General features: G+C 40.8%; 12 protein-coding genes and 1 long non-coding RNA gene across 21 annotated transcripts; 7 read left to right on the forward strand and 6 right to left on the reverse strand.

Annotated features, from left to right (window-relative positions):
• Positions 1-663: 663 nt before the first annotated feature.
• Positions 664-12622, forward strand: LOC141909593 (uncharacterized). 6 transcript variants are annotated; one of them, XM_074800067.1, is made up of 6 exons: positions 664-714; positions 1929-2070; positions 3273-3368; positions 4236-4373; positions 4878-5012; positions 8592-12622. In XM_074800067.1, exons 3-6 carry the CDS (start codon positions 3305-3307, stop codon positions 11432-11434), a joined length of 3180 nt encoding a protein of 1059 aa, XP_074656168.1. In that variant the 5' UTR covers positions 664-714; positions 1929-2070; positions 3273-3304; the 3' UTR covers positions 11435-12622. The 6 variants fall into 6 exon arrangements, with proteins under 6 accessions (XP_074656168.1, XP_074656170.1, XP_074656172.1 ...); XM_074800069.1 differs by having other exon boundaries at positions 1929-2015; XM_074800068.1 differs by lacking the exon at positions 664-714 and adding an exon at positions 729-750 and having other exon boundaries at positions 2005-2070.
• Positions 12623-24564: 11942 nt separating this feature from the next.
• On the reverse strand, positions 24565-60323 carry LOC141909950 (MYND-type zinc finger-containing chromatin reader ZMYND8-like). Its single transcript, XM_074800634.1, has 21 exons — positions 60183-60323; positions 42643-42713; positions 42066-42161; positions 41541-41665; positions 41189-41332; positions 40930-41043; positions 40673-40765; positions 39861-39948; positions 39223-39278; positions 39061-39141; positions 38044-38285; positions 36397-37118; positions 35957-36238; positions 34775-35414; positions 34085-34367; positions 33013-33222; positions 32039-32353; positions 30726-30818; positions 28185-28289; positions 27027-27220; positions 24565-26336 (listed from the first exon to the last, which is right to left on the reverse strand). The coding sequence occupies exons 2-20, from the start codon at positions 42686-42688 to the stop codon at positions 27047-27049; spliced, it is 3909 nt and encodes a 1302-aa protein (XP_074656735.1). The 5' UTR covers positions 42689-42713; positions 60183-60323; the 3' UTR covers positions 24565-26336; positions 27027-27046.
• Positions 54979-57300, forward strand: LOC141909951 (uncharacterized). The gene has a single exon (XM_074800635.1). It carries the CDS (start codon positions 54979-54981, stop codon positions 57298-57300), a length of 2322 nt encoding a protein of 773 aa, XP_074656736.1.
• Positions 60324-60840: 517 nt separating the features above from the next.
• On the forward strand, positions 60841-72212 carry LOC141910119 (translocating chain-associated membrane protein 1-like). Of its 3 annotated transcripts, none has more exons than XM_074800835.1 (12): positions 60841-61059; positions 61393-61456; positions 61532-61650; positions 62215-62238; positions 65065-65181; positions 65716-65780; positions 65871-66026; positions 66247-66357; positions 66876-66947; positions 67117-67188; positions 67867-68055; positions 68825-72212. In XM_074800835.1, the coding sequence occupies exons 1-11, from the start codon at positions 60928-60930 to the stop codon at positions 68045-68047; spliced, it is 1113 nt and encodes a 370-aa protein (XP_074656936.1). In that variant the 5' UTR covers positions 60841-60927; the 3' UTR covers positions 68048-68055; positions 68825-72212. The 3 variants fall into 3 exon arrangements, with proteins under 3 accessions (XP_074656936.1, XP_074656934.1, XP_074656935.1); XM_074800833.1 differs by having other exon boundaries at positions 67867-68039; XM_074800834.1 differs by lacking the exon at positions 62215-62238 and having other exon boundaries at positions 67867-68039.
• Positions 72213-93179: 20967 nt separating this feature from the next.
• LOC141909771 (uncharacterized) lies at positions 93180-96457 on the reverse strand. Its single transcript, XM_074800377.1, has 2 exons — positions 96348-96457; positions 93180-96069 (listed from the first exon to the last, which is right to left on the reverse strand). The coding sequence occupies exons 1-2, from the start codon at positions 96441-96443 to the stop codon at positions 94465-94467; spliced, it is 1701 nt and encodes a 566-aa protein (XP_074656478.1). The 5' UTR covers positions 96444-96457; the 3' UTR covers positions 93180-94464.
• Positions 96458-101513: 5056 nt separating this feature from the next.
• On the reverse strand, positions 101514-105450 carry LOC141909953 (uncharacterized). Its single transcript, XM_074800638.1, has 2 exons — positions 105172-105450; positions 101514-104894 (listed from the first exon to the last, which is right to left on the reverse strand). The coding sequence occupies exons 1-2, from the start codon at positions 105448-105450 to the stop codon at positions 103254-103256; spliced, it is 1920 nt and encodes a 639-aa protein (XP_074656739.1). The 3' UTR covers positions 101514-103253.
• A 2805-nt stretch (positions 105451-108255) lies between these two features.
• Positions 108256-122839, reverse strand: LOC141910174 (double-stranded RNA-binding protein Staufen homolog). Its single transcript, XM_074800902.1, has 11 exons — positions 122688-122839; positions 120994-121338; positions 120186-120390; positions 118873-119202; positions 117648-117979; positions 117004-117192; positions 116390-116542; positions 115058-115274; positions 114038-114177; positions 113183-113358; positions 108256-112751 (listed from the first exon to the last, which is right to left on the reverse strand). Exons 2-11 carry the CDS (start codon positions 121333-121335, stop codon positions 112709-112711), a joined length of 2127 nt encoding a protein of 708 aa, XP_074657003.1. The 5' UTR covers positions 121336-121338; positions 122688-122839; the 3' UTR covers positions 108256-112708.
• Positions 122840-128739: 5900 nt separating this feature from the next.
• LOC141910068 (uncharacterized) lies at positions 128740-137713 on the forward strand. 2 transcript variants are annotated; one of them, XR_012619819.1, is made up of 7 exons: positions 128740-128857; positions 132046-133391; positions 133477-134333; positions 134419-134561; positions 134647-134798; positions 134884-135041; positions 135127-137713. It is a non-coding gene; the product is annotated as an uncharacterized LOC141910068 (long non-coding RNA). The 2 variants fall into 2 exon arrangements; XR_012619818.1 differs by lacking the exon at positions 128740-128857 and adding an exon at positions 131590-131960.
• A 615-nt stretch (positions 137714-138328) lies between these two features.
• On the forward strand, positions 138329-201562 carry LOC141909550 (intermembrane lipid transfer protein VPS13B-like). The gene is made up of 50 exons (XM_074799997.1): positions 138329-138429; positions 139559-140580; positions 141633-141838; positions 142572-142784; positions 143119-143359; positions 144096-144275; positions 145751-145923; positions 146363-146569; positions 147031-147149; positions 147747-147925; positions 148488-148622; positions 153964-154143; positions 155131-155277; positions 156684-156844; positions 157566-157788; positions 158321-158788; positions 162202-162369; positions 162853-162967; positions 166720-167516; positions 168022-168130; positions 172359-172452; positions 173133-173763; positions 174319-174456; positions 174984-175118; positions 175619-175810; positions 176491-176753; positions 177265-177433; positions 178207-178388; positions 179166-179337; positions 180426-180599; positions 181818-181948; positions 182588-182698; positions 183218-183418; positions 184765-184842; positions 185404-185559; positions 186106-186420; positions 186894-187069; positions 187783-187914; positions 188742-188973; positions 189476-189652; positions 190262-190399; positions 190944-191160; positions 191802-191951; positions 192292-193482; positions 193720-193896; positions 194724-194894; positions 198007-198183; positions 199071-199339; positions 199971-200105; positions 200395-201562. Exons 2-50 carry the CDS (start codon positions 139650-139652, stop codon positions 200605-200607), a joined length of 11649 nt encoding a protein of 3882 aa, XP_074656098.1. The 5' UTR covers positions 138329-138429; positions 139559-139649; the 3' UTR covers positions 200608-201562.
• LOC141910113 (uncharacterized) lies at positions 195526-196591 on the reverse strand. The gene is made up of 2 exons (XM_074800827.1): positions 196301-196591; positions 195526-196192 (listed from the first exon to the last, which is right to left on the reverse strand). The coding sequence occupies exons 1-2, from the start codon at positions 196583-196585 to the stop codon at positions 195794-195796; spliced, it is 684 nt and encodes a 227-aa protein (XP_074656928.1). The 5' UTR covers positions 196586-196591; the 3' UTR covers positions 195526-195793.
• A 7660-nt stretch (positions 201563-209222) lies between the features above and the next one.
• LOC141909954 (uncharacterized) lies at positions 209223-209918 on the forward strand. The gene has a single exon (XM_074800639.1). The coding sequence runs from the start codon at positions 209223-209225 to the stop codon at positions 209916-209918; it is 696 nt and encodes a 231-aa protein (XP_074656740.1).
• Positions 209919-214300: 4382 nt separating this feature from the next.
• Positions 214301-218147, reverse strand: LOC141909797 (uncharacterized). The gene is made up of 8 exons (XM_074800424.1): positions 218064-218147; positions 217172-217250; positions 216995-217096; positions 216560-216676; positions 216107-216223; positions 215848-215964; positions 215381-215494; positions 214301-214787 (listed from the first exon to the last, which is right to left on the reverse strand). The coding sequence occupies exons 2-8, from the start codon at positions 217239-217241 to the stop codon at positions 214600-214602; spliced, it is 825 nt and encodes a 274-aa protein (XP_074656525.1). The 5' UTR covers positions 217242-217250; positions 218064-218147; the 3' UTR covers positions 214301-214599.
• A 1166-nt stretch (positions 218148-219313) lies between these two features.
• LOC141909745 (pyrroline-5-carboxylate reductase 2-like) lies at positions 219314-223998 on the forward strand. The gene is made up of 6 exons (XM_074800342.1): positions 219314-219479; positions 219804-219868; positions 221075-221254; positions 221826-222038; positions 222794-222886; positions 223427-223998. Exons 1-6 carry the CDS (start codon positions 219416-219418, stop codon positions 223625-223627), a joined length of 816 nt encoding a protein of 271 aa, XP_074656443.1. The 5' UTR covers positions 219314-219415; the 3' UTR covers positions 223628-223998.
• Positions 223999-237304: the final 13306 nt, after the last annotated feature.

Consider the following 237304-nt stretch of genomic DNA (forward strand, 5'->3'; position numbering starts at 1 on the left):
CATAAACCTAACTTCTAACCCTAACTCCTAACCCTAACTCCTAGCCCTAACTCCTAAACCTAACTCATAAACCTAACTCCTAAACCTAACTCATAAACCTAACTCCTAAACCTAACTCTAATTAATTATAACATAATATTATTAGTCTATTCCTAGTTAAAATAAAATTCATGATCAGTAGTAAAGTAGTGATTTTGAACGTCTGGAAATGTCTGAACATAAACTGTGGAATTTTATTATCATCATTTGTTCATTTTAAACTGTTGAAAAAATGTGGTTAGAAATCGTTGGTGGCATTTTTAACGGTGGAATTTTTTATGGTGGCATTTTTTACCGGTGGCATTTTTTTATGGTGGCAATAGTTCCGTATACCATTTTTTAACTGCATTAGCCCATTACTGTTTATCCCTAGTTCAAGACTCTATTTTATGCTCTTCACATGAGTCCAAGTTCAAATCGGGTAGTAATTAGTCGTCTTTGAGATGAAGAGGTAAATACTATTTATATAAGGGCAAACAAAAATTGCATTCAGCTGTTTCTGGTCAGCGCGCGCGGTCGATCTAGAACCCCCGTCGGAATTTGTTTTTTCGGAAAGAAAATCGGCTCCGAAATTCGAGCACCGTGCGCTAGCGCCATCTAGTGAGCGATGTGCTCAAACGCGGAAGTAAAACCATAGAAGTGTTCACGCAGAAGCAGTCAAACGAAACGAAACAGGTTCATATGAGTCCAAATATTCATTGCTATTGTCCGGTATCAGACCACAATTGGCCTAAAAATAGTACCTAGAGTGAAGAGGAGGTCCCCGATAAATATTGCAATAATTTCTGCGAATGGGATAGGAAACGAATTTCGGTTATCTTATAATGAATTCCATTTGCAGGAGCAGGGGCGTAGCCACCTAAAATTCAAAATGGCGCGACAATCGGGAGCGCACATCGCGATGTCTTGTAGGGGGGTTTGGGGCCCTCCCCCAAGAAAATTTTGAACATTAAAACGTCTGAGATGCGTTCTGATGGCTGAGAGCTCATATTTGAATAATTTTTCTGTAGATAATATAATCAATGCCTCTAAGCCAAGGTTATCTCAAGGTTATAGCACAAAACGGGGGACCTGGGGGCACTCCCCAGAAAATTTTGATTTTTCAAGGTTCTAAGATGCAATCTTTAAGCATATTTGGGGCTTAAAGTCTATCCCCCTTGAAGTTTCTATACTAGCCCGCAGAATACTTGCCCGCAATAAAACATTCATGTTAGTACAAGAGCCTGTCAAAATCACGAACTAGAAAACTAGAAGGGCAAACCTGAGTACCCCTCGATACAAGTGGTAGGCTGGATCTGAATTCGGCAACTTTGATACTGTGAGATCAGGTTCATGGTCCAGATGTGATACCGTAAACACTTATAAACAAAACTCGCTGGAGTCACTGGGTTGGATGTGGCCTACACCGAAAATCTCATTACCAACGCCTCTGTATTAGCACCACTGACATCTTCAAAAGAACTTGATACCCCCCCCCCCCCCAATGTAAATACAGAATAACGTTTATTATGACGTTTTAGCATAATGGGTTTTTCAATCATTGGTGCGACATATGTCCGGTAATATTTGTGGCTACGCCCCTGCATTGATCCTGAGAAAGAGACAGATCGATGATGAAATAAGGGATTCCCTGGACTTTTTTTGCTTGGAGTAAGGGTACCAAACACGGTGGGGATTCCCTTAGATATTTGGCTCGGATGGCATCCCTGTACTGGGATACCCCTCCTTTCTAAAGGTTTGATTATTTCAAAAGTTAGGTTGGGTATGTGGGGCGAAAACCACTTCAATGCGTAGCTAAGATGCTGGCCTATGAGCCATAAGCAGGATTTCCCCTGAATTTACGCGCTTGTATATGAACTAAACTCTCGAATTTCTTGTTTTTATTATAGGATATAGAAGATTTTGGAATAGTGGTCTGAGCTCGTCTGATAGTGAATAAAAACCAAAAGATATCAATTTTGCAAGGGCCGGCTACTGTACGTGCGTTTGGACTTGTTCCTGTCGACTAATCCATCACACTCGATAGTCAAAGTAGGATTTTTTGTGCAGAAGGGCCTGACCAGAAACAGAATGTTTTTTTTGGCCTAAATATCTTTAATTTACTGTAGAAATATTCTAGTCAATTTAGTGAATGCGGAATTGTGTTTGAACAGAACGCGATTCTGATTAGGGGGGAGGGGGGCGTCGGTTCATAACACAGAATGAGACTAGTTTTATATCTAGAGTTTATCAGGTTAAAACCTTACATCCTTTTATATCTAAACAACAAAAAAGTGCAAAAAGTAGAACTCTTAAACTTTTGCATCACAAGGGCGAAATTGATAATGTATGAGTTTACATAATCGTTGGTGGTAAACTTAGATCTCAGCATTTCAGAGTTAATGATGATTTTAACGAGATTTTCTGACATCAGTGATAGATATCTTTATCGTGTAATATATAATACATGTAGTTCATTTACTCGCAATCATTATTTTAAACGATTCCCAGCCCTCTTATTACGTCACTACTAAAATAAGAGTGAAAGTTACCGTGATCAGATACTATCACGTTTCAATCCTAACCCTATAATTCAAAATGGACCTGGGCCCAATTTGACCAAAAACGTCGGACCAGGCGCGGGTCAACTGGTTCCGGTAGTGACTCACTTCGCTTTGTTTAGTATCAAGTGAGAGGTTTGCGTCTGAATGCAATCTCTAAGGCCAATTTGACTCGGACCTGATCCGTACCAATTTTGCAGCCCGGGTCAAATCGTCTCCCCGTGATCGCGGCTATAGTCGTTAGTATCGAGTTGCACAATATCAGATATAATTGATATTAGGTGGAGGATTGCTACATGTAGGAGTGAACTCATCATGGGTTAGTTGAGTTCAGACATAGGATTCAATGACTCTCCAATGTAGCAATCCTGTAATGAAATGAAATGTAAGTTAATCAAATTTCTGATCTCATTAATACCGATTTTAATTGTTTTAAGCCCCATGAAAAATATATGATGTCATTAATTTGAAGGCTTAATGTTTTATTAACATTGTCAGTAGTTCTCATAAATTTTCCTCGGCCATTTTTTTCCTACATTCCATTATCCTTTATCAGTAGCGGAAACAAAGAAAACTTCAGTCTGAATATGAGTAGAGGCTGATTGTGTAAATACTGGACAAAACAGTTAGGTCAGGAAAAATGTGCTGCACTTGTTGAGATAAAATGACTGAATTCTAAATCCTGTTTTTCAGTTTGTGGTGCTTTGGTACAGAGTAATCCAGGAATGAATGCAGAAAATGTTCGCGATGACGAGGAGCAAACCGTCGATAGACCTGCTGAGAATCTCGGTAATTATTGAGATCAGAGTTCAGTTCAGTACAGAATGATGTGACTCGAGTCAAAATGTGATCTCGTATATGAAACCGGTGTAAAGTTTTGAGACGTGCGACTGAGTCACACGTTTATGCCTGACTTTGACAAAGCAGCTTCCCTTCCTGCGTAATGAATGTCAATGAAATCAACTTTTAGAATCATTTATTTTTTACATTAAAATCCATGAAAGAAAAAACTGATCCTAATTACATTCATTCCAATGTAAGACTGTCGAGTATGCGCCTCTTCCTCCGGCAGGTTAAAACAGTATTCAGTGATTTAGAAGATACAAGTCTTCTCGTTGCAACATCTAACATAAGTCTGTCTTTTGCTGACACAGTTTTTTTTCTACGTAAAATCCTTGAAAGAAACCGATGCTGGTTACATTTCGATGTCAGATTGTCGAGTGTGCGCCTCTTTAAAACTAATCCAGCAAATTAAGACAGTATTCTTCAGGCATTTTTAGAAAATAAAGTCAGTGATTTGCGGATGGCGACCTGTTGTGGCTTGTGATTTGATATCTCAGTCGATGACCGACCCTGGCGCGTTATCTGAATGCGTTTTTCACACGATAAAAACCTAATAAACAATTTCAACTGTGTTTTGTAACGTCGCCGGAAATCTCTAAGGAGGTCAAATTATCTAATGTTCCAAATGCGAACTTGTGATGGAGATGTTGAAGTTTAGTCTATTATCCTTTATCAGTAGCGGAAACAAAGAAAATTTCAGTCTGAATATGAGTAGAGGCTGATTGTGTAAATACTGGACAAAACAATTAGGTCAGGAAAAATGTGCTGCACTTGTTGAGATAAAATGACTGAATTCTAAATTCTGTTTTTCAGTAAACGTTACTATGGCGGCGAGTAATCCAGGAATAAATGCAGACAATTCTAATTTAAGTATAATCGGTGACAATAATACAGTGAATCAAAATATCCACGCAGTTACTCAAGCCAGCACCAGACCTGCTGAGAATCTCGGTAATTATAGATTTTAACCATCAGAGTTCAGTTCAGTACAGAATGATGTGACTTGAGTCTAAATGTGATCTCGTATATAAATCCGGTGTAAAGTTTTGAGGCGAAAGTAATATATTGTCTTTAAAGATTCTGAGTACCAAAATGGACCCACCAACCCGATTGGTTTAAATCTTTGACTAATACTGTCAGGGTCTGGTTCTATAATCGGTATTTTGAATTATGGTCTCTTATCACATCTGGTGACACAGTTTGTTTATCAGTCTCGAGTAGGAATAAAAACAGATTAACAGTATAAATACTGTTAACAGTAAAATAAGACCGCCGGGTGAAAGTTACCGTGATCAGATACTATCACGTTTCAATCCTAACCCTATAATTCAAAATGGGCCTGGGCCCAATTTGGCCCGACCAAAAACGTCGGACCAGGTGCGGGTCAACTGGTTCCGGTAGTGACTCACTTCGCTTTGTTTAGTATCAAGTGAGAGGTTTGCGTGTGAAGGCCAGTTTGTGGTGCTTTGGTACAGAGTAATGTAAATAAAGTGAATGTAAATGAATCAATGGTTCAAATGGGTGGCAATAATACGATGAATTTTTACCTTGGAGATACACAAACTATCGACAGACCTGCTGAGAATCTCGGTAATTATAGATTTCTACCATCAGAACTCGTGCTTGAGTCCAAATGTGATCCTAAATCATAAGACGGGTCCGAAGTCTTTGACCATGTCTCTAAAGATCGTTCTAAATCTTTAACTAAAATGATAGAAAATTATTTCAAGACATTCTATCCACCAGGTGGCGTATGATTGTTTAAGCCCAGTTGGGACTTTAGTCCCAGTTGGCTGTTGATTTCACTTTTTGCCCGTTCGTCCGTAGATGGAATCCAGTTATTTCGGATTGTCCCTGTTCACGATCAAGATGGCTGACAGGCAGCCAGTTCATACATATTTATTGCTATTGGAAGAACTTGTGACTGACACCTACTCAAAATCTAGTAAACTTACGATCAGTTTTTATAGCCACATTTCAGGCATGAATTCCTCGATTGTTAAACATTAAAAATTATATCTCAGCAACAAATTTAGTTTATGGACGACAAAATAAAATTGATAATATTACTGTAATTAATCAAATATTATTAAATGAAACATATTTAATTACTGAACTAATAGATACTTTCCATAATGGCTCCAGAAATCCTAAAATATTCAATACAGTTTTAGATTATAAAGGTAATTTAGATGAAAAAATAATGAATATTCTTGAAACTCCTTTTAAAGAAAGAAATGATGATTTAATACTTTCTAAAGGTTACAATGATTTGATTAACTTGAGAATTGAAAAACGAAAATAACATAATTTCAATCTTAATAATAAACAGATTACTTATAATGAAAATTCATCAAATATTGGAATTGGAATGACTTTAATCAATATCCTTTATCTTTTATAAGTATATATATCTCCACAGCGCACATCAGCATAAGAAAAAGTTAAAATTTGGTCGATCGGACTCAATATGGCCGTCCTGAGACCTTTTTGTACCTATTTTTGGTCTAAATTCCGAGACCTGTAGCTTCCTAATTGTTTGGTATTTTCTGTTGAAATTTGTGATGGGTATTTTTTTGGAAAGGGGATTTCCTGACACATCAGACAGGTTTTTTTCATCATTCAATTTTAACGTAATTTCTTGCACACAGATGAAAAGAGGTGTTTTTGGGGAAAATGTCATTTTCACATAGTGGGTTAGTGATTTTAACTTAGTCTTGATATTTGGTCGTTATCAGCATTGTCATAGGACATGGAATTTCGGTCTTTTGTTCAACCCACCAGGAGAATTAAATATTGAATTGAATACAATTTTCCATTTATATTGGTAACTCTGCATATTTTGTAAACGCGATCAATGAATTGATTTAAAAGTTGATTTGCTTAGATCAACTCGTTGATATCAGGACCTATAAGTTTTTTTCAGTGAGCGCTCAAATAAAAGCTGTTTTCGAACAAGCTGTAACAAATATTTTCTTTTAGCTAATTTTTCTCAATCGACCGGAAATTTGGAGACCAAATCAGCGACCATAGAAATTTTAACGACGCCAGTCGCAGCAAGTCGCACATGTTCTACTTACTGCGACGCGATCGTCGCAATAGACCTACGGCTACGCGCTCTAGTGACTGGGAGATGCGCGATTTGATCCAGTAATACTGGGATTCGAACCCACAATAGTTGTGAGATGTGTTTTGAAATAATTTTTTTTGAAGGATTCGTAGAATTTCTTATCATTTGTTTTCAAGCTGCTTTGACCAAAAAGACCAGTTATTTTAGCTCTAAGTCAATGACTATTACTAAATAGCTGTGTTGAAACCCAATTTTCCCTAATAGGCCAGAAATGCGACACTTTTTATCTTTGCGTGGTTTGGTTCCGATTTTAGTTACCACGTGACAATCGCAAGTACGATCGTTTCTTTATATCAGGAAATTTCACAATTTTACCGGCCCCTGCTTTATTGAAATCAAAGTTTTCAGTAACTATGGAAATAAGGGCACTTAGTCATTTGAAAAAAATGGCAAATAAAGATATATAGGTAGTTCTAGTAAAACAAGGACAGACTTCGGGGTTGGGGATCGGTAGTCCAGACCCTGCCTTCAAAATTGAACAATGAAAATGTAGATTAAGATTTGTAAGAATTATGAACTTTTGAATGAGATGAGCAAAAATTCAAGTTGAATTATCGGGAAGAGGATATGAATGTTTATAACTTCACCAGCGCGCATTGTTGCTTTAAATTTATGAATGAGTGATATCATAGAAAAGTTAATTATCAGCTGAGTTCATCGATATTTTTACCTTATTTCTATTTTAATCCAATCCAGAGATATGAACGAAATAAGAAAATTAAACTGGGGAAAAAATTGGGACAAGAATTCAACAATGCGGACCCGGTGGGTACCCAAAAATAGCGCCTGGCAACTGTAAAAAGACTTATCGCGTCGCAACCGACTTACACCCGGCTTAAAATATCTCAAACTGATTTCATTTTTGTGGTCGGGTCGCGTAGCAACGCCGACCACGATGTTTTAGTGGTTCGACTTCATTTTCCCATTTTTTCTGTTATTTGACACAAGATACGTAGCTTTGTAATTAGTTCAGGGAAATTTGTTGCACTTTCCTGGGTTTATTGAAAGAACGAATGAATTTATTTCTAAAAGAAGAAATCGAAGGAATTCTGTAAAATAATAATTATTTTCCCGCCTGATGTCATATCGGGATATCCCTTGACTTTTGCGCACCGATATGGCTGATCGGCCTTTCTAAAAAAAAGTAATTCATACTCGTTGAAGTGTGCCGCTACTTATTGTATTGTATATCCCAGGCCTAGAAACATTTTCTTGGTGAAATCTAAATTAACAAAGTATATTTGGTTTACCTGCGCTAAGACTTAAAACCGGCACTTCTTATGCGCGTAAGCAGCGAAGATTTGTGTTCAGAAAACCGGTTCATCGTGTATCACGTGACTAATACAGTTTTCCAATCCTCATTTCAAAAGTTAAGAACTAAATGAAATGAATTGTTGTCATCCGATTTACTCAAACTGAAATTCACAGAAAGATGAGAAAGATTAATAAACATCTTGTCCTGTGCTGAAAATTGCATGTTGATGCGCGGCGTAGTTTGCAGTATTTACTGCGGAGCTGTGATGATATCGCCCTCGTTTTAGTAACACGTGAAGCTCACCAAAATCAATGAAGCCGTTTATCTTTAGATTAAGTATAAATTTGTATAAAAAGGTGAAAAATCTGACTTTTTTAAAGGTGACTTTTGGAAATGTTTTCCTCGTGTAGATTGAAAATAAAGGATTTTTCCACTCGTGTAGATGGGACCTTGAATGTCTCTGATCGAACTTGTTGCTAACCCGACCCCACAGAAAGATCCTTTCTGGTGCATATTTTGCCACCGCAATCAATTGCAAAGTTTTAGCTCATGACATGATGTATGATTGTGGTGAGTTTCAGGTTCGTTGGTTTTTGTTTAAGGTCACCAGGGGGCGTTGAATAGCAGAATAACTCAGTATTTCCTTGGTACCTAGGCATATTTTGTAACTGCGGTCAATTGTACAATTTTAGCTCATGACATTTTCTATGATTCTATGATTTTCAGGCAAAATCAGCCGCCATAGAAATTCTAAAAAAATCTCAAACTGATTTTATTTTTACAGATGTTGATCAAGTTCGGAAGAACCTGAAAGAAACGTATAAACGAATGATCGATGTTGAAAATTACAAAGAGGTTTCGTGGAGCGATGAATTCGTCAATTTCAACGACTTCTTCGCCCAAGAACACGCGAAAATTCAAGCCCAAAAACGAAACCCGAAGAAAAATGAAGGAAGTGAGGAGCAGTCATTGATTTTACCCGATGATTTCGGGAAACTTTTCACTTATAAAGAGAGTGATGTGAAACCCGTGTGCCTTGTAGGTGAACCCGGTATGGGTAAAACAACTCAGGTAGTTAATCAAGTGTTGTCATGGGAGCGATCACCGTTTCTAAAAAGATTTCCTATGTTATTCTATATACCGTTAAATGAACTGCCCGCTGATAACGCGTGTATTTATAAGTACATTTACAAAAATCTTTTGAATCGAGTAATCGAAGAGAATCTGCTGATTAGTTTTGAGAGATTCTTACGGGAAAATGCAGAAAAATCGATATTTTTTCTAGACGGCTTCGACGAGTTAAAAAGCGATAAAGCGAAGAAAGACATCGTAGGCGTGACCAATGAATTACCGAAAGCGCATATCGTCATAACAACACGTGAGTCCGGGGGCAGCATGATCGTCACTGATCCCAAATTCACTGTTGTATCGATATCCGGCTTCAAACGGGAAGAAGTCATCGATATTATGAAGAGAAAATTCCCCGAGCGCGATGCAAAACAGCTATTCAACAAGCTTAGATACGCAGCGTCACCTTTATTTAAAAGTATCTACTACAACCCGCTGATACTACATATGTTTTGTTTTCTGTATATGGACGAGGAAGAAATTACGATACCATCAAAACTCACCGATATCTACATCGATTTGACATGTTTTCTGATCAGTAAACGCGAGGGCCTCGAGTTGTCGAAGGAATGTTTTTTCCGCAATATCGAAAATTCTAAAGCGCTTAAAGAAATTTGTCAAGTCGCGTATGAGACGCTCATCGAGCATCAAAACAGCTTCACCGAAAGTCGTCTTGAACTCGACGAATCGAAAAGGACGGCTTTGACGTGCAAAGAGATGTCGCCGCGACGGAAATCAGACTGCTCCGTCCAGCTGCGGTTCATACACAAATCTGTGCACGAATTTCTGGCGGCGGTACACTCGGTCGTACAATTCAACAACAGTAATGAAATACCCTGGAAAACACCCTGGAATAAATGCGCGTTTGAACAACTACAGGACGAACTTGTGAAATATGGTGAATTATACCCGAGATTCATGGCAGGGCTGCTGTATCGTTACAAGTTTAACCGCGGCCTCGGTGAACTTTTCAAGACTTTAATAGATGAACATTTAAAAGCAGTCACAATAATGGATGAGTACCAGTCCTTGGTTACGGTTACTAGGGAATCGGCAGATATGCCGCTCATCCCCGATTACGAACGCTACATCGAACTCCGATCCGAAAGAACTGTTTTATCTGATCAGTTGTCAATCTGCATGGATGAAGCCGACTGGCCGGACGACGCCATTAGTGAAATAGTTCCCTACATGCAGAAAATGTTGTTCGTATCTGCATTTTATAGCAGATCGTGGATAAACATGCTCGCAAAAATACTCGAACACAAACAATGTCAGATCGAGCTAGTTTACATACTGGGTATTCACGAACTGAAACCCGACGAATACCGCCGCGTATTAGAAACAGCCATAACGAGTAACACTAGTCTTCACGGTATGATATTAGATACACGCGGGTCATCAATACCCGATCAGTTCTTGACTATGTGTAAGAAAAGCTACAGTATAAACTGGTTTGTGTGGCGAGATAGAATCGACAACACTGGTGAATGTTACAAGAAACTCAATAATGAATGGATTATTACAAGTCACGAGATTAGATCTAAAGATGACGCGCGGTTGATCAGTGTTGATACTAACACACACAATACAGTGGAGAGTCTGATTATTAATACTGTTGTTAGTGCGGAACGTTTTGGTTATATTTTAGTCAATATTCACAAATCGTATCCATCCATAAAACATCTATATCTCAGATCGTGGCCTCAATATCAGCTCGATAGAAATACAATCGGAGGGCTGATAAACATCATTCCGAGTTTGAAAACCTTATGTCTTGGTGGAGTAATATTCGATAATGATTTGATCGGTTCGGAGGAATTGAATGATTTAAACAACACGTTAAAATCGTCAGACATCGAAACAATTCAGCTCGGAGTGTACGGACTGCGCGAACTGCGCGAACAGCTCGGACTGCTCGGACTAACGACAGATGAATGTGCAGCAATCAGTGATAATGTCGGTTCAATGCAGAAACTAAAACGTCTTTTCATTTACGGATTTAATTTACAAAAACACCGCGTTCTAGATCACCTGCCGCGGCTGACTGTATTAGAAATAGAGTTGCAGTCAGAAGCTGATGTTGACGCACTTGTTCGGTATCTATCAACAGATGCGGTAAATCAGCTGATACAAGTCAGTATTGATAGCCGTCTCGATAGACCGGAACAGAACAATCGCATCTTTAAACAACTAAAACACGTCTCATCAATTCGTTATTTAAAGTTTCACAGTTCACTCACGCGGATTAATACACAGCACGATATCGATTTATTCGTCAAATTAATCGTCGAATTAATCGATAATCTTCCGCATCTTTCTGACCTGTTTATCTACTGCTGCAGCACCGACCACTATACGACGAGAGATTACTTCATATCAGAACTTAAAAAACTCAATAAAAGACTGAGAGTAGAAATAGGGGTTTACTACCCAGCATCTGTATTATCAGATTCATCAGATATATCATCGATATCGGAGCTCAGTGACGCAAATTAAGTAGATTCAACGATTTATAAGATTCAATCGACTAACGCGCATTTTGTAAAACGTCACTTCCTAGAAACACAACAGAAACTGAACTGATATTAAACCGCAGTTTATCCTAGAGCTTATCTTCTGAATTGTGGGTTGTTATGTATGGCATGTTACAGCTTGGCAGCCCGCATGTCGGGTAGTTCAGTGGACTTCCCTGAACACGAAAATGACCGCTGCCCAATTTTCATTGTTACCGTCGTTGCCATAGCAACCGTTTTGTATCCAAATTTCCAAAAAGTGACCATATGGTCATTGGGGCCTAGATTTTGGAATTCACATTATATATGTGTGAAATCTTATTGTCGGAAATTGAAGTAAACTTTACACGCGGTATCAGATTATCTCGGAAAAAAATCTGAATTTGTTGAGATTTATTGCCATGGCAACCGCAAATCTTTGATTTTCTCATTTTGTGTGTGTGTTTTCGGCAAATATAGTTGTTGCATATATTTGAGTTGCCTCACAGGTTTTAAACCATCTTTTTCTTAAAACGTCTTCTCCACATTATTTGGTACATTTTGAATATAACATCGAACATGACTAATATACCGTAGTTGAGATGGGAGGTAAAATTGATCCAAAGATTTTACCTCCTACTGTAGGATCATTAAAACCACACGTCTGAAGGGCGCAACTGCAAACATTGATTTGGACAGCACAAGTATTCAAGCCCGAATTCCATGATCCACAGTTATATTTCCCGAATGAGAAAATCAAACATTTTGCGGTCGCCATGGCAATAAATCTCAACAAATGCAGATAATCTGATATTCACCATTTTTATCTTGCTCGCTGTAGTCAATTGTTTATATAATTGTGTATTTCGTGTCTATTTTATTGTTAACCAATGTTTATTCACTGTACGGGACAGAGAAGGTCTCAACCTAGCTATCCAAGACCAATCTTTGGGCATTTTTGGGTAGAGCTTGGCACCCGGGCTTAAATGAAAGGTGAGACTCCCCCCACCCCCTGAAACACCTGTCTGCCACTATGTGATTTTTCACTTTCGGCCTATAGGGGGCGCTAAATACGAGGTATTCGTTAGGAAGGAAAATCGTCAAATATATTGCAAATTAACCTTAAAAGGTTGTTAACCTTTTGCACGTCAGCAGAGTATGGTTTCATATATATATATATATATATATATATATATATATATATATATCAAACGTTTAAAATCATATATTGTTGGCTGCTGCCTAGCAACCTAATTTGGGCGTTGTTCACAGGGCTGAAAATTTCTGTTAATGCAAAGACACGGGAATTATATTAATCAGTTTTAGTTAACTAAATAATAACATAATTCATTTATTGCCCGTGTTTCATATGACGAATCATAATGACCATCATTGTTGAAACGTCGTTGCTATGACACCATAGATTTAGATTCAATTAATGGATAAATGGATAACCGACTTTCCTGTTGCTGTGGGACATCAACATCAAACAAACTCCGTTACCATGGAAGCACATACTGTTAAAGGTTGTACTCCAACATTGTTGACTGTCTCCATGGTAACCAAGGCGGAAAATGCCTATGAAATTATTTTGGTTACAGTCCGATCTCGAGTTGTCGCAGAAAAGTGATACTGGTATCGATTGCTATGTTTTCCGGGTCGCTCTACCCGTTTTTGGGCAGAGAAAAAGCTACAACTTAAATAAAATGAAAATCTAGTAGTCCGACCACTAATAAATAGTTCTAGAATCATCATATCCCGTATAAATCCATTGTATTTTGATGAAATGAGCATGACTTCATTTGCAGCTAATGATTCAAATTTAGGTTTGCTCAATGACAATAACGACAATAATGGGTGTTATTTTAAAATCATGTCTCAGATCTTTGCCATGGATGAAACAATGCAGCTGAATGGAGTCAGTTAAGAGGAAAAGGGTGTTTGATGGTGGAGAGTGTTGTTTGTTTTGTGAAAAGAAGGGTACGGAAAAGTTGTTACTTGGAAAAGATGGTGCCCTTAAGCCCAATATATTCTGCTGAAAATAAAGACTGTGTCATCTAGTTTATACAGATTGTTGTGTGGTGTTTATTTGGAGCTGGGCATTTTTCATTATGAGGATAATGGACCACAAGTTTCCATTTCTATGGACTGGGCCCGGTCTAATCTTACACAAGTTTCCATTTCTATATGGACTGGGCCCGGTCTAATCTTACACAAGTTTCCATTTCTATATGGACTGGGCCCGGTCTAAGAGACGACACAACTGTGATCCGGGTCGCGACTAAGAGACGACACAACTGTGATCCGGGTCGCGACTAAGAGACGACACAACTGTGATCCGGGTCGCGACTAAGAGACGACACAACTGTGATCCGGGTCGCGACTAAGAGACGACACAACTATGATCCGGGTCGCGACTAAGATGATCACTGTGAGTATTGATAGCCTTCTCCCAAAAACCGTTTTAACCAACTTTTAACGACGCATTTCAAATCATTCACAATTTTCATTTTGAAAAAACCAATTTCATTTTTCCTCGCAACGATAGAATTAAACAGATTTTAAAATATTCGGGTAACTGCGATAAACTATTATTAGACATCCATTTTTACTAATATTTACCGCTGCTATTGCCCTTAGTTTGCTCCTCATATTAGAATTCCACTTGGGCCGATCTCAATCCCTCTAATCGGTCAGAAAATTATATGTAATTATGTAATAAATATATCTAATTCCTCCTTTTCTATCGGAATTTTTTGAAGCATCGATTGCGTTATCAAATATTCTAAAAAGTAAGTCCCACCATTTATATTGGAAATTATAAAAACAAAACTACCATCATTTTTGAATACTAAGTTGTTTAATGAACAACTTAAATCTAGCAAACAAAATCATCTCGAGGATTTTTTGCTAAATAAAAGTTAAGTGAATATTTCAATCGCTTGATGTTTACGTCATACGGTCTACTTCTGTTTTATAAAAGTCGAACAAGTTTATCTTGCTTGTGAAATATCAAAAAGTTATGATCTTTCTGATTTCAACAATTTCTAATCAGACCCGATCGCCCCCGGTAATAAATTACGCCTTCTTCACCAAAAGGACACGCTGGGAAGAACAGAAATAACCCTGAAATCTCCCTAACCCTAGCTCTGGTAACCCTAACCCTAGTTCGACCCTAACCCTAGCAGGACTCGAACCCGCGATCCTCAGTATACCAGCCGAGCATGTTGACCACTGGACCATAGATCAGTAGTTGGTCTGGTTAGTGTGGTGACCGGCGATCAGTCAGGTGCGGTGACTGGCGACCAGTCAGGTGTGGTGACCAGTGACCAGTCAGGTGCGGTGACCAGTGACCAGTCAGGTGTGGTGACCAGTGACCAGTCAGATGTGGTGACTCTTCACTGACTACCCGCTATTATTCTCTGATTACAACAGTTTCTAATCAGACCTGATCTAAATTGCCGCCGCCAGAAATAGATTAAAAACTTTCTCTTCTATCGACGCTATCAAGAATTATCAGCTGAATATGTTCTATTTTGTCAACATTGTTGCACCGCGTCTTACCTACAGCGCCTCCTAGTGGAGGAGGAGAATATCCATCCTATAACCTATAAACATCCGCCATCTTACGAGGAAGCAATGAGTAGCATGTGAACTCTTCACAGACACCAAAACCTGAAAGAAGTGAAATTAAATTTCATTTTGATAAGTCGTTACATTTACATCGAAGCCTTAGTTTGTTTCAGGCCTATTTCTAATTCAGCTACGTAATTTGAAATGGTCGTCTGGTTGAGTTTATCGTCACAACTATAACGAATTCAAACAGTGAATTTTAAAACTTTGAAATTTAATTTTATCGACAACGAGAAGGTTGTGAAATTGGAGGAACTGACCTCGCGAAATTACAATACACAGAGACCTACCTAGAATCGGCGTGAGGAAAATAAAACAGCACGAAATGACTTCAAAACGATGACTTTAAAAGTTCGTAGCCGCATCCAACATTTATAATCTACATATAGAATAATTGTAATAAATTGTTGAATCTGATTCTGTTTTATGTAATGAATTTCGATGTTTGCAATAAAACACTGATGTTCAATGGTACAAAAACAACCGCTTCTATTACGAGATTAATTTGAGAGGAGACCTCAAAATAACAAGGTGTGAATGATTTAAATATAATAATTATTCAATGATTTGAATCATCAATTAAAAAAACCGCGTCTCCTAAAAATATACGCGAGAAATATCGACATCAAAAACAGCGCGACCAAAATCAGTAAATTAATTCAACCAAATAAACCAGAAACCCAGGTCCCACAGGAATAGGACCCGACCGGGTGGGGTGAGGTGGGTGCTGTCTGAACCTGAAACCAGTTGTACGTAAGTAAATGTCATTTGTATTTTATAAGAAGTAGAGTTCAACAGTTCAACTCTTCATCTTAATCAAATCACACTTAACTCACAAACTGTCAAACATTTTCAATCAAGTACAATTGTAAATAAATGCAACTTTAATTGTCAAAAAGTTCCACTTGAAATAACAACTGTATTTTATATAAACAGCTGAAATTATGTTCTAATTCACAGATTTATCAACTAACTATTCTAACCTAACCTATATATTCGGCCTACCTATTCGGGCTCGGGTTTAGGGGTAGGGCGGGGGATACTGAAATAGAGACATGTTATACAGGTCACACCGGAATTCTTCAGTCACTCTGTCATCATCATTCAACTTCATTTTCAATCTTCTGTGACTAGGGGGGTCTTGTTCTTCACACTGAAACAGAACATACAGGCCGCACCTGAATCAGGCCACTCTGTTGTGTGCTGGGGGTGAAGACACGTACTCTGTGGCCTAGTCTTCTGGGGTCTTGTCTCAGCGATGACCCTGAAATTGTCATTTTTATTTCAACTAAACGTTTTTACATGAAAGTCGTTTTCTTATAAAACAAAAGATTAGAAAAAAACGGAAATTCTGAAATAAAAGGAAAACACCTGAAAATAGAGAGAAACCCTGGAAATAGAAGCGTAAAATACAGGATCCTAAAATAAATATATTAGGCATCGAAATAAACAAACAGCTTTCTCTATCTGCAAGACCAGAGACCCAGAGACCCCACAGGACCCTGATACAAATATCACCCAAATTCCTTTACTTAAACTTACACATTTCGTTGGAAATTGTACTAATTTTCATGCCTTTCTAAAAACTTACTAACTCACAGAGTAAGTTCCTAATAACTAACTTAACCTATAAAACATAATTTCAGCTGTTAATGTTTTTCTAACTCACAGTTTATCCAATCCTGTGTGTGTAATGTATGAATCCAGGGATCCTCAGAATTATAGTCGGTTTTTATCCTCGTGTTTTTGATAAAAGTTCACAGTTTATTATGAGCGCAGTTTGTTGTAATATCGCAATAATCCTGATTTAATTGAACTCCGATTGAATCGATTCCAAGTTCCGTGAAGCCTGAAAAATAAAACAAAGAAGAAATTCAAACATCCATAGTCGAAATACCGATAAATTCATTTCCAGGGCAAAATCCCCTCACAGCTTCGCGCCTCACTGCACTCGCTTTACGGGGGGGGGGGGTGCCCCTTGTAATCGAAAAGGTACCCCACGTATGTTGCCCCCCCCCCCTGCAAATTATCCCTCCATCTACCCTTGTATCTGAATAGTCTATAAGTAACGAGTAGAAGTTTATATGCCGTTTACATTGCTGGGTTTCACACGTGTGAAAATCAACTCACTTTTTCACGTAAATATCTAGAAATTTGCGATGCGGAAATCTCGACAAACTCACCTAACAATCGCGTTCATCTTATCCGTATCAGTTTTTTCGTTTCTGAATTGTTTTTTTATCGTTTAATTTCGTGTTTTATGATGTAAATTAAACCGCGATTGTGACGGATTCTAATGAAGCGGGTTTCTTGCTCGCTTTGCACTCGGCTCGTGCGCGGCTGGTCATCGCGGCCGGCGATTGGCCGCATAATTGATGCGGGCGCAATAAGTAATTCTGATTGGTCAAGTGGCGCGCATAGCTAATGATGACCTGAACTGGACAGAACCGGTTTCGGTGACCCTGATGATGATACATGTACAACTGAATTCTATATTGCGCAATACAGCCAGGCTAACTGTTATTTATCTATTTGACCGACAGAGACATTAGTGAAACCGTTAGTGAAAATAAATATATTAGGCATCGAAATAAACAAACTGCTTTCTCTATCTGCAAGACCAGAGACCCAGAGACTCCACAGGACCCTGACGCAAATAGCACCCAAATTCCTTTACTTAAACTTACACATTTCGTTGGAAATTGTACTAATTTTTATGCATTTCTATAACTTACTAACTCACCGAGTAAGTTCCTAATAACTAACTAAACCTATAAAACATAATTTCAGCTGTTAATGTTTTTCTAACTCACAGTTTATCCAATCCTGTGTGTGTAATGTATGAATCCAATGATAATCTTTGAGTCATTTTGAATCCTTGTGTTTTTTGATAAAAGTTCAGTTTATTGAGCACAGTTTATATCAATCCGGAACTAGTTTGAGCGCGATTTCATTCCAAATAAATCCTGAACAAGAAGACAATTCGAATTCCATTGAATTTCCAGTAACGGCTCACTTTTTGAGAACGGTTTATCTTTCGTTTCAGCGAGATAACATTCAGAATAAATCCTAATATGTTCACAAGAGGTGTCTAATTGTTTACGGGAGACAGTTTGAGCACCTCTGTCCAGACTGGTAAACCATACACCATCGCGATAACCTCCAGGTGCGAACATATACAAGACACCCAGATGTAATAATCTGCGCGAACGACAAGAATTGTCGAACACAATGAAGCTTCATATTTCATATTATTATCTAACTATTGGGGTCACTGGTCATAATCCATCTTCGCTCTATAAACTGCGCGGTGACTCTAGTGAAGATATCAATCCATTCTGAACTGCATGAAGTATATATCGGTATAAATCACACATCTCTAATAGCAAAATGATTTAATTTGAAAATTGAATAATTGAGTTTGCCGCTAAAACCAGGTCCACCTTCCAAAACATCCTCATTAATGATTGGACGCATAATTAGTCATACTCATCGATGATTGGCTAATTGGTACGAAATATGCGTAATGTAAACTAGATGAAACCGGTTTCGATGGGACCCGCGCGTCACGTGGGCATTTGACACATTTCACGAGATGTTTCTCATTCTCTACTGAAGGTCATTGAATCTGTATCGGAAGTCATCGAATTTATTCTGTAGCGTTGAGTGTGAAACACAAAATCCAGAGTTCCACATTTTTTGTCAAAGAAAATTTATTATTGGATGTTTTTATGTATTTAATTTGAAGGAGATGAGTTTATTTAATTTACAAGATAAACAGTTCAAACATGGAACACAGTTTCAAATCCCTCACAATTATAAACACTTCTGATTTCCAGTTCAAATCACGAGGAGTTCAAAATATCAGAAAACCCGTGATTTTATTCACTTTAAAATAATAGTATTTTATACAGCGCCATCTGACTACATTTAAAATTTTGTTATCATTTCGGGTTCATTGGATTAAACATTTTCAAAATTTTGTTTTCCAAAGTCGATCTGGAGTGGAATGTGGCCACTTGCAAAGTTGAATATCAAACCTTTGAGAGAAATGTCGATGGAAATCCTGGATATTGATTTTCTTATTTGTGAAAAGTCTGCAAGTGCTACTCGTTTTTTAATGTGGCTACCAACAAACACGTAACACCAATAATACCGTGAACCTTTATCAACTACACAGGTATCAACAAATTCTTGCAAAAGCAATTCATAAAACTAGAAATAAATCATGATTTGTTTTTGATAATAGACGGGTATTGAATACTGGATGGATCGCCGTAAACCGCGCACATTCCATGACGAAGTGGAATTCCGACTCCACTTCGCCAGATTGGCAGATCTGACATGTCCTTTTTTTCCGCGGGTAGTTTCGGATATTGATATCGGCCAGTTTCAATACGGAGCGAGTGGGCACTAATGCGTCATTTTGAGAAGTTCCTACGGGTGGCGGCAGAGTTTGAACAGCGTAAATAATTTTCAGCTCCGAAGTGAGTTTTAAATAATTGATAGGTGCGTAGATTAGGGTTTGAAGGGCATTTTTGGGCCGATGCTGTGAAAAGAAAATTTTCTAAGAATGGCAAAAAAGCTTTTCGGAGGATTTAACCTGAAAATTCCGCTTAGATTTTTAGTGTTTTAAGCTACTGGGAACCTCTCAAATTGCATCTCACGAATTTGGAGTCTGGATGAGATGGATATACGAAGATAATATGGACGCTGAGCAGACCTCCCGCATCAGAAATATTACTTTAGTGTGAAATGAATTTCTCGCGGGGAACTGCTATCAATGAAATTGATTTTACACGTGGAATTCAACGTGTATTTGCAGTGTCTGAATGTCAAGGTCAGATCGACGTTAAAGTACAATATGATGAAAAACACTCGTAGAATTTGAAAACGTTTTTCACCTCATTGAATTCATGCATTTATTGATCTGATCTGATCTGATGTCTGGTGTGTATAGAGTCACGTGATAACGTGCCGATCGAAAGTTGTGGAGAACCCAGTTCCACAGCGCTGAGTCGTTTTTCCACAGTTCAGGACCCAGTTCCACAGTCCAGGACCCAGTTCCACAGTCCAGGACCCAGTTCCACAGCGCTGAGTCGTTTTTCCACAGTTCAGGATCCAGTTCCACAGCGCTGAGTCGTTTTTCCACAGTTCAGGATCCAGTTCCACAGCGCTGAGTCGTTTTTCCACAGTTCAGGATCCAGTTCCACAGCGCTGAGTCGTTTTTCCACAGTTCAGGACCCAGTTCCACAGTCCAGGACCCAGTTCCACAGTCCAGGACCCAGTTCCACGGTCCAGGACCCAGTTCCACGGTCCAGGACCCAGTTCCACGGTCCAGGACCCAGTTCCACGGTTCAGGACCCAGTTCCACAGTTCAGGACCCAGTTCCACAGTTCAGGACCCAGTTCCACGGTCCAGGACCCAGTTCCACGGTCCAGGACCCAGTTCCACGGTCCAGGACCCAGTTCCACGGTCCAGGACCCAGTTCCACGGTTCAGGACCCAGTTCCACAGTTCAGGACCCAGTTCCACAGTCCAGGACCCAGTTCCACAGCGCTGAGTCGTTTTTCCACAGTTCAGGATCCAGTTCCACAGCGCTGAGTCGTTTTTCCACAGTTCAGGATCCAGTTCCACAGCGCTGAGTCGTTTTTCCACAGTTCAGGACCCAGTTCCACAGTCCAGGACCCAGTTCCACAGTCCAGGACCCAGTTCCACGGTCCAGGACCCAGTTCCACGGTCCAGGACCCAGTTCCACGGTCCAGGACCCAGTTCCACGGTTCAGGACCCAGTTCCACAGTTCAGGACCCAGTTCCACAGTTCAGGACCCAGTTCCACGGTCCAGGACCCAGTTCCACGGTCCAGGACCCAGTTCCACGGTCCAGGACCCAGTTCCACGGTCCAGGACCCAGTTCCACGGTTCAGGACCCAGTTCCACAGTTCAGGACCCAGTTCCACAGTTCAGGACCCAGTTCCACAGTCCAGGACCCAGTTCCACAGTCCAGGACCCAGTTCCACGGTCCAGGACCCAGTTCCATGGTTCAGGACCCAGTTCCACGGTCCAGGACCCAGTTCCACAGTTCAGGGCCCAGTTCCACGGTTCAGGACCCAGTTCCACAGTTCAGGGCCTAGTTCCACATTTCAGGACCCAGTTCCACAATGCTGGGTCGCGTTCCCATAGTTCAAGATACAGTTCAACAGCGCTGGTTCGTGTTTGCATAGTTGTGGATCCAGTTCCACAACGTTGGGTCGTGTATCCACAGAGGATCCAGTTCCACAACGTTGGGTCGTGTATCCACAGAGGATCCAGTTCTACAGTTGTCCAACTCAGAACTATGGGACTGGGTCCTTACTAAGGATTTCGTGAAAGCAAATCTTTGGAAACATTTAACGAATTTGATATCCTATTTCCCATGTTTTTTTCATACTAGTGTAGAAATGTTAAAGGTAAAATTTAAGTACCCGTACATAGGTAACAGGATCCACAATGTGATCGCATGATTCGATGAAAAATCAATTTCATTGACATCAGTCCCGAGCGGGCCAAGCTATTTATATAGCACTCCAGTAATATTTCTACTGACAGTTTTGACGGACCCCCGAAAACTCTGTTCGTATTCGGTAAGAAAACTTTATTTCAATATTTTATAAATATTTTATCCCGATACGCACCTAGCACTACTACGATTAAACTTCTGTTAAAACATTCAGCTAAAAGGGAACGCATTTGACTCGCTGAAGATGAAATTGTTAACTTCGATTCTGTTACTAGTTTGTTCTGCAACGGCAGGTAAATGTTCCGATTTAATTGTTTATGACAAATATAGCTGCCAGGCAGCTATAGCGGGTTTATGTACAGTTGGACTGGAAGTTAATTGTAAAAGTTTCACAATTCGAATTTTATATGACATAATTTACTATTGTGAAACCAAAACGGGTCGGCTGCTGCTGAGTTAAAGCCGTTTCATCATCACCTGATGTGACGTGAATGTTAGCCAAACAGCTGAAAATGCTGTCGTTTCATAATTATAAAATTCTATCATATGAAATTTGAATTGAGGGACTTATTCAGTTATCTACGGTTTGCGCGGAATAGAGTGTTATTATTACTGGACTTGTTACTCGAATAACAATCATTTCACTATGTTTTACAGTTTTAGCTTGTTTGTGTCCACCTGGTTCAACAACGGCTGGAATGAAATGTCTCCGGTTTGTCAATGACGCAACCTGTGGTTCCTTCGGCAAAATAGCTGTGATAAATAACCCGCAGGAAAATACCGTGGCTTTTAGTAAAAAAAAACTTCTATCAATCTGTTTTATAATCGCTATCGTTGATTTCAAATACTCAATGAATTTCATCGTTTTCAGATTTATTTCAAAACAGCGACAGAAAGTTCTACTTAGCCTATCTCGGTTTTAAGCGACCGTTTGATATGGTGAGTACAAACTGGCGAGGTTGGAATTCTTAGTCTCACGAGCCGGCCGTGTGATACTGGTTCCAGGAGGAAATCAAGCGATTATGATTTATTAAAATCTGTTTCAAGTATTACAAGATTTCTGGTTCAATAATACCTCTTTAGGCATCAACATCATCAACAGCGCTTGGACTCAGGGCGGGGCTCCAGTGGCTTCTAATCCAGTTATATATTCTCATTGTAGTACGGGCGTTTCACAAACTGGCAGATAGGTGAACCAAATAACCAAGGATATGCAGGTCCCGAAGATTGTGTTGCGATTGATAGAAAGAACGGACGATGGCTCGATGTCGCCTGTTCACTGGGATACCCTCTTATTTGTGAAGATAGCTGTACTGGGTTGTAGAGTTGGTGGTGACGCCACATATACTAAAACAGTGATATTCAAATACATAAGAAGTATTGATTGTCATTTTGAAACAAATAAAACTGCAAACCGCTTCTTTAGAAAAATCAAACTGTTAGTCATGTCTCTCGAGCTGTATGTATTCCCTCCCTCGATCGACCCTACCTGGATGTAGATTCCCTCCCTCAACCTGGCTGTAGATTCCCTCCCTCGACCTGGCTGTAGATTCCCTCCCTCAACCTGGATAATGTGGTTTCCCGGCACTGGACCTGGATGACGTGGATTCCTTCCCTCATTTTTTCCGGGGACATTTTTTCCATGGGACGTTTTTCCGATGAGAATTTTTCCGGGAACATTTTTCCCCGGGACATTTTACCTACATTCGGTTGACAACAATGGCCCTGCAATCAAAATAACAAGTTGGCCGGGATATCGACAAATTCAAGTTTTTGAATGACTCGTTTGATGGCGCTAGTCGGAACCGGAAATTGGAACCTAAATCCGCCATGTTCTAGTTCATTTGCGATAAAAATCTCTCGCTTCAAGTTTTTAGTTAGCCATATTTTGATTACATAGGCACGCGTAATCCTTTTATTATGATATCCTGACAATGTGTTGAATTCGATAAAATCTCACTTCGAACGCTAATGATCACTAGAAATGTAAAAAAAACTACCAAAAATCACAAATTTAGCGATGACGCTCGACTAAGCAGCTAACGGAGGTAATGACTGGTGCCGGGTGTCATCACTTTGTCGTTGAGTTCAAGACTCTAAGGTGAATTTGTTGCAGGCTTCACTGATAAATATGAAATAATATTATGAAATAAAATTGACTTTAGAAGGACTTCACTCATAGATTCATAATAAAAATATGAAAAGTACCAGGACTCAAACCAACAATCGAAATTGGGCCGTCAAGTGCTGCCACCATGTGATACCTGGCAACCAGTCTTTACATCTTCAGACGATGCAAAATGTTTTTTTATAATTTTAGGACACTTATAGTGATTTCTAGCCTTTTCAGTGAGGTTTTATCATATCCAACGTAGTGGTAGGATAACATATTCAAAGGATTATGGGTGACGATATATAGTAAGGAAAATATCGCTCATTGAAAACTTGAAGCGAGAGATTTTCAAATAAACTAGAGCATGGAGGATTTAGGTTCCAATTTCCGGTTCTGACTAGCGCCATCAAACGAGTAATTCAAGAACTTGAATTTCCTAGCAACGAAATTTCATATCAATCTGTGTGAAAATTGAAATCATAGTCTTTAGTTTCCGGAACAACGCGTCGACTCGTGTTGCTAAAAAGACATAATTAAGTGGCCATTGAGCATTCTAGCCTTCAGCCATCTTAATACGGGATATCGACAAATTCAAGTTCAAGTAATTGGACTTCGTAGTGATGAGTATGTCCGGATACATGTATAAACAAAATATCAGGACAATCCATTGGATTGGAGTGTCTTCAAAACTTCCCCAAATAATAACTAGATTCCGTCTACGGACGGACGGCGGACATAAAGTTAACGCAATAGCCCACTTGGGACTAAAGTCTCAAGTGGGCTAAAAAACTAGATCCGTTCAACAACCACTGAACCTAAAAACATCAGTTTCATTAAAAAAAAACACACTGGTAAAAATACTTTTAGATCGAAAAGATTTATTTGTAAAAAATGCGGTTACATTTGACACACGAACATCGAACGACCGACCAAACATTATAGAAATAATTTTTATGAAATATCGAAATCGCCTTGACTTGAATTCATTTTATAGTACATAATACAATATTTACAAATGTCGATTCAGTAAATGCATAATTGTTGAAAGATAAACGAACTACATATCGCGATAGTATAGAACCAGGGGTGAATCTATAGGGTCAGATTCAGGGAGGGCACACTCTGGTGTGTGTAATTAAAAGGGCACCCAAAAAATATTCATCAGAAAAAATTTTGTAAATACATCGAACAACAAGGAGAATATAAACTTTTTGCTGCTAATTCATGATTTTCATACAAAATTTTAGGTCGAGTTGACTTCTTTTAAAAAGGGGTGTGCACCCTGCACCTTCCCTTCAGATCCGTCTCTGGGAGAACTAATCTATCATATCATTCATTCTTTAAAAATTCAGATACCTTTATATATATATATATACATTTCAGGGGCTGCAGGCGGCCAGTTGCCCAAAACTTGGTTTAAGTCAACCAGTCGATTACAAGTAACCATTGAAACTGGTTAAAGTGGAATTTAAGCAGTTTTCAGCGTGGCGCCACCTACCAGGAAATCAAGGAAAAATAAAGGATATTCCTTGCAGATAGGGAATAGACAGGGAATATACGAGGAATTTTGTACCCTAATAATCGGGGAATAGTAGGTCAGGAAAATCTTTAAGTCGGGGAATTTTTGTTTCCTTTCTGGGAATTTTGTAGAAAAGCAAAAAATAGGGGAAAAGTCATTAATAAAATGAAACAGTTTCTGTCTGTGTTTTACGTGTTTGACTGCGTTAATCGATTGGATTCTTAGCAGAGAAAACAACGCGCAAATCCAGAAGTAGACATGGGAAAGGGTGGAAGGCAAATCAAATAAAATTGGCCACTCTGTCACTGGTTAACATAAACTATCCTTTGAGCAACAACAGATCATAAAATAAAATCCAGCGTTAATTTCAAGATCTGCTCCTGCGATCGAGTTCCAGTCTGATAAAGTCTCACTTACGGAAATGACATTTCATCTCTCCAAAAATACTTTGTTATCATTAGGCCAAAAAAGATTGATACCTTGTTTCTCCGCTCTGCTGAGCTTAAATGTTGACCCGGCCGGCCGCCTATCTACCCTATACATTACTTTTTTTAAAATCGTGATCAATTTCACCATAACAGACCCGGCCGCTATAGAAATGAACTGTTCATAAATTTTATCATATTTTACAAAAATGACCCGGCCGCTGCGGAGAAACAAGGTATCATTTTTGTTTAGCCTTAAAGTAGAGCACAATTAGGGATCATTCATTTATTACGTCCGCATTAGGGGAGGGGTCAGTGAAATTGGGTACTGTAATGCTTAATGTTTATGATAAAATGGCCGATTTTGCGTACAGAGGGGGGGGGGGTTGAAAAATTCAAATTCTATGCGTACGTAATAAATGAATGATCCCTTACAGGTCTACGCAGAGTAGGAGTTTGTGAAACAATTCGACAAGTTTAGAGCAAAGGGCAGGGGGTCGAACAACGACGCCATTTTTGGTACGAATCAGTTTTGTAAATCAGCTATCGAGACATTCCTATTCCGGCAATCGTCGATTATGCGATTCAGAGCGTAATGACCTAGATTCACAGTTGCGTGGGTTGAATTCAAACTAATTCCAACATTTCCCCCTGCCGATCGAAATACTCCCTATATATAAACTTGAATGATAACATCGCGCAGCACATCATGATCGGATCCTGAAAAATGAATAATAACAATTATTCAGTATTCATTGTTTATTACCGCTACCTATAGTAACATGTATCTACCACACGAATGTATTTTTACCAAAATTTACTCCAGGAGATTTTGATTCTCACAGCAAATACGCTTCACAGGGGCACGGGTGGGAGCTCTTGAATCCATACATTATAAGTGGACCGATGAATTATTAATCAAATTCACCCCTCCCCACAGATATACTCGGATAGTTTTCATTTAAAGAGAAAAAAAGTTCATTCCGTGTTGCTAGAATGCGGTAGGAACGCGACGGACCGAGTAACTACTAGCGACACCTAGTGGATCCTCACTTGCCACAAATGGAATTCTCTAATGCCGCAGTAGTTGATGTTTTTCAGCACACTAGCGACACCTGGTGGATCCTCACTTGCCACAAGTTGAATCCTCTGTTGCCGCAGTACTTGGTGTCCTACTGTACACTAGCGACACCTGGTGGATCCTCACTTGCCACAAGTGGAATCCACTAATGCCGCAGTAGTTGACGTTCTACTGCGCACTAGCGACACCTGGTGGATCCTCACTTGCCACAAGTGGAATCCTCTAATTCCGCAGTAGTTGATGTCCCCATATCCTGGACATTTTACGCGCTAGCATTTTAGGGGAACCGGTGCAAACTATGCTCAAAATGTTTAAAATACAGCTCTCACCTGTTAGCGACGTGTTCAGCTCAGTAGATATTACCGTTCGGTCGAACTATAGCAGATGTAGTCACCTGCGTACCGGCGATCGGCTGCTGATTCGGCACGAAGATCAGACGATTCGGACTGCTCACGTTCACCGGTTGTCGTAGCAATGACGACATGACGTTCGACTGCGGTTGTTGAATGATGAGAGGAACTCGCTGTCGATAGAGAATAGAAACCTGATTATATGACAACCAGATTTATGAACTAAAATCATTTACTATAAGTATTTAGATTAAAAGACATGGCATTTCGGACTAGAGACCATCGTCAGGTAAAATATCTGAGTACTGAATCTCGGTACAGTGGAACCTCGGCTTAATGACAGTTTCGAAATTATGACCAAACTTCATCAGAGACACACAAAAAATGACATGATAGTGATATACAGTAATTCAAAAATACAGATAGTTAGGTTAGGAACCTTTTCCTTGTCTAAGTTCGTTAAAACATTGCCTTTGTTTTTAATGCCACTGTTCACGCCATCATTCTTTTTAGCAAACTGAACGCTGCCCAATTAGTCATAACGCAAGGTTTTTCATTTTTGTCCCAATAGTGGCGTTATAAATTACTTTTACTGTATCAAATTTAAACAATTTACTAGATAACTTCAAGTAACAATTTCGGAATGCTGTAAATTTTTCCAAACTGTAATCTATGGCTTGGAACCTGCAACCCCTCAGACAATCTACAGCCTGTAACCTGCAACCCCTCAGACAAACTACAGCCTGTAACCTGCAAGCCTTCAGACAATCTACAGCCTGTAACCTGCACCCCTTCAGACAATCTACAGTCTGTAACCTGCAACCCTTCAGACAATCTGCAGCCTGTAACCTACACCCCTCAGACAATCTACAGCCTGTAACCTGCAACCCTTCAGACAATCTACAGCCTGTAACTGCACCCCGTCTGACAATCTAAAGTCTGGAATCTGCAGCCCTTCAGACAATCTACAGCCTGGATCCTAAAACCCATAAGACAATCTGTAGATTGTCTGAGAAAGTGGTTCTAGGCTGCAGATTGTCTGTAAAGGCCGTCTGCAGCCGTGAACCTGCACCGGTTCTGAATCCTGATTGGCTGTGGATTGTCTGAGGGGTCGGCTGCGAAGCTACGTGAACCTACCTGAGCGCCGGTAGACGGCAACGAAACAGCATTTTGAATCGTGGGATTTGAAGTGGAGGCAGTGATTAATTGAGGTACGTACTGTATCACTTGATTACCAATAACCTACAAACAATCGGACATAAATATATATAATAATAACAGGTTTGATGTTAGTCGTCTACAGTGAACATGCTCCTAGTTACAAATCACATACCGGGTATACAAACACATACAGTATACACACATACATGCTTTTACTCTCTATCGGTCTGGAGCCACCCCTGGAACCACCCTCTTTGGCAGTTACTAATTATTGTTATGATTTCTGGAGTTTTTGGCAATTCTTCAGTTCATTTTCAATTAGAAATGTCTCAGGTGAAGCACTGAACACATGTGAAGTGTGGACGATCAGTTTTTGAAAGTGTGCTGATAAAATGTCTAATATCTGGTGATTGTAGTTCATTTTCAATTGGAAATGTCTCAGGTGAAGCACTGAACACATGTGAAGTGTGGACGATCAGTTTTTGAAAGTGTGCTGATAAAATGTCTAATATCTGGTGTTTGTAGTTCATTTTCAAATAGAAATGTCTCAGGTGAAGCACTGAACACATGTGAAGTGTGGACGATCAGTTTTTGAAAGTGTGCTGATATATGTCAGTCAAGTTAGATCCACACAACTGGATCCAGAGTCATATTAAACCCACACAACTGTGGAACTGGATTCAGAGTCACAGTTAACCCATTCCACTGTGGAACTGGATTCAGAGTCAAATTAAACCCACACAATGGAACTGGATCCAGAGTCATATTAAACCTACACAACTGTGGAACTGGATCCCAAAATAGGTTGTATATTTATTTGGTGAATTTTGGTAAAATAGAAATTGAACGATCTATTTTATGCCTTATAACAGATATAATAAGCCTTATAGCAATGTGTTCTATGTCAATATAACATACAACTATAGAATTCAATTCACAGTCAATTGTAGATCTATAATTGACTAACTATAGGGGGAGCTGTCAATGAACTGATTTCACTGTATGTAACCCTAACCCTAGCTTCTGATTGGCTGGAGCTGGTCACCTGATATATGCAAATAGCCCCAAGCGCATGACAACTAACCCTAACCCTAGCTTCTGATTGGCTGGAGCTTGTCACATGGTATATGCAAATAGCCCCAAGCGCATGACAACTAACCCTAACCCTAGCCACTGATTGGCTGGAGCTGGTCACCTGATATATGCAAATAGCCCCAAGCACATGGCCACTAACCCTAACCCTAGCTTCTGATTGGCTGGAGCTGGTCACCTGATATATGCAAATAGCCCCAAGCGCATGACAACTAACCCTAACCCTAGCCACTGATTGGCTGGAGCTGGTCACCTGATATATGCAAATAGCCCCAAGCACATGGTCACTAACCCTAACCCTAGCTTCTGATTGGTTGGAGCTGGTCACCTGATATATGCAAATAGCCCCAAGCGCATGACAACTAACCCTAACCCTAGCCACTGATTGGCCAGAGCTGGTCACCTGATGTAAACAAACATGCCAATTACATGTCAAGGGATTATGGGATATGGTAGCAAAAGGAAACTTTGCGTCAAATTAAATCCACACAACTGTGGAACTGTGGAACTAAGCTCACAGTTAAATTAAACCCACACAACTGTGGAACTGTGGAACTGAGCTCACAGTTAAATTAAACCCACACAACTGTGGAACTGAGCTCACAGTTAAATTAAACCCACACAACTGTGGAACTGAGCTCACAGCTAAATTAAACCCACACAACTGTGGAACTGTGGAACTGAGCTCACAGTTAAATTAAACCCACACAACTGTGGAACTGTGGAACTGAGCTCACAGTTAAATTAAACCCACACAACTGTGGAACTGTGGAACTGAGCTCACAGTTAAATTAAACCCACACAACTGTGGAACTGTGGAACTGAGCTCACAGTTAAATTAAACCCACACAACTGTGGAACTGAGCTCACAGCTAAATTAAACCCACACAACTGTGGAACTAGGCCCTGAGTGGTGCTGAAATGTCTAATGTCTTATGCTTGTAGTTCATTTTTATTTCATATTATTATGACTCAGTAGTGTTCGAGAGGGAGGAGGCAAGACTGCAGATTGATGCACCTCACGGCCATTCTACGGTTATCGTATGTTACTAGATTCAACTGAAGCTGAGCCGCATTCAATGCAATGGGCCACCTTCATTTTGAGGTAATACATCGAATTGAAAATATCGAAAATTGACTAATCTCAATTTTTCAAGTCAAATTTAACCCTTTAACTGTTGTGGAATTAGGTTGAGGGCCCCAGTAAACAGCAATTATTAATTATTTATGGAAAAATCTACCTTTAAAACAAAATCAACTACATTTTCACAATGCACAAAAACAAACATGCGACAAAATGTTTTTTAAACGCATCACATTTTTTCAAATCTAAATCTACGACGAAACTCGAATGAAACAAAAACTGAAATCGTGAATTTCGACTAAATGAGAGATGATTTCACATGCCGGTTAAATTCTATATACCTGGCCGGGCCCGTGATGGCGCGGGGGCGGCAGCCGGAAATCGGGCAGCGGCCGCGGGCCACCGGGTGCCGCGTGAGGATAGGGTATCGGGGGCTGAAATGTGAAGAAGTGTAAGACAGAATATGCTAGAAAATGAAACAGGAATTAAACGCAAGATTATGAAAAGTCGATTTTTTTTATAAGTGCACGTGACCGTATCTATATACTAGGTGCTACAGACCGCGAACACTAAAACACGTAACCAGGAATCGGACGAGGGCTATCGGTGTCAGGTGCAGATCCCGAAAGGTCTTGCAGGCTTTTTTACAAGCCTTTCAAACATTTTCAGATGCCTTTTTCTGAATAAACTCTTAACCTTTTACCGCCATATTTCATGGAATATTTTAAATTTCCACCGTGTAGGTCGGGCCCCCAATATTGCTTTGAAGAGGAAATGTTTCCCACTTGGAAATGCTGTAATTGCCTTGAATTCATCCACAAATTTTCGAAAGCGATGCCTCAATTCCCATTACCCGTCCGAATAATGCTTTTACAATGACAATGCCTGTTAATGTGTAAAAAGACCTTTAAAAGTCGTCCTCGGGATCCACCCTTGACGGTAAGCCGCTATTCAGAAAATCACAATGAAATCCTGCTGCGCAAATACTTGTTCAATTTACTGCTGTTCACATACAGTGAAAATAACGAACATAGATAGAAATGATTTCTCTGGAGAACAGGTGTAATAAATACTGGGAGAGTCAGGGAACGGGGTGCATACCCTCAATGGGTTATACACCAATTAATATCCATGTAAATCCTTAAAGCATCGGCATAAAATTACACCTTAAGTGTATTAATGTTATCAATGTAGACTTTCAGTGAATTGAGGGGTAAACAATGCGTATATTATTTTGACAATACACGAGTGCAGGGCTGGACCCAGGGGAGGGTGCAGGGGATGTGCAGCCCTCCCAAAATCTCAAGTTACCCTGAATTTTAAATTTCAAAGGAAAATGATATAAATCGAACTGTTATGAAAAAGTTTAAATTCAAAAACGTGTTCTCTGTACATGTATTTTCAAAACCGAGTTGATGTTTGGAGATAAACTTTCTTTAGAGGTGCCCTTATATGATATGCCCTGTTTCGGGTGTACACCCCTCCCTAAACGAGGCCCTAGATCCGCGCCTGACATTTCGGACTTTAATTTCCAATTTTTCATATCTCAATCATTGAATTAGGTACTTAAAATCTGGTGAGTTTTAATTCCTCGTCGATTCCCCTTGTCCGAGCGTACGAGGTATTTTACCCGATGAAGTTATTCACAACTTACTCTAGGTTGACCTATAATCTGTATTGAACCATCCGGAGGTTTGTCCGGCCCGTTCAATATCGTAGCCTGTATCGGCTGTTGGGTAATTGTTGTAGTTGGCACCACGGTGGTCGTCTGCTGCTGTTGCTGCTGTTGCTGCTGCTGCTGCTGCTGCTGCTGCTGCTGCTGCTGCTGCTGCTGCTGCTGGTCGGTTTCGCTGACAGCTTGCGTACACGTCGCCATGTGTTTCGACCAGTGTTGCTGTTGGCACGGGTAGTCGCAGTAACTCGTGTTCCAACAACAGTAGAATATCGCCTCTTTACCGCAGTTCGCGCACTGTTACGAGAAGAGAAAAAACTCTTTATAAAACCTCACAAACTTCTTACTGAAATTGCCGAATTCTTTCTAGAATGCCGCGTTCTTTCTAGAAATCTTCTTGAACCCAAACTTTGAATCAAGACATGACCTTTAAACCTTTCAATGCTGACAAATTAATACCTAAAAATGCTGGGCCCAGTTTCAATAAAGATAACATTGAAATGAATTACAGTTTCAAATATACAAGCAGTAGATTTAACTGTCTGTTGGTATTTTGTATATATTTAATTTTGTTTATAAAGTCTATTAGAGCTTAATAGGTTTTAATAGGTTGATCGAACACTCGTTATCTTTGTCTATGGTCCAACATTAGAACAATCAATAGTTCCAACTTTGGCATGTGTCTAATCAAAGGGGGGGGGGGTTAAAACCAATTAGACAGTTATTCCAATTGACGGAACTATAGAAATTTTGAGATGCTCCCTTAAAAGCAATCTAATTACTAATAAAATCAATACACTGTGGTGTTAACGGACTGAAAGGGTTAAGTCTGAAGAATCATTCATCACTCTTATTTCTGACTGAAATCATGGTTTCTTCGTGCTATGAATGATTTTACCCCGATGATTGATCATCGATGCTGAGTAGACCCGGGTGTTCAAGCACCCCAAACTCACCCATTGTTTTTTCTTGGCTTCGTTGACGGCTTTAGCGGCTTCGACCTCCAGAGTGCGGCGTAATTCGCTGAGCGCCGCGTGTCTGTCAGCCTCGAAACTCTGCCGCATCTCAGCGAGCGTCAACTCGGTATTGTGCCGGATTTCGGACAGCTGTTGCTGGTGCAACCACCTCAACTGATCGAGTTCCGTCTGAATTTTCTTCATCATTTCCTTAGATTAGAAAAAAAACTTGCAATTAATTGTCGCAACAAAATATTGCTAATGTCTAACATATAAATCCCACAAGATCGAAAAATCTTTTAGAAATATCAAAACTTTTAAATCTATTAAGAATCCGAATTTTCGGTTTTTCACTAAAAACCATTATCTTTCCTTGATGGCACATACCTGATAAAAGTCTTATTACGACCAGAAAGGACGGGTAGTCGACCTAAAACATTGATTTTAGTCCATTTTGCACTTTATGGAAGGATTGCAAAAAGTCCTCGTTGAAAGGGGTTGAATAAAGAAAAGAGACTCCATGATTTGAAAGTTTAACAATATGTTTCGATGCCTACCAACTGAGGTTTACCACTTTTCTCTTTACAGCCTCTTTCACTCTAAGACTTTTCTGCCATATTTCAATACAGTGAAGAGTGGATTAGAAAACAATGGTTTAGGTCGACTGCCAGTCCTTTCTGGTCCTATTAAGAATTTCATCTTAGCTCAGTAAGTTTTGATGGTACATACCTGATAAAAGTCTTATTAGGACCAGAAAGTCTGCATGATTTGAAAGCTAAACAATATGCCTCCATGCCTACCAACTGAAGTTTGGTATGCAGGCATGGAAACTTTCACATCATTAAGTCCTATTTCTATCAAGAACACCTTTCAATGAAGACTTTCCGGTCCTAATAAGACTTTTATCAGGTATGTGCCATCAAAACTGACTGAGCTAAGCCACCTGATGTGTTTGCTCTCAAGTCAAGTTGAAATAGACATAAAATCCCCCCTAAATCCATCCCAATAGGTATATATATATATTAATATATGGAAGGTGAACCGACTTCTGTTACTGAGCTGCTAATCTTACCATATCGTGTTGCGTTTTCAACAGATCTTGATACATCTCATGGAATGTCGATTTGATCACGTCTGTGATCTTTTTCGTATATTTCTCCAAGCTGACACCAGAGGGCAGCTCGGTGGTGACTGTATTCGCGATCAATGATTCGGTAATGCGACTGGCTGTGAGCAGCTGAGCGGAGACGGCAGGTGCGGCAGGCACTGCAGGTGCGGCAGGTGCTGCTACCGGTGCTACGGGTGCTGCAGGAGCAGACGGCTCTGGTGCAGGTGTAATCGACGTTGATGGTTGGCTGAAATTTTGAAATTCATGTTTTCAAAAAAACTTCTAAACACCTGTGGAACTGAATTCAGTAACAAATTAGACTCATACAACTGTGGAACTGACTCCAGGGACAAATTTAACCCACCAAACTGCGGAACTGGGTTCAGTCAGATCAAACCCGCACAACAGTGAAGCTGGATCCAGAGTCAAATCAAATCCACACTTCTGTGGAACTGGGTTCAGAATCAAATTAAGCCGGCACAACTGTGGAACTGGATGCAATTAAACCCACACAACTGTGGAACTGGATGCAATCAAACCCACACAACTGTGGAACTGAGTTAAGAGTAAAATTAAACCCACACAACTGTGGAACTGGATCCAGAGTCAAAGTAAACCTGGACAACTGTGGAACTGTGGAAGTGGATTATTTACCTCGATGTTTTATTCTTAGATTCCTCGGTTATTTGCAGTTGTTTCTGCAACGTAGTTTCTTGTTGTTGATGTTTCGTTGTTTCGAGCGCCGCTGTCATCGCCTGTTTCGCTTTCAACGTTTCATTCGCCTTTATCCGCGCAGTTTCGCAGGCGCGCAGCTCGGCGGCCAGAACGTCGCGACGTTTCTGTATCAGGTCCAACTGCGGCTGCCGCGTCGACGTCCCGGTTTTCTTCTTCGCCTTGTCGCGATTGTCTCCGAGATCGATGACGAGTTGTTCGTCGCCGTCCGACGACTCGTCCGCCGCCGCGACGACGGCAGACGGCGCGTCGTCCGTATCCATAGCGACCATCGTATTACCGTTCGATGAATTCTCGCGTGATTTACGCTCACTTTCTTTAACGCAATCTTCCAACACGATGATGATATCTTTGACCGTTTTTTGTTTGACGCAAACTTTCTCGTCGACTTTCGACTCCTCCGCCCGTATCGCTGCTGTTGCTGCTGCTGCTGCTGCTGCTGCTGCGGTACCGCTGGTCGTATCCATCTTCTCTTCCGCATCTTCGGTCTTCTCGTCGCCATCTTTACCGGCTACTAACTCGAGCTCGGCACCGGTTTCTGTGTCGCCCGGTCGGTCGGTTTCTGCAAAATCAGTAATAACTGAACTAATTTTAATATCCCTTAAAACCCTTTTGGTGCGTCTACACCGCACTAATGGACTGGCATCGCGGTGTTACGACGATATTAGTAAATAGTTTTCAGCTCTATTGAAAGATGGCAGCACCGGTGTCAAACATAATTTCATATTAGCACCTAATGATACACCGCACCGCGGAGTAGATGTACCAAAGTGGTACAACAACACACTGAGGTGGAATTCTTTATAAAGATTTTCAAATTACCACCAGCGCCCAGTTGCTCAAAAGTTGGTTAAAGCTAACCGGTGGATAAATACCACAGTAACGATGAACTTTTAATTGTCGCTATGTCAACTATCCACTGGTTAATTCTAACAAACCTTTGAGCAACTGAAGGCCCTGCACTTTAGGGTATCAGTTAGTCGGCAATGGAAGGTCAAAAGTTTAAGTTGAAAAAAATATTGTTCAAATTTTCTACACTACACTATGAACTGGTGGCGCCCCCCATTTCCATTTCCCGATAAACAATTGAAAAGGTCCACTTACTTTTATTAGTGATATCCTCTTCGTCGTCGGACGAACTGACGCTGGACGTCGATACATCGGACGATAACGAAGCCGGTTCTTCATCTTCACCTTCCTCCTCCTCGTCCTCCTCGTTGCCGCCGACGACGATACCGAGTTTCTCTTTACACGTTTCGATCGTTTTCTTCAGTTTATCTCGAAACTCTTCGACCGGCGACGACTTTTCCTCGAGATCATCGTCATCATCATTACCTTCATCTTCACCTTCTTTATCCTCCTCGTTACGAGCATTGTCATCTGCTCCTGAATTAGACAATGAATATTGATAAGAAGGTCGATATTTCCCCCGTCCGAGGAGCGGCCATGTAAATGAACGCGTCAAAAAATAAAATTCCAGATTATGATAAAATTCACTGAAATGAAACCAGAAGGAATTGATTAATCTGTTGATTAAAACCTACCGGTTTTCTCGTTTGAATATTCGAGCGTTTCTTTTTCTCCGTCGAGATCCATTTCTAGTCCTTCCGCTTTATTATCATTATCACTTTCCTTATCGCCGGCTTCAGTTTCATTCATCTCCTCCATTTCTCTTTCCTTCATCGCGGCAGCAGCGGCTGCAGCAAGCTTCACATCATTTACCTCCTCCTTCTCTTTTTCCGTTTCATCTTTTTCTCTATTCTCCTCATCATCTTTCTTCGTTGCGTCGGGCGTCGTCTGCTCTTCCAGAGCGGTTGATTCCGTCGCCGCGGCAACATCCTTCGATAGCAACGAAACAACATCCGTATCCTTTCCTCCTTCGCCTCCAACAGCCTCCATCTCTTCCTCCTCACCGTCATTTACATCCGTCTGCTCAGCCGGTGTATCTGTTTTATTCGTACCGACCTTCGCAGACGCCGCCGCCGCTCGTCTCGTCGCTATAGCCGTCTGCTGATTGATATATTTACTCTTGACGGCCGAAGCCGTTTTAGTGGTGATTGTCTCCGCCGGCGACCGAATGGCCGCCGCGCGATGTTTCACCGGCAGTTTTTGCGTACGGAAATTCGGCGACAGGTCGGATTTCGGCGGCATCGCGGTTTTATTGTCGTCGCGGTCGTCGTCGTTGTCAGTTTTATTGTGTTGATACGAACTGTTTTTATCGAACGGAGTTTTCGCAGGAGCGTAAGTAAATGTGCCGTACTTTTTTCTGAAAAAAAATCAAGAAAACGCGATGACATCAAAACCGGTTCTTCGGTGCTAAAACTAAGTCTGTGTGAAGTACAATACGTCTGCCCTCCAGATAATTCCCCCCACCCTATTTTTCTTTTATCTGAAATTCCAATAACCTCGTACATTAAAACAAGGTGGCGCCACTTTCCGCCCATTTACAAATTCCTCGAGTTTTCCCTGATATTTTTTCTGTGTCATCGCACAAAATACGTCCAGTAAATCAGAAAGATTTCTAGGCTTAAAATGTTTTGAATTCCCCGGGTTTTCCAGCTCAGTGGTCACGTTGTTTATGCCATTTTGGATTACTTAAGCTCAATTCAAACTTAAATGTTCTAAGCTTAAACCTGACCCTTGATTACAGACTAATCTTGAAGTTTCCTTTGATTTGACAATTGAAATTACAAAATCTTGACAAGGCAAACGGGGAAAAGTTGTCTGGGGGCAGCTCTCCTAGAATAATGAAGTGTGGACGATCAGTTTTTGAAAGTGCGCTGATACAATGTCTAATATCTGGTGTTTGTAGTTCAGTTTTTGATTAGAAATGTCTCAGATGAAGCACTGAACACATGTGAAGTGTGGACGATCAGTTTTTGAAAGTGCGCTGATACAATGTCTAATGTCTGGTGTTTGTAGTTCAGTTTTTGATTAGAAATGTCTCAGATGAAGCACTGAACACATGTGAAGTGTGGACGATCAGTTTTTGAAAGTGTGCTGATAAAATGTCTAATATCTGGTGTTTGTAGTTCATTTTCAATTAAAAATGTCTCAGGTGAAGCACTGAACACATGTGAAGTGTGGACGATCAGTTTCTGAAAGTGCGCTGATAAAATGTCTAATATCTGGTGTTAGTAGTTCATTTTCAATTAAAAATATCAAAAACTTTTCTAACGAAAATAACCTACCTCAATTTATCGATGTGAATCTCTAATTCTTTCATCGAATGGTCGTAGCCGCCTTTTTTCATGTTTTTGATGACGGTCGGATTATCAGCGGAGAGCATGTAGACTTGATTGACGCCGAGCCACGCGCGATCGTGAGCGCCAAAAAACCTCACGTCAACCTGTCCGTCGACCTCGCGTAACACCTTCGCCGGCCAGAACGGATAACCTTTCAACTTCGCCCAAACAACCGGGTGAGGATTCCTCTGAAATTAGATATGAATGACCAGTTGAAATATCATCGAGCAATGACTTGTTGGGTTGTTTGACCAAATGACCAGTTGAAATATCAAATGACTTGTTGGGTTGTTTGACCAGTCACAGAAACGACCTTAATGGATTTCAGTGTCATCAGTACATAATATACATCCTGCCTCAAACCTGAGACTCTGCCAAGTTCCTCCCTCGACAGGGATTAGAACCTGATGACATCATGAAACACTGCCAAGTTCCTCCCTCGACAGGGATTGAACCTGATGACATCATGAGACTCTGTCACGTTCCTCCCTCGACAGGGATTAGAACCTGATGACATCATGAGACTCTGCCACGTTCCTCCCTCGACAGGGATTAGAACCTGATGACATCATGAGACTCTGTCACGTTCCTCCCTCGACAGGGATTAGAACCTGATGACATCATGAGACTCTGCCACGTTCCTCCCTCGACAGGGATTAGAACCTGATGACATCATGAGACTCTGTCACGTTCCTCCCTCGACAGGGATTAGAACCTGATGACATCATGAGACTCTGTCACGTTCTTCCCTCGACAGGGATTAGAACCTGATGACATCATGAGACTCTGTCACGTTCCTCCCTCGACAGGGATTCAAACCTGATGACATCATGAGACTCTGTCACGTTCCTCCCTCGACAGGGATTCAAACCTGATGACATCATGAAACACTGCCACATTCCTTCGTTGGCAGGGTTTCGAACGGGATTATTTCCCAGTTCAAAAAGATTATGCAATACTCACACAAGGCTCGCAGAACCAATAATCACTGGTCTTCGTACAAGAATTATAATAACAATCGGGACACAATTCGATTTCACTCATCTAAAAATTAGACAAACAAAATTCTAAATTCTTGCCCTAATGAAATAAAATGTAATATTAAATAGAGTTTATAATTCATACCTCGTGTTTTCCGATTTTGAGAATCATTTTCGCGCTCCCCGTCAATTTATGATGAGCTGTATGAAAATTCCAGAGCAGACGGAGGATTAAAAATCAACCAAAACAAACTATGATTTGGATTTTGTGATGAAAGCATTTCAACATTAATCAGAATATCAATATTGACTTTAAAAAATTTATTCTGCTAGTCGTAGATGTAACACAAGTCTAAGCTCATTTTAGTTCTATAGCCAATCAAACAACTTAAGACTGGTCTTAACTCATTTTGGTTCTATAGCCAATCTAACAACTTAAGACCAGTCTAAGCTCATTTTGGTTCTATAACCAATCTAACAACTTGAGACCAGTCTAAGCTCATTTTGGTTCTATAACCAATCTAACAACTTGAGACCAGTCTAAACTCATTTTGGAGACCAGTCTAAGCTCATTTTGGTTCTATAACCAATCTAACAACTTGAGACCAGTCTAAGCTCATTTTGGTTCTATAACCAATCTAACAACTTGAGACCAGTCTAAACTCATTTTGGAGACCAGTCTAAGCTCATTTTGGTTCTATCACCAATCTTATAACTTAAAACCAGTCTAAAGTCCATTTAAACTTGTCAGATTTTTATGATTGAAATCAGATTGAAACTTACTGCCGTTGAATATAATACAGTTGTGTAAAATCCATCTTGCGTCTGCTAAGAAAGCTTCTGTACAGCCGTACATCTTCTTCTTTATATTCTACAACATTAAACAATACGATATTTGAATAAAACCGGGCTCGAAATGAGATGAATTTGGAAAACACAAGCGAGATCGCATCTATGAACTCTGGAACACATTTTTCAAATCCTTATAATTGGCTTTTTAACATTTTAAGCGAGATAATACCACGAGCCAGGTGATCGAAAGTTGGTAAGAGTTGTGGATAGCAACGATCGAAAGTTCATTATCACTATGTCAACTATCCACTGGTTCTCTAACCAACTTTTGACCAACCGAAGAAAGGATTTTAAAGATTTTCCCCGATTTTAAACATCTACGCTCGTCAAGGCACAATCTACTGAAAGCAATCTGTAATGTGGACGAGATTGAAATAAAATTTTTTCAACACAGTTCAGGCATAAATTCAGAGCTGCACCGTACATGGCATAGAAAGGGGATCTAAATATTTTTACAAGACAATTTTCATGACTTTTTTTCACAACTTTTCACATCTATCTGCCCTTTAAAACCCCTTCAGTGCCGACTATTTAACTGATAAGAAAGTGCTGAAGATAATGTTTAAAAATTCCACCTCATCCAGTGTTTTATATCATGTGTACCACTATAGTGCGTCTACACCGCGGTGCAGTGTATCGTCAGTTACTAGTATTTCACTATGTTTGACAGGTGCTGCCATCTTTCAATGAGACCAAAACTAATCGCTAATTACATCAATACACCTGAAAGGGTGCATACATACAGTTTCCATTTGAGACAGATCCATCGGATTGATAACAAAGTCTTTATATTGAGGATGCATAGTCAGATCGACCGGCTTCTGAAACGGTTCACTCTGCAGAACAGAAACAAGGATTGGAATTATTTCTACGAAAAAAAAACTTAACTGAAATCATGGTTTATCAGCCTGATACCGGGGTTTTTTACTGGCATATTTTACAGTGAAAGTCTTTCTGCTACTAGTAAGTGATAATTTAACGGAATCATGCGTCTGCTTACCCCATTGTGTTTCATACGTTGCAGTCCGAATTTCAACAATATGCACAGTTGGTCGATGGTTACCATCGACATGGCCTTCGATCGCGTGTCGGTGCATTCCGATTTCATAATAGTCTACAAAACATGAATCAAATAAGATAGAATTATTCCAGGCAAAAACAAATTGATTTCCTGTTTCTCCGCTCTGAGCTTAAAACTTGACCCGGCCGGCTGCCAATCTGACCTGTATGGTAACAATTACAGGCATTTAGTATCTTACCTCACACTCCGGGCAGACCCAGTCACCCCGCGGGTCTCTATCGAGCCCGAGACATTTAGCGTGATACGCCCGCGGGCAAAGTTCGCACAGAAGCGCTTGACCTTCTTTGTGGCACATCCAGCAGTAAGGGTCGGCTTCTCTATCCTACAGTACATAACACAGTTTTATCAGTGCATAATAAATTACAATTAGAATATGAGAAATTATTGATCGATTCTCATTGAATCAAGCAACATCTGAATGCACACTAGCGACACCTGGTGGAAGATGGTGTCCTACTGCACACTAGCGACACCTGGTGGAAGATGGTGTCCTACTGCACACTAGCGACACCTGGTGGATCCACACTTACCGCTGTATCAGTTTTGCGACGGCGTTTCACGGGAGGCGTCTGCGACAAGTTCGCGCCGCCGGCTTCAGACGATACGATGCGTTTCCTAGACGACAGTCCTCCACCGCTCGATCCAGGTGTCACTACTGCAATGTCAGAAACAACAAAACATTACAACAGATGGGGGCCGATCTAGGAGGAATTTTTGGGGGTCCGGACCTTTCCCCTCTAATCAATCTACTTATTATATTCCTTTTAATTGATGACGAATCATCATCATTATCATCATTATTAAGGAAAGCCCCTTCGGGTTAGAACACAACTTTTCACAGATATTGCATGATTTTGGAATATTTTAATTGTTAGGGATAACCTCTACTTTCCTATTGAGATTGTCCCCTTTATGTCGAAAAAATCCTCAAAAAACGCTTGTTAATTTGAAAATTAACGATCTTAGGAAATAGAATTTTCTAGATGGATCTCTTTATCCCGTTCGTCCGGGCCCCGATGCAGCCCTAGGACCGCGATCTCGTCAGAATTACTCACCTTTCGTTACGGGACTATTTTTCGGCGTTGTCGCCGATGAATCTTTGATGCTTCCATCTCGACTGAACGTACGACGTCTCGCGTTGCCTTCTTCGGCTAATAAAATAAACATTTAATACATCGACAACTCCAAAACTAATTCAAGGTCGCCGCTGTTATCGGACTTACTTTTCCCCCCGACTTTCCCTGACTTGATCTGCTAAGAATCCAATCAATTAATGCAGTCAAATACGTAACAATAGATGAAAACTATTCGATTTTAGGCGCAATCAAGCAATCTCTGCCTAATTGTGGAACTGGGTCCCAGTGGTTATGATCACAGGATTTCACTGTCAAAGAGCCAGTATCAACAACAATTGAATCGATACAGACAGCTGTAACTGGTCGAACTCACACCGGGTATCAGAGACTAGCACAGGCAAGAGTGAATAAACAGCGAGGGAAAATGAAGAAATTAGACACAAATTTCTAATGGCCCATCGCTCAGATCGAATGAGTTTCAGACATGTTTAAAAGTATTAGAAAGAGTTTTTAAGGAATCGAGGAGTGTTCGAGTTCTCAGGATGAAACTATTTACCCTTCGATCTCGTTCCAATCGGGTCTTTACGACGCTGAGACGACATCTCAAAATCAGCTCCGCGCGTCCTCCTAAAATAGACAAACAGAACCAAAAACGTTTTACAATCGAGGTACTCAGGGATGGATTTAGAGCGGGGCTGGGGGGGGGGCGCGGAATACACCATCATTCTCGTCCGGACCGACGCCTTACAATCCTACAGCCTAGATCCAACTCTGTTTATAAATCGAGAGACAGAAATAAACGTAGAAAATACTTTTAATTATCCATGTAATTATCATCGGTTTAATCATGGACTCCACGGTTTAATCGATTTCAGCCGTAATTAGGACATGAAAGAGATTGAAAAAATGGCACGTCATTATCTTTTTCCTCGATTGAGTTTTTTTAAAACTCAAACGAATTTCGAAATCAAAGAGCGATGAATAAATACACGTGGCGTTAACTTCTCGTTGAAGATTTAATCGATAATAACCGATGAGAAACGCGAGTTTTCATTTACACGGAGCTCGTGAGCCCTCGGGGGAGAGTTGAATCTAGACTTACGGATTATTACATTCATTCATTCATTCATTCATTCATTCATTCATTCATTCATTCTCTACATGAAAATCACGCCGTCAGAAAGCAGACGACTGTGCCTTGCTCGCAAAAATAACATACCAACGAAATATCAGTTTGGTGGACAATCACGAATATAACATCTTGCTAAACACAAGCAGAAGCATACTCGCAAAAATAACACACCATAACTAATATCATTCAAGCGGAAAATCACTAAAATAACATACCGCTTAACATTAGCAGACGGACACTCACGAAAATAACATACCGACGAATATCTGTTTGGTGGACAATCGCGAAAATAACATTCCGCGATATACCAACAGAAGCTCGCGGAAATAACGTACCGACGAATATAAGCAGACGGATGAGACCCGCCTACAATTAATAGCGATGATAATTCATGATGGGAACGAATCGCAACAAAATCATCGCGACGGTGACAGTGGCGCCCTCATCACCGCAGCCGAGAGACAGATGGATAAAGTTTAATATATAGATTACGTGTCGTTAAATTCAAGATCGGTTTTCGCGAGCGCTGATTTTATCGACTCGTCGTCGTCGACGACGACGTTTAACGACGGCCGATCGATATCCGATAAAAACACATCGTTCTAATTCATCGCTTTCAATTTTTTTTGCTCGAAGATTTTTCACGAAACTGATTCTCCGTAGCGAGGGGCAAGTTTTGGGCGCGAGGGGCAAGTTTTGGGCGCGAGGGGCATGTTTTGGGCGCGAGGGCCGGTTCGAAACTTTCACTAAGCGGCGTCCCTACAGATCAGTCATCCCTGGATGTAAGAGTTTTAAAGGATAATCAAAATTGTTTCTATCCCAACTACAGTAAACTCCTCCTAAATCTGTTCTGTTTATCTCTCAGTAAACCATTTATTCAATTGTTTTGTAAGCAAATTTGATCTTTTACACAACTGAACTCTGTTTCTAATTCAGTAACCGCCTAATTGGGAAAAGAAAAAATCCCCAGGGGCCGGTTCCATAGACAGGACTTAGACTTAAGACCAGTCTAAGACAAACTTAGTTCTATAGCCTATCTAACAACTTAAGACCAGTCTTAAGGTTTAAGACCACTTTTGGACTTAAGTTATGACTGCGCGCCCCTGGGGCCAATTGCGCAGTCCTGATTTAAGTCCAAAAGTAGTCTTGAATCTTAAGACTGGTCTTAAGTTGTTAGATAGGCTTTAGAATAGAGTTCGTCTTAGACTGGTGTTAAGTCCAAGCCCTGTCTATGGAACCGGCCCCGGGTCCAAACAGTACCGATATAGGCGTAGTCTACTGCGCAACATCTTGAGTTTATAACTGAGTTTGTTTGAAAGGAGTTTTGGGAATTTTTCTCATATACTAAAGGAGTTTCAAGCACCTATTTAAGCTTTATTTGTTTAGAAGGGAGTTTTTAAGACATGAATGAGTGGTGCACAGTTATAAAAAATAGAAGACTTTTGAATAATCGCAAACAATATTTCATTTTTCTCTGATTGATATTCGATATCTGCGCTTTATCGAAACGACATATTGTACCCGTTAAGATTTCGACACGGTGACCCCGATTCGCGCGGCTAAAAATAGCGCGCGAGCCGAATTTGTTGCCAAAAAAGCGTCTCGTTTCAAGTAGTTTTTCGACCCTGATTGAGATGTGTCGACTCTGCGTATTGTCAAGGTCTTCGAGATTACGCGCGATGCGGCCGTTTTGAGATCGCTATAATCAGGTCGCAGTCTATTGTCGTATCTCGTTTGGCGTTCGTCCATTTATATCGAAATTCTCTGCGATATAAAAAGTGCTTTTTTAACCGCGTAGCCTTCGTGCACCTAATCTATATCGAGGTCTCGACGCTTATCTCAATATCTATAACGGTTTATTTGCTGATATTATTTTATTGATTCGTAATGTCCTTTCTGGCAGGTATTGCAGAGATAGAGAGGGATGAGAGAAAGATAGAGAGAGAGAGGAGAGGGAGCAAGTGAGAGGAGAGGGAGGAGAGAGAAAGGAGTGGGAGAGAAGATTGAGAGGAAGAGGGAGAGATGAAAGATAGAAAGGGAGGAGAGGGGAGTGAGAGGAGAGGGGAGTGAGAGGAGAGGGGAGAGGGGGAGGAGAGGGAGAGGGAGAGAAGAGAGGAGGGGAGATGAGTGAGAGGAGAGGTGAGAGGAGAGGGAGGAGAGGGAGAGAGAGGGGGAGAGAGAGGGGGAGGAGAGGGAGGAGAGAGGGAGGAGAGGGGAGTGAGAGGAGAGGGTGAGAGGAGAGGGGAGAGGGAGAGGGAGAGAGAGGGGGAGGAGAGGGAGGAGAGAGGGAGGAGAGGGGAGTGAGAGGAGAGGGTGAGAGGAGAGGAGAGGGTGAGAGGAGAGGGGAGAGGGAGAGAGAGGGGGAGGAGAGGGGAGAGGAGAGGGGAGAGAGGAAATATATCAAATAGAAATATCAAATCTTAAAAGTCAATCAACTATCTACACTGAGGAGCGCCCGGACAGAGCGCCCGGACAGAGCGCCGGACTGATTGTATGAAGTGTTTATCGAGCGTTTATTCTACTAACGAATTTTCAGAGGTTGTTAACGACTTAAACAATTAAAGTGTCTCTCACACACAGGCCGTGCGTCACGGCGACCGAACCCGAGAGGTCAGATTATCATTGATATCTCGACCGTGCCTCGCTCGTCGCGCTTCGAAACCGTTCGCTTGGAACGCACTATAAAAATTCTTTGTAGTAGCCATGTACTTTAAGTTTGAGATCGCGTTGAAAGGTTTGATTTAATCAAAGCCAGTCCTTAAATCTCTGAAATACCTCCAAATACTAAATGCACGACCATATATTAGTTACACCGGGGGGGGGGGGGGGTCATCAAATTCATAAAAATATAGAAACGCAACATCAAGATCAAGAAAGCATTACTTGGAAAATCTTCAGTCAGGCTTTAGACAGCGAGGGGCAGGTTTTAGACAGCAAGGGGCAGGTTTTTGACAACTCTTTCGACAGGTCTTAGCCAGCCCTAAGGGTCAGGTTTTAGCCAGCCTTAGGCCCTGGTGTCAGGTAGGCCTAAGGTCAAGTTTTGGAAAGCCTAGACCCGATTTTAGACCCGGTACTGTAGCCTGGTGTTAGGTAGCTCTAGGGCCAGCTTTTAGACAATATTCTCAGGCAAGGCTTAGAGAATCCCAGAGCCTGGTTTTAGCCCGGTGTTAGGCAACCCTCGGGCCAGGTTTTAGACCAGCCAACTGTTAGGCCCATTATGCTAGGTAGCCTAGTACAATTTAACTCCAGGCTGAGTCAGCTGAGACCATCTCACCTATAAAGAGACTGACTGTACTGGTGAACCCTTCTCTCAAAATCAATATAATGTGAACATTTTTCTCGTGGGGCCAATCCTTAAATATAGACGACAACAAGATTAGGTCACATAAATAAAAAAAACCGAATCAAGAACAAGATGACAGTGCCGGGAACCAATGGGACCACAAGTTCTCGGTGTAGATGTAAAAAGAATACTTTGTATAAGATTGAAATATCAAGTGCACGCGCCTCCTAAAATAGGGCTGTCCTTCAGCCGAGCTCGGTAGAACAAGTAGGTCATATACTAACTAATAGTGTCACACACACAGTCGTATTTAGGCATTAAGGGTTAGATTGTCTCACAGGTGAGTGCTACACGCGTCAGTTCTCTCTCTCTCTGTCTCTCGGAATCTACTGACTCCAGAGACTCCGGAGTCCTCAGCAGGAATTAGTGAAGTCATCTCTCCGCACAGGGGAAGAAAAGTGGCGATTTATCATCGAGGACTGCAGCAGCAGGAAATTGTGTAAGTAGTTTTTGGCAAAATTGATGGCGAATTAATTTCGATCTCACTTTCAGTGAAGTTCGATAATATGCCTTGTGTTTAATACTGCTGTTTTAAGGCAGATCATTTTCAATGACTGTTAATCGATATTATGATTAGTTACTGATGACGTTCTGCTTGAAATTCTAATTAATCATATTCAAACTAAAAACATTCAGTAAAAAATTAGTTATTTAAGTAAAGACCTTCTTATTCTCAATGACTTCAACGATTCAGTAAAATTATGATTAGTTACTAATGACCGACCTCGACTTCAAAGATTCAGTCAAATTAACGACCGACCTCATTCTCGATGACTTCAACAATTCAGTAAAATTATGATTAGTAACAAGCAAAGACCTCGCTCTAAATGATTTCAACAATTCAGTAAAATTATGATTAGTAACAAGCAAAGACCTCGCTCTAAATGATTTCAACAATTCAGTAAAATTATGATTAGTTGATCGTCTATGCTTTCTCATTCTTAACGACTTCAACGAGTCAGAAAAATTATAATTTATCACCGATGCCGAATGACTTCGATATTTTCAATAGAATTATAATTAGTTTAGCCGACTTGGTAGAATTTCAAATGAATTGAAAGACAATTCAATAAAATTATAATTAATTACTAATAATAGCGTTAATGGGTTTAGATGACGCGTGCGATTTGAACAACAACAGTGGTGCAAATTAAATCAATTTTTATTAATTAATTCTAACGAGATCAGTGACGCGCAGTAGTTAATCAGCCGGGGCTGCAGCTGCTGCTGATGCTGATGATGCTGGTCTGCGCAGTCTCAAAGCATCCTTGATAAACAACACGTATGTTATAACATTATCTATCATTCGTCGCATCAAGTAAAGCAAGAAGCCCCCGGGCGAGTATCGAGTCTTGCCGATTTATTCCACGCGTCATGAGGGCCGTTTTTATTACCGCGCGGGCCCGTCGTCGCGCGGGCGAGCGCGCGAACGTTGCGGGCGTACCCACGCGCCCGGACCGAATGCGGAGCCGCGAACGCGCCGGTCGCAAGAGCGCGCCGAGGTTCCGATCGCGAAAATAAACGCCGCGCGAAAATTCGTGTCCGCGATCGATCGTTTAAAAATCGGCGGAAATATCAGAGACGCCGAGCACTGACGTTATCATAAATTACGCGACGCGGCGCGACGCTAAATTCACGGCGAGTTTCGCGAAAAACTTTCCGACATTCCGAGGGCCGTTCGTCGTCCGGTGACAACAAAGCCCGAAAACGATGAACGCAAACGCGGGTGACGATAACAACAATGGCAATGTCATCGTCGCCTTGGTTACCGACGCGTGAAGAACCAGGTAAAATAAAATCATCGTCGTTTTTTTCTTGTCGTAAAAAATGATTTCGTTCGATTTTTCCGTCGTCGTCATGGTTTTTATTGTTGTCGCGGTTAGTAAACGTAGTAACGTAATTCGTAAATTGTCGGTTTCGTTTTTTTGCCGCGTTCAAACGGTTATAATTTACGTTTGTGAAAAAATGGCTCGTAGGGTTTAGAAATACACTTTGTGTTTAAACAGAGCCGCCTAATTGTGTAAAAAAAAAAAAACAAAATCCCTCGGGACGCAGTTGCTCTATTGTCGGTTACAGTTAACCAGTGAATAGTTGATATAGTGACGATTAAAAGTTCATTGAACTGTATTTATCAGGGGCTGCAGTTACCAAAAAGTTGGTTAGAGTTAAATTAGATAGTTGACATAATGACAATTAAAAGTTCATTGTTACTATGATATCCATTAGGGGTTGCAGTTGCTCAAAAGTTGGTCAGAGTTAACCAGTGGATAGTTGACGTGGTGACAATTTAAAGTTCATTTTTGTTTGATTAAGGGGTAGTCTACTCTTTAGTTTGTACAACTACGTAAAAATATTTCTAATTGCATATTTCTCAAAATTGAAGGCTTTTAAAAGGGGTTTCAAGGCATTTTGTTCAAATTAAAGGAGTTTCAAGCTTCTTTGATAGCACTTTCCGCTTACAAGGGGTTTTAAAGGAATCAAGGAATCCTCCCGCTTAATCCAGTCATCTTGCACTTACAGTAATCAAGACTGGAATAATGACTTAATTAAGTCATTATTCCAGTCTTAAAGTACTTGAATTTTTGAAGTTGGACTTAAGAAATGAGAAATTTTATGACTTCACCAATTGATGTTTTATCCTGTTCTAGGGGTAACCCGTAAGATCAGCTGGTATTCACACTGTTCTAGGGGTAACCCGTAAGATCAGCTGGTATTCACACTGTTCTAGGGGTAACCCGTAGGATCAGCTGGTATTCACACTGTTCTAGGGGTAACCCGTAAGATCAGCTGGTATTCACACTGTTCTAGGGGTAACCCGTAGGATCAGCTGGTATTCACACTGTTCTAGGTGTAACCAGTAAGATCAGCTGGTATTCACTCCGTTCTAGGGGTAACCTGTAAGATCAGCTGGTATTCACACTGTTCTAGGGGTAACCCGTAGGATCAGCTGGTATTCACACTGTTCTAGGGGTAACCCGTAAGATCAGCTGGTATTCACACTGTTCTAGGGGTAACCCGTAAGATCAGCTGGTATTCACACTGTTCTAGGGGTAACCCGTAAGATCAGCTGGTATTCACACTGTTCTAGGGGTAACCCGTAGGATCAGCTGGTATTCACACTGTTCTAGGGGTAACCAGTAAGATCAGCTGGTATTCACACTGTTCTAGGGGTAACCCGTAAGATCAGCTGGTATTCACACTGTTCTAGGGGTAACCAGTAAGATCAGCTGGTATTCACTCCGTTCTAGGGGTAACCCGTAAGATCAGCTGGTATTCACTCCGTTCTAGGGGTAACCTGTAAGATCAGCTGGTATTTATACTGTTCTAGGGGTAACCAGTAAGATCAGCTGGTATTCACACTGTTCTAGGGGTAACCCGTAAGATCAGCTGGTATTCACACTGTTCTAGGGGTAACCCGTAAGATCAGCTGGTATTCACACTGTTCTAGGGGTTACCCGTAAGATCAGCTGGTATTCACACTGTTCTAGGGGTAACCCGTTAGATCAGCTGGTATTCACACTGTTCTAGGGGTAACCCGTAAGATCAGCTGGTATTCACACTGTTCTAGGGGTAACCCGTAAGACCAGCTGGTATTCACTCCGTTCTAGGGGTAACCCGTAAGATCAGCTGGTATTCACTCCGTTCTAGGGGTAACCTGTAAGATCAGCTGGTATTCACACTGTTATAGGGGTAACCAGTAAGATCAGCTGGTATTCACACTGTTCTAGGGGTAACCCGTAGGATCAGCTGGTATTCACACTGTTCTAGGTGTAACCAGTAAGATCAGCTGGTATTCACACTGTTCTAGGGGTAACCCGTAGGATCAGCTGGTATTCACACTGTTCTAGGGGTAACCAGTAGGATCAGCTGGTATTCACACTGTTCTAGGGGTAACCAGTAAGATCAGCTGGTATTCACACTGTCCTAGGGGTAACCCGTAAGATCAGCTGGTATTCACACTGTTCTAGGGGTAACCCGTAAGATCAGCTGGTATTCACACTGTTCTAGGGGTAACCCGTAAGATCAGCTGGTATTCACACTGTTCTAGGGGTAACCAGTAAGATCAGCTGGTATTCACACTGTTCTAGGGGTAACCAGTAAGATCAGCTGGTATTCACACTGTTCTAGGGGTAACCAGTAAGATCAGCTGTCCAACGGCTAACACAGTTTTATAAGAGGAAGGTTGACAGTCAATTAGACCGACTTGAAACCATGGACAACTGGACCAGATGGTCCTATTTGACTCTGGAAAATTGACAGTTAGGCCATAATTACTCTTTAAGATTTCGACAAAGCATTTGATAAGGTACAACATCAGCCATTACTAAACAGGCTATTAGGAAACAGTATCAACGATAGGTCGCTCAAATGGCTCAGCAGTTATCTCTGAACAGGGAAGTCGAATAAAAGTGGCTACAGTTTGAATTTTCACGATGTCACTGTTAACGTTATACCTATAATTTTTAGGCAACAAACCCCCGAAAGTGGACGCCCTATACATAGGAACCCGAGACCCATTGAAATTCATAATCTAAGTTTAACTCTAAAAACTGCATTTATTAGTTATCGAGACCTTATTCCAAATGACTTCAACAGACAGTAAAATTATTATTAGTTTCCTGTTGTAAGGCCAAGATAAAAAGAAGTACTTTGAGGGACTTTTTCGACCAAAAAGGGAAGGAATTTTTGACTGAAAAAGAAGTTCTTTCCTGTAAAATAAGGGTCCTTATAAGGAAGGACTTCCGTAATGATTTCAACCGGGTATATATATATATATATATATATATATATATATATATATATATATATTGTCATGTATTTTGAGCTTCGCGAATCAGAAATCAAAGCAAATTGACGAGAAAATACCTCGTCGCACAAATTAGTAAAGATTTCCACAGTCGTTAGAAAAGTTCAATAAGCGACAAACAAAATCGAAACTCGCACGAGCTCCGCGCGATCGCGCGTGCCAGCAACCAGTCTAATAACGACACGTAAAATATCAACGAACCCCGCGGGCAACGGCGGGGCTCACGTTTCAATATCGTTTAGAACGCGTGATGAAAGGCGGATATTTCGATAACAATTTGAGAATCGCTCATTTGCGAAATGACAATATTTCACTGCGTTAAGCTGGCTATAGATATTACTGCATTTACACTGAATTATATGAGACATTTTCGAAACTAAGAGAGTAGTGACGTTTAGACTCAATTCTATGAGACATTTTCGAAACTAAGAGAGTAGTGACATTTAGACTCGATTCTATGAGACATTTTCAAAACTAAGAGAGTAGTGACGTTTAGACTCAATTCTATGAGACATTTTCAGAAACTAAGAGAGTAGTGGCGTTTAGACTCAATTCTATGAGACATTTTCAAAACTAAGAGAGTAGTGACATTTAGACTCGATTCTATGAGACATTTTCAAAACTAAGAGAGTAGTGACGTTTAGACTCAATTCTATGAGACATTTTCGAAACTAAGAGAGTAGTGACATTTAGACTCAATTCTATGAGACATTTTCAAAACTAAGAGAGTAGTGACGTTTAGACTCGATTCTATGAGACATTTTCAAAACTAAGAGAGTAGTGACGTTTAGACTCAATTCTATGAGACATTTTCAAAACTAAGAGAGTAGTGACATTTAGACTCGATTCTATGAGACATTTTCAAAACTAAGAGAGTAGTGACGTTTAGACTCAATTCTATGAGACATTTTCAGAAACTAAGAGAGTAGTGACGTTTAGACTCGATTCTATGAGACATTTTCAAAACTAAGAGAGTAGTGACGTTTAGACTCAATTCTATGAGACATTTTCAGAAACTAAGAGAGTAGTGACATTTAGACTCGATTCTATGAGACATTTTCAAAAACTAAGAGAGTAGTGACGTTTAGACTCAATTCTATGAGACATTTTCAAAAACTAAGAGAGTAGTGACGTTTAGACTCAATTCTATGAGACATTTTCATTTTAGTTTTTGAAAATGTCTCATAGAATCGAGTCTAAACGTCACTAATCTCTTAGTTTTGAAAATGTCTCATAGAATTGAGTCTAAACGTCACTACCCTCTTAGTCTCTGAAAATGTCTCATAGAATTGAGTCTTAACGTCACTAATCTCTTAGTTTCGAAAATGTCTCATAGAATTGAGTCTAAATGTCACTAATCTCTTAGTTTCGAAAATGTCTCATAGAATTGAGTCTTAATGTCACTAATCTCTTAGTTTCGAAAATGTCTCATAGAATTGAGTCTAAACGTCACTACTCTCTTAGTTTTGAAAATGTCTCATAGAATCGAGTCTTAACGTCACTAATCTCTTAGTTTTGAAAATGTCTCATAGAATCGAGTCTTAACGTCACTAATCTCTAAGTTTTGAAAATGTCTCATAGAATTGAGTCTAAACGCCACTACTCTCTTAGTTTTGAAAATGTCTCATAGAATCGAGTCTTAACGTCACTAATCTCTTAGTTTTGAAAATGTCTCATAGAATCGAGTCTTAACGTCACTAATCTCTAAGTTTTGAAAATGTATCATATAATTGAGTCTAAACGTCACTACTCTCTTATTTTTTAAAATGTCTCATAGAATTAAACCTCTCTCATGTGTTGACTTCAAATTCAAAAAACGGATTAACCAAGTTTGAAAGTACAGTTTTTGCAGTTTGAAAAAGTTCCGGATAAAAGTTTTAATATGTATGAATTTATAGTAACATCAATTGGGTGTGAACGCTATCAGCTGTCGGTTCCAGCAGCGTCGATCGGGCCTCCAGGCACCTTTCATATGATGACGAAGTTTTAAAAGTTTTTTTTTAAATCGATTTTTAAAACAATTTCCAGCTATTAAAAAACCCAATAATCCAATGAAATTCGAAACTTAAAAATGAAAAAGAAAAAATATTCATACGACGCACCATGGACCTCTTACTATTACTCTTACTTATATACTTAACCAGACTTAAAGAGACAATTTATTGTAAGTTGAAATGATATATGATGATTTTAAAATAGAGAGGGGAGAGAGAGGGGGAGAAATAGAGAGAGGGAGAGGGAGAGAGAGAGAGGGGGAGAGAGAGGGAGAGAGAGAGGGAGAGAGAGAGGGAGAGAGAGAGAGAGAGAGGGAGAGGGAGAGGGAGAGAGGGGGAGAGAGAGGGAGAGAGAGGGAGAGAGAGGGAGAGAGAGGGAGAGAGAGGGAGAGAGAGAGAGAGAGAGAGAGAGAGAGAGAGGGAGAGAGGGGGAGAGAGGGGGAGAGAGGGGGAGAGAGGGGGAGAGAGGGAGAGAGAGAGAGAGAGAGAGAGAGGGAGAGGGAGAGGAGAGGGAGAGAGATGAGAGTTTAAACGCTGACGTGTACTAACACCGAAAATAACTGCTGACAAAACTTCAGTCACCAGCGCTCACTGGCGCTCGCTACAAGTCGATAGATAGTATTTATCAGATAGGTGATGAACGATAGCCCTGAGGCGCGACCATCACGCGACAATGACGCTCGCTCCTGCTCTTCCCATTTCGAAAAAATCGCTTTAATAAATACAACTGACGCCGGGTTACTTTTTTTCCGTTAACTACTAGTTATACGTAAAACAGGGTTACGATCCACGGACTTTTCCGGACTTACCAGTATTCTTTTTTCTACGGTCAAAGAAATAAGGCAATTTTTTTCAAGTAGGCTCGAGTTACGCATCGCGACGACTGACACGGAGAAAACTCAGGATATCAGCGAAATTGAGATCAACTCTGTGAAAGTTTAAGGAATTTGAATTTATTTCGCGCAAAGACCTGGAATTTGGATATATTATGTTGTTGACCGTCGGTACGTGATTTGACGAAAAAATGAACGAATCGTAACGTTCGCTATCGTTTAATCACATGGAAAAATTAGGACAAGGTATTTGACAATTATTAGCATCACCAGGGAAAAACCTCAGGGAATTCGGATTTATTGCTATTGACCACTTGTTCCTTTATCAGCAAGTGATAATCGATTTTCAATCGGACTTTTAGCCTGCGACATATCGGACATTTGGTGAATCATGTCTCCTGATAAATTCTTTTTAATTTCGATATTTATTATTTTATCATCTATTATCAATATTCTATTACATTATTTCATAAGTATCATTATTTCAATATATATTATCATTTTATCATCATTCATTATTTTTATATCTATTATCATTTTATGATCTAATATTATTTCATAACAATCATTATTTTATCTATTAAGATATTGTATTATCTAATATTATTTAATATTATTTCATAATAATCATCATTTTAATATCCATTATTATCTTTGTTTTATTATTATTTTCTTTATTGTTCGTTAAATATCGTTTTATCATTAATCGTTTAATTTATTATTAATATCTTATTATTGATTTCACTATTTTTCTATACAGCCTAACAGCAGCAGCAGAAAACAATGTCTCAACGAGATGATACATCATCGGCGGGAGGATTAACGATGCAGCAGCAGCAGCAGCACCAGCAGCAGCCGACCATCTGCCAAATAAACGACCGCCTGAAGCGGACTCAGATGATCCGACCTCCGTGGCGCACGATGCTCCATGCCGAAACTCTACACTACGTTCAAACCCACGCGAACGCGATCGGCGTCGCCGAGGAGTACGTCTGCTTCCCGCTGCTGACGATCGTCGCCGGTCTCATCGGCGCCAAGGCGTCGCTCGAGGTTACCGATACGTGGCACGAACCGGCGGTGCTGTGGTGCGGTCTGCTCGCGCGACGCGGCGAACTCAAGTCGACCACGATACGATACTTCGCGCGATCGCTGCGCGCGTTCGAGGACGCACTCACGCGCGATGTATCGACGCCGCAGAGTTCGCAACACGTCCTACTCGACGAGGCTGAGTTTACGCCGCGCGATCTGGCGCGACGACTCGACGCCAACGGCAACTCGATGATCCTGTTGGCGGAGGACCTGACGACGCTTTACGAAGACGCCGCGTCAAAAAGCGAACGACGCGCCGATGAACGTCAGCTCAACGCGGCGTACCGCGGCGCAGAAACACCCGCGTTGGGCGTCGTCGGTTTCGTGCATCCGAAACGCGCCGTCGAACTCGTCACCGGAGACGACCTCGACCCGGTCGCCGCGCGTCTGCTGCTCGTGCATCCGATCGAACGCGACTGCTTCATGGACGACGTCGCGCCGGCGCCGAAATACACGCCGCCGCTGCACCTCGTTTACAAGATCGTCGCCGACGCGCACAGGCGCCGTCTGCTGTTCCGTTTGAGCGCTGAGGCGCGCGACATCGCCTACGACTACCTCGACGAGTTAATCGCGTTGAAGAAAATGTCCGCCGGCGACGAGAACAAACGATACGTGCTCGCGAACGCGTGCGGTCAGTTTTGCCGCCTGGCGTTGGCCGTACACACGCTGAACGGCGCCGTCAAAGAGGCGCAATCGCGCCACGAAAACGCCGAGAACTTGGACGCCAGTTTGAGCGTCGTCGACAACCAGTGGCGCACCGGTATCGTCGGCGCCGACTCGGTTCGCCAGGCGCGCGATCTCATGAACTTTCTCATCGAGCAGAAGTTCATATTGATGGGGTTCGAACCGGCGACGGCAGGCGCCGACGAACACCAGTTGAACGTAAACGAACACCGATTGAACGTCGACGAACACCACCCCGCGATGAACGTCAGTTTCGACATGAAAACCGGTCAGTGGTTGACGACCGCGGCCGGCGGCATCTTAATGCCGACAATGACTAAACCGATCGCGTACAATCAACAAGTGGCGCCACATATAGGCTACGCTGTTCATCCGCCGCCCGCTCATACGGCGTTCACGGCGACTAAAGCCGCGCTCGAAGCGCCGCTCAACGTTCAACGATCGCTCTTCAAAAACTACGCCGACAGTTTTCACATGTTGACGTATGCCGCAGCCCAGCAACAACAACAGAAAAAAGACCATCAACAATTGGAACCGTTGAATTTGAACGTCAACTACGAACTGTTGAACGCGTCGCGCGAACGTACCCCACGGCAACGATCGCCGACGACGACCGACTCGCAGAGCTCGACGCATTCGCCGTTGACGACCGTATCCACGACGACGACCAAACACAACAATAGCCTGAAACCGGGTCGCGTCGTCGGGCGCGAGGAGAACGGCTGTTACCAGTACGACTTCGGCAACCTGCTCCCGTACGGCGCCAAGAACATACGCAGCCTACTGACATCCGGGTACCTCGAGATCAGCGCGTCGCTAGTCGCCGGGCGCCACCTGATGCCGCCGACCCGAACCCCGGGCACGGAGAACCGCTATAAAACGGAGGCGGCCGTCGCGTATTTGCACAAAGTCGCGGAACTCGGTTTCGGTACGATACACCGTACAAATAAACGCAGTTATATATTCAAGAAACGGAATTACGAGGAATTGAGCGACGAATCACGTCGGATCCTTGCAGATATACAGGTGACAGAGGCGGCGTATCGCAAGGTGAAACTATCGATCGTCGACGCAGACAAGAAGAACCCGCTCCTCGCTCAGATCGACCTCAGTAATAATAACACAAACACGAGCAACGCTAACACCTCCGTACTGAATAGTTTAATCATGGCGAGTTCGACAGCGCCGATGACGGCGTTCGCGGTGGCGCCACCGCTCAGCGTTAACGGTTCAGCGACGAATAGCCCCGGATCGACGACTACCGCCGAGATTAAAGTAGAAAATACGACGGGTATCGCGGTGCCCCCTAGTCCAATGATAGTCGATCATTAGTTTGACTGTGGATCCAGTTCCGTGGTTCCACATGGGAACTGGATAGCAGCGCGCTACAAGCAGCTGGCATTTGTGTAAAAATGTACAAAGAACAATCAAAAACTAAAAAGCCGATGATTAATCGTTGAATTTGTTAAATTTGGCTATTTTCAGTGATCACTTTGCGATCTATGCATCATTTTCAATTTAATTTCTCGTTAATAGTTTATATTCGCGCACTGTCGTTATGTTGTTGTTGGTTCCAGTGTCTTTTTATTCATATATATATATATACATAGTTTATTTTCAACGGGCTTCAAACAATGACATTAAACGCCTTTTGGTCACGCGACGATCGAATAACGAATTGTATTTTAGCGACAATTTTTTCTGTTGTATTTCTCAATAACGATTTTAGTAATCGTTAAAATTATTGTACGTGTTGTTTTTAAGAAGTTACGAATGTATCATACGTTTAACTATTATTTCATTATCATCATACGTCGATTCAGAGGGAATCTACAATGTTTCCGTTTAACCCTTTCCGTGCGGTGTATCAATCCGTGTTGGAATTTGCTAGTACACTGCATCACGGTGTATTGGATGATATTAGTAATTAGTTCTTATTTCTAATAAGAGATGGCAGCACCTCAATCATTAGTAAGGTATCTTATGCAATACATTGCACTGCGGTGTAGACACACTTTAGCGCTATGTCTGTTTTTCAACACAATCCTTACCCTTTCAGTGATTCTACACCTTAATGCGGTGTATTGAAGATAGACTTTGCTAGTACACTGCATCGCGGTGTATTGATCTTATTACTAATATCATCAATACACTATGATCTAATTACATAAATATGTAATTAGTTTTTATCTCTAATGAGAGATGGCAGCACCTATCGAATAAAATGAAACTTAGGTCGATACATCGCGCTGCGGTGAAAACACACGGTAAGCCCATTATACGCTATACAGGGTTTTCAAACATTTTGAAACTATCTCTAACACTTTCAGGTATTAATTATAATTAGTCGATGCTCACTGAAACGGTTTTAACTACTATAAATTGGCTATGCAATTTTCTAACCGGAATTTCATTTTTTTAAATCTATGCAGAATCAGAGTAGTTTTTGCTACAAACGTTAATTCAAAATCAATTGAATATAACGCGTATTTTGAATAACCACAAAATGCGAAGTGCCTTAAAGGGAATCATATTGTATTACTGTAATAGTTCAAGAGTATTAGCACAGATGGCAGCACTGCCTATAGAGGCCTTCACTCGAATACATTCCGATTATGAAATGACTGTAAATATGTCGATGATTTTAGACTAATGTTTAGTATTATTTTGTAAATAAAATAAAAAACCATCATCCAAAATCACGTTTTTTTTTTTATTTATGGACTTTTAGGATTCGGATCCTGGATCCAAGTAAGCCGAGGTTTCAGTCATCTAAAATCCCACAAGATGGCGTGCGTATCAGGATAACCCGACCAAAATCGAGATAATTTTCGATGAACTTATGTCAAGATCTTTAGCCTCGAAAAATCAGACGGTTCATGGACGGAGCGGAAGAAGTACCAAAATGGCTGCTTTTTGAATCGCAGGAGGGCCGTCCTCGCTTGCCAGGGTTTGATTGCCTCCAACCGCAGGCTAACACCAACGGTCATCCTTATTACCGAGATGACGTATTTTACCGAGATCAACCGAGATAAAATGAAATATAACATATTTATTTATTCCTTATCGATTTTAACAATTGATATCATATCATATCAGTAATAAATGCCTGCTGGAGTCATATTTTACATATTTTGTCGGATATTTTTGTAGAAAAATAACTTAACTTTACCGAGATGAGATCGTCGATCAATCAAATTCAATGAAATTTTATTGCTAACCGAGCTTACGTATTTGAAGTCAAAATTTTTCTAAATAAAAAAAATATGTAAAATGTGACTCTAGAAGGTATTTATTACTGATATAACATGATTTCAAGTGTTAAAATCGATAAGGAATAAATAAATATGATATATTTCATTTCATCTCGGTTCGTCTCGGTAAAATACGTCATCTCGGTAATAAGGATGACCCGACACCAACACAAACCCTTCACTAAACTTATTACACTTCCCAGGATTTCTAAGGCGGACAGGATGCCACTGAACGGCCACCAGTCTGTATATCTAACCAATCAGAAACAGATCGAATCTGCAGCTGAAAAACAACGCGTCTGATTGGCTAGATGTATAAACTGGTGGATAAGCGGCAACATTTCCGCCTTAGAAATTGTGGGTGGTTTAATAGACCGGTGAAGGGCGACGATGCCTGGGTTTGCGGCAACAAAACCCGCATAGCGAGGAGGCAGGGATAGGATTGGAAGGGTCAACGGGTAAGTGTGGTAGGATCTCATCCGGATAACTAGACTTCTCTGCAGTAGAGTCGGTGCCGTCTTGTGGCGCCATCTGCAGCCACCTTGTCGCACCATCCGTTTCAGTGAAGACTTTTTGGATATCCTTCAATACAGTTTCAAATGGATTAAAAAATGATGATTTAGGTCGATTGTCTCTACTTTCTGGTCCTAATAAGCCTTTTATCAGATATGTACCACCAAAACTGACTGAGCTAGGCCACCAGGAATGCTCTCAAGTCAGGTTGAAATAGACATTAGTACTAAATAGACTAGGGAGGGGGGAGGGGGAAGTCGAAGAACTTCCACAAAACATGGATAAAATTCGGAAATTCTCCGAAATTTGATGAAACACCTAGAGATCTTCATTCTGATAAAATGCATGCGGGAAAACAGGCGAAAGTTAAAGTTATTGGAATAAAAATTAATTTGAATTGCGTAATCGAATTGTTCATCTTTGCGACCTATTTTCGAATGAACTGACCTAGAAAACTCTTCCTCGTCTTTTCTTCTTTATTCGGTAAGACTTCGATTTGGGTTCGGAGTAATGGGAACGTCGAATCGGCGGTTTAACTCGCAGTAATCCGTGATCACCACGAATTCATTGTTTTCATGGGCGCGGCCATCTTGGGTCGTCTCGGGTACAAACATCGGGTACGGTCGACACCCGCCGCGATGAACGCGCACGCGTACCACGCATATCCGGTACCGGATATCCGCTGCAAACTTCGTTATCCGAAACGACGAAAAAGATTATTATCATTTATCATGAATTATATTCAATCCTTAAAAATTGCATCATAATCATAGGTTTTAATTATAAATTCTTTTGATTCTATTCGATAGTCAGTTTTGACGTATCTACTTTGAATTTTGATTAGAAAATATAAAATCGACATTTCGTGTTTAAGTTTTGCTATGAGTTCAAAGTCGCTAAAACCGAAGACATCCGAAACGAAAGACATATATTTTATTCAATGTATCATAGAATATATCTAAATCAAAACAATATAGATATCTATGATATAAATTATTTAAGAAAAAGTTCTTTTTTATTTTGAATTGAGTTTTAACCATTTTAAATCAAAAAAATCTCGATCGCCGTTTCGTCGACCGGTTTCGAACAGTTTGTCGAAGTGAAAGCGAAACAGCTGTTTTTGTGGTTGGTTCCTTTTTGCAGCGGTTAACAGCAGCGATCAGTTCTCTACTTTCTGTCTACTGTCGTCACGATGCCCGGTTTAAGAAGACAAGGAAAAAGCACGAAAAATCCGTCGTTTATGAGCCATGAATTCATTATACAGAATCACGCCGATGCCGTTTCGTGTGTCATGATGGTGTTTGTTATCGGTTTGATGTTTCAAGTGAGTGTTCAATTTCATCATGTTCATTTTCAGAATAAAAAAAAGCAGCCGGTTTCAGATCTGGACCCAGTTCCACAGTTGTGAGTTAGAGTTAACTCTGAGTTCATTTTCAATGAGGGTTAACTCAGGGTCAAGTCTTAACTCACAACTGTGGAACTGAGTTTTTGACGAAATTGAAATAAATTTGCTGCGCGATTTTGAAGCCCAGAATTCGGAGATATCCCCATCTTCAAATTTTCATCAACCGTCAACAGATCCTTGAAGGAGGCAGGACCCTGAAATCGGCCGGATTTAAACCCTCCCCGATTCTTAATCTCACGATTGTAATTTTAGGCGACTGCTCCTTACGCGTCTGTGTTCGTCGCTATGCAACATCAACAGAATACAACAATGGAAGGTAACTATATGATCAGACTTCGAAGTTTCGATTTCTGCCGGTTATTTTATTAACGATACGATTTTTGTTGGATAGATGGCGCATCTGTGATGTCTAATATGTACTCGTATGGCTGGAAGGATATTTTCACTACGGTGTTCTATTTCATGTTGTGCATTGTTGTACACGCCGTTCTACAGGAATACGTGTTGGACGTAAGTATACACGTGCTGCCCTCTGTCGGGCCGATTCGGAAGTATATTATATTCACTAGTAACCATTGATGAAACACTCTAAATCCTTGCACGCTGAGAATAAAAAGAGTCTGAAAGTTTTGACTATGAATATTGTCGGTATTCCCCTGAAGATGATTTTACCAAACTCCTGGGCCCGGTTTCATAGACTGAGTATCAAAGTTATCCCTAGGGATAAATCCCCAATCTGGTTGACAACCACCATAGTAACAATGAGAAACCATGGTTATAACTGACAAATTTCAAAATGTTCCCTGGAATTATTTTTCTTCCATATCAATGAAACCCAGCCCTGAGTAATATCTAATAATAAAGTGATTTTAACCGTCAAAAAGTCAAACTCAACCACAATTTTTTCAAATCTAATTTTAGTTTTTTTTATGTTTTTCTTCATGCACTACCGCGCACTGCCGCCCCGAATGTAATTCTCGTAACTTTGTGTTTTTTCGGGACAATTTTTCTCGGTTCTCGCATCCGATATTTTCATCGAAAAACATCTCTCTTTTATGTTATTATTATTTACAGAAAATTGTCGGTAAAAAGGAAGGGGTAAGAGATTGATTCCCGTCCATCCCCTGATTACCACCTGTCCGTCTGCCCTATTTTGAAATATGCCTGTAAAGAACTAAATCGATTTTTTCTCTGCCGCGCATGTCTTAACGGTTATGAAAGCCGTACCAAGCTACGAACGAGCGCCGGTTGCTTGTTGTCCAACAAGATGTGTTGGTCCAACTGGGTTCCAGCTATTTTTCACTGTCAGGGTCCCTACCACTCCTTTCAACTCCTTTGAAAACTCCTAAACCGAAAATGAATTTTGAATTCGAGCAAAAAGTATTGAAACTCCTAAATCAAAAATGCTTTTAAAAGTCCTTCCTTGAATATCCTTGAATTTGGGAAAATGCCAGAATTTCTGGGAAAGTCCTCGCACTTTTGAGAAATTGGTAATAAGAAACTTTTTAGGTTTAAGGCCTTGTTTGTAGTCATAGGCCTAATACAAACAGACTCCACTGAATTTAGTGGTTTACAGAGATGAACCATTTTAGGAGGAGTCTGCAGTAATTGGGATATGAAAGTGGAGACACTTCCTTGAATCCTGGAACGACCGATCTGTAGGGACCCTGACCGTGTAACAATAAACAAAGAGACTAGTCGCTTTTCAGTAAAGATGGCCGCCTTTACGGACCTATTATGACATCGGTAACTTTAACTATTCAACTAGGGCCTAAATGTTTGGCCACCTGGGTGTGATGATGTCATAAGGGGATGTACGCGGGCGGCCATTTTAGGGCCCGATCCCGGTGCCGCTTGTTCTAACACATAGTCGCTGCTGCTAGCATCAGAATTCTAACGACAATTGTGAATGAATATTTCAATGGTTTATAATAACGATTAATCATAGAGCTATTTACGCATCCATTTAAACTGCATGTCTCTGCTACATAGAGCTTGTGTGATGAGTGACAAGAGGAACCTCTTGATAAGAAACAGCCCTCATTGAGGATATCTTATAATTTTATCAGGGAATTTGAATTTTTGGTGTCTTGTTGTTCTTGCTGGTGACGAATGTCACGAGGAACCGCTCGATGTTAAAGCAACATCCCTCACTGAGAGGATATCTTAGCCTAATTCAATCTGGGAATCTGTGGTCAGTGGTCGATGTATCAGGGAATTATTGAAACTGTGATCTGTTTACGAGAAACCTGATAATCATAGCTCGTAAGGGTGTCGCCACTTATCCGGAAATCAGGGCATAGTCATTGAAATTTGTTGAGATCGCTAAATCATTCGTGAAATCAAACTGTTTTCATCTATGTCTTACATATTTGACCGTGTTATATTGATTGGAATCTTAGCAGATCAAGTCAAGGAAAACAACAACCTGCGTGTCAGGGAAAAAGGAAGTGAAATAAAAGTTGCCACCCTGCAGCTTGATTTTATGGTTGTAACCGGCTTGACCGGACGTGTCTGAGACTTCTGCTGCTTTTGAAGCTTATACAGTTTTCGAAAGCTTGAATTATGAAATGATAGTTATATTGGACACATCTGGTATACATAGCGTTGTACCGGTGTGTGTGTGTGGTGACACATGTTTAAACACCTGCCTCTATTCACATTTTAACTGATTATTTATTGACTATAGTGACACGTGCTGCTCGGGGTACCGCGTGTCTGACGTGCTGCTCGGGGTGCCGCGTGTCTGACGTGCTGCTCGGGGTGCCGCGTGTCTGACGTGCTGCTCGGGGTGCCGCGTGTCTGACGTGCTGCTCGGGGTGCCGCGTGTCTGACGTGCTGCTCGGGGTACCGCGTGTCTGACGTGCTGCCCGGGGTACCGCGTGTCTGACGTGCTGCTTCGAACTATCATTAGAATGTGACATCGGGTCGTAGGTCTTACCTACGAATGAATCCGTGAGATTAGCTCAGTTTTTATGGCTTTCAGACATTTTTCGTTTGCTGGTATTTTATCCCTTTCAGTATTGACTAATCGATACCCTAAGTGCACGAGATAAATTGTTTAATGAAATTCCACCTCGTGTTTTGAATAATGGGCATTTGCTTTGAAGCATCTACACCGCGGTGCAGTGTATAGTTAGTTACTAATACATATTTCAGCATGTTTGGCCAACATTTTACCATTTTGATAGGTGCTGCCATCTTTCAATAAAGACGAAAACTAATTACTAATGTTAAGTTATGTTATTGAATAACATCAACGCATCAGCGTGCGATGTACTAGCTAAATCCATCGCTGGTTAATAAACCACATCGCATGTGGTATTGTTAGTTACTAATATATCATTATGGTTGACTGGTGCTGCCATCTTTCGTTAGAGATTATTACTAATTACACCGAGATGGGGTGTACTAGTTTAAAGTCCGTCGCACTAAGGTGTAGAAGCTCTGAAAGGGTTATACCTTGGTAAAACGTCGTAGGCTGTCGTCAAACGCCTTCAATCAGAAACGTAACGTGATATGATTGAAAACAGTGCATTATCTTTATGAAATAAACTATTTATGCTGATGCTACGATATTTTCCAATTATGTAACGTTTGCCTTCATCTTATATTCTAAATATAATATGCTATAATAGAATATTACACGAGAGCATTATCGAATTATTATGATTGCATGGTGTGCTAGGCATGGTCCGCCGTTTATCAACAAACAAAAACAGAAACAAATAATTTTCCATATGATTTGTAATCGCGACCTAGTCTATCCCGTTATGGTGCGAATGAAGAATTTCGAAACCCGCTGAACACATTTCCACTCCTAAGATTTCGCTTGAAAATTACCTTTTAAGTCTTTGAGACCCTCTACTAGTCCGAATTGGCTGAAGATTTTAAAAGTCTTTTCCGTAATTTTCTCCTTTTCAGAAATTGAACCGACGAATGCACCTGTCGAAAATCAAGCACAGTAAATTCAACGAGTCCGGGCAGCTGATGGTGTTTTATCTGACGTCCGTTATCTGGGGCACGTCTATCATCATGTCGGTAAGATTGATAACGAGATATCGCGAGATTTTTAATTTTGTTATTCTCCTGTCATGGGATCGAAGCATTGCATAGCAGTCTGAAGGTCCTTAAACGTTTTGAATTGAATTCAAGGCCCTGAGTATCGTGAAATAGGCTCTACAAGTGTCTACAATGGACTTGCCCTGGAATATGGGACCAGTCTAGATGACTAGTATATGCTGGCTAATTAAGTTTTCTCAGTGAAGGCATTGCGAAAATGCTTCCTTTTGGGTCCTTCCTCATTTTACAGGAAAGGACTTCTTTCCTAGTAAAAAAATTCCTTCCTTTTTGGTCTAAAATTGCTGAAACAGTCATTGGTAGTACTTCTTTTTATCCCGGCTTCATCGCTGGAAACCCTGGAAAATTCTAATTGAGCGCATTAAGTTTTTAGCTATGTACAACCGTGGAACTGTTGATCTCATTCAAAATCCATCACTGATTTATACACCGCACCGCGGTGTAGACAGTTACAGATATTTACAACTGACCAGTGTCTAATTATCAATTTTTAAGGAGGACTACATCAGCAGTATCTCAGATTTGTGGCACGGTTATCCAGAAATGCACGGAAAGTTACCGTAAGTTGACCTAATTACGCCGTCTGCGCCAGAAATAGCGCGTCGTTTGTTACTCAACTCAACCCGTTTTCGCTCTCGGGATTTTTTCAGGTTCATGGTGAAGTTCTTCTTCATCATACAGATGTCGTACTGGCTTCACGGATTCCCGGAGCTTTACTTCATGAAGATTAAACGCGACGAGATGCCACCGCGTATACAGTACACAACTCTCTATCTGATATTCATAACGGCTGCGTATCTACTGAAGTAAGTCAACGTCTGTACGACTCATCGGTTCATCAATTACTCCTTGGAAATGTTTTTAAAAGTGCTTGAAACTCCTTTAATGTTAAATACAAGTAATTAACGATACATCGCACCGCGGTGTAGACGCACTAAAGCGGTATTCCTGTTATACGTCAAACAGAGGAAGTGTCACTACTCTCTACAATGACTAACTAGTCTATGGATACATTTTGTTTTTCAGCTTCAATCGTTTAGCCATTTGTATATTAGTTCTACATTACGCTGTTGAGTTTATATTCCACGCCGCGCGTCTGCTGTACTTCGCCGATAAAACTGAAATAGCAAATACCGGGTGAGTTCAATCATCAACCTTCACTTCCTATCGTAGATTCATTCAACTCCATACTTCATAAATCATCATGTGACATCATTAAACTGCTAGAACTATCTAGAAAAGATGTCTGCCTGCATGAATCCTCCTATGACATCATCGAATTTCCTTCTAGTGATTTTTTGTGTAAGGACTTCTAGAAATGATGTCTGTTTACCATAAATCCCCTAATGGCATCATAGAATTTCCTACACTTCTCGTCCCCTATATAAACACTTAAACAGACAACAGACAAGATGTCTGCCTCCATAAATCCACCTACTGCATCATCGTCATTCTAAAACTTTATGGAAAAGATGTCTGCCTCCTTAAATCCCCGCATGACATCATCAATCTATCAGTACCCATTTAGAACATTACAGAAAAGATGTCTGCCTCCGTAGATCCCCGTATGACATCATCAATCTATCAGTAACCCTTTAGAACTTTCCAGTGCGAATATGCCCGTCTCCATGACATCATGTGTATTATAATTACAGATTCATGGTGTGGAATGTACTGTTTGTTCTCGTTCGACTGGTGTCCATCACTCTCGCCGTGCTGACGTTCTGGTAAGTATTCAACCGGCGATAAACTCTTAGTACCGGCTCACGCCATAAGATGGCGCGTCTTTCCAAAATCCGTATGTATCTCGGCTCAGGAATTCAACAGTGATTGGTTTTCCTTGTTTTCTAACTTATCTTAAGAAAAGTGTTTTATGATTACGGATATTTGTTTCAGGTTTGGACTTCCAAAAACGTCGCAAACTGGTATCATATTCAAAGACGGGAACTTTAATACGGCCTTTATCAGGTATGTGGTCAGAGTGGTTAACATCCGATCTTAAGCAAGAAATTTAAACAGAGAATCACTGTTAGTAACCAACAGAGTGCAGGCTAGCAGAGGCCGTTGACCCAGAGCGGAGGCCGTTGATCCAGAGTGCAGGCTAGCTGAGGCCGTTGACCCTGCTTGTAAAGATTTTTTCATATCCAACTGCCCTTCTTCCAGGCTGCCCCCAATCCAATTTCACTCTCAGAATAGAGTCGCTCTCAGAATAGAGTCACTCTCAGAATAGAGTCGCTCTCAGAATAGAGTTGCTCTCAGAATAGAGTCGCTCTCAGGGAATAGAGTCACTCTCAGAATAGAGTTGCTCTCAGAATAGAGTCGCTCTCAGGGAATAGAGTCACTCTCAGAATAGAGTCACTCTCAGAATAGAGTCACTCTCAGAATAGAGTCACTCTCAGAATAGAGTTGCTCTCAGAATAGAGTCGCTCTCAGAATAGAGTCACTCTCAGGGAATTTTGTGTAATCACATCGAGACCTCACAGGATTTGTAGATGGGTGAAAAGTGGGCGTCTCCCTCTCAGTCTCAGAAATACGGGTGGCTCCGAAAATATCCAAATCACATGTTCAGGGTGTTTTCCCTTTCTGTAGTTGTTGTCTCCGGTGAACTAAGTGTTGGCTTATGGTAGGAATGTATCCATGTTTTAGGATTAACTGTTTGGTCGCGTGTTGCCTGATTCAAGCGTTTATGATGTGGCGTTACATCACGTTCCACCTGAAGCGTCTCCGCGAACGTACGGCCGCCGCCGCGACGACCAGCTCCAAATCAAAAATCATCACGACTCCGAGTAAAAAATCCAACAAAGACAAGAAGAATAAGAGTGAGTAAGATGTAGTGTGAGTAAAAAATACGTTCATCGCAAAAAAACAATTCCGGAGTGGTTTTTATCGTTTTGGGTTTGTGTGTGTCGGTCGAGCGGTTGATGGGTATCACTGTCATTAGGTTGACGGTAGTAGGTTGACAGACGTACAGGAGTAGGTTGACAGACGTACATGATTAGGTTGACGAGTGGGCGTGGTGTCCCTGTAACCCTAGTTCTAATTACTCGGAGTGCGGACTTTTTCGAGAAAGTAATTTTCCGTCGAAATCTCCTGATGCAAAAGGATTTACTTTTTTGTGAGATATTTTTCGCCAGATGCGGAATCCGGACTCAGAGTAATTAGAAACGAGGTATAATGTTTGTTTATATCAATTTAGTTTAGTTTTGTTTGTTTTGGAGTAAATGAATATATTACCGGTATTTATTATCTGCGGTGATGAAGGTCGGAGGAGGTCTCGTGATCAGAGATTTATTCATTCAGCAATAGAAAGTTGGGTTTTCATTACCATTTACCAGATTGTGTTGATGAAACTTCTGGGACCAGTTTTAAAGACTGGTATTACCTTTAACCCGGGGGTAACTGAATTGATAATGAATTGAGTTAGCCCGCGGGTTTAAGGTAATACAAGTTTATAAAACTGGGCCCGGAACTTCAATTGATTGTCTATGATAAGAAATACTTCTGCGTGAACCCAACTTGCAGCTGGCTATTTACGATATTTCAGTATCGATATTTTTGATAGTTCAACCGTTTAATTTTAATGTTCGGTCATTTTTGATTTCAGGGACAAAAGAAGACGACATCAGTTTGCTGCCGGAAGCCGACCAGAATACGCTGTCCGACTCCGGGTTGAGGGCTCGTTCAAAGAGAAAGTAGAACAGCAGACGCGCTGTGTGACCTAATTTCCATCGGACCGACTGGTGACCTAATTCCTCGACTTTAATACTCACGAGAAATCCCGTCAGATGTGTATCAAACTTCCCAGAAGAAGATGGGGTGAAGATGGCTGCTTCGTGGATTCCCCTTGTGATGTCATCGAATTCGATAACCGTAATGCGGTTTGTTTTTGGAATGATGATGTCATAGGAGGAACGTTCACTTGCGCAAGATTATTCCAGGACAGTTTTCGAAAATTTGGCGTGCCGCGATTCGAATAGATTATCACTGTCAACTCAGTAAGAATACAGTTATTTATTCAGTTCTGTTTGTAAAAGGTCAACATAGTTCAATGTGGTTTTAAAATATTTCGGGCTAGGGCTACGAACTGTTACGGACAATCAGTATTTATCGAAAGGAATACTGATTGGATTTGTAAAATGCGTACCGAGGAATGTGAAAGACAAGACTTACCCCACTTGATTAATCTAGTAGTTCATTTTCAATTCCTGAACTCATGAAGTGTGGACAATCACAGTCTGGAAGAATGTTGATATCATATATTATAGTATTGAATGTCTCACGGGTGCAGGGTCAGGTCAGCAGATCGATACCTGCTTAAGAATTCAACTATGTTTGTCGTGAAGCCTGAGTATAGCCCAAATTTGTGTTAGAACCTTGAATATAATGTAAAGTATTAAATGGGTCGTTTGTCTCAAAACAATGGAATTAGGTCACACATCTCATGGTCGTCAAAACATCATTCAGCTTTTGACCACTTGTCAGTGGAGAGACCTCGTTACAATAAAATTCAGCCCCAAATATGTACTAAAAATGAAACGTTGATAAGACTTCAGTGACATGCACGTAATAAGATTTCTTTCCTTTTTGATTGACATAAAACGCTTTCGTTAAGACTTAATTATTACGTCTTAACGAATGCATTTTCAGGTTATTGATAATATTCATCGGGAAATATCTATTTTGGGGGAAATTGTTTGTAACGAGGTCTTAATCCAGTTTGGCGCATTTCAATCTTATAAAAGTTTGTCCATGTAACTGGTCGCCCCTAACGTCCCGACCCCTCACTGTTGGAAAAATCTCTATACTTTTATCCAAGAAATTGTGAACGTTTGTCTGACTTATATCAAAATCTGGATCAATGATGGATAAAGATTCAATCGAATTTAATGAGGTACTAGCGCTGCTACTGTGGCGAGTGTGGATCCACCAGGTGTCGCTAGTGTGCAGTAGGACATCAACTACCGCGGCAATAGAGGATTCCGCTTGTGGCGAGTGTGGATCCACCAGGTGTCGCTAGTGCTCAGTAAGACAACAGTGGATTCCACTCATGGCAAGTGAGGATCCACCAGGTGTCACTAGAGGGTACTAGGTCTTCCGTACTTCAATATCTTCGAGATTATGTGTCAATGAAATTGTAGTCAATATTTGGATTCAGAAGATTTAAAAATCGAGTTCCAAGTTTCAACTTGAGCCTGAAAGCAACGCCATCTGGCTGTGAGCGCTGGTACCTCATTACGATATTTTAAGCGTAGTCTGTATTCGGCAGTATATAGATGTATTGTTAAAGATGTTGTCTGGAATATTTCGTGGTATTGGGGATAATATAATATATTTCAATTTGGTTTTTGTGTAAACGGTTTTTTTTTTTTTAATTATTAATGATCGTCACTAATTATAGTGTATAATTACTAATCAAAGTATATGATGACTACTTCAGAAGATTCCCACGTGAACTGAATTGCGCAATCAAGATGCTTTTTATAGGTTCGGCTTATGTAAAGGTATTATTCAGCTTTGAACGTAAATTTGGACGTTTTTAAATCCTTTTTTATTCTGTTACATTCTCTATAGAGTTCGAATTCAATAGATATAAACATAGATTATTGTTATTATCATAATTATGTAGACATGTCCATAATGCATTTAAGTTAATACATAGTTTTATGACGTGTGAACCCAGTTCTACGGTTGGAGGTAGTAGACCCAACCCAGTCCGACACGGTGGGCTGCGGCCACAACTGTACCCAGTCCGACACGGTGGGCTGCGGCTGCAACTGGACCCAGTCCGACACGGTGGGCTGCAGCCACAACTGGACCCAGTCTGACACGGTGGGCTGCGGCCACAACTGGACCCAGTCCGACACGGTGGGTTGCAGCCACAACTGGACCCAGTCTGACACCGTGGGCTGCGGCCACAACTGTACCCAGTCCGACACGGTGGGCTGCGGCTGCAACTGTACCCAGTCCGACACGGTGGGCTGCGGCTGCAACTGGACCCAGTCTGACACGGTGGGCTGCGGCCTCAACTGTACCCAGTCCGACACGGTGGGCTGCGGCTGCAACTGTACCCAGTCCGACACGGTGGCTGCGACCACAACTGGACCCAGTCTGACACGGTGGGCTGCGGCCACAACTGGACCCAGTCCGACACGGTGGGCTGCGGCCACAACTGGACCCAGTCCGACGCGGTGGGCTGCGGCCACAACTGTACAGCCCTAAACTTCATTATTCGTATCGACTACGTTGAGTAGAAACTCATTTGGCTTCCAATTTTAGATTTAGCTTTTTAGTCACAAGTCACCTGCGATTCACTTCATTGCACCCGCAAATCATATTTATAGAATTATTGAGAATTATATATATTTTGTATTATAAGAAGTTAAGATATCTTATATTCGCATGCGAGATGTCATATTATGATAATGTATAGAGGTATTGATATTGAAATCATAGTTTGTCGACCAGTGCCGGAGACTCGCAAAATATACCGGTAGGGTATTCGCAAACTTCGACGGTCTTTCATGTAAATCATATAGTGTGTCCGGCCACCAATAGATGGTGTCGTAGGTGATGTCATAGGTTGTTTGCGGTACATAACAACAAACAGATAATCAGGTTTCGGTTTTATGGACCGGTATTATCTTTAACCCGGGGCTATCTCATTCGAGTTATCCCGGGCGTTGAAGATAACACGCGTCTATGAAAACCGGGCCCGGGGGATAATTACAAACTTCGGGTTACGAAAATTCGGGAAAATATCCCGATAAGACTATTTGCAAGGGATTAGAAACGGACTATATTAAGGCTCGATTAACCCGGATGTACAAATGTACCCCGAAATTTGGACACAGGTTTTTTGTTGTTGAAAATGTCGTATCATCAATAAATAGTCTAAATAGTCGTACTATGTTTATTATTCATACTTCATTAGAAAGTAATTCTCTCCAACATATTTGTGATGTCATCCCTTATACAAGGAAATAAAGCGAATCCTACAATTTATAAGAATATTCTTCTCTGATTATTGCTGCTTCATCTCCCCATCCATTCCTCATCCCTGGATGACTCAATGGTCAACTTGTGACACGGGCTGACCGGTCGACCGGGCGACTGAGACACGATTTTAACACAGGTTTGAAAACCGCACTATCCTAGTGATGAAAATATTTATCACCGGGATAGTGATTTATCACCGGATAGGACTTATCGCCGCTTTGAAAATGCAGCCCTGAATGATGTCTATCTAGCCTAATATATCCAAAAATTCATGTTTGATTTTATTAACAAATAAAGATAAAAACCTTGCCTGCACTAGGGTAACTACGTTTTGTTCAGCGGGCCAACTGTTACCCTAGTTTTGGCCTGTTTGATAAACGCAGTAACCCTAGTGTTGGCCTGGTGAATAAACGTAGTAACCCTTGTGTTGGCCTGGTGAATAAACGCAGAAACCCTAGTGTTGGCCTGTTTGATAAACGCAGAAACCCTAGTTTTGGCCTGTTTGATAAACGCAGTAACCCTAGTGTTGGCCTGGTGAATAAACGCAGAAACCCTAGTGTTGGCCTGTTTAATAAACGCAGTAACCCTAGTGTTGGCCTGGTGAATAAACGCAGAAACCCTAGTGTTGGCCTAGTGAATAAACGCAGAAACCCTAGTGTTGGCCTGGTGAATAAACGCAGAAACCCTAGTGTTGGCCTGTTTAATAAACGCAGAAACCCTAGTGTTGGCCTGTTTAATAAACGCAGTAACCCTAGTGTTGGCCTGGTGAATAAACGCAGAAACCCTAGTGTTGGCCTAGTGAATAAACGCAGAAACCCTAGTGTTGGCCTGGTGAATAAACGCAGAAACCCTAGTGTTGGCCTGTTTGATAAACGCAGAAACCCTAGTTTTGGCCTGTTTGATAAACGCAGAAACCCTAGTTTTGGCCTGTTTGATAAACGCAGTAACCCTAGTGTTGGCCTGGTGAATAAACGCAGAAACCCTAGTGTTGGCCTGTTTAATAAACGCAGTAACCCTAGTGTTGGCCTGGTGAATAAACGCAGAAACCCTAGTGTTGGCCTAGTGAATAAACGCAGAAACCCTAGTGTTGGCCTGGTGAATAAACGCAGAAACCCTAGTGTTGGCCTGTTACCACACTGAACAACCATATTCACAAACCGGAGCAGCCATCAGAACTTAGCGGTCTAGTGGTTAGCGTGCTCGGCTGGCATGCTGGAGGTCGCAGGTTCGAGTCCTGCTAGGGTTAGGGTTACGGTCGATCTAGGTTTAGGGTTAGTGCCTCAGGTTGGGGCTAATTTTTTGGCCCAGCGAGGTATTTGTAGTACGATGATCATCTGTTTGACTCGGGTTATTTTTTGGTCAATAGATTCTATACTTACTTATATATTTTGAACACATATTTGCTTTATCTAGTGGAGGCCACTTTATTTAAAAGATACTTCGCTCAATACAGTAGTTTATTTCTAAATGAATAAAAGAGTTGGTGACATTATTCAATATATATATTTGCTCATGTGACTTTGGGGATTTTAGCTATTTTCAGCTTATTTAAGCAACGCGCTTAGCGAATAAAAGTTCACTTATATTCATGGACACAAAACCAATCTTAAACACAATATATTGATAATACACTAGCGAAATCGCTAAGATATGTAAAATGCCGTAACACTCGCTGTCAATCTGCGGGTTAACTATTATTCGAAATTAAATCTTTCATATTTCTGTTCAAATTAATCAGTTATCAACAGTAAGTAACGTTTAATGATAAATTAACATTATTTGAGACATTGAAATTAGATCAACTGAAACCGGTTTCTCCTCGATAAAACTTTTGACCCGCTTTACAAATTAAGCTGTCCCGGAATTGTTCAATATCGTAACCAATATCTATAGATGCGCAGATCGGCTCGACGTCTCGTTTCCCTCGTCAGGTTCACTATTTCAAGGCTTACTATTGCATCGCGTCTATTATGTGTTCATCACTTCGAAAGATGGTTTACTTGTCAACATTCTATCGAAGTCGACATCCAGGCCTATCAACTAAACCCCAAGAAAATCTTTTTTCAGCTATTGTTAATTTACGAATAACCTTAACTCTACGGTAACACATTTCTGATAATATCAAGCAAGTCATATTCCTGAATGTATTTAGAAAAAAATATTTCTACAGTATCGGTCGAAGTGACGTTAGATCAATGGTTATTTCATAGCATTTCTACAGCGCATTTTCGTACAGAAATATTCACGAATTTCCCGCCCTAATAAAAGATATATATAGAAATTTACGACATAATTGCATAATTCAAACTGCGCGAAAATGTCTAAAAGAAATTCACTGCGTTCAGTCGAGATCGGTATGAAAACAGTCACAGTGGATGGAAGCGTGAATACTAGAAATGAAAGTGAAACTGTTACGAGCATTATCGTCGTACGTTTTGATTTTGTAGTTTTCTGATCGGACGAAACTATTTTTGAACCCCTGAATAACTGAATAAATATAACAGAATTCGATAGAAAGATCAAAATCAAAGGCATGAAATAACCGTAGACTATGAATACCATGGACAGTATCGATTGGTCTGATAATTTGAAGTAGCATGCCGAAAATCGGTCTGAAAACTGCAGTAGTACCGCTGAAGGAATACCAGCTATGGAAAAATTCGTAATAAGAATAACTGCAACGACGCATCGGGCGAATCTGGGTGTGCATATCAAACGAGCTGTGAACGGGAAGAGAACAACCGCCGCGCGTTCTAGAGATATCGCTACTAGTAACCAGGCACTAGTGGATGGTGCAAGCGCCATTACAAATTCATAGATTTGACAACCGATCAGTGAATTCACTAGGAATATTTGACCGATGTTTTCATTCATGACAACAAACTGTAACACGGGCATCAGCGTTAAATTGGTGCAGTAAAAAAAATCACTAGCAGATAAAACGATGAGATAGTTAGCGTAAGATAAACCGCGGAATCTGCGACTTATCATTATCAGGAAAGTTGCCGAATTTCCGAATGCTCCTAACAGGAAGAGAATGAGCAGAATGACCAGTGAAGCGGTACGGTGCACACCAGACTTGTTCAACAGAGACATGAGGATGATGTAACTGTTATACGATCGACCGATCTGTATCCGAGTAGAATTCATTTCGCTTCGAATCTAGCAAGTTATGAGAAATGATAACATTTAATGCGTATCAATTTTCTCATTTGCATTCACGAAAATGAATTGAAATGCCACATTTAATACGATCCAATTGTGTCAACTTATTGACAAAATGAAATAGTCGACTCACATTTTCGTGAATTGACCAAAAATGCTACAGAAATCTACAGAAATATTAATAAAATCTTGTTTTGTGAAAGCTATGTTCATCATTTCTTAGAGATGAATTCGCTATTATATAAAGTGACTGAATTAGATTTCAGGGGAAATATGCAGTGAGATGTCGAATTACACCAGTCCTATACGGATACTGGGAGAAACAGATGAAACCGATCAAAATCGAAACATCAAGGAATACAGTATTCCTGAAGATGACTATTAGGATATAGTGGAAACGTTGAATAAACTACACTAGCTCAAGGAAACATTTCAGACTCTTTTTATTCTTAGTGTGCAGGGATTTTATATTATCTTTACAACACGGACTCAGAGTGTTTCATCAATGGTTATAATGAGGACAACATCAGTATTCCTGAAGATGACTATTAGGATATAGTCGAAACGTTGAATAAACTACACTAGCTCAAGGAAACATTTCAGACTCTTTTTATTCTTAGTGTGCAGGGATTTTATATTATCTTTACAACACCAACTCAGAGTGTTTCATCAATGGTTATAATGACGACAACATCAGTATTCCTGAAGGTGACTATTAGGATATAGTGGAAACGTTGAATAAACTACACTAGCTCAAGGAAACATTTCAGACTCTTTTTATTCTTAGTGTGCAGGGATTTTATATTATCTTTACAACACCAACTCAGAGTGTTTCATCAATGGTTATAATGAGGACAACATCAGTATTCCTGAAGATGACTATTAGGATAAAGTCGAAACGTTGAATAAACTACACTAGCTCAAGGAATACAGTATTCCTGAAGATGACTATTAGGATATAGTGGAAACGTTGAATAAACTAGACTAGCTCAAGGAAACATTATAGACTCTTTTTATTCTTAGTGTGCAGGGATTTTATATTATCTTTACAACACGGACTCAGAGTGTTTCATCAATGGTTATAATGAGGACAACATCAGTATTCCTGAAGATGACTATTAGGATATAGTGGAAACGTTGAATAAACTACACTAGCTCAAGGAAACATTTCAGACTCTTTTTATTCTTAGTGTGCAGGGATTTTATATTATCTTTACAACACGGACTCAGAGTGTTTCATCAATGGTTATAATGAGGACAACATCAGTATTCCTGAAGATGACTATTAGGATATAGTGGAAACGTTGAATAAACTACACTAGCTCAAGGAAACATTTCAGACTCTTTTTATTCTTAGTGTGCAGGGATCTTATATTATCTTTACAACACGGACTCAGAGTGTTTCATCAATGGTTATAATGAGGACAACATCAGTATTCCTGAAGATGACTATTAGGATATAGTCGAAACGTTGAATAAACTACACTAGCTCAAGGAAACATTTCAGACTCTTTTTATTTTTATTCCTACTGTTGGTGTTTTATATTTCTCAGTGGCTTACATGATTTAGAAATCACCCATTCAACTATAGGCGCGTGTGTACATATCAATGAAAAGAGCTCATTTTATTAATTTCTATCTAAAGTTAATCCCTATCAACACTTAATACATTGCACCTGCTTAGCGGAATCGATATTCATCTGTCAAGAATCGATATTTATACTTAACACCTTTTCACAGCTTGACAGCTACAAAATCATCCGATATATTTTCAATATCTACTTCGCACTCAATCGAAGCAGATTAACAGATTTGTCGATCTCCAAAGTTTGTCTATTCTGAATCTTTCTCTGATTATCGCGGTAAGTTTTATTTCATCTATTTCGGTTTTCTTTGCCGCCCCAACTTTTACAGAAACATATACAGAAACGCGATTGTCGCCGGTGCTAGGACTTACGGTTGAATGTCCAAGCAAAAGATGAAAATGCTCGCAACACTCCTCTGTTTAACTAGATATATTCACAATTACGCTCTATACCTTGTTTGATTTTACAAACAACATTTTGGTGATGGAATCATGTAAATTGCTGAAGGCAGGTTATGAACCTCCATAATCTATCATTGAATCGTAAATCTAAGTTTCCACAATTTTCGTTGCTATCCTAATGCGTGGGACCGAATATTTCTTATCCTATAGGTTAGAAATCGAAGTGACATTTCAACGCGGTTAAACTCGATTAAATGAATCCCTAATATACTTATGATTAGGAAAACAAACTTCAATATAATTGTTTTAAAATAATGCAATAATCGATTATAACCTAATGATTAGGTTGAAATGTTTTCTCCATTGCATGTCCATTTGACAACATATTCTATGATTTATCGAAAGTGATTTTCATCGGAGATTTTGGAAAATAGACTTTTTCATCGAAAAATTCCTAATTCTTTTCACGTACCCAGATGCTTCCTTAGATTAAGGATATTTTGATAAGTCATTAACTTTTTTGTGGGATCATCAGCCCCACCAAAACCCAGACCTGGTTCCACGGTTGGCGATGGGATCAGTTAAACTTGTTCCTGAACTGTGGGATGGGATTCAGCGAGTCCTGAACCGACAACTCATCTATTCTGCAGTTTCCCCTCTCGGACAAAGTTCCTGTATTATTTTCGGTTTGTTAATGATTTTCAGAGATTGAAGGGTTGAATGATATGGAAGCTCGTCGTCTATTTCTGTTTCTCGTGTTCGTCACTATTTGCCTACAACAAGTTGCAGGTAAAACGTACCGTACATATTGCATTATGCGAGTTTTGAACCGCAGATTTCCAGGAGCGGATCCGTGGATTTTGAATTTCTATATTTTTTTTTTGGGGGGGGGGGGGAGGGAGGGTAGGCAAAACTTTCTAGACCTATTACAAACATTGAGGTACATGAAAAGCGATCTAGTGGGTTTGAGGGCGCTGTCAAAGAAGATATGATAATTTCTAAGCGTCTAAGATTGATTCTAAAACGAAACGTCCGCTTCTCCATCCTCTTCAATTCACTCTTAAATTTTCATATCACCGATCGAACGAACGCGCGAATGAAGCCGTTGATCGGATAACTTTATTTGAATAGTTTAACAATGAAAATTCTGTATTATCAAATCATTTTGAACAGGAGACGATAGCGCATATAATATTAAAAACATTGCTCCCTCCATATGCTGGTATTTTTTAGAGTGACTGCACGCATTGATTTTTTTTTTTTGATGTATGCAATGATTTTTTTTTTTTGATGTATGCAATTGCAGCTGCTGAATTAACGATGATTTAGACCCCGCACTATGTAGTTGGATATATAAGCTAAATTTTACTTAATCACATTAGCTCTTACTACTTTACAAAGCAAGGTTGATATTTGCTGTGTGTTACACCTGTTTTCTGAGAGACGTTTTAATCCGTAATTTCGTTTTAATAAACTATTGATCAAATTCGGAATTTTCGTAAGGAGTTTGATCGCCTACAGAAATAAACAACGATTTTTGCTTAACTTATTGTTTTCATTCAGCAATAGTTTACTCAGCAAACGCTCGCGTTCAAGTTCAAGTTCAGATTTATTTCACAGAAAGCATGACAGGCTATGTACACAGGTTGAGAGAAAACAAACTATAAAATTTACAATTTTTTTAAACAAAGCACAATTATAAAAAGAGAGAGAGAACAGTAGCTTTCAGTGTGGGCCAAGCAAAGCCTTTAGGCCGCTGTCACAAGCACCCAGGGACAAAAAACGAAAGGGAAATGAAGAAATAAAGGAGAAGGAAATGAAAGTTGATGATTTTTTATAATAATGCTAAACTGCTCCGCCGACGCTCGGAAACGCTGCTATGACGTCATCGCCTGTTCATTTGCATAACTAAACAATGTAGGAGGCGCCACGTTACGGGCCATGGAAGCCGATTTTCAGCGTAAACTATCGCTGATAGATGAAAACACAAATTGATGCAATTTCATGATAAATTTCTGAATACAAATTCCTTACTGAACAAATTGGTGCATAATATTCACAGATACGTAAATTGACTATTAATAAAATGTCGGACCAAAACGTCGCACGGGGAGCTTTACTGTGACAGACAGATTTTCACGGTGGGCTGATTGTCAAAATGAAAGAGGTGGCAGTTCCAATACTAATCATCTCTTGTAAAAGGATGGAGATTAACAGGACTGTTTGCGTTTATCTTGTATCGATGTAGATTTCAGGATTCCGGGACCAGGGGAAACTCGCGACCGGCGACGGAAAAGCGCATTGGCTTTTCAAGTAAAATGGCTTCACAAAAATGTCTTGAGATAAAATCCCACTATTTACAGATTAAAAAGAATTTAAAAACCAGAATTTATTTATTTAATCAAAAATATATAAACGACACGACGTTTCGATCTCAGCCTAGAGATCATCGTCACGTGTGAGATATAGATTAAAAACGTCGTGTCTTTTATTTATTTTTGATTGAATAAATAAATTCTGGTTTTTAAATTCTTTTTAATCTGTAAATAGTGGGATTTTATCTTATTATCCGTTCACCACGTTTGATTGGTTATAGTTCTAAAAATGTCTTCTTTTCGTTTTGTACTATCTTGAAATATTTCTCTATCCATCCAACCGCGCAGGTAACCGGAAGTCGCTATGTCCACAAGGATGGCGGAGGTTCCGGGATGACACTTGTTACCTGGTTTCCGAACAGGAAGTCACGTGGCACGCCGCTCAGAAGGAGTGTTGGCGCCAGGGTTCGATGCTGTTCGTACAACACAATTCAGCCGAATCTGAGTTTATAAAACCGCTCTTAATTCCTGACAGAAACTATTGGATCAGCGCAAGATTTGATCGCAACAGAGGCGGTTTGTATCCAATCATATAGCGGAAATATTTCAATGTGTTTATTCGTTTAATAAAATGGTCACCGCAACCTCTATGTAGAAAGTCTTTTTTAAGGAATTAATTTAAAAGTTTTCGATCTATTAATGATTTCTTAAATAACATGTTAGTGTAAGTTCTACCAACACAATGAGCTTAGACTAGTCTTAATTTTTTCAGATTGGCTATACAATCAAAACGTGCTTAGACCGTCTTAAGTTGTTAGATTGGTTATAGAACCAAAATGAGTTTAGACTAGTCTTAAGTTGTTAGATTGGCTATAGAACCAAAATTTACTTAGGCTGGTCTTAAGTTGTTAGATTCTGTAGAGGTAACCAGATTGAGTAAATTTCTATAATCAAATGTAAGAACAGCGAGACTCGTGAAACTGGTATCAGTTCTCTCGCATTCTCAATTCGTTTCAGTGTGGGATGATGGAGTGATTATTCATCGATTAGATAAAGCAGATAATAAGACAGATTATTGTCTGACCAGTAACGGAACACAAGCTCAATGCGACGAGTTATACAGCTTTGTATGCGAAAAAAGTTTAAACTGTAAGTATATTTTAGTATCTTAAAAGCAGAGTTAGTAACGTTATTTTGAATAACGGATCTTGTCCTATTTTACTACTTGCTTTTTTTAGCATCACTGTCGACAATATTGAGCAAGGTGTACGCTAGAATTATACCTTGTTTTCTGTTAAGCTTGAAAGTTGAACCCTCCGGTCGCCAATCTAAAGAAACATTTCAGACTCTTTTTATTCTTAGTGTGCAGGGATTTTATATTATCTTTACAACACGTGCTCAGAGTGTTTCATCAATGGTTATAATGAAGACAACATCAGTATTCCTGAAGATGACTATTAGGATATAGTCGAAACGTTGAATAAACTACACTAGCTCAAGGAAACATTTCAGACTCTTTTTATTCTTAGTGTGCAGGGATTTTATATTATCTTTACAACACAGACTCAGAGTGTTTCATCAATGGTTATAATGAGGACAACATCAGTATTCCTGAAGATGACTATTAGGATATAGTGGAAATGTTGAATAAACTACACTAGCTCAAGGAAACATTTCAGACTCTTTTTATTCTTAGTGTGCAGGGATTTTATATTATCTTTACAACACGGACTCAGAGTGTTTCATCAATGGTTATAATGAGGACAACATCAGTATTCCTGAAGATGACTATTAGGATAAAGTTGACACGTCGAATAAACTACACTAGCTCAAGGAAACATTTCAGACTCTTTTTATTGTTAGTGTGCAGGGATTTTATATTATCTTTACAACACGAACTCAGAGTTTTTCATCAATAATTGTCTCTATTTCAGATGTATATGCTGCGGCATCATCGCCCTACAAGATATCTCTCTCCTGTCCGAGCGATATGCAAATCCATATGATACAATGGCTGTCTGGACCGGAAGACGCCAGCAGTTCCGAGAACTGTACGCTGGAAAATGAGGTAATGCCTCTTTAAAATCATAATCTCTTTATTTATAATAGTACCCTAGTTCCAATATAAAACCTAATATAAGCCATCTCAGTTTAAACGACAATTATCTTGCCAACTATTGCAGATGTCGACTTACATTTAGTAAATCGAATTTTGAATACAAATTGAGACTCAAAATATAAAATGACTTCCGCACTGTGACCACTTATCATAATGATGAATAACATTCAGTAAATTGAATTAGAAAGAAAATCAATTATGAAAATGATTGCTTGCACTTAATTTAATCTAATTAAAAGTAAAAATCTAATTGGGACTTAAGACTTCAGTAATTCAGACGTCTTTCGCAGGTGACGACCTATACCTTGTAAATTGAATTGCAAATACAAATTGGTTTTCTACAGGCCTGGCCCCGCAATACATTCAACCAGCCCAGCTCTACGTGGGAAAATGCAAAAACTGTATGCGAATTGAAAAACGATTGCGATTTCACATTCACACCTAGCGCAGTCAACACGTGCTATTACAAGTCGTATGTCGTGTATACATGCATCCGTCCTGTAGGTATGTACAATATGCACTATTGATATTGGATTGATATTTTTTAAGGTAAGGGTTTAATCAGAGGGATTGGGTTACAGTGTGCCTGTCGCCAACACTTCGAAAAGGCTGTAATCTCGTCGTGAACGGTCCAATAGGGTTAGACTCGGCTTGGAGTAATAAGACTGAAACCTTATTACTCCAAGGTCTTGGGATAAAAGCAAGATCAGCGCTGGGTCAGACAAGTGCGTTCGAGTCCTGCTGGCTGCTTACAACGCGCGAGTAACACTTGAAAGGTCGTGATCTCTTCGCCGTCCGTCTTTTTCTATGATTTCCTTAGCAGTTCATTTGAACTGGGCGCATCATTGTGTGCTGATCGATATTTTAGTTCGCAGAAATTCCGCTATCGTTATTCATCGGGGCAGCACTGAATGGTCGAGCAATAACACAACTTCTACTGCGGCATGCGAGGAGAATTGATACAGTTGTTTCAGTAAAATTGTATCGTTGATTTTGAATAATATCGCTTTTATCTGTAAGAGAATCAGCCTTTAGAAACGATTTTCAAGCCGCCTTTTAGAAAACTCTTTGCTCGCGCGGCGGACTCACATGCCGCAGGAAGAATTCATAGCAAATCAATTTTTATTTCCGAAGATTTTCAGACCATTGAATATAAATAAAGTCAATATTTTACTAGAAATACGAAAATCTTAAGTGTAACACTGTACCTAACCTGACGATGATCTCTAGGGTGAGATCGAAACGTCGTGTATTTTATATTTTAGATTGTTTGCATAAATAAATTCTCGATTTCAAATTCTTTTAATTTGTACATAGTGGATTTTTATCTTAATATCCTTTAACCTATTTGAGTGTGGTTTTCATACTATAACTCTATAATTTCCAGTATGTCCCGCAAGTACGACCAATATTTCGAAAAACTATGAGACGTTCAAACAACGCGAATATTGGTATGTCCGCGATGGAATGTGCTACGGTCGGTATCGCTGGGATTATCAATTCTTCGACGCCGAGGATGCGTGTCAAAAATACAGTAAATACAGTCACGTGTTCGCGTCGGATTCGACTTACGGGTACGACGCACTGTTCACGGTGGGAGCGTGAGTATTTTCAATGAGATATTGATTAGATTCCGTAGACACGTGACTCTCTAATACAATGGGGTACCGGCACCGCTACCGTGGCAATCGAGGATCCGCCAGGTTTGCTAGTGGCGTTACCGCGCTTCAATTTCTTTTACGTTCCGACAAAATTCGAGTCAACTTTTCTCATTAGTAAATCAATCTCTGATGAACCATTCACTTATTGGGATTTTGGATTTTTTGATTTGAGAGCCTAAAAATCCAGTTCAAAGTTCATTGAAAATGTACTAGTTTTCACTAGGCATAGCTGAGTGTATTGTAGCGCCATCTTGTTTGTGCCGATACACAATTAGAAAAAAATAAAACTAACTTAATATAAGTTAACGCACATGTTTAGTATTGTCTAAGATACAGATACATAATAGATTAACTAGAAAGTTAACACATGTACTGTTTAATATTATCTCAGATAAATATCATAATATAAACTTTAAAGTAATAAGGATCAATAAAAGTATTTTGGATTTGGTTATGTCTATAAATGGGTTGAGCGGTAACCAGTCTGGCCCAACTATATTGATGACATAGTGCACATCCTCTGAAACATAATTATTGAAATTTATCAAAAATTAAATAAGATTTGATTTAGACTGAATTCTATGAGACATTTTCAAAACTAAGAGAGTAGTGACGTTTAGACTCAATTATATGAGACATTTTCAAAACTACGAGAGTAGTGACGTTTAGACTCAATTATATCCATCTTCAGGACTTAGAACCACTTATCATATATATTCCTGAAGATGACTAGAATATAATCGAAACGTTGAATAAACAATATCAAAAATTTCAGACTGTTCTTATTCTTATGATGCAAGGATTTTCACATTATTTTGTTATAAGAAACTATTTAACAGGATGAGAAAACGAGAAGTGTTTGTAGGCTATCGTTACGAGCAACACTCTATGAAATGGGTCGATGTTCACGGACATGTAGAACCAGCGATGAAAACGGCGTTGGAAAATAACACATCGTCTGATACGTGCGTGCAGGTTCATTCGCAACAAGGTTTCGATAAAACTCAATGTGACGTAGAGCTGTATTTCGTCTGCGAAGTGCCCGACCTGCGTGAGTTTGTTTTTGAAGTTAAGCAAAAGTTGATCGAGTCTCGATTTTTCGAAACCGAAAATAGAGATGACTTCAGCAGTAATGTGATAGCATTTCGTTCTGGGTCCAGGTCCACAGTTAACGCATTGAACATAAACTGCCTCCAACTCAGAATTAACTCTAACTCATGTGGAACTGTCGGTGCTGGTGACTTACACTAATGCAGCTGTCAAACTACTGTCAGCACAACATCCACCGATCCCCCATTCGACAGACATTTGTCTTTGAAAGGGAATTAGGGCTTTATGTCTGAACCAAAACTTCTAGACGGACATTCACAATTTATGAAACATATGTTCATCCAAACTTCGCCATTAAAAAGGTGTTTGCCTGAGAGGGTGTGGCTACAGACAGCTGATTGACAGCTGCATAAAAAGACTGAATTGGAAATAGCAAATTGGGACTACAAATAGAAACAACTGTCAAACCTGTCATACCTTCTGTTTTCAAGGAACCTTGGATTTCAGCTATCGATGAGTGTCCGTTCTTGTTTAAGACCCTGATAAAAAAAGTGAATATCATAATTTATTTCTTTTATCCAACTTTAGAATGTTCGCGCCCCCTGGGACTAGAAGATGGCCGAATCGGAAACGACCTAATGACGGCTTCCACTCATTTTTCTGATATGAAACCACATTTTGCTAGACTAAACGACCCCAATGGCGCTTGGTGCATCAACGCTACACAACCGTCGGCATACTTACAAATCCAGTTCCCTGGTGTTGAGAAGATTTTCGGTGGGTAACAATTCCATAGGTGTCATGTCCACCCTGTCATGTTCAGGCATCGTTTCCTCGTAAGGCGCCGGGTCCATTCTCACTCGTAATAAAGTGGTCTTATAGGACGAGCCTTGAATTGTAATTCAGGCCACAATTGCTTTATAAGCCGTTGATACGGTAAACCAACTTTCAACACTATAAGGCCGGAACGAACTCGTACTCAGACCGTCGTAGCTGTGCACGCAAGGGCGGAAGAAAGGGGGCCAAGTAGAGGGGGGTTAAGGGATCTCAAGTAGAGGGGGTTAAGGGATCTCAAGTAGAGGGGTTTAAGGGATCTCAAGTAGAGGGGGTTTAAGGAATCTTAAGTAGAGGGGGTTAAGGGATCTCAAGTAGAGGGGGGTTAAGGGATCTCAAGTAGAGGGGGGTTAAGGGATCTCAAGTAGAGGGGTTTAAGGGATCTCAAGTAGAGGGGGTTTAAGGGATCTCAAGTAGAGGGGGTTTAAGGGATCTCAAGTAGAGGGGGGTTAAGGGATCTCAAGTAGAGGGGGTTAAGGGATCTCAAGCAGTAAAGGGATCTCAAAAATTGAGACTAAAAAAATGTCACCCACCAAAGAGATGCGCAGTGACCGAGTGGGTAAAACCGAGACGGTTCAAATCCTGGTGGTGACAGAGATTTAAAAAGATCATTCTTTTTAAGTAAAATTATTTTATCTCTTTTCGTTCTTTCTGAAATCTGTAAAATCTGCTCAGTTTTGTTCTCTATTTGTGAATCGTGTTGAAAAGTGAAGTTATTTTTCTGATTACCCGTCAGGTATACAAACCAAAGCGTACGCCACCCACGGAGACTACAGGTTCGTGTCGAAATTCAAACTTACCGTCAGCATCGATGGAGAAAACTGGTCTCAGGTTTATATGAAAGATGGTGACGAGGTAAGCTTTCTAGATTAATACGGGCAAGCTGGTTGCCCGATTCGATATTTCGTTCCCACTCATTTTCAATTCGTAAGTTATTAAAAATATTTTCTAATTCACTTATAGACCATCGTTATATCGAAGGGGTCTTAAGTTATTAGAGGGCCCACGACCTGCGTTCAATTTCAGCCGAACTTGAAATGAAATCATTTTCCCGCGCCTGAATATTTAAAAGAATAATTTAGAGTATGCAATTTTACTTGTAGAGCTCAATTGGGAACTTGAATATTTTATAGGCTGATGATATTTGAAAAGCCCATCAAAATCTATGTGATACATTCTACTTTTTGAAACGAAATACATAACGCATTTTGACGTAAATATTGCAGATATTTCCGGGGAATTTCGGGTTTCACTTCACCAGGCTGGTTACGTCTTATTTCACGCGCGTATTGGAGGCTAAGTATTTGAGACTGAACGTCATGGAAACCAGTGACGTAATCGGTTGTATCCAGGCTGAAATTCTCGGCTGTGTTGGTAAGTTGCTGTTGACACTTAACTGTCCGTCAAACCTCGGGAAGTATCGACTCTTAGCTGACGGCCAGTGTGACGTCACGTGTCTCGTCCATGTAAAAGCTGCATATTCAGATTGAAGAGAGGACAAAGAGCAACTCGAACTCACAACAGTAGATCTGAAATCCTGAGTTCAGAGTTAACTCAAACCCGCAAGTGTAAAACTGGATCCAATGAGTTCAGTCTTAACTCTAAATTCACAACTGTGGAACTGGATCCTGAGTTCACAGTTAACTCGAACTCACATCTGTGGAACTGGATCCTGAGTTCAGAGTTAACTCAAACCCGCAAGTGTAAAACTGGATCCAATGAGTTCAGTCTTAACTCTAAATTCACTACTGTTGAACTGGATCCTGAGTTCACTGTTAACTCTGACTCACAACTGTGGAACTGGATCCTGAGTTCAGAGTCAACTCTAACTCACTGTGGAACTGGATCCTGAGTTCAGAGTCAACTCTAACTCACTGTGGAACTGGATCCTGAGTTCAGAGTCAACTCTAACTCACTGTGGAACTGGATCCTGAGTTCAGAGTCAACTCGAACTCACATCTGTGGAACTGGGTCCTGAGTTCAGAGTCAACTCGAACTCACATCTGTGGAACTGGATGATGTGATAAACGAATGCCGCAGATGCAGAATTCAATAGCCCGAAAACGTGTGATGTTCTTAGGATCAAAAACCCAAAATAAAAGCATATTACAGTATAATGAGTGTAATCGCTGCGCTGCGGATTTGAAACAGAATCTGAATGTATCCGGGGAAAAACCCGATTTCTAAAATAGATCTATTATTATTTTCAGATCCAAACGTCGGCGAAACGTAATGATTCTCTTCTCATCGACGGAGCGATAAAAATGGGGAAAAAAGAAATTTAAAAAAATCGTCAAATTATTAGAAATGATAGTTTATTTTACAGTTTACCTCGAGAGCAGTCGTTTCCTAAATTTCAGTTTTGTACATCTGGCTTACCTCGTATTTATAAAAGTCTTCTGGACCCAGTATTTCCGCGTTAGTTGGAATTTGTAATTGCTGATATAATAAATACCTTACCCCGATATTGTGTGGTTGTGTCAGTTGTCGTAGCGACTTCGGTCGTCGTTGATGTTGTAGTTGAAGGTGGACAAAACCATTGTATGAAAATATAGTCCTGGTCGTCGACGTAATAGTGACTGACATCTTCATGATCGGCAATAGATAGGAAACATCTAGCATTCGACCTGGAAAATATATACCGACGAATGTTTGTTTGCAAGGTCGTAGGAACGTGTCGGGGTCGAGGAGGACAGATAGCGGGTACACACTGCTCATTTGCATAAATAAATAAACAAACGCGAACAAAATGGCGGCGGTTCTCGACAATTTAAAGCTCAATTTTCGAGCATATTTATCAATCTTCGGCACAAAATGGATATTTAAAACAATGATTTATCTTATATTTAGACTTCACAACTCTACTGATTCGATTAAGTCTAATTTGAGGTATGTACACCGAACATTATGCGAAATATCCCAAAAAGATCGACGTCAATAGAAAATGAATAGACTTTAGTCTTAGCTGATTATGGTTCTAATTCTATAACCGATCTAACGACTTAAGACTTATCTGTCAACTTATGACCAGCCTAAGCTTATTTTGGTTCTATTGCCAATCTAACAACTTAAGACCAGTCTAAGCTCATTTTGGTTCTATCACCGATCTAACAACTTAAGACCAGTCTAAGCTCATTTTGGTTCTATCACCGATCTAACAACTTAAGACCAGTCTAAGCTCATTTTGGTTCTATAACCAATCTAACAACTTAAGACCAGTCTAAACTCATTTTGGTTCTATAACCAATCTAACAACTTAAGACCAGTCTAAGCTGATTTTAGCTAAGAACAATCTAACGACCTATATGACCAGTCTATAAGATCAGCTATTAAGTTCTGTATCCGATCTATCAACATAAGACTACTCTTCGGAGCTTTTATCACGTCCCGCGTACAACTTCGAGTTCCAAGCAGCATTACTTATATCATGGGATTAGTGGACAGTATAATATAACTTACGGATAATAGTCGGCAGATTTGCATAAAAAGTCTTTTTCTCCGGCGCAAGCCTTCTTACAATCGGCTACACTCTTCGTCGCCTGAATAGTTTTATAGTTAAAGCCTCTTATCAACTTGCCTTTTACTTCTATCCACTGGAGAGGTTGATCACCGGCGCATTGAGCCGGTCCAACTGAAAGATTTGATCGAGAAGTACTTCAAGTCACATCATAATAGCCACATGCATCGAAGGCAAGTCCATTGCTAGAATTATTTGACGCTTCCTACTGGACATTTAGGCTACAGCTTATTTTGAGTCTTTTATTTGATTTTATCAATTCCTGAATTTGCTAAAATAATCTAATTTATTGCTATCTCCTTTTGGAAAAACCTTGTCTAGATCCATTGAAAAATGCTACAAAATAAGATTTACATAAGCTTATTGATAAAATATATAAAATCGCACACTCAGTATTCAGGGATTTTATAATATCTTTACAACACGGACTCAGAGTGTTTCATCAATGGTTATAATGAGGACAACATCAGTATTCCTGAAGATGACTATTAGGATATAGTGGAAACGTTGAATAAACTACACTAGCTCAAGGAAACATTTCAGACTCTTTTTATTCTTAGTGTGCAGGGATTTTATATTATCTTTACAACACGGACTCAGAGTGTTTCATCAATGGTTATAATGAGGACAACATTAGTATTCCTGAAGATGACTATTAGGATATAGTGGAAACGTTGAATAAACTACACTAGCTCAAGGAAACATTTCAGACTCTTTTTATTCTTAGTATTCAGGGATTTTATAATATCTTTACAACACGGACTCAGAGTGTTTCATCAATGGTTAAAATGAGGACAACATCAGTATTCCTGAAGATGACTATTAGGATATAGTGGAAACGTTGAATAAACTACACTAGCTCAAGGAAACATTTCAGACTCTTTTTATTCTTAGTGTGCAGGGATTTTATAATATCTTTACAACACGGACTCAGAGTGTTTCATCAATGGTTAAAATGAGGACAACATCAGTATTCCTGAAGATGACTATTAGGATATAGTGGAAACGTTGAATAAACTACACTAGCTCAAGGAAACATTTCAGACTCTTTTTATTCTTAGTGTGCAGGGATTTTATATTATCTTTACAACACGGACTCAGAGTGTTTCATCAATGGTTATAATGAGGACAACATCAGTATTCCTGAAGATGACTATTAGGATATAGTCTAAACGTTAAATAAACTACACTAGCTCAAGGAAACATTACAGACTCTTTTTATTCTTAGTGTGCAGGGATTTTATATTATCTTTACAACACGGACTCAGAGTGTTTCATCAATGGTTATAATGAGGACAACATCAGTATTCCTGAAGATGACTATTAGGATATAGTGGAAACGTTGAATAAACTACACTAGCTCAAGGAAACATTTCAGACTCTTTTTATTCTTAGTGTGCAGGGATTTTATATTATCTTTACAACACGGACTCAGAGTGTTTCATCAATGGTTATAATAAGGACAACATCAGTATTCCTGAAGATGACTATTAGGATATAGTGGAAATGTTGAATAAACTACACTAGCTCAAGGAAACATTTCAGACTCTTTTTATTCTTAGTGTGCAAGGATTTTATAATATCTTTACAACACGGACTCAGAGTGTTTCATCAATGGTTATAATGAGGACAACATCAGTATTCCTGAAGATGACTATTAGGATATAGTCGAAACGTTGAATAAACTACACTAGCTCAAGGAAACATTTCAGGGATTTCATATTATCTTAACGGGCTCAATAATTCATCAATTTGTTAGCAAGTATTGAACTTACACTCGGAGCAGTTCCAATGTGAATACTCGTAGGTGAGTCCTTTTACGAAATCGTCTGGTCTATTGATCATCGTGTCCGCCGACAGGTGGCAGGTCATGATCGAGTACGATATTGAACGACATTTGAAGTTAAGTTCCAGTAGACACTTACTGCGGCACTCGGTGATATCTTGCACGTCGATAGTTTTTGCAGATGATGAACTCGCTTGTGAGGATGAGACGAGACGGCGTTCGTCGTATTGAACCCATCTCACGTTGTTACAGCTTTGTTTGATAACCAACGCAACATCTAGTAATAATAATAGTCGTGATAGTAATATTGATAACAAGCCATGGGCGACAACAAGTCTCGGGCTCAGACTCGAATCAGAAAATATCACGTGATATTTTCCCTTGCATTTTAGATTATATAGGGCCGACTTAAATTTTGTCAGAACAACTTTTTTTCAAGGTCATGTCGCTGAGATTTAAGTGCCAAGTTCTGCCGCTAGGTGGCTTGTTCCCGTACTAATCACTTCAGTGTTGTTTTGTAAATATTTGTATATACATGTGTAATAGTTTTCCTCCATATACCATGGAAATGTTTGGAGTGTAAATAAAATCGTAATCGTAATCGTAATCTAACATATTACACAGATTTCATATCAAGATCGACCCTACTTCTAACGAAGCTGAATAACTGAACGACATACACGCAGACAGACAGACGGACAGACAGACAGACAGACGGACGGACACACGCACGCACGCACGCACGCACGCACGCACGCACACCCAGACACTATGTACAACAATACGACTCTCACAGAAGCCTGGGAACCAATTACCGAGTTACCATATCCGATTTGAATACCAACCCCCCCCCCCCCCTCCCCCCTTCAATTCAGACTCGAGCTGTTTCAAGTAAAATCCAAATTGTAAATTGACTAAAAAGTTTATCAAAATCTTCCCAGAAATATTGTAAGTGGTTACCACCATGTTTTACTCTAAAATGATATGTCTGAAAACTATTTTTCTACAAATGGTCATAATCCATAATTGTAGGATTTTAAGTCGGATAACTGCATCACAGATATTGTGATTTTGAGTGATACAATAACTGTTTAAACTTTAACTTATTTAGAAATCTAGAATATTCTGAAATTCAAGCAAGTAAACATTCAATTCGGAAGAACTAAGGGAGTAGTCAAACATGATTAACAGACGATTAAAATAAGAAAACGAACAACAAGCATCAGCTGTCAAAAGCGAACGACGAACCCTGAACATAGATTATAATAATGGTTCCCCAAAGAACCCTGTCAAACCATCTGATGATATTGAAAATAATCATTTCCAAGAACCTTTTGTATGGAATGGTCTTCAAAATCCCTGTCAAGAACCCTGTATGATTATATCGAAGAGGTTGGTTCTTTCAAATAACCCTTTGTACGGAATGGTTCATCAATAACCTTTTCCAGGGGTTATTTATAGAACCTTATAATAAAAGATTCAATGAAGAAACTTTCAGGGTTCTCCCGCTGGGAGGTAAATCGAAGAACCCTAAGACGTTCTACCGTAGAACCCTATGTTCTGATAGTGCAAATTAGTAAGACTTACCTAAATACCCCGATAAACAGATCAACAAGATCGAAATGCATTTGAAGAAAGTCGTCGGGATTCTTATTCCAAACAACATCAGTGCTACATTCATGATCGAAGGTAACTCTAAGAGTGAGATATTCGAATTATCGCGTGTTTGTAGATAGCTTTATGATAAGGCCCTTAAAGATAATCCTTTTACAACTGGTATTGCACACGGACTGGCGATAACGTTGCTAATACCATAAACGGCCAGGTTGTGATAGAATAAATCGATTTCAATCGACTTAAACACGCAATTGTTTCATCATAATCGGATGTGAATGGAATTAAAAAAAACATTTTCCTCAACAAGTAGAATAGATGCCAGACTTGATAAATGGCTGCCTGGATAGACGCACATTCTGAAGCTGGAGATCTAGAACTTTGCAATACGATACCTGCACCGCAACTGTGGCAAGCAAGGATTCCCAATAAAGTACTATCCGTCACTGTTAGAATGATACCGAAGATGTAATAAAGAAAATCCTTTGACAAAATAGATTGAGTAGTAAATAGTTATTGGTATCGTTTATTGATTAAATACACACGAAACGATTTACAACAAAGCAAATTAGATTCGAGCTTCACAACTCGACGTGAAATATCAGAAACTCGACGTAAACTCTCGTAAACTGACATTTTGTGTTTGTCCAATAGACAGGAGGCTATTACAGCTAAACAGATACAGATACAGATACAGATATATATATATATATATATATATATATATATATATATATATATATATATATATATATATATATATATATATATATATATATATATATATATATATATATATATATATATATATATATATATATATTATATGAATACATAAGGCATACGATAGATATCTAATACCAAAATCGACTCAGTCGATTCAAAAAGAAAACGATAAATTGTTAAACAGTAAATAACGACCCAGCAGGAAACCCATGATTAGTGATAAAAACCAAGGTATGATGATATAATATCTAGCAATAGTTTTATAGAATAAGGACATAGGAATAATATTATACACATTACAATATTTACATTAGAATTGTAGATTTCACAGTTCATCCTAACTATAAAGAGGAATCGGCTAAATGGGAACCAAATCCTGTCCTAGGACACGTAGAATCGGCTTTTTAATATTATATACATTACAATATTTACATTAGAATTGTAGATTTCACAGTTCATCCTAACTATAAACAGGAATCGGCTAAATGGGAACCAAATCCTGTCCTAGGACACGTAGAATCGGCTTTTTAATATTATATACATTACAATATTTACATTAGCTCATAGTGTATTTTACAGCTAATCTATACTATAAACAGGAATCCGCTTTTAATCTATATTATAAAGAGAAATCGGCGTCTGATAAGATTTTTGTCTCAATGTAAAAGCGAATACCAGCAGTACGGTGTATCTAGGTAATATTGTTCTTTTTCTTTTCGTTTCGAGACCACATGTCCCCGGACGATTTGTGGCCGTCCATTCTATATTGTAATATATCATGTTCGTAATAAAAACTCAATAGTTAAAAACCCGGTGCACCCGCGGTCCCGCGTGGTCTCCTCGGGAACAAGAGATCATCACATGCATATCCAAATTCACAAAGACTAAGGCAATTTTAGATTATATTAACATTGAAAATGTTAAAAAAAGACATCCTGCAATTTTGTAATTTCGAAAATTTTGTAAATTCGAACCTAACTATAGTCAAGCCCCGATATACGGCCCTCCCATTTACCGCCCTCGCCAGGTTTTCTCAATGTACATCTCTATACAAATACATAATAAAACACCCCCGATATACCGCCATACTCTCTATACCGCCAAAATCGTTCTGCACCGATGTGGGCGGGCGGTATATCGGGGGTGGACTTGTATATGTAATTCAAAATCTGATTTCAACATCACACCCCGCTGTTTCGTTCCGGGCAGGTGTGGTTTGTATTATGGAAAACCAAATCAAGTAAGATCAAATCTACCAATCAAATAAGAGGGACGGACAATCCCTATTCAAAGATAAAAGTTATAACTGTGAAGTTAAATAATCAACTAAGAATAATGTTGGGAAATAATAATCGTGTATAATCGACAGTTCATCGGCACCTGCAGCGCCCTCTATATCCGAGCAATATTCACGAGTAGCATTTCATTGTATACACGTCGTTCTCGAACCCTAGAATCGGTTTAGACTTCGGTTCTAAATCGGGGGAGTCAATACAGTGTTTATATTGTAAAATCTCAATGAGTTCTGTTTATCACTGTTATCCCAGTGGCAGATAATTACAGCGTTACTGTTTAACACGTGATGTATCTCACATGTCACACTGTCTGTAGAGTTCAGTATTATACGCGGGTGATCTATAAACCCCTGATCATTATATCTGATACTGATAACAGCACCTCTATTAGTATCAGATTCTACCGATAGCAATACTTGATTATCATTAATAACACACGGGTATCCTGCACATGGATCAAATGTCAGTCCGCAATCGTTCATATAAATAAAACTGATCAGTTCTGCTTCTTGTGTTAGATACAATAATCGACGCGTCCGCGAACAGTAGATAAACATGCGTCCCCGCGTGTCCACATCGAAACTGTTGGTATACTTGTAATATCCACCCGGGAGCTGATAGTTCTTCACTCGGTTCCTATCAATCAATCTGTTTACAGGGTTTTCTCGTAAAGGTAAAACATGAATGTCACTATCTCTATCTCCTGTCTGTATATAGATATTGTGATCACGGACCACTAAGGATGCACAGACTCCAGGCAGGAGATCATCGATTTCTTCTTCGAAGAGTTTTTCCATATTTTTATATTTTCTCAGGATGTATTCACTGGTTTTCCACACGACCACAAACAGAAACCCGTTACCATCAGTAGCGAGTCCATGTATCTTACCATCAATATCTATGTATCTCTGTATATTATCATCATTCACACTATATATATAATCAGTCGAGCACCACTCCGCACATATAACACGTGACTGTTCACCCTCGTGTTCACCGGGTATTGACGTCATCAGGTCGGGTGAGAAGTCTGTATCTACCTGTTTATTGACCGTCAATGAATCGATTATTCCTACACGTAGCCGCGTGACGTCATCGATAAATCCCTCCAGTTTATCAATTCTCCCTATGACGTCCTCAGTAGATCGTTCCGCTCTATCCATTCTCTCTATGTCATCATCAACAGATCCCTCCACATTTCCAATTCTCTCTTTGACGTCATCAGTAGATCTTTCCACTTTATAATTTCTCCGTATGAAGTCATCATTGATATTAGTCAGTTTTGTCTCCAATGCTTTAAGTTGCTGTTCAGTACAGCATTGGTTCAGCCTCTCTTCAAGTTGTTGTTCAGTACAGAACCGGTTCAGCCTCTCTTCAAGTTGTTGTTCAGTACAGAACCGGTTCTGCCTCTCTTCAACTGTTTCTATAGTGCGTTTCAATTGACAGAATTGATTTTCTAAATTATCGTGAAACTGTCTGACATGTTCTATAAAAGAACTATGTCGTTCATCAATGTCTGATCGAACTGTTCGGGTTTCACTGATCGGCACACCTACTGAATTTACTTTATACAAATTATGTGCAGATGTCTGGTTTGAAGCGATCACATGAAGCCCCGACACTAATGAATGCGGGGCTTGTTGAAGATGTGTTTTTAAGTTTCGCGCTGTTTCATCGTCTGAGCATTTAACGATAAACACATGAATCGCTGGACAGTGATTAAACCCGATATGATGATTCGGTATCTCTACACCAGGGGGCGCTTCTCTCCATTCTAATTTCACCTGAAATTGAAAGAACGTTATTTTACTCTCACATCGCCAAGTCACAGTTTCTAGCTAGTAGACCTGTCGATAATACAGTGTCATCCAAATGCAGAATTACTTTTAGTATTTCATGAAGTACATTTCATGATCAAAGTACATAATGAAAAATGTTTTTATGAGACTAATTTGTTGCTGGATTCTTGACCTTCAAATTCATCATATCGGGGTCAACGATTAATTAAACATTTAAATTATACAGAAATCAGATATTTCTCTGGGGTCGGAACGATGTTTACCTCGTCAAACGGCATCATTTGTACATTTATAACTTGTTCCGTATAGATCGATTTCAGTTCACATTTTATGTGGTTCTCTAATTCTTCTGTCCACATCTGTATCGGTAGTTGTAATTGATCACCAACAGTAGCGATCAGATCACATTCTAAATCGAACAACGGTTGAAAGTAATAATTCTGTATTGTTCTGTAGTCGTTGTCGTGATCCGACCAAACACCGATCTTGCGACCACGATAAGAAACTGCGAGCTCGAATCTGTATGTGGAATTAGACGCCATGTTGTTTTTGGGCGTTTTCTAACTGTAGATTGTGCAGGCGTGACCTCCTCACGCGCGCGGGTCTCACGCGTCTTGCTAAAGTTAAAACCACGCGGCACTGATTACACGAAACAGCGATAAGAGAAGACAAATGTATTTACGAGGACTAGGACGGGTCGGAGACCCACTCTTCCAGTCTGAACGGTGTCTCCTGACGGGTGGGAGACCCACTCTTCCAGTCTGAACAGTGTCTCCTGACGGGTGGAAGACCCACTCTTCCAGTCTGAACGGTGTCTCCTGACGGGTGGGAGACCCACTCTTCCAGTCTGAACGGTGTCTCCTGACGGGTGTGAGACCCACTCTTCCAGTCTGAACGGTGTCTCCTGACGGGAGGGAGATCCACTCTTCCAGTCTGAACGGTGTCTCCTGGCGGGTGGGAGACCCACTCTCTTCTAGTCCGTGCCCATCCCTCTTCGACATACTTTCCCTAGCTCTGGCCGCTCCTCAAATACTATGTCGTCGAGCACTACATGAAGCAATGGAACCTGTCCCTAGGATCCATGTGCAGTCAACCCATGCTGTTATTGGTTGTACTTGTTCGGCGGAAAAGCTCGTGTCTGCCGAACAAGTACTTTTCCAGGCCGCCTGCGACTATATCGTCACCCGTTCCCCCGTGCCCCCGAACCCACCTATCAATGCAGCGCAGGCTGGATCACACCAAAACACTTTGAATTCATTAATCAATTTTCCTAGACCCGCACTCCACCCACCTAAGCGACAGAAATTTGATGGTAAGGCCTCGGGTGATTTCGGTCAGTTCATTCATGATTTTGAGGGTCTGGTTGGCCAGAGGATGCTCCAGCAGTGCTGCCGGCATATTTGACGGACGTGGCAAGATGACGTTATAACTTTGACTTATCAATGTCTAGGTCCAGACACGTACTCGTTTGTTGAAGAGGGGCTGCTGGCAAAGTTAGACCCAAAAGAACTTCACTAGAAGCAAGAGCAAGCGTGTTACATGCCCATAAACAGGGATCGAATGAGCCGGTGAAGTCATACTTGGAGGACCTCACCTCTAAGTTTGCTAAATTGAAAACCACTCCTCAGACGCGATTGCAAGTCTTCTTGTTAGGGTTACGGACGGATTTGAAGAAGTTTGTTTTAACTCAACGATTGATGAGGCTGTTAATCAGCAATAATTTACACAACAAGGTCCTCCTGTATCGCGCTCAGTATCCGCTCGTAAAGGGAAAGAGCATGATTAAATGAAATCTATACTATAAAGGAGAAACTGTCATGACCAGTTTGTGCGAAATCTATTCATTGGTCATGAAACTTTGCTTGTATTCATTCTTATGGTAAAGATAACAATTTCATTTGGATCCTGGGGCCAGTTGCATAGTCATGGCTTAGACTTAAGACCAACTTCGTTCTATAGCCAATCTAACAACTTAAGACCAGTCTTAAGATTTAAGACGAATTATGGACTTAAGTCACAACTGTGCAACTGGCCCCAGGGTCTTATTCCACCCGTATTTAAATTCCCAAAATCCAAGAAGATTCCACCAGACGTTGGCAGTATAGTAGATGGTTAATTGGGATTTTGTCAGGCTGATATTTAAGGGGCCTATTAAAACTAAGGAGGGGTATACCAGTCACTCTCAGTACTGGGAGAACAAATTGCAAAAACATTTACTGTTATAGACCGAGGACATGACATTGCTTGATGAGTTTTAATTGGAAAGGTCAATCGGGATTTATTAGGCAGTTATTTTTCTACAAACAAAAATTTTCAGAATTTTCCAACCCATCGAGGATGGGTATTTCTGCTGGTTACTTGTAGTGCGTCATATCGACCTTCACTTGGTCAACAGTGACGGTAAAATCCCGCTTTAACGATGGACGAGCCACTTGAAAAATCGTCGGTAATTTGAACTGAAGTGTATATAATTCAAAGGGCAAATTATGACTCTCCAAACTCACAACAACAACGGGCCAGTTTCCGACATATTGTGACGGGTACAACCACTAGGCAATATATATGAATTCCACCAACCAAACAACCAGTTACTATAATAAAAAGCAAAGTCGCCCAGATTACAGTTGTTGAAACACGTTCTCAGTGGATACATGATAAAAGACTATAAACTAAACAGAAATCAAAAATAGCTAAAATACAAAGAGTATGAAAGTAAATAAAATAAATAAGATAATATAGAATAAATAATATAAAATTAAAAATAAATAAATGAATAAATCATTGCATAGTCTTCATATAATGAAAATAGTCAGGAAACTCGTGAGAATACTGCAAACAGTGACAGGGGTGAACCGCATCCCTGCAACGCCAACATTCGTCATCAGCAGGCGGCCGACGCCTGCCGTTACCAGAGACAACTGCTTCCAAATGGCCTACACGGAATTGGTCTTTGGCCAATTCGTTCTGTAGCTCGAAGGCAATGCCAGGATACTCGTTTCTTGCCAGTTCTGCTAGCTCATCAGCATAACGTTCGACCGATCCGTTGTCTTTTGGTCCCTCCCTTTCAACAACACCTTAAAGTCATTCACAGTCTTTCTTTGTTGGAAACGGGATAGCCGCCGACAGAAATCATCATACGACAGGCTTTTGTCGAGACGTAAGTTCGAGACAGCCTGGTAAGCCTCATGTTCAAGTCGCATCAGCAGGTGTGATTTGATTAGTTCGCCCCCGTCGACTGCCTGACAAGATGGTGAAATACGTATTTTGTGACATAGCAAATTGTGTGACAACAGAATGACACTGATATCTCTAACTTAACTCGAATCACAAAGACCAACTCTTGACCAGAAAGTAGGCCTAAATCCAATCCTAATTCCAATTGCATACTCGCTCGTGTAGTTATTAATAAATTCCAGCTCTTTAAACCTCATCACTGTATCAGAATCTAGGTGTTTCACCACTTGTTATTTGGAATCTAATTTCATGATGATTAATGCTGGATTCGTTAATCTCTTTGATTCGTGATTGAGGTTACTTTCTGAAATTAAACCGATATACATATACTAACAATTAAACCTGGATTGACTTTTCAATTTATGTTTCATCCGTTTTTCAAACTTACCATGATACAACAACAATTCATTCTGTGCATGTTTTAGCTCATTCAATTTAATAAGTATATAACTTCTAATTCTTAAGAAATTCTGAGTTGTATCTCAGAAAATCAACATCAGAACACACACAATGACCTACAATAGACAATCAACAGAATATTTGTAGATAAGTATTCATTTACTGTTCACAAGTTTTAAAAGACATTGAAGTGAAGTAAGTGAAGTCACCTGTCGTATAGGCTAATATTTTCACCACACTGAATTGACTGCAATGTCCAGTGTCACATTCAGCATAATCAATCAGTCATCTTGAGTGAACAGACAAATTGCCGGTGTCGTGGCCTCTGCTGCATGGCTGGTTCAGTTCAGTAAGTCAGTCAGTGGAGATTGATTTTTCCATCTCAAGTTCGTCGGTCTTCTTGTCGATTGACGACCGTTCCTTTGCGAGCAGGGTAGATTTAGATGTTGCTGTAACGGAGACATACTGCCTTGCATGTCGATATCTTCGAGGCCACACGCAGTACAGGTTCTCGCAGAAGCGTTACCTGATAGTTTTGGTCGAGTTTCTTTCTCCCATTGATGTAGAAACCGACTTTTTAAGAGGTCCATGGAACGTAAATCGAGACACTCTGGAGGCGGCCATGTTACATGGTTCACGTGATGAAATACTGAAATCTGATTGGATCCGTATATTCCGCGGAAGATGGCGGACGGGTTAAACCTGTCCTATTCTGACTACGAATGCAGGTGGCGCAGAATTAGACTGGTTACCGGTCTCTATCTTCATATTGAATGGAACCGGCAACCAGTCTAGGTACATTAGGCCATGTGTTCCGCTTTGGCGGTCAAACTAATTAGGATCAGAAAATGTCAGCGTCGGTCTTATCTTGTCGTCACGTATGTTAATAGGCCCAAAAGTCAGTTGAAAGTACCTACCTACTGCACCGATAAAAACTGATCGCAGCAGGTCGCGTATTATTAGGTTCGAATCTGTCAAATGTATCGAAATTTTCTTCAATTGCCATCAATTCTGCATAGCATGATGGTGCGCCTTTACTAAAGGAAAGCTTCACAGCTACATATCTCATCGTTTATCAATCTACAGTATTCAAAATTAAGTCGTTCCATATGAAGATTAAACATAAGGGCCGAAATGTTCTCATGGCGTCAAACTTTCTGTGAGGTGACTCGACCGTCTCTCGCAGTCGCAAGACCGACCAGTCCTACGCCTAGATTTACTCATTCACCCGATGAAGCTTCTATACATTAGTAGCGAAACCTCGCATTTCAAATAAACCAGTTACACCAATAAAGTACTATCCGTCACTGTTAGAATGTTACCGAAGATGTAATAAAGAAAATCCTTTGACAAAATATATTGAGTAGTAAATAGTTATTGGTATCGTTTATTGATTAAATACACACGAAACGATTTACAACAAAGCAAATTAGGATTGAGCTCAACTCGACGCGAAATATCAGAAACTCGTAAACTGACATTTTGTGTTAGACAGGCGGCTATTACAGCTAAATAGGTACACATATATATATATATATATATATATATATATATATATATATATATATATATATATATATATATATATATATATGAATATATAAGGCATACGATAGATATTTAATATCAAAATATAATATCAAATTAAAAATCGACCCAGTCGATTTAAAAAGAAAACGATAAATTGTTAAACAGTAAATAACGACCCACCACCAGGGAACCCATGATTAGTGATAAAAACCAAGGTATGATGATATAATATCTAGCAATAGTTTTATAGAATAAGGACATAGGAATAATATTATACACATTACAATATTTACATTAGAATTGTAGATTTCACAGTTCATCCTAACTATAAAGAGGAATCGGCTAAATGGGAACCAAATCCTGTCCTAGGACACGTAGAATCGGCTTTTTAATATTATACACATTACAATATTTACATTAGCTCATTGTGTATTATACAGATAATCTATACTATAAACAGGAATCCGCTTTTAATCTATATTATAAAGAGAAATCGGCGTCTGATAAGATTTTTGTCTGAATATAAAAGCGAATACCAGCAGTACGGTGTATCAAGGTAATCATTGAATTGAGGTAATAGTGGAATTGTTTTAATTAAATGATTAATTCGAAATTCGGTTATTACGATGATTTTTCATTTTCCCACGGACAGGTACTAACGAGGTTCCACTGTAAGACACGTAAAATCATATAAATCGGCACCAAACACTTAAAAGTCAGTTAGACATGTATAAGTGAACAAATTCGTGGCTGCAAATAACAGGAGTGCGGGCCAGAATCGACTGGTCCAAAAATTGCCTGTAATCGATCACAGCGCCGCCTTTCAACTGCCGGTTAAACTACCGTTGACACTATATGTACTATGCAAGAGAAAGCGAGCACTATTCACCGCGAGGCTCAGTTATCTGAGTTAGTCGACTGTAGTCGAACTAAACGAAACCGAATGTCCGTTAGTCGGAACTATATTCCGGAGATAGTTCGTAAATTAAGCGCATTCGGTTATTAGTTCCGACCACTAGTCGACTAGATACGAGAACTGAATTTAGCCCTGACAGCAGGACTGAGTGTATCAAATAGGCCACAATCTCTGTGACCCAAATTCACCACCTGCCTAACAAATCTAATAGTGCAGGTTATTTCGTGATTTTAGCAAAGCAAAATATAATCTGTAGAATGTAGACTTTCAACAATAATGAACCTAATATAATCATGTAACCGATATATCTATGTTATAATGTTCTTTTTCTTTTCGTTTCGAGACCACATGTCCCCGGACGATTTGTGGCCGTCCATTCTATATTGTAATATATCATGTTCGTAATAAAAACTCAATAGTTAAAAACCCGGTGCACCCGCGGTCCCGCGTGGTCTCCTCGGGAACAAGAGATCATCACATGCATATCCAAATTCACAAAGACTAAGGCAATTTTAGATTATATTAACATTGAAAATGTTAAAAAAAGACATCCTGCAATTTTGTAATTTCGAAAATTTTGTAAATTCGAACCTAACTATAGTCAAGCCCCGATATACGGCCCTCCCATTTACCGCCCCCGCCAGGTTTTCTCAATGTACATCTCTATACAAATACATAGTAAAACACTCCCGATATACCGCCATACTCTCTATACCGCCAAAATCGTTCTGCACCGATGTGGGCGGGAGGTATATCGGGGGTTGACTTGTATATGTAATTCAAATCTCATTTCAACATCACACCCCGCTGTTTCGTTCCGGGCAGGTGTGGTTTGTATTATGGAAAACCAAATCAAGTAAGATCAAATCTACCAATCAAATAAGAGGGACGGACAATCCCTATTCAAAGATAAAAGTTATAACTGTGAAGTTAAATAATCAACTAAGAATAATGTTGGGAAATAATAATCGTGTATAATCGACAGTTCATCGGCACCTGCAGCGCCCTCTATATCCGAGCAATATTCACGAGTAGCATTTCATTGTATACACGTCGTTCTCGAACCCTAGAATCGGTTTAGACTTCGGCTCTAAATCGGGGGAGTTAATACAGTGTTTATATTGTAGAATCTCAGTGAGTTCTGATCATCACTGTTATCACGGTGTCGGATAACTACAGCGTTACTGTTAAACATGTGATGTATGTCACATGTCCTACTGTCTGTAGAGTTCAGTATTATACGCGGGTGATCTATAAACCCCACATCATTATATCTGATACTGATAACAGCACCTCTGTTACCAGTATTAGAGTATACCGATAGCAATACATGATCATCATTAATAACACACGGGAATCCTGCATATGGATCAAATGTCAGTCCGCAATCGTTCATATAAATAAAACTGATCTGTTCTGCTTCTGGTGTTAGATACAATAATCTGCGTGTATGCGCACAGTAGATAAACATACGTCCCCGCGTGTCCACATCGAAACCGTAGATATTAAAGAAATCTCCATCCGGGAGCTGATATTTCTTCACTCGGCATCCATCGATCAATCTGTTTTCAGGGTTTTCTAATAAACGTAAAACATGAACTATTCCCCCTGACTGTATATAGATATTGTGATCACGGATTATGAGGGTTTCAGGCAGGAAACAGCCTCCAGGCAGGAGATCAGTGATATTTTCTTCGAAGAGTTTTTTCTGATTTTTATATTTTCTCAGGATGAATTCACTGTTTTTCTCCACGACCACAAACAGAAACCCGTTACCATCAGTAGCGAGTCCTAGTATCGCACCATCAATCTCTATGTATCTCTGTATATTATCATCATTCACACTATATATATAATCAGTGGAGATACACTCCGCACATATAACACGTGACTGTTCACCCTCGTGTTCACCGGGTATTGACGTCACCAGTTCGGGTCTGAAATCTGTATCTACCCGTTTATTGAACGTCAATGAATCGATTATTCCTACACGTAGCCGCGTGACGTCATCGATAAATCCCTCCAGTTTATCAATTCTCCCTATGACGTCCTCAGTAGATCGTTCCGCTCTATCCATTCTCTCTATGACATCATCAACAGATCCCTCCACATTTCCAATTCTCTCTTTGACGTCATCAGTAGATCTTTCCACTTTATAATTTCTCCGTATGAAGTCATCATTGATATTAGTCAGTTTTGTCTCCAATGCTTTAAGTTGCTGTTCAGTACAGCATTGGTTCAGCCTCTCTTCAAGTTGTTGTTCAGTACAGAACCGGTTCAGCCTCTCTTCAAGTTGTTGTTCAGTGCAGCACCGGTTCAGCCTCTCTTCAAGTTGTTGTTCAGTACAGAACCGGTTCAGCCTCTCTTCAACTGTTTCTATAGTGCGTTTCAATTGACAGAATTGATTTTCTAAATTATCGTGAAACTGTCTGACATGTTCTATAAAAGAACGATGTCGTTCATCAATGTCTGGTCGAACTGTTCGCGTTTCACTGATCGGCACACCTACTGAATTTACTTTATACAAATTATGTGCCTGGTTTGAAGCGATCACATGAAGCCCCGACACTAATGAATGCGGGGCTTGTTGAAGATGTGTTTTTAAGTTTCGCGCTGTTTCATCGTCTGAGCATTTAACGATAAACACATGAATCGCTGGACAGTGATTAAACCCGATATGATGATTCGGTATCTCTACACCAGGGGGCGCTTCTCTCCATTCTAATTTCACCTGAAATTGAAAGAACGTTATTTTACTCTCACATCGCCAAGTCACAGTTTCTAGCTAGTAGACCTGTCGATAATACAGTCATCTAAATGCAGAATTACTTTAAGTATTTCATGAAGTACATTTCATGATCAAAGTACATAATGAAAAATGTTTTTATGAGACTAATTTGTTGCTGGATTCTCGACCTTCGAATTCATCAAATCGGGTCAACGATTAATTAAACATTTAAATACAGAAATCAGATATTTCTATCGGGTCCGAACGATGTATTGTTTACCTCGTCAAACGGCATCATTTGTACATTTATAACTTGTTCCGTATAGATCGCTTTCAGTTTTACTTCGATAATAGTCTCTAATTCTTCTGTCCACATCTGTATCGGTAGTTGTAATTGATCACCAGCAGTAGCGATCAGATCACATTCTAAATCGAACAACGGTTGAAAGTAATAATTCTGTATCGTTCTGTAGTCGTTGTCGTGATCCGACCAAACACCGATCTTGCGACCACGATAAGAAACTGCGAGCTCGAATCTGTATGTGGAATTAGACGCCATGTTGTTTTTGGGCGTTTTCTAACTGTAGATTGTGCAGGCGTGACCTCCTCACGCGCGCGGGTCTCACGCGTCTTGCTAAAGTTAAAACCACGCGGCACTGATTACACGAAACAGCGATAAGAGAAGACAAATGTATTTACGAGGACTAGGACGGGTCGGAGACCCACTCTTCCAGTCTGAACGGTGTCTCCTGACGGGTGGGAGACCCACTCTTCCAGTCTGAACGGTGTCTCCTGACGGGTGGAAGACCCACTCTTCCAGTCTGAACGGTGTCTCCTGACGGGTGGGAGACCCACTCTTCCAGTCTGAACGCAACGGTGTCTCCTGACGGGTGGGAGATCCACTCTTCCAGTCTGAACGGTATCTCCTGACGGGTGGGAGACCCACTCTTCCAGTCTGAACGGTGTCTCCTGACGGGTGTGGGAGACCCACTCTTCCAGTCTGACCGGTGTCTCCTGACGGGTGGGAGATCCACTCTTTCAGTCTGAACGGTGTCTCCTGACGTGTGGGAGACCCACTCTTCCAGTCTGAACGGTGTCTCCTGACGGGTGAGAGATCCACTCTTCCAGTCTGAACGGTGTGGTCCTGACGGGTGGGAGACCCACTCTTCCAGTCTGAACGGTATCTCCTGACGGGTGTGAGACCCACTCTTCCAGTCTGAACGGTGTCTCCTGACGTGTGGGAGACCCACTCTTCCAGTCTGAACGGTGTCTCCTGACGGATAGGAGACCCACTCTTCCAGTCTGAACGGTGTCTCCTGACGGGTGTGAGACCCACTCTTCCAGTCTGACCGGTGTCTCCTGACGGGTGGGAGATCCACTCTTTCAGTCTGAACGGTGTCTCCTGACGGGTGGGAGATCCACTCTTCCAGTCTGAACGGTATCTCCTGACGGGTGGGAGACCCACTCTTCCAGTCTGAACGGTGTCTCCTGACGGGTGTGGGAGACCCACTCTTCCAGTCTGACCGGTGTCTCCTGACGGGTGGGAGACCCACTCTTCCAGTCTGAACGGTATCTCCTGACGGGTGGGAGATCCACTCTTTCAGTCTGAACGGTGTCTCCTGACGGGTGGGAGACCCACTCTTCCAGTCTGAACGGTATCTCCTGACGGGTGGGAGATCCAATCTTCCAGTCTGAACGGTATCTCCTGACGGGTGGGAGACCCACTCTTCCAGTCTGAACGGTGTCTCCTGACGGGTGGGAGACCCACTCTTCCAGTCTGAACGGTGTCTCCTGACGGGTGGGAGACCCACTCTTCCAGTCTGAACGGTGTCTCCTGACGGGTGTGGGAGACCCACTCTTCCAGTCTGAACGGTCTCTCTCCTGACAGGTGGGAGACCCACTCTTCCAGTCTGAACGGTCTCTCTCCTGACAGGTGGGAGACCCACTCTTCCAGTCTGAACGGTCTCTCTCCTGACAGGTGGGAGACCCACTCTTCCAGTCTGAACGGTCTCTCTCCTGACAGGTGGGAGACCCACTCTTCCAGTCTGAACGGTCTCTCTCCTGACAGGTGGGAGACCCACTCTTCCAGGGGGTAAGGGGATGAGAGGAGGGAGACCCACTCTTCCAGGGAGTAAGGGGATGAGAGGAGGGAGACCCACTCTTCCAGGGGGTAAGGGGATGAGAGGAGGGAGACCCACTCTTCCAGGGGGTAAGGGGATGAGAGGAGGGAGACCCACTCTTCCAGGGGGTAAGGGGATGACAGGTGGGAGACCCACTCTTCCAGGGGGTAAGGGGATGAGAGGAGGGAGACCCACTCTTCCAGGGGGTAAGGGGATGAGAGGAGGGAGACCCACTCTTCCAGGGGGTAAGGGGATGAGAGGAGGGAGACCCACTCTTCCAGGGGGTAAGGGGATGAGAGGAGGGAGACCCACTCTTCCAGGGGGTAAGGGGATGAGAGGAGGGAGACCCACTCTTCCAGGGGGTAAGGGGATGAGAGGAGGGAGACCCACTCTTCCAGGGGGTAAGGGGATGAGAGGAGGGAGACCCACTCTTCCAGGGGGTAAGGGGATGAGAGGAGGGAGACCCACTCTTCCAGGGGGTAAGGGGATGAGAGGAGGGAGACCCACTCTTCCAGGGGGTAAGGGGATGAGAGGAGGGAGACCCACTCTTCCAGGGGGTAAGGGGATGAGAGGAGGGAGACCCACTCTTCCAGGGGGTAAGGGGATGAGATGAGGGAGACCCACTCTTCCAGGGGGTAAGGGGATGAGAGGAGGGAGACCCACTCTTCCAGGGGGTAAGGGGATGAGAGGAGGGAGACCCACTCTTCCAGGGGGTAAGGGGATGAGAGGAGGGAGACCCACTCTTCCAGGGGGTAAGGGGATGAGAGGAGGGAGACCCACTCTTCCAGGGGGTAAGGGGATGAGAGGAGGGAGACCCACTCTTCCAGGGAGTAAGGGGATGAGAGGAGGGAGACCCACTCTTCCAGGGGGTAAGGGGATGAGAGGAGGGAGACCCACTCTTCCAGGGGGTAAGGGGATGAGAGGAGGGAGACCCACTCTTCCAGGGGGTAAGGGGATGAGAGGAGGGAGACCCACTCTTCCAGGGGGTAAGGGGATGAGAGGAGGGAGACCCACTCTTCCAGGGGGTAAGGGGATGAGAGGAGGGAGACCCACTCTTCCAGGGGGTAAGGGGATGAGAGGAGGGAGACCCACTCTTCCAGGGAGTAAGGGGATGAGAGGAGGGAGACCCACTCTTCCAGGGGGTAAGGGGATGAGAGGAGGGAGACCCACTCTTCCAGGGGGTAAGGGGATGAGAGGAGGGCTCCATTAGACGAATGAATACGAAAATAAGACCAAGTTGTTTTTTATGACGAAATACTGGTTTTTATTATGATTGATCGCGGCTACATTTGATAGAACACGCATTAAACACAAACAGCTCTCATAGCTCGAAATCACAGCAGAGCGCCCCCTATAAATAAAACCAGTTACCGTCAAAACGCTAATTCAACGCGTCATCGCCATTTCTAAAGTGCGTCTGCCCGCCAGGTGTCGTACACAATACGTGTTAAAGCGATAACAGATTAACATCAGTATAAAGCTGACGATCACTGACCTGACGAGCGATCGCACATAAACGAATAAATAAACAAATCTCGCTAATTGAATAATATAACCCCGTATTAAGCGGTTGAAAATTTGAATTTACCCTTCCCTCGCAGTCTGGCAGCTGACTGCTTCTTAAAAAAGGCCAGCAATCATTTGAAAAGTTTGGACTTACCACCGAAGTGCGGTGTATAACACTATAATGCGTTTACCCCACAGTCCATAAGTAAACAGATATGGATACACCGCACTGTGGGGTAGTTGTTACCCTGCAGTGCAGTGTAGTACAGCTTCAATGCGTTAACTCCACAGTACAATTGTCAGTCATGGTTCCACCATACTGTGGGTAGGTCTACCCTGCAATGCAGTGTATCATGCCTATACTGCTATGTTCACATGGGTACACCGCACTGCTGGCTAGACATCTACCCTGCAGTTCGATGTATTCTAGGCATACCGCTATGTGCAGTCACTATATGGATACACCGCAATGCTGGTTAGACAACTACCCTGCAGTTCGATGTATTCTAGGCATACCGCTATGTGCAGTCACTATATGGATACACCGCAATGCTGGTTAGACATCTACCCTGCAGTTCGATGTATTCTAGGCATACCGCTATGTGCAGTCACTATATGGATACACCGCACTGCGGGGTAGACAACTACCCTGCAGTTCGATGTATTCTAGGCATACCGCTATGTGCAGTCACTATATGGATACACCGCACTGAGGCTAGACATCTACCCTGCAGTTCGATGTATTCTAGGCATACAGCTATGTGCAGTCACTATATGGATACACCGCAATGCTGGTTAGACAACTACCCTGCAGTTCGATGTATTCTAGGCATACCGCTATGTGCAGTCACTATATGGATACACCGCACTGCGGGGTAGACAACTACCCTGCAGTTCGATGTATTCTAGGCATACCGCTATGTGCAGTCACTATATGGATACACCGCACTGCAGGCTAGACATCTACCCTGCAGTTCGATGTATTCTAGGCATACCGCTATGTGCAGTCACAATATGGATACACCGCACTGCGGGTTAGACAACTACCCTGCAGTTCGATGTATTCTAGGCATACCGCTATGTGCAGTCACTATATGGATACACCGCACTGCGGGGTAGACAACTACCCTGCAGTTCGATGTATTCTAGGCATACCGCTATGTGCAGTCACTATATGGATACACCGCAATGCTGGTTAGACAACTACCCTGCAGTTCGATGTATTCTAGGCATACCGCTATGTGCAGTCACTATATGGATACACCGCAATGCTGGTTAGACAACTACCCTGCAGTTCGATGTATTCTAGGCATACCGCTATGTGCAGTCACTATATGGATACACCGCACTGCGGGGTAGGTGAAACACTTGGGTATGTTGATTATACACCGTATAGCAGGAACTCGTACTGAAAGGGTTAACAATAAATCAACTAAACCTTCAAACATTGTCTTAACACTGCTACTAAGTTCCATCACTATGGCAACAATACACCTGACATTGTTAGCCATAGCGATACCAACAATCCGGTATGGTTGCCATAGCAATAATATATACATAGCTATGGCGGCGATGTAAACAAACGGTAACGCTATATTATATCTCCCTGGATAATCATTTGTTGCCCGTTCAGTTAAATCTAAGCTCTAAATCCCGACCGGGATTCAAAACATCTCGGGCTGCAGTTGTCCAAAAGTTGGTTAGTTAACCGGTGGATAGTGTAGACAATTAAAAGTTCATTGTATTTATTCGCCGGTTATCTGGTACCAACTTTTTCAACAACTGCAGCCCTGGAGTTATACCTTTACCCAAAATGCCCACGACGAGGCAGACGCACTTTCAAAATGAACACGCGCAAAAAAAAAAGAAATTTGTTCCGATGTTTTTTCATTTTTCGATTCAATCTTTCGATATAATGAATAATTATTGATTATTTATGATAAGACATGAAGACAACATAAACACATAGCGGTGGCGACATCTGGTGGCGATATATATAATTACCATGCAGCTACACACGTAGATTTTCTATATTCATGCAATTCATGTGGATCTGATTCCACAGTTTCCACAGTTTTCCAGTTAAAAATCATTTGCGATGTTTTAATGCGTCGAATTATGACAACCTTTTCGCTTGAGGTTAAACTATCGCAAGTGAATTGTTTTGAACTCATGAGAACTGAAGAACCAGATCCTTGGCCCAGTTGCAAAGTCAGGACTTAAGTCGAACAATGGTCTTAGATCTTAAGACTGGTCTTCACTTATTAGATTGCTTATAGAACTAAGATTGGTCTTAGATTGGTTACAGGACCAAAATGAGCTTAGACTGGACTTAAGTTTCTAGATTGGCTATAGAACTAAAATGAGTTTAGCTGACTGGTCTTAAGTTGTTAACCTTGACTGCGCTATAGAACTTAGATGCTCTTAAGACTGTTCTTAGAGATCTAAGCCACAAATGAAGAATATCTTAATTAGTAAGATCCACTATAGAACTAAGATAGTATTAAGTTGTTAGATTGACTATAGAACCAAAATGAACATGACTCTCAAATGTTGGCCTTGACTGCGCTATAGGACAAGGTAGTCTTAACACTGGTCTTAACCCTTTCAGTGCGTCTACACCGCAGTGCGGTGTATAAATCAGTGATGGATTTTGCTAGTACACCGCACTGCGGTGTATTGATGTAATTAGTAATTATCTCTATTGAAAAATGGCAGCAAGTGTCAAACATAGTGAAATACTAGTAACTAACGATACACCGCACTGCGGTGTAGACGCACTATAGTGGTATTCCCATTGTTCAACACACTAGGGTGGAATTTTTTAGAATTTTCAAATTTTCTCTAGCACAATAGGGTATTAATTAGTCAGCACTGAAAGGGTTAAACCTTAGTCCTGACTGCGCCACTGGGCTCTAGTAATAAATATGTATATCCCAGCAAGTTCAATTAAAGCAAGAAATGTGAATATGAATGAAAGCATTAAAATATGAAGAGAGAAATAGAGAGAGAATTAGTTTGATTTTTGTTCACATGACTTAATCAAAGCGCCAGACAACAATGTAGCGTAAAATACAAGCAACCGTTCCAATTTCTAGAAATCGTTAATTATTCCGTTTTTCTTTTTCTACGCGAAAATTAAACCTAACACCCCTTGAATCACGTAATGATAAAGTCCACAACCGCATGCGCGCGTGTGAAGCCGAACAGTCCATTTCGATAATAGGGGCGAATCATTACGGTTACAATCGACGCTTCGATATCTTACTCAATCCCGTAGAGTTACGATTATCGAATCACCCCCATAAACATAGTGGACTCCGCCTGATTCGGCACCCCCGTATCTACAACAGTGGACTTGACCTGACTCGGTGCGGGCAGGCATCGGAATTTTAAAGAATCGCTTTAACCATATTTCTGAACGTTATATCAGTTTCAGACGATATCGAGTTAAGGCGCCGTTCGCTGCATTCGATTTTCAGTCCTACGTTCTTGTATATTTAGATTCAGTATGTACACACTATATACGCATGCGCAAAATACTCCATCGAGTTTTATAATTAATGATTAACACGCGCCGATTACGCAGGGTCCGATCTAAGCATTTGTCCGATCACCCCCGGGGACAGGTATTATCTAATTAGCGCAAGTAGATTATCATTATCACTCGTCCGAAATTTTATGTCTCATTGCTTTTATCCAACTCGATAAAACGGATTATTTTACCGCCAGGCGGACAGCTTGTGTAGAGATGCTTGCCCCCGCCCGCGGGACGAGTGGCTTTTATTCCTTTGATCGGACCCTGTGATTACATTAACGGGTGGCTCCGGTCCGCAAAAAAGCCGAATAAACCCCCAGAGGGAATATATTTGCGAAGGCCTAAAATTTGTTGAAGCGCGAAGACATCTGATAACTGCAGCGCACCGCACTAAAATCCGGTTACGTCGGATCGCACTATTTTTTTTGCGGACCGGCTACACCAGTTTACCGGTTAACGCCGCGTGGACATTATTACGTAACATTATTTCCGTCGAATAGCTCTAAAAAGTCATGTGACCCGACGACATGTCGCTCGTTGTCTTCATATGAAATCACACCGTAGTATTAGTTCGGGTACGTGTGTCCAGATGGCGCTGCTGCATACAGCCGGAGTGAGAGAGCACCGCCACCCGGATTAACGCACTTCTTCATCTAGTTCTTATCGACAGTAGCATTCACCTTCATAGACGACGGTCTGCAAATCAAAAACCGAAAATGAATTATCTTCAAAATGCGGGTGTGCAACACCGGGTTCTCCCGCCAGATGGCGTGACGAATACTAGTCTTTCGTCGCATTAAGAATTACTATCCAATTTCCCAGATTTTTCCAAAATTTGTCAAATTCGATGTTTTTTTTTTTAGATTTTTCTGATTCCCTGGTTATTCAAGGATCCAGGTTCCACAGTTCTGAGTTGAGATCTAACTCTGAGTTAACTCAAACTCAGGGGTCCAGTTCCACAGTTGTGAGTTAAGATTTGACCCTGGGTTAAAACATTGAAAATGAACTAATCTTAACTCAGAATTAACTCTAACTCACAACTGTGGAACTGGATCCTGACTCTTAACTCACAACTGTGGAACCGGGCGAACGGCCAGCCACAATACGGTTACAGAATAGAGACTTACCCGGCATCACCGGCGCCAGTCTTGTCGACACCTAGCGCCATCTCCGACAGCGCTTTCAACGCGGTCAGCGCGGCCGCGTCGTGGGACGCTTCGGTCGTCGGACCCGCCCCGTGACTGACTTGTGGCGGGTTCGTCGACAGAGACACCAACGATAGATACTCGTTCTTATTGTTACCCTGGAAAATATGAGATCGAATCCTCGTGAGGTTCAGTGCAAGACTTAGTGTTCTTCTAAACCAGGGCAGGGTTTCATAGATGTGGAGGAAAAATAGTCCCTGGGAATATTTTGAAATTTGTCAGTTGTAACCATGGTTTCTCATTGTTACTACGGTGGTTGTTACCCAGATTGAGGATTTACCCCTAGGGATAACTTCGATACTCGGTCTATGAAACCGGGCCCAGGAATCCTAGAGATCAGTCATTCCTGGATAAATTGACTAAGGGGTTTTAAGGGAGACCATTTAAAATTCACTTTCATGTCCCAATTACAGTAGACTTGCTCCTAAATCCGGAACTGTTTATCTCAGTAAACCATTAATTCGGTGGTTTAGCAAGCAAATATTCATCCGATACACAAACTAAACTCAGTTCCTAATTCAGTAACCCCCTAATTGGGTAAACAAATTTCCCGGTCCCAACTGGTACCGATTTAGGTGTAGTTTAATCGTAAAACTAAAACCATTTCTAATTACGTATTTCTCAAAATCAAAGTCTTAAAGTTGTTTCAGGAATTTGGCTCCGAATTAAGTCATTTCAAGCACCTTTTAAAGCATTTTCTGTATTAAGAAGTTTGTAAGGAATCAAGGAGTCGCACATTCAGCGCCAGACATTCAGTTCTCGAATAAAAACTCGTACCTTCGGGAAGTCGGTGAATTGAACTTGGAATCCGAGTATCTCAGCGAGATAGTTCAACTGTTGCTTCGGTCGAACGAGTGACTGAGCGAGAACTCGTTTATTATCGGCTTTACGCAACGCTTCAACCGTCGGCGACCGACCTGCAACAATATAATCATCTATTTTACTGAGAATTGTTGAAGTCATCAGTCACATTGGTTACTAACTATAATTTTACTGAATCGTCGAAGTCATTGACAATGAGAAGGCCCACATAAGTAACTAATTATAATTTTACTGAATCGTCGAAGTCATTGACAATGAGAAGGCCCACATAAGTAACTAATTATAATTTTACTGAATCGTCGAAGTCATTGACAATGAGAAGGCCCACATAAGTAACTAATTATAATTTTACTGAATCGTCGAAGTCATTGACGATGAGAAGGCCCACATAAGTAACTAATTATAATTTTACTGAATCGTCGAAGTCATTGACGATGAGAAGGCCCACATAAGTAACTAATTATAATTTTACTGAATCGTCGAAGTCATTGACGATGAGAAGGCTCACATAAGTAACTAATTATAATTTTACTGAATCGTCGAAGTCATTGACGATGAGAAGGCCCACATAAGTAACTAATTATAATTTTACTGAATCGTCGAAGTCATTGACGATGAGAAGGCCCACATAAGTAACTAATTATAATTTTACTGAATCGTCGAAGTCATTGACGATGAGAAAGCCCACATAAGTAACTAATTATAATTTTACTGAATCGTCGAAGTCATTGACGATGAGAAGGCCCACATAAGTAACTAATTATAATTTTACTGAATCGTCGAAGTCATTGACGATGAGAAGGCCCACATAAGTAACTAATTATAATTTTACTGAATCGTCAGAGTCATTGACAATGAGAAGGCCCACATAAGTAACTAATTATAATTTTACTGAATCGTCGAAGTCATTGACAATGAGAAGGCCCACATTAGTAACTAATTATAATTTTACTGAAAGTAGTTATAAAGTTTTACCGTGATCGAGTAACTCTTTAGCGATGAGCGAAGTAGTTTGAGCGGAGACCATCACGTCGCCGACCTGATAAACGCCCGGTTTCAACAGATTGATGTTGCCGTGGTGATTCGACGAGCGCACGGCGTCGGGCATCAGTAACACGCCGGGCACAAGCTGTCGACCGGCGGCCATCGCTGTTTCCGTCTCAACGAACGTCACTTTCTTATCACCGCTTGCCTGCAGAGAAAATAGAAATAGATGACTATTAGGATATAGTGGAAACGTTGAATAAACTACACTAGCTCGAGGAAACATTTCAGACTCTTTTTATTCTTAGTGTGCGGGGATTTTATATTATCTTTACAACACGGACTCAGAGTGTTTCATCAATGGTTATAATGAGGACAACATCAGTATTCCTGAAGATGACTATTAGGATATAGTGGAAACGTTGAATAAACTACACTAGCTCAAGGAATACAGTATTCCTGAAGATGACTATTAGGATATAGTCGAAACGTTGAATAAACTACACTAGCTCAAGGAAACATTTCAGACTCTTTTTATTCTTAGTGTGCAGGGATTTTATATTATCTTTACAACACGGACTCAGAGTGTTTCATCAATGGTTATAATGAGGACAACATCAGTATTCCTGAAGATGACTATTGGGATATAGTGGAAACGTTGAATAAACTACACTAGCTCAAGGAAACATTTCAGACTCTTTTTATTCTTAGTGCGCAGGGATTTTATATTATCTTTACAACACGAACTCAGAGTGTTTCATTAATGGTTATAATGAGGACAACATCAGTATTCCTGAAGATGACTATTAGGATATAGTCGAAACGTTGAATAAACTACACTAGCTCAAGGAAACATTTCGGACTCTTTTTATTCTTAGTGTGCAGGGATTTTATATTATCTTTACAACACGGACTCAGAGTGTTTCATCAATGGTTATAATGAGGACAACATCAGTATTCCTGAAGATGACTATTAGGATATAGTGGAAACGTTGAATAAACTACACTAGCTCAAGGAATACAGTATTCCTGAAGATGACTATTAGGATATAGTCGAAACGTTGAATAAACTACACTAGCTCAAGGAAACATTTCAGACTCTTTTTATTCTTAGTGTGCAGGGATTTTATATTATCTTTACAACACGGACTCAGAGTGTTTCATCAATGGTTATAATGAGGACAACATCAGTATTCCTGAAGATGACTATTAGGATATAGTGGAAACGATGAATAAACTACACTAGCTCAAGGAAACATTTCAGACTCTTTTTATTCTTAGTGTGCAGGGATTTTATATTATCTTTACAACACGGACTCAAACCTCATTTCCGTTACTGGTTTTGATCGCCGGTTTCGTTGGCTGGGGCGACGGTCGACTGTAGCCCAACAACTGCAGCATGGCCTCGGCCGCGTTACGCTTGGCTAACTTTTTATTCGGCCCGATACCGGGCGCCACGTTCACGCCAACAGTCACCTGAAAACAAACAAATACCCGCAAATAAACATCATTAAACTTTTTAGAGGGATTCGACATCGAAACAGAAGTATATACTAATTCTTTTAGAAAAATATATAGATTGTAACAACTATATGTAAGGTGACAGCTACAGCCTGATTGGCCAGATGCCCACATATCAAACAATGAAATGCGCAAAACCGTGAACACGTGTCTCTGCGCAAAACGCGTTTAAGTCGCGATTTTTGCAGCGAGCATTTCGTTAGCTTTGTGGATACACCAAAATACTTAATAATCGCGTTTTATTCGCCGCCAAATGGGAGGTTTTATCTAGGCTAGTGTACTGTAAATACACACAGAGTTTCAATTTTTCAAACCTCCCTTCCCTTCATTCGCATAATTGGCCATTCTTCATAAATATTAACGATTATATTTGCACCGATTCGACTCCCGTGAAGTGTCTGCTCTCTATCACTGACCTGCATAACGAACTCTCTACGTCGCGGTAACCCTCGTTCCTCGACCAGTGTATAAACCGGTTCTCGTTCTTTCTTTGCCTGTTGTATCTGTATGAGTCGACTGATCGGGTTGATACCGACGCCGTATCCAGGGTCCGCCTTCTGCATCTTAATCAGATTGCGATTCTTCTTTTTGTTGCCGGGCAACGGCTGCGTCGAGAAAACGATTAAAATACGTTTCGTTAATGAAAGAACTGAGTTTGTATACATAACTTCCCCCTCCCTAACTATTCAATGAGATCTAGGAAAATTGGGAGTCGGGGACCAGTTGCACAGTGGTCTTCAATCTTAAGACTGGTTTTAAGTTGTTAGATTGGTTATAGAACCAAAATGAGCTTAGACTGGTCTAAAGTTGTTAGATTGGTTATAGAACTAAAATGAGTTTAGACTGGTCGCAAGTTGTTAGATTGGTTATAAAACTAGGTTGGTCTTAGACTGGACTTTAGTCTAAGCTGTGCAACCGGGGCCCAGTTGCACAGTCCTAAATTAGGTTCAAAAATGGTCTTAAATCTTGAGAAAAGGGGGCAACCTCAAAATAGGGGTCCACACCTCGGAAAATACCGCCAAACTATTCAACACCATCCCGAACAGACGGATGTGCTTACCGGCCTCGGTTTCGGTCGCGTCGGTACCATCGCCGGCGGCAACGGAGGTAGTTTTCGCAGCTCCTCGAGCATCTTCTCGGCCGCGCGTTTCTTCGAGATCTTCTTACCGTTGCCGTCGCCGTCTCGCGCGATGTCGCCGACGAGGCATCGCGTGCGGAACGTGCGCATGTGCGGCGGACCGGTCTCACTAATCACCTCGAAGTTTACCGATAGTTTACGCTTCAACGCGATCTCGTGCACGAGACTGATCTCTGATTTCAGCTCGTCGTTTCGTTCCTCTTCGGTCATCGTCGTTACGGCAACAGCGGCAGACGTCTGCAACGTCGGCTCGTCTACAACGTGAAGATCGAGATCATGAAATTCCAGTTTTCCAGGAAAAGCCCTTAACCCTTTCTTTCAGTGAGTCTACACCGCAGTGCGGTGTATAAATTGGTGATAGATTTTGCTAGTACACCGCACTGCGGTGATGTAATTCATAAACGTTTCCATCTCTTATGAAAGATGGCAGCACCTGTCAAACACAGATAGAAATAAGTAACAATAAATTACTAGAAATAAATAACTAACAATGCACCGCATTGCGATGTAGACGCATTTTAGCTGATGCCTGTTATTTGATGTAATGGGCTGGAATTTTTGGTATTGATGTAATTAGTAATTAGTATTTATGTCAATTGAAAGACACGGTCAACCCTTTCAGTGCGTCTACACCGCAGTGCGGTGTATAAATCAGTGATGGATTTTACTAGTACATCGCACTGTATTCCTCAGTATTTCTCGTTGTAAAACAGTAACAGATACCGATAATCAGGAACGGTTGCCAGCTTTCTGGTCAGTCGTTTAAGGATATAAGGAGTTTCCGAGGATTTTTAAAGGAAAAAATTTCAATTTTTGAGGAAGCGTCTGCATCACTTTCATATCCCAATTACAGTAAACTCCTCCTAAATCGGAACTGTTTATCTCAGTAAACTATTTAATTCAGTGGTTTTATATGCAGATTTTTATCCTATACCCTATGAACTCGTTTTCTAATTTGGCAACCATCTAATTATTGGGTAAAAATAAATCCAGGTCCCAAATTCTCAAAATTCAAGGAGTTTTAAAGTATTTTCTGACATTTTGTTCAAATTAAAAGAGTTTCCAGCTACTTTTAAAGTATTTTGCCTTTAAAAGGAGTTTTTAATGAACTGAGGGGTCGTAGGGACCCCGATGAAAATACGATTACCTTCCGATTTCGTCAAGTTCTCGTCAGGCGGAACCGGTAAAGCTATCAGTATTTTCAGCGCTTTGTCAGCGGCGCAGTGCCGCGCGGCTTGGCGTGTCGGACCCTCGCCGATGAACTCGCGTTGCCCGACCTTCAGCGACACGTAGAACACACGCGGTAGTCGCGGGTAGTGGTAACGTTGGTTGTACATGCCGCGGTAGTCGTAATTCGGCGGCGGGTAGTACTGCGGTCGGTGCGGTTCGATCGTCTGGTAGACGGCCGGTTCACCACGTTTCATCGCGATCGCGTTTAACTCGACCGTCGGAGTGATGTTGTTAGCCGATACGTACACTGCGCGGAATAAAACAGAGAGGGAAAATCGATCATCGTAAATATCGAACCCTCGATCGGCAATTACCTCACAATTCAAGGATTAATCAAAATACAAAGAAGTTTAACATTGACAGGGGTCCCACAAATCAGTTATTCCAGGATCCAGTTTCACAAAAAGGATTAAGGCCTAAATCGATCCAAGATAAACTGAATTAATGAAGAAATTAAATCGATTTAAGAGTTAAACCTGTTCGTGAAACTGTGAGTTAGAGTTAACTGTGAACTCAGGATCCCGTTCCACAGTTGTGAGTTAGAGTTAACACTGAACTCAGGATCCAGTTATTCAGTTGTTTTCAATGTGTTAACCCAGAGTCAAATCTTAACTCAGAACAGTGGAACTAGATCCTGAAGCCTAAAGCCTAGCGCACATCGACACTGCGATCGGAGACAACTAGTTGCTACCGAACGATTACCCCGCGCACATCGAAATCTAGTTACAACCGGTCAGTTGCAGCAACTGCATGGCGCGTGTCGATCGTCGAAATCCAGAGCGCGCACATCGACGGATATGACTGCGATTGAGTACAACCAGTTGCTCAAAAGTAGAACATGGGCAACTGACTGGAACTGGAGATAGATCGACGCTTACCAATCGTAAGCTCGCTCACATCGACACATTCAAGCAACTGATCGTATCCAGCCAGTTGCTCTCATGCGCCGAAAACTGCCTTGCAACTAGTTGTCTCCAATCGCACTGTCGATGTGCGCTAGGCTTAAGATTTTTCAAGGAGAAAATTTTAAATTTCGAGAGGTGTATGGATCACTTTCATATCTCGATTACAGCGTAATTTCCCAAATTTAGAAATGATCAGAATCCATGAAAAAAATCAATTCTTCAATTAACGGAAAGGAATTTTTTAAGGAGTCAAATTGCAGTATGAACTGTGCAAGGATAGGGTTTCAGGCCAACGATAAGCGGACAATAATGCGACCTGACTTACGGTTCTGATTGTAGGCCCGCGGTGGTTTGGGTGGGGGGTGTTTATATGTAGTTTTCTGAAGGGCGGTCTCGGCGGCTGAGTGTTGAGCTTTCTTGATGCTGGCGCCCGACGAGTCGTACTCCTCTTCACCGAGTTTCAACTTGACGAAGAATGTTTTCTTGTGCGCCGGTCCCGTTTCATCTACCAAGGTGTACTGGTGTTGTATCTGTGAGACAGGAGGAAATATATGAGATCTATACAAAATCTTTAGAAATCATTTTTGCAGCCTGGAACCTGCAACCGTTCAGACAATATGGCACCCTTTTAAACGATCTTCTGCCTGGAACCACCCCTCCAGACAACCCATTCACCCTGGAAGCACCCCTCCAGAAAACCCATTCACCCTGGAACCACCCCTCCAGAAAACCCATTCACCCTGGAACCACCCCTCCAGAAAACCCATTCACCCTGGAAGCACCCTTTTCATACAATCTTCAGCCTGGAGCCATCCTTTCAGACAATCTACATCCTGGAGCCAGCCCTTAAAACAATTTTCAGCCTGGAGCCGCCCTCATGGCAGTAACTAGTGAAGTCAGTGTTTTCAGTAAGAGCCAGGTCCCAGGTCCCAGACCCGTCTGTCGTTTGTAAAGGACCCGCCTGTTTTTTCAAACCAGCTTTCGTTTCAGGGACTGTGACATATAATGGGACCCTCTTGTTCATCAAAGGGACCTGGCTTATTAATTTCTTATTGAAAACACTGGAAGTGTGGACAAACAGTAAATTTCTCGAACACTACCGACACGTAAACATCCCTAAAAACGACGATTACCTTGTTATATCGTGCCAGTTCATTAATAAGACACATCGGGGTTTTTTCTTTTGTGTTTGCCAACGGAGAGTTAGACATCTGTTCAGACGCACCATTTAAAACCATTCCCGCGCCGCCGCCACCGGCAATAATACCGCGCCCGTTGTGCGACGGCAACAACGGCTGCGTCGTCGCGTCCGTCTGCGACGGCATTACGTTGCCGTTCGATTGTTGCTGGTTGCCATAGGCGACTGCACCTACGATCATGCCTTTTGTCGGTGTGTTGTGATGTTGTTGAACTGCGGGCATCATCGCAGCCATGCTGGACGAGTTCGGCGATACTTTCAACGTTTTATTGGCCATCTTCTACTCGAAAATAAAATATCAACGATAAAAAACAGATCACAAAATTGTTAGATACATTAATTGGGGGTACATTTAAAATATCAAATACCCTTAAATCTAGTCCTAAACCTAACCCTTAAATCTAGTCCTTAACTTAACCCGTAAATCTAGTCCTAAGCCTAAACCCTTAAATCTAGTCATTAACTTAACCCTTATATCTAGTCCTAAGCCTAAACCCTTAAATGTAGTCCTAAACCTAACCCTTAAATCTAGTCCAAAACCCAACCCTTAAATTAAACCCTTATATCCAGTCTTTAGCTCGGGTAAACCCTAAATATAGTCTTTAACTTAACCCTTAAATTTAGTCCTAAACCTCAAGCCGTAAATCTAGTCCTAAACCTAACTAGATCTTAATCATATTTCGGGTGCATCATTGCACAGAGGTTTGTATTTGGTCAAACGTCCTTACAGACCCGGTCAAAACATCCGACCTCGCCGAGTGTTAATTATTATTCTGTGTGCAGAGCAGACGTAGGGCGAGGTTGTTTTTCACGGAGGGCTAAGAAGAAGTCTTCTTGAATCTTCACGCAAGAATGTCTTCCAAGACGACTGTAATTCGTCGGTTCAAATATCGATTTTTCGAAATTTTCTCTTCTCAAAATCTCATTGCTTTTCAGCTTTAGCTCAGTTTTTTTTAAATTTTAAGTCAACAACAATTCACTAAGATAATTCACCCAGGATAATGACTAATGTCTATTTATTAATGGATGAGACCTGTTTTTCTTGGATATTTTGCTTACTTTTTGGGGTACATACCTCATTTATGTCTTAACAGAATGCCAAAAATCGCGGACAACAACAGAATATCCAATATATTTCCAGTTCTGTACCAATTAGATGCATTGGCAAAAAGACTCCTTAAGTCCAATTGAATGAGAGAGAAAATCCTCCATTTTGTGAAATTTCTTGAATTTTTACATTGTCACCATGCCTACGAAATGTAGTTATTTTTCTTGTGGGGTCTCAACAACTAAATCAGGGTGGCGTAGGCATGGTAACAATGTTCAAATCCAAGAAATTTGACAAAATGGAGGATTTTCTCTCTCATTCAACTGGACTTAAGGAGTCTTTTTGCCAATCCATCTAATTGGTACAGAACTGGAAATATATCAGATATTCAGTTGTTGTCCGCGATTTTTGGCATTCTGTTAAGACATAAATGAGGTATGTACCCCAAAAAGTAAGCAAAATATCCCAGAAAAACAGGTCTCATCAATTAATAAATAGACATTACATGACTGATGACATGTCAAAATATCAATCCACTTTCCTCTCAAATGATAATTCGGAAATACGAAACGAGAACTCACTTTTTGTTCGGTATTGATTTTTAGGCTAGAAGTCGCGGGGTCGATGACGATTGTTTGATACAGAGTTTAACCAGGGAGATCAGCGGTTTATTGGCAAACAGTAAAGAAAATGTCAGACTAACATGCGTTCATCATGTTGGCCTGCACCCAGAATAATACATACATAGAATACTGGTTACTCGTCGCAATGCTCCGTAGCCAGGTTGATAAGTACATGTGGCAAGTGAGTCTGAAGTTAGTTCGCGTTTTCGCCGCTATCGTTTATTCAAGAGGCAGCACTTGACGGCTAACCTTTGATCCACCGGCGTGTCTAGTATTTCCCAAAATGGACTTTAATCTACAACCTAGAAGTATGGAATTCCTCAAGGGCCATACGACTTACGAGTTACGATTTAGGACTAACGTCTTACGAGTTATTATACATTTCCTTCAATACGTCACGACTTACGATTTACCGTTTACTCCAGTATCAAAATTAAATAAAAAAATTGTTTTCAGAGAATGAATGGTATGGTAAAGAAGTCTTTGGCAGAATTTCAGAGGATCCGTTCTATGTCTCCCTCTATTGACACTGACACTGACAGGGCCTGTAGGCCTACACTGTTTTTTAAATCGTGATCAATTTATACAATAACCCTATAAAAGACCCGGCAGTGAAATGATTACTAATTTTATTATAACTAACCAAAATGACCCGGCCGCTGCGAAGAAACAAGGTATCATATTTGTTTAGCCTTGAACTTGGAATTATTTATGTCACCACTTCGGGGAAGCTATGCATTTATTTATGAGAAATAAAGCCAGAGGTTTTCATCAATAAATGTTAACGTTTTTATCCTTCGATTTCAATAGATTATTCTAAAATTTAAGAAAAAAAAACAGGCGGCGGCTAAATTAGGAGGGGCCGAGCTGTTGGGAATCAAGTAATTTATTTTTATGGCCTTATCAAAGTTCTACGATGGTTCAGCTGGCTACTGGCGCGTGTTCAACACGGCAGTTGAACCTTCGATAACTCCATTCAACGATAAAGAGACACAATTGCGGTTTTTCAGAGTTTGTTGATACCATTCACACGCGCTATTGAACACAATTGTAATACGTCACCGGCTGACCACAGTGTGTAAGCATAGGCGAGCTCATTCACCTCCGCTATCTCACACTGTGCAGACATGCTTCCGTGGATTCTCCTGGCGATCATGATCCTGGCGATCTTCGCTGCGCTCCTGTTCCTGCTTCCTGAGGAACGACGTCTTTATGTTTTATGTGTTACTGTTTGTCTCCGTACTGTCCTGTACTGTTCTGTGTTAATTAACCCGTTCTATTTTTCAGGTTTTAACCCGTTTTATTTTTCAGGGCCGATTTCTCTGTCGAATTTAAATGTTTGCTGGAACAAAACTAATGTCCGAAAGCGCCAGCTCTCCTTCGCCGGTCACGTGTCGAGGATGTCAGACAAAGAGTCAGTCAGGAAATGGCTGCCCTCTACACGCCCTCATACGGAACACGAAAACCAGGATGACGAGGCCTCACTCTCCCCACGTATCAACAGTGTGTGCTAGGTGACGTCAATGACGGACAGATCTGTGGGATTGTTTGCGGTAAAAATGGAGTGGTAACGCTGGACTGTCTTCTAGTATTCATTGATTCCTTTTCAGGAATTGCTTCAGACAAAGATTTAGTCTCGTCTTCCTTTGCGTTCTAGCATTCATTGATTCCTTTTAAGGGATTGCTTCGGGCAGGGATTAATTTCCCTGTCTTCCTTTGAGTGTTAGTATTCATTGATTCCCAGTGGGTTGCTTCGGACGGGATTAAGTCTTGTCTTCCCTTGGGTGCTAGTGCCGGCAATCCAGTTGCGCTACTCTATTTTTGTCACAAGCACATGTGCAGGTTTGTCAGTTACTGACGTCACCCGGCACACCCTGTCGGTAAATGGTGAAAGTAAGGCGTCGTCATCCTGGTTTTCGCGTTCTGTGTGAGGGCGTGTAGAGAGCAGTATATTCCTGGCTGGCTCATTGTCTGGTGTTCTCGGCACGTGACCGGCGACGGAGAGCTGAAAAGCTTTCGAACATTAGTTTTGTTCCGTACCAGGTTTTCATCGCTCTTCTCTTTTTTTCATTTCAGGACTCCCAAGATGAAGAAGAAGATGCTGAAGGCGACTACAGAAGATGGCGAAAAAAGAACACTGAACTCAGCAATATTGAAAGTTAAGTTGATACACATGTAAATTACGATGTATGATACAGAAAGGATTGTGTAACTACAGAATATCGTTCTTTTACTCATTTCAGGTTAATCCGGAAAGGCCCATCTAAAATCTGCCCACCAGAAGTGCCCACAAAAGACTCCACCTTGAAGTACCAACAAACACCGAAAGACCAGCCGTACCCGAACCTGGCAGTCTCATCCTGCATGGCAACAGGAATGCATACAGACATAAAGCTAAGTTGATTTTTCATGTCTGGGGTAGAATGCATAGGCACTGGAGAGGATAGAGACGCTGGTCAAGCTCGCCATCTCCGCACTACTTTATTGAGGCTCTGTGGCCCGTAGTAAATTGAAATATAGCTAGGGCAATGATTGCTTGAATATTTACAATATTAGACTTTGGTCTGATAATTAAAATGTAGATTGGTCAGTTATTGATTAAAAGATTTTGTAAGTATGTACAATTAAGGTAAATTCAATATCTTATGTGACATTTGAAATTTTTCGAATGTACCGTAGATATATCAGGCCTCATATGACTATTGTTTAACTGACAATCAAGATATAGATAGGACAATTTACTAATTAACCAATCACTTAGATATTAGCAATCATTCAATATCTTATAATGTTTGACGAGAAATTCTTCTGGTGTAGATATTTTAGGGCCCCGTATACATTTAGGCTGGCTTTACTTGTAAAGATATATATCAATTAAACTTTATCGTCGGTTAATAGATTTTTTTACAAATAATATATTGATACATGTGTCATTTATAGTCATTTATAAACATTCAGGCACTTTACAGTATATATTATATGCTGCTTTACCCATCGCATTAATGAATTTCTGGGGGAAAGATGTATAAAATATTGTCTAGGGCTCTATCGAGATCTGGTGTAATATGGGGATAACTATGGACTGTGGGTTTTTCAGAAACCTTGATTAGGTCTCGGCACTTTGACAAATCTAGAATAAAACAAAGCTTTAATTGGTTCAAATCATTCCCAACATCCATACTCTGTGCCTTGTTTTGCGCTATGATTAATGTTTAACTGAACATTATCATATATAGCTAGGAAAAATTGCTCATTAACCAATTGCTTAGATATCAATAATTAATAAGAATTCAATATTTCTAAGATCAAAAAGTATTTATACGGTATGTAATACAGGTCCATAATATAAATGTCGTAAAACTGGAAATTAAAATATAGCTGATATATGTATGAGCACATCTGAATCAGTCTCATCGACTGATCAGTATTTACATCTCCAACTGCCGTACTTATGGCAACTGGTCATGTTCTTCACAATTGCCAAAATTTACCTAAACCTAACTGATTCATCTAAAAGCCATACTGTGTGCCAAGTTACGCATAATAGATATTGCTTAACTGACAATTAGAATCAAAGGTGAATAACTCATTAATGTATTACTATAAGATATCTATGATTTAAAAGGTAAATTCAATATGTTATGTGAAATTGTTTTTAATTCAGGTCCATGGACATTTAAAATGTAGCTGATACATGTGTATCTGAGCACATTTATTTATCTGTATCTAGTGAACCTATTGTGTCTTCATACAGCTGTATTAGTTTTGATACATATTGCCAAAATCATTTAACGCAGATTTACTTCCGATCGAAGGGAGATAAAACAAATCTGTACGTGAACAAATACATTCCTGAATTTGGAAGGGAGAATATTTCAATTTCACTGTGTATGTCAGATTGAGAGCCTTATTCTGACAGGATATCCTTAACTTAGGTCTTATTCCTCTTGCTAATAGCTCTCTTTTACTAACCCCTCTCCTTCAAACTATTTTCTAGCATCATGTCTTGCACCGCACCAGGGAGGTCCGGTCATAACAAGGTCTTTCGGTCCTTATACACAGTGTACTACTATAAAAGGGAAATAAAGATTATATAGCAAATCGGCTTTAAGGGAATTTCTAATTTACCGCTAAAAATGTGCTTTTATCTTAATTTCTGATGAATTCAAATAGGCTAGTGATGAATTCACCACATCTGAAATTCTACTCGTGTAGATTTTCAGGCTCCATGTTCAACTGACTATTAAGATGTAGCTAGTATGATGACTAATTAACGGATTGCTTAGATATCTAGAAGATTAATTAAAATTAATTCAATGTAATGAATATAAGTGAAAATAATTTAAAAAATAGTGCAGTGGATGAGACGACTGTATCGCGCAATGTCACCTGCGTCATAACTGGGCGACATGTGTGTGGGATCTGTTGAATCAGTTAGGTTTTGGTGAATTCTGGATTCATCAAACTAGATATCAAAAGCTCTGATGCAAAATTAGCATTTTGAAATAGTGATCAATCGAAACCAGATCTGAAATTCTTGTCGCGTAGAAATATCAAGCCCCGCATAAAATATTGTCAGAGACAATTTTGATTATAGCTAGGAAATTAATTGAGTGATTAGGTTTCTAAGATGAAGATTCATTCAGCATCTTCATATAAGGTAAAAGTGCTCAAATCTTAACCGTAGGGGCTGATACGAAACTTTATAATCTAATTGGTTGATATCTAAAGAATGCTGGGTGTGTTTAAACTCTGTACATCCTTTGTACGTGGGATTTATTGAATCTTTTAGGCTTCGCAGAATTCTGGATTTGTCAAGGCGTTGGAATGATTCAAGGTTTCTTAAATCTGTAGAACCGTGTTGACCAGGATCAGTGTGCTCAATGCTGGCAGCGCACTATTCAGTCAGTTTAAACATCATGATTGCAAAGATCATTGTATATATTAGGAGCAATATTTAGAATTACTGAAATGGATTAGAATACCAATTACTGGATACAGATGTCACCATCTGTGGGTACTAGAAAACATCTCTTAAAGTTTATTAATTGACGATGAAGTTAATTTGATAATACGAATATGGTTTAGCCGACAGTCAAAATGTATATAGGGCAATATTACTAACTGTATGATGGGCCTGGGTTTCAATAAAAGCCTACTGGCGCCTGGGTTTCAAAGAGAAAGAGATACATCAAGAATTAACGAAAATAAGTAGAATAACGATTTGATAAGATTTTATTATGCATTACTAAATATGTTGTAACTCTGGTATTCCTGAAGATGACTATAGATGCTTTAATCGAATTGCTGTTAAACTATAATAATCAACCATTGCTTAGATATCTAGAATATAGATGAATAACAGTTGAATTTCATATAAATATCATTTAATAATTGACTATTATCAAAATCTACGTATCGGTCCACATTGACGATCCTATATGTGAATTGACACGTTAATTATGATCAGTGATATTCGAAAGGATTTTCTGCTCACAAGATTCTGCTCTTTTTTTTAGCTAAACTACTAATCGACTAGTCATGAAATTTACAAATTGATCTTCAACCTTGTAATATAGATATCCATAATCTCGATGTATTAAAATAGGCAGAAAAAAAGTAAACCCCAATCAGTCGCTTTCGGACTGGTTGGAAGATTGTTTGAATGAACTGGAACAAAATTTCGCAATTGCGTGGATTTAAAGAAAGAAAATTATGTAAACTCGATCGCCGATCACGCAACTATATCTGTACTTCGATTTCCGATTTTGAAAAAAAACTGCATGTTTTGCTCCCGGCAGGTGTGGTGGGTTTGTAAGGGACACCAACTCAATTTACCAATCGCCCACAGAAATCAAACCAACTCGGATGATCATCACCGATACTCAACCCAGCAATCTTGAAATGTAAGTTTATTTTTATGGTAATTATTATGATTAATTCTAAATGAAATATTTTTTCATTACAGGATATCTTTTATTGCAGCTAAATTTCAGCTATCAAAAAGAACCCAGCTTGAGATCAACTACTCGCCCAAAATCGACCAACTGGAACAGGGCACAGATGAGGCCAACTAACTAACCAACTAATAGGATAATCGCCGATAACGAACCCAACAATCATAAAAGGTAACTTGATATACGTGAAATTATTACGATTAATTCTTATTGAAATATTTGGTCATTACAAGATATCTTCCTTTAATTATTGCAGCTAAATTTCTACTATGCAAAAAAACCCAGTTTGAGATCAACTACTCGTCCAAAATCGACCAACTGGAACAGCAAACGGATGAGGCCAACAGAATCGAAGACATTAACCCACCAACTTTAGATGATCCACACCGATAATGAACCAAGCAATCATAAAAGGTAACTTGATATACATGAAATTATTATGATCAATTCTTATTGAAATATTTTGTCATTTTAGGATATCTTCTTTTAATCATTGCAGCCAAATTTCAACTATGCGAAAAAACCCAGTTTGAGAACATCTACTCGTCAAAAATCTACCAACTTGAACAGCGCACGAGGCCAACAGAATCAAACTCATTAACCAATAAACTAATAAGATAATCGCCGATAATGAAACCAGCAATCATAAAAGGAAACTTGATATACATGAAATTATTACGATCAATTCTTATTGAAATATTTTGTCATTTTAGGATATCTTCTTTTAATCATTGCAGCCAAATTTCTACTATGCATAAAAACCCAGTTTGAGATCAACTACTCGTCAAAAATCGACCAACTTGAACAGCGCACAGCTAACTAGGATCCAACTCATTAACCAATCAACTAATAAGATAATCGCAGATTATGAAACCAGCAATCATAAAAGGTAACTTGATATACATGAAATTATTACCATTAATTCTTATTGAAATATTTTGTCATTACAGGATATCTTCTTTTAATTATTGCAGCTAAATATCAACTATAAGAAGAAACCCAGCTTGAGATCAACTACTCGTCAAAAATCGACCAACTGGAACAGCGAACGGATGAGGCCAACAGAATCGAAGACATTAACCAATCAACTAATACGATAATCACCAATAACGAAACCAGCAATCATAAAAGGAAACTTGATATACATGAAATTATTACGATCAATTCTTATTGAAATATTTTGTCATTTTAGGATATCTTCTTTTAATCATTGCAGCCAAATTTCAACTATGCGAAAAAACCCAGTTTGAGAACATCTACTCGTCAAAAATCTACCAACTTGAACAGCGCACGAGGCCAACAGAATCAAACTCATTAACCAATAAACTAATAAGATAATCGCCGATAATGAAACCAGCAATCTTAAAAGGAAACTTGATATACATGAAATTATTACGATCAATTCTTATTGAAATATTTTGTCATTTTAGGATATCTTCTTTTAATCATTGCAGCCAAATTTCAACTATGCGAAAAAACCCAGTTTGAGAACATCTACTCGTCAAAAATCTACCAACTTGAACAGCGCACGAGGCCAACAGAATCAAACTCATTAACCAATAAACTAATAAGATAATCGCCGATAATGAAACCAGCAATCTTAAAAGGAAACTTGATATACATGAAATTATTACGATCAATTCTTATTGAAATATTTTGTCATTTTAGGATATCTTCTTTTAATCATTGCAGCCAAATTTCAACTATGCGAAAAAACCCAGTTTGAGAACATCTACTCGTCAAAAATCTACCAACTTGAACAGCGCACGAGGCCAACAGAATCAAACTCATTAACCAATAAACTAATAAGATAATCGCCGATAATGAAACCAGCAATCTTAAAAGGAAACTTGATATACATGAAATTATTACGATCAATTCTTATTGAAATATTTTGTCATTTTAGGATATCTTCTTTTAATCATTGCAGCCAAATTTCAACTATGCGAAAAAACCCAGTTTGAGAACATCTACTCGTCAAAAATCTACCAACTTGAACAGCGCACGAGGCCAACAGAATCAAACTCATTAACCAATAAACTAATAAGATAATCGCCGATAATGAAACCAGCAATCATAAAAGGAAACTTGATATACATGAAATTATTACGATCAATTCTTATTGAAATATTTTGTCATTTTAGGATATCTTCTTTTAATCATTGCAGCCAAATTTCAACTATGCGAAAAAACCCAGTTTGAGAACATCTACTCGTCAAAAATCTACCAACTTGAACAGCGCACGAGGCCAACAGAATCAAACTCATTAACCAATAAACTAATAAGATAATCGCCGATAATGAAACCAGCAATCATAAAAGGTAACTTGATATACGTGAAATTATTACGATTAATTCTTATTGAAATATTTGGTCATTACAAGATATCTTCCTTTAATTATTGCAGCTAAATTTCTACTATGCAAAAAACCCAGTTTGAGATCAACTACTCGTCCAAAATCGACCAACTGGAACAGCAAACGGATGAGGCCAACAGAATCGAAGACATTAACCCACCAACTTTAGATGATCCACACCAATAACGAAACCAGCAATCATAAGAGGTAACGATATACATGAAATTATTACGATCAATTCTTATTGAAATATTTTGTCATTTTAGGATATCTTCTTTTAATCATTGCAGCCAAATTTCAACTATGCGAAAAAACCCAGTTTGAGAACATCTACTCGTCAAAAATCTACCAACTTGAACAGCGCACGAGGCCAACAGAATCAAACTCATTAACCAATAAACTAATAAGATAATCGCCGATAATGAAACCAGCAATCATAAAAGGAAACTTGATATACATGAAATTATTACGATCAATTCTTATTGAAATATTTTGTCATTTTAGGATATCTTCTTTTAATCATTGCAGCCAAATTTCTACTATGCGAAAAAACCCAGTTTGAGAACATCTACTCGTCAAAAATCTACCAACTTGAACAGCGCACGAGGCCAACAGAATCAAACTCATTAACCAATAAACTAATAAGATAATCGCCGATAATGAAACCAGCAATCATAAAAGGAAACTTGATATACATGAAATTATTACGATCAATTCTTATTGAAATATTTTGTCATTTTAGGATATCTTCTTTTAATCATTGCAGCCAAATTTCTACTATGCAAAAAAACCCAGTTCGAGATCAACTACTCGTCAAAAATCGACCAACTTGAACAGCGCACAGCTAACTAGGATCCAACTCATTAACCAATCAACTAATAAGATAATCGCAGATTATGAAACCAGCAATCATAAAAGGTAACTTGATATACATGAAATTATTACCATTAATTCTTATTGAAATATTTTGTCATTACAGGATATCTTCTTTTAATTATTGCAGCTAAATATCAACTATAAGAAGAAACCCAGCTTGAGATCAACTACTCGTCCAAAATCGACCAACTGGAACAGCGAACGGATGAGGCCAACAGAATCGAAGACATTAACCAATCAACTAATACGATAATCACCAATAATGAAACCAGCAATCATAAAAGGAAACTTGATATACATGAAATTATTACGATCAATTCTTATTGAAATATTTTGTCATTTTAGGATATCTTCTTTTAATCATTGCAGCCAAATTTCAACTATGCGAAAAAACCCAGTTTGAGAACATCTACTCGTCAAAAATCTACCAACTTGAACAGCGCACGAGGCCAACAGAATCAAACTCATTAACCAATAAACTAATAAGATAATCGCCGATAATGAAACCAGCAATCTTAAAAGGAAACTTGATATACATGAAATTATTACGATCAATTCTTATTGAAATATTTTGTCATTTTAGGATATCTTCTTTTAATAATTGCAGCCAAATTTCAACTATGCGAAAAAACCCAGTTTGAGAACATCTACTCGTCAAAAATCTACCAACTTGAACAGCGCACGAGGCCAACAGAATCAAACTCATTAACCAATAAACTAATAAGATAATCGCCGATAATGAAACCAGCAATCTTAAAAGGAAACTTGATATACATGAAATTATTACGATCAATTCTTATTGAAATATTTTGTCATTTTAGGATATCTTCTTTTAATCATTGCAGCCAAATTTCAACTATGCGAAAAAACCCAGTTTGAGAACATCTACTCGTCAAAAATCTACCAACTTGAACAGCGCACGAGGCCAACAGAATCAAACTCATTAACCAATAAACTAATAAGATAATCGCCGATAATGAAACCAGCAATCTTAAAAGGAAACTTGATATACATGAAATTATTTCGATCAATTCTTATTGAAATATTTTGTCATTTTAGGATATCTTCTTTTAATCATTGCAGCCAAATTTCAACTATGCAAAAAAACCCAGCTTGAGAACATCTACTCGTCAAAAATCGACCAACTTGAACAGCGCACAGCTAACTAGGATCCAACTCATTAACCAATCAACTAATAAGATAATCGCAGATTATGAAACCAGCAATCATAAAAGGAAACTTGATATACATGAAATTATTACCATTAATTCTTATTGAAATATTTTGTCATTACAGGATATCTTCTTTTAATTATTGCAGCTAAATATCAACTATAAGAAGAAACCCAGCTTGAGATCAACTACTCGTCCAAAATCTACCAACTTGAACAGCGCACGAGGCCTACAGAATCGAACTCATTAACCAATCAACTAATACGATAATCACCAATAACGAAACCAGCAATCATAAAAGGTAACTTGATATACATGAAATTATTACGATCAATTCTTATTGAAATATTTTGTCATTTTAGGATATCTTCTTTTAATCATTGCAGCCAAATTTCAACTATGCGAAAAAACCCAGTTTGAGAACATCTACTCGTCAAAAATCTACCAACTTGAACAGCGCACAAGGCCAACAGAATCAAACTCATTAACCAATAAACTAATAAGATAATCGCCGATAATGAAACCAGCAATCTTAAAAGGAAACTTGATATACATGAAATTATTACCATTAATTCTTATTGAAATATTTTGTCATTGCAGGATATCTTCTTTTAATCATTGCAGCCAAATATCAACTATAAGAAGAAACCCAGTTTGAGAACATCTACTCGTCAAAAATCTACCAACTTGAACAGCGCACGAGGCCAACAGAATCAAACTCATTAACCAATAAACTAATAAGATAATCGCCGATAATGAAACCAGCAATCTTAAAAGGAAACTTGATATACATGAAATTATTACCATTAATTCTTATTGAAATATTTTGTCATTGCAGGATATCTTCTTTTAATCATTGCAGCCAAATATCAACTATAAGAAGAAACCCAGTTTGAGAACATCTACTCGTCAAAAATCTACCAACTTGAACAGCGCACGAGGCCAACAGAATCAAACTCATTAACCAATAAACTAATAAGATAATCGCCGATAATGAAACCAGCAATCTTAAAAGGAAACTTGATATACATGAAATTATTACCATTAATTCTTATTGAAATATTTTGTCATTACAGGATATCTTCTTTTAATTATTGCAGCTAAATATCAACTATGCGAAAAAACCCAGTTTGAGAACATCTACTCGTCAAAAATCTACCAACTGGAACAGCGAACGGATGAGGCCAACTAACTAACCAACTAATAGGATAATCGCCGATAACGAACCCAACAATCATAAAAGGTAACTTGATATACGTGAAATTATTTCGATTAATTCTTATTGAAATATTTTGTCATTACAGGATATCTTCTTCTAATCATTGCAGCTAAATATCAACTATAAGAAGAAACCCAGCTTGAGATCAACTACTCGTCCAAAATCGACCAACTGGAACAGGGCACAGATGAGGCCAACTAACTAACCAACTAATAGGATAATCACCATTAACGAAACCAGCAATCATAAAAGGTAACTTGATATACATGAAATTATTACGATCAATTCTTATTGAAATATTTTGTCATTTTAGGATATCTTCTTTTAATCATTGCAGCCAAATTTCTACTATGCGAAAAAACCCAGTTTGAGATCAACTACTCGTCAAAAATCGACCAACTTGAACAGCGCACAGCTAACTAGGATCCAACTCATTAACCAATCAACTAATAAGATAATCGCAGATTGTGAAACCAGCAATCTTAAAAGGTAACTTGATATACATGAAATTATTACCATTAATTCTTATTGAAATATTTTGTCATTACAGGATATCTTCTTTTAATCATTGCAGCTAAATATCAACTATAAGAAGAAACCCAGCTTGAGATCAACTACTCGTCCAAAATCGACCAACTGGAACAGCGAACGGATGAGGCCAACAGAATCGAAGACATTAACCCACCAACTTCAGATGATCCACACCGATAACGAACCAAGCAATCATAAAAGGTACACAACTTGATATACATGAAATTATTACGATTAATTCTTATTGAAATTGTCATTACAGGAAATCTTCTTTTAATCATTGCAGCTAAATTTCAACTATAAGAAAAAACCCAGCTTGAGATCAACTACTCATCAGAAAATCTACAAGTAGATGAATACTGATTGACCCATTTGCTGATGAAAACTGCAGAAGCCCAGATTAGAAGTTGAGGGGCCAGCAACGGATTAATCACTCAACGATGGATTCTTCTACAAACGGTGGTTGATTTCTATAAAACATTTTATCAGGGGCAGCAGAGACAATAGTGAATCTTATAAACACTGATTCGAGCGACAAAGCTAATGGATTATCTCATAAACACCGATATAGGATAAGCACTGTTTTAAAAGCAGCAGAGACAATAGTGTATCTTATTAGGAGCAGCATAAACAATAGTGCATGTTAGATCCAGGAGCGGCAAAGACAATAGCGGATTTCTGTCGTAAAGTATTGATTTTGTTGCTTATCACCCTTTTTCAAACCAGTCTGATTATAGTGTTTGCAAGGAAGTTGATAATGTTTTATGCAATGTGAGAGTCTAATAAAAGCTAAGCTCCATTAATTCACGATTTTGGTCTTCGATCCTTGGTCAATAGATAAGTCAAGTTAGGTTAGTCACTAGGGGTAAATGGTCGCGTCGAGCGCCTAGTTTGGACTCGTAGGTCTGTTGAGTTAACTCCTAAACTGAGATATAGTTTCAACATGAATTGTGAGTTTAATCTTCAAACTTACCATAGTTAAACATAGTCAACTGTGGCTATTTTTCGGTGTAGATATCACATAGTTTGGAAACAGAACATAACGTTAGACCAGTGTTGATGTTCAAATATTAACTATGTGCTGAATTGTAGATGTACTAATTTAATGGCATTGATATTTTCGGAAGGCCCATGTAACCAATTTGACAAATTTGAAATTGTAGATTTCGATTTTCACATTGACCTTTAAGCCTCCATCAATCTGTTTGATGATCATAGCTACGTTTTTGAAAAAAGCTTTAAAAGGAGACCATTATTTACATTTGAGAGGTAAAGCTAGGAATAACGAAGCATAAAGTTATAGCTAGGACTAATTTTGAACGTTTTAACATTGTTTATAGCTGTTTGAACTTCTTTTATTGTAATTGGGAAATCCATATTACGAGATGGCTCTCGTGAATAATCACTTAGCTTCAAATCAGGTGTATAATGATTATTAAGGAGTGGCAGTGAATCAGTAGCGCTTTCTTAAAATGAGCCCAGAACTTTACAGTGAAAAAATGCCTGCAGTTGTAAATAGAGGAGTATAAATAATACATAACTACAAACTACAAGTACATAAATTAATTCTAAAAAATAAAAAAAACCCAATAAATAATAAATAGAATAAACAAAAATACAAACAATCAATAGATAAATAGTCTATTTACATGAAAAGGCATTTTTTCAAATATTTATCAACAAGGTTCTTCATCGAACAACCTTCCCTAAGTATAGTGAAAACCCGAGATCTTTTCTATTGTTATTCAAAGCATTCTATCAACTCAGTTATTGTAATGAACAAAACAAATAACCATAAACCTTAACTAAATCGAACACACTTAAAAATATAACTGATATGATAGAATGCTTTCAATAACTGTGATGAAAGATCGACCCGTCCTTTCAACTAGCCGCGCTCAATCACTGCTGTGACTGTTTATTGTTATACTGGGGTAACTGTCTAAAATCTGGTAAATACTTTTTACTTTTTAGAAAGAATGTCAAACAGCTATAAACTTAGTTATTGATGTTATTGATTAGTTACCGATTGTATAATTACGTTGATCTTTTCAAAGCTGGAAGAAAAAACGTCAGAATAGTTAGAATGTAATGTCAAGGTGTTAGGTAATCTTTAAGTCAGGGCAAAGTTGGCAAAATTCTAGTTTTCTAGTGAAAGTAATGTTAATTAACATGAAATTAAGACTGATTAATTGATACTAAGATTTCCAGAGTGAATCTGTATGTTCCATCTCTAGTTTTAATGCTTTTATGTTGGAGACTGTTATTGTAACACAGTTTGCGTGTTTGGAAATTAGGAACTTGCTTAATGATTCCTCGATTAAGATATTATTGTTGTGTGAATAAAACGATGTTTTATGGATAAAAGTTTACAATTCTTTGTGTATTTTTGTTATTTTCCTATTGATGCAAATTGTATAAATCAGCTGTAGTGGAAATGTATCATATATAAAGACTTATTAATACATTACATGTAACTTTTGTGGTTTTAAAGTTAGTACAATTTCATACATAGTACATTTTTAATAGAAATAAAATTACTATTAAAATTTGAGAAAATTAGCTAAAAGTTAATAATATGATATGTGAAATAAAATGATGTAAAAATGTAAATCAGATTGATTACTTAATCCTACGCTTTCCAGAGTATTTGGCCAGGTTTATCTCTGGTTTTAGTGCGGGGGCCATGGACTATCGAGTCAATGTTTGGGCCATAGACTTTTTTGTTTTAGAGTTTATGTTGGACCATGGGCGTCTTGTTTATAGTTTATACGCCTATGGTGGTTGGACTAGTTGTTTTTGAAAGTCCACGTGTTTGAGGAGCTTACATAATAATTCCTCGAGCACTCCTGGCATTTTGTATAATTGTTGTATGAGAATAAATGATTTATTTTGAAATTTGTTAAGTTTTATATAGCAACTCCTGGATAAAGGCCTAAATCGATTTAAGATAAACTGAATTAGTGAAGAAATTAAATCGATTTAAGTGTTAAACCTTTTTTATCAAACTGGGCGGTGATTGCTGTTGGCCAATCAGTTTCACCCATGGATCTCAATGGAGTTGTAGGTAGTGTAAAAAAGATAATCTGTAAATCCAGTGTCCGTTAATCAACAGTTATTATACTACCTACAACACTGATTCGAGCCCCTGTGTTTTATTCTTGCAATGTACTTTTAATTTTCAACCCAGGGATCCCACCAACTGGTCCGCTGGCAAACTTTTCACATTCGGAAGACATAATTATGTGATTATATGATTTAATGGCAAATCCAATGGCCCTTGAGGAATACCATAACCTAGAAGTAGCCATTCAGGCATTTATGACTCTTTTCTGGGGTTGAGCGTCGAGGTTTACGGGCTCTTTAAGCTCGGTTCAAAAAGGCGCTCCCAAAGCATAAATCCACAACCGTGATTTAGACACCGCTTCAGCCGCAGTTTAGTGTAGCGCGGTTACGAATCAACCCGGTAGTGTTGACGTGGAGTAGGAAGTGATTCGTGATTTTGGGATTTTTTTTTCTATTTTTGCGGTATTTTCGTGTATTTCGAGGCGGTAAACTTGCTTCGTTTAAGTCTGGATACATTTTACAGGTAAAAATAAGTAAGAAGGATGCATTTTCTGTAAATATTTGAGCATCGAGCAAGTATGACGGGGTGACGGCTGCCTTAAAGCCTATTTTTCCATGCATGGTTAAACTCTTCGCCTTCATTTTCTTGTCTCAGTCTTTTGACGACGTTACACTCAAACATCACGTGTCTGATGTCCCAAACACGTAGTAAGACTAATTGTAGTTGATTTTCAAAACGAACTTTTCAATAATGGAACAATGTTAATGTAGACCTTACCAAGTTTTGAAAGGGAAAGGGGGTTTCGTTGCCAATTCAAGGGTAACTTTTAACTTAATGCTTTGGCCCCAAATCTACAGTACGATTTCAATATGAAATAAAATTGGAGTTGATTTTCTTTCCAGTTTCATTGACAACATTTAATGTGTTCCTTATTAAGTCACTAACAATTTGAGAGTGAAAAAAAAGAGAAAAGGAATTATGTAAAAAAGCTAGACAATTTCAGGGCATATGAAGTCAGGAAAACAACTTTCAAATAAGAGTGGCCACCTTGATGAATTCAGTTGTTGGTCATTTGTTGTTCGATGATTAAATCTTTTAACCACAATCAATTGATATCAAGTAATTGTGACTTGGATCTCATGGACCTCGTTTATTTAATACATTGCCAGTGGGCGTGAGAACAGTTGAAAACATCGAGACCAAACTTGGCTAGATAAAAGGGATGGTGAACGAGTTTTCGCAATAGCAATTTACTAAAGACTTTTATTGGTTCTCGGGCTTCTGACACAAGATTGTCAATCCATAGGTCTGTCTGTATGTCTATGCATCAGTCTTGTGTGTCTTTCTGCATGTCTGTGTGTCTGTCTGTCTGTCTGTCAGTCTGTCTGTCGTCTGTCTGTCTGTCTGTCTGTCTGTCGTCTATCTGTCTGTCTATCTGTCTGTCGTCTATCTGTCTGTCTGTCTCTTAGCCTTGTTAGTAGTGGGTCGATCTTGATGAAACTTTGGTGCATTGTCAGTACGGGGGTCTAGTTATGCAGTGTATAGAGTTGGCCCAGTTCGCCACCTAGTGGCAGAACTAGGCACTAAGAACTCAATTTTTCAGCCATATGACCTTGGAGATTATTTGATAATTTTAACCATTTTCTCCTAGGGTTTGATTGCACAACATCTGATGAGACGGTGATAAATAACGAGACAATTTTCAGCAATTTGACGTAAATATATCGCTGATCGGCGTCAACATGTTCAAACTGGAATCGTATATAACTCCGTTATTGATGGGCTACATCGACAAATACGTGAAACTGCGGCCGGAGGATATGCAGCTGTCTCTGTGGGGCGACATCGTACTGACGAATCTCGACCTGCGCCTGGACGCGATCGAACACGCCATCAACCTGCCGATCACGTTCAAGAGTGGTCACATCCACGAGCTGCGCCTTCACGTACCGTGGACGTCGCTCGGCTCGGAGCCGGTCGTCATAACGATCAACACGATCGAATGCGTGTTGAAACTGCGCGACGATTCGGACTCGTCCGCCGGCGTCGACGAAAGTCCGGCGTCCGCCGTTTCCTCGTCGCCGAAATCGACGAAGAAAAGACAGTCGGACGAAGTCCCGCCCGGTTATATCCAGAGTTTAGTGAATCGCGTCGTGAACAATTTCGGCGTCGTCGTTAACAACTTGATTTTGAAGTTCGTCGAGGAGGATGTGGTTTTATCGGTGAATGTGAAATCAGCCGAGTGTTACAGCGCGGACGCCGCGTGGAGTCGCACGTTCGTCGAGATCGCGCGACCCGACATGATCCTGCGCAAGGCGTTGAACTTCTGCGACTTGACCGTCTGCCTCGACCGTCGCGGCGCCAGCGGTAAGATCGACGCGTACCAGGACCCGATGCTGTATCGATGTTCGTTGTCGTGTCGCATGCACCTGCGTTACGATACGCCCCACTCGAAGACGCCGGCCGTCACGCGATTCGACGTCAGCTGCGACCGATTCGACGTGTCGCTCACCGACACGCAGGTGCCGATGTTCTTTCGTCTGGTCGAGCTGTGGACGGCGATTTACTACGGCGCGCTAGGTGGCGCCGCAGTCGGCGAACCGGAGCGCAAGAAGACGTACGCGAAAACGCAACAGGCTTCGGACAGCGCCGTCAACTCTAAAACAACGGAAGGTAATATTACGTTTACTTTCAGGGCTGACTTAATTCTTACCCTGGGGCCGGTTGCATAGTCATGGCTTAGACTTAAGACAAACTTAGTTCTATAGACAATCTAACAACTTAAGACTAGTTTAAGTTCATTTTGATTCTATAACCAATCTAACAACTGCTGCCAGAATGATGTACTGGCGACATCTTCCGTAAGTGTCTATTTGATGATGTCACATGGAAGGTTGAGAAGGGAATGCTCCAAAGAGGTCATACTTGCGAAGATAAGGGCATTTCATTGACAAGGGGCCAGTTGCATAGTCATGGCTTAGATTTAAGACAAACTTAGTTCTATAGACAATCTAACAACTCAAGACCAGTCTTAAGAGTTAAGACCACATTTTGACTTAAGTCACGACTATGCAACTGGCCTTTGATTGGTTTGAACCCTTTCATTTCTGACTTATTGATACTCGAATGTGCTGGATATGATTTTTGAAAATTCTGAAAAGGTAGAGTTCTAGACCCCAGAATATATTCCATAGAAGCATCCCTTGATAGGGGAGGTATCCTTGCTCTTGATAGGGGAGGTATCCTTGCTCTTGATAGGGGAGGTATCCTTGCTCTTGATAGGGGAGGTATCCTTGCTCTTGATAGGGGAGGTATCCTTGCTCTTGATAGGGGAGGTATCCTTGCTCTTGATAGGGGAGGTATCCTTGCTCTTGATAGGGGAGGTATCCTTGCTCTTGATAGGGGAGGTATCCTTGCTCTTGATAGGGGAGGTATCCTTGCTCTTGATAGGGGAGGTATCCTTGAAAAATGCACTTTCTGAGAGTATCAGTGTTGAAATGACGGCAGGTTTTTTGTCGATCTCTGCCTCGACACGAAGGGTGCGACCTAAATGGGTGCTTGCGTTACGCGGCCTTTCTGGCTTTGCTAGGCTAGGCGTAGATTTTATGTTTACCTCTTCTATGCAAATAAACATTGAATTGAATGAGATGTCCGGGTTCCAGAAAATACCACCCCCCCCCCCCCCGTTGAAAGAGTTTAAAACTCGATCGTCTGCTATATTTCAGAAGCTCAAACCGACCACCATTTACACATCGACGATCAGCAGGGTTGGGCGTCGTGGGCGTGGTCGTATGTTCCGCAAGTGATGCCCGAATTCGAAACGACAGACGAGGACGACGAGGGCAGCGATAGCTCGACGGAACCGCCGCAGAAAAAACCTCCCGTGCTCGCGTTTGGAATTTATATCAAACACGCTGCCCTGACGTTCAAGGTACGTTGTTTAATTATAGAACTTAAAAAAAAATGCCACCAAAAAATGTGAAATAGATAAAAGTCCTTAAGAAAAGCCCTCTTTTAGCCTAAATTTTTCGGAAGTTTCCTGGGGCGGGCCCGGATACCCCTATTGAAGGGGCTAACCCCTTCATATGATCCATCCTTGTATTCATTGATAGGCGTACAGAAGTTTAGAAAGAGTTCATAGTTGATTTTATATCGTCCCTCATATCTTGGTAGTTATGCCTTCAAAGCCCCTCGAATAATAATAATAATAATAATAATAATGGTGTGATTTCTGTAATACAGGTATCCTAACTCAAAATTCGGCATTATTACCCTGAGCCTATAACTCTATTCCATGCATCATTCTTCTCTCCCTGGGTAGAAGTAACACCGAGCTGCTAATAAGCGCTCGCCTCAGGAGTCTTCTATCAGGCCAGGTACCCATTTACTCCTGGGTGGAGAGAGGCAGTGAGGATAAGTGTCTTGCCCGAGGACACAACGGGGTTTGAACCCACGACCTGGCTTCCCACAGTGTAACGGTCTATTTGAATTCTATAATTGCTTCCTAAATCCCCCTATGACATCATCATATGTATTTAAATCCCCCTATGACATCATCGACTGTATGTGAAATAAGGGCCAACATGTGGATAGGAATAATCCCCCTATGACATTTGACAAATAGATGACATGTCCGCGTATGAATCCGTATCCTTCTTTTCCAGTTGACGGAAGTAGTCCGCGAGTCGCGTTACTACGGTTCGCAGCGCGTCGCGTTTCACAAATTCGCCGCGTTGGAAGGCGACGGAATCGCGTTGGAGATGCTGCTGCGCGGCGCGTCGTTCTTCGACTGTCAGCTGGGTATCACTAGTTCACGGATGTACGAGATCGGGCCGTGCCTGTGCGGCGAGAAAGCCTCCGATGATTCGTCGACGAAGGTAAATTAAAAGTGCGGCTCCGACAGTGTCATTGGTTGGGTAGCTTGGTTTACGGGAACCACCTACTACACTGGCAGTCCGACTGGTGGCGCTATCATCCATTGTATCGATTGGGAAAAAAGCTTTGTGACATAAAATTGCACTAGCCCGGGGGACAAGTGATAATGATAACCTACTTGCCCTGATGAGAATTAACTTGCCCTAATGATAATATACTTGCCCTAATGAGATTATACTTGCCCTAATGAGATTATACTTGCCCCGGCAATTGCACAAGTGCTTAGATCGGACCTGTTGAAGAATCCTAGATTTAGACGCGTGTTTATTGTTTTAGGGCGAAACGTTTTTTCAAAGCGGCGTCACTCAAACCGGCGACCCGGTGCATTACATCGAACAGTCGTTATTCGACCCGGGCGGTGCCGAAAACTCGGGCGCACGGGCTGATTTCATATTCACGCGAGACGCGCACCAAGTGGCGTTCACCGAGTCGGCCATGTTGGATCGTTACGGCTGTTTTTGGTTCGACTATCTGTTCACCGTCGAGGACAATCTTGAAGTGGAAGAAATGCTCGGAGGTAAGAATAATCGTCCGCAACGACCCGTTAAGCCTTCCATTACCCTAAACTACTTGATGATTGATAGAGATTTCCATCCCAGTGCGGTGTATAATGAGCATACCTCTTAAATGCATCTACAGTGCAGTGCGGTGTATCCTGAGTTACGAATATTACACTATGTTTAACAGGTGCCGTTTGACAGGTGACTAATAACATAATACATCGTGGTGCGGTGTATTAGCAAAATACATCACAGATTCATACACCGCACTGCCGTGTATTATGTTGAATGGATTAATCGTTAACCCTAATCCTTTTGATTTCCTTAGCATTCAGGATCCAGTTCCACAGTTATGAGTTAGAGTTAACTCCGAACTCAGGATCCAGTTCCACAGTTATGAGTTAGAGTTAACTCAAGTCAAATCTTAACTTACTTTGGAACTGGGTCCAGTTCTTATTATTTTTCTAATCTAAATCTCTGAATTAACAAACTCCTTGACCGATTTATACACCGCACTGCGATGTAAACGCACTGAGAGGGTTAAAAGTTTCTAAGGCACAACCAGAGAAACAACCATGTGGCTTATAAGCAGTCTGATTACTAATAAAATCAATACACCGTGATGTGGTGTACTAACAAAGTCCATCACCGATTTATACACCGCAGTGTGGTGTAGACGCGCTGAAAGGGTTAATATAATTTCTTTTTTACGATTACATGTAATCTATCAATTTGTTGTAATTGTATTTGCAGATGAATCGCCATTCTCGTACGGTTTGTCCGAGATGGATTTAGTGAAAGAGAATTCGACGCAGACGTTTCTGATCGGACCGACTCACGTGACGTTGTCGAGTTCGTTGATGCATCGCGTGCAGAAGTTCATTCATTGTGCGCAGCAACACGAGTATGAACCGTACATGAAACCGCAGAAAGGTACGTTTAGGAAAAAATACAGACCCGTGCCGAGTGGGGTTTCAGGAGTAGCGAACAAAACCCTTAACATTTTCAAAATCCCCTTTGAAGTAAGTGTCAAAAAATTTGGGTGAAGATTTTGGTTACAATTTTCATGTTGTTTTTCTCGGAAAATGAAAAGTAATTCATTCTCAAATGATTTCTCCAAGTACCTGGGCACTTCATATTTTAGATGTGGCTTTTCACGGTATAAAAGTGCCCTATTTCTTGAAATAGAACTACCCCTCAAGAAAGCTTGGCACTGGCCTGAAAAAAATGTAAAACTTTATTTTCAGGCTGCTCCCAGATGCAAAAGCCTCGTAAAAATTAGTCTCTCTAAAAAACTCCAAAAACGCTCTCATACAAAATACTGTCGTAAAATGCAGGTTTAGCTGTCACTTTGCAGACTTTGTTGACTATTGACTGACTGGTTAAGCATAACTTTTGAGCGGGTGACTGTGACAGAGTCTCATGTGTCTACTAGGACAGGGGTTTGTACTGTGACAGAGTCTCACGATGTCATCAGGTTTGAACCCTGCTGAGGGAGGATGTGTCTACTAGGACAGGGGTTTGTAATGTGACAGAGTCTCACGATGTCATCAGGTTTGAACCCTGCCCCGAGGGAGGATGTGTCTACTAGGACAGGGGTTTGTACTGTGACAGAGTCTCACGATGTCATCAGGTTTGAATCCCTGCTGAGGGAGGATGTGTCTACTAGGACAGGAGTTTGTACTGTGACAGAGTCTCACGATGTCATCAGGTTTGAATCCCTGCTGAGGGAGGATGTGTCTACTAGGACAGGGGTTTGTACTGTGACAGAGTCTCATGATGTCATCAGGTTCAAATCCCTGCTGAGGGAGGATGTGTCTACTAGGACAGGGGTTTGTACTGTGACAAGAGTCTCATGTGTCTACTAGGACAGGGGTTTGTACTGTGACAGAGTCTCACGATGTCATCAGGTTTGAATCCCTGCTGAGGGAGGATGTGTCTACTAGGACAGGGGTTTGTACTGTGACAGAGTCTCATGACATCTTCAGGTTTGAGAATCCCTGCTGAGGGAGGATGTGTCTACTAGGACAGGGGTTTGTACTGTGACAGAGTCTCATGATGTCATCAGGTTTGAACCCTGCCCCAAGGGAGGATGTGTCTACTAGGACAGGGGTTTGTACTGTGACAGAGTCTCATGATGTCATCAGGTTCAAATCCCTGCTGAGGGAGGATGTGTCTACTAGGACAGGGGTTTGTACTGTGACAGAGTCTCATGATGTCATCAGGTTTGAACCCTGCCCCGAGGGAGGATGTGTCTACTAGGACAGGGGTTTGTACTGTGACAGAGTCTCATGATGTCATCTGGTTTAAATCCCTGCTGAGGGAGGATGTGTCTACTAGGACAGGGGTTTGTACTGTGACAGAGTCTCATGATGTCATCAGGTTTGAATAACATTTTCTAATTTCAGAAATAGTCGATGTCAATCGTTCGGGGCCAAAATCGATGCAAGTGAAATGTATGGAGAAGTTCATCCCGATGCGGACGTATACAGTGACGTTTATCAATCCGACCGTCACCCTGGCGACCGTTAATCATCCTCGCTGTGATATTACGAATGCTAAGTTACCGACGGTCAGAAAGGTAAGGGGTTGATATATTCTTACCACCTGACATCCACGGTCAAACGCTGTAAACCTTTCAGTGTGTCTTCACTGCAGTGCGGTGTATTAATTGACGATGTTCTTTGCCAGTACATTGCATCATGGTGTATTGATGTTATTAGTAATTAGTGTTTATTTCTATTGTAAGATGGCAGCACCTGTCACACATATCTAAGTGTTATTAACTAATGATACACGGCACCAAGGTGTAGACACACTTAAACTGTATTGTAAAATGGTTGTACTATGCACTAGGGTGAAATTTTAAAGATTTTCAAATTATCTCCAGCGCTTTTTGGGTATTAATTAGTCAGCTCAGAAAAGGTTTGCACATGTCCACTCCTATTTTACTCATGCGCCACGTGTATCAAATCATTCGAAAGTTGAGAGTAGAATTTCAAAACGATTTTGTCTTCCAGAAATCATCGTCTAAACGAGGTGGCGCCGGCAGCAAGGCGACGTCGAAGCCCGCGCCGAATTTACCGTCGCTGATCGGTCAGGTCGAACGTTTCGATTTGACGATCTCGAAACCGATGTACCCGAATCACGTCGTCAAGCTGGTCAGCAAAATGAAAAAACCGTCGCCGAATTTACTACACCATTGTCACAGTCATATCTCGTTAAAGGTACGCGTTTTAAAAACGGTTGGTTTTCATATATCAGACCCTGGGACCAGTTGCACAGTCGTGACTTACGTCTGAAAGTGGTCTTAAATCTTTAGACCGGTCTTAAGTTGTTAGATTGGCTATAGAACCAAAATGAGCTTAGACTGGTCTCAAGTTGTTAGATTGGCTATAGAACTAAGTTGGTCTTAGACTGGTATTTGAACTACTTTTTTCAACAATTATTCTCTTGTTTTTGCGAAAACTATTATAATTTGAGATATCAGAAATTCTGGTGTGGCCAAAAATATCCAAGAACTCTCAAAATCAGAATAATTTCTAGGTCGTTTTCAATTAAACTACTATTTTTGATATGAAATTACTCTCATTTTTGGTGAAGACTATTAAAATTAGTGTAAAGACAGTTTCGTCTGGCTAGCTGTTCTGGAGTGTATTGTTTGATGTTAATGATATATTATTTACAGCTATTTGGTTTACAAGCCGGTCTCTATCATATCGAATCAGCGCTGCCTCAGATGTGTCGTCTACTACCGCCTGTCAGTGGCGCCGTCTACATGAAGAAATTACTGTTACCAATGTATTGGTAAGTTTTCTGTTGATCGATTTCAGCGGTCACCCGAAATTGACCGAAATCAAGATGGCCGACTGGTGACCATTGATGCTCGCCATAATCAGAACTTTTTGCACATGGAGTTCTCCTAAGAAAATTTTGGAGAGCCTTCAATCAGTTATCTAGAAATTTGGGTTATAAATGAATCTACCCTAGACGCATCGACATCCCAAAAACTGGCCCAGTCAGATTCAAGATGGCCGTCTGGTGGCTATTTATGTTCTCTGAAATCAGCACATTAACAGATTTTAAAACGCTTCAATGGATTGTCTTGATACTTGGTTTATGCATGCATCTTCATCCAAAAAATTGGCCCAGTCAGATTAAAGATGGCCGACTAGCAGCCTTTATGTTCGTTGAAATCAACACTTTAAAAACTTCCAAAGGAAATTTCGAAGGTGCTTTGATGAGTTGTCTTGAGGTTGGGTATGCATCCTCCTGGTGGCCATCATCAAGACAAAAAATTGAGTTGATCTTACTCAAAATGGCAAACAAAATGGCAGACCTATGACCAGTTTTTGAGGTAATCCTTGAATATGCTTCAATCAATAATTTTCTCCGTTTTTCAAGGGATGATCCACATCAGTTAATGACAGAAGTTATGTGCGAGATGCCAAAGTTAGTCGCTAACGCCACCTGCAGTCAGGTAATGCTAGCGACGCAGATCGCGTTGACGTGGGTTTCATCATCGATGATTGTAAACAGTTTGTCGCGAACGTCTTTACTCGAGGATAACTTCAGACCTACAGGTAAGTGGAATGTATGGGGTACGTGGAATGTAGGGCAGGAAAATGTGAGGGGTACGTGAAACGTATAGGGCAGGGAAATGTGAGGGGTATGAGGAACGTAGGGCAGGGAAATGTGAGGGGTATGAGGAACGTGAGAGTCAGAGGAATGTGAGGGGTATGAGGAACGTGAGAATCAGAGGAATGTGAGGGCTAGGTGGAACTGGTAGGTCGGAGAAACGTTAGGGATAGGTGGAATATGAGGGGTACCCTAGAGAGTGGTAGTGGAATCTATTTCTGCAGTAGTAGATGTTCTACTGCACACTAGCGACACCTAGTGGATCCTCGCTTGCCACAAGTTGAGTCTTCTATTGCCGCAGTAGTTGATGTCCTACTGCACATCAGCGACACCTGGTGATTCCTCACTTGCCACAAATAAAATCCTCCATTGCCGCAGTAGTAGATATCTTACTGCACACTAGTGACACCTGGTGGATCCTCTCACACTATCATTGCCAGGCCCTATGAAAAATACTAGTTAAAGAGGTGAACTTTTTGAGACGATGTCTATTGTTTTTGTTGACAGTTTCACGGTTTCCAAGTGGTCAATTGATTCTGGAGTTTTCGATGACATACGCCGCGATGCGTTTGTGCGACACGAGATCTTCGTACTCGGTCAGCGGTTCGCTGAATTCAGTTGAGGTCGTCATTTCTAACACAGGTAAGAAACTTAAAAATTATCGAACTATTATCATCCGCAGTCAGGTGCGGATCCAGGGCCATTCGGTGACTACAGCACAGTGAAAAAAGGGCACCAACTTTGAAAAAGGGCCAGTATTAATGCCCGGCGAGCGAGTTTGAGTTTGAGTGCCATTTATTGGTATCATGCCACTTAACTTGCCTTAACATTCAATTTGCTTGTGCCTTTTTTAGATTTTTGGTGAAATTTGCCCTTTTTCGATTAGATTTATGAGAGCAACAATAATGTCTCTTTTAGAATAATGCCCTTTTGGGTAAAGAAAAATGCCGTCGATTGCCTTTTATGATTTTGGTCAATTTATTTCCATTCACATTTTGCTTTAGTCCTAGTACAGAAAGGCAGAAAGGGAATTATTTTTTATGGCTCACAAATTGTGTTCCTTTTATTCTTTTTATCCCGAATTTCAAGGGCGTTTGAAAACTGCGACTACCGCACGTGCTGCACGGTGCGATAAACTGGATCCGCGCCTGGCAGTCGATTGTCTGGGCTTATGACGTACCTCGGACTCCGTTTACCCCATTGATTACTCCGAGCTGATTGTCTCTGATTATCAACTGTCCGTCTGCCAAATATTACTCATTTTTTCACTTCTATTGATCGCGATAACGAACCATCCCGGCCCCGCCTGCCCCAGAATTCACCCGTAGACAGATGTGATAGGACCCGCCTTATCAGACGACTGCCTCTGATGATCCCAGGATCCTGTTCGTCCATGATTGCCTTGGATTACCTCGTGCCCCGCCTGACAATTTCATTCGAATTGTCTAAGTCCAATTCATCCCAGCTCCAACTGCCCTGAAATTTGCGTAGTAACTCTGATGGAGAATTAGAGATCAAAGGCAAGTGGAGTCTACTGCAGTCTGTCGTTTAGAATTTAGAATCAATATCTCGTTTAATTAACGATCGTGAAAAGTGTTTTATCGAACGGAAAATTCCTTATATTTTCAAAAGAAAAAACATTTACTTGAATTACAAAACTGATCTGTAGAGTTTTGGAAATCAGAATTTAGGCGCGGTTTGGCGCTTGCTTTTATCAGACGTCTTTGTCTTAAATCTTCTGACCTTCAGAAGACTTCATTAAAGTGAAGAATGGATTAAGAATCAATGTTTTAGGTCGACTGCCAGTGTCTTTCTGGTCTTAATAAGACTTTTATCAGGTATGTACCGCTTAAATGGCCGATAGCTGGATTAGTTTTCATTTTTCACCATCGTAATGTGTTATGAACAGATAGGAAACCACCCCTATAGTATCAGACAATGATGTTACATATTTGAAATATCGTCAGATTGTTGTCACGGTAATTTAATTGATGCTCCTGGCTCTTAACTATAGTTACATTGACTACAGCTAAGATAAGATTAAATCATACTCTCTTCATCAATTCAGTTATGTTTGGGGGGCAAGACGATACTTCAGATCGAAACACTGGAATCCTCTTAACGCGGGACAAAGGCCTTTTGAATTCAGGTCTATAATAACCATTTGTTGAATTCAGTTATGTTTGGGTTGCAGGACAAAACTTCAGCTTCAAAAACTGGAATCCTCTTTACGCGGGACAAAGGCCTTTTGAATTCAGTTCTATGAGGATAAATTCTTCAATTCAGTAATGTTTTGGCTGCAGGGTCCGAATGAGAGTCTTCCCTTACAGAACAACGCCCCCTGGTGAACTCTATTCAAATTGAAATCTGTTTTTCAATACAGACAGCCACGAGCGGGCAGGTGGTGCGTTTGAAGTTGTTAATATCACAATCAGTTGAAAACAAGTGATTACATTTGTTTCTTACGATTAAATATTGTCAGAAAAAAGAGGCTTATTTTCATAGTCTGCAGTCTAAAATTTTAGGTGCGGTATTTTATTTGTCGCATTTCCTATTTTGGGATTAAATTATCCCAGGCGATTTTAATACTAAACGATTTAGTTCGGTACTTTAGGAGTGTAAGCAAATCCCAATCGCATTTCAGTTATTTGAACAACAGGGGCTGTGAATATGTATTGGACCAATCAGATTGAAAGATTTCATCTACGCAGTTCGACCGATACATTTGGGGCATGTAAACAAATCTAGGAAAAAGCTAATGAGGAATTTATTCGTAACTGACGTAATCAGTCAAAAACAAATCAGATTTTTCAAGAGGTGGGTCCAGTTTTTGAGAATGTATATTATCAGTATTTGGTGTCATCCGCCGCATTCAACCGAGAATTTCATCTCACTCAAGATCATGAACGCCATCAACATTTTACTGGTCGGTGTTTTCTGTCTCATCGTCGCCGATGAGGTTTTCGCCGAGTTCCGCTTTCAACAATTCACTCGCCTGCCAGAATGTTCGGGAGGCGACAAACACAGCGAGAAACACTCACAAAACTGGGCGAAAACAAACCGCGTGATCGCGAACAGAAATGTCCGTAGCGTCGTCGAGTGCGGAGCTGATTGTATGAATGATCAGAAATGTTCAGCCATGTCGTTCAACGGAGGGCATTGTTACCTGTATGACGTCAATGTCGACTACGCGTGCAGCGCCACCGACGGCAAAACAAAGTACTACAAGGTAAGTTCATTCAAATACTATATTTCTTTTTAAATTGAATGAAATTAAAAGAAATTACAAAAGGGCTGTGAACCAGTTCCTACAGTTAAATCTGAGTTGTTAGATTGGTTATAGAACTAAAATGATTTTAGGCTGGCCTTAAGTTGTTAGATTATCTAAGAACCAAAATGAGCTTAGACTGGTCTTAAGTTGTTAGATTGGTTATAGAACTAAAATGAGTTTAGACTGGTCTTAAGTTGTAAGATTGGTTATAGAACCAAAATGAGGTTAGACTGATCTTGAGTTGTTAGATTGGCTATAGAACCACAATGAGTTTAGACTGGTCTTAAGTTGTTAGATTGGTTATAGAACCAAAATGAGGTTAGACTGATCTTGAGTTGTTAGATTATCTAAGAACCAAAATTTGTTAAAACAGGTCTTAAGTTGTAAGATTTGGCCGAGAACCAAAATGAGCTTAGACTGATTTTAAGTTGTTATTTTGGCCATACAACTAAGAGAGACCGTTCTTAAGAAGATGAACTAAAATTGTCTTAGACAGGTATTAAGCCATCTCTAACTGGTTCCTGCTGGCCGTGTCAGCCGTGGCCTACACTAAAAATATCTGAAGTTTCTGGATTTTCGTTGTCTCAGAACGCAGGCGTTTACCCTGAACTCACTCCAAGGTTTCATTGTGGTTCCCGAAGAAGTTTTGACTGGTTACCTTTACTTTTATAAAATAAATGTCCTGAATAATTGTTCTAAAAAATAAGTTATTATTCATGTTTGTTTCAGAAGGGAAATGATGGACCAACTACCACTAGCAGCGGCAGCAGCAGCAGCAACAGTTCCATGGCGACAGGTACGTTTTTTGCGCAAAATTTACACCAAGTTCCATAGTAATACAGACTATTGAATAAAATCTATTTGACTTTGCAGGATTTGAACCTGTGCCTGAAACCACTCGTCCACCCGGCGGGTATTTAAAACACCTTCTCAAAACGACAATCTGTGTTTTTTTAAATTTTCAGTCGTGAAACCAAAATTGCGCAAACTTCGTTATTTCTTCGATTTCGAGAAAGTTGATGCTGAACGTGGAATCGTATTCGGGGAGGGAGCCAATATGACAACGCATCATCTTTTTGGAAAAATCCTGAAACCAAAAATCATCAAAGGGGTCGATGGTAGCCAAACTGTAACGAAAATCAACAAATTATTTTTCGGGGACAGAAATAATGAAATTGATATAAAAAACTACTCGATATCCTATGTTTCCAGTGCATGTTATGGGATAGATATTGATTCGAGGAAATATAGGATGTTCTTTCGCGGATATGGAAAAGCTTGGTGTATGAAATATCCACTGAAAAAGAACCTGCACTATCGATACGATTATGATATATTATTCAGCAAGGGTAAATGGGTTTCATTTAGATGTACGAACGGGGATTTCTATATCAATGATAAGCGCATATCAGTTCATAAAATCGGTCCGGTATCTAATAATATCAATGCAAATGCTGATGATCCAATGTTTCGGGTTTTTCACATTTCGATTGGTTTTCTGATTGATAACCTGACAGTAGAAGTTTGGTACTGAAGAACTCGAAATGAACGAATACAACTTCAATGAAAATCTCTCCATAAATAACATGTATCCCTTACAAGCCGTGGCCTCAAAGATGAGTTACAAAATTCGTAGAGTAGTCTGGTGTTAACAGGATGGAGAATAAATACAACGAGACCAGTAGTACTTTAACCCTTTCAGTGCATCTACACCGCAGTGCGGAGTATGAATCAGTGGTGGATTTTGCTAATACACCGCAGTGCGGTGTACTGATGTAATTAGTAATTAGTTTTTATCTCTATTGAAAAATGGCAGGACCTGTCAAACATGGTGAAATATTAGTAACTAATGATACACTGCACCGCGGTGTAGACGCACTATATAGTGCTATTCCCGTTATTCAACACACTAAGGTGGAATTTTTTTAAAATTTCAAATTATCTCCAGCACTATAGGGTATTTATTGATTAGTCAGCACTGAAAGTGTTAAAGGCTAACTATTTGTTTGACGCACGAGATTTCGCTACTAATGTATAGAAGCTTCGTCAAACTGTAACTGATTTAGATGAATCAACAATTCAACAATAAGAACATTTCAATCAATAAATGATTTTATCATATTCATCACAATCAAACGTTTCGCTTTTAATCTGGTCCAGTTTTAGAATATGCTTAATTTTAGTTACTAAACGTGACTTGTTTAAGATCAATTGATTATGTAAATTTCACGCAATAAATGATTATGATAATTATCAAAATGAATGAGTATTGTTTAGTTTTTTATTTCGCTCCAGTTTTATCAATGTGTGTAAAATGAATTTCATCGATTTGAAATGAGGAAGTTGTTGATGAGAAGGACGCGAGTCACAGCAGTTTGTATCATGTGTTTCATCATTCCTGGATCTACTGATAATGGTTACTGGATAGTCCTCAAATGCAAGATTTTGTTTTTTGAAAAAGTTTTCCTGAATTTCAAAACTGATTTTCGCATGTGTAAATGAGATAAAAACCGACTATGTACAAATTGAAAGAATTCTAAAATTGAGAATTTAGAATTCTCTTAATTTGTACGAAGTGGGTTTTTATCTTATAACACATTCACCACGTTTGAGTGTTGAAGTTTGAATTTATCTGTCTCACGAGATCGGATACAAGTGCCGTCTGCTGTGAATCATTGCGTTGTTTTTCTAGAAGATTCTTACCGTTTTCAGATCAGAGAACCCAGCTTCTGCAAGGACCCGTGAATACACAAGACGCGTACAGCACCGACAGATACAAGCGCGACGCGGTTACCCCCCAGGTCGCAGTTGCAGCTGCAGCGACCGCTTTCAATAAAGATTTACTGACTTTCGCTTGTCAACTTGCGAAAACAGGCGGTTCACCAGAAACAGGTTAGTTCAGCAGTTGAAGTAGAGCTGCCAACAAAAACAATTCAAACTCATCTTAGGAAGAGAGTTCGAGTATCCGAATAACCATAGAAGTAATAACACTAAAAAACTCATTTTCTGATGAGTAAATACAGTTTATTAACACGAACATTTTCGGGATCATATCCCCTCATCGGGTGAAATACAAGTGAATCAAATGATTAAACTACACGTTTATATACAACATAAGTTACAAAATTACAAGTGCTAAATTCTAAGCTAATTACAAACCAAGTATTTAATTACGAGCTAATTATTTGAATACATTTAGGAAAAAGGATGAGCCGTTTTGAAATAATTGTTGATTTAAAGAGGGGGGGTAACCCGTCAATCCTATTTGCCCGAAAATTAAAATATCTACTTAAAAGGAATTTTGAAATCAACTTGAAATGCGCATTCACTACGACCAAAATTAAGAATTTTTTCTCTTTGAAATGTGCTACCCCTAAATCGCTGAAGGCTAAAGTCTAAATTTAATTGTTTATGTGATATAAACACTTCCTATATTGGGAAAACTAAACAACATTTGGCCATCAGGATTAAAGAACACAGATCAAAGACTTCTGCGATTGGACAACATCTTGCAATTTGTCACACTTGTGATCAGGAATTCAGTGACAACAAATTCAAAATTCTAGACAAAGGTTCATCTGATCTCGACTGTAAAATTAGGGAGGCCCTGTTTATTAAAGCGCAACGACCCTTTTTAAATCAACAATTATTTCAAAACGGCTCATCCTTTATCCTAAATGTATTCAAATAAGTGTTACGGCGCTACCGTGTGAATCTGTTCCTGGACCGCCATGTTTAATGTACTTATATATAGAAAAGAATTTTATTCTGTTGAATTATCAATCAAATAATGAAGCAGATCAGTTTCCTGTTTCGAGATAGTAAAGCATTGGAAACGAAATTGACGTTGATTGTTCAGTTCGTATTTTTCTCGCTCAGTTCCGTCGTTGATACTGATTGAAATCCAAGGCGTCGTCGGCTGCGTCGATCCTAAACTGTACGAATGGTTGTCGTATTGTCCTCTCGTTTACCAGACGGCTTACCCGGAAAAACAACCTCAACAAATAACACGAGCGACTTCGCAAGGTAAGACGTATTTTAAGGCACGGTTTTATAGACCGGTATTACGTTTAACCCGGGGGTTGAATCTATTGAAAATGAATTAAGTTAACCCCTGGGTTGAAGGCAGTACCAGTCTATAAAACCGGTCCCTTGCTGTTTATAACTCTTACTGTCGTGTCAGTTTAAATCTTGACGTAAAAGTTGTTTCTATAAATAGATTTTTGAATTTTTCTAATAAAATGTATCATAACTAAATCACGAATTTGCTGAATAAATCTATACAGTTGCAGCTATTGTCGGATTGAAACCTTTTTATGGATGTTATCTGAACCCAGTTCCACAGTTCTGAGTTAAGATTTGACCCTGGGTTAAAACATTGAAAATGAACTAACTTTAACTCAGAGTTAACTCTAACTCACAACTGTGGAACTGGGTCCAGTTGTATAGGTTTAATTTGTCTCTGGATCCAGTTCCACAGTTGTGTGGGTTTAATTTGACTATGGATACAGTTCCACAGTTGTGTGGGTTTAATTTGACTGTGGACCCAGTTCCACAGTTGTGTCGGTTTAATTTGAATCTGAATCCAGTTTCACAGTTTCGTGGGTTTAATTTGACTATGGATACAGTTCCACAGTTGTGTGGGTTTGATTTGACTCTGTACCCAGTTCCACAGTTGTGTGGGTTTAGTTTGACTCTGAATCCAGTTCCACAGTTGTGTGGGTTTAGTTTGACTCTGAATCCAGTTCCACAGTTGTGTGGGTTTGATTTGACTCTGGATACAGTTCCATGGTTATGTGGGTTAAATTTTACTCTGAACCCAGTTCCACAGTTGTGTGGGTTTAATTTGACTCAAAGTTCAAAGTTTCCTTTTGCATGTGTATCCCATAATCCCAATAGCTATTGTAACCTGTTTGTTTACATCAGGTGACCAGCTCTAGACCAATCAGAGCTAGGGTTAGGGTTAGTGACCATGTGCTTGGGGCTATTTGCATATATCAGGTGACCAGCTCCAGCCAATCAGAAGCTAGGGTTAGGGTTAGTGGCCATGTGCTTGGGGCTATTTACATATATCAGGTGACCAGCTCCAACCAATCAGAAGCTAGGGTTAGGGTCAGTGGCCATGTGCTTGGGGCTATTTGCATATATCAGGTGACCAGCTCCAGCCAATCACAAGCTAGGGTTATGGTTAGTGACCATGTGCTTGGGGCTATTTGCATATATCAGGTGACCAGCTCCAGCCAATCAGAAGCTAGGGTTAGGGTTAGTGACCATGTGCTGGGGGCTATTTGCATAAATCAGGTGACCAGCTTCAGCCAATCAGAAGCTAGGGTAGCTAGGAGTTTTCGTTGTCGTTTATTTCTGTAGATGGTAATTTTCATTGTCGTTTATTTCCATAGATTGTAATTTTTGTTATTGTTTATTTTCTGTAGATAGTAACGTGTCGGTGATGAGCAGCAGTCAAACACGTTCTCGTTCACAAGCGACGAAATCGAAACAATCGATGACGGATAAATCGGTGAACGAAGAACCGAACGCGATTCATGTTTTTATATCTCGCTGGTTACCGGTCATAGAGAGACTCATCGTACAGGTAAAATATACAGACAGATGTTGATGTTATTACTTGATTAGTGTCTTTTTTCTGGGTCCAGTTCCACATTTCCGAGTTAAGATTTAGCTCTGAGTAAACTCATTGAAAATGATCTAACTTTAACTAAGAGTTAACTCTAACTCACAACTGTAGAACTGGGTCCTGAAGTGTATATCTCATAATCTTGTAATAGCACTAGCTGACGATGACTATTGTTGAAAAACTACTAGTAGCTCAAGGAAACATATGAGACTGCTATATATTACCCATAGTTTGTATCTGGTTTTACTACTTAATTAGTCCCTGTGTTCTGGATTTTGAATATCTATCTCATTATCAACACTAGTGCCAACACAAACACTAGCCACGTTGGTCTGTTACACAGGATGACAGGTTGCCGCTAGAGGACAACAGTCTATAATTCTAGCCGATCAGATGCGCGGTATCGTTAGAGCGAATTTGCCAGTGAAAAACAATGCGAGCCATCTGATTAGCTTAATACGTTGACTGGTGGCCACTTAGTGGTAACCTTTCCGCCCATTAAATCTTGGGCAATGTAATAGGGCAATGAAGGAACTTCATTCGGCCAGGGTTTGTATTGACGTAATCTTTGGCAGGAGACAATCGAACCCTTGCAAACGAGGATCAAGTCAAAACGTCGAATAAAGTACTAGCTCATTGAAACACAGACTCAACAATGTCGTCTGCTGTTATATTGCAGGTTCACGTCCATCATTGGTTGCTGTATTTACCGACCGTGTCGTTAGAGTTACCCGATACGTCTGCTAGTCTCCTCGATCGTATTGTTACGATGTACACCGGCGGGCCGCACCCAGATGTCGCCACCGTCTGTCTGCCTGAACTGAAACTGCACAACTCGGCCGGTTCGAATCTACCATACGACCTTGAACTTCCCGCGAGACGTATCGAAGTGAATGCAGACGGTGAGTAGAAGAAAGTTGCGTATATATTTCATGAAAAGTGGCAATTCTAATGTCAGATAGAAAATGGCTGCTATTCGGCCATCTTGAATCTGATCAGGGTAGCTTTTGGACTGCTGATGTGTCTAAAGTAGTTACACAATTGATTGAAACATCTTCAAAACTTCAGAAATCTGTAAATGTGCTGATTTCACGGAACACAAAAGGCCACCATTCCACCATTTCGCCTCTGCCTCTGCCTCTGCCTCTGCCTCTGCCTCTGCCTCTGCCTCTGCCTCTGCCTCTGCCTCTGCCTCTGCCTCTCTCTCTCCTGGCCCTCCCTCTCTCTATCCCCTCTCCCTCTCCCTCTCCTGGCCCTCCCCCTCTCCCTCTCCCTCTGCCTCTCCCTCTCCCTCTCCTGGCCCTCCCCCTCTCTCTCCCTCTCCTGGCCATCCCTCTCTCTATCCCTCTCTCTGCTCTTGCCTCTGCCTCTATCTCTATCTATCTCCATCACTATCTCTATAATGATAAAATGCATGTTTATAATGATTTGTAGTAGAGAAGTTGCCGTGGAGGTTAGAGATGAAACACATGAGTGTCTACAGCCTTCATTCCGATCGTAAAGCGTTTTATTTATTGAAACCGATGATTCTCTCCACGACGCTCGCCGTCGCTTCCAAAGAAAAACCCATCACATCATCGCCGTTATCATCGGAGCTGCTGTCGATCGCGTGTTGTATCCACGTGGATGTGGATAGCGTGCGCCTCGCGTCGAGTCGTCGTCAGGTCGTATTGTTGACGTCGCTATGGCGTAATATCGGTCACGTCGTCGACACGCTCGCGTTCAACGTTCGAACGCTCGGGCGATTGAACGCGCGATCGGCGTCCGCGCCGCGGTCCGCAGCTGAACGCCAGCCGAGCGACGGCGACGTCGAGGTGGCGCCGGCGTTGAACCCGGTGAAATCGAAAGCGAGTTTGCTGGAATCGCAAGCGGAGGAGGAACTCGTCGAACCCCACAGTGCAGGTAATATATACAAGCTTCAGATGATTCAGATGTAAATGTTGTATTTAAAAACGAGGAGTCGAGTGTATCATACGGGGTGGCGCCACTGACCTTGAAAACTTCATAAAAATCAGAAAAACAATCTAGAAAGAATTCGGGAAAAATCATAATTCGAGTCTAGTTTCTGGTCATAAGTGTAACTCGTTTATTTTATCATTTGCCTGATAATGCTACTATACATAAGCAGCAAAAGTTTAGTAAGATAAAAACCCACTATTTACAGATTAAAAGAATTTAAAACCAAGAATTTATTCAATCTAGAATATATAGAATACACGGCGTTTCGATCTCACACTAGAGATCATCGTCAGGTGTGAGATATAGACTAAAAAGCAACAGTTTGTATTTCGAGTGAGTAAGTTACACCTATATGGTGCTGTCCGTTGCGTCTTTTGATTAATGCCATAGAAATTACTGATAGCCGAGTGGATCCAAGTTTATAGTTTGCCTGTCCACCTGTATATTCAAAATCATCAGACATAAAACATTAGAAAGACGTATTGATTTGAAATGTTTAATAAAAACCTGCAAATCGCGACTTCAGTAAATAGGTTCAAAAATTGTACTCGTCGATAACAAAACACATATTTCTGATGAATTAAAGTAAATCGCAGCTTGCTGGTTACGGAACAATTAACGCAACAGTCAGAGGCGGTGAAAGGTAAGAGACATTCACACACATATCTCTCGGTACCGTGGAGCTATATAGATCTATTTCGTCACTAACATCATCGTAGATTTGAACACTGACTGGTACAAAACTGTACAAACACCTGCCTTCAGATTCAAACCCTGCTGATCGAGGATGGGTCTACAACTAGAGTAGTGGTTTATACTACATGTCATCAGGTTTGAATCCCTGCTGAGGGAGGATGTGTCTACTAGGACAGGGGTTTGTACTGTGACAGAGTCTCATGATGTCATCAGGTTGAGAATCCCTGCTGAGGGAGGATGTATCTACTAGGACAGGGGTTTGTACTGTGACAGTGTCTCGTGATGTCATCAGGTTCAAATCCCTGCTGAGGGAGGATGTGTCTACTAGGACAGGGGTTTGTACTGTGACAGAGTCTCATGATGTCATCAGGTTTGAATCCCTGCTGAGGGAGGATGTGTCTACTAGGACAGGGGTTTGTACTGTGACAGAGTCTCATGATGTCATCAGGTTGAGAATCCTTGCTGAGGGAGGATGTATCTACTAGGACAGGGGTTTGTACTGTGACAGTGTCTCGTGATGTCATCAGGTTCAAATCCCTGTGAGGGAGGATGTGTCTACTAGGACAGGGGTTTGTACTGTGACAGAGTCTCACGATGTCATCAGGTTCAAATCCTAGCTGAGGGAGGATGTGTCTACTAGGACAGGAGTTTGTACTGTGACAGAGTCTCACGATGTCATCAGGTTCAAATCCCTGCTGAGGGAGGATGTGTCTACTAGGACAGGGGTTTGTACTGTGACAGAGTCTCACGATGTCATCAGGTTCAAATCCCTGCTGAGGGAGGATGTGTCTACTAGGACAGGGGTTTGTACTGTTCATGATGCCATCAGGTTCAAAGATATAACACCTCAATGGTGTCGAGATATAATGCCTCATAGGGAGCGTACAAAATAATGCCGACACACACACACAGATATCTTTAGAGGATACTTTTGTAGATGATAGTGCAGTATAAATTATTAAATTATGGCTGACTTTTGCCATACATTTACATCTTCACAAACAGCCACTGTTATCATAATAAAGACTATTATTCTGTATCAAAGTATTAGAGCCGCTTGTCCACTTCCCTCATGTCTAACATCCGCTGATCAGGCCTGTGCCGAGGGGGGTTTGGGGGTTGTGAACGCACCCCCCTAAATTTCTCGAAAGCGCCCTTCAAACGAAATGTCATCGTCAAAAAATTTGGGTCAAGATTTTGCGAAACTTGGATATAATGTTCATGCAATTTGGAAAATGAAAAGTAATCCATGATCAAATAATTTGTTCAGTGACGGAGAGTCCATGATTCAGGTAGCCGGGCACTGCATATTTAAGATCTGCCCTTAAGAAAGCTGCCCTTTTTACGATGAAAAGGTTTCTTTTCAATAGAAACCGCCCTTGAAAAAAGCTTGGCACGGGCCTGCTGACGACATTATTTGAAGTAATCGATCTTCAAAACCCTTCAGTTCGTCGGCCTGGTACCGCTACACTAATTTCAGCTATGACTCATATTCAACAGAGGTTCGGTTAGAAATATCTCGTCCACCGCTGCAGAACTCGAATCCATTCCATCTATCCTGGTCGCTTCATTATAGAACTCAAAAATCTACATTCTTCAGGGTTTAGGCTTATGAATAATTCTCAGACTAACTACGCCTGAAGTATCTCTATAATTAGCAAACTTTTTGGTGGATATTTCTTTCCTATGAAATCATGGTTAAAGACTTTTGTGCGATATCTTCAATAGATTGATTAGTTGTTGATAATTAGCGATGCTGTTTAATCGATATTATAAATTAATCGATTAATCAAAGTAATTAGTGATAGGCGTTAGTGAATAATCAATTATAGTCTAAACTATGTTAAACTTTCTAATATATATATATATATATATATATATGTATATATATATATATATATAGAATCTGTATTGTCAAAGAAAACTATTTTAATGCCATTGCTCACTTAACGAAAACATTTTTCTGGGAACAAATTCTGTTCAATCTCACTCAAATTCACTGGAAGTGCCATTCTGTATAACGCCATTGGTTTCGACAGCGGCGCTATAAACGACTTTTACCGTGTAAGTCATCATTTGGATAAGTCATCGCGTTGCCAGAGCTGCCAACTGTCCCTGAAAATACCTCACTGCCCTGATGGTTTTTTGATGCTTTTGAAAAACTATCGATGTCCCTTAAACAGTTTTCCATTGTCCCTCGTGAAATTGTTCTAATTCTTCATTTTTCCTGATCGTGTCTCTTTTTTGTCCGTAATGTGTTAATCGATTGGTTGGCAGGTCTGCAGCGCTGAAGTCATCTTGATTTTTCCAGTTCCAATTCGATTTGCAAATGTGGCGTTATAAAGGCCTTTCGTTGCAGTAGTAATTCATAATCAATATTGTTTCGAGGGGCTTCAAATAAAATATCTAATGCATTAATTAGTAATTAATTAATTAGGGGAAACTCGTTACATATTCGACATCAATTAAAACGCACTCAATCTCTTTTATCTTATCTTTCATGCATCGTTTGAGTGAAGAATTAGATTTTTTTGCATGCGTTCGTTTTGACTTTGTGATTTTTCACATTTCCTTCCAAATTTGCACCGCTATTTGTTCACATATATACAGTTGAACCGCTATGAGATTCATATTATGGATGATGTGATATTGTGTTACAGCGACGTCTGAAGATACGGCTAGTCGGTCCAATCGCGAGCCGCTGCTGTGGAGCGAAACGATGCCCGGTTTGAACGATCCGTCTGCCAATCAACTCCTGTCCGTCTGGTTACAGTTGACTGTGCCGAAAGTTCTCCTGCGACTCTACACCGGTTCTCAAAACGGTGACGGTATGTAAATCGTTCAGATGTTGCTTGGAGATTTAACTCTGAACTCAGGATCCAGTTCTACAGTTGTGAGTTAGAGTTAACTCTGAAATCAGGATCCACTTCCACAGTGAGTTAGAGTTAACTCTGAACTCAGGATCCAGTTCCACAGTCGTGAGTTTGAGTTAACTCTGAACTCAGGATCCAGTTACATTGACATTAGATAGTTGTGAGTTGGAGTTAACTCTTGAGTTAAGATGAGTTCATTTTCAATGAGTTAACTCTGAGATTTTTAGCATTTTGTACTTATCTATCTTGAGAAATTTTGATTTGTTTGATGTGAACAGAAATGTGAAAGATGCTTCTGAAGGTCTTACCATTGATTACTGACTAAGTTGAACGATTTCTTTCTCAAATAAAATGTTCCTGAAAAAAATTCAACTTGTAACTTACTGAAAGCACTTGTCAAATTTCAGCCCCGGTCAAATGTTGTTTATTTGTCTTTAGAAATCTGTGTTTCAACTTACATTGAAGACGTCACTACATCAATTGACATTCAAGGTCAATATCAACAAGTCAAGTCTAAAATCGGCGTTCTTAACATCAGCCACTTCACTCGCAGGTACGTTCAGATCAGCAGCATCCTCCCTTGGGGCAGGGTTCAAACCTGATGACATCATGAGACTCTGTCACAGTACAAACCCCTGTCCTAGTAGACACATCCTCCCTCAGCAGGGATTCTCAAACCTGAAGACATTGTGAGACTCTGTCACAGTACAAACCCCTGCCCTAGTAGACACATCCTCCCTCAGCAGGGATTCTCAAACCTGAAGACATCATGAGACTTTGTCACAGTACAAACCCCTGTCCTAGTAGACACATCCTCCCTCAGCAGGGATTCTCAAACCTGAAGATGTCATGAGACTCTGTCACAGTACAAACCCCTGTCCTAGTAGACACATCCTCCCTCAGCACAGATTGAAACCTGATGACATCATGAGACTCTGTCACAGTACAAACCCCTGTCCTAGTAGACACATCCTCCCTCAGCAGGGATTTGAACCTGATGACATCATGAGACTCTGTCACAGTACAAACCCCTGTCCTAGTAGACACATCCTCCCTCAGCAGGGATTCTCAAACCTGAAGATGTCATGAGACTCTGTCACAGTACAAACCCCTGTCCTAGTAGACACATCCTCCCTCAGCAGGGATTCTCAAACCTGAAGATGTCATGAGACTCTGTCACAGTACAAACCCCTGTCCTAGTAGACACATCCTCCCTCAGCAGGGATTCTCAAACCTGAAGATGTCATGAGACTCTGTCACAGTACAAACCCCTGTCCTAGTAGACACATCCTCCCTCAGCAGGGATTTGAACCTGATGACATCATGAGACTCTGTCACAGTACAAACCCCTGTCCTAGTAGACACATCCTCCCTCAGCAGGAATTCAAACCTGAAGACATTGTGAGACTCTGTCGCAGTACAAACCCCTGTCCTAGTAGACACATCCTCCCTCAGCAGGGATTTGAACCTGATGACATCGTGAGACTCTGTCACAGTACAAACCCCTGTCCTAGTAGACACATCCTCCCTCAGCAGGGATTCAAACCTGGTGACATCATGAGACTCTGTCACAGTACAAACCCCTGTCCTAGTAGACACATCCTCCCTCAGCAGGGATTCTCAAACCTGAAGATGTCATGAGACTCTGTCACAGTACAAACCCCTGTCCTAGTAGACACATCCTCCCTCAGCAGGGATTCTCAAACCTGAAGATGTCATGAGACTCTGTCACAGTACAAACCCCTGTCCTAGTAGACACATCCTCCCTCAGCGGGGATTTGAACCTGATGACATCGTGAGACTCTGTCACAGTACAAACCCCTGTCCTAGTAGACACATCCTCCCTCAGCAGGGATTTGAACCTGATGACATCATGAGACTCTGTCACAGTACAAACCCCTGTCCTAGTAGACACATCCTCCCTCAGCAGGAATTCAAACCTGAAGACATTGTGAGACTCTGTCGCAGTACAAACCCCTGTCCTAGTAGACACATCCTCCCTCAGCAGGGATTTGAACCTGATGACATCGTGAGACTCTGTCACAGTACAAACCCCTGTCCTAGTAGACACATCCTCCCTCAGCAGGGATTCAAACCTGGTGACATCATGAGACTCTGTCACAGTACAAACCCCTGTCCTAGTAGACACATCCTCCCTCAGCAGGAATTTGAACCTGATGACATCGTGAGACTCTGTCACAGTACAAACCCCTGTCCTAGTAGACACATCCTCCCTCAGCAGGGATTCAAACCTGAAGACATTGTGAGACTCTGTCACAGTACAAACCCCTGTCCTAGTAGACACATCCTCCCTCGGGGCAGGGTTCAAACCTGATGACATCATGAGACTCTGTCACAGTACAAACCCCTGTCCTAGTAGACACATCCTCCCTCAGCGGGGATTCAAACCTGATGACATCATGAGACTCTGTCACAGTACAAACCCCTGTCCTAGTAGACACATCCTCCCTCAGCAGGGATTCTCAAACCTGAAGACATTGTGAGACTCTGTCACAGTACAAACCCCTGCCCTAGTAGACACATCCTCCCTCGGCAGGGATTCAAACCTGATGACATCATGAGACTCTGTCACAGTACAAACCCCTGTCCTAGTAGACACATCCTCCCTCAGCAGGGATTCAAACCTGATGACATCATGAGACTCTGTCACAGTACAAACCCCTGTCCTAGTAGACACATCCTCCCTCGGCAGGGATTCAAACCTGATGACATCGTGAGACTCTGTCACAGTACAAACCCCTGTCCTAGTAGACACATCCTCCCTCAGCAGGGATTTGAACCTGATGACATCATGAGACTCTGTCACAGTACAAACCCCTGTCCTAGTAGACACATCCTCCCTCAGCAGGAATTCAAACCTGAAGACATTGTGAGACTCTGTCGCAGTACAAATCCCTGTCCTAGTAGACACATCCTCCCTCAGCAGGGATTTGAACCTGATGACATCGTGAGACTCTGTCACAGTACAAACCCCTGTCCTAGTAGACACATCCTCCCTCAGCAGGGATTCAAACCTGGTGACATCATGAGACTCTGTCACAGTACAAACCCCTGTCCTAGTAGACACATCCTCCCTCAGCAGGGATTTGAACCTGATGACATCATGAGACTCTGTCACAGTACAAACCCCTGTCCTAGTAGACACATCCTCCCTCAGCAGGGATTTGAACCTGATGACATCATGAGACTCTGTCACAGTACAAACCCCTGTCCTAGTAGACACATCCTCCCTCAGCAGGGATTCTCAAACCTGAAGATGTCATGAGACTCTGTCACAGTACAAACCCCTGTCCTAGTAGACACATCCTCCCTCAGCAGGGATTTGAACCTGATGACATCATGAGACTCTGTCACAGTACAAACCCCTGTCCTAGTAGACACATCCTCCCTCAGCAGGGATTGAAACCTGATGACATCATGAGACTCTGTCACAGTACAAACCCCTGTCCTAGTAGACACATCCTCCCTCAGCAGGGATTCTCAAACCTGAAGATGTCATGAGACTCTGTCACAGTACAAACCCCTGTCCTAGTAGACACATCCTCCCTCAGCAGGGATTTGAACCTGATGACATCATGAGACTCTGTCACAGTACAAACCCCTGTCCTAGTAGACACATCCTCCCTCAGCAGGGATTGAAACCTGATGACATCATGAGACTCCGTCACAGTACAAACCCCTGTCCTAGTAGACACATCCTCCCTCGGGGCAAGGTTCAAACCTGATGACATCATGAGACTCTGTCACAGTACAAACCCCTGTCCTAGTAGACACATGAGACTCTTGTCACAGTACAAACCCCTGTCCTAGTAGACACAGACATTGATCAAATGCTATGATAAAGATGAAGTCCCTGTTTAACAATAACCAACTTCTAAGCAACGAACCCCGAAGAAGATTTCATTTAGAGAAACCTGCAAAATCAATTTCCAGTCAGTTTTGGTGGTACATACCTGATAAAGGTATATCTTAATCAGACCAGCACAGATGGACATTGATTTTTTATCCATTTGACACTGTATTAAAGGATTTCCAAAAAGTCTAATTGAATGGGGTTGAAAAGATAAAAGCATTTGCATTCAAAGAAGACTTTTTGGCACTCCTTCAATACAGTGTAAGACTGATTTTAAAACCGATGTTTTAGTTCAACTGCCAGTCCATTCCGGTCCTAATAAGACTTCTCAGGTATGTACCACTAACTCAGACAGAGCTAGGCGGCGTGACATCCTCGCCAGGGAAGTTGAAATAGATATTATCAGTCTATTTGTCCATGTTTTATTGCAGTCGCGAGGAGCGTGAATGGACGGCTGGACCTCACGAGGGAATTCTTCTATCGACCGTCGAGAAATTGAGTCACAACGTCGACGTCCTGAGCAACAAACAGTGGACGGGTGGCAGCAGCAGCGGCGGCGGCAGTAGCGGTCGATCACCGCACCAGCAGAGACAACACGAAATACAGCTACGCGATCGAACGCACGGATTCCTGACGTTCACGTTCACGCGCGTTCAAACCATCGGCCTACGTCGGAAACTACGACAACAATCCACGGCCGTAACCGATGACGACGACGACCAGAATCGTGAGGACGGCGACATGAATTCGATACTCGACGAAATTTGTCTGAATTTGAACCAGTTCGACGTCGTGTTCAACGTACCAGTCGTCATGGAGATCGGTGAATTGTTCCGCGACGATAGCGGCCGTCGTCGTCGTCGGTCAATCAGTCGTCCGTACGAATCGGACGCCGGACCGCGGCCGATGTTTCGATCACGTGATTTACCGTTGGTTTACGCAAATCTGAAGAGTTTCCGCGTGTTCGTGCCGAACTGCTGGACATCCGCGTCCGAGCCCGACACGACGACGGATGTCCACTCGCGTAGCACGGCGTTTCACGACATGCTCGTGTTCCACGCCGGATCGCTGATACTGTCGCCGCAGCCCGATAACCCATTACCGCGACGACCCGTCGATCGCGAGCTCTGTCAGTTGGTGGCACCGCGTGGACTGAGCTCGCTGCCGGGAAGCGCCGTGGAAGATCGCCAGTATCAACTCGATGTTAGAAATCTGGGACTATCTACCGGTGAGGTTACAATGTGATTACACTACACGATCCCTGCTGCTCCTTGATTCCTTGAAATCTCCGAAACATTAAATACTCTTGAAAGTAGCTTGAAACTCCCTGAATTTGAACAAAATGCCCAAAACTCCTTTAAAGCTCCTTCAATTTTGAGAAATAGGCGAATAGAAATGTTTGTAGTTGTACAGTAAACTATACATAAATCAGTACAGTTTGTTACCCAATGTAGCGGTTGCCAGATTTAGAAACTGAGTTCAGTTTGTGTGTAGTATATTAGTAACATTTGCTTGTAAAACCACTGAATTACTGGTTTACTAAGATAAACAGTACCGATTTAGGAGGAGTCTACTGTAATTGGGATATGAAAGTGATGCAGACGCTTCCTTAATAAATGAAATTATTTCCTTCTTCAAAACTCCTTATATCCAGGAATGACTGATATGTACTTTCTTGGTATTGTATTGTATTGTTATGTATTGTATTGTTGTATTGTATTGTTGTATTGTAGGCGTTTGGAATGAAATCGTCATTAAATCAGGTTGTCACAGTTTGAAGGACGAAGAAATTCTAGAAACGCAAAATCCAGCTTTAGAATGGAATCAACTGATCGCGAAAGAGTAAGTTATTAATGATGTCTCTCCGTGAAACACGGCCTGAAATTCTCGATTTTATGAATCTCGTGAACATGAACCGACAATTCTTACTAAGTTAACGAGAGTTATGAAGTCAAGTCTAAAGAAGTTTACTCTGAAGTGCAACCTGTAAACAATTTGTGCCACTCAACTGTCTGCTTACGACACATACATTGGGTGGCCACATTCTACCGTATTTTCTGGACCTATAGTAGTACACGTCAGTTATCGCAAAAAAGTAACAGGTCGGTTACCGCGACATTTTATAAAGGCCCATCTTAAGATACGCGTTATTGCGTTATTGCAATACTAGTACGATGTGTATTAAGCTCGTGTAAGTTGCATTTTTCAAGTTTTCTTTGCTTCAAATATATATAAGGAATTTATATTTTACTCTAAAACTTAAAACTTGAGGCTTCTTGAAAGTTGTATGGTAGGAGACTATATTATACATATATACTGCTATTCATAGACATGGTGACCTAACATCAGGGGAGTAGCAACCAAATAATTATTGGCCAGACATATGATATAAATAAATCATTGCCTGTGAGCTTAGGGTTCGGAGCGTGCATTAATTGGCAGCCGAAGGAACTGTTAACGCATAGAACCTGGAGAAGAGTGCGTGAGGGGGGCGAATTTGAACGAATCAGAAGAACCACCTCGGTAATTATTGGTCCGTCATTTGTCGGACCGACCGCACCAGTAGCGACGCCGCTGAGCATCTAGAATCTGTTCAGGGGGTGATTTATTTCGATGAATCGGTTTTAGCGTTTCGTCGGGAACCTCTGCAGCGAGGTAAGTATCGTCGTAACGTGTCGCGTATTTCTCGACCGGTCAGTACGTAGACATAGAAGTTCAACGCGTAATTCCACTGGATGAACGAGTCGGCGATTTTAAACGCTAACTGCGATTGATGGACGTTCGGGTCGAACCACGATCTCATCCAGATGACGTTGGTCGGTAGGCTGAGTATCAGATAGAGAACGCACGTCGATACGACCATCACCGATACCGACATCGACGAGCGAGTTTTCTCTAAACGATCGAACGTTAAAGTCAGAACGATGACCGTCGACGATACGATCATTATCGAACACGGTATGAATAAACCGTTAGCGACTTGTACGGCTCGCGTTACGGTTTGATCGGTACCTTGGACGCAACCGATCCCTTCGATTAACAGCGCGTCCTTCGCGTCGGGAATTACGGCGCCGGCTAGGACGCCGACGAACGCCAACCAGATCAACTTCGCCGGGCGCGAATTCCAGAACCGCGGCCCGCGGAACGGGAATCGTACGATACACGCTCGTTCGACCGACGCCAGGTAGAGCAGGTTTGGACTGGCGAGTTTGAACGCCGCGAATATTCCTTCGGAGAATTTACAAACGAAGTCGCCGCCTCGAATCGTTATCAAGATCATTTCGTTCAAGTGATAGCTGAGCGCGTTCACGTACATCAAAATGCAGAAAACGAGCGAACCGCTGTCGACGACGGCTAGAACTAGGAAAACGTGCGCGTAGAATTGGTGGCGGAATTTCGGCGTCAACATCAAGACGACGATCAAACAGTTGCCGACCAGTCCAAACGCGGCGATCAGAAACGTGTTGACGCCCGATCCGGCGATGAAAGCGGTCGGGTAATGTTTGCGATGCACCAGCCTGATATCCAGATATATCAAACCGTAATGTCGTATAGATGGCGCTGTATGATTGGTCGCCGCCGATTCGAGCATGTTTTATCAACTAGCTCCTGTCGAAGTTGGTGTAAGATTGCTGTTGGGAAATGCTTTCAGATTTCTTCCCCAAGAAGCAAATTTTAGACACTTGCAGTTCATCGATCCTGTATTATACTGAAAGCACTTATCGCATTCTATTTTCCGAACGTCGATTTATTAAAAGCCTTAAATAGAATTGTATAAAAATATTGCAATTTTAACCATCAACTCTTAACAGCTACATCACTATCGGTGCACTAAAACATCAACCATCAGCCATTAGCCATTAGTCATTAGTCATTATAGTTCTTAGCCATAAGAGCAAATGGTATTTCCAACTCAAATGTGTTTCACATGTTCGATCATGTTTTTGGTTGTGCCAATATCAGTTCGTTGATTTCCCCTTTTTACCAATCGTCTGATTCTGTATCTATGAAATTGTATAAAATCTATTGTCAAAAGGAGATAGATAAAGAATTATTGTTATTATATCATTATGTCCTACACTAATAACCTGGGGCCGGTTGCATAGTCATGGTTTAGATTTAACACCAGTCTAAGACCAACTTAGTTATATAGCCAATCTAACAACTTAGGGCCAGTCTTAAGATTTACGACCACTTTTGGGCTTAAGTCACGACTGTGCAACTGACCCCAGGGGCCGGTTGCATAGTCATGGTTTAGATTTAACACCAGTCCAAGACCAACTAAGTTATATAGCCAATCTAACAACTTAGGGCCAGTCTTAAGATTTACGACCACTTTTGGGCTTAAGTCACGACTGTGCAACTGGGCCTTTGTCATAACTTGGATCTTAACTCCTTTTAACCCTGTCTCAATCATTCTTATTGAACTGTATTTCTACTCCGTCGAGACTACTCATGATTCACTGATCTGAGGGGCATTATATTTTGGTTAAATGTGATTTCAAACGGTTTTTTTTATGGCTCAAAAATTCCCGTCGGTAAAAATCTCCAATTCTTCAAGGTTGGTAAAAATCTCCCACCTTTTTGAATGGAGAGTGGATACAATCTTAAGGTCAATTAATTCATATCAATATATCCAATTTATTCATATTCTATTGTACCATATAACATGTATGGTATAACAAATGAATATCATGAGCATACTAATCATTGTACAATTGAAATTTAGAATAATTTTGAAAAAAAGACTACAAATTAACACTTGATCAATACTAGATTTTAAATTAAAATTATCACATTGTTCAAATATATAACACTTGCTTGAAATTGAAATATTTCAAATTAAAAGTTCATTATTTCCAATAGTTTATCGCATCGTGCAGTGAAAAAACAGTTCACGGTTCAAAAATATTCCAGTCTGAATTTTAAAATGTTACAAATAAAAAGTTTATTAGTAACTCAAACAATGTATTTAATTCTAAGAATTTATCGCGACAAAGACGTCGGGATTTTTACCTACTTTGAAGAATTGGGGATTTTTAGCCAGTGGATTTAAACCTACATTCATTGGCTCTGATGGCTGGTTGAATTTTCACTACGCAGTGTCAGTTCGCTCACTAGAGATGATCACAATAAGGTGATTGATAATTATTGCAGTTTGACTTAAATTTATGCATTTAAATAACTTAAAAATAGCATTAGAATAACTATGTTATACCTGGTGGCATATTTTCTTACTGGGCAAAAGTGGCATTTTTTACCGCTGCATTATTTCTATAATGCCTTTAGAACAGATACAAGATACAAGAGATGGATGTATCTATTCTAGGAAGTGTGATTTCCAATGATGACACTTACAATTGATACACATTTACCTAATATTAAAAAAGTATCAATGCTGTAGACAATTAGTTCTTACTTCTACCACTGGGGGTATCAATCTTTGCAAACGCGTTTCGGCATCGGCTTTTTTTTTTTCATGTGTACCGGTAATTCAGTAGCTTAGATTACACAAATCGAAACATCTGGACTGGGTTTCATAGATGTGGAAGAAAGATAGTCCCTGGGAACATTTTGAAATTTGTCAGTTATAACCATGGTTTCTCATTGTTACTACGGTGGTTGTCACCTAAATTGAGGATTTACCCCCAGGGATAACTTTGATACTCAGTCTATGAAACCGGGCCCTGGTATATTTGGTCATACAACTGCCACCAGGGACTAAATAGTGAAAGCGCCGTATCTCAAAGCTATTTTGACCAGACTTCATACATCAGTACTTTAAACCCATATTGATCCACAAATCTAGTGTATGCATTCACCACTAGGTGACGCTCTGAAAAATAACCGTATTTTATGCGCTGGAAAGATTGATTGCAGCAAAACTTTGTATGCTTCAAAGTTTGAAACGGGCATTTAAATCAGCGTGGCAGAAAACCCATAATCGCTGCTTTGCGGCTATATTTGTTAATAAAGATTTTTTTCGTTAGATCGTTGTTTGGTACATGGCTCTTTTATCTACACAATTGATGTTTTTACATGTTTGTGAAGCTCGGTTTTTTAAATGCAGGTTAGAAGATGATATACCGCTGGTACCGATAGCCGCGAACGTAGCTCTGCGAATAGTCGCTGCTCCTGCTGTTGTCTACGAAATTGATAAAAAGGTAATTTTTCGTGTTTTCAATTTATCTTTGTACCAAGTAACGGGCGATCGAGTTAAAACAGATCAATTATATGAAATATGTTCGATATAAATGAAATTGATTTCTAGTGAGTTTAAATAGTTTATTAACAAACTTTTCCAAATAATCAATGAAATAAACCAGTATTCAAATAATTAAATGTATTCAGATAATTAGCTTGTAATCTAACACTCGTTTTTAACTAGTTTCGAATTAAGCACTTTGTTTATTCAACGACCCTTATTGTATATAAATATCAACTCTTAAATTTTGGCCAGATCTAGCTCTGTGTCCAGAAAACCCTTTATAGCTGCTTTGCTTATTATATTTCATATTAATGATTTCCCAAGGTTTGCATATTAATGATGCTGTTTGGCAGAAAACCCATTATTCCAAAGTTTGCATGTTAATGGTGCTGCTAGGCAGAAAACCCGTTATTCCAACGTTTGCATGTTAATGATGCTGCTAGGCAGAAAACCCGTTATTCCAAAGTTTGCATATTAATGGTGCTGCTAGGCAGAAAACCCGTTATTCCAACGTTTGCATGTCAATGATGCTGCTAGGCAGAAAACCCGTTATTCCAACGTTTGCATGTTAATGATGCTGCTAGGCAGAAAACCCGTTATTGCAGCTATATTTATTTCTCAAATTTTCTCTCACAGAATAATCTATTGTACGGATATTCATTAGAAGTGAACGCGACGAGCGACATCGACTTCACACTGTCGACCAATCAAATCCATCTGATACGCGCGATCGTCACGGCCACGCAAGAATCGCTGAATCCCGACACGCCGCGGCACAAACCGGTAACGCCGCGGACGACGATCGCTGACGATTGTCGCCAGCCGGTCGACGCGACCACCGAAAAAGCACCGACGGGACTCGGCACCGACAGCGGAGTCGAAAGCGAGGCTTCGACGACGCGATTGGCTCCGTTGAATTTAAAACGCGGCGGCGTCGGTCAGCTGCAGACGGATTTAGAAACGAGTCTCGAGGAAGCGCTCGCCGGGATTGAACCGATCGCGATACCGATCACCGCTCGGCGATGGACCCCGTTCGAAATTCTCCTGACGGCCGGACGAATTTCGTTCATGTCGTATTCACATTTAGACGCCATGGTTACCGACGACGCGAACCGCGCGAATCCGATAATTCCGGTGAAGCCGTTTTTGTACGCGTATTTCAGTCAACCTCATTCGCTGTTCTCTCTTCGACCGGCGACGCAGAAAGTGGAATTGTCGTGTTACGACGTTTTGGTGAAAGGCGCCAAAAATGGCGAAATCATAAAAGGTACGTGGAACGTATTCTTTGTTCCTGCCACCAGGGGGCGTAAGACAACAATTCGCAATCCATATTGTGTAATAACTTCAAGTTGTAGCTCATTACGGATTGTATTGAGTTTCAGAGTTTGTTATTTTCTGTATATATTCACCAGGGGGCGTCGAGTATTGAATTATATATTATACCAAATTGTCTATTTACATTGGTACCTAGGCATGTTTTGTAATCACAATCAGATCACCAGGGGGCGTTGAATAGTAGAATAACATGGTATATACATATATTTATCGGTACTCATTTTGTGACTACATTCAGTTGCAAATTTGCATAAGAAGCTGGTTTAGGTTACAATGATATTCTTCACGGTTTCTTTAGAGGTTAAAGTTTGGTTAAAGTTAACCGGCAGATAAATACCATATAAGGAATTTCAAATTGTCACGATATCAACTAGACCGATTTATAAGCAACTGGCCCCAGATGGTTTAGGTTATCCAACTTTTGAACAGTTCCCTGATCAACATTTGGCCATAACTTTAATTAAACTCAATGAATTTTTCTTCGCAGAAATTGGTAAAGTTTTGCCGGATACGATTGACTACAGTTTACACTGGTTGCAAACTCGTCCCGGTGAACCGAACACTAAAACAGGGATACCTCCGAGTCTGTACACATTACGTATTACTGATTTCCTCAACGATGAAGGTAAGAATGGTATTTATTACTCTCATGTTTTAGTTGTTTTTTTTTTTTTTAGTATTAGTCAGGGAGGAAAGTTGTATTTGGTGTCTACGTTCCAGGTCCATTGGAAACAATTTTTGACAGGTTCTAATATGTTTCCACAGTAAAATTTATTTCAATTTCGCCAAAACTTGGTATTCAAAGAGGAAAAAAAAATGTCATTCAGTAAATTATTGCCACAGTTCGCTGCAGTTCCACTGCCACTTTGTTTTATGCTGGAATGGAACTGTACCAATAACGAATGTGGTGAATTAGACACCAAGAAGTCATTATTATTGTATAAAAGTTCAATGAACATGTCTGCATTTTCAATGAACATGTCTGCATGTACAATGAACATGTCTGCATGTTCAATGAACATGTCTGCATGTTCGAACATGCAGACATGTTCATTGTACATGTCTGCATTTTACGATCATGAATAAAACCGATCGGTTCTCTCTGGTTCAGACAACGTTCTATTCTGAAATATCTCGGTTTTGATTTCACAGCTCAGGTATTCATCGCGATGGAGCGCCCCCTGTTGGCGACGATTAGTACTACGAAGTTGGAGCAGGTACGGGAATTCGTGGATGTTTTATTCTCGCATTCGGCAATGGATGACGAGATTCCACGTCGAACATCAGGTAATCAGATACGACGAGATGATGAGTACTTTATAAGTTACCGTAACTAGTTTATTAGACGCAGAAGCTTTCACTACTGATAGTAGCTTCATTAGGTGAATGAGTAAATAGTTAATTTTCATTAGTTGTAACTATGATTTTCAGAGTGATAGAGGTTCCCTATTCCATCTAGATCTATGATCACAGCTTAGGATAAAACAATGTTTGTTTCTCCTAATCGTCTGGGTCGTTTTCTAAACTGCAATAACATTTGTAATCAGTTCATTTCTATAATTGTCTGGTCTGTTATTGTTAGCTTGATTTCAAAATAAGTAATGACCAGGATATATAGGCGGCTATCCGATCAAGCTTTTAAGCTCAGCAGCAATGGGAAACAAAGAATTGTTTCTAGCTTTAGGCTGATGCCATGGTTTTCCTGGAGCCACCCTAAACTGAACTTACTTCATATCAAAGATATTTCGTATAAATAATATTCACTGTTTATTTTTCTTTTCTATCAGAAACGTACGAAGGTGAAAATCGAGCCGATGAACCGACGTATTGTCGACATTTGTCGCATTTCAAAGACGTTCAGTTGCGCGCCGTGCAAATCAAAATGGTCGCCGAAACTTCGCCGTCGCCGCACGAACCGTCGTTATCGGTAAACCTGACGGAAATCCAAGCGGGATTCGTTCTTCAGAAAGATCAACAAGGTCGGTAAAATTTAATCAGAAATCTGATTTATCGGAAAAAATGAATGAAATAAAATTAGGCTGATAACGGATACTAAAAATCAATGTTGTGGAAATAATGAAAAATGTAAATAATTGTGAAAGTTGTGTATAAAAAAGATATTTGTTTCATCATCAATTAAAATGAATACAAAATTCTTTTTTTAAAGGGGCCTGAACAGAGTCTTATTGGTTGTACAATCACCAGGACGTTCAACCCCTTTGAAAAAAAGTCTAATGATTAGTAGTAATAAGCTATGCCGATAATAAGAAATAATGATAGACTTAAGGGACAAATTTGAGAAAATGCGTCAAAACATCCGGCGGGGGTGGGGGGTGGATAGAACACCAGGGGCATGTCTTGAAGTGGCTTCGAACCCCGCACATTGCCGTAGTGTCCTCGGGCAAGACACTTATCCTCATTGCCTCTCTCCACCCACGAGTAAATGGGTACCTGGCCCCATAGATGACTCCTGAGCGTTTGTTAGCAGCTCGGTGTTACATCTACCCAGCAAGAGATGACTGATACATGTTACTAAATGGCTGGGGTAATAATACCGTTAATATAAAGCGCTCTGAGCAGCTTCACTGGATTCAGCGCTTTATAAGGCACATTATTAGTGTGAACAGAAACATTAGAATATACAATTTTCTATTTACAGGCGCCGTTTCTGATGTTACCAGTGACGTATTGTTGAAAGAGTTGTTACTGGCGACGTCGTATCGCGGTAAATGGCGCCCGATCGTCGGGCCCGTGTCCGCGGCGATGTCGGCGTGTATCGTTTGGACGGCGCACAGCGGACCGGCGTACCTGCCCCGCGTCGTCAGTTTCATCAACGTTAAACCGTTTGCGATTCACTTCGGACAGGAACACTACATCGCGCTGAACGCCTTCATTTCACATCTCAATCCGTTCTTTAACAAAGTAAGTTACGAGTGATTCCTTAAAAACAACTTCTTAATAGAAAATGCTTTTAACCCTTTCAGTGCTGGCTAATCAATACCTTATAGTGCTGAAGATTATTTGAAAATTCTGAAAAATTCCACCCTAGTGTGTTGAATAATGGGAATACCACTATAGTGCGTCTACACCGCGGCGCAGTGTATCGTTAGTTACTAATATTTCACTATATTTGATAGGTGCTGCTATTTTTCAAGAGAGATAATTAGTAATTACATCAATACCTCACATCAATACATCAATAACTAATTACATCAATAACGAAATCTATCCATCAAATAGATGATGGGGCAATCCCTATTTTAAAGATCAAAGAATGCCTGAAACTTCTCGAGAAATAGGCAATTCGAAATGGTTGGCAGTTGTACAGTAAACTTTATATTTGGAATGATTAGTTACTGTAATATCTGATGGATGCAGTAAATTTTGTTAAGAGCTTCTAAAAACTCATTTTATTTCAATCGATTATTAACAGAATTCCGATTCATCAGCGACGAGCGTATTGAACACCTCCGCTATTAAGAGCGGTAGTCGAAGCGATGAAGAAACGCCCCCTGGTGGCGTCGACGCGACGACTGATTATCCGGTGAAACGTGGAATCGATGATCTGCGCAGAGGAACTTTTCAATACATTCTTGAAGACGGTAAAAATGAGTCTTTTATTTCGGGTCTGATTATCACAAACCAGACGTGAACCCGGACCAGAGCGGATCAGACCGAACCAAACCGGATATAATACAGTTTAGATATCAGGGGCCGGTTGCATAGTCATGGCTTAGATTTAAGACCAGTCTAAGACCAACTTAGTTCTATACTTGATCTAACAACTTAAGACCAGTCTTAAGATTTAAGACCACTTTTGGACTTAAGTCACGACTGCGCAACTGGGCCCTGGTGCCTTTTTGTCTGAGGCTGCTTAGCACCGTTTGTCACAATAGATTATGCTATATATATAGTAATGTATACTGCTATAAGACAGCGTACGCTGACCTGGAAAACTCACTGAGATTCAGAAAAATCTTAAGAAAATTTAGGGAAAATTCAGGGAATTCGACCAAAAACCTGGAAAAAAAACTTAGGGAATTTGGGTAATGTTATTGATGACGTGTTACTTTATTGATCCGTGATTCGATGATAAATGAATGAATTCGAATATTTTAAACCTAGAAATTTCTTTTGTTTATTCGGGAAATTTCGCGTAATCAAATCGGGAAATGGAATTTGTAAATGGGTGGAAAGTGGCGCCACCCTGTAAAGAATGTTAGAGTAATTCAGTTTAGAGGAATGGGGATTAGATAGAATATATTTCGTTTTTGGTGTTTTCCTTGCTGGAAATGGGTCCTTTTCTGTAAACAGTTTGGTCTGAAATCCCCCTAAGTCTGCCCCTAATAACTGACGTAAATGTTGTATATTCCAGTCGACCAGTATTACCAGCCGAATCCGTGCGAAGTCGTATTCTGCCAGAACTCGGAGCGCGGTACGTCGTTGATGACCTGGTGTTACCCGGACCCTCGGATGCTCACTTACGTTCACGTCACCCCGGTGCCGTTCAATATCGACCCCGACGAAGACCTCGGTCTCACCGAGGATAAACCAGGCGTAAGTAACCTCAGTCTTAGATTAATCAAATTTCAGGATTTACGCTAATTCACACTTGCCAAAACTGCGAGTACTTCGATGATTTTGTTGAGATGTAAGATTTACGTTTTTTGATGGATTTCCTTTTTTATTTTCATTTTCCTGGTAAAATAAAAATGCTGTGAAATTGCATCTGAGAACACTTAAAATTTGAAAAATTTCCCAATTTTTTGGATATCAACTATTTTCCTTTTTTTTTCCTTCGGCCACTGGAATAAAAGCTGATTGATCTATTACGACCTACTTTAGGACTTTCTGTGAGAATGATAGCGAGCTCTTTTTACCCTTTCACAGTTGACTAATTTACTCATTGACACAGTTGACTCATTAATGCAGAGAATGGTTTCATGGTCTGGTGTTATCTTTATCCCGAGGGCGAACTCAATTCATTTTCAGTCGAGTCAGACCCGGGTTGATACCAGTCTATAAAGACGAGAAGATACACAATATCCGTGTATGATGATGACGAGACAAATCCCACAATAAAGAAGCCAAGATTAAAAATTCTATATCAGAATGATTTTAGCCATCATCAGGCGTACTGTTAGCCATCGTCAATACGCCTGATGATGGCTAACAGTTAGCCGAAACGTCGCTCCTCAAACATAATCATTCTGATATAGAATTTTTCAATCTTGGCTTCATTATTGTGGGATTTCTCTCGTCACCAGTCTATAAAATCCGGGCCCGGAAGATTTCGCGCAGCGTGGTTGATTGTTAGTGATGATTGTTTTGTAGGTACCGTGTAAACTGCAGTATTGGGACACAGTTCGTCGGCGATTCGTCGATTATCAGTCGTTCTACGTTTCGGAAACTCACGAATGTCACGTGGACCTCTCACCGGTGGAAAATGCAGTCGTTACTCACATGTGGAGGGTGGAGATATTCGGCCAGAAACTGAGAGTGGATGGTGAGTGGAAGGGGTGGATCTATAGCGAATCCGCAACAGCGCGGTTGCCTCCTTTTTTGGTAAAACCTGACGGGAAATTTGACACTGATTCTCTCACAGGGTGGCGCCACTTACCTGGAAATCTGGGAAAAGTCGGGGAATATTCCTTTTTTTTTTTAAATTCAGGGAATTTTGTGATAAAACTAAACATTATGGAAATTTGTTTTGATTTCATGTATAAAAAAGATATCAAACAGTTTTCGTCTATGTCTTACGTATTTGACTGCGTTTATAGATTGGATTTTTAGCAGATCAAGTCAGGGAAAAAGCAAGTCAAATAAAAGTGGCCACTCAGTCTCAGAAATTGCATTTTTAACGGATACCTATTAAGGGAGAGGTGGATCTAAGGGTATTATTGGCAGGTCCAAACCCTTGCGTTTAGGTAGTATAGAGAGTATGGCGCTTTTTGACCAGTTCCAAAACAGGGGCTGCAGTTGTTTAAACGTTGGTTAACGATAACCAGTCGATAAAATACCATAGCAACAATGGAATTTCAATTGTCACCATGCCAACTATCTACTGGTTAGCTCGAGCAACTGGCTCCAGAATGCTGATGTTCTATTCTCAGATTAACCCGGCGTTAAGCGGTGGATAGTTTATCGGGGGCTTGGACTGTAATATTGGCCTTCTATGGACTGGCTCCAAAATACCTGCAAGACCTTTTAACACCTTACTCCCCGACTAGAATGTTACGTTCAGCAGATGATCTTTTGCTTACTCAACCCCGTTCAAGATTAGCTTTTCTTGGAGACAGAGCCTTCTCAGTCGCTGCTCCACGTTTGTGGAACAACCTTCCTCGCCATGTAAGAGCGGCTTCCAGTATCTCTGTCTTCAAGAGAAGCCTCAAAACACATTTGTTTTCACCACATTAGATTTATTCAGTAATAAAGTGTCATTGAGTGGATTCTGGCACTTAAAATACCATAATAATAATAATAATAATAATAATAATAATAATAATAATAATAATAATAATAATAATAATAATAATAATAATAATAATAATAATAATATTTGAAACTGATGAAACGTTGTTGTTTTATGTTTAGAATGTTTGAACGGCGATGAAGAAGATGAACCGATTATTTTACCGGCGACATTAGCTGCGTCTATTCACATCGACTCGATGAGTATCCCTAGTAGAGTACCGATTATACAGATGTGCATTACTATAGATCGTCTATACCTACAGCTTTATCATCATTTCAACAACTCTCACCGAGGTGAGAAATATCGCTGATAAGTTTCCCCATGGCTCGGGCTCATCCTAGGGCATAGCTATCAGGTTAGCCATGTCTTTAAGGCCTTCTGATGATCTCTTCACCGGTGTTGTGAGTAAAGCCTAGCGCACATCGACACTGCGATCGGAGACAACTAGTTGCTACCGAACGATTACCCCGCGCACATCGAAATCTAGTTACAACCGGTCAGTTGCAGCAACTGCATGGCGCGTGTCGATCGTCGAAATCCAGAGCGCGCACATCGACGGATATGACTGCGATTGAGTACAACCAGTTGCTCAAAAGTAGAACATGGGCAACTGGCTGGAACTGGAGATAGATCAACGCTTACCAATCATAAGCTCGCTCACATCGACACATTCAAGCAACTGATCGTATCCAGCCAGTTCCTCTCATGCGCCGAAAACTGCCTTGCAACTAGTTGTCTCCAATCGCACTGTCGATGTGCGCTAGGCTTTAGGCTTCTAAGACCCGCGATATGAATTTGAGCAGAGACTACTGTAGGCCATTTCATAAAAGATGGCTGCCTTCATAGAAATTTGATGTCATAGAAATCACACAGTTTCCTGTTCTATGTCTTACGTATTTGACAATAACTCTCGTCACGGTAAGAAATATCACCACGCCCAGGAAATAGCAAGTTTGAAATCAGGGAATAGTCAGGGAAGTATGTTGAGTGCGTGTAAAATCACACGGTTTCCATCTATGTCCTACGTATTTAACTGTGTTAATTGATTGGATACTCAGCTGATCAAGTCAGGGATAACAACCGTAGAATGATGAAATAGGGGGATTTAATGGAACTAGCCGTCTTGCTTATCATAAATTTGTTGAGGTCATAAGTGAATTTAATGGGAACAACAAACGGTATCATTACAAATTACATGATGCCAAAGGGGGAATTATTGAGGCAGCCATCTCTACTGGAAAGTTCTATATCTTTGATGTCATAGCATCTATAGGTAAAATCACTAGTAGACAATTTGATGATGTCATAGGGAGATGCAGTAGGCAGTCATCTTTTCTGACAAGTTTATCAATGGAATCACTAGTGAACAGTTTGCTGATATCATAGCAAGATTTATGGAGGCAGACATCTTGCTAGAAGTGTCTGTAGAATTCACTCAGGACCATTAGAATAATTTGGTCCACGGTGGATATATTTGAAATGCCAATCAATGGTTATCTTTGTCATTGTAGAAACACCGAAATGTCTGCAGCCATTTTCATTATCATACTCACATCCCGAGGAACAGGAATATATGACTGTCACGCTGGATGACGTGCAAATAGCTGTGTCACATTTATACAAGCAATCTTCAACTATTCAGGTATTCATTAGTGATGATAATTGCATTGACTTGAACTCTGACAACTGTAGAACTGGATCCAGTTTGACAGTTGTGAGTTAAGAATTAACTCTGAACTCAGAATCCAGTTCTGCAATGGGTCAAACCTGAACTGGATCCTGGATTCTGAATTATCTACTATTTAAAAACTTATATAGCGCTAAAGGCTCTAAGATGCGTTATAATACAAAATAAGATTAGGCAGTAAAAAACTAGTAATAGAACTGTTACCGGTAGGTAAAATTCCATCTGAGAAATGAGTCCTCAAAGCACATTCAAAAGCATGTAATGAGCTGGCCTGCTGGATCCAGTTCTACGCTTCGCGAGTCAGAATTAGTTCATCTGCGTTAGACATTAACTCGCTTAGAAATCAGGGCATTTGACAAATTCTACCAATAACCGATGCTATCGACCATTTGTTTCTTTATCACTACTTGTACATGATTGAAAAAAGTGAATGTATTGAAACATTTTAAACCTAGAAATTTCTCTGATTCCTGTGTTGTTGTAAAACAGAAAAATCAGGGAAATAACTGTGGAACTGACCCGCTGTAGATAGTTAGTAATCATTCTGGTTGAAACGCGATTGTTAATTCTTCAACACCTTTTATTACGTTGTAGTTGAGCTCGTCGGTGCAGTGTGAACTGTTGGAATATCAGTTCCTGACGAAACAACCGTTTATAGAACCATGCGATTTGAAATTACAGCTACACCATCAACAAGAACTACAGGTGAGCGATCCCTTTTACTGGTATTACTTTACTTTGCCAGTACCTGCAGAGAAGCGACTAGTACCGAACTATAGAACTAGATGGTCTTAGACCGGTTAAGCCATGACTTTGAATCCATCCCTGGAATCCATCTTCTGAATGTGTCTTCTATTTCATAAAAAAGTCTTAACCCTTTCAGTGCTGACTAATCAATACCCTATAGTGCTGGAGATAATTTGAAAATTTTGAAAAATTCCACCCTAGTGTGCTGAATAACGGGAATACCACTATAGTGGGTCTACACCGCGGTGCAGTGTATCATCAGTTACTAGTATTTCAATGTTTGACAGCTGCCATCTTTCAAGAGAGATAATTACTGATTACATCAATACACCGCGGTGCGGAGTATTGGCAAAAACTATCACTGATTTATACACCGCAATGAAAGGGTTGATTTCCGATGGGGACTTGTTTTGTGCAGCGCATCTGGGTCTGTTAAGGACAATAAACTGGAAATGTTGTCGACATTTCTCGTTTCAGAATCAGCGGCTTAATTGTGGAATCGAGATGAATCCTTTGTTCGCACGAATCAGCCAGTCGACCGTCAACACACTTGCCATCGCCGCAGATATTTGGTCGCAGACGCTACAAGCGCCATCTGGTGACTCGTCTGCGCGACCGCCGCTCGTGTGTCATTATTTGATTTGTAACGATACGCAGGACATTCTACGCATTGGACAGGTGAGAGTAAAACACGGATAAGACTGAGTCCGTGTTGTAAAGATGATATAAAATCCCTGCACACTAAGAATAAAAAGAGTCTGAAATGTTTCCTTGAGCTAGTGTAGTTTATTCAACGTTTCCACTATATCCTAATAGTCATCTTCAGGAATACTGATGTTGTCGTCATTATAACCATTGATGAAACACTGAGTCCGTGTTGTAAAGATAATATAAAATCCCTGCACACTAAGAATAAAAAGAGTCTGAAATGTTTCCTTGAGCTAGTGTAGTTTATTCAACGTTTCCACTATATCCTAATAGTCATCTTCAGGAATACTGATGTTGTCCTCATTATAACCATTGATGAAACACTCTGAGTCTGTGTTGTAAATATAATATAAAATCCCTGCACACTAAGAATAAAAAGAGTCTGAAATGTTTCCTTGAGCTAGTGTAGTTTATTCAACGTTTCGACTATATCCTAATAGTCATCTTCAGGAATACTGTATTCCTTGAGCTAGTGTAGTTTATTCAACGTTTCGACTATATCCTAATAGTCATCTTCAGGAATACTGTATTCCTTGAGCTAGTGTAGTTTATTCAACGTTTCCACTATATCCTAATAGTCATCTTCAGGAATACTGATGTTGTCCTCATTATAACAATTGATGAAACACTCTGAGTCCGTGTTGTAAAGATAATATAAAATCCCTGCACACTAAGAATAAAAAGGGTCTGAAATGTTTCCTTGAGCTAGTGTAGTTTATTCAACGTTTCCACTATATCCTAATAGTCATCTTCAGGAATACTGATGTTGTCCTCATTATAACCATTGATGAAACACTCTGAGTCCGTGTTTGTAAAGATAATATAAAATCCGTGCACACTAAGAATAAAAAGAGTCTGAAATGTTTCCTTGAGCTAGTGTAGTTTATTCAACGTTTCGACTATATCCTAATAGTCATCTTCAGGAATACTGATGTTGTCCTCATTATAACCATTGATGAAACACTCTGAGTCCGTGTTGTAAAGATAATATAAAATCCCTGCACACTAAGAATAAAAAGAGTCTGAAATGTTTCCATGAGCTAGTGTAGTTTATTCAACGTTTCGACTATATCCTAATAGTCATCTTCAGGAATACTGATGTTTTCTGAGATATACGTGCGTATACAATCCAGAAAAGAGACTTATCATGTAATAAGATGTGATTTAAACTAGGGAGTGATTGATATACAGTATAAGATAGGGTTATTTATAGCATGTCATTTTATAAATATCATTCTCAAATAGATACATACGTAAAGCTATCAGTGTTTAAAATGTTATTGAGATTGTTCTAATATCGTTTTGTTTGTTTGCAGGTCGACACGGATGAAAGTTTAATCGTTCAAAGTCGAGAAGCGTTACCGTACTCCTGGCGCTCGCATAAACTCAAACCTGTGCGTACATGTCGTAATTACTGTTCATTCAGTTCATGTTCAGCGGGTTGACGCGAACAAGACACCTCAAATCTGCTAGTAATACCCTGAGTGGAGCTCAGCGGCTTGAGGCGAACAAGACACCTCAAATCTGCTAGTAATACCATGAGTGGAGCTCAGCGGGTTGAGGCGAACAAGACACCTCAAATCTGCTAGTAATACCATGAGTGGAGCTCAGCGGGTTGAGTGGAACCCGCTAATGAATACCCTGTTGAGTGGTGTTCAGTGCATTGAGATAAAAAAGAATTGTAGGCAATTGATGATGTCATAAGGGGATATTCTTGAGAGGAATCTCTTGAAAGGTTGAATCAGTTGTAGCTCACAATATCTGTGATAAAACCGTGATAGTAAAAATCCCAGAATAAATGAATTAATCACTAAAAAGTTTGCTAAGATACTAGAAATATTTCAGGTGGTTACTACCAGCCTTCTTCAGTCTAAAATGACTTGCCTCTTAAAAGGTTCTTTAAGGCAAATTTTTTCCCCCAATGAAATGTGATAATTTCCTATTTTTTTGCACAGTTATTTAACATCACGCTCGCCGGTAAAGGTTGGAGCCGTAGTCGGCCGATAGGGTTGCGTCGCGCGGAATGCGTCGTCAAGATTCACAATCATCTAACCGATGAAACCATCCATCTTTATATTCGAATCAAACAGTTGACGAACATCGTTAAACAGGTAATTAACGAGACGCGCTAATTGCATATGTAATAGGGACAAAAATACCACGACCAGACGAACGAATAGATGGTTTGTTTTATACATTTTAACTGATGAGGCTGAAGTGACTGGTGAAATCGATCGTACTAGGGCCAGTTACTCAAACATTGGTTAGAAATAAACGACAGATAATTCATCATCATCAGGTTTTTGGAGCGATAGTTTTACTTTGCACCTAGGCAATCCTTAGAGGATGGGCGTTTAATGCTGTAGTTACAACAAACTTACCACTGGTTAACTCTAACCAACTTTTTGGTAACTGCAGCCCCTGATATATATCATAGTAACAATGAACTTTTAATTGTCGCTATGTCAACTATACACTGGTTAACTCAAACCGACTTTTCAATAACTGGTCCTGAATGATGTATACTATCTTTCAATGAGGAGTTTTGTTTTAGTTGTGATGCTGCTGTGTGGGTTTATCGTTTTTGACCATTATAGATATAAAGGGGATAGAAATACACGACTACGAGATGAATTTATCATCGTTGTCTATTCCAGGTGATAATCTGCGGTACGGTGATCGTGTCCAGTCGTCTGTCTCAACACCTCGAGGCGAAACTCGTCAAAACCGACGACGACACCACCGCTACGCAGTTGCTAGGCGACGAGCAGACGCTTCCGTCGTACAACGTCGACGCGACGAACGCGAAGGGGGTCAAGTTCAAGGCGATGGGTACGAAAGCCGGTTGGTCGGATACGTTGCCGTTCGATCGGACGGGAAGTCACATGGTACAGATCCCAACGTCGGTCGGTTTCATGTACGTTTGGTGCACGGTGTTCATCAAACAATTCAAAGATGCAACGATAAACATTGTAAGTATATGAAAATAGTTTAAACTCTGGGCCCAGTTTCACAAAAAGGATTAAGGCCTAAATCGATTTAAGATAAACTGAATTAATGAAGAAATTAAATCGATTTAAGAGTTAAACCCTTTTGTGAAACTGGGCCCTGAAAATAGTTTTACAATGATCTAGACAAGCTCATATTCCTGTTATATCCATGGGCAGGAATTTGAACCTGATGACGTCGAGACTTGCCACGGTACAAAAAATCTAGAAAAAAATAAGGAAATCTGACAAATTCTACCAAAAACCTGGAAAACTCAGGGAATTCAGATAATGCTATTGACCACGTGTTTCTTTATCTGTACAATTTACATGATTCATTAAAAGTGAATTTATTAAAACATTGGGGATTTGTAAATAGGTGAAAAGTGGCTGTTACCTTGTTTGATAGGCTAATATATATAGAAAATAATTTTAAATTGTTAAAACTGTCTCTATAGATGGCGCTGTCACCGGTTTACGTGATGAAGTCTCGGTTGCCGATAACGATGTTGATCAATCTGCACACGCCGAGTCTGCAGTCGACTCAGAAATACGTCGCCAGGGGGCACTGTCAAGAGGACCAGCTTGTAATGGTCGTCGGTGATCTCGATCACAGCATCACTATGCAAATGAGGTAATTACGTAATTATATAAAATTCGGCGCTACGAAAGAAAAATGACCAGATATGTGTCATTGAGTTGGTAGTTTATTAAAGTGACCATGTCTGGCCATCTTCAACCGTCAAGGGATTCGAACTCACGAAGCTAAAGCCGTTCCTCGAACCCCTTGACCTCGCAGGCGCAGATCTAGGATTGTTTTCCAGGACGGGGTTCATAACAAATGTTAATGTTAAACTGCCGACTAAAATCTCTAATGATAGGGGGCCTATACGGCATATTGTTTGGGCAAAATATAAGATGATATGGTACCGATTAAGTTGTACTGTTGTACTGCATTTGTCCCAAGTACATTCCTTCAAGAAAACGATTTAAAATATTTTTTGGTAGTTGAGCAGGGGGGTCACGACCCCTGAAACCCCCCTCTGGATCTGCGCCTGCCTCACGTGTCGTTAGAGTTATTACTAGCTGACCAGAATCCGGATGCACCAATCACAGCGCTTGTAACAAACCGACAGTAGACTTCAGTTGGTTTTCCCGTTAAATGGACCAATTAGCGAACGTTTTACCGAACAAGGAAGTATTTCGCAAATCGATGTATGACGTCATGCGCAACAGCATGGGCTAGGGGGCGCTGGTGGAAGCGAGTTCGGGCAGCGATACCCGACCCCTGGCAAGCGAGGATGGCGTGTGGCGGGTTTTAAAATGTTTTACCGCTTGTGTTTTCAGGCCCGATTCAGCGGTATCAGATCCGCCTTATTCTCTATCACAGGACATCCTTAAACAAACTACGTTAACAAAATTGCAACTGATCGACGACATCGATGCCCTCTGCTATAACTGGAATAACAACAAGGAGAAGTAAGTAAGATTTAAACTGATTGAAGTTTGGCAAAATTGGGTCGGGTTTCATGAAAGAGTTTAAGCTTAAAACGGTTTTAAGTTTTAATTGTTGTCCTCATTGAAATGCAAAAACCAAAAAAATATCTTACTTCAATACAGTCAGATAATTTCATCGGCTATATTTCGTTCAGAACCCTAGACCATGGTTTCCGATCGAAAGGCTAATCTTGAAGAACTTGTCACATCTCAAAAAGGCACTTTGATTTGTAAAAAGATATTAAAGAGAGGCGCAGTGGACGAGCGGTCACTCACTGGCCGCCAGTCACAGGTCTCGTCAATCATGGGTTTATGGGTTCAAACCTTAGTGGCGACATAGTTTCTTGGTCGAAGGTTCTTCTCTGGTCTCTCCCCCATTGGGAAAAAGGAACATCGAATCCACTAATGATGCACTGCGTGACACTTAGCAGGTTGAGGGAATTGAAAAAAAAATGTCCAAAAAGTCAGTATTAAGCGTACTTCCGCATTGAGCTTACAAAACCATTCTATGCTGTTTTATGGTGACATACCTCGTCACTTTCAACAGGACCTCGAACCGTACACCCCCAGCAGTTCTCTGATGACAATATTTATCTCTTGTGAGAGGATCTGAACTAGTCACGTTGCAAAAGGATCTTTGACCCTCAAAAAGGCAATATTAAGTATACTCCTGTGCTGAATGTTATGCTGTGCTGAATGTTATGGATCACTCAAAGAATTTAATTGGCTTGTCTCACAATTGACCCTGAATCTCCACCCCCTCCCCCAATTCTCCCTGAATTTGGATTATAAAGTGTGTTTGTCTTTAGGTGTCACCCGGAGACGCAATTACAGTATAACCCAGACGACGAAGTCGACCACGCCGAGCTCGACCTTCAAGTGACCTTCGTGCAGCAGTGGCCGGGATTCAAAACGATTTGTCTCGACATCGCCCCCTGGTGTTTGATTCATAACAAAATGCGCACGGATATCTACATACAGACCGATGAGAAGCAGTGGAAGATCCAGTGCGGGCAGACGTGGGCGCCGCCGAAAACAGTCGTACGTACTGCCCTACAAATAGGGTTACCCGCAGTATCAGGAAATCACCAATTAACCCTTTCGGTGCTGACTAATTTATATCCTTAAGTGCTGGAGATTATTTGAAAATGTTTGAAAAATTCCAGCCCATTGCATCAAATAACAGGCATCAGCTAAAATGCGTCTACATCGCGGTGCGGTGCATTGTTAGTTATTTATTTCTAGTTATTTATTGTTACTTATTTCTAACTGTGTTTGACAGGTGCTGCCATCTTTCATGAGAGATGAAAACGTTTATGAATTACATCAATCCACCGCAGTGCAGTGTACTAGCCTAGTCATCACCGATTTATACACCGCACTGCGGTGTAGATGCACTGAAAGGGTTAAATACTAAGGAAAAATTTTGAATTTGTAATTGAGGGAAGCTGCACTGCGGATTTGCATAAACTATGCAAATTATACGAATATAATTTATGCTAATTAGGAATCGAGTGATAGTTTTTAAAATGTTTTGATTCAGGTGCAGTTTACGGTTGGTATCGACATCGACGGTCAGATTCATCCGTCCAGTTTCGTCGAGTTGTCGCCACGCGATACGCTCGAAAATCAATATCTGCCGAAAATCGAGGGCGTACTTTATCAGAACGGCCACACGCGGGCCAGCATCTCGATACTCTCAAACGGCAGTCGATATCAGGTAGATTTCTTTTCCACTTTCCGCTTAGGTTATTGTCATGGATACGATTTTGGTGCTCGCGTGTCAAATAAACTAGTTCACCTATAAAGTACTGTTCATACGGACCCAGTTCCACAGTTGTGAGTTAAGATTTGACTCAGAGTTAACTCATTGAAAATGAACTAATTTCAACTCAGAGTGAACACTAACTCACGACTGTTGAACTGAATCCTGGTTGTACATATTAAAGTAAACAGGTTAACACAGCCGCTCTACGAATCTGTTTATGAAATGAGACACTTATATTTGAGATATGGTTTTAGACTTGAGAAGGGTGCTAGAAACCACCCGATATACTTATAGTAATTTTGATAAACCTTCGAGTCATTTAACAATTGTTGGATTTTTACATTTATGATTTATTATATAGATATTGTGACCTTAGTGATTCACGATGACAAAAATGATTGTTATCAATTACTATTTCACCCAATTGCTATTTCACCCTTCTTGGTCCTAGATACAACTATGAAATAGTCAAATGTTTTTCCTTTTAAGCGCAACTCACGATTAGACAAGTAAATTGTATGAAGAGTGAATTGTTTTATGAATTTGTCGGTTTATTTGCAGACGTGTTTTTTGACGCTGCAGTCGGTGCTACGCGAACGCGTCTGTCACGTCTCAATTAAAGAGCGATACACGTTGTCCAATCAGACGCCGCGATCGTTCTGTGTGCAAAACTACACGATTCAAAACCAATCAAAACCGGTGAGTTTCACAGACCTACACGCCCCCCCCAGTTTCACAAACCCCCACGCCCCCCAGTTTCACAAACCCACATACCCCCAGTTTCACAGACCCCCACACCCCCAGTTTCACAGACCCCCACGCCCCCAGTTTCACAAACCAACACTCCACAACTTTATTTCATCTGTTTCCATCAAACAGCTTGTTGAAACAATGAAGGCGGTCACTTTCCTGGAAATCAGGGAATTTATTTTCTTAGAATAAGTCAGGGAATCTTTTAAGAAAAGCTTAAGATCAGGGATAAGTCTGGGAAATATGTTTGGATTGCTAGATCACATTTATAATCAAACAGTTCCCGTCTATGTTTTACATATTTGACTGTTTTAATTGATTGAATTCTTATCAGATCAAGTCATGGGGAACAACGTATGGGTCAGGGAATAGTCAGGAAAGAAGCTCGTCAAATAAAAGTGGTTTCCATGAACAATAAACTTTTAAATATTTCTAAATTTTAGTTTTCAATCGCGGGATTTCTCACTAATTTCTCTTGTGTTCTTTCTTTCAGATCCGAAGCGAGGAGTTGACGGTTTCGAGTCGTGATATCCGAGGTCACTCGTCGTTACCGCTAACGTTGTGGTGCAGCGGTCGAACGAACGACGCGGACATCAAAGATCCTCGAGATCTCGTGCTTTATCTACGTTTGAAATCCGATCGTTCGGCCGATTGGAATTTCCCGTTGAGACTCGATCGAGTGAAGATTCCGTTCGGAGTCGCAGCGCACGGTACGTCCGTCTGCCTCGGGACTTGTCTCCATTCATATATCACCTTCCCCAATGAGGAGTCCCTTTTTGTCAACACAGAAATCATTCAAACTTGTTAATTTGGCGATCATCCTTTTTGGTGTCAGAGTGATGGCACTATTCTGGACCAGGGGCGAATTTAGACCTTGTCGACCGTGCCTTTTTATTTTTTCTCTGTATCAAAATTTGCCGTTGTAAAACCACCCGAGATACACAATAGATATTTTTCCTAAATATATAACCTATGTTTCTTGACTAAATGCCTCTCAGAGATGCTCCAGAAAACTCCAAAATGATTGTAAAATTTCAAAAATTTTGCTGATATGCCTTTCCGCCCTAAATTAAGAATATATGCCCTTTTTATTGGTCGACATGGTCACAACATGCCCCTGTGGACCAAGACTTGTTGCTATAATTTCAAGCTTGATCACATGGAAATATCAGGGAAGCTCAGGGAATTCGGATGATGCTATGAGGGCCATGTGTTTCTTTATCAGTACGTGATGTGATAAAAAATGAATGAATTGTTAAATACTTCAAACCTAGAAATTTCCTCGATTGGGGATTACTCCAGTGGTGCCACCTTGTAATACGTTAAAGTATTAAATTTCTAATGATTTCAGATGAAGTTTGCAGCAGTTATTCGTATTTGTTGACGTATCACGAATTCGAAGGAGTCATTTATCTAGTCATTTCCGACGACCCGAACCCGCAACTGATGATTCATAGTAATTGTCCGTTTCCTCTTTACATCAGTGAATCTCGTTCGGCTGGTAAGTAATCTGCAAGTCAAAGTTTAACTTAGATTCTTGGAGAGTCATAATAATATTATGGATCTTAGTTAAACTTTGATTTTGATGTTTAAAATAGTGATCTAAGAGGACTCAAAATCTAGGCTTTAAACTAGTGAAGTGAAGAGTCACACTTCTATCAGAACTGATTGAAATAAGTTCGTCTGTGCTTGGAGTAATCAATTATCAAATGATTACTCCAAGATCTGTGCGCATAATCCAAATAAAGGGAGATTTTTTTAATGTTTATGAAACACAATTTTGCAGAAAACTTTCTATGATGAAAACTGAATTTCAACCTGTTTTTTTTTACTGATTTCAGGTTTCGCGATTGAAGAAGATTCTCATCACATTCCGTCTGCCATCGAGATACCCGCCGATACGTGCGTTCACTACAGCTGCTACGACCAACAATCATCGCGGTTGCACCTGGGCGCGATGGATACGGGCAGAATCTCGTGGAGCGCGGGCATCGACGTGCGTTCGAAACACGACGCGATCGCCAACATTCCGAAAACGGCGGACGTTAAAATCCACGTCGAGACGTGGAACTACGTGTGTCACGTTTACGTCGATACGGTCAGCCGAGCGGGAGTCGCCGCGACCGAGGTTAAAACACGCGAACGCGCGCGCGGGCAAGAATTAGTCGTAGTCATGGATACGGACGCGGAACGAACAGTCGGCGTCGAGCGGCGTCGCCGCCACAAATCGCAGCGACATCGGAAATTACGCGGGTCCGGGCCGGTTACGCCGATTAGTGTTAACCTACGCGTTAAACACGCCAGTTTCGTATTGTTGGACGATCAGACTGAATCGGGCGTCGTCACAGAGATATCGCGTTGCACGCTGGACAACGCGATCGCAGCGACGATACCGGCGGTTACCGACGACGACGACGCGCGAGTCGCGTATTTCGCTTGCGTTGAAAAGTTACAAATCGATAATCAAATGCATCTGGACGGAGGATACGACTTCCCGGTCGTATTGCTACCGATCCCCGCTGAGAAATCAACCTCGAGTTTAAATCATTTCGATTATGTCGACGAATTGACGTTCGAACGTTTAGACGAAATGCGACGGTCGGCGTTCTGCAGCGTCGACGTTCTAGTCCGCGACGGAGGCTGCCGCGTCCATGAAATAGCCGTCGCCGTCGGTCCATTATCCGTTTACGTCGAGGATAAGTTCGTCTACGACATTTTGAAGAAGGTCGACAGTTTCGTGCCGACGAGTCGCGCGACCGCCTCTAGGACGACGACGACGACGCCGGCGGAGTTGCCGTCGACCGTCTGCTCGGAGCTGCATCGTCTGACGTCGCAGATCCGTCTGCACAGTTTATCCGTGCGACCGATACAGATGTATTTGAGCGTTCACGCGTCGATGAAGTTGTTCCTCGCGTCGGACAACACGCCGCTGAAATTCGCCGAGTTCACGCGTACCGATTTAACGGCGAGCGCGGATCGTCTGCTGAGGATGTTAGTGATGCATTACGCATCGGGCGCTTTATTCAGAGCAGGTGAGAGAATTAACACTTAACCCATTCAGTGTGTCTACACCACAGTGCGGTGTACGAATCAGTGATAGATTTTGCTAGTGCACTGCGATATGATGTACTTGCAAAATCTATCACTGATTTATACGCAGCACTGTAGTGTAGACGCACTGAAAGGGTTAACCCTACACAACTGTCGAACTGTATCCAGAGTCATTGTTCAACTGGTTCTTGCGTTGAGTTTAAATGTAATATTTTTAGGTTGGGTGATTGGTTCGTTGGAGCTCGTCGGTAATCCGACCGGTTTGGTACAGAACGTCACGCGTGGTGTCGTCGATCTGCTGCGTCTGCCGATGGAAGGACTCGGTCAAGGTCCCGGATATTTTCTGTCGGGCGTACGACAAGGATTTTCCTCGTTGTTGTGGCACGTTTCTACCGGTGAGAGAAAACATAAGGATCCAGTTCCACAGTTGTGAGTTAGAGTTAACTCTGGGTTAAAGTTAGTTCATTTTCAATGAGTTAACTCAGAGTCAAATCTTAACTCCGAACTGGTGGAACTGGGTGAAGATAATTAGAATTGTGGGTTCTGGCTGTCATCAGGGTGACCAATTGAGGGTCTGGAAAACTCTGGAAGAATCTGGGAAAATCAGGGAATTTGACGAATTTTGAATGGGACGTGTAAAACTAAGGGAATTTGCCTCTGATCAATTTCTCTTTTAATACATGATTCATGAAAAATTGAGAATTGTAAACCTAGAAGTTTCTCTTGATTTACTCTGGGAATTTTATGTAATCGCGCGGAGAAATCAGGGAAAAATCAGTTGATTTGTAAATGGGTGGAAAGTGGCCGTCACCCTGACAGTATAACATCATCTTTACCAGTGACTGTTCAAAATAGTACATGTCCTGTTTTAAATATCTGATTCATATATCTTTTGCCTTAGAATGGCCATTTTAGGCCCTCTAAGATTTCCAATTCAAGTCCCAATTTGTATTTCTAATTCAATTCACTAAGCGTAAGTCGTCATTTGGAAGTCATCTGTATTTTTGAGTCTCAATTTATATTTCAATTCAATTTACTAAGTGTAGGTTGTCATTTGGGTAGGCCTAAGTCGTCACATAACTGAAGTCATCTCTATTTCTGTTCAAAAATGTTGACTATCTTAATGTCATATATTTTGTGCCCTAGAATGGCCATTTTAGGCCCTCACATTACGTAAAAGGATCCCAGTTTATCTGTAGCTGTGTTGATTATCTATTCGCAGGTACGGTGAATTCGGTGACTAGTTTCGCGTCGAGTTTGTCGCGTAACATGGACTATTTATCGCTGGACGAGGCGCATTGTCTCCGCCAGGAGGAGATTCGACGGCGTCCGCCGGAGCAGGTCGGCGACGGCTTGAAACAAGGATTAACCGGGTTCGGCTTGAGTCTTCTAGGTATGTGTGGAAACGTCTTATCGACTAGAGAGGCGCGAGGTCTAGGAAAAAAAATTATTTTTCTCTTAAATTTATATTTGCCGCGCACAAAACTTCAAGGCACCTGATAACTGATAATGGTTAAATTGAAGAAATTGTTTTCCACTGTATTAAGATAGTAATATATACACTATACACTAATGTCTATTTCAACCTAACTTGAGTCTGGTTGACTAGCTCAGTCAGTTTTAGTTGTGCATACCTGATACAGGTTTTGATAGGACCAGCATCAATCTTTAATCCATTTAACACTATTGAAGTATTGCAAAATACCTAAAAAGGTTCTTTTAAATGCGGTTGTCTCAGAAGTTGTGTCAGAGAAGAGACATCACTTTTGATTTGGGGTCGCCAGTCCTCAGTGTTGTTATCATGGACTAAAAAACGAATTAATGGTTATAGATTGAAAGTGGGTCATCAGTCCTCAGTGTTATAGATTGTATTAAGATCAGTGATAGCGATTGAATTTATGGCTTTTCAATAAACAATACCTTCTGTGAATGAAGTAAGCAAACTATGATATAAATGATAAAACTTTTATATATCAATAGATATACAGTTACACTGCTGGCGCAGAGTCTCGTAAAAACGATTGACAATTTTTGTTTATCATGCTAACTAGCTGTCCAGTCCAGTGTTTATATTGTAAAATCTCAGTGATCGCTGATTATTAATGATATCCCAGTGACAGATAACTACAATGTTACTGTCACACACTTTATGTATCTCACATGTCCAACTGTCTGTAGAGTTCAGTATTATACGCAGGTGATCTATAAACCTGTGATTATTATACTCTGATACTGATAACAGCACCTCTGTTACCAGTATCAGAGCATACTGATAATAATACATGTTTATCACTAATAACACACGGGAATCCTGCACATCCTGTCACAGTAGACAAACATGCGTCCCCGTGTGTCAACATCTAAACAGTTTAGGTAACAGTAATATCCATCCGGGAGCTGATATTTCTTCACTCGTTTTCTATTTATCAAACTGTTTACAGTCGGATGTTCAGTGATCGGTTCTGTATAATTCACTTTAAACAATTGCGTCCCTCGTCGACTAATACCAATCACATGAAGTCCTGCTCCTATAAATTGTGGAGACTTTTGAAGGCTTGATTTATAGTTTTCGGCCATTTCTCCATTCGAACACTTAACGATGAATCCGTGGGTTTGTGGTTGATGGTTGAACGGGATGCCGAGATCCGGTATCTCAACACCGGGGGGCGGTGCTCGCCATTCTAATCTCACCTGAAATAGAAAACGACATTTTTATTTGACTCTCACCTCGCAGCGGTCACCTGGCTAGTATCGCATGTGGGTGATGATGATGAAACTGAAGATGAAAATGATTCTTACCTCATCGAACGGTATCACTTGTACGGATATTTGTTCTTCGGTTATTTGTTGTCTTTCAAATAGTTCTCGTTTAATCAAGGTCTCCAGTTCCTCTGTCCATATCAATTGTAATAGATCACCGTCAACAGTTATCAGATCACATTCTAGTTTGAATAACGGTTGATAGGAATAATTAGCGATATCTCTACTTTCATTCTCCTCATCTGAATAAACGTTTACTTTGCGTCTTTCAAACGTAACAGTGAATTCTGATCTATACTCGCAGCTAACGCTACTACCTGCCATGTTTGCTCGTCAAAAAGTAACTACTTGGAACTCGTGTTGAAGTTTTATATCAAGTATGAAAGGCAACAGATATTCCCAGGGTCTGATTCTGAAGTGAACATTATCAAAAACTTGTTTGCGCCTGTCGGCCTAAATCACTTTTTCGATGAATCATGTCTTTGATCACGTAGCCCCCAGATAAGGGAACTATTGATATGCGTGTCAGTGACTAATGTCTATTGTAACGTTGTTTGAGAGGATGTCGCATGTCCTAGTTCAGTTAGTTTTATCAGCACATACCTGATATAAGTCTTAATAGGACCATCACAGATAGGGGCAGGTGACCTAAAACAGAATTTTTATCCTACCCTTTTTATTCTACACTGCATTGAAGGATTGCAAAATACTTAAAAAGTTTCCTTTGAATGGGGTTGTCTCAAAAGTTTTGTCATGGATGAGACACCATTTTCTTTCAAAGGAATCAAGTTTTACAATATGTTTTAAATGTCTACCAACTGAAGTTTTTTTCAAATCATCAAACATTGAGACAGTTGTTGAAAAGTGGGTTAGAGAGACCATAGTACACTGGTTAACTCTAGCCAACTTATGAGAAACTTGCCCGTGGTTTTTAGGCATGGAAACAAAGTGTTCAATATTCAAATTATGGAGTCTTTTTCTTTTTTTTATCTCATTCAATGAAGACTCTTTGCCAAACCTTCAATATGTTGAAAAATGGATTGAAAATCGATGTTTCAGATCAACTGCCCATAATCAGTGCACCTGATGATGGTTAATAGTATTCTCGTCCACTATTGAACTTTTTCATCTTTGCTGATTTATTGTGGAATTTATCTCGTATTTTCAGCTTCGCTCGTCTTATTAAAGCCTTGATTGAGCTAGGCCAGCCGACCTCCTTTCAAGCAAAGTCAAAATAGACTTTAGCTCTTAGTTGCGTTCTCTTTAATCGCTAGTTAAGATGAAATCGACAAGACCAAACCCTGCAAGGAAGGAATTAACGAAATATTTTTGAGCAAGCGGTGTGGGCGAGTGGTTAGAGCATTCGGCTCTGAGAAGCCAGGTCGTGGGTTCGAACCCTGTAGTGTCCTCGGGCAAGACACTTATCCTCATTGCCTCTCTCCACCCAGGAGTAAATGGGTACCTGGCCTGATAGATGACTCCCGAGCGCCTAGTAGCTGCTCGGATGTTACTTCTCCCCAGGGAGAGATGACCAATTTAGGAATAGAGGCATAGGCTGGGGGTTTTACCAAATCTGGAGTGCATCTGAACTCACTGGTTAAGATACCTGCGCTATATAAATGTCAATTATCATTATTATTATCAATTTATTATTATTATTATTATTATTATTATTATTATTAATATTAAATATTTTGTCGTGTTATCGTTGATTGTAAAAGCTCATTTTCTCCACTCGTACACAGGTGCGGTAGCTGGTCTGGCCGAACAGCCGTTGCAAGGTATCCAACAAGTTACCGATCAGAGTCTGTCGGCCAGTCAAAAAGTGCTCGGCGTCATTTCCGGCTTCGGGAAAGGATTGATCGGCGTCGTTACTAAACCAGTAGGTGGCAGCGCTGAGTTCGTCGCACGTACAGGACATGGTTAGTATCGGTTTTATACTGGAACCAATCAAAGGCTTACATTTTCTTTTATTATTATTATTGCTATTGCTGACAACTCAATGCCTGAAAGTGCTGGAGATAATAAGGAAATTTTGCAATTTGAATTCCACCCCAGTGCGGTGTATAACAGGTATCACTGCTGTGCGTCTACACCGCGGCACAGTGTATGATTAGTTACTAATATTTCGCTGTGTTTGACAGCATCCTCCCCCGGCAGGGATTCGAACCTGATGGCATCGAGATTGCCACGGCACGAAACCCTGCCATAATCGACCGTGTGCGCAGATACATGCGCAGTTCAGATGATGTGATTTTTAGCCAATCAGAAATCCCGTTTTATTTTAGCCCGGGTTTTCCCATTTATAGTTCCTCCTTGAAATTTGCCTCAACGATTATACAACGCGCAATCTGATTGGTGCCGCCAGTTTTCGTTCGGAAAGCTGCGCATGTACCTGCACACATGGTCGTCTATGGCAGGGTTCGTGCCGTGGCTGAGTGTATCGTTGCCATCAGGTTCGAGTCCCTGCAGAGGGAGGATGGTTTGACAGGTGCTGCCATCTTTCATTGGACATAGAAAACTTATTACTAATAACATCAATACACTGCGATGCGGTGTACTAGCAAAGTCGACATGATTTGTACACCGCATCATGGTGTAGAAACACTGAAAGAGTTGATCCTAAATCCTAATCCATTGATTTCCTTTACCTTCAGTTCTTATATGTTTCTAGCAAAATTTCTGTACTAGCAAACCCCATCAGTGATGTATATACACCGCACTGCGATGTAGAGATAATGAAAGGCTAAAAAACTTTTTTTTACGATAAAATTTAGATTAAAAATTGTTTTCGTTCGTTTTTTGTTAGGATTGCTGAACGGAGTCGGCGTCGGGCGTCTGCCCGGACCGTGGTATAAATCAGTCGTCGTCGAAGTCTCGACGTTCTCGACCGGTCAGTGGAAATTCCTCGCGAAAACGATCGAATCGGCCGCGACGAATGAAATCATCTCGATCATCATGGCGACGCGCGTTGTCGTCGATGCCGCGGCGACCGAGCAACAATACACCGATGACGTCGAAGACGATGACCATACCTACGAATGTCTACCGGATGTTTACATCATTTTGAGTCCACAGGTGAATATTGAATTGTGTAAATGTTTAAATATTGGTTTTAACCGACAATATTCTATTGTAATAAGCCCTCGATAGATAGAGTTCAAATTTTAGTCAGAGCTGTTAACTCTAACTGTAATTGTAAAATCCTAGAGGCTTTGTTGATCAAATTAGAAAAGCCAAATTTCAACTTGCAATTGTTTCAAAATGGATCCTCGTTCATTTTACATGTCTCTCGTTCGGCCTGTGTTCTGGTTGTTGCCATATTATGTAATCTGCTATTTTAATACCACTATCGACCTGTTAATTCATATCTTAACGTACTATCGGCACTTTTTATGCATTTTTGAAGTTTTCAAGGGCATTAGAAAATTTGGGTCGATCGGACACGAGATGGCCGTCCTGTCCTGTGATCTTTTTGTGGCTATAAAAAGGTCATTTTTGATTCTATTCGTAGGCCTTTAGCTTCATAAAGGTTTTCGCGAAATTACATTCGAATTTGAGAAGGGTTTATTTTAGGAAGGGATCTCTAGCGTATCAGACAGGTTTTCTTGATCGGTCAATTATTACGTAATTGGAGGCCATCTTAGTGTCATCGGTCCCCATTCAAAGATGAGTTTGATAGATTTGTGTTTTGCTGTAATCTTTTCAGGTGTTGTTCATCATCGATATAAACGAGGATTGTCAACAGCAGGCGTTCGCTGTCACTGAATTAGATTGTTTGTGTTCGGGTTCAACGTCAATGGTGTTGATGGAATGGAACAGCGCTGATGACAATAAACTACAGGTATTTATCCATTGAAACACCAGACATTTTATCAGCTCACTTCCAAAAACTGATCGTCCACATTTCACATGTGTTCAGAACTTCACCGGAGACATTTCTAATTGAAAATGAACTACAAACACCAGACATTAGACATTTTATCAGCGCACTTTCAGAACCCGTTCGTCCACACTTCACATGTGTTCAGAACTTCAGACATTTTTATTGGTAGTTAAATATAAGTTAAAATAAATCCGACTTAAGCCGAGTCCACTGTATCTAAGAGAATGTTAATTTTTTTCTTTCGCAGAAGGAGGGCGACAAGAAAGACCGGATCGCGGACTTCGTGGTCGGCGCGTCGTCCGGCCGGGAATTATCGGTGACCGATCGTATCGCGTTCGCGCCGGCGAAAGTGAAATATACGTTCAACTGCGAACAGAAATCACGTGACTCATTCTACACTCTGTTCCATATAGTCAGACGAAAACTGCTCGGGAAAGGCTTCTCGGTTTGGGGCGAATGAAAGCTTTAGAATCTGATAACTCTATTCATTTTCGGCAAGCGGTAAAAATATTGAAACCGGTGTCTTTAAACTCATTTGCTGCAGTGAGTCTAATCGGGTTGAGTCTTAATCATATCTCGAGTTAAACCTAAGCGCAATTAGTTAAGATAGGTCGATCTAAGCGGTCTTTCATGTTGGTTTGAGATGATGCCTTGGTGCCCCCTAGGTCAATCAGTTTTTATTCAGAAAAGACTTAAGATATATGTGCTAAATGACCAGAACGGACGCCGCAACAGTTGAACTAGAATATGGATTATTGATTCGATCGTGCAGTCAAACCTGATCTGGATCGGCTTAATCCGTGTTTTGGTCTAATCCGAACAATATTTGCGGTCCATGTACATAAATATACGAGAAAAGGCTTTTTAGATCCGGATTTCATGTAAACCATATGAATTTTGTTGGTCCCAAATGATCCTTATAAAGCGGGTTTTATTATTTTGAAGAATTGCTGAAAATTCCTAAATCCGGGGACCAATTCAAGTTCAGCTTGTATCTGATGTGAAAAAATTTAAGTCCATCTTTGTGCTTGGTTTTTCTCATGGTCTTATTCAAATCTCGTTGCAGTGGAATCCTCTCTAACTGGGCTCTAGGCTCAAAGACAATATTGTCAAAGTAGCATCTAGTCTAAAGCAATGGCATTTTCGGTGAAAATTCGTTTTAAGAATTAACAAATGGCCTGAATGAACTTTGTGTGTTTGCGTAATTGTGCGAGGTGTTTCTATGAGGTAAATAGGTAAAAGTAAATAATTATTGTTATAGAAATATATAATATATTTGTCTTCATATTTCTGTTGTTATTTTGATGTCGGTTTCTAAAATAAATTCTATTTATTCAAAAGGGTTTAAAATCAAAGTGTGGTACTGTCCACATTGTATCGGTGAATATTAAAGTTAAATCTACATTCAAAAGAAACTATGAGTTATTTTCAAAAAGAAATTTACTTCAGCCTCTATGAATCTAATTCAGTTTGTTGGTTTCTATTTATTCTGGTTGTCGGATGTTCAAATCATGAGTTGGCTGTCAATGAACTGATGTCACTGTATGTAAACATACACCTCCTTCCACCTAGAAACAGCTAACCCTAACCCTAGCTTGTGATTGGCTGGAGCTGGTCATCTGATATATGCAAATAGCCCCAAGCACATGGTCGCTAACCCTAACCCTAGCTCCTGATTGGCTGGAGCTGGTCACCTGATATATGCAAATAGCCCCAAGCACATGGTCACTAACCCTAACCCTAGCTTGTGATTGGCTGGAGCTTGTCACCTGATCCATAGCCCCAAGCACATGGTCACTAACCCTAACCCTAGCTTGTGATTGGCTGAAGCTGGTCACCTGATACATGCAAATAGCCCCAAGCACATGGTCACTAACCCTAACCCTAGCTTGTGATTGGCTGGAGCTGGTCACCTGATGTAAACAAACCTGCCATACTAGCTCTCTAGTGATTATGGGATAGAATGCATAAGGACACTTTGAACTTTTGAGTAAAATGAAACTCCTCTGTGGAACTGGATCCAGAGTCAAATTAAACCCACACAACTGTGGAACGGGATCCAGAGTAAAATTAAACCCACACAACTGTGGAACTGGGCCCAGAGTCAAACCCACACAACCGTGGAACTGGGTCCAGAGTCGAATTAAACCCACACAACTGTGGAACTGGATCCTGAGTCAAATTAAACCCACACAACTGTGGAACTGGGCCCAGAGTCAAACCCACACAACTGTGGAACTGGGTCCAGAGTCGAATTAAACCTACATAACTGTGGAATTGGGGTTCAGAGTGAAATTAAACCCACACAACTGTCGAGTTCAGAGTCGACTTGGACCTACACAACTGGGTCAACGTAAAACCACACAACTGTGGAACTGGATCCAGAGAGTCAACTTTAATCCATGCAAATGTGGAACTGGATCTAAGAGTCAAACAAGACCCACGCAGAGTTGGATCCGAAACGCTGCTATGGAGTCCTGACATTTGTTAATCTGCGATACTATTATGGTAAGTCTCCTCTGACACTGTTGTGGCAAACATCGCCTATATAAACATGTATTGTGACAAAATAGACAGGTTCTCATGTGTTGATATGTGATAATCCTACCGCGGTTACGAGCTCAGTGTCATGTGAAGCGCTTTCCTTTCTGATCAGTCGGGCTAGTCGACTCGAGTGTCGGGCTAGTCGACTCGAGTGTCGGGCTAGTCGACTCGAGAGTGTCGTGGCGGTAGCTCACTAATTATTCGAATTCTGAACTTTTTTCGCCGAATTTCTAATGTCTAATTTTTAGGCCAGCCGTAGACTGGGCCTGAAGCGAATTTAAATGACATGGTTTCCAGAGCAAAGGCTCTTTGACTGTGCAACTGGGCAGATGTTTATGGGAAAACCTTTCAGACTTATGTCGCCAATGGTTACGCGAGAAAACTGACCTCAAATGAAGCTACAGTATCAAGTGATAAGAGATGGTTTCTTCCAGACGCGGTTTGCTATCCGTAAAAGAAAAAAATACGTGTTGTCTTCGATGCTGCAGCTAGCTATCAAGGAGTTTCCTTGAATAACCAGTTGACGTGCGGACCAGATCTGCTGCGAAGATTACCCGGGATACACCGCTACGCTTCAGACAAGAACCAATTGCTGTTATTAGAGACATATAAGCGATGGACCATCGAGTTAAGATATCGCCTGACGATCAACCCACAATAAGTTTCTTGTGGAGAGACTTAGAGATGTTTAACAGATGAATGTCAACATCTTTGACGCCAGATGCTCAGCAGGAAATGCCTGTTATGCCTTTCGCGAAACCACCGAAGATCCTGATGTACTGCCAGATGTCAGAGATGCCATTCTGAAAGATTTCTACATGGATAACTTCCTCCACTCCAAGCCGAATACTGCCACTGCTACTAAGACGTTGATAGATGTCGCCTCTACTGTGTCACGTGGAGGGTTCCACCTGACGAAGTTCCCCAGCAACGGCTGCGACGTTCTAGCAGCCCTTCCAAAAGATGATACAACAAAGTTCCTGGATAGTGGACGTCTGCAAAGGGAACGCGTGTTAGGCTTATTTTGGGATGCTGAAACTGACGGAATTGGTGTGTAGCTGCAGTTTTGACATTTTGTGTGTTGAATGAATTTCATCGATTATAATGAGGAAGAATAAGGAATGTAATTAAGATGTCTGTCTTCTGTCTTTCTTCTCCCGAAAAAAGTCATTCTCTGATGTACTGATAATGGTTACTGTCAACTTCTGCTGATTGACCAGTAATTTACCTTTTATTGCAACCGTCGCAACCACGCACTTTCAACTGTCAGCACATAGACTGCAGCGAAGAGCAAAGATTCAGGTTCTGAAATGCAGATTGTTTGGGTTGCAGGACAAAACTTCAGCTTCAAAAACTGGAATCCTCTCAACGCGGGACAAAGGCCTTTTGAATTCAGGTCTATAATACCCTCTTTGTTGAATTCAGTTATGTTTGGGCTGCAGGACAAAACTTCAGCTTCAAAAACTGGAATCCTCTTTACACGGGACAAAGGCCTTTTGAATTCAGGTCTATAATAACCATTTGTTGAATTCAGTTATGTTTGGGTTGCAGGACAAAACTTCAGCTTCAAAAACTGGAATCCTCTTTACACGGGACAAAGGCCTTTTGAATTCAGGTCTATAATACCCTCTTTGTTAAATTCAGTTATGTTTGGGTTGCAGGACAAAACTTCAGCTTCAAACACTAGAATCCTCTTACGGCAGGAATAATTCAGTTCTATAAATATATATTCTTTAATTCTGTAGTGTTGTGGCTAGTAAAACAGTATAAAAAGGGAGGGTTTCAGGCAGTAGGAAATCTAAAGTGGTTGAGTAGAGGGAACTTAGGATGGTGGAGCTAAAGATAAGAGGCTGTGGGCTATGAAATGATTAAATGAAGATTGTACGGAAAGGCTATATCCGAATGAATAATTGAACGATAGACTGAACGATTGCAGTCATTTTCACTTGATAGAGTCGGAATACAGAGATTGAGCACATCCACGACGGGACCAGATTATCCACTCAGATAGAGTCGCCGAGAGGATACTACTCGACAACACAACACAGGTGGACATTAACACTGGTCAAACCAACAAACATAGCACTGGTGGAGAACCATAACAATTGGAGGAAACAGCCACCACAACAGGGCCAATACGATCACATTTAGACACCTGGCATCTTTCCTCAAATTATAGTGATGTATTTGGGCCGTGTATCAAGATACAGAACCGATTTTAGGATAAATGTTATCAACATTTTTATCGTATCACGACTAAAATTGGCAAAGAACTTATCGAACTTATCGAGGGGTGGGTCTAGTTTTGTCATCCACTACATCCACTGTGAATTTCAGCACATCTGGAAAATTCATATTCTCCTTTCGATTTTGTACATTGGCAATTTTATCTTTATAGTTTGCAAATAATTGTAAGAGGCTTATCACTATATCGTCCTTTGGGGCAAACCATATTTATAGTTTGTGCTTCTGGGTTCAGCGCTCCACCAGGTTTTCAGGGGTTCGACATAAGTTTGAGTGGTTTATTACTGCGTTGAACAAACCTTTTTTTACCGAAAGCAGATAATGAGCCAATAATATCTTAGATTCGCTGAAAGGAGGTGTGAGGAACATGGGTACAGATCCAATTAGAATCGAGCTTTAGATGTCTCATGTGAGTTGAGAATATATATCATCAGTTTTTGGTGTCATCCGCCGCATTCAACCGAGAATTTCATCTCACACGAGATGATGAACGCCATCAACATTTTACTGGTCGGTGTTTTCTGTCTCATCGTCGCCGATGAGGTTTTCACCGAGTTCCGCTTTCAACAATTCACTCGCCTGCCAGAATGTTCGGGAGGCGGCAAACACAGCGAGAAAAACTCACAAAACTGGGCGAAAACAAACCGCGTGATCGCGAACAGAAATGTCCGTAGCCTCGTCGAGTGCGGAGCTGATTGTATGAATGATCAGAAATGTTCAGCCATGTCGTTCAACGGAGGGCATTGTTACCTGTATGACGTCAACGTCGACTACGCGTGCAGCGCCACCGACGACAAAACCAAGTACTACAAGGTAGGATTCAAATAACTCTTAAATAGCATCATTTAATTCATACTATTAGCCTTTATAACAGGCACTTGCTAAACAAATTCAAAAGATTGAAAATGAAATTCATTTAAGACAGAAATCTGTCCATCAAATTTTCAGGATTACTGAATTTTGTAATCGATGTTTATAATTTGCGCATAACGGATTTCGGTTATGAATTCTGTTCCTTGAGAAGAATAACGTTCACTTTTTCGAGGTAAAATGTAATAGTAATTTTCTAAACGAGCACGTTTAACGCTGGTTTCAGAAGAGATATGATGGACCAATGGGCACCAGCAGTACCAGCATTGGTACCACCAGCACCAACACCACTAGCACCAGCAGCACCACCACCGCTATGACAACAGGTAAGTTCTTTTCTCCCAATTTACACCCAGTACCTCGGTTATATAGAATATCAAACTAAAATGAATTTGACTCAAATGATAAATGACTCTCTAGCAGAAATATACAGGATTTGAACCCACAAACCAGTGAAATAAACACCTCAAACTATTCGGCTTTATTAATTACAGTTCTTTTAACGACGCTCTTTGTGTTTTAATTTTCACCTGTTTCAGTCGTGAAACCTAAATTGCGCAAACTTCGTTATTTCTTCGATTTCGAGAAAGTTGATGCTGAACGTGGAATCGTGATCGGGGAGGGAGCCAATATGACGGTGCGTGATAGCAAAGGAAACATCATTAAACCTAAACTGGTCAAAGGGTTCAATAACAGCCAAACTGTTTCACCCTCGGATTCGAAACTGAATTTACATTTCGGGGTCAGAAATGATGGAAATCATTTTAAAAACTACTCGATTTCTTATTTAGTTCTCGGGAATAATCACATAAGGGTTGCTATGAATGAAGTCGATATATTCTCGCACTTGCTCCCTTTTTCTACTACGTGTCTGATAGATCCAATGAGAAGAAGAGTGTTGAATGGCTACAATATCGATAGTAAAGTATTCGACAAGAGGGAATGGGTTTCATTGAGATGCACGGACGGGGATTTGTACCTTAATGATACGCGTTTATCGAGCGGTCGAATGTTTGGGTCAGGTAATTTTAAGATGGATGGTCCGATAATTCGTGTTCATACAACCATAAATGACGAAGCTGTGATTGATAACCTGGCGGTAGAATTTTGGTTTTAATAAACTTGACACTAAGGAATATCTACGGATGGTGTGGCCTCAAATATGAGTAACCGATTAGGATGTATCAACAATTCAACAATAAGAACATTTCAATCAATAAATGATTTTATCATATTCATCAAAATCAAACGTTTCGCTTTAAATTAGGTACAGTTTTAGAATATGCGTAATTTTAGTTACTAAACGTGACTATTATGTTTATGTAAGATCAATTGATTATGTAAATTTCACGCAATAAATGATTATGATAATTATCAAAATGAATGAGTTTTTGGTTTTTTATTTCGCTCCAGTTTTGACAACTGTTTAGTGTAAAGTACTCGTAAGCGGTCCAGGGGCAAGAAAAAATTTGAAAACTTAGCAAACACGTTTATGCAATTTTAAGGTGCATTTTAGACCGGTTTAGGGAGGTGTCGTACCCTCGCAACCGAACTCGCCCCTGCAGTGCCACCGAAATGTGAAAAATGTCAATTCACGGAAAGCCACCTGGTGGTGTTTCTTCTAACCATACGTGGAACGTTGGGCTCGTATTGTAGTATGTAGTTTAGAACTCGAGCCTAGTTCTCGTATCTAACTGCAGCGCGGCTTTACTATCAACCAGTTTTATCGATGCGTTCTCTGCATGGGGCGGGTGTTGAGTTGTTCTTTTCTATACTTGTCACTGCGCAGAATGAAACCCCCTACGAGCATGTATACACTCATCCTCCCCCGGCAGGGACTCGAACCTGATGGCATCGAGATTGCCACGGCACGAAACCCTGCCATAATCGACCGTGTGCGCAGATACATGCGCAGTTCAGATGATGTGATTTTTAGCCAATCAGAAATCCTGTTTTATTTTAGCCCGGGTTTTCCCATTTATAGTTCTTCCTTGAAATTTGCCTCAACGATTATACAACGAGCGATCTGATTGGTGCCGCCAGTTTTCGCTCGGAAAGCTGCGCATGTACCTGCGCATCCGGTCTACTGATGCAGGGGTTCGTGCCGTGGCTGAGTGTAGCGATGCCATCAGGTTCGAGTCCCTGCAGAGGGAGGATGGTAAACACTCGATAATTCATATTCGAGCTGAAACATGCTCCGGTATCATCTGACACTTCGGTCCGAAAGCATCTATTCATATATATTTCATATATTCACACAGCTCGTTCGGTGAAACTAATATATTTCTCTTCATTCACACGTGTGTAGATATTACATATTAATTACTCTTTACATTTCAACAAATAAACTCATGTGGACACCTGATACGATATCAATACCGGAACATTGCTGGCCTTTCTAACGACTTCACAGAATCCAAATTCTAAATTAGACCACCAGTGCAACCGCGTCTAGATACAAATATAACCCATATTCACAAATATTTGGAGTCATTGACTCTGGTGTAACAAGCCGCAACATTCACAACTTCACGTGAATTTCACGGAGTCAAAATTTTCAAAATGTTTTCGCCGAGCTGTGGATTTTAAAAGCGCTGTCATTGCGGTGCCAAATGCGCATGCGTCAGTTGGCTACAACATCTTAAAACTACCTAAACGGATTGATTTTAGAATCAACGCGCAGCGCTGCTATATCCAGCCTCTCCTGTTGAGATAATTGCTCGTCGAACATACACGCGACCTGTATCTTTCATTTGGTACAAAGAACTTGGTAATCCAAAGCGCTCAGACCGCGCCAACCATGGTTGCAGCGACTAAGTTTCACCGTTTGTCTCTTAAGGTACAGCATGGACGTATAATCTAGTTTATACGTCCATGGGTACAGATATTTCGCGACACGTGGATACCTGTACATCATCAATTAGTGGTATACAATAGTTAATGTTCAGCCGTTACGAAAAATCTCAAGTCAGGTCGCAAAATAACGATATCGTTTTAATGATTTGCGATACTGATATACGGGCCTAATTAGGGTTTGGTCGACACTAGACACGATATTTTTCTACGTCGCGTAGATCGGACCGCGGCATCATCCGCTCCTATGGACGGTAACTCAACGACTCCGTCCGATGTCTCATCGGACCGTCAGGTCTGAACGATTCGAGGTCGCGTCCCTCGCCGTCATGATACTCGGCATTCTGTTGAACATTTTGGTCGTCGTTACTTAAGATATTGAGTTCGACTCACATTTCTTATTATCTTCTACGCTGTTTGGCTGTTATGGATATTGTGTTTTTAATATGGCGCGGGATACAAGGACCGGTACGCATCATACAGCGCTGATGATACAAGCAGTAAGATAGGGGGACTATGCCGTGGATCTTTCTGATATCGCGTATTCCGCGCACTGCATCCCAAATGACACGTAACTGGATAACTGTCGGTGTCGTCGTACGACGAACTCTATCGATTCTGTTTCCATTTTTCGCGAAACGAACTATAACACAATTTCGAATCAAAGTCCTGATAGTTGTAGGCTTCGTATTCTTCGGACTGATCGAAGCGCCTTATTTCGCTACAATCGACGGAGTTCATCATTTTTGGGACGACTGCTCGGACCGTATTCAAATGTACATCCGCGAAAACAAAGGAACATTATCGAAAACTATACAAAATATGATTTCGGCTGTTGACGGACCGATTATCAAAGAATATCTACCGGTTACATTACTTATCATTTCCAATACAATTATGATAGTAAAACTGCGACAAATTCAGGCTAAACGCAAAGAGGATTTCACCTCACACGGAGGTGAGGATAGAAATAGAAATATTGATATCAAGGCTACGACAATGGCGATATCGGTTGTTTTGGTGTTCATCGTTTTTGAGACACCCGGATCTTTCTCTTCGATATATCATTACATACGATCGGGTTTCCCGTCTTTACCCCCTTTGCCGAATGATTATTGGTATTTCGGTCGAGTTGTCAGCGCTTTCTTTCCTGTGTTGAATTCTGCGTCCAATTTTTTCCTGTACCGTATCGTAAACGGAACGTTTAGGAAAACAGCTCTGAAACTTATGCGAGACCGATGTCGACGAAACGCGACATGATCAAATGAACGTTGAACTTGCTATTGCTAATTCTAATTTGAACAGTTCGAACATAATTTACTAATTGTATGTTGTGATTTATGACGACTAACAATTACGTAGTTTGATGGTAGTAATTTCTGCAGCAATTTACACACCCCGTATCTCGCTACTACTAGAGTTGTTCTTTTTTGGGATGTCAGCACAAATACTCTCAAATGGGAACGCAATAAAAGTGATTCAGAGAATACTGAGGACTTTATTTTCGTCGACTTTTTCTGTTTACGGACCAATTTTTAAAGAGCATTTACTGATCGTGTTGTTTATTATTTTCAATACAGGTTATGATAGTAAAACTGCGACAAATTCAGGCTAAACGTAAAGAAGATTTCACCTCACACGGAGGTGAGAATAGAAATATAAATATTGATATTAAAGCTACTACAGTTTATACGGGAAATGGCAATATCAGTTATTTTGGTTTTTATCATTTTTGAAGCACCCGGCTCTATATAGTAAAACACGGTCTCGTTTCACGTCTTTACCCCCTATACCACGCAATTATTGATATTTCGAAACCCCGAACTTTGCTCTTTTTCCGACATCCAATTTTTCCTTATACTGTATTGTAAATACATGCAGTCAACCACCGATAAACTGCCCTACAATTAACCCCCACCCCGCCTACCGCCAGGTTTTATCGAAATACACTTCTATAGAAATATGTACTAAAACCCCCTCGATATACCGCCAAAAATCGTTCTGCACCGATGAGGGTGGAATATCGGGGGTTGACAGTATAAAGTGTCTTCATTGTATCTGTCGAAAATGTCTCATAGAATTGAGTCTAAACGTCACTACTGTCTTAGTTTCGAAAATGTCTCATAGAATCGAGTCTAAATGTCACTACTCTCTTAGTTTCGAAAATGTCTCATAGAATCGAGTCTAAACGTCACTACTCTCTTAGTTTTGAAAATGTCTCATAGAATTGAGTCTAAACGTCACTAATCTCTTAGTTTCGAAAATGTCTCATAGAATCGAGTCTTAACGTCACTACTCTCTTAGTTTTGAAAATGTCTCATAGAATCGAGTCTTAACGTCACTACTGTCTTAGTTTTGAAAATGTCTCATAGAATCGAGTCTTAACGTCACTACTCTCTTAGTTTCGAAAATGTCTCATAGAATCGAGTCTAAATGTCACTACTCTCTTAGTTTCGAAAATGTCTCATAGAATCGAGTCTAAACGTCACTACTCTCTTAGTTTTGAAAATGTCTCATAGAATTGAGTCTAAACGTCACTAATCTCTTAGTTTCGAAAATGTCTCATAGAATCGAGTCTTAACGTCACTACTCTCTTAGTTTTGAAAATGTCTCATAGAATCGAGTCTTAACGTCACTACTGTCTTAGTTTTGAAAATGTCTCATAGAATTGAGTCTAAACGTCAATACTCTCTTAGTTTCGAAAATGTCTCATAGAATCGAGTCTAAATGTCACTAATCTCTTAGTTTTGAAAATGTCTCATAGAATCGAGTCTAAATGTCACTACTCTCTTAGTTTCGAAAATGTCTCATAGAATTGAGTCTAAACGTCACTACTCTCTTAGTTTTGAAAATGTCTCATAGAATCGAGTCTAAACGTCACTACTCTCTTAGTTTCGAAAATGTCTCATAGAATCGAGTCTAAACGTCACTACTCTCTTAGTTTCGAAAATGTCTCATAGAATCGAGTCTAAACGTCACTAATCTCTTAGTTTTGAAAATGTCTCATAGAATCGAGTCTAAACGTCACTAATCTCTTAGTTTCGAAAATGTCTCATAGAATCGAGTCTAAACGTCACTACTCTCTTAGTTTCGAAAATGTCTCATAGAATCGAGTCTAAATGTCACTAATCTCTTAGTTTTGAAAATGTCTCATACAATTGAGTCTAAACGTCACTACTCTCTTAGTTTTGAAAATGTCTCATAGAATTGAGTCTAAACGTCACTAATCTCTTAGTTTTGAAAATGGCTCATAGAATTGAGTCTAAACTCTCTAAGTCATTGCAACAAGGCATAACTTTATTTCTGAAAATATATTTTCCTGATCTATTGATTAATAATAATTAATAATTATCGAAATCGAAGCCAGTGAAAACAATGAACAAGTCTGGCATATGTTTTTTTCATCTACGGTTGGGTTAGTTTTTTGCACGCATCCCTATTGTTTTATCACAGCAGGAATCAGTAAAACTGATCTGGAAACAGTTTGGATGCAAGTTTGAACATCTATTATTGCGTTCATGGCTCAGTTGATTTTTTGCACGCATTCGCCGTTTCGACCGCGTGGATGTTTTTAATTTCTCATTCGACAAAAAATGAATCGATTGTAAATTTCTGCTTTGATAATTTCACCCAGTTTGAGATGAGAGGCGGGTGGTGCGGACACAGTCAATATAAACCAATCAGTTTCATCAACATTTCATCGACTTGGAATCGTTTGTATTCGAAGGTAAGTTCAATTTTGATGCTGTTGAATCATCGAGTCAACATTGATCTGATATTTTGTTGCTGTTTCTAGAGAGAAATGATAAAACATCTTTGAAATATCAAAACTTATTTCTAACTGTAGGATTTTGTATTTGATTCTGTTAAATTTTGCTAGGTTTTATGATCAATTAGAGATGTATTGAATATTTGTAATGACTGCTGGAAATCAGTCCAAATATCTCGGATTTATTTGTTTCTATTCCAGCTTTGTGAATTTCTCGTATAAATCCGTGATTTGTCACCAAAACAAAACCGCAGTTAAGTAAGTTACTCGTTTCTTGTATTAAACATTCCGTTCCAATAAGGAACAAGTACCCATTTTATCTGTTTACAATATTTTCACTTTTTTTACGGTAAAAATTTGCGAATCAAGTGCGAATAACAAAAGGATTAAATCGACCATTCTAGTAACTGTTACAGTGTTATATCTCAGTGGCTATTTTTAACATTTCAAATTCACTTTCAGAATGTTTACTAAAACTCTGTTCATTGCCTTGGCCTTGTTTATGGTCGTTGGAGCTTCTGTCGCGGCAACTGAAGGTATTTCGTTAGGTTTTTTAAAACACGAGTTTATATTTTGCTTACAAGTTAAATCAATATAGATCAATCTATTTACAGAAATTCAGATTGAAAAGAGAGGAACTCCGTGTAAATGTCGTGGGAAAACCGGCACATATTGGTTTGCTGGTTGTTGCGACTCCAGATGTTGCACTGCCTTCATGGGAGTTTGCTGTCCTAACTAAGATGTTTTGTTTCCGATATTTCGCTAATTCCTAGATGAATTGAATTCTAATCGTATAAAAAGTGGATACAACATAATCTGCGAAGCTCTTTTCTCTGTTCGCTATTTACTTTATCGCCCACTAGGGGGCGTAACGTGGTCCGTATCCAGGTTTTTGTGTTGTTTGCAAATTTGGCAACTCTCTTTGATTGTACACCTAAAACTACGTGAACGACTTACATAAAATCGACGCATTCAAAATTTCAAATTGAGTGCCCCAAATTTCGCGCCGTCGTTCTGAGTCTTAACTATTGCTGCCGGCAAGTACCAGATTAGAAATCGGTATTGCCTCATTCATAATGCCTACAAGGAATTCACGCACGATTAGGAAAAAGTCATTCAGATGATATGACCTAATTCATCAGATTTTTCTGTTGTGTTAATTTCAGTTTACAACATAAACAATCGGTAAATAATTTGATGAATTCATTCTTGAAAACTTTCATTGTCCCGATATATATGAAAAAATTAACGCAGAAGACAAATTGTCGAAATGTTTCTAGAAATTTGTCTAACCCATACCATAAAGTACTTAAAAAGAATCGCAAATGAGGATTCGATATGGAATCGATACGTATACGGTGATTCCTAGAAATGACTGGTTCAATGGCGCGCGGGATGCACTGAGCTGCAGCGTGCGGGAAAACTAGTAAAATATACACAATAACTACAACAAGAAGAGTTTTACTGGCTCCTGTCCAGATTGTCCTCATTATAACCATTGATGAAACACTCTGAGTCCGTATTGTAAAGATATTATAAAATCCCTGCACACTAAGAATAAAAAGAGTCTGAAATGTTTCCTTGAGCTAGTGTAGTTTATTCAACGTTTCGACTATATCCTAATAGTCATCTTCAGGAATACTGATGTTGTCCTCATTATAACCATTGATGAAACACTCTGAGTCCGTGTTGTAAAGATAATATAAAATCCCTGCACACTTAGAATAAAAAGAGTCTGAAATGTTTCCTTGAGCTAGTGTAGTTTATTCAACTATATTCTAATAGTCATCTTCAGGAATACTGATGTTGTCCTCATTATAACCATTGATGAAACACTCTGAGTCCGTGTTGTAAAGATATTATAAAATCCCTGCACACTAAGAATAAAAAGAGTCTGAAATGTTTCCTTGAGCTAGTGTAGTTTATTCAACGTTTCCACTATATCCTAAGCTTCATGAATACTGGTTTACAACAGGATTCTCAACAGATATACGTAGTTTAAAAGATTAAATCATTCAATGGTTAAGAGTTTAGTGATATCGGTTTAGTCAACAGTTGTGTATGGTTAGGTTTGTGTATCTGTATAAAAGAAGCTTACATATTGCTATTTCGATTGTAGAAGATGGTTACAAGCTCCAAATCAAAATCAAGCTTGAAAAATTTAGATTTAGGTTAAATTTTCATTGAAGCATTCTCGGCGTTCACTGCGCGTTTCTTCGACCGTGGGATAGTGGCGCGGTAGGTCACCGAGCCGTCAGCATTGAGGAAACATTGACAGTTGCTGCGGTAGATTCCTCTCATGACGCACGGGAAATGACTCGAGTTCATCGCTACGCACGTGTTATGAGCCGTCATACATTCTACAAACATGTGCAGGAAATATGGAAGTGTTAGTTTATCATCAATAAATCATGTAAAAGTGAATGGAATGAACTAAATCGACTGTGGCAAGCGAGGATTCACCTAGCAACATGCTACGATCCACCAGATGATAAAAGTAAAGAATCCAGTTCCACACTTGCCGTATTGCTGCAGTAGTTGATGTCCTACTGCACACTAGTGACACCTGGTGGATCCTCATCTGCCACAAGTGGAATCCTCTATTGCCGCAGTAGTTGATGTCCTACTGCACACTAGCGATACCTGGTGGATCATCACTTGTCACAAGTGGAATCCTCTATTGCCGCAGTAGTTGGTGTCCTACTACAAACTAGCGACACCTGGTGGATCCTCACTTGCCACAAGGGGAATATTTCATTGCTGCAGTAGCGTTGGGGAATCCCCCATTCAACCTCATAATGCAACGAAAGTCGAATTAAACAATTTTAGTTTGAATTACAGGTGAAAGTCGATTGAAAAAGGGCTTAATTCGGATGAACGTTCTACAAAAGCCTGTTCCAATCTTCAAAATCGCTGATTTAAAATTGTTCCACTTTCACCTATAAAAACTTACGTGTTCTGATGCGCTTTCCGTAAACGTATTTATTCGAACTAGTGCAGATATACTCGACACAGTTTTCCAAATAAGTTTGTCCCAACCGAGCGCATCCTTTATTCGTTTGGCAACCTATAGATAACGCAGGAACAAAGTGACAGTTTTACAGAATCGTTGAAATCATTCAGAATTAGAAGGTCGTCTTGGTTAAAATGGCGTCGCATCGATTCGACTTCTGATTTCCCAAATCAAACCTCCTGATTCGCTGCCGGCAGGTGTGGTGGGTTTGTAAGGGACATAGGATTTAAATCAGAAAGATAAGTGTCAGATGAACAGGATCATAAAGTTATTCTATCCGGATAATTTCAGTAAGATTACTAGCCCCTAACAGAATTCTAGTACCCTCGAAATACTGGATAAATCAAACCTTGATAAGAGGGACTATCATCCCCCGCCCCCGCCTTACTTCAAAATGCAATAAATACCTCGCCTGTTTATCATAAGCGAATGATTGTTTCCGGTTCCACGGCAGACGTAACTATTACAACCGTGTTGATAGGTTTGACCTGGTTGAATACATTCCCCAGTTCGCAATTTACATCCTGGCAAAAACAACAAATGATTTCACATCCTCTTAATCATCAGACTTCGGGTTATCTCGTTTATATGTACATACACGCATTTGCAATAGCTGTCAACAAAATTGCGACGGTGTATAACGTCTATATTCTCTGAGACACGTACCTCCACTAGTGCTGCGCAATGTTTTGTAGTTTCCGTTTAGTAGACACGTGTATTTAACGCAGTCTCTGGTTATCGATTGACCGACTCCTAAACATCCTCCTCCGGACAGCGAACAAGCTACAAAAAGAACCCCAGAAAAATATGGATACTTAATTAGCTCGGAATTCAGATCTTGTAAATATTTTAATGACTTTTCGTATAAATCATGATTCAATGGATTATTTCGTCCTGTGTGCGGTTAGCTCAGTTGGTCGATTTGAGGACTGGGATCAAAGTCCCTAGTTCAAAACCACCTCTGGCTTTGGCTGTTGAAAGACACAGTTGGACCTATAGCTCTGCTACAACCTTAGTCAGGTTGTGAGCCATTATTACCCGCTACTTACTATCACAATTGCAGGCAAACCATGACGTCAGTATAGTATCGTTTAGGGGAGGAACGATTGGAATACTGACCTTTTTGAATTGGTTTCAATGCGATGTATCCGTTTCCGGTTTCACATCGATAAGTTGTACAACCAGTGGTCGTTATTTCGCCATTCCGTAAACAACTACCATCATTCAAATCGCACCCTGATAGGACGGAAGAGAAGACCAGAAAATCAGTAAACAATAGATGAAGTACTCGTGACGTAAATCAACTGAACGCGATCTGTGTAGTAAAATCTAGTATAATACAACCAATAGATGACTAATGCGCCATCTATATGATTTCAAGTATAACATATCGTATAAAATTCCTTATTTTTGCATGTATCAATCTTCGGTTCGGTTTACTACAACTGGGACTATTTGTTTAGACACGAGAATGCGAAGGAATCGGTTTTATTTTCTAATTCAAATAAAGCAATCTTTCGTTGATGTTATATGAAAGCTTAAGAAAATGGTTACCTCTAGAAATCGCTACTGTTCGTCCCGCGCTACACGTATACCGGGTACATCTATAAACCCATTGCCCACCTTCATAGTGAGTTCCCGAACCATCGGTACAAACTTTCAATATAAAACATGATAGCATCATCGGGAACGGAGTTTTTATTGATCATTTAAATTGAGTGCAATATTTACCTGTTTGACAAAGTGCGAAACCGAATGAAGACACGATCAATATCGAGATGGATAAACTAATCTTATACATGCTTATTATCTGAAAGAAGATAGTGACGCGAATATTCAGGATCCAGTTCCACAGTTGGGAGTTAGAGTTAACTCTGAACTCCAGATCCAGTACTACAGTAGTGAGTCTCAAGATCCAGTTCTACAGTTATTGGTGAGTTAACTCTGAACTCAGGACCCAATTCCACAGTTGTGAAGGGGTCCAGTTCCACACTACACAGTTTTGAACCAGAGCAAACTCTGAACTCAGGTTCCAGTGAATTAACAGTTGACTCTGAACTCAGGTTCCAGTGAATTAACAGTTGACTCTGAACTCAGGTTCCAGTGAATTAACAGTTGACTCTGAACTCAGGTTCCAGTGAATTAACAGTTGACTCTGAACTCAGGTTCCAGTGAATTAACAGTTAACTTCCAGTAGCACAGTTTCAATTAGAAATTAACTCTAAGTTAAAACTAATACATTTTGCGACGAGTTCGCTCTGTCTCTTTACTCTCAGAACATTTGGTTCAGATGCGCAATGTTAATGTAGGCCTAAATCTTATTTCGGATTAGTGTCACGTAGAAGAAAAATCTGTATCGATAATAACAGACCCCAGGCCAAGTTGCACAATAAGACAACTGAAGTCCTTATTACAACTTTGAAACCCGGTCTAAGATTTAATTCGACCTCAATGCGTGAAAATAGACTGCAACTCGGGTGGTGAAATAGGCCTACATGGTTTGAGATACAATACACGGTAGACTGATAATAAATTCTATCATTTGTGAAATGTGTCTTGGAATTATGAATTTGGCAGAGATAAGTGATAAACAGAACCCTAACGATAGGAAACAAGTTAATACTTCACGCTTTTCCTGTTGAGTAGCAGTTTATCCGTGCGTCGCAATCCGCTGAGACAGGAATAACAGAAAAACGCCGCATTATTTAGACTCGATATAATTATCATCATCATCATCATCATACTAATATAGGGTTACGTAGTAATCATCAATATTGACGATAGACGCATAACGGTATTCGCGGTTAAGTTATGTCGGTCAATGATATCAAAATAAGCTTTCGCAGAATGTAATTAATTGTACAACTACAACTCCGCAATCTATCAAATACCGAAAAAAAAGATCAACGATTTGTTTACTGGTAACAACCCGAAATTTACCCCTAGTCGGACCGAGACCGCACGTACTACGGTTAGTTCAGATATATCAGATATACCTTTTTGTCGACGGTCGCTTGGCGTCAACGTATTTTGATAATTGAATATGGCTACCAGTCAGCCATCTTGAATGAATGAATGAGTCCATGTCTAAAATCGCTAGGGACCACCATCTATAAGCCTTACGTCTTCCATGTAGGAAATCTAAGATTCTGTACTTCAAAACTGTAGCAGGGCTTGAATACAAATTTAGATTTAAAACTATTTCAATTTCTGGCTATGTCTATTAGAGTTTTCGATACTTATAACACGATCTATTTTTTATTTATTCATTCAGTTCGGTTAGTTTTTTTTATTTCGCATAGATATGCTGGTATATGATTATCTTTAGGGTGAATATGAGGCTAACGTTGTTTGTGCGCGCTGAGATGACAAGCATTGTTACAAGCCCCCGGGTTACCAGCATTTTGCTTCCTGGGCGCCTTCATTGACGTTAAAAATTGCTGTAACGCATTTACAGGTTTTTCTTAATTTTATCTATAAACATTGGGGCCAGTTGCTCAAAAGTAGATTAAAGATAATCGATGTATAAATACCATAGAAACAATGGATTTTCAATTGTCACTATGTTAACTATCCACTGGTTAACTCTAACCTACTTTCGAGCAAATGACCCACGATTGTTATGACTCAGTGTAAATAAAGATAATTATCAATATTATTAATGTGTTATTCTATATTCAGGCTATGTGTGCGGTCAAAACGTCAGGACATGCATTTGATAACCTGAAATACAAGATCTATCTATACGAACACGCACGTGCCCCGACATTTGTTACTGGAATTTCCTAGAATTTTATCGATTGTTGATATTTCTGGGAAAATAATCGTTAAAGCTCTTTACGATGATATCAGCTGTTCCACACGCCGTAGACCCAGGGGACTCAACAGCTGGTTTATTGTGGACTGCAACAACCGTATCGTGTCGCATTATTTCTACCAATATCCATACGGTACATTTAGTATTTTAAGGTTATAATGGTAGGATTTATCGGAGCGGGGCGAATGGCCCAGGTTTTATCGGGGTCTATAACGAAAAGAGGTAAAGTAATTGATGACGTGGTCGAGGGCGTTTATTCTACTCATAGATATATATTATGTAATAATATAAAATCCCTGCACACTAAGAATAAAAAGAGTCTGAAATGTTTCCTTGAGCTAGTGTAGTTTATTCAACGTTTCAACTATATCCTAATAGTCATCTTCAGGAATACTGTTTTCCTTGAGCTAGTGTAGTTTATTCAACGTTTGGACTCCTTTTGTCTATATTCTAACAGTCGTTTTCAGGAATTATTCCGATTGTGGGATTTTATATTATCTTGATCAAAGTGTTTCATCAATGGTTCATATACGTTTGAATTTTCAGGCCTCATCAAACCAGAAAATGTCATTTCAAGCGATGTAATACCAAAAATGCTCAAACAAATCGGGGTAAGTTATGTAGCAAGCGCTGTAACAGTATAAGAAGACATGGGCGTGAACACCTGTCCATGAAGTTGTCCAGAAGTGATGTGGTCTCGTGCATAAAGGCTTCTGGACACTGGCAGAACGGACGGACCGGTTATTCAAACCCTAAACGATGCACGAAACCAAATATTCAAAACAGATTTGACTAGAATGATGACATATGCCACGGTGAAGACGGATTCACGCAAACTAGCTCGCAGAACACTTTACCTCATACCTCGAATGCATCCTCGCTTGCCAGGGTTTGAAATCCTGGCCGAAAACCCTTCATTGGTCTATTACATCATGACTTCTTGACAGGTTTCTGCTCAGTGCCCACCGGTCTATATATCTAGCCAATCAGATGCGTAGTATTTATAGAGCAAACTTGCCGGTAAAAACTGATTGGCTAGATGTATTTAGACTGGTGGGCGCTGAGCGTTAACCTGTCCGCCCAAGAAATCCTGGGCGATGTAATAGACCAATGAAGGGTTTGCGGTCAGAGTTTGTGTTGGTGGGCGGCAATAAAACCCTGGTAAGCGAGGATGCCTTGTGTGAGACGCGACCATACACAACTTTCCTATAGATCTGTAAGGAATAGTTGAACCATCTTATCAACTTGACCCCTAACTTGACCTGACTGACCATAGGTTGTAGCACGCGACCGTTGACCAGCGCAGACTAAAACCGATTGTCCACTGTAAAAGACCCAACAACTGCGTAATTGTTTTTAACTTACGGGATAGCCGTAGCCCCAGGTCAAGTATATAGTATCACCATGTAGAAATCACCATCATACAAACACTGAGTTTTAAGTCATCTTGTTACCGCTTGCCGTGGGATACCGACACGCCATCTATCCCGTCAGATGGCGCCACTGAGATATCAGACGCACTCGATCAAAAAAAGTTCATTTTCAAGTTGCTTTGATCTCAATTTTCGGGCTTCCAATCCAAAAATTGGGCAAATCACGCATCGAAATATACACCGATTTAATCTTTAGAGTTCATATGTGCCATGATTTTGATATATCATGCATAGATTTTGAAAAATCATTTTTAGATTTTAATTGAGTTCGAGAAGAAATCCGGCGTCGACGTCGTATTGTACACTAGCGACACCTGGCTAAAAGAATCCACGGTTATAACTGTAGTAACTATTATTAACTGTTCAGTTTTCTCCATCTGACAGGCGCTGGGAGTGAAGACGACAACCGATAACAAAGAAGTCGTACGAACGTCTAAGATAGTTTGTCTGGCGGTGAAACCGATCGTCGTCGCTCCGATACTGCGAGAAATCTCGACGGAAGTAACACGTGACCATCTGATCGTATCGATCGCCGCCGGTGTGTCGACGCGAACGCTGGAACGAGTAGGTGTTTATATTTTGAGGGCGGGGATGTTGCGAGGGGTTGATAAAGGGTTCTTTCCCATTGAGGTCAACTTCTTTTTGTCAAGGCTCGTTAAAACCTGCAATTAACTAAATATAACTTGTCATTAGGATAATTTGTATTTTCTAATTCAATTTACAAGTACTAAGTGTAAGTCTTCATTTGGATAAGTTGTCACATCACTGAAGTCATCTCAATATTTGAGTCTCAATTTATATTTCTAATTCAATTCACTAAGTGTAAGTCTTCATTTGCATAAGTCGTCACATGACTGAAGTCATCTCAATATTTGAGTCTCAATTTGTATTTCTAATTCAATTTACTAAGTGTAAGTCATCATTTGGATAAGTCGTCACATGACTGAAGTCATCTCTATTTTTGAGTCACATTTTTAGTATTTCTAATTCAATTTACTAAGTGTAAGTCGTCATTTGGACGAATCATCAAAATAATGACCATCACAACTACAACGACCTGCACTTGAACAGTGAATTTAACTGTATGAGGAAGGTTTCATGTAATGACTCGGTTTATGTTTGTTTTTTGTTACAGTTGTTACCTCCTCAGTCTCGAGTCGTGCGAGTTATGACGAACACGCCGTGTCTGGTAAACGAGGGCTGCAGTGTATTCTCGCCCGGTCAACACGCGTTACCCGCAGATCTGGAAACGGTCAGCAAACTATTCAGTAATGTGGGAATATGCGAGGACGCCCCGGAGTATCTGATGGATACAGTAACCGGTCTCAGCGGTAGCGGACCTGCTTATGTAAGTCAGATGATTTTCTTAAGATATTTTGTCCGCTTAAGGCCTAGAAATATCTGCAACAAGCCACGAAATTTGTCTTTTTCACGTTTAAGCTAGGCCCACCCTGACAGTTCGTAGTATAGGGTATTACTGCGTATTACACGTAGGCCTTCAATATAACTCCCATGTTAATTTACGGAACCACAATTATACCAGTCAAACCATGCAACATGACGAAATTTTAGAGTAAGGTGCCACTAAGGGATGTACCCAGCACCCTCAACCCGCTAAGCGCCACGCAGGGCACTTAGCGGGTTCGATTTTTATTTTTCCCAATGTGGAGAGACCAGAGAAGAACCTTCGACCAAGAAATTCTGTCGCCACCAGGGTTTGAACCCATAAAACCCTGGATTGACGAGACCAGTGACCGGCGGCTTAGACCACTGCGCCTCTCCTAACCCACTCCCAGGGTTACTTGTGACTGTAATGTCAAACTGTCGGGGTATAGTTTTCTTAAGTAAGGTTATAGTGTAATATTCTGAGGAATGGCGCAAGCGGCCGTGAACACAAGAAGTAAACATTTCCCGGAGTTGAATAAATGCCAGTACCTTTGATAACCACTAGATGGCGAATTAGTGAAATCTAGCTTGATACGCAACCCTCAAGCGACAGGCATGTCTAACAGTAGAATCTGCGCTCTACATCTCTCTAGGTGGCAGGTTAGTCGAGCGAGCACGTTGGATTCAAACTAAAAAACCGTGTTTATATTTTTTCAGGCTTATGTTGCAGTAGAAGCGCTGGCAGATGGCGCTGTAGAGATGGGTTTGACCCGAGAAACAGCTCAACGTTTGGCCGCTCAGGCGATGCTTGTATGTATTATAAATACCTTCTAGTAAGCATGATATTGTCAGAAATACAGCGGGCAATTTCCATTTCTGTGGAATCATGACAGAGCAAAAGCTCTTCTGAGCTTCGCGGTATACGGCATTCAAAGGGGGGATCGAAATTTATTGACAGAGACTTTTCTAGATTTTTTACACATTAACACATTTTCAAGATTTTCTTAATTTCGTCAAACATTTTTGATTTTACGGCAAAACACCATTGTAATCACTTTATTTCTACAGCTGCCGGGTCTGTTACGGTTAGCTTGATCATGATTTAAAAAAAAAGTTATGTGCAGGGTAGATAGGCGGCCGGCCGTGCGAACTTTGAAAAAAAGGTTTAAACTTTTAACTTCATAGAAGCATTTTTCGTATGAATCGGAACCTCGCATTAGATAAAAGTGAGTTGCATGAAATGGCAAACAGATCGAAGAGGCAAGAAGAGAAGGGGCAAATACGTCCCAGAATCTGGAAAATCATCTCCAGGATTCACTAAATGACTATGAATTCAATCGTTACTTGCAGGGCGCAGCTAAGATGGTGCTCGAAACCGGCAAGTCGCCCGGTCAACTAAAAGACGAAGTATGCTCGGCAGGTGGCACCACTATCGCCGCTATACATAGTTTGGAGAAGGGCGGATTCCGAGGTGTGTTAATGGACGCCGTGGTCAAATCGACTATACGATCAAGAGAAATAGGAAAGAAACTGAACGATGATTATGATTAGAACTATTTGTAACCGATTTAAGAAAACGGGAAAAAGCAAAATAAACCGGAAAAATAAACATTTTAAATATGGCTGCAAAGCAGCGATACAGAGTTTCAAAAATATACCGGTATATCAAGAAATATATACTACTAGCTGAACTCCCATAAAATGGACGGCTTTCTCGTTGGGCGCATCGTCGTGTTGGTCGAAGGCACACACCCTTCTCCCCTTCGCACAATCCCGAGTTCTGAAATATTACTTTAAGTCGTTATTTATGTTTTGAACAAATTTAACAACGTTTTTCTGAATTGTTTGTTCACGATTGTGTAAAGTATGAAATTTACACAAGAATTGAATATTGATGAAATCTGGTAAATAAACATTAAAACGTCTTGGTAAAATACAGATACATCTTTTCCTCCGATCTTTCCGAAGAAACCCGGAAGTTCTAGAACAGTAAATGCAATACTCATCGAAAGCACCATTTTAGTAGATTTCGTTTGATTTTGAGATGTTGAGATTTTAGACGCTGACAAAGTTTTGCGATGCTTGCTTTTGACGTACAAAACAATTATAAGAGTTATGTTTGTCGTGAAAACTAAGATATTGGCAAGAACAACGCGGATGATCGGGTCGATATATTTGTTCATCAGCTTGTAAATCATTTTATAGGCCCCGGTAGTGTAATATCCGTAATGAAGAAATCGGAATCCATAATATCTTCTATTCAATTTCACCCTCATTGTTATAGGGTAATAAGCTCCTAGCGCCATTGATACTATACCCGTAATGATGATAAGCTGCTTAAAGCTGCGCTTAACTTGGAGCGGAAAAATTATAGTCAACAATCTTTCGCATTGAATTATAACGGTTAAATAATTCCGAAACACGAGGAATCCTAAGCAAAACAAACTTCCCCATATGCTTAATTCTATCGGAGAAATTCGGTAATTAGGAAATTTTTTGATCGAGTCGCCGAATCGCGCGTAGTGAATGTAATAACGAACTGGATCCTGAATGAACCTTGACAGTAAAAACACGATGTCGACGAGCGCGAGGAGTTTCAGTAAATCGAAGCAGCGGTTTTTAGTTTTTAGTTTGTAAAATACGACGATAACCAACAGGTTGAATGTAGCGCCGACTGTGATCAGTGGAGGTAAAATGTACGCTTTCAGGTACCACATATACTCCCTTAGTGGATTGTAAAAGTAAACTCGAGTTTTGTTCATTGTTTCCAACCGGTCGGTTTGGTCTTCAGCGGTTCTCTCCAAACCATTATCTAAACTGAAACATTCGCATTAGTTACATTCATAAATTTACACCATCGGAAAATAAATCATCAAAACACAAGCTATTTTAGTTATCAGTATGAATAATCTCATTAGGTTTACATTCAAAACTTTGACGACAGACGTTACGCGTTAAAGCTGAAACCAGTGAAATTCATTTGTGATTATTTTCAGTGTAAATAGCTGTATCTGTTGTGTGTGCATCCAATTCCTTCGGGGTAGAAGTTGAAAAGCTGAATCGGCGAAACTTCTGGAATTCGTGAGGTGTACAGGTGTGTCCCGAGTTCAAACCCGGTCTATTGGTACTGATTCTGAGTGGTCCTGATGCTGAATAGAGGTTGTACAGGTGTGTCCCGGGTTCAAACCCGGTCTATTGGTACTGATTCTGAGTGGTCCTGATGCTCAATAGAGGATGTACAGTGGTGTACCGACCGTACGGTGCTGCCGCTATGCTCATCGTTAGCGGGTTTTTCAAACACTAACTATAGTCAACTCTGGCAATCGACGTGTTCTCCAGTAATACTCCGTAACCCTTGATTGCCAGCGTTGACTAACGTTAGTGTATGAAAATCCCGCTAACAATGAGTATAGCGGCAGCACCGTACGGTGAAATGTTGATATCTCAACAAAAGTAATTACTGACACTGATTCTGAGTGGTCCTGATGCTGAATAGAGGATGCACAGTGGTATCCCGGGTTCAATCCCGGTCTATTGGTACTGATTCTGAGTGGTCCTGATGCTGAATAGAGGTTGTACAGTGGTATCCCGGGTTCAATCCCGGTCTATTGGTACTGATTCTGGGTGGTTCTGATGCTGAATAGAGGATGCACAGTGGTATCCCGGGTTCAATCCCGGTCTATTGGTACTGATTCTGAGTGGTCCTGATGCTGAATAGAGGTTGTACAGTGGTATCCCGGGTTCAATCCCGGTCTATTGGTACTGATTCTGGGTGGTTCTGATGCTGAATAGAGGATGCACAGTGGTATCCCGGGTTCAATCCCGGTCTATTGTTACTGATTCTGAGTGGTCCTGATGCTGAATAGAGGATGTACAGGGTTGTCCCGGGTTCAATCCCGGTCTATTGGTACTGATTCTGAGTGGTCCTGATGCTGAATAGAGGATGCACAGTGGTATCCCGGGTTCAATCCCGGTCTATTGGTACTGATTCTGGGTGGTTCTGATGCTGAATAGAGGATGCACAGTGGTATCCCGGGTTCAATCCCGGTCTATTGGTACTGATTCTGAGTGGTCCTGATGCTCAATAGAGGATGCACAGTGGTATCCCGGGTTCAATCCCGGTCTATTGGTACTGATTCTGAGTGGTCCTGATGCTCAATAGAGGATGCACAGTGGTATCCCGGGTTCAATCCCGGTCTATTGTTACTGATTCTGAGTGGTCCTGATGCTGAATAGAGGTTGTACAGGTGTGTCCCGGGTTCAAACCCGGTCTATTGGTACTGATTCTGGGTGGTCCTGATGCTCAATAGAGGATGCACAGTGGCATCCCGGGTTCAATCCCGGTCTATTGGTACTGATTCTGAGTGGTCCTGATGCTCAATAGAGGATGCACAGTGGTATCCCGGGTTCAATCCCGGTCTATTGTTACTGATTCTGAGTGGTCCTGATGCTGAATAGAGGTTGTACAGGTGTGTCCCGGGTTCAAACCCGGTCTATTGGTACTGATTCTGAGTGGTCCTGATGCTCAATAGAGGATGTACAGTGGTGTACCGACCGTACGGTGCTGCCGCTATGCTCATCGTTAGCGGGTTTTTCAAACACTAACTATAGTCAACTCTGGCAATCGACGTGTTCTCCAGTAATACTCCGTAACCCTTGCTTGCCAGAGTTGACTAACGTTAGTGTATGAAAATCCCGCTAACAATGAGTATAGCGGCAGCACCGTACGGTGAAATGTTGATATCTCAACAAAAGTAATTACTGACACTGATTCTGAGTGGTCCTGATGCTGAATAGAGGATGTACAGTGGTATCCCGGGTTCAAAACCGGTCTATTGGTACTGATTCTGGGTGGTCCTGATGCTGAATAGAGGATGTACAGTGGCGTACCGACCGTACGGTGCTGCCGCTATACTCATCGTTAGCGGGTTTTTCATACACTAACTTTAGTCAACTCTGGCAATCGACGTGCTCTCCAGTAATACTCCGTAACCCTTGCTTGCCAGAGTACACTTACGTTAGTGTATGAAAATCCCGCTAACTATGAGCATAGCGGCAGCACCGTACGGTGAAATGTTGATATCTCAACAAAAGTAATTACTGACACTGATTCTGAGTGGTCCTGATGCTCAATAGAGGATGTACAGGGTTGTCCCGGGTTCAAAACCGGTCTATTGGTACTGATTCAGAGTGTTCCTGATGCTCAATAGAGGATGTACAGGGTTGTCCCGGGTTCAAAACCGGTCTATTGGTACTGATTCAGAGTGTTCCTGATGCTCAATAGAGGATGTACAGGGTTGTCCCGGGTTCAAAACCGGTCTGTTGGTACTGATTCTGGGTGGTCCTGATGCTCAATAGAGGATATACAGGGTTTTCCCGGGTTCAAAACCGGTCTATTGGTACTGATTCAGAGTGTTCCTGATGCTCAAAAGAGGATGTACAGGGTTGTCCCGGGTTCAAAACCGGTCTATTGGTACTGATTCTGAGTTGTCCTGATGCTCAATAGAGGATGCACAGTGGTATCCCGGGTTCAATCCCGGTCTATTGGTACTGATTCAGTGTGTTCCTGATGCTGAATAGAGGATGTACGGTGGCGTACCGACCGTACGGTGCTGCCGCTATACTCATCGTTAGCGGGTTTTTCATACACTAACTTTAGTCAACTCTGGCAATCGACGTGCTCTCCAGTAATACTCCGTAACCCTTGCTTGCCAGAGTACACTTACGTTAGTGTATGAAAATCCCGCTAACTATGAGCATAGCGGCAGCACCGTACGGTGAAATGTTGATATCTCAACAAAAGTAATTACTGACACTGATTCTGAGTGGTCCTGATGCTGAATAGAGGATGTACAGGGTTGTCCCGGGTTCAATCCCGGTCTATTGGTACTGATTCTGAGTGGTCCTGATGCTCAATAGAGGATGCACAGGGTTGTCCCGGGTTCAATCCCGGTCTATTGGTACTGATTCTGAGTGGTCCTGATGCTGAATAGAGGATGCACAGTGATATCCCGGGTTCAATCCCGGTCTATTGGTACTGATTCTGAGTGGTCCTGATGCTGAATAGAGGATGCACAGTGGTATCCCGGGTTCAATCCCGGTCTATTGTTACTGATTCTGAGTGGTCCTGATGCTGGATAGAGAATGTACAGGGTCGTCCCGGGTTCGATCCCTGTCTATTGGTACTGATTCTGAGTGGTCCTGATGCTCAATAGAGGATGCACAGTGGTATCCCGGGTTCAATCCCGGTCTATTGGTATTGATTCTGGGTGGTCCTGATGCTGAATAGAGGATGCACAGTGGTATCCCGGGTTCGATCCCGGTCTGTTGGTACTGATTCTGAGTGGTCCTGATGCTGGATAGAGAATGTACAGGGTCGTCCCGGGTTCGATCCCTGTCTATTGGTACTGATTCTGAGTGGTCCTGATGCTGAATAGAGGATGCACAGTGGTATCCCGGGTTCAAAACCGGTCTATTGTTACTGATTCTGAGTGGTCCTGATGCTAGATAGAGAATGTACAGGGTCGTCCCGGGTTCGATCCCTGTCTATTGGTACTGATTCTGAGTGGTCCTGATGCTGAATAGAGGATGTACAGTGGTATCCCGGGTTCAAAACCGGTCTATTGGTACTGATTCTGAGTGGTCCTGATGCTGAATAGAGGCTGTACAGTGGTATCCCGGGTTCAATCCCGGTCTATTGGTACTGATTCTGAGTGGTCCTGATGCTGAATAGAGGATGCACAGTGATATCCCGGGTTCAATCCCGGTCTATTGGTACTGATTCTGAGTGGTCCTGATGCTGAATAGAGGATGTACAGTGGCGTACCGACCGTACGGTGCTGCCGCTATACTCATCGTTAGCGGGTTTTTCATACACTAACTTTAGTCAACTCTGGCAATCGACGTGCTCTCCAGTAATACTCCGTAACCCTTGCTTGCCAGAGTACACTTACGTTAGTGTATGAAAATCCCGCTAACTATGAGCATAGCGGCAGCACCGTACGGTGAAATGTTGATATCTCAACAAAAGTAATTACTGACACTGATTCTGAGTGGTCCTGATGCTCAATAGAGGATGTACAGGGTTGTCCCGGGTTCAATCCCGGTCTATTGGTACTGATTCTGAGTGGTCCTGATGCTGAATAGAGGATGCACAGTGGTATCCCGGGTTCAAAACCGGTCTATTGTTACTGATTCTGAGTGGTCCTGATGCTGAATAGAGGATGCACAGTGGTATCCCGGGTTCAATTCCGGTCTATTGGTACTGATTCTAAGTGGTCCTGATGCTGAATAGAGGATGCACAGTGGTATCCCGGGTTCAATCCCGGTCTATTGGTACTGATTCTGAGTGGTCCTGATGCTGAATAGAGGATGCACAGTGGTATCCCGGGTTCAATCCCGGTCTATTGGTACTGATTCTGAGTGTTCCTGATGCTGAATAGAGGATGTACAGTGGCGTACCGACCGTACGGTGCTGCCGCTATGCTCATCGTTAGCGGGTTTTTCATACACTAACTTTAGTCAACTCTGGCAATCGACGTGCTCTCCAGTAATACTCCGTAACCCTTGCTTGCCAGAGTTGACTAACGTTAGTGTATGAAAATCCCGCTAACAATGAGTATAGCGGCAGCACCGTACGGTGAAATGTTGATATCTCAACAAAAGTAATTACTGACACTGATTCTGAGTGTTCCTGATGCTCAATAGAGGATGTACAGGGTTGTCCCGGGTTCAAAACCGGTCTATTGGTACTGATTCTGAGTGGTCCTGATGCTGAATAGAGGATGTACAGTGGTATCCCGGGTTCAAAACCGGTCTATTGGTACTGATTCTGGGTGGTCCTGATGCTCAATAGAGGATGTACAGTGGTATCCCGGGTTCAAAACCGGTCTATTGGTACTGATTCTGAGTGGTCCTGATGCTGAATAGAGGATGTACAGGGTTGTCCCGGCTTCAAAACCGGTCTATTGGTACTGATTCTGAGTGGTCCTGATGCTCAATAGAGGATGAACAGTGGTATCCAGGGTTCAAAACCGGTCTATTGGTACTGATTCTGAGTGGTCCTGATGCTGAATAGAGGATGCACAGTGGTATCCCGGGTTCAATCCCGGTCTATTGGTACTGATTCTGAGTGTTCCTGATGCTGAATAGAGGATGTACAGTGGCGTACCGACCGTACGGTGCTGCCGCTATGCTCATCGTTAGCGGGTTTTTCATACACTAACTTTAGTCAACTCTGGCAATCGACGTGCTCTCCAGTAATACTCCGTAACCCTTGCTTGCCAGAGTTGACTAACGTTAGTGTATGAAAATCCCGCTAACAATGAGTATAGCGGCAGCACCGTACGGTGAAATGTTGATATCTCAACAAAAGTAATTACTGACACTGATTCTGAGTGTTCCTGATGCTCAATAGAGGATGTACAGGGTTGTCCCGGGTTCAAAACCGGTCTATTGGTACTGATTCTGAGTGGTCCTGATGCTGAATAGAGGATGTACAGTGGTATCCCGGGTTCAAAACCGGTCTATTGGTACTGATTCTGGGTGGTCCTGATGCTCAATAGAGGATGTACAGTGGTATCCCGGGTTCAAAACCGGTCTATTGGTACTGATTCTGAGTGGTCCTGATGCTGAATAGAGGATGTACAGGGTTGTCCCGGCTTCAAAACCGGTCTATTGGTACTGATTCTGAGTGGTCCTGATGCTCAATAGAGGATGAACAGTGGTATCCAGGGTTCAAAACCGGTCTATTGGTACTGATTCTAAGTGGTCCTGATGCTGAATAGAGGATGTACAGGTGTTTCCCGGGTTCAAACCAGGTCTCTTGGTACTGATTCAGAGTGTTCCTGATGCTCAATAGAGGATGTACAGGGTTGTCCCGGGTTCAAAACCGGTCTATTGGTACTGATTCTGGGTGGTCCTGATGCTGAATAGAGGATGCACAGTGGTATCCCGGGTTCATTCCCGGTCTATTGGTACTGATTCTGGGTGGTCCTGATGCTCAATAGAGGATGCACAGTGGTATCCCGGGTTCATTCCCGGTCTATTGGTACTGATTCTAAGTGGTCCTGATGCTCAATAGAGGATGTACAGGGTTTTCCCGGGTTCAAAACCGGTCTATTGGTACTGATTCAGAGTGTTCCTGATGCTCAATAGAGGATGTACAGGGTTTTCCCGGGTTCAAAACCGGTCTATTGGTACTGATTCTGAGTGGTCCTGATGCTGAATAGAGGATGCACAGTGGTATCCCGGGTTCATTCCCGGTCTATTGGTACTGATTCTAAGTGGTCCTGATGCTCAATAGAGGATGTACAGGGTTTTCCCGGGTTCAAAACCGGTCTATTGGTACTGATTCTGAGTGGTCCTGATGCTCAATAGAGGATGTACAGTGGTATCCCGGGTTCAATCCCGGTCTATTGGTACTGATTCTGAGTGGTCCTGATGCTGAATAGAGGATGTACAGTGGTATCCCGGGTTCAAACCCGGTCTATTGGTACTGATTCTGAGTGGTCCTGATGCTCAATAGAGGATGTACAGTGGCGTACCGACCGTACGGTGCTGCCGCTATACTCATCGTTAGCGGGTTTTTCATACACTAACTTTAGTCAACTCTGGCAATCGACGTGCTCTCCAGTAATACTCCGTAACCCTTGCTTGCCAGAGTACACTTACGTTAGTGTATGAAAATCCCGCTAACTATGAGCATAGCGGCAGCACCGTACGGTGAAATGTTGTTATCTCAACAAAAGTAATTACTGACACTGATTCTGAGTGGTCCTGATGCTCAATAGAGGATGTACAGGGTTGTCCCGGGTTCAAAACCGGTCTATTGGTACTGATTCAGAGTGTTCCTGATGCTCAATAGAGGATGTACAGGGTTGTCCCGGGTTCAAAACCGGTCTATTGGTACTGATTCAGAGTGTTCCTGATGCTCAATAGAGGATGTACAGGGTTGTCCCGGGTTCAAAACCGGTCTGTTGGTACTGATTCTGGGTGGTCCTGATGCTCAATAGAGGATATACAGGGTTTTCCCGGGTTCAAAACCGGTCTATTGGTACTGATTCAGAGTGTTCCTGATGCTCAATAGAGGATGTACAGGGTTGTCCCGGGTTCAAAACCGGTCTATTGTTACTGATTCTGAGTTGTCCTGATGCTCAATAGAGGATGCACAGTGGTATCCCGGGTTCAATCCCGGTCTGTTGGTACTGATTCTAAGTGGTCCTGATGCTGAATAGAGGATGCACAGTGGTATCCCGGTTTCAATCCCGGTCTATTGGTACTGATTCTGAGTGGTCCTGATGCTGAATAGAGGATGTACAGGTGTTTCCCGGGTTCAAACCCGGTCTATTGGTACTGATTCAGTGTGTTCCTGATGCTCAATAGAGGATGTACGGTGGCGTACCGACCGTACGGTGCTGCCGCTATACTCATCGTTAGCGGGTTTTTCATACACTAACTTTAGTCAACTCTGGCAATCGACGTGCTCTCCAGTAATACTCCGTAACCCTTGCTTGCCAGAGTACACTTACGTTAGTGTATGAAAATCCCGCTAACTATGAGCATAGCGGCAGCACCGTACGGTGAAATGTTGATATCTCAACAAAAGTAATTACTGACACTGATTCTGAGTGGTCCTGATGCTGAATAGAGGATGCACAGTGGTATCCCGGGTTCAATCCCGGTCTATTGGTATTGATTCTGGGTGGTCCTGATGCTGAATAGAGGATGCACAGTGGTATCCCGGGTTCAATCCCGGTCTATTGTTACTGATTCTAAGTGGTCCTGATGCTGAATAGAGGATGCACAGTGGTATCCCGGGTTCAAAACCGGTCTATTGGTACTGATTCTAAGTGGTCCTGATGCTGAATAGAGGATGCACAGTGGTATCCCGGGTTCAATCCCGGTCTATTGGTACTGATTCTGAGTGGTCCTGATGCTCAATAGAGGATGCACAGTGGTATCCCGGGTTCAATCCCGGTCTATTGTTACTGATTCTGAGTGGTCCTGATGCTGGATAGAGAATGTACAGGGTCGTCCCGGGTTCGATCCCTGTCTATTGGTACTGATTCTGAGTGGTCCTGATGCTGAATAGAGGATGTACAGTGGTATCCCGGGTTCAAAACCGGTCTATTGGTACTGATTCTGAGTGGTCCTGATGCTCAATAGAGGATGTACAGTGGTATCCCGGGTTCAATCCCGGTCTATTGGTACTGATTCTGAGTGGTCCTGATGCTGAATAGAGGATGTACAGTGGTATCCCGGGTTCAAACCCGGTCTATTGGTACTGATTCTGAGTGGTCCTGATGCTCAATAGAGGATGTACAGTGGCGTACCGACCGTACGGTGCTGCCGCTATACTCATCGTTAGCGGGTTTTTCATACACTAACTTTAGTCAACTCTGGCAATCGACGTGCTCTCCAGTAATACTCCGTAACCCTTGCTTGCCAGAGTACACTTACGTTAGTGTATGAAAATCCCACTAACTATGAGCATAGCGGCAGCACCGTACGGTGAAATGTTGATATCTCAACAAAAGTCATTACTGACACTGATTCTGAGTGGTCCTGATGCTCAATAGAGGATGTACAGGGTTGTCCCGGGTTCAAAACCGGTCTATTGGTACTGATTCAGAGTGTTCCTGATGCTCAATAGAGGATGTACAGGGTTGTCCCGGGTTCAAAACCGGTCTATTGGTACTGATTCAGAGTGTTCCTGATGCTCAATAGAGGATGTACAGGGTTGTCCCGGGTTCAAAACCGGTCTGTTGGTACTGATTCTGGGTGGTCCTGATGCTCAATAGAGGATATACAGGGTTTTCCCGGGTTCAAAACCGGTCTATTGGTACTGATTCAGAGTGTTCCTGATGCTCAATAGAGGATGTACAGGGTTGTCCCGGGTTCAAAACCGGTCTATTGTTACTGATTCTGAGTTGTCCTGATGCTCAATAGAGGATGCACAGTGGTATCCCGGGTTCAATCCCGGTCTGTTGGTACTGATTCTAAGTGGTCCTGATGCTGAATAGAGGATGTACAGGTGTTTCCCGGGTTCAAACCCGGTCTATTGGTACTGATTCAGTGTGTTCCTGATGCTCAATAGAGGATGTACGGTGGCGTACCGACCGTACGGTGCTGCCGCTATACTCATCGTTAGCGGGTTTTTCATACACTAACTTTAGTCAACTCTGGCAATCGACGTGCTCTCCAGTAATACTCCGTAACCCTTGCTTGCCAGAGTACACTTACGTTAGTGTATGAAAATCCCGCTAACTATGAGCATAGCGGCAGCACCGTACGGTGAAATGTTGATATCTCAACAAAAGTAATTACTGACACTGATTCTGAGTGGTCCTGATGCTGAATAGAGGATGCACAGTGGTATCCCGGGTTCAATCCCGGTCTATTGGTATTGATTCTGGGTGGTCCTGATGCTGAATAGAGGATGCACAGTGGTATCCCGGGTTCAATCCCGGTCTATTGTTACTGATTCTAAGTGGTCCTGATGCTGAATAGAGGATGCACAGTGGTATCCCGGGTTCAAAACCGGTCTATTGGTACTGATTCTAAGTGGTCCTGATGCTGAATAGAGGATGCACAGTGGTATCCCGGGTTCAATCCCGGTCTATTGGTACTGATTCTGAGTGGTCCTGATGCTCAATAGAGGATGCACAGTGGTATCCCGGGTTCAATCCCGGTCTATTGGTATTGATTCTGGGTGGTCCTGATGCTGAATAGAGGATGCACAGTGGTATCCCGGGTTCAATCCCGGTCTATTGTTACTGATTCTAAGTGGTCCTGATGCTGAATAGAGGATGCACAGTGGTATCCCGGGTTCAAAACCGGTCTATTGGTACTGATTCTAAGTGGTCCTGATGCTGAATAGAGGATGCACAGTGGTATCCCGGGTTCAATCCCGGTCTATTGGTACTGATTCTGAGTGGTCCTGATGCTCAATAGAGGATGCACAGTGGTATCCCGGGTTCAATCCCGGTCTATTGTTACTGATTCTGAGTGGTCCTGATGCTGGATAGAGAATGTACAGGGTCGTCCCGGGTTCGATCCCTGTCTATTGGTACTGATTCTGAGTGGTCCTGATGCTGAATAGAGGATGTACAGTGGTATCCCGGGTTCAATCCCGGTCTATTGGTACTGATTCTGAGTGGTCCTGATGCTGAATAGAGGATGTACAGGGTTGTCCCGGGTTCAATCCCGGTCTATTGTTACTGATTCTGAGTGTTCCTGATGCTCAATAGAGGATGTACAGGGTTGTCCCGGGTTCAATCCCGGTCTATTGGTACTGATTCTGAGTGGTCCTGATGCTGAATAGAGGATGTACAGGGTTGTCCCGGGTTCAATCCCGGTCTATTGGTACTGATTCTGAGTGGTCCTGATGCTGAATAGAGGATGCACAGTGGTATCCCGGGTTCAATCCCGGTCTATTGGTACTGATTCTGAGTGGTCCTGATGCTGGATAGAGAATGTACAGGGTCGTCCCGGGTTCAAAACCGGTCTATTGGTACTGATTCTGAGTGGTCCTGATGCTCAATAGAGGATGCACAGTGGTATCCCGGGTTCATTCCCGGTCTATTGGTACTGATTCTAAGTGGTCCTGATGCTCAATAGAGGATGTACAGGGTTTTCCCGGGTTCAAAACCGGTCTATTGGTACTGATTCTAAGTGGTCCTGATGCTGAATAGAGGATGCACAGTGGTATCCCGGGTTCAATCCCGGTCTATTGGTACTGATTCTGAGTGGTCCTGATGCTCAATAGAGGATGTACAGTGGTATCCCGGGTTCAATCCCGGTCTATTGGTACTGATTCTGAGTGGTCCTGATGCTGAATAGAGGATGTACAGTGGTATCCCGGGTTCAAACCCGGTCTATTGGTACTGATTCTGAGTGGTCCTGATGCTCAATAGAGGATGTACAGTGGCGTACCGACCGTACGGTGCTGCCGCTATACTCATCGTTAGCGGGTTTTTCATACACTAACTTTAGTCAACTCTGGCAATCGACGTGCTCTCCAGTAATACTCCGTAACCCTTGCTTGCCAGAGTACACTTACGTTAGTGTATGAAAATCCCGCTAACTATGAGCATAGCGGCAGCACCGTACGGTGAAATGTTGATATCTCAACAAAAGTAATTACTGACACTGATTCTGAGTGGTCCTGATGCTCAATAGAGGATGTACAGGGTTGTCCCGGGTTCAAAACCGGTCTATTGGTACTGATTCAGAGTGTTCCTGATGCTCAATAGAGGATGTACAGGGTTGTCCCGGGTTCAAAACCGGTCTATTGGTACTGATTCAGAGTGTTCCTGATGCTCAATAGAGGATGTACAGGGTTGTCCCGGGTTCAAAACCGGTCTGTTGGTACTGATTCTGGGTGGTCCTGATGCTCAATAGAGGATATACAGGGTTTTCCCGGGTTCAAAACCGGTCTATTGGTACTGATTCAGAGTGTTCCTGATGCTCAATAGAGGATGTACAGGGTTGTCCCGGGTTCAAAACCGGTCTATTGTTACTGATTCTGAGTTGTCCTGATGCTCAATAGAGGATGCACAGTGGTATCCCGGGTTCAATCCCGGTCTGTTGGTACTGATTCTAAGTGGTCCTGATGCTGAATAGAGGATGCACAGTGGTATCCCGGTTTCAATCCCGGTCTATTGGTACTGATTCTGAGTGGTCCTGATGCTGAATAGAGGATGTACAGGTGTTTCCCGGGTTCAAACCCGGTCTATTGGTACTGATTCAGTGTGTTCCTGATGCTCAATAGAGGATGTACGGTGGCGTACCGACCGTACGGTGCTGCCGCTATACTCATCGTTAGCGGGTTTTTCATACACTAACTTTAGTCAACTCTGGCAATCGACGTGCTCTCCAGTAATACTCCGTAACCCTTGCTTGCCAGAGTACACTTACGTTAGTGTATGAAAATCCCGCTAACTATGAGCATAGCGGCAGCACCGTACGGTGAAATGTTGATATCTCAACAAAAGTAATTACTGACACTGATTCTGAGTGGTCCTGATGCTGAATAGAGGATGCACAGTGGTATCCCGGGTTCAATCCCGGTCTATTGGTATTGATTCTGGGTGGTCCTGATGCTGAATAGAGGATGCACAGTGGTATCCCGGGTTCAATCCCGGTCTATTGTTACTGATTCTAAGTGGTCCTGATGCTGAATAGAGGATGCACAGTGGTATCCCGGGTTCAAAACCGGTCTATTGG

The sequence above is a fragment of the Tubulanus polymorphus genome, chromosome 8, assembly GCF_964204645.1.
Source record: "Tubulanus polymorphus chromosome 8, tnTubPoly1.2, whole genome shotgun sequence".
Taxonomy (NCBI): Eukaryota; Metazoa; Nemertea; class Palaeonemertea; order Tubulaniformes; family Tubulanidae; genus Tubulanus; species Tubulanus polymorphus.

Excerpts from the sequence above, each read along its gene's own strand:
- LOC141909745 (XM_074800342.1), top strand. The coding sequence starts at position 219,416 with ATGGTAGGATTTATCGGAGCGGGGCGAATGGCCCAGGTTTTATCGGGG. Across the intron at positions 221,255-221,825 it reads CGACGCGAACGCTGGAACGA|TTGTTACCTCCTCAGTCTCG; the intron begins GTAGGTGTTTAT and ends TTTTTGTTACAG. Across the intron at positions 222,039-222,793 it reads GCGGTAGCGGACCTGCTTAT|GCTTATGTTGCAGTAGAAGC; the intron begins GTAAGTCAGATG and ends ATATTTTTTCAG.
- LOC141910113 (XM_074800827.1), bottom strand. The coding sequence starts at position 196,585 with ATGGCAGGTAGTAGCGTTAGCTGCGAGTATAGATCAGAATTCACTGTT. Across the intron at positions 196,193-196,300 it reads AAGTGATACCGTTCGATGAG|GTGAGATTAGAATGGCGAGC; the intron begins GTAAGAATCATT and ends TTTCTATTTCAG.
- LOC141909953 (XM_074800638.1), bottom strand. The coding sequence starts at position 105,450 with ATGGCGTCTAATTCCACATACAGATTCGAGCTCGCAGTTTCTTATCGT. Across the intron at positions 104,895-105,171 it reads AAATGATGCCGTTTGACGAG|GTGAAATTAGAATGGAGAGA; the intron begins GTAAACAATACA and ends TTTCAATTTCAG.
- LOC141909797 (XM_074800424.1), bottom strand. The coding sequence starts at position 217,241 with ATGTATAAGATTAGTTTATCCATCTCGATATTGATCGTGTCTTCATTC. Across the intron at positions 215,495-215,847 it reads GCTTATGATAAACAGGCGAG|GTTGCCAAACGAATAAAGGA; the intron begins GTATTTATTGCA and ends CGTTATCTATAG. Across the intron at positions 214,788-215,380 it reads CGGAAAGCGCATCAGAACAC|AATGTATGACGGCTCATAAC; the intron begins GTAAGTTTTTAT and ends ACATGTTTGTAG.
- LOC141910174 (XM_074800902.1), bottom strand. The coding sequence starts at position 121,335 with ATGGCCAATAAAACGTTGAAAGTATCGCCGAACTCGTCCAGCATGGCT. Across the intron at positions 115,275-116,389 it reads AAACCAGTAACGGAAATGAG|GCAAGCGGTGATAAGAAAGT; the intron begins GTTTGAGTCCGT and ends TTTTCTCTGCAG. Across the intron at positions 114,178-115,057 it reads TAAAGAGTTACTCGATCACG|GTCGGTCGCCGACGGTTGAA; the intron begins GTAAAACTTTAT and ends ATATTGTTGCAG.
- LOC141909950 (XM_074800634.1), bottom strand. The coding sequence starts at position 42,688 with ATGTCGTCTCAGCGTCGTAAAGACCCGATTGGAACGAGATCGAAGG. Across the intron at positions 38,286-39,060 it reads ATTGGTTCTGCGAGCCTTGT|AGGAATCCTCACCCGGTTGT; the intron begins GTGAGTATTGCA and ends ATCTAATTTCAG. Across the intron at positions 33,223-34,084 it reads TGAAAACGCAACACGATATG|GAAATGATGAAGAAAATTCA; the intron begins GTAAGATTAGCA and ends TTCTAATCTAAG.
- LOC141909550 (XM_074799997.1), top strand. The coding sequence starts at position 139,650 with ATGTTCAAACTGGAATCGTATATAACTCCGTTATTGATGGGCTACATC. Across the intron at positions 140,581-141,632 it reads CAACTCTAAAACAACGGAAG|AAGCTCAAACCGACCACCAT; the intron begins GTAATATTACGT and ends GCTATATTTCAG. Across the intron at positions 146,570-147,030 it reads ACAGTCATATCTCGTTAAAG|CTATTTGGTTTACAAGCCGG; the intron begins GTACGCGTTTTA and ends TATTATTTACAG.
- LOC141909954 (XM_074800639.1), top strand. The coding sequence starts at position 209,223 with ATGACACGTAACTGGATAACTGTCGGTGTCGTCGTACGACGAACTCTA.
- LOC141910119 (XM_074800833.1), top strand. The coding sequence starts at position 60,928 with ATGCCCGGTTTAAGAAGACAAGGAAAAAGCACGAAAAATCCGTCGTTT. Across the intron at positions 66,358-66,875 it reads ACTGAAATAGCAAATACCGG|ATTCATGGTGTGGAATGTAC; the intron begins GTGAGTTCAATC and ends TTATAATTACAG. Across the intron at positions 68,040-68,824 it reads CAAAGACAAGAAGAATAAGA|GGACAAAAGAAGACGACATC; the intron begins GTGAGTAAGATG and ends TTTTGATTTCAG.
- LOC141909771 (XM_074800377.1), bottom strand. The coding sequence starts at position 96,443 with ATGTGGACAGAAGAATTAGAGAACCACATAAAATGTGAACTGAAATCG. Across the intron at positions 96,070-96,347 it reads AAATGATGCCGTTTGACGAG|GTGAAATTAGAATGGAGAGA; the intron begins GTAAACATCGTT and ends TTTCAATTTCAG.
- LOC141909593 (XM_074800067.1), top strand. The coding sequence starts at position 3,305 with ATGAATGCAGAAAATGTTCGCGATGACGAGGAGCAAACCGTCGATAGA. Across the intron at positions 3,369-4,235 it reads TAGACCTGCTGAGAATCTCG|TAAACGTTACTATGGCGGCG; the intron begins GTAATTATTGAG and ends TCTGTTTTTCAG. Across the intron at positions 4,374-4,877 it reads CAGACCTGCTGAGAATCTCG|TTTGTGGTGCTTTGGTACAG; the intron begins GTAATTATAGAT and ends TGTGAAGGCCAG.
- LOC141909951 (XM_074800635.1), top strand. The coding sequence starts at position 54,979 with ATGTCTCAACGAGATGATACATCATCGGCGGGAGGATTAACGATGCAG.